The sequence below is a fragment of the Rhipicephalus sanguineus genome, chromosome 4 (assembly GCF_013339695.2).
Source record: "Rhipicephalus sanguineus isolate Rsan-2018 chromosome 4, BIME_Rsan_1.4, whole genome shotgun sequence".
Lineage (NCBI taxonomy): Eukaryota > Metazoa > Arthropoda > Arachnida > Ixodida > Ixodidae > Rhipicephalus > Rhipicephalus sanguineus.
In genome coordinates, this window is record NC_051179.1 from 168426050 (window position 1) to 168714407 (window position 288358).

Consider the following 288358-nt stretch of genomic DNA (forward strand, 5'->3'; position numbering starts at 1 on the left):
TAAATGTGACGATAGTGCGAACTCGGAGACCATGGCACCTTCATTCGGAAGAATGAAGCGGCGCAATTTCAACTCTTTACGACAGCTTCCAGACCACTCTTGTAGCTAAGTGCTCAAAACGCATCTGCTAAGTGACCGCACCGCGCTCACAAGCAGCGACATGCGTATTCGAGACTTGTCGCAAGCAGATGATGGCGCCAGTATTCCCGATCAACACGGACTGGCGTAACACAAATGCAGTTACAAAGGTGGCGAGTAACTAAAGTGGTTTCTTGGCGAGTAAATGCGGCGAGTAAGCCGGCCATAGCATGAGGTCCCTTCCGCAGTCTCCAAAAAACCTAAATACATGCTCGAATAGTTCCTCTCGAAACGCAGCTGCACAGAAAGACTTTCTCACAAAAATGGCGGACCGCATCGTAGAGGGCGACGACATTATTTGCGTTTGGGTTTGTTTGTTGAAGCACAATTAAAACCGACGAATGTTATTTCTCGAGACCTCGTACTTCATTTATCGTTCCGTTCGCAGTGCCACATGCAGAGGACATGCGGTAACTTCGGCAAGGTGTGCGTAATTCTCCGCTGTGCATGAAATGCGTGAAAATGCTAAGTCGTAAATGCAGACGTGCCATCATTGGCGAGATTCGTGAATGTAAATCAACGTCGTCAACTTTTTCTATAAGACCTACCAATGCATATGCCGTTGACAATACTGACGATTAGTATGGACTTTTATGGTTGCCAGGTGTACGTAATATGCACTACTATGGTTCCTACGGAACACTACTAGTGTGCAGAGGCAACGTTGTACTTAGGAGATACGCTTGTTCCGTGCCATTCACAGAAAATGCAATTTTCGCCATTTCCTATAGAACAGCCGATGGTGGGCTCAAATGACAAGAAACGCCACCTAATGATGCGTGTCGCAATGAGCAGTGCAATCCTAGACGTGATACTAGAGTTGCGAAATCACCGCAGAAACATCAAGCATATGTTACAGCTACCTCATCGCTTGGCAGGATACACAAAATTTTGTTCAGGTATGCTTGACGACGACGATTGGCAGTCTCTGTGATTACCGTGCCAGCGTGATTGCTTGAGTTTATTCTTTATTTAGACATCACAGCTTTGCCCTCGACAGATTATGTTATGTTCGCTTTGGCGAAATTATTAAGACTTCCAATTTTCGGAAACTCAACTGCTTGCTAAGGACTTCTGCACAGAATATTGAAAATATGCTGGTAAGGTATTTAAGAAGATAGTCTTTCTTGGGATATTTGAACGCAGAAATTTTGGTCTGTCTGTTTGTCACACGATTCAGCCACCCGGCCAAAGTTTAAGCAATTGCTGAACGCCCAGCCATATTGAACTGGTAGCTGCGTTCATACTTGTGAACATTGTCGATCAAAAAGCAAATGTTACGCATATCTGACGAGCAACATCAATACGAATGTATAAGGTAGTGTGTTCCTTTACTGGAAAATACATAGATGCATAATTCAAAAGACCCTATTGTTTGTTAGGCTGCGCTGAAAATGTGATTCTATGCACGAAAAAGCCCTCTGCCGACGATATGGTGCTGCCACCTGGCAGCGGCCCTGGGTTCGGCACAAGCTCATGTTTCCCGACTCGACTGCCAGATAGCAGTGGCTAGGCTCTGCCCAAATGGTACGAGAACAGCATCACGGGTGGCCGCGGATGAGACCAGGTCTCATGTGGTACGGCCGGCAGAAGACTATCGTCTTTCGACGGCATTTGCAGCGAAGCACGCAGATACGCGGCCAATTTTTTTTCCTGCTAACACTGCATCCTTGCCACAATATTGCGTGCTGTTATTCTCTGCATTGTGTCTTGTTGTGAAGTGGCCACGCATGTTGCTTTATGTAGAAGTCATTTACAGCGTATGCTAGATAAGCACAATCGGGACAGGACAGGTAGAGGCAAAGAGCAGTTACTTCCAATTCGATTTATTTCAGTGAAAAATGCCTATAAACATGACGAGGGAGAGGGGAGCAAGCCAGAAGTGATAAGAACAATCCTGGCACATCATCTGACAAGCATTACCATAAAATCGCATCTGTCGTAAAGCCCGGCAAGGTAATGGGTTCGATTTCTTCATTCGATAACGCAGTTGAGGCTGCACTGACACACATCTATGCCAGCTTATTTATCATTTGCCCTTTGATACTTCCGCAATCTAGCTGAACCGTACCTCGCCTTCATTGCCTCTTCATTGGAATGTACGGGTATACTGTATTTTTACATCCCCTTTCCCCTTCCCACGTGCAGGGTAGCAAACCGGAGACTGCTTCTTGTTAACCTCCCTGTCTTTCCTTTCTCCCTCTTCTCTCTCTCTCTCTCTGTATGTGCATTTTTCAGTGAAATTAATCGAGTGGAGAGTCAGCGCTCTTTCCCTCCACAGGTCCTGTCCCGTTTCGTAGTCTTGTGTGCGTCGTAAGTGCCTTCTAAAAGAATCCTTACCAACGTGGCCACGCTTGAACTATCGAAACCTACATGCTTGTTTCAAATGAAAAAGCTGAATAATTGCGCAACTAACAATGTCTGAAGAATGGAAGCTTCATTAGGACTGAGACACGTGTCGCAATAGCGCACCCTAAAAGCACAGGCAGCGGTACACTTGGTGTTTTGTTCACAGGGCTGAACGCATAGGAGGGTTCGTGAATCCTCTTAATGATAATACCTGGTCGCATGAATCAGTTATCGACTCTGAATATCGCAAATTACTTCCGGATTTCCGAAAACCATGAATATTACATCCGAACTGAACCATCTACACACGACAGCAAAATATGACGCAGACTAAACGCCAATGCAACGTCGCTGTCGAAGTAAGTTCGACAATGAAAAAAAAAGTCACAGTTTCGCCGCATGGGCGAAGCAATGAATGCGATAGCAAGGAACTAATGCTATACGAAGTGAGGCTCGCCAATGGATACTCTCAGTTTGAACAGCGCTTCTGTTGCAAAGGCGGCCGAAGCAGCGAAGGAAACTAGCGTGCTTCAAGTGTCGAGCTGTGACACTTGATAGTTCGCGCTCATCTTCTGTTTGTTCGTTTGGCGGCGTCCCTGAGCTCGAGTGACATTCGTACGCGCCGTAACATGAGCGCGGACATCACGGTGAAAGCGTGAAACATTCCTCTACCCCTCGCCACGAGAAAACCGCGCGAGCAGACAGCGGAACGGCAAGCTTCTCCCATGCGCAAATATAAGAAGAAGCGAGCGAGCTCGCCGACGACTTTTAAATGCGCCCGTCGGGCTCCTAGCGCCACCTCGCTGGTAATGAAGAAACGCTTATTATCGCCTGCTGTCTCCGAGTCCGTCCTGCGCTAAATGGTGTTTATATAACGCTCGCCGTTAGCTACGTGGAGGATCTGCGTTTCGTGGCGTAGTGGATAGCGCCGCTCGCTGCGGAGGAACAGGTCCCTGGTTCGATTCCGCGCTTCGGAACCATTTTTTCTGAGTGATTTTTCTTTGGGGCCTTTATATATATATACATACTTATACATATACGGTGCATGACGGCGGCGACGGCGACGGCGACGGCAAAATCCAGCCGAGACTGTCCATATAATTGCTATCGCAATAAAACAGAAAGTGGCGGAACACCCGGCGTGTTTCAAGAATGCCAGCTAATGAACCATTGAAGTTCGGTAAGTTGGCAGCGACAGGCAGTGCGCGGAACTCGCTCTCTGAAACGCCGACAAAACACCAGCAAAAGCATTGCACCACCGGGAGCTCAGATTCATTGTTAGCTATTAAGAAGACGCGATGAAATGAACACGTGAGCGTAAATAAAAAATTACACCATTTCCCGCTAAAGGGGACCATGAGGCGATGCGAAGCCGCAGCATTGCACGATCGCGTTCCGTTGGCGTTCGTTGGGCATGCTACTGACCTCGCGTCGTGGAACGCGAAGACGAACGCTGCGCGCGTCTTGTCTTCCCTCTAGCCTGGCCGGTAATTCTCACAGGGCGAGCGGGGAACGCGGTCGACAGGCGTGCGAGAGGGGGGCAGCGTAGGAGAGGAGAGAGATGGGGAGGGGACGCGCATGCGCTGGTGCTTATCGCGGCGTTGCGCAGGAGAGAATTTCGGCATGTCTAGCCCGCGTTTCAGAGGAAGAGTGGAGGGGGGATGGGAAAGGGGAAGTGGAAAGGGGTATGGGAGAGGGAAGGGTGAGAGGGGAAGTGGAAAGGGGGAAATGGGAGAAGGGAAGTGGAGAGGGCGGGAGGAGAGGGTGAGGGGAGATGTAAAGGGGAGAGGGTAATAGACAGGATGAATGGTGAGGGGGAGTGGAGAGGAGGTGTGTGGAGAGGGTATGCGCATGCTCCATAAAGGTGGTCACGCCGCACACCACCACCGGATTGAACTCCGCCATAAGATTTCGCATCTAAAAAATCAAGTGATGTTTGTCTACGCCGCTGGCGAAAATGGGCGATACTGTGGTAGGCAAATGTTGTTTAACGAAGGCGCGCTTTAACACCAGTGACATGTTAGAGACGAAGGCGCGATTCGCACAAATATACATAAAGAATCGCACCATCTCCTGCTAAAGGGGACCATGAGGCGATGCGAAGCAGTGTTTCGGCGTGTAGAGCCCGCGTTTTAGAGGGGAAGTGGTGAGGGAGAAAGGGGAAGTGGAGAGGGGGAGGGAGAGATTAGGGGGAGGGGAGAGGCAGAGGGGTAGTGGAGAGGGGGAGGGGAAAGGGGAGGGGGAGGTGAGGGGGAAGTGGAGAGGGTGTGCGCATGCGAGTTAGGGTGGTCACACCGCGCACCACCACCACCACCGGATTGAACTCCGCTATAAGATGCTTCACATCTAAAAACGCATTGCAGGGATCAGTGTCTGTAATGCGTGCAGAACTTAACCAAGGTGCGGCTGTTTTGGCTGGCGTCTCTCAGAACGCTTTGTTGTTTGGCTCTATTGAAATACGCTAATGACGCTCGCAGGGGTTTTCGTGACTGCGTTTATGACAGCAACTTTATATATAAGTACATTTCGTAGTTGCTTTTCTGGGGAACGTTTTCTCCGAAAGCTACTCGTATCTCGACCTGCATCATTTTCTTTATGACAGGCTACTTGGCTAGACAGACACAGTGAATTCGAATCGTTTCAGTGGCATCATTGGTGCAAAAGAGTGAGCTACTACATCTTTCGCTGCAAATCAAAGCAAATGTGCTTCGTTTTTTGACCAAGAAAATTAAACGTCATAGGATAGACAATACGAAACAGCTATACAGACAGAGAAGTTACACACAGAATAGACCATTCGTTACGCTAAGTAGAGTTAGCCAACGCACAACAAGAACATGTTATGCTGATCACAACAACGACAACAGCAACAACAACGACAACAACTCTAATAGAACTTGTTTTTTTTTTTCTTGTTTGGCACGACAACACTATCGTGCGAGGGCTCGTCCATCGTACAGCAAAATATCTATGTACAACAACAATAGCATTCGCTCCAACATGGTCAACAATCATGGCTGGAAAGTTTCATGAAGAACAAACCAGATGCCCAAAGCCCTGCAGTGGTTTCACATACCAGAATTGAAAAAAATAACCTGGCAGAGATTCCAGTATCACAGACACCGATTTCTATATGTGGCCCCTTCAAGCCATAAAAGGTGCCGTAAGCTTTAGGCGTTAATGCAAGAAAAATGCAATGCAGAAATACTGCCACGCCACGGTTGCACAAAGCCATTGTTCACCAGTTCTTATTTGGTTATTTCTGGCGCCAAAAGTCCTGCCAAGCTTTTGTAACGGTATGACGGTGCCAAATATATCAGAGCGTGCAAATTGGGTATAGCTACATCATCCAATGAAAGAATGTCTGATACACAGAACAAAAAGCTGCGCTCCTTAAACGATTACTGAATGTAAATTATCATTTCAGCATCAGTGTAATAATATTAGAACCTTATAGCCGTGCAAAGCAACGCGACATGCGCACACCTCCATTTTAGTGCCAACCTTTAACTGATCTAGAATATAGGATGCTTCTGGATATGTGACGTGTTCTGTCCTATTGAGGCGTTAATCCGATATCACAGACCGATCGCGGATTATCTACACTCATTGCTACGCGACAGCTACACAGTACATGTTCAACAGAGAATCCTTTGGCAACAGCGGTGCATTTAGTCTCTGAGCTCACAAAAATATATCATTTGTTTCCTTTTCTTGTACTCCGCAGTTGCATCTCGCCTCCTGTATCAGCAAACTTGTAATTGAAAGCGCAAACGACACAACGCGGCTTGGCATTCATTCCGTGACGGCATCTTCCTTGAGCCAGCCCTCAAATATTGTTCGAGTACTGTACAGAGTGCTGAATGTAATGGCATGCCGCTATTTTGAAATGAATAACACCCAGTTACGGAACCACATATTCACTGAAAGGGTAAGCTGAGACTCATACGTTCAGAACTCCAGTATAAGACCCACACTGCTCTTATTAGAATGTAGCGTGATACATATATTTTGATTGTACACGTTTTTGTCATTAGAATACGAATCGAGTTCCAGTGAAGAAACAAAAGAATTTGCGCTTTACAAACGATGCATCTCGTACACTGATTTTTATAAAGTAGAAACACGAGTGCAACTCCTGCTTCCTTACTGTTATTTTTGTTCTTTTTCTTTGAATCAAAATTCCCCGACCAAACCTTTGTGCAACTTGCGACAAGCGTCGTCTTCACAGTGGCAGCTCTTCTTCATATCATCAATGACAACGCTTAAATTAGTGGTAATAATTAATTACACACAACGCGGTTAGACATAGTGACTCGTCAAATGTAGATGACGCGAAGGGTAAGTGGTCGTAACGGAAGCACTTTCTCCTTTATCCAAGGTTGCGATTATTTATACAAGCAAAATATCTCCTAATTGATTGACCTAAACGTATAGCTCCTTCCTGGAAGGAAACATTGCAAGGCGGCTGTTCCTAGACACGAGTGTTCTAACACTGTCTGCAATGTCGCGCCGCATGCCAACATGTCGATTAAGGTGTTTCTGAATTCACGTGATCTTAACCCCGAAGACGAAAAGGAACCGCTGAAATTGTGACACTAGAGTGATGCAACCTACAGCTGGCTTTGGTAGAATTATTATTCGTTTAGTCGTAGTTATATCGATTTAATGCGATGCAACTCGACTAAAAAGAGCGATATCCTAACATCGCTTCTTGTCAGCAGCGTTAAAGAGACAACGCTGAGCATCGTTCGGAACAATATGTCTGATAGCGCTTTTTTTTCTGCTTCTGCTGACTGGGCTGCCTTCTTGCACGCAACTCTTGAGTCTTCTCATTCGCAAAAATCTATTTCACGCTCCTTAAGGTGAAACCTATGCACCGCATAACTTCCATGTCAAATGACTGCAAATTACGTACACGAGCTTCATGGTCTTACACAGAATACCGTTCACTCCACATGGGGTTCTGGGATATTGCGCAAATTGGCTTTACTGTGCCCCCGCACCGCATCTGCAAGTAGGTGTCTGCAAGATTGCACTAAGCGCCTCGCCGCTCAGTTCGTCGATTGTTCGACGCGGGTGGTACACGAGATCCCTCTGACATGTGGGGAAGTTTACATCGGCCAAACGTTTCGGTGTATACATGAACGACTAAGGGCTTTCGATAAAGACCAGACAACGGTTTAACCTGCCCCTTCACTGCAGCGCTTGTCCGTTGGCTGCCTGTGGCAAGCCGTGCCAGCCTGTACTGGCAAGAACGAAAACTCTAAGACGCAGTCATGACCAGTTGGCACGTGAGCTTGCCGAGGCCTTTTTCATCACCGAAAAGAAAGATGTTTGCGTCAGTGATACACCAGTAAGATTATATCACAATGAAAGCAGGTTTCTCGCATGCGCGTAGATGAATTTGCTGCATGTCTGGTATAAACCATTCATTTTCTTCGGAATAAAATCTAATCGCGAGTCTGCGCCCATCCTCGTTCTCTTCTTGTCCATGTTCCTATTGCGCAGCACCTTGTTTAATTAATTTGTTGGATATGGTAGTTAGAGGGACACACGGTTTCTTTTTTTTTTGCTTTTTTTCCTTTTAATTGGAGAACGCGGAAGCAATTTGTATGTACTGATGCTTTGCTTGCCCTTTCTCGGTAAACGCTTCGTGACCAGGTTGCCACATGTCCCCTTACGTATATAGGGGAAACAGCTTGGAATACGGACACTGGTGTATGAGTGCTAAATGCGCCGGTGTTCACTATAGCATGCGCTAAAGCACCCGAAACGCATTCTTTTAGAACCTGCACACTTCCCATTGAGAAAAGGCAGAACGCTTTCCCCTCTCAATCTACCCACTGCCTCATCTGTCTCATCGCAATAGTTTAGACCAAAAACGTCCCACACTCACGACACCAACACATTGTCAATCTTCATGCACAGTTTCCCAGTTAGATATTCGAGTTGATTTTTCGTCTACGGCTAAGAATAAGCGTTTCTTTCTGCTGCTTCGTAAAAGTGATGTTCCTGGGCACTTCTGTTCACAGGGAGGTGCACACCCTTGAACAATTTCTTTTGGAACACTCCGACGTCGCCGCATAGGTGCCGTTTGTTGCGCGTGAGTGGCAAGTTGCCGTGAGCTCTCGCTTCTGCGGCATGCGGAAGCAAACGCAACTCCGACGGCTCTCCAACGGTGCCGTGGCTTAGCTGGTGAAGTCGTGGCTGCTAGTTCCCTGAGACAGTCGTCCGGCCTCCAACTGTTCTCCAGCAGCTTAAGGGCGAGGTAGATGAGATGCACCATCGCCCACAGTGCTCGGCTCCGTACATCAATGCTTCCCCTCTTTGCTCACACAGTGAATGCCCTGCGAATAGAAGAAATAAAAATAATGAGCTATTAGGCAACTCAAGAACATACGCAGCAAAAGTATTTACAGCACTGCAGCAAATTGTGGCGGCAAACACCGATTTATACAACCATGCTGTGCCTATAGATTATGCAAGGCGTGACTAGAACTGCAACCACAAAGACGAAAAAAAGTTTGTCTGAGATATAGCCCATCCTTTCCAGAGACAGATGCAAGAATGCTGCAAACATGGAACGAAACAGTTTCTTTCTTCATGTGGCATTCGGTGTCACGTGGTGAATTTCTTTAGTTTGGTCATCACAACACAACATAGAGTGCACCTAGTGCTCATTTATTTAGCATGGCTACTTACAGGAAAAGCAAATAATTGTGAACCTCATGAAGTAGGACGAACGTAAAAATAAAAGCCACAGAGCTATCTCACAGAGAATTTCGAAGTTGCACGGAAATTCGGTACCCGGCGATGGAAACTGGAACAGGCGCTGTGCCCGGGCGGTCGCCCTAACGTAACCAGAAAACTAACAGACCGCAGACAGCCTTGGAAAGACGTTGGTCCCGGGTTCGAACTCAAAGAAGTAGGAGTTGCATTCAAATCTCAACCTCGTTTCTAAGAAAACCGCATGAGTTTTTATTGTAGCTGCGTGGTACACTCGGCTAGATGAGTTATTTCTCTGGCCGTTTTTTTTTTATTCAAGAAAAATACACCTTCTACGAGCTGTTCCTCGGCGACAGCTACGTCTTCTTACTTGGTCGTCATAGCATATCGTCAAATAAATTTATTCTTTCGTTAGGTTATACTCAAACAAAACAGAGTAAAGGGTATCAGCAATGAAACTTGAAATATCTACCAAAAATAACAAGGTAGCGAAGATGTGACGGACGCACCTTTCGTGTTTAATATCAAGACAAACGTACAATACATTCGAATGTTTGTTTTGATATTTGGTTTGCTACACTTGCATTTGCTACGCTGCATCCTTAGCAAATGCAAAAGCCTATCCCATCTAAAAAGAAAAGACTGCGGACCACAGCGATTACTTTGGCTCTGATCCAATGTACGACGGCACAAGACTCTCCGTTGTCGCTGTTTTCGTTATCGTTTGCTTTCCTTTCCCGGTGGAGATGACTCATGCCTATCAGTTGGGATTGATCAAGTTCGACTTCCATTTCTTCTACAACAGCTGTGCAATCTAAATGTATATGTGGCCACTGTGAATGTTGTGAATTCACAAGTTAGAGTGCAGCACTATTCTTGTGGATGTGAATTGATAGAAATAACGCCATGCATGGTTCTGACGTTGTACTGTGGCATATGTGTCGCAGTTGGGGAATGGACAAGCGAGCCAGTGTTACTGGTATCTCTGCCCCATATCACGGCATAATGTCTCTTGTAAACCAATCGGCATGAATCCCCTTTGTTGGGGTCCAGCCTCAATAAGAGACCGTAGGAGACCGTTAGTTTGCGATATACGCAGCAGGCTCGTCGCTCTCGTCAGGAGGAGTGTCACAGTCCGATTATAGTGGGTCCCGAACCACTGCGTTGTGCACTGCAATCAAATCGCCGACGAGCTAGCGGCATGTGTACGCCAACTACCTCTTGTCGACGTACCCCTTAGCAGCGAAGACGTGTTTCTTAGTATCGGACGGCGTCCTACAACATCAGCACCCTGATCCACGTATCGCGAGCGGGGAGAGGCAGCTGCCCATGATAACTGCGCGCTGTATGTCCCACCGACAAAGGGCTGAACTACTGCGGTTGCGTGTCGGGTGCACGTGGACGCAAGCGCGCAGGCAACGCCTCGGACTCGCCTCTACGGACACGTGCCAACACTGCCCTGAAGTGGAGACCCTTCTGCAATGCTGTGTTCTTGAAGCACCGCGGCAGGACCTGCTACCGCGCTGCTGAGCTGCCGGCCGACAGCGCCGAGACGCTCATACGCTCATAATCAGCACCTCGAGGCACCTCATGCGCGCGGGAGTATGGTAATAGAACCATGTGCGACTTCCTCGAGCAGTCCAGCATAGGCTACCCGCTATTCTCAATGACGTAACAGAGCCGGCGTGTGGGGCCAGGTGACAAACCCCTTCGGGGAGGCCACTTTGACAAGAGAACTATGAGACGTGACGTCCATCTGTGCACATATGAAAAGAGCTATTACACCCACCTGCGCACATATGTAAATAGTCCCCCCTCCCATCCTCTCTCTCCCTTTTGCCTTTCTCCTCCCTCATCTACGTTTGGCCCCGTTCATCTGTAAGCCACCCGAGCTAAACCATTGATTGACATTTTTTGGCCATTGATTGTCATTGATTAAGATTGAGTGCGGCCATTGATTTTCCTCTTCCTTTCCCCTTTTTGCATATATTTCCTCAAACAAACGACCACTTACTAAGCTCGAGGCATGCGGCTCTTCTTTTGCCAAGGCTCGCTGGACGCGCCTTGCGTTGCGCTGAAGCTCCAGTGGCTCAAGGTTATTGCGACGCGATGAATGACCTTGCGATACATGGAGTAGCGGAGCTTTCGCGGAAACATCTATAATGTATAATTGCAATGCAGTCTCCTGCGTGGCTCTTCATTCCCTGATGAAGGGGTGGCAACAGGTTAAAGCCTCAGCAATTCCTATGTACCCGTCGAAAGACGAACTTGAGCCACTCAAAACGACCCTTGTTTTACTTGGCAGCAGAAAGCCAGAATCGCAGACTCCCAAACCCTTACTTCTTGGCTGTTGCGTGCACACGCGCTGTGGATACCTCACCCTAAGGCAAAAGAAGCTAATCGATTCCTGCGAACCCCAACCTTTGGATAGAAAGGGATTCGATTTCATTCGTGTACAGCTGGAGGTTCAAATGAAAAGGCAAAATTTGCTTTTTTTTGCAACGGCACAGTAAATTGACATTAGTCTATATAATCTTCATTAATGCTCATGTTGAACAAACAACCATTTTACATGATTTAGACAACTGACAGTGATTCACTAGTCCAGATTAATTATATTCAATTCGAAACTTGCATAACGAAGCTGAATAAAGTAGCACATGATGCAAAGCCATGCCTCTGGTTATCACTGTGCAAGCACAACACGTGCTTCCATTCCCGGCCACGTTGGATACGCCGACACTACATCGACCGTCGCCACGTGCCCGCGTGTTCGCCCTAACTGTGATCGTCGTTGCTCTGCACTTGGCCTTTACGTTTGCTATGAATAGCTGTATGGGCCCTTCGCCTGACCTTGCGTGTATTCAGGGCTAGCGGCGGCTTGCCTTTGGCATCGCCGTATTTGCTCTTTCGGTGCTAGGAGCGAAAAAGCAAAATTTCGACAAACTGCCACGGAGTATTGCAATGGCGCCTGAATGACGGAGCAGGAAGGAAGCCCCTAGATTGGAGCCATGCGCGCGATGAATCGTACGCGCGCACTCTGCTTCCGCTGGAAAACACGGGGGCGTTGCGGAGAAGACGTCGTAACGAGCGGGGTGTTCCCTGGAGGCGGTACGTAGATTGCCGTTTGCGAAAAAAAAGTGATTTTTGCTCCAAAGAAGAGGGCCTCTTTAGCCCGAAGAAAACTTGGCTCCTCGCAGGGACGCGACTGGAGGCCGGAAGGAGACCACGTGCTGAGTGACTTTCACACGCGCGATGTCCTTGGAGAAGAGGTGGGAGCAGACAGGTGCAAAAAAGTAATACAGCTGACGGAAATGAAGTCGAGAGAGCGTGTTTGTCAGAGGCGCAGAGCACGCAGCTTATGACGGCGACCGAAGTAAAAGCTATTCACGAAATGAACGCGCTCTTGCGCACCTACCTCGTACGTGATGGACGATGAATGCGTCTGACGGCTAAATAAAGTGCCTCCCCGTACACCTCTCTCGAATAAAAAAAAATTAACAAGCGCGTTCGAAATTATATTGCATAGACCCAACTGGGAAGAACTAACCAGAATACAGTCCGTGTGATCTATGTGTCATAATATAAGCACAGTGGCTCAGGCACGAGCAAGACTGACAGCTTCCGCACTCCTGCATCTAGTGCAGTGCATCGCGGTGTGCTAGCATACTGCCTAAAGTACCAGAACATCCGAGCTCAAGCACTGCAGTGGCAGCACTCACGTTGTCCAATATCAGGTCGAGGAGTTCTTACTGGCTCTCTCCAGCGCTTTTCTGTGCCTTTCGGTGCGTTAGTCAGAAAAGAGGCTTAGCCAGTGCTAGTAAATGCACCATTTCCTATAAACCAAATAAAAAGACTGAGAAGCCATTCCAATTTGTGAAGGTCGATGACTAGTGAAGCTGTTTACCTCCCGAAACAAAGGTAACAAAGATCGTAGCGGATCACTTAACATGCAACTAAATCTGAAAACTCTGTCCAGCAAGTCCCTTTTCACTTTTGCGTATGCTTCTTTAAAGGGACACTAAAGGCAAATAATAATTTATGTCAGAGTGAAAGCTCAATGTATGACAACTTCTAAAACGGCAATATTATCAACACCAGTGCCCTACTTACCGAGAAATTAAGCTAAATGTATCACACGATGAGCGCCACGAGTGGGACATTTTCGAAGTGATCCCGATGACGTATGAGAGTCTGTCTGCAATAAATCACTAGTAATCAAACCAGCAGCAGTAAAAAAGAACCTTCCGTGCATCAAAAGACGTAATAAAATGCTGTTTGTTCGTTTCCGTTTGATTCATGGAAAAAATAACCTCTGTGGCGTTGCCATGGGGAGCGGCGCGCGTGGTTCAAAGGTTCCGTTTTCGCCGAACTGCGCTTCGCCCGGCGCCCTGCTTCGCTCACGCGGTCGCGTCTCAGTGGTAGTTTCGGGATCGCGTACTGCCGCGTGTGTTTTGCGCGCTCGTGAAAGTCGCTATGACAGAAAGTTCGACAAAATGCCGCATGCAACGACGCCTGCAGTACGAGCCCTCAGCAGCATACCGCGTTCACCGGGGCTCAAGTCGCTGAATGGGAGCCCAGCGTCGCGAGCCAATGTCTCGTTGTCATCGTTCTCCGTCCACATCCATTGCGGCGATTGCGGCAAGCTTCGATGGCTTCGATGGCCGTTGTTGCTGCTGTGGGTCCCGCTACATTCGCGCTGCTGCTACTAGTGTCGGCGGCCGCGCAGTAAAGGCGGGCAACGTTGGGCACGGCAGCAGTGACGTATGAAAGTCGGATATCAGGCGGGTGATTTGAAGTGCGCTAACGCGATGCGGACCACTAAAACGTGATTTTATTTCAAATAAGCATTTCCTTGGCATAAAAGTAGCACTACGAGGTTTCTGGACCGCTATTTCAACAATCAACGTCGACTTAATATTTGCCTTTAGTGTCCCTTTAAAGCTTTCAGTTTCAGCAGCATAGCGAGTGTTTTTTTTTTTTTTTTTCCGCGACATACGTCGTCTTGTCCGTAGCTTGGCGCATGTGCCTGTCATTTCGTGCACAATCTGGAAAAATTTTTTTCTTTTGCCGCTCGTGTGTTCCCTTCTTCATTTTTAGAAGACCAGTGGTGAGTAGTGGGGTGTGCCTTGTTTCTGTGGCACAAACGTTTTTGGCCGTGGACGACGGACATGCCCTAGCCATACAAAGCCTCGCTATAAAAATCAAAGCTGTCCGTTTACACAAGCAACAACCCAATGCGTGTCATTGGCGTAGCGAGATCGCGGGTTCCAACTACCCTCCCTCCGCAATTCTTCACTGTTTGTACGTGTATACATACTCAAAAAATACAAACACAGGCCCAAACATACGTTAAGGGGGTCAAAAATGCCCCCCCCCCTCAATTCCACCTCCCCTGCGAAATGAAATTGTGGATTCGCCTCTACAACGCGTCCGAAGCCTATCGTCTAGCAAACCTCGGAAAATTTTGAAGCCTCTCCGCTGCATTGCGGACATTAAGTGTTCAATTCTCCTCGCCTCGTAATTTGAACACCTTCCTGAGAGTGAGTGCAAAAGAACATTCCAACCACTGTGGTTACAAACACTGCTTTTGCGCAGTATCCAAGCTATAGGACATGCACACCCAAATTGGCAAAAGAAGACGGGTGCGTGTGTGAGTCAAGTATTAGAGAAAAAACGATATAACTGTGATTACAAAAATTTCTGAGTAAAACATTTGAGCACGATTCACACCAGCACTTCTAACCAGACATTTTGTGGAAAGGTGCATAGAAATCGAAATGTTATGCTCAAACGTCATACACATCTGACACTCAATTTAATCAGGCAGCATGAGTTTTTGTCTCACTGTTTAGTTGTGTAGGGAACAGAGCCAGCAGAGAGTGCATCTGGGTGTCAGAACGGGCGTGATGGTACGCGTGACATTCTCATAGTTTTATATTCTGCGAGGTGAGGCAAGCGCTTGCAGCATAGCGCGCGAAACATTTCCCAACATATCGTCATGTCTTTGAGACGTAGACGACCCACTTTTTTGCGGGATGCATCAACTAAGGCTCCGACACGCAGTTCATGAATGTTCACTCACGTATATATCTATATAAACTGATGACGCTTTTCCAATGGGCCAAACGTACTTGGGAAGAGAAGAGACGCAACTAAGCGGTTATCTTAATTTTGTTTGCCAACGGTTTCGACCGGTCGACCGGTCGAAACCGTTGGCAAACACCAAACCGGACTAGGGAGTTTGCGCAAGTAGTCCGCTCACGGAATACCAATTTACAGGGACGGATAAACATGAATAGCCAAGTTGGCGGCACCATCTTGCGCCGCAGAAATTCACCAGAGGTGAAAGAGACGATACTTCATACGGAAACGACACATTGTTCATAGATGGCACGTCGTTTAAAGATAAGATATTAGTGATAGATAATATACATTATTTTTGCAAGTAAACATATCCACAATGACTATTTGCATATACGCTTCGGCGGTGTTGCAATCGTCACATGCACTGACATTTCTTCGATGTCGATTCGGAAAATACGAACGCGTGAAGTAGAATATTTCTCATGTCGTTATGCTAAATCTTAGAAGATAATAATACTCGCATTTTTACTGTCGCCCATGATAACCCTGACCCGGTATTTCGTAAATAGCAAACAAGTGCAGTCCCAGATTGAACTCTCTGCTATAGGCTTCCAAAGCAACGTCGAGCGGCGCCACTGCTTTTATCGCAAGTGGGGGCATCCACGGCCACAACACTGCCGCCCCGCTTCCGTGCACACGGCAGAGCTCCCGGATAGCATCTGTGGTGTGTCGCAATATAACTATTGCTAACTAGCAGTGCTCTGGGCCGAATGAGGAGCGCATCCGCGCACGTGTCCTTGCCGCCGCCGCTCGCAAATCCGGCGGCAAACCGCACTTTACGGGCAACGTTTGCCCCCAGTCACGTATAGCTCAGCCGCGCGAGCGTCGCGCCCAAACTTGAGCTTCGATTCCCTATAGTTATGCGTAATGCTGTGCAATGGTTATCTACAGTAGCACGCATTCTAGAATGAATACTATTTTCTATCGCAATATATGCACCGGCGCGAAAACGTTGTTTATGTCACTTACGCCAGTAACCGCAGAGTCAGTAAGCAGTCTTGCTATCGAGTGTATTACATCGGCAGAAGTAGCGCCGGATGACATTTTTGTAAAAAACAACAAAAAAGTTAGAAAAATTGTATTGTGAAAAGTAAACAAGCTATCAAACATTTCGTACGCCCTACACCTTAACCGTACGGTTCATTTAGCCTGAAAAGACTTGGCGCTAAAAATAGCCGCGGAGATGTATTTCTAGACAATCAAAAGGCGAGCGCCGCACTTCAGGGCTATCTGATCAACGAAGCCGTGATTAAATTTCGCTAAATTACTGAACACGAACTAAGGCGCTGGGGTTCCGTTTCGCAGATCATCAGTTCAACGTATTTATGCGCTTAGCGTATTTTTCATGGCTCTAAACTGACCGCCGAATGATAGAAACACGGATATGTCCATCACTTACAATTAACTGGAAGCTTTACGTTGCCACCATGCCAATTATACTTTCATTCGTGTTATAGTCAAGGGGCCTTGGTCGAGCTTTTCTAGGTTATCTTGATATCGCTGTCGCTCGTGTTTACATGCTGGGCAGTAAGCAAGATGTGCTCTACGCACTCCACAGTGCTGCAGTTGTCACGAATGCTAGGCCCCTGGCCCTGCCCATCGAAACGACGAAAAGCACTGAACTTCTTGTGCACGCACCGAATCTCTTGGTTTTCTCACGAACCTTCAGTCAATAAAGCGTGTGTTGTGCCCCTAAGTGTTCCTTTCTTCTTTGATTGTTTTTCATATGTTACATTAACTGTGAAGGCTGTCGATTCATCGCCTAATACAACTATTAAAAGACCCGCATCTTATTCTCTCTTTTTTATGTATACGCTGGCTGAACATTCTGCTTTCAGTAAAAGCTTTATTTCTCTCTCTATCCATACTTGCAGCGCGATAACTCACTAAATTTGCATTAGCTCTCTAGTTTATCTTAACCCATATATGCCCAGTGTCCTACATATAGGACGCTTCTTTGATGCCATTTCTTTAGCTGGTGACTAGCGCCACCTAAAGCACATCAGGCAGGCCTCATTCTCAACGTGTGCAAGCCAAGACATTGCTTGCTTTTCATGCTGCCACGTGCCGACCGCTTTCTCCGGGCAATCGCGTGCTTTGCGTGAAAGACGTTGTGGAGAGGAAGAAGTGCAATGTCGGTGTGCATGTGAAATGTTTCAAGGCTTACCACACCTGCACATAGCACACCTAATGCCCAGTGTCCTATATGTATAGGACGGCTTGAAAAACAGTATGGGGTTATCTGCCAGTAAATGAAGAAGGATAGAAGTACGCTTTTTGTGAAAAAAATATTTGTTTTGTCCATTTTTCTGAAACGTACTTGTGGGTTGTTGGTTGGTCGTATTCACGATAAATGGCAGCGCACACCGGGTTATGACAGATACACAAAACACACACAAAAAAAAGGACGACACAAGCGCTGACGTCCACGCGCTTGCGTCGTCCTTTTTTTGTGTTTTGTGTATCTGTCTTAACCCGGTGTGCGCTGCCATTTATCATTTTTCTGAGTTTGGGCATATATGTGTTGATGCTAAAATCATTTTTATTGATTTTTTTATTAACTACATAAAGAAATAGTGCCTTTCTTCTTTTCCGCAGGCAACCTAGCAATCCTAGCGAGCAACAGTAAATCACTATAATAATAATATCTGGGGTTTAACGTCCCAAAACCACCATATGATTATGAGAGACGCCGTAGTGGAGGGCTCCGGAAATTTCGACCTCCTGGGGTTCTTTAACGTGCACCTAAATCTAAGTTCACGGGCCTCAAACATTTTCGCCTCCACCGAAAATGCAGCCGCCGCAGCCGGGATTCGATCCCGCGACCTTCGGGTCAGCTGTAGAGTGCCATAACCACTAGACCACCGTGGCGGGGCAACAGTAAATCACTGAGTAGGTGTACTCTCAATCTGAATTTTCACAGTTTTTTTGTTGCCACGTTGACTACGTGACGGTCACAGACTAAAATGAGATTTTTTTTTGTTTGACTTCTCCCGATAACAAGCTCGGCAATGTCTGGTTACAATGTCAGTCGGGGCTAATTTTAGCAATAAGTACAACTAACTAGCGCAAAAATTGCACGCGCTCGTCCTTGTCTTGAAGCGCGCGTCCTTGTCTGCGGTGTTTTCAGAGCGCAGCTCGTAGGCGCCCGTAAGCTCGCAGCCTTCTGGTAAGCTCGCAGAGCGACCACCCAGAAAGTCGACTCCCGTTTCGAACAAACGAACAGCACGAATTATTCGTCAACTAGGAAGCTTTTCTTCTCAGACATCGGTGTGTATATTCTCGCTGCCTTGTGCTGCCAACGGGTGGATGGCAATTGGCCCGTTAATGAACCTTACTCCACCGTGCGGGATTCCGCAGAACTCATTTGCCAGATCATTCTGAACATCCAGCGTGCCCACGCCTAAAGCGCAACGACACTGCCAAGGAGAAACCTCGAGAAAAAGAGGTGCGCTTGTAAGCTTACTCCGTAGTTCTCAATCCGAAATTTGAAAGATTACGTTTTGTGCTTGTATAGATAGGTTATATGCCACGCATAGCTGCAGAACCACAGTGAAAAACAGGCTGGAACTTCTAGAATTTTACGTGCCCAAAAGACGAAACATGCCTCGCACAATAAAGGGATCGGAATCAAGAATTCAGTAACGTATGCCACCCTTATAAATGTGCACGAATATTTCTTGAACACTTCCATATTGCTTAAGAGAACTTTTTGTTGGGTGGGTTGGCGAACGTTCATAATGCTTTTAAGGCGCGAGAGAACACAAACATAAGGAATGACACGGGACAGAGCGCCTCCCATATTGATCAGTAAATTCCATATTGACAAGTAGCACGCAACGAACGCGCTCGTTATAAAGAAAATGACCACCGGAGTTCAGTGGTTACAAGAACTAGGGCCTTCCCACGAATGTGAGGAATGCACCTTCTGAGGCAGAAGGCGTCGAGCCCCCACAATACGAAGGAATTGGAAAACTGCAACACATGCTCATAATCGCAGTTATATCAGCAATATGACGCGAGAGAGTGCACTGTTCTCTGTCACGCCATAGTAATATTCCCTACGGACTTGCCAACAGCTCTCATTTGTATACGTGGACATCTTTTCGAAATGTGCAAGTGATATGTGCTTCGAGCAGTGTCTCTCCTTTTAGTTGTGTGTGTGGCTGTCAGCGAAACTGCGTGACATTTTGCGGAATGTGTGGGATCCGGCGTGGGCTGGTTATCACCACGGCTACTATTATTTTTGTGGGCAAGCCTTGGTGGCTGCGTATCGTCACAGTGGCACGAAGACATGCGGCTGAGGCCGAGCACACTAGAATGTTTTGTGCTCCTTTTACATACTCACTTGGATATTTTTTTTTCGTCTCTGGAGGCGATGGTCATGTTCTCAGGAGGCCACAACATATCTGTACTTCATCAACAGTAATTGTTTTTCTCTGAATAAACGAATCGAAAGTGCTGGCCGGACGCTGCGTGATGGCTTAGAGGCGGAAACTACAGACAGGGGTGCTTTGCAGTTCTAAATGTGTCGATGCGTTCGCGAGAATCGCCAAATGATTTACATCTCCGAGCTTCTTCACTCTCAGTGCAGTTTATGTGTGTATATGGTTGCGATTGTCTTTTTTTTCCTTCTTATTTATTTTCTCTCTCTCTTTCAAACCCTATTCCCCAACCCCAGTGCAGGGTAGCATACCAGATTCTACCTTCTGGTCAACCTCCCTGCCATCCTCTTCTCTTTCACTTTCTCTCTAGGTAGTACCAGCTGGTCGGTACCTAAGAAAGGATTTCTGTTAATGCATTATTTGTTACTGCGAGGTCAGTGTTTTGGAATTTGCTCCATAGCATAAGGATCACTATTAGGAATACGTGTGCAAATATAACATTTATTTATTAATATAAGCTAAGTTCGTCTGGACAATCCCAAAAGGAATTTCATGGTTACTAAGTTTGTTGCTTGCATAAAGATTAGGAGAGTACTTCATCAGGCGAGTTGGTGATACATCTTAAGTTTCTAACACAAGCAAGACAAGAAGAAACACAACGAATGCGGTCTACTCTTGTCTTCGTTCCGTCGTCTTCTCTTGTCCGTGTTGTGTTCCTCATACCATCCTTAAAGAGTGGCTATATATACAGTGAGTTTAATTGCGTATTTAAGGTATTTATTTTAACTCAGAACATGGCTCCTGATATCTTGGACACGCTGGACACATGTTAAGGCGGTATACTTCGCATGCATTTCGGCACCATGTATCTTTATCGTGCTATAAAAAGCATTCCGGTAGCCAAATCTATAAGGCACACGCCTGCGCAAGCTGCCCTACTTGCTGCATATGTGATCGTGCGGCATCCTTAATGTCACTGATTACTTCAACTTAGAACGTGACTTTCTTCGTGGACGGGTTCATAATATCCCCTTAGTACACTCTTAATCAGGCCCCTTTTTAAAGTAGCTAGATATAGCTGGGAAACCGGACATTTTTCGTCTGGTTTCCTGAATATAGCCAGCATTTAACCAGGATCTGATCAAGAGTGTAGCGGGAAAATCAGTGCACGAAATTTACTAGCTTTTTGTGCACTTAGTGCTAAGTATATAGCTTCTGCTTGAAAATTGAGCAGCTGGAAACCAGTAGAAAAACACATGCGAGAATAGGCACAACGATGACAGGTTAGCCCTAGTCCTGAGGGGCCATCTGCCACACGCACACGCACTTTCTACAGTGGACTGCAGTGTTATCCCGCTCAGTATGATTTATTGATTGCTTATGCAGCACCAGGCGCTACCATATCGGCGTAGCGTCCATATTATTACGTGGGTGCCCGACAGTACTGCAGCCGCAGCATGGTGCATGCTCGTATAGGTCCGTTGCCTTGCGGTGATGTCTGTGATCCCTACAAAGAGCACTAAGGAACTTACAGCCATGGGTGCTCTACTATAGCGAGAGAGTAATGTCATTTTGTGATGCACCCTTATGTCACCCATTTTTCCCTACTCTTCCTTTAAATGCCTCGGAAAACATATTTGGAGGATTTCTTATGCACATATCGACGGTAGGATCAGCCGACGTTTTCTCGCGATGGCTACCGCTTATAATGAACGAAAGCTGAGCTCGTGGGCAGGGGTTCATGTTAAAAGACGGTGGGCGTACAAACACGGACACAAGAAACAAGTCAACACAACACAAAGGCCAACTAACAACTGGAAAGGTGCCCAGCGGCGGAAAAGACGGGCCGCTGCATTAACCAGAGGTTAAGGGAACATAAGAGGTCGCTAGCCGGAGGCTCACCATCCAATCTATCTATCCTTAAACTGTCGAGAGTGTAAATGGCCTTCAAAATTCGATGGATGCGCAGTTTTATACAAATACAGGAATGAAGGAACGCGTCCAATCGTTGATGCCTGGCATACCGATAGTAATAGTATAGCGCATGCGTGAGCCAGCCATCGATTAACTTACATAAAGAAGAAATGTGTGAACCGTTAACTCTCATGTAAACCCTCCCCGCGTGCTTAATTGATACGGTGTCGATGTAAGCTCCCTTACTTTCTTCTCTGCCGCTGTTCCGTTGTTAGTCGGCGTTCATGTTTTCTGTCTTCTCTCTGGTGTCCATGTTTGTACGCCACCGTCTTTTAACGTGCCTACCGCTTGTAGTTTTATTGTGCTGTCATAGCATAAAATAAAAGAAGCTTAGTGCTCGCTTTGTCTGACACACAAAACAAACAAAATAATATGCAAAGCATACACAGCACAAACCTTTAACATACATTTTACATTTAAGAAACTACGGATTTCTGCGCTTAACAAGTTTTGATGCACGAATGAGGCTTACACACGTTGTAGTATTGTGAATGGCAATCGTAAGTGACCCAATTAAAAGAAGCGTTGAATTGTTCTCATTACTTTGCGGTGTGGACTGAAAGGACAAACATTTGATAAGTGAAAAAGCATGATAAAGTCAATGTAGTTACTCGTCGCGTCCTTAACATCGTGTAACATGCATGGGACAGTCGAGCAGAAGGTGATAAAGACAACTTCGTCGTTTTAGCCGCATTAACTTGGTGTGCATGGCAAACGTCTTTCTTTTTTTTTACTCTGTGAATGCAGGAATGTAATTATAAGCTCCCTTACGTGTCGCTTGTATACACTCTTAGAAAAAAAGTTAGTAAATGGTTAGTAAATGCTTACATTTACTAGTTTCGAGCGTATTTTACTACCTTCGTGAAATGTGTTTACTAGCCAGCAGTTAGTAAAGGTCGTAAAGTGCTGCCTTCACTAACCAGATAGTTTACTTGGTGTTTTTAACTAAGTAACGATTAGCCACCCACGTTGCCAAGATCTTTCGTAGATGCGCAGTATACTTTGCCGTAATCGTGACGGTCTTTAGCAAAATTTCAACAAACTTTAATTTTATTGATTACCTTGGAATTAAAGTTCCGTGCTACGTGATGGCACGCATATAAGCAAATATAAGGGCACACGATAATGTGTAAAAAACATCAATTATTCTTCCAAATTCTATGGTTGCTAACCAGTACACGGTGTGCTATCCCAAAGTAGGAGCATAAATAGTGTTCAAGCCGCTGCTAGAGTAGATTTCGCCTACGTAAAAGTGTTGCTATTCTGTGTGTGCGCTTGCATGTCTTCTCATTCGTGATGAATTCATGCCTCTATGTATGTTGCTGTGATGTGTACTTACCATGGTAATTACATGAAGTAATTAGTGGCCATTAGTTAATGTACGAGGACAATACCACTTCGTGTTTTTAATCCTTTAGGTACTTTTGTAATAGAATCATCTTGATATGGCAATGCACACGCACATATAAACAAAATAGGCGTAAACCTTTAATTGGCTAAATGTAGTAGAGTTATTATGGTTAGTAAGTTGCTAGCGCGGTTACTAACAACTTAGTAATCGACTAGCCATTCGAGCTAGTGCTATTCACTCACTAACTAGGTAGCAAGTTCCACTAACCTGCATTTTACTACCTTCACTTACTAACAGGCTAGTGTATTTTCTGACAAGTAAACGGTTGGTATTTAGTTAGTGATTATGCCGACCTTTTCTTTTCTAAGTGTGTAGGACTGCTGATATAAAAGTGAAAAACAAGAGAAGTGGTACTTCTTTATCCCTTTATATTCGTACACCGTGGCAATTTTATGTAAGCTATCTGTAACGAAAGAAACGCAGGAAAGCAACCATTGAAGCATTCTTGGAAAAAGATGACTCAACCAGGCAGCACGATCCTGCACAATTTGAAACGGCTGCCAGTTACGAACACCGCACTCCGTACGCTTCTCTCGGCAAACAGTATATATGTGAGCAATGACGTCGTATAGATAGATACGCGTGTGCCAGCGAAAATCATTCGGTTTCGCGGAGGCTCCGCCGAATCTACTGAACGCAGAAGGATGCATGCAATTCCGCGCGATGCTAGGAGAGCAGCAGCGGTAATATATCGGGCCACGCGAAGCCCAATCTCGCGATGCGCGCGGGGTCTTCTTTCTGCCGAAAGTAACAGTATAATACAAAGCGTTCGTGGGGAGTGCAGGAGCTGCGTATATGGCACGATTGCGATATACAGGACGGATCGAGGGATTCCGCACGGCAAGAACATCAAAAATGACAAACGGAAGCAAAAAGAAAAAAGCGAGCGGGGGAGCGCTCGGTAAATCCCTCGACGTGGAATGCGAATCGTACAGAAGGCGAATTAATATGCAGCGTGTTATGTTTCAGCTGCTCTTGATACCAGCACTAATTTTTTTCTGTAAATAGACAACGCAAGGATGGGCCGTGCAAGATCTCTACGAAGCGATGATGAATGCAGAGTCCTGAAAACCAACGATTATGACTGTTTTAACATCGACGCTGTTTAGCAAATCGTTCCTTGCTCATCCCGTAACAAGAAACTATCATAATCATAAACGGGTATGAGCTACAGAAACTGGGTACAGTGAAACCTCGGTGATACGATCACAGCTGATACGAATTTTGGGGTGATACGATTTTTTCGTTCGTCCCGGCCAAGGCCCATTGGCCTGCAATGTAATGAAGTACGGTTGTGGCGAACCGATTTTCACCCAGCGACGTTTGATACGAACGTACGCTACCGCCCAGGTTCGAATAGGTACTGTCCGCGCGGTCGTGGAAGACGCGCCAAGCACGTGCGAGAGCGGTAACGCAAGCGTGGGCATGCGCGCCGCACCGACAAATCGTCAGAATCACGGTGTAAGAAAAACACTTTTCTTGCGGCCACAATAAACATTCAGCGACGCGTCACGGCCTCCGAGATTGTGTGCGCGAATCTTTGAGGCTCTTATGTGCCTACGTGTGCCTTCGCGTTTAGATTACAGAGGACATTAGCGCCACGCTTTTTTTTTCTAACGCGTCGACCCGGGCTGCTGTCGTTGTACTGTGTTTACACGTGCCTGCCTCGTGCATCAGACATCCTATGAAAGTTAAAGCTGAAATTTGGGCTAGTTGGTCTTGACTTAAATACATAATATAGCGGAACAAAAACAAGGACAGAGAAAGAAGCACACAGGACGACCGCTAGACTTCAACTGAAACTTTAACTCTGGACACGTGACATGTAAAGTGTAAAACAACATCTAAACTGATAGAAACGTCACCATTCTGCCTTCGCATCAAGCTGCACGTGCCAAGCTACGCGTCGCGCATGCGCCCTTCCAAGAAGCCAATCTCCTTTTTCGTTAGGACAATTGAGGGCACACTTACACACCTATCCGCCTCCCTGTTTATATACATGGCCTCACAGATCTCACGTCGTATCTGGTCATGACCCCTTCCCAACACCCGAGTTGCACCAAATGCTGGGGCGCACCCACAACGCTTACAATGATCGGCCAAGTGGCCCCCCGCGGCAAGCGATGAAACCGCTGTTCGATGCTCTCTTAGCCGGTCATTCAAACAGCGCCCCGGCTGTCCCACGTAACATTTTCCGCACGACAAAGGGATACTGTAGACGACGCCTTCAACACAGGAAACGAAACTGGTAGCGTGTCTTTTTTGTGCATCCTTGCGTTTTATTCTCATTCACAGCAGGACACAGCCGCATCAGCTTACCCGGTGCAGTGCAGAGCACATCAACACCGCATTTCTTGCCCGCTTTTTTCAAGCGATGCGTAAACTGATGAATGTAGGGCACCCCTACCCGCCGAATACCAAGTCGGCTTCGGTCTTCCTTTGTGGAAGAACGTGCTTCATTCCTTACTTCTTTGAGAAGGCTTTCTGCAACAGAGGCCATCAGTTCACGGGGGAACCCTGCGTCTGCCAAGCGAGACACTTGCGCTTGCACGCTTTCCGCGACCCTGTGTCACGTGTCCAGAGTAAAATTTTCAGTTGAAGTCTAGCGGTCGTCCTGTGTGCTTCTTTCTCTGTCCTTGTTTTTGTTCCGCTATATTATGTATTTAAATCCTATGAAAGGTGGACGAGGACCTGAAATAAGGCGAAGATGGTCTTGGCGAAGGAGTTAGGCCTCGCAACTAGTGATGCAGAACTAAACTATCAATGGTACTATCGATACTATCGATAGCTGAGTCACCTATCGAACTATCGATGGTGAAAGATATTATCGATAGCGCTATCGATAGTATAAAATCAACAGCGCTGAGTCACTACGCAATAAACTTGGTTCCCCGCGCACGTGGTACATAGCGTAGCCGGAGGGCAACAAAGTTGACATGATTCTGTTCTTAACCAGAGTGATTTGCTTATACATGATCATAAAGTCAAACCGTTCAGCTTTAGCGGAAAGGAAGCCTTTACATGTGGTGGGACTGCGCAGCTTCCAATTGATAATGCATTTTATGATTTCAAAATAAAAAAAATATCAAGAAGTTAATTGTAAGGTGTAACTGGTTGCTTTTGGATACGAATTTATTAATGGATATATTCCGCCATTTTCACTGCGGAAATAATTTCTCTGCCAAAAATTGCTCATAATTTAAGCGATGCTGGTAGTAGGCTATCGCAAATATTTTGGCAATATGGCCTCCCACCAACCGCATCATTATTCACACCACTATCGATAGTATTGTGAGGTGGTTGTGACGGTGAAGAATGCTGCAGCAACACTGGGAAATACGGAGCTCTTTATTTGGGCGAACTTGTGCCCAGAAAATCAGAACTCAATATACAAGCAATACATGCTGCGCACTGATAGCGGCGGGAGCAGTCGTCAGCTCTTGAGTAATCTGATCATCGGTGGAACCGCGTCGTCCTTTATACATCAGTCATCAAACCTTCCAGCGTTATCGCTGGTGCTCGCGTAAGCTCTCGAATAAACTTGACTATTCGCGTCAGGCGCGTAATTTAAACAGAATGATCTCAAACAATTGTAAAGCTTCTCAAAAATTACGGCGCGGTCTGCGTCTAACGTTGCTGAACAGTCTTTTTGGGTGAAACCTGAATACATCAAAACGAAGCGATGAACACGCGTGGCAGTAATATTGCTACATTAATATTAACGATGGTACTACCGATTGCACTATCGATAGTTTGTCGATAGTAGCACTATCGATAGTTTGTTTGCACTATCAATAGTTTCAAAAAAAAAACTATCGATACTATCGATAGTCAATTTACGGATAGTTCTGCATCACTACTCGCAACGTCAACACGCGCGGCTGTTGAGGTCGCACTTGTGCGCGCACGGCCGTAAATCTCCCAAAAAACATCCCCAACACCTCCGCGATAACAAAATCATAATACAGGACCGTGGTTCTGTATATTTGTGGCCTTGATAGATCGCGTGAAAAGGCTTCTTTTGTTACTTTCGCTGCAGTACTCCGTTATCATGCAAAAGAGCATACTAAAATTTTGAAGGGGCTTCTGCTGTCGCTGGTCACAACAGACCTGGTACATTAATTAAATGCGCGCGTACGGGCCGTATATTTACGAGTGCTGGTATGATTGCCGACATCTGAAAAACTTAACTGAGAATCATTCAGGGTTCTTCCTGACGTTGCTGAGGCCCTGAAAAACAATAAATGAATATGTACGCCAGCTTCCTTTTCTCGCATGCTAATTTTCCATGCTTTCTGGTGATACGAATTTCGGATGATACGTATATTTTTGGTGGTCCCGTTAGATTCGTATCACCGAGGTTTCACTGTATATCCCACTACTCATCACTGGTCCAGTAAAAATGAAGAAGGCAACAGTTAGCGCGACATACGGGTATGTGTCACAGAAATTTGTGCGGCCTATCAGAAAACAATCATCATCATGAATGCGTATGTGTCACAGAAGAGAGAGAAACAACTTTATTGACTGCACAGCGAGGTCGTTGAATTTAGCTTGCCGGTGGTTTGAATGGTGGTGGCAAGTAGCTCGCCACGACCTTTTCGGCCCAGTTAATAACTCCTGTCTGAATACGTTGTTCATTTGATGACAGGAGTGACTCCCACGCCTCGAGGGAGGAAGATGGCAGTATTGCTTTTGGAGGCGGGTTTCCCTCGCATTCCCAAAGAATGTGATGCTGGGTAGCCTTCAGGCAGCCGCAATGTCGGCAGTGCGGTTGGATTGACTCCGGGTAAATTTTAAACAGCCGATGGGGGCTGGGAAAAGAATGTGTTTGAATTTGCCTCCAGATCGTAGCCTGTGCCCTTGTGAGGTCTGTTGCGGGGCCGCGTATGTTTTGCGGTTCTCTCTATAATATGCTGTAATTTCATTATATGTGGTGATTCCCTCCTTCGGGAAGTCCAGGGTTGAGGGGCCCACCTCCCGGTTGATGAAACCTCGGGCTACATGGTGGGCCACCTCTTTCCCCAGATTCCCCGCGTGAGCGGGCACCCATACAATTTGCATCTTATTGCTGCGTTTGTTATTTTTAGGGATGTTGGCCGCGATCGGCCCAACACAGCCCATCATAAAGTTCGTGAGCGCCCTTTTAGAGTCACTCAGTATGTAACTAGTTGCGCGGACTGAGGTGGCCAGCGCGATGGCGGCTTCTTCGGCCTCTAAGGCTGAGGCTGTTTTTACGGTGGCTGCAGTAATAGGTTCCCCGTGGCCGGTCACCGCGCATATGGTGAAACGGTCTCTCGCCTGTCGAGCAGCGTCGACATAGACTACGTTTTGGCGATCCTGAAAGGTTTGTGCAAGTTTTTCTGCCCTTGCCTTCCTTCTGTCGTCATGTATTCCTGCCAGCATATTTTTAGGCAAGGGTTTAATCGTAACGTGTGCACGACTTGCCATTGGTAAGAAAACTCTGTTGTTGAGTGTTTAACTAGTGCGTCGGCTGAGGCGGCTGAGTATCTGCAAGCCTGCCTTGGTACGTGAAAGCCTTTCTTCTTGGGCCGTTAGGTGTCCTTCGATTAATTCCTCCACTGTGTTGTGGAGGAATTAATCTCCACTGTGTTGTGGATACCCAAACGCAGTTGTTTTCCTGTGCTTGCGTACCTGGGAAGGCCCAGAGCACACTTATATGCTTGTCTAATGAGGGAGTTTAGTTTTTCCACATCCCCCTTTCTTAGGTGGTAGTAAGGGAACGAGTAGGTGACTCTACTGATGACAAAGGCATGAATTAATTTGCATAAGTCTGGTTCCTTCATTCCTAGGTTTCTAGTGGCCACTCTCCTGAGAAGTCTTGTTGTTTGTTGCATGGTGACCTGTAGTTTGTTTGAAGCTTCCGTATTATCAGTGTTATGCTGGATGAGCATTCCTAAAACCCTTATTGCACGAAAAGTAGGGACAAGGCTTCCATTTACTGTGATATCCATCAAAATGGGTAAATCATACTGCACACAACTTCCACTACAAAGGTAGAAGGCAACAGTTAGCCCAACAAATGGCGTGTGCGCTACCACAGTCACACGACTGTCACGTGATACTATATGTGGTTATAAAAGCAAGTGCAAAGCTCGCGCGTAGCCGTACGCAGCCATGGGTCGGCCGAAGATGAATCGCACTCCCGATGAAGAAGCCGCGATCTGAGAAGCAAGGCCTGCCGCTGCGCGAGAACGGCAACGGCAGCGTCGATTGGATCCGGTATATCATGCCCAAAAACGGAACAGAAGAGGCTGCGGTGGCACGAAGATCTCGAATGCAGATAGCGGAAACGCGAGCCCGATGCTCCTCGTATGCGTGCTCTCCGGCGAGATCCAGCCTACCGGGAAGCGGATCGAGCCCGTGCTTCTACCAGTGGCGCCGACGCAAAGTTTTAGCATGAGTTCCTTTTAAGACTTGACATTGTTGTCATGTCTGCGACCGTCTTTGGTTCAACACAAACTTGTCCACTCTTACGACTGTGCGGTCGGCTTCGCTGTTTATCGAGGATTGCGCGGCTTTGGGCAAGCTTTGAGCCATTTTTCTTCATTGATTTATGGGATCTCGAATGAAAGAGGTCAAGAACTGAAATGGGTCCATATTCATTGACGCGCTGCTTTGTTTCCACAACCTTTCGCAAGCGGAGCCTTAGCGTGATGGAGCGGAGCGTTGCATAAACATAGCTTTAGGATAATGTTATCCCTTGTTGTCTTCACGTGCACTGTGTAACGGGGTACGATGTCCAATTACTGACAATTTCTGACGAGTAGAGCTGGCTAACAAAGCGTCTCATTGATTCCAGTGATTATAATATTCGCATTTACTTGCATAGTGTCAGTACTCGTTAGCAGTGGCTATTATTGGTAACTGCTGACTAATTACTGGCTAATGTTGGCTAAAGTTATTCCAATGGCTGGGAAATTGGCGAACGTTCGCTGTGCGTTGTTACAACAGCAATATTCTCTTCCTTCAGTGTCCCTCCAATGAATGGACTGTTGATCGACATTTTTCTGCCTTTTCAGTCTTTTGTCCCACTGCGGCTTTCCTGTAATTGACCTCATTGTAGCAACTCCTGCCTGCACTTCAGCCCGCAGCCGCACGAAGCCGTATAGTTGCGACCCCCCGCTTAGTGGGCTCGGTGCCAGGAGCGTTGCTGCTGCGAGAAGCCTGCTAGGGAGCCGGGGTCGTTACTCTCGCTGGCCTAGACACAGGCGGGGAAGCCCTTCCGCGAAGGCACGCCTCGCTTGCGGGCCACCGTTAGACGGATGTTGCTGCGGTGGAAGTTTCAGGACACGACAGGCCTGCGCTAAACGGTTTATCGCAGGCCTGTCAGTTTAGAGCTGGTTTACGCGTACTCGAATAATATTGACGCACAAGGCGATGCGCAACAGTTTGCCATAATTCAATAATTAGTTCCAGACACGCAGTCGCTGAGTTCATGGTTAACAGCGCAAACAGACACGGACAAAACAGGAGACCAGACGGCACGAGCGCTTTTGTCTGTGTCCTTTTGCGCTGTTCAACCATGAACGCAATCGAACTCACCCAATTTTCTATTCTTAATCACTGAGTGGTACTTTCCTTGAATAAGTAAGGTGCACAATAAGAAATCATAATGTTTCAAGCTGTTACTTGTTTATTTTTTCCATTAGCTGCACTATTGCGAAGCAGTTTACGTGAAAGATAAAGAAGTGAACTATCAAGCGTAACTTTATGGATGAGGGAGGGGGGGTGGAGTCTTAGTATACGCAGTGCAAGACCACTTATCTCAAGATTGAAGCATACCAACTAGCTGACATTGGCGGAAGCTTTGCTTTTATTTCAATGTTCTTGGCTTCTTATAAGATATACTAATATTATATGAGGTATAATTCACACAACGTAATCCTAAGGCACTCAATGTTACATTTAAAGAAAGAAAATAAAGTAATATGTTGTTTTGTGCGAGTTTTGCTAATTAATGCTAATTAGAGGATAACTGAATATTTAATTACTCTGCAGTCAGTGATCTTCCATTTTTATATAAGAGTAAGGAAATTGTTGGCTCAAAATGCATGCGCAATTTGTTTTTGGTTGTGTTCATTTCGTGCGGAGAAAAGTAATACTTATTACGTTGGTCCTGGAACGTGGCACGTTGAGCGACTCATCGATCACGTTAGTGCCTTCACCAAAGTGATCAGTTATGGTCATACTTAGCACATTGAGGTTAAGTCAAGACACGTTGACTATGCAGAAGGTTCAATTGATGGTATGCGCAATGTATCTTGCCCTTTCGTTCTGACCAGTCCGAAAAACTGTCAAAAACAAGTTGCCTCCACATACGTGGACGTTGCGCCTGAAGGGGTTAAGTTGAAGAATATCTAACTGCAAAGACGACTTTTATGACCTTTTGCACGGCCCGTTTCATCTTCTATTTTGCCGTCTAATTAGGTGATTTTGGATGTTGTTCTATGATCACGAATAAGGAACAACCTTTAAAAGTGCGCCCGTAAATATTATTTAGGTTATGCCTTCAAACTTCTAGCGTACCGCTTCCACGCGAACTTCGCTCGTTTTTGCGAGAGAGGAACCTACGCAACCACGTAGTTTCCGATAGCACGCTATTTAACAAGTCAATGTGCGTTATTTTTCTGAGAATAACACAACCACTAAAACAATCAAATCATCATTCGCTCACGTTGCAATAATGTCACACGAGCGCTGACACGTGTTTTTTTTTTACAACTTCGGAGCTGAACAGAGCAGGGTTAGAAAACTTTTTCATTCTACTCCGCGATAAAAGAAATGTGAATAACATATGCGCCTTAATCTCTCGCCATTATTTTTTTTTATTTTTAAAGTTGTTTCTGCATACCAAACAAAATTATGAAATGCGTTGTGTATGTACGGGATTCTACGAGAAGAAAACCAAACTTTTTTCTCTGATGTTATATCCCCGTTCCGTATTTCTGTAGTACGCATGCTTGGGGAAGCAATGACGCGGAATAAGGTTAAATAAATCGCTGCTGAGCACTACATCTTGACATGCTGAGCCGTGTGGTCATTCGAAATATGAAAAGTTAACCATTTTATGGTATTTTTTATGTTTTTATACTTGTATGTGGACAAATTCTTTTATATTGGAGAAAAACTTGCTGCCGGTCACAGGCATTGTGGGAATGGATGTATTGAGAAGCAGGTTGCAGGGACATGGCGAAGCCGCATCGTGCTTTCCACGGCGTAACTTCGCCACACCGGCAATCGCAAGCCCGCCGTTCACTGGGCGTTTTGCCGCAGTTTGCTAGCGCCTCAGCCCCCGGTGTCATTCGACCTCACACGACGCCTACGCTGACGGGGGCGACAAGCCGAACCGTCCAAGACTCGACATGCCGGATCTCGGCACCGTTCGACGTCTTCCTCGACGGCGGCATACGCAATACCAGCACACGCTACTAGAAACACTTGATGTGCGGCCGCCTTAATAAGAGAACGAGAGTCCACTGAAAGAGGACGGTAGCAAGAACATGAGCCCACAGAATTTTTGGGAATGATTCAATGACTTAGATTCGAAATTTATGTTATTAAATACGTCATTCATGTTATTTATGCACATGTGCCATGACATTCTTAGATGAAGCATTTTATGACGTGACATTTGATGTCGTGGCATGTAATATAATTTATATTTTTGCATCGCATGCCACATCACGCTAGTTATGTGACGTATCATATAGCGTGCCATTTCTCACACGCGATGCATGTATATCATGGCGGGACATGATGTGTTGTTATTTTATATTTGGTAGATACATGCCACAACATCTCTCGTGCTAGGAAGCAGGAATGCAACAACGCATGTCATATCGTTCATGTAACGACACTCGTGTCATGAAATATCATCCACTTTGTGTCACGACTGCATATTCTTATGACAAGTTACGTCATGATGCCACATTCACGGCATGTAATGCACGGATGTGATCGCATTCACTCCGTGACGTACAGAACATGCTGCAATATTATTAATGCATTTTTTTTCGCCTTCCGTATGACTCACCCATTTCGTAACGGCGGCCTCTCCCCACCCTACCCAACCCCCATTCTGGCAGTTGCCCTCCCCTTCTCCCTTGTGGTGCACAGGGCACGATAGCTAAGGAAACAAGTTCCAGCCTTGAATAAGACTTATGTCCACTTGTCGAAACGTCGGCTCGAGCACCTGCCCCTTGTTTACGGATCTTTCATCGCGAGCTTTCATCTTCCACTTCCTGCCACTTTTTTTTATTATTAATTTCATGTCAGAGCACGCTTCTTATGTCACTTATTTTAGGTTATGGATGCAAATATGAACAATGACCACAGCGGCGCCATGTTATTGCACCATTAATTGCAAGACATGTATCGCATGTGTGACCTACCTATCAGGTCATTACCTCGTGGGTTAAACATGTACTCAATTCCCGTACATACCAATGTAATGAAACGACATCTCGATATTTATGCTAGGACACACAAGGCACACACGCTGTGTAATGAATTCCACCGCCTGTCATTCATGTTTGTCATACACGCACATCATGCCATGCGAGTTCTGCCATGGAGGGTACAAGGAGGGTACAGTGTAGTAGATACTTTAAGTAACTTAAATGTGCATAATCAGTGCAAAAGTATTAAAAACTTAGAACTTAGCACGCCCGCCATACGTATTGCTCTTTTTTTTAATATCTGGACAATAATATTCCCAGTAAAAGCATCCAGCTTCGTGAATTCACAGCTGTGTGGCCGAGAGAGGCAGTCTTCGCGGTGTGCGAAATGATCCACAAATGCTTCGCTGCGGGTGGACGGTAGCCTTGGTATTATTTGAGTTCTGGAGAGTTGCGGTAAATGCGCTTTTTGCAAGCCTCGTGCGCTTGGCTGAAACCCTACACGCAGAATACAGAACCCGGACGCATTAAACCACCGCTCTGTGGAGAAAAACCTCGGCCTTCGAGAAGCACTCTGGGGCCCGGATGCCCCCAGCTTCCTCGCCGCGCGCCATCACTTGGAAGGGCAGCAGGGGGGCAGACAGCGATATGCGCGCTTGAAAGCTTTACCGCGCCTCATCGAGTGCGTGGTGGTGGCCACGGGGTGTATGGCGCGATGCAAATGCTACGCGCGCGGACGGAGCGGAGATATTGTTGTGCGCTTACGGCCGAGCGCCTAATGGAAAAGGGGAGTTAGAGGTGTAGCGAAGTGCATTTATTTTGTACTCAGTAAAATGGCTAAATGAAGAAATAAAGCTAGAATGAGCGCATGAGACCGAAGAAAAGCCTTTTATCTTCTCGCTCTTGTTGTTAAGGAAGCATATACAGATTCGCTGTATTCTGAGTCCACTACATCACCATTGTACAGCTTTCCCTGTACCAAAACATTCAGGCATCTCCTTTGAAATAGTTATTTGAAAATATTTAAGCAGTCTGAGGTTATTATAGAGTCCTCGGATCCTGTGATGAGCAAAGTGTACTGGAATGAACGAAAGAAGGGGAATTTTTTCCGAGGGGCTCGTTTCTTTGTTAGAAAAAAAAGAAAAAAAAAGAAAATCCAAGAGATAATTAGGCGAAGGAGAGCATAGGGGACAATAATGGTTTCCTCTCTTTAGCATAGTAATTTCCTCACTTTAGCATAGTAATTATGACGTACATTGAAATTAATGAAAGTGGACGAATAAACACTCTTTACGTCGGCGGGATCCGAATCCACAATCTTGAAATTACAAATAGCAAATTAGAAAGCAACCATCCCATGTGTTCTGAATATTACTGGCGATGTCCTGAGCGCCCAGAAACGTATATATCCCATGCATTCAGAACATCGCAAGCTTCTGTGTACTTGCACCAATGTTATTTGCTACTCCTCTTGCACTCACTGACTTACATGCCGTATCTGTGGTGGTCGCCTGATGCTGTGCGCCATGTGCTAGCTCTGGCATTCCCCCTTGCAAGGGATAGCGTAAGAATTCATCATCAGCCTGTCTACGCCCACTGCAGGGCAAAGGCCTCTCCCATGTTCCGCCAATCAACTCGGTCCTGTGCTTTCTGCTGCCACGTTACACCTGCAAACTTCTTAATCTCATCTACCCACCTAATTTTTTGTCTCCCCCTCACGCGTTTGCCATCTCTTGGAATCCAGTCAGTTACCCTTAATGACCACCGGTTATCCTGCCGACGTGCTACGTGGCCGGCCCATATCCATTTCTTCTTCTTAATTTCAACTATGATATCCTTAACCCCCGTTTGTTCCCTGACCCACTCTGCTCTCTTCCTGTCTCTTAAGGTTACACCTATCATTTTCCTTTCCATCGCTCGCTGCGTCGTCCTCAATTTAAGTTGAACCCTCTTTGTAAGTCTCCAGGTTTCTGCTCCGTAGGTAAGTACCGGTAAGATGCAGCTGTTATATACCTTCCTCTTGAGAGATAGTGGTAGACTACCATTCATGATTTGATAGTGCTTGCCGAATGAGCCCCATCCCATCCTATTCTCCTAGTTATTTCACTCTCATGGTTCGGCTCCGCGGTTACTACCTTGTCCTAAGTAGACGTACTCCTTTACAACTTCCAGCGTCTCGCCACCTATCGCAAAGCGCTGTTCTCTGCCAAGATTGTTCCACATTACTTTAGTTTTATGCATATTAATTTTCAGACCTACTCTTCTACTTTCCGTATCCAGTTCAGTAATCATGAGCTGTAATTCGTCTCCCGCGTTACTCATCAATGCAATGTCATCAGCGAATCGCAGGTTACTGAGATACTCTCCATTAACTCTTATCCCTAATTCTTCCCAATCTAGGGCCCTGAAAACCTCCTGTAAACACGCGGTGAATAGCATTGGAGAGATCGTGTCTCCCTGTCGTACGCCCTTCTTTATTGGGATTCTGTCGCTTTCTTTATGAAGGACTATAGTGGCTGTGGATGCGCTGTAGATGTCTTCCATTATGTTTATATAGGCTTCGTCGATGCCCTGATTCCGCAGTGCTTGCATGACTGCTGATGTCTCCACCGAATCAAATGCCTTCTCGTAATCTATGAAGGCTATGTATAGGGGTTGGTTGTATTCCGCGCATTTCTCTATCACCTGATTGATAGTATGAATATGGTCTATTGTTGAGAAGCCTGTACGAAATCCTGCCTGGTCCCTTGGTTGATTAAACTCTAATGTCCTATTAATTCTGTTAGCAATTACTTTTGTGAATAGCTTGTAGACAACGGACAGTAAGCTGATGGGCCTGTAATTTTTCAGGTCCTTGACGTCCCCTTTCTTATGGATCAAGATGATGTTGGCATTCCTCCAAGATTCTGGTATCCTCCCTGTCGAGAGACACTTCGTATACAGGGTGGCCAGTTTCTCTAACATAATCTCTCCACCGTCTTTCAGCAGGTCTGACGTTATCTGATCCTCACCAGCGGCTTTGCCTCTTTGCATTCCCTTTAGGGCTTTCTTTACTTCTCCTGTTAATACTGGTGGGATGTCAGATTCCTCTGGGATATTACTGCTTCTTACATTATCATCCTGACTGTCTCGGCTGCTGTACAGATCTCTGTAGAACTCTTCCGCTACCTCAACTATTCTATCCATATTGGTTGTGACCTTGCCATCCTTGTCCCTTAATGCATACATCTGATTTTTGCCTATGCACAGTTTTGTCTTTGTAGCTTTGAGGCTTCTTCCGTTCTTTAGAGCATGCTCAATTCTCTCCATATTATACTTTCTTATGTCGGCTACTTTACGCCTATTGATCAACTTCGAAAGCTCCGCCAGCTCTATTTTGTCTGTTGCATTTGATGCTTTCATAGCTTGACGTTTCTTAATGAGGTTTTTCGTCTCTTGGGATAGCTTACCAGTGTCCTCTCTAACGACTGTACCCCCGACTTCCACTGCACACTCCTTAATGATACTAGTCAGATTATCATTCATTGCGTCAACGCTAAGGTCGGTTTCCTCGGTTAAAGCTGCGTACCTATTCTGATATAACGCTAGAACTTTATCTAGTGAGGCGAGTCTAGCTGTACTATTCGAGGAATTAGAGGGTGTTAAATGGGATGTAATAGGGCTCAGTGAGGTTAGGAGACCACAGGAGGCTTATACAGTGCTGAAGAACGGACACGTCCTATGCTATCGTGGCTTAGCTGACAGAAGAGAACTAGGAGTGGGGTTCCTTATTCATAAAAATATAGCTGGCAATATAGAGGAATATTATAGCATTAATGAGAGGGTTTTATGTATCGTGATTAGGTTAATAAGAGGTACAGGATGAAGGTGATACAGGCCTACGCGCCTACATCGAGCCATGATGATCAACTGGTTGAACGCTTCTACGAAGACGTAGAATCAGCAATGAGTAGGGTAAAGACACAGTATACTGTACTGATGGGCGACTTTAATGCAAAAGTAGGCAAGAAGCAGGCTGGAGATCATGCAGTTGGGGAATATGGCATCGGCTCTAGAAATGCCAGAGGGGAGTTACTAGTAGAGTTCGCAGAACGCAATAATTTACGGATCTTGAATACCTTCTACAGAAAACGGACTACTCGTAAGTGGACGTGGAGGAGTCCTAATGGCGAAACTAAAAATGAAATAGACTTCATAATGTGCGACCACCCGGGCATTATACAGGATGTGGAAGTAGTTAACAAGATCCGATGCAGTGACCATAGAATGGTAAGATCTAGAATTCAACTAGACGTGAGGAAGGAACGGCAGAAACTGATACGCAAGAAGAAGCCGATTAATGAACTAGCTCTGCGAGGGAAACTACAAGAATTCAGAGCGTAAGAATTAGGGGAATTTAGTTATGTTAACCTCACTTGAGCTACACACGAGAGCAATCGTTACTTTCAAAGGGCGCAGCAGAACAAGACAAACAATACTCAATAGTGTACTTACGGCAGTGCCGACTCTCAACTGATGTTTATTGGTACGAGGAAGACTTTCATATACTCACACGTGATTACACAAACAACCACGAAAGGGCGGCCTAGAGAGAGAATAAACGTTTACTGAGGAAAAGGCAGGAGAAAATGTGGTCGGGGACCTCTAGTTAAGGGCCCAATCGAATTCAGCGGTTCATTGGTCTTCGTTGAAGAGAACCAGATGGCTGTCCTGTTCTTCACTCGTAAGCCACGCTTCCCACAGCCCTGGAAGGTCTTCTTTTGGAAATTTCTGTGTGTTCGCCTGCGGTGGTCTTCTGGCGCGTGCGAGAACCGAAACACGGAGCAACTATCGTGGTGGGAAGCACAGCGTAAATTGTAGCACGAGACAGCGAGAGGCGCGCAAAGGCCTTTCCAGCACAAACATCAGGCGTCGTCTAAGGACACGGACAAAGCATTCGGAGGAGTAGTGAGAGCGCGTGAACACCGCGCTTTTACTGGAAAATAAATCCGGACTGGCCCCGTTCCGCGAGGCGCACGTTCACATGTCTACTTCATCCGTCCCTCACTTCCCTACGCTGCCCCGCTTAACAGGCGACGCCAAGAAACGTTCCAACAGGGACGCATACATCTGAGGCGAAATAGCTCGGTCGGTATACTAGAAGACAAATATCCCGCGTTGCCTTTGAGCCATCAGGCGAGTTGTGGTCCCATTTGATGTGCACAGATTTATTAGATGCGAAGCATCTTATGGCGGAGTTCAATCCGGTGGTGGTGTGCGGCGTGACCATCCCTACTGCGCATGCGCGAACCCTCTCCACACACCTCCTCTCCCACATCCCCCCTCCCCCTCTCCCTGTTTTCTCCTCCCCTTCCCCTCTCCCCTTCCCTCTCGTCTTCCCCTCTCCACTTCCCCTCTGAAACGCGGGCTCGACATACCGAAACGCTGCTTCGCATCGCCTCATGATCCCCTTTAGCGGAGATGGTGTGATTTTTCAGGTCGACGAATGGTTATTTCACGTAGCCACAAAAGTGGAGTGGCCCTTCAGGTTGTGAAATATTAAACTGGCTTCACAGGTGAGACTTACCACGCTGGTGCACAAAATCAAGAAAACCTGGAGAAACGAGGTATAAATAGTAGTTTCCTTTATTCGGGCAATTGTTCTCATTGAGACATCTATCCTTGAGGCTGAGCATATGCAGGTACGGTGCGTCGTTCTACTGTGTCTACGTGTGCGGACAGGAGTGGGCAACCCGAATAGCTGAAGGGTTTGGTGAGATGGGCATATATATGTGCGCGCTTAGTGGAGTCTACGCTTGTAAGCTTTCTCTACGGCCAAAAAATATGAAGAGGCCTAGCGACCAATAGTCATGCAGGGCTAGACCTAGCGTAAAATCGCGATACCTTGCAAACCCTGGTGAGTTGTTCTGGACTATAAGAGACACCGGCCGGTAATGGTGTCAACAAAATGTTGCATTTTTGACTGCATAAAAAACTCACAGGGTCCCTTATGTATTCGTTTAAGATGACTCGAGGGCGAAAGTGATGTTCTTTATTTTCTTCTCCATCGTTGTACTCACCCTCCCCTGCCCCCATCCGAAAGCTTTCTGCACGTGTACATAACGTGTTTTTGCGTTGCCTCCGGGATCGGAGGCACTGCAAGCTTTCTGCACGTCGCCTGGTTTTCCACTGCTTCCGTGATCAGCCCACCTTTTAGGTGACGTCACAATACGAGACGTCATAGTAACGTATTGACGTCAGAAATTTTGGTGATCTGTGACGCTATGGTGCCGTCATCACGTTATGATGATTTTCCGCATAATTCATGTAGACGCCGCCGCCGCCGCGGGACGCTGATGCCTACGGTCAGTTTCCGCGTTCTATGAAGCATTTAAAGCTTTCGCCTCAATAAGCAACTCGCCGTTATTAAGAATCTAAACCAGCGGCTAAGGTGCACGGAAGAACAGCCTTTTCAGAGCTTTACATCACTGGAAAGTTTTCTGCCGCCGTGCTCGTAACCCTAACAAAACGACTCTGCCACACTAAAAGTGACTTTGTTCTGTTTTTGAATCTGTAATGCGACAGCAGAAGAAGGAGAACACAGGGAAGTCTGGTTCCCTTTTATTTTATTAGAATGCACAGAGCTACGTGACTGGGACACGGACGGAAGGAAGATACGATGAGACACGCGAAGCGCATCTTCCTTCTGACCATGTCTCATTCATGCAACTTAGTGCATTCTGATGGCAAACCAACAAGCCCAAGTTGCGGCCTTAGATATACCGTTGCGTTAAGATATAGCTGTGAATATTTGTTGAATATAACTTTGGACATTCCTTCATTTATTCATATAGACAATATTCTCTGGCTATTCATAAAATGATCCGACGAAACTTTGACGACTTGCTACATGACTGCCTCGGTTCAGCTTTCTTTGAAGCTTTGTACTTTACTTTTAACATGCATCGCGCGTTCGGGTATGATGTCCCATAAATTTTCCTAGTTTAATGGATCACCTAACAAACTAAGTCATTCTGTCGAGACGTACTTGAATGTCGAGAGGGCTGACAGAAAGCTTCATTTTATAATGAGCTCATGGGGCGTGTTTGTTAGGTTTCCTTTTACCTACTAGTTGCATCCACAGCACAAAGCGATCTATTTAAAAAAGAAGTAGGCCTACGGAAGCCGTTGTTTTCTACATTAGAACTCACACCCTGAGAAAAGATTTGCCATACGGCAAGTTCGATATATAGAATAGCTCGAAAAGGCCGTTGCGAATAAGAAAGGAAAAGGTAATGACATTTTTAATAGCGCATTGGGAGCGAAATACTGGCCGTTTGCACAAGTTTAATGGCGATGTCCATTAGGTGATTGATTTCTCGCCTACGCAATTTACACGTACCCTAGGGTACTTGGACAGCGTCTGATCCAGGCTGTTTAAAGGTGTAGCACACCTCTAAGCATAACAACACAAAATGAGCAAACGAAATTGCGGTAGCTACAACGACGTAAAAACGAGCGATGTTTCGCTAAAAAACAAGATTTTTACGACAACTCCCGAACGTGCGAATGCAAGGAAACCGCTCGCGCGGTTCTCCGGTGTCCTCCGTAAATCTCTCGTAACTGGCGAGGTCGTAAAGCAATCGTTCAGTGCGCATGCACTGTTGCGCAGGCAGAGATCGTAACGAGGTTGCAAGCGACCCGGAAGCGTCGTTAAAAGAAACCGCGGACGGAACTCGTGAGCTCCTACTCTTCTGCACCGTCGCTGGCCGACCGAGTAATAGTAGCGCAATAAAGGCCTCTGCTACCGACGAGTTGTCAGCTCTTGCCGCCGACAAGCGCTCGTTTGCGGGTGTTTACGAGTTGCCAATGGCGTAAATCCGATCACTAACGAACACCTCGCTTATATTTTTTACTTTTTTAGTCTTTCATTGGCTGCTCGTAACACGCGTATTCGAGACGATGTATGATCTTCCACGGGAATTGTGCTTCGTCTCTTGCCATCACAACAGGGGTTTCGGCTTTTCGCTCGCACGGGCGCCGACAGCAAGAGCACTCCGTCATTTGCCGTGCAGCGGCATGTACCACGTTTATCACTGCAGAGACGGGGTGCACGCGCACCTAGAAAACTTGGAAGCGAAATCTTTCTGATGTGCTTGCCCTCGTTACTTTTGTAAGTGTATACCTGCAACACTTACAAGGGTCCGCTTTTGCTAGCCGAGCTCAAGTTACGGCGACTATGCTTACGCTGTACCGCTGATAACAATATGAGCGGGTGATGACGAAGAGAGTCACGTATGTGCAGCAACATACAGACACTCATACGCATAGCCTTGCGCTTATTGTAACTTCTTGAGGGAGAAACAACTTTATTAACATAATGTTCCCTGGTTACTGTGGGTCGAGCCCTCGTCCAGGGCCCAACTGGCAACTGCGGCTCACCGGGCCTTGTCAAGGGTCGCCAATTGGCTTCTCATGTACAGATTGAAGAGTCGCGCCTCCCACGACCACTTGACGAGCCTGTCTTTAATTAACGGCGAGACGGCGTCTGCCGGACGCTGTGTGCACTGGTACGTTATGTGTTCGAATGTATGGCGGCGGGGGGGGGGGGGGGGGGGAGGGGAGAGGGGTTACATTACGGACATTTGGCTGTGTGTTTTTCGGTAAATATTTTGTGAATTCTATGTAAGTGTGGGTAAGTGTTTGTATGTATTCGGCGCCAGCTCCTGGCCTGTCTTCTGTTGAGTTAGGAATGAGGTGAGCCTTTCTTTCGTCTTCCCAGTCTCTGTGCCTCGAGTATGTATACTGGCGTTCCACTGGGTGTCGGATAGGGGTCCCTTCGAGCGGTATGCATAGAGGCTCGGCCGATCATGCCTCGAGCCAGGCGTCCCGCGCGCACGTTTCCTTTCATTGTGGTGTGTGCCGGGAACCAGACTATACCATGGTTAAAATGGCTGATTGGGTGAGTTGGTGATTCATGATACTTAGAAATGCGAGCGCGTAACTTAAACAGGGACTTAGGAAGACGAGGGCCTTGTCCTTGTCTTCCTACTTCCCTGTATAAGTAGGGCTCCGTGGTTTCGGTTTTATCCGAAAAAATCGGATAAACATTCGCCGGTAAAATTTCTGACAATTCGTATTTATCCGATAAACTCCGATTTCAAGGGCCAATATGAGCAGGATTGAAATTGAAATTGAAATTTATTCCGCAACAAGAACACGTTACGAGGAGGGCAGGTAAAAGCTGTGAGAACAGCTTGAGTAGCCCTGACCCCCTAGTACACAGGGTAGCACAGATGACGTGCGGCTAAGTACAACCAAATTAAAGAAAAGTATGTTTCACAATGTGCTTAAAAAACACAGTAAAAGATTACAATGCAGGCATAAAAAAAGGTAGTCGCCACATCACATTATACAAACACTAATCGCAGTTGTTTTGGTGATATCGTGGATGCGTCATTGTTACGTTCATTAATTATGCGGTTTAGAATTGTAGGCAGTTGGAACTTTAACATTTCATTTCCGTAATTTATTCTACATTTCGATATGTACCACACTTCAGGTGGCACATACCAACCCCAACATGCCCAACTTTTTATTATATTGGTTCCGTTCTTTATTGAAAGGGCAAGTTCTAAGCGCTCATTGATACATCTTCTGGTTTGACCGATGTAGAGTTTACCGCGCGTAGCTGTATTAGGCGACGTAGCTGTATTGTGCTCCGACTCAGTTTCCTAAATGCAGAAGCTTCACAAGGACTTGCAACTATCCAACCCCGAATTCAAGGCGCTTCATTTCAAAGATCCGTGCCACATACTCAACATCGCTCTGGAGGATGGGATTAGGACGAGCTCGTTTAACGTAGTTCAAGGCTTTTTTGTGCATTTTCCTACCCTGCTGAAGTCGTCGCGGGAGCTGCGCCGTAAGTTTGGTCTTGTGTGCTTGGCCGTGGGCATGTCCATGAAGTCGCTGCAAACCGTATATCCGTCGAGGTGGTTCTCTTTTTATGAAGCTCTAGAATATATTTTGGACTAGTGGCACGCCATTTTGTCTTTCCTGAGAAGTGACAAATCCAAGGGAATGAAGTGTGAGAAGCTCAAGAGTCTTATTTCATCGCCTGAAGCCGTGCACGACTTGCTCGTTAAGATGAGGTTTCTGAAAACCAATTCGTGTGCAGTGCTCTCAATCATTTAGGAACTTGAGGCAGAGAGTACCCTGGCACACCAAGATTATCCCATACTGGCGGTTCGTTTGCACGCACTCATCAGTCAATGGCGTGATCCAACCGAGGTCTTCGCATCAGATGTCACAAGTCTGTTCGAACTCTTTGACGAGAATGACCGCTTAACGACTGTCGCAGACATTCACGGATACTACGCTGCTGTCGCCAAAAAGTGGATACAGACATCTGAGAGGAACCTGTGTAATCAACTCCAGTACAACAAAGAATCGTTTTCTTACTGTGTTCAAATTGCGAATTCAAATGTGAAGCATGAGTGGCACTGCACGTTCCAAACCTATGCGGCTATTTTTCAATTAGTACTTCTTGAAACTGACGACATGAGCCAGCTTCTGAGTGTTTTTGCGAACTATCAGTGCTATGAAATCTCTAACATTGTTGAACCCCTGTCGTTTTGGAGGCTTCACAGTGTCCAGTGGCCAGTGCTTTCTCGCTGCACGCTGCGTCTTCTGGCGCTTCCTGTTTCTAGCGCTAACGTTGAAAGGGCACTTTCAAAGCTGAGAGTCGTCAAACGAAAGGAGCGCACTTCGACCACTGACCGCAACCTCGTAAGGTATGCTTGCGTGTTTTACAATAAGCTTTAAGCTAAGGTTGTTATACGCACAAACACAGGTGTTTTGTGTTCAAGTAATTCGCTTGTACATATATGTTTTTGCGCATTCAAACCTTCTAGAAAAAAGAAAATGTTGTTCGTGTGTTTTGATGTTTTAGTATTCAGATAAGAATTGATCTGAGACTTTGGGGTATGAGAATAATGCAATACACCGAATTTCAGAGAATTGGGGATTTACAAGAAATAAAACTCCGATAAACGCCGAATTTCTGCCAAAAATATAAACTCCGATAAACGCTCGCCGATTTTCAAAAAATATAAATACCGAAAACACGGAGCCCTATGTATAAGTTACGCGCTCATATTTATAAGTATACCATGGTACATGTCGAGGCTTGGTCCCAGAATGCGGAGGACTCCAACCGGTAGAGCTACCCGCAGGAAGAGTCGGCACGCGTCTTGCGAATCTGTCAGTACATAAGCGGAGTGGCTCCTGTTCTCAGTGTCACGGATTGCCAGCGCTACGGCTGCGGCTTCCGCTGTGGCGGTTGATTTTGTGGGCGCTTATGCTGCGGCAATCGGTCTACGTCAATTTGTCGCAACAGCAGCGTACGTGGGAGCCGCTGTCTCGCTTCGGGGGTGTAGGCCTCCGTCTGTGAAATACGTGCTTGCGTCGCCTTGCCTTTTCCGAAGTGTGGCAGGGCGAGCTTTTCGCCGTTTTGCGCGGCACCGTGGACGCATGCGACGACGGATTAGATCTACATAGGTCCGCGCTCGTAAATCACGTGGTATAAGAGGGGACTCGTCGCCATAGAACTGTAGATTTAAGGGGCAACGTAGTCGCTTCAGCACGTAACGTCCCTGTAGTGTGGTGCTGAGTCTTTCGCGCTGGAGCAAGAGTGCGGACGCGGTGAGTTCTTCGAATGTGTTCATATGTCCAGCCCGTTCAGACGCTCTGTGCTCGTATTTTCGGGTAGACCGAGTGCCGCCTTGCAGGCAATCAGAAATAGACGATTTTCTTTGTCGATTTCGGTTTGTCGGGTGACTTGGAAAGGGCGAACGTAGGTGATTCTGCTTATGGCGAAGGCATGCACAAGTTTCATCGTGTCATTCTCCGTCATTCCCTTGTTGGTACTTGCGATTCTCTTAATGGGGCTCATAACACTACGCACCGTAAGCTTGAGTTTGGACACGGAGATTCGGGAACTTTTCCAGTAGCAGCTGGTAGTAAGCGCATGCTAATGCACTCATGTTGGTATGATCAGGTGATTAGGTATGCTTGCTCTTTCGTCCTGCTTTACTATATATATTATGAACATTTCATATCAACCTTTAGTTGGAATTTAGCGCTTGCACGGTTAGTGTCTCATTGTCTGCGCTGTAAATTCAGCTCTCAAAAACGTTATGGTTATAGAAAAACTGCTTAGCTACTGAAGCATTCTTATAGAATTGTTGTTGAAACAGCGTACGCCTCGGAGAGTAATCTGAAGGAGGAACTCGAATTTTCCTACATTCCGTATCTTTAGAAAATTATGTTAAATATATCTATATATATATAGGGTGTTTCAAGAAATGTGTCCAGTATTTTTAAAAATCACAGAAAGGAGGTATCTGCGTGCTACCTGCGGCGTTATCTTTACTGTGGGAGAGGGCATTTTGAGATGCGTACAAGCATTAATTACGGCAGTAATTATAGAAATTAAGAAAATTAACTTTTTAACCAGTGGAAATAAGTGGTCGAGTCAAATGGGCGAATAGAAGCCCGTCCTGAAAATAGCCTATAGCGGCTTTGAAATTTTTGAAAGGTGGCCACTGGTAATCACCGCGGAGCGATTAAATCTGGCTCATTTTGCTGGCGATACCGAAACCTACGCACCAAAAAGCGCGTCTGCCATTCACTGCGGAAACGCCCTCAGTGACGACACTGTCTCCTCGCACGGGGAGGGCGGGGGGGGGGGGGAAGAGGGAGGAGGATAAGCGTTGCCACGAAACGAAGTATCTAGATCAACGGATGATAACGGCGCTAGCTTACCCTCCTCCCCCCTGCCCGTGCGAGGGAAACAGTGTCGTCACGGAGGGCGTTTCCGCAGTGAATGGCAGACGCGCTTTTTGGTGCATAGGTTTCGGTATCGCCAGCAAAATGAGCCAGATTTCATCGCTCCGCGGTGATTACCAGTGGCCGCCTTTCAGAAATTTGAAAGCGGCTATGGGCTATTCTCAGGAAGGGCATCCATTCGCCCATTTGACTCGACCACTTAGTTCCACTGGTTAAAAAGTTAATTTTCTTAATTTCTAAAATTACTGCCGTAATTAATGTTTGTACGCATCTCAAAATGCCCTCTTCCACAGTAAAGGTAACGCCGCAGGTAGCACGCAGATACCTCTTTTCTGTGATTTTTAAAAAATACTGGACACATTTCTTGAAACACCCTGTATGTGTGTGTGTGTGTGTGCGTGTGTGTGTGTGTGTGTGTGTGTGTGTGTGTGTGTGCGTGTGTGTGTGTGTTTGTGTGTGTGTGTGTGTGCGCACGCGTAAATTAGTGCCCTGCGCACTGTCCAAATATTCCTTCCTCGTCAGCAAGAGAACTGATAAATGCGGTACCATAACGAACTTATCAGCTTTGATACTGCATGGTTTCGGCACGCTTTGTAAAATGAATATGCCCCATTTGTTTAAGTATAAAACAGCGCCCATTTCGTTGGTCCTCCCAGCGACTGCACGTCTGGTTTTTGCCGTTGTATTTCTGGAGGAGTATTAACATATCGCCTATGTCCCGCAGTCAATTACGAAGGACTGCTCGGGACCAGCTAGTTCCTTCCCTGCCTCTCCTCCCTTTTTTCCCTCTCAATCGCTGTCTGTCGCTCTTATAAGCCTTTGTATACCGCCGGAAAGCAGACCGCACACGTCAGTTGAGTTATCTTTTTTTTTTTTGCCCCTTATCAATGCGCTAGCCTCAGCATGTGTATGCATAAAGCAGTTGCTATTTGCCATCTTTATTTTTGTCTCAGCTGTCTCTTCTGACTTCACAATTGATAAAGTAGTTTCTTACATCGACACGAATCATGTACGAACATTTGCAGTAGGAATAGCGTAATGCCGTAATAAAACAAGGGAAATTCTTCGAGGGACTCGTTTTTCTCTTAAACAGAACCAAATGAATCCAACAGACAGTGAAGCCAAGGGGAGACATTATTTGTTGTTTCTAATTGTAGTGTAGAAATTGACACAAGTCAATAAAGGGCACGAAAAAAAGTGGGCGGAAAGGGTGCTTTTTCGGCCACTACAATTCATTCCAATTTATGCGGTAGTTACTACACTGTAGTTAAAAGAACAAATAATGTCCGCTATGCTTTGGCTTAATTTTCTGCTGGATTCATTTGTTTGAATGTCATAATGTAGCTGGCTTAGGTTGTATATCAAAGAATTGTCATTGCAACAAGTGCCACGACAAAATCTACAAGTTCCTCAACTGTCGAAGGGTTCGCAGGTAAAAAAAAAACGCCAACGTTTAGCACCCTTACTTTTTTCGGATTTTTGTTTGCATGGTTTTAACCTGATCGCTGTGTGAACCAGGTTACGATCCCATTTCCCGTTATATTTCTCCAGCTCCGGGGCGATCGATAAATATTGCGTCACTATATATACATGTTACGGAATATACATTTTTCATCCGCATAGCTATGCAGACATACCGTACTCTTGCCTTGCTACGCTTGTTTGAGGGTGGCCCAACTTCCGCGTTCGCGAAGCGCGCGAGAATTCCTCGATATATACAGCGTGCGATGAAAGCTATTTGCTTTTCTATCTCACTTCGAACAGGCATTTTCCTTTCAGAGTTTTTTATATATATACAGCTCTCTTTTGTGTTATGGTTTCCACGATGGCGGCAGTTTATCTAACAGCTCTCTGCCCAAAATCATTCCAAGCGATCACCGACCGAACAAAGGCGTACATATCTAGCCCTAATCCTTATTCAGTGCTCCGTGTTTCAACAACAAAAAACTCGCACGCACAACGCAATGCTGCTATATATGTAAAGCTTGCTTAAGTTACCGAAGCAGCGGGAGCTTCCAGGGCACGAGCTCTGATCTCGTCCGTAGCAACTGTATGGATCACAAGGACGACGGCTGTGCATGATGCCGGCGAAGGGAAAAGTGTTAACGACGAGTGTATGCACAGCGATGTTGCACGCATGTCTAGCCATCAATAATGCTTGATGCACTTGCGATCTCGCTGCACATACCTTCAGGATCAACAGAGAGGGGGGGCTCAGAAGATACGCACATACTGGGTTCTGCTTAATGAATGCCGAAGTTGCGTTTTGTATGCATGCCGGGTGGCATATACCCATTGCTCTGAACTGAATTTATCTTTCATATTCCCGTTCCCAACAATACCGCCTTTTCCACAGTCTCTACGACCTTCCTAGCAAAAAAATGCTACAGGCCCGTGAACTGTGCAATGTTAGTGCACGTTAAAGAACACGAGATGATCAAATATTACGAAGCCCTTCACATCGGCGTGCCTCATAATCATATCCTGGGTTTTGCATGTGAAACCTCAGATATTAAAAAAATATACTGGCGAAAAAACCAGCTTCTATAAAGTTACGCGACCGCAAGCATTTCCTGAATCCAATTTTTCACGAGTGCAAAAATGCTGGGCAAGGCGCATTAAGTGGCGCATAGCGGACTAAAACTTACATACCGCTGTGTCGTGACATTTTCATTTTTCTATCGATGAGCACACGACACGCAAGCAGCGGCAATCTATACCTTCCTGTATCTTTGAGTATGTACGGCGGAACGTTGAGAGAATATTTCGGTGCCAAGTTGTGGAATGATTTGCCTTCAAAATTTAACTAGCAAGAAAATTTGACATAACATGTAAACGCTACTTCCTTTCTAACCAAGCATTTTTTTTTAATTTCCTGTGTAATTTTCAATTTGCTACTGATGTATACCACTTGTGTTTGTATTTATCCATAACTCTTGTGTACTTATGTATATTACTTAGATTTTTGCATAGCACTTAAGTGTACCATGTACCAGCAAGAGGTTGTACAAAACTGCTGACAAAATGTTTCTGGAATGGATCGGTCACTAGACATTTAGGCTATCGGTCCAAATATTTATGTATGACTTTTTCAAAACATGTACTAATGTTCACCTTTTTGGTTGATTGATGAATTGATTTATTGAATGTTGAAGTTTCCAGCAATGGAAGTGCTGTGCGAAGTCATTAGCGTCGAATTATTACGTTGATGTCATAGCCGAAAGGCTAATCGTTTGTGAATTCGACAATATAGAAATGCCTCACTTACAGCAAGCGCTGCGTGTAAGCTACTGTGGTAGAAGATCGCGTTCTCTTTCGATGGTTCATACTGCACTGGCACCGAGCCACTGCCGGGGCTGCACGTAATAAGCAAATTATTTACTTTTTCGTAGTGATCAAAAGAAGAGGTTTTTCTGCGGAACAGTGGCTTTTGGTGTTAGAGAATGCCCAGCAGTTTGCAGTCAATCCACCTGCATGAGCTTCAACCGTGGTGAATTTATTGAGGCGTGCTCGCTTGCTTTATTCACTGAAGTAAAAAAAAAATCCCCGGCATTTTCACTTCATCAGAAATTCCCGAACATTTCCAGGTTTTCGAAGTCGCTCTACAATGTGCAATTGCCTACTTAGTCACACAACAACCAGCAGCAAGAGATACGCTGCGGCGTGCATCTCGTCACGCAAGCTCTTCACCTATATTACGAAATTTATGTTCATTACGCATCACGTGGTTGTAACAAAAATCGCAATAGCCTAGAAGATTTACTAGGCAAAGAACTACTTTAAGGGCGCATCAATGGGAGGCACACCTCGCCAGCTCGGACACGGAGGTGCAGCTGGCACTTGTGGGTAGCGTCCGCGGCGAGCGGCCTTTGACAGTTGGGCCCTGCACTTGGTCCCATCGATCTCCCCCCTTTTCCCTTCACCGTTGGAATAAATTTATTACTGGTGCTGCTACTGTACTGCGAGAAATGGTCCCGAAACTCCATACCATGCAAAGGGTCAATCGAAGCTTGTCTTAGATAGTCCTTTGAAATGTACGCAAGCCAGTTAACATACGAGAAACCTATGCATATGGATAAGTCGTAGCACCTTTCCCGCAAAATTATTTCAAGATTGTGTCACAACAGAGCAGATGATGGGAGATTTGAAACACACAATTCGCTGTCCCTGTAGTGAGCGTAAAACAAATAACCTTGATCAGAATCCTTATACATGAGCGTGCATTTTACTCATATAAACATTCTAGACGATTCGATGAGCTTGTTTCAGTGGAAACGAAGAAGAAAATATCTAACGAATAATTACTGAAATAAGCGCGCTCGCCCCTTAAAGGGACACTAAAGAAACAATATATCGGTTTATATTGATAAACTGTACTTTGAGAACAATGTATTTAATTTCACCATCATCGGTGTATTAATAAATGAAGAAATGAAGTTCAAAGTATCATTTTTAAATTTCGCGCCAAAAGCTCCACGTGTGACGTCACGGATTTCAAAGTGTACTTGTGGTATTTTGGCGCCTTTGGCTGAACAAAATTTCCTCAAACTTGGTATGTCAACTCTATGCCCCCCTCAGAGGACAGTGTACTTAATTTTTACCGTTTAGGAACTATGTAGGCCCAAGCAGGCGCTGTCAAAATATGTGACGTCACGGTGAATGGTGCGGAAAGTTCAAGGTGGCGTCGCCACCCATATTTTCTTCTTGCGCGATTTCTCGCTTACTAAGCGTCTTCTCGCAGCAAGCGTGGTGATTTTGGTATTGTGAAAGAGTAGTTTACTAATACGAGGAAAATCGTTTTGCTCTTTAGTGTCCCTTTAAGTACGCCGCTTAAGTATACATGAGTGGAGACCGAGACGGCTGGCAGTAGTCGTCACTGCCCCAATTCACTATATTGAAGATAAACGAAAATTGCTTAATATCAGCATATGGATAATTATACAGATCTGTTTATATATGTTAACACATAAGTAGTCCTAAATAAGGATTGACCGTGAACTAGAAAATTATGTTTCACGCAGTGGTTAAGACACTTTCTTTGGGAGCGTGGGGCCCGGGTTCAAATCCAGCCGTGGCAGGAAAATTTTTGTTTCGTTTCCTTATTCACCGGGCGTTTCTTCTGATGCATTAATTTGTTCCCCAATTCTATAGAGAGTGCAAGAGGTTACACTTGAATGCATAAAATACACCACTGCTCCCTAGGTGGCGCTAGGGGTTTTTGGTCGGCGCGCGAAGCCATTCGCTCGAAACTTGCCTAGTGTATAACAGCTCTGCTGTATACAGTAGTGGTATTTACTGGAAGTAGTAAATGCTTTTCATGACTTCACTACCTATGTAGTATCTGCAGGTGATAAATGTCAAGTTAATAACATTAATACCATGACAGTCACTGCCTTGATAGTGCGGTTATTAACACCAGTCAACAGCACCCGCCACAGTGGTGTAGTGGATATGGTGTTCGACTGCTGACCCGAAGGCCACGGGATCTAATCCCGGCCGCGGTCACCGTATCTTCGATGGGGCGAAAAGGCCTGAGACCCGTGTATTTAGGTTCACGTTAAACGACCCCAAGTGGTCAAATTTTCCGAAGCCCACCACTAAGGCGGCCCTCATCAGAATATATTTTTGAATTTCCCCATTGAAGGCTATCTTCCCATTTGGTCATACGGCAGCTTCCAAATTGAAGTGCTTCATTGTCATAAATAGGGAACTTCAAAAATATTTTCTTTCTTAAAACGAGAATTGTAACAATAAAACTTGCCATATAAGAACTGTTTATTTCCTTTCGATTGAGGTATAAAGCTGATTTTTATACGTCGTGTAAATTGCGTCTCAATGTGGGCCAAAATGACGATTTTCTCCAATTCATGATTTTTCTTTCTTGTAAACTTTAGAAACTTGAGGGGTCTGAAAATATTTTTAGCTCAAAAATGTACTTTTCGTTAAGTAAGTATTCATTACACAGGTATTCACACAAGGGGAAATTTTGCAATGGGAAAAATGCAGAGAACAATTTGGCGAAATCACTGGGGGCATATATGACATAAAAATTGCAGTAATATTATTGAGCTTCAAATACCTTACACGAACACATTTGCTTAATATGTAAACAAAACATGGTATTGAAACAAGAAAGGATACTCTTAGAATACATTTTCTTGCGTACAACACCCAGACGACATTCTGAGAAATTCGGAAGGCTCCCACGTGACCAGAAACTTTTTGTACTCCGAAACATTCTAGCAATTCCCTGTTTTCAATGCAATAAATCAGCACTATTTTTTTTAATGCATTTGAGATCGTCGCCAACATGGCTGGGACGTTTGGCGTGAAATGACCCATAAGACTCACAATTGCATCGTAACATATTAGGGAGTAGTGGTCGCAACGTGTGTTAACCCGTAAAGTACGCAACTAGTAAGTGGGCGTGCCCCGGAAGATCCTCGGATCATAGAGAGCTAGAAAGGAAAGATGAATACGGAAAAGTTCTACTTTGTTTCGCCGAAGCTAGTGCTCAGTAACGTTTACGGTGGACGTTATTCTATCATCTTTTCTTTCTTCAGAATAGCTGCAAACTAGAATGCCTATTTTTTTCTTCGACTTTCCGTTTCAGCACAAAATTTCCTGCACCGAAAATGAATTATGGGATACACATTGACGGCGTATATTGCGACGCATTTACCATGCATGAGCGAGTCACGTCAGTTCGTGCCACATCGGAAATTCAATACGAAGGGTGCGTAAGCAAAAGATATTCAGCAACTGTTGCCTTTATCTCATAGACAACAACCAAGATTCACATTCACTCATCATTTATACTCTCTTGACCGTTTTTTGTTCTCTTCTAAGAAATAATGCACGCATGCATGCCCCTAGAGAAAAAAAAAAGCAGAAATGGAACATGTGCGGTGCCGCATGCATAGCGTGTTGAATAAGTATAGGCCGGAGTACGGCGTAAATGTGAAGTTCACAGTGCACTCTCTCATGCATCTGTTCAGACTGTAACCCACGCCGTAGCGAGGTCAGATAAAATATGCCTAAACAACGAAGCGCGTCCGAAAATCGTAGAATGCGCCGGGAGGAAATCGTTCCTGCTCGAGCAGGAGGCGTCGCATATGAATGCAGCTGTCCCCGATTTCCCGGCGACGTTTTGTTCCCTCCCAGCACGAACCCTGGCGTCGCGTCATGCGGAGGAATAAATAATGTCGCCGACGGAAAGCGGGCTACGCGCGACACAATTTGAAATGGTAGCCCGTGCGCATGAAGCGCAGTGTTACAAACCGGGCGAGTTTTCGAGCGTGAATTTTATTGCCAGAAAAATATCGCATACGTAATGAGCTATTTCCCGGGGGCGTCTGTGTTTTGCGAGTTTTTTTCTTCACGCCCTACATTTTTGCGGTTACTCGAAGCGTGCGCCAGAATCGCGGCTTGCAAATGCATGCAGATTCCCAATTACCACGCAGGCGGAAAGAAACTGCGATGTTGTCGTCTATGCTAACTATTTATGTCATGCTGGAAACATTTTTATTTAAAGGAAGGGCATCGAGGCCCATGAAGAGATGTAATACATATTAGGCATATTATGTTGTCATATATAGAGGAGCAGCGTGCGACAGGACGGATGATTTGGCCCGTTTTGTATACCATTTTTTGTCTTTGTATATGATCCCAGTTTGGATGGCGCTGTGGTTGCCGGGCTAGTGTATTTCTCTTTTAATTCACTTGATCGAGAAAAACAACTTCGCAGGTTTGGCTCTATTTTATTGCGAACTGACACGGTCACTGCGGAAATGTACTTAAAATAATATCTTGTTGATTGAAAACAAAAACAAAAACAAGACGTAGTTCGATATCAGTTATTAGTATGCGTGCTCGATAGTGCGAAATCATGAAAGCGATTCAGTTCTGAGAGATATACAATTATCTGTCAACGTCGCGAATATACCAATAACGGCTGACTCCGAAAACAGGTCCGTATAAATTCTTGGAATGCCGTAGCAAGTGGAAAGCTCTCACTTTCGTTCAATCGCAACACGGTTTCAGCAAAGAGCATCGCATTCCTGTGTAATCGTGCATTGCGCTGCACTTCCTTTCAAGTATCATAAAAAATCTCACACACCTACACGTGCACTAACACGCACGCCGCACAAGAAGAACAGCTGTGCACTAAACGTGTGTCACAATGTAAGCAGGCAAGGAAGATGGGCGCGTTTTCGCCAAGAAGTGTTACACTAACGATTTTCCTAAGAGAATATTTCAGCCAATCAAGATGCGGGACATATCATTAGCGAAGCCGGTTGACCAATGCGAAAACGCACATACGACACAGGACAACAGCGTTCGGCCCGATTTTACAACAGTAACTTCATCTTACAATCGAGTTACGATGGTGCGATGTAACCAATTCGCTGCTACAGCTGTACCTTAGTTTGCTTTTCAGACATGCGGGTTACTGTCTACAAAAAAGTATCGACGATTACGGTAATCCCTTATCCGGAATATGAACGCAGCTCTACGCGTGTCTTAATTTGGCGATTTATTAACGCGAAGGCCTTACATACAGCATGAAACGGCATAAGTTACCACGACAACAGAAATGATGCCAAAATTAAAACAAAGCAAGAAGGACCGGAGCCACCCACGCGCCTCGTGCGTCCATGCGCGCGAGCTGTGCGTTAATTTCGTTCGATTCGTCTTTGCGACGTTGGCGGGACTACACAATATAGAAAATCCGGCGCTTGCGCACCCCTCACTTCGTCTTTGTGAAAGTTCAAAATCGAAGCGATAAGGACGAAGGTAAGGAAGACGATCCCCTGTCAATATATTTCGCCTTAGAGCCATTTTATGCGAGTGCGTAAGGGACCCTGCAACTTTTGAAGAAATGGGTTCGAGACAAACGTGTATGCGCGTACAGTTACAGAGTACTCTTTATTTGGATTTTTCATTTTTTAGCATTTATTTTATTAGGTGTTTTAACTTTTTTTTCCCCTTCATTATAACCGTACTCTTATTTTTCTCTGTTTCCTGCTTCGGCGGCGCGAACTGAAGTTACAGATAACTGTATATTCTGATCTCTTATTCCTTCTTTTTTTTCGTTTTATTGTGTGCACTTCTTACTGATTATTATGAATTGTTCAATCTTTATTTTCTCTTTCGACGGCGAAGGCTGCAAAGTAATCCAGCAGGCATCGTCTAGCTAAGAAGAGCTTCGCGTGGCTCGAGGCGCGCAAACCAGATTATTCGCTGCGCTCCTTCGCTATGTTACGGCAGCGGACAACGAGGGACGACGCTCAACCCAGGAACGGGCGCTGAGGAGGAGCGCTCTAAAACCGAAATAACTACATTGATAAATACGTCAGGCCACGTCGTAAGAAAAGTGCTCTCGGTGCACGAACAACCGAGCTAACCAGTGTGCCTCGTAATTCATGCTTACTTTACTATCCTTCAAACTGTGTTCTATATATCTGTTTGCCCTAGAAGCAGCAATCTCTCTCCAATATTTTCTCCGAAATATGGTTTCTGGCTGCGTCTCCTCTGTTCTTTTTCTAGCGTTAGCTATACCACATGCGCCTCCTAGAAGAAGAAACCGCTAGTACACCTCACTGATCTGTGGAATTCGCCACATGGAAAAACAAGTGTTACGTTCCTTGAGTTATTGAAGCGTCGGAAAAGAAAGTCGTGACCCAACATCACGAACACACTTTCATCGACGCTGGGCTAGCCCACGGCCCACCACATTCGGGTGGAACTTCATTCGCCATAAGGAAGCGCGGGATACTACCTTCGTAAAGGAACGAACAATTTCAATCATAAAGCACACCGCTTGAGTGTTTTATGTGCTGCCTACGCAACTCAATGTAAGTTATACTGTGCAACAATTTCACATGATATTTCGTGTTTCAGATCTGGCTTAATACGCAAACGCATACATTGCTTGTTTAGTGAGTCCGGAGTTCTTCATTTATTTTGTGAGCGACATCTCGGCAACTCCCCCTTCTCCCAGTGTCGTTCCTAACGGATAAGCGCGATATCAAGCTCATCGTTCACTATCTTGAGGCGCCATGTTTCGTCTTAGAGACGACACCGACTTACGGAGGTGTTAGTGCAGAACTGCAGTCGAGTCATTTGTTCTCATCAAGCTAATTCCAACCCGAACGTTCTGTCGTTGGCACAACATCTGTCTCTCGTGCCTGACGTACGCTGCCTCCCTCTGCTCTGTTGGCGGTTGTGGTCACAGAGCTCGTAAAGATTTTTTCGAGCAATCAAGGAGTGTCACCGTACATCCCTTCGTTGCTGGAAGCGAGAAAAATTGAATGGAAATGACGCATTTCTGTCGCACGGACCCATGTATAACGTAGAAGCTTTATTCATGAAAAGATATGGCTGTGAGAGCAAGTCTACTTTATAAAAGGCCAGCAGAAACGAACACAAGAGAAAAGAAGTAGACAGCACAAACGTCATATATCATGACTTCTGATCAGCTAGTTGAACTTCCCGTCCTTATAAGGCTACCTTAAATGTGAAATATAGGTTGGCTCTTTTGATTTCACGGCAAATATAAAATTTCACTTCCTTCAAAAGCGCGCTCTATCCAGGCGTTCAAGTATGGACGCGTTAGCTGGTCGTGCCAGATGTTCGTCTTTGCCGCACGGCGACACTAACGTGTGGAGAAGTATAAGAAAAACTGCACTAATCGCAACCTTTCTATTTTTCTATTTGTTTTTTGTTAAATGACGGGAACATTAGAAGTTTCAAGGAATACTTTGATACAGTGGCGCGGAAATGCCACTTTTTAGGTCATGTTCGATGCAAATCAAATAATGCCTGAGTCGCGCCGAATGAAATCGAATACTTTTCGATCATTTCTTGAATATCGAACAGTGATACCTTGAGTAATTACACACGGTGTTATTATACTATCACTCGCAGCATCTGGATGATATTCCGTTTCCTTGAACGTTACGAACCGCTGTTTATTCCAAGCAGAAAAGGAAAATTACGGTGAAAGCAAACGTTCGAATATAGAAAAGCTCTCGAAGAGTGCAAGGAATCACGATTCACCAACCACGATAAAACAGCTCCTAGAACAACGTAGGCAAACTCGCCTTACCTTTGGTCGTATTTCATGTTTATGTGCTAGCGTTAGACGTGTCCAACTATTCGAAAAAAGTTGTACTTGTGAAGAATAACAATACGTAATCAAGACGGACGATCGAATTGCGCGCTAGCTTTTTTCTTCGTAGCTGCTATAGTTATACAAATATTTCAATTTGAATTTATTTTTCCTGTTTCCATACAGGAAAAATTCCGAGGTTCTCTTACACTATCGCTAAGACGACTCGAAGGCGAAAGCCTTACTGGCAATGCATTAAAAACTGAAGCGTCACATGACAATCCGACAAACCGCTTGGGCGGTCGCGTCTCACTTCGTGCTTCTCGATTCTCATTAGATTCTGGCTCAACATCTCCTATGGCACGCCATCACCGCGTTACTCCATGGTCGTCGGTAGGCTAAGTCAGGAGAACGCCGCTTTCGCGTACGCGTTCGGTGCCGCTCGCGCGCCTCGAGCCAAGCTTGAGAGGTCACGTGACATTTTCTGTACCGTTTTGCACCGTCGGCGCGGCTTTCGTTCAAGGCCACTCTCGGATGATCGAGACATACGATCGCTGTTGCTTTAAAAACTCGTAGGGTTCGTTACGCATTCGCCTAAAACGACTCGAAGGCGAAAGCCGATAGCTTTTCGCACCTAACGTGGTTTTGCACGGCCTCCAGGATCGGAGGCATGGCATGCTTCCTGAACCTCACTTGGTTTTGCACTCCCTCCGTGATCGGCCCAGTTTTGATCAAGCGTCGATGTCGTTTGATAACGTCGTCATGTGATGTCACGTTATCTGACGCCATATTGGGACATCATCACACGATTTTTTTGCATCACTCGTCTTGACGCCACCTTCGCCGAGGGTAAAATTTCGCGCTTGATGAGGCATCTAGGGCTTTCGCCTTGATAAAATCAGAAACTGAAAGGTGAATCGCCCGTCTCGTGCTGTAGCCGGCCGTGGTCGTAGCGATAGTACACCTCTCGGAGCTTCGAGGATTATAAATTATTGCGGTGAAAGCACATGCTGAGCAAGCGGAGATGGCTCGTTTCCTCGTGTGCACCGTTCCTGCTTGCCTATGATGTTGCAGTTCCCTTTATCGCAGAGGACCAAGAGGGAAAGCGAAGTGCTTGCTTACTTCTGCATGCAGGGTTGCCAGGTTTGGCTACATTGAGCCAATGGCTACTTTCTTTACGGCGGTGGCGTCAGAAAAAAAACGTCTTGGCAACTTTTTTCGCTTCTTTCTTGTTCCATCGATTGGAACCGAATAACCAATATCTCTTGACGTCGCAGCTGCAGGTGTTCGTGTATGCGGTGCGAAAACATAGCGGTCACGGCGCGTTCGCAGCTCCCAAAATTTGATTAGGCGCTTGCATTACATAAAATAGATTTGGATACGTGGCTTTGACTTGGAGAAAACTGTTGCACGGGACCCCATTTCGCAGACCGCCTATTCGCGACCTTAAAGGGTAATTAGAAGGTAACAGGACAATCGAAAGCGCTCCGCATCCAGGACGCTCTGAGTTCATAGACATTAAAAATTCAACGAACAACCTGTGTTTTTCTTTAGGATTAGGCACGGATTGCAACTCATACATATGAACTGCTCGTAGTTCGTCACCATGCGCAGAGCGATTGCGAAAGAGACTACAATAATTCAATCCTAGCAACTGTGATGTTGAATCCACTCATTGTCGCCACAAGGCTGTTCTGGAACACGCTATTGTCGCCACAGCGCTGGTAGTTCCATTCCTTTTATAAAAATACACGCAAGACGCGTGAAGAGAGTGTCATTTCTGCAACAGTCTGAGACACTTCGTCGTCCTGCACGGAACTATCGCTAAAGTCAAAATGTATGCTTTAATCTCAGCCGGGGTGTCGGAACGGAACGAAAACCGAAAACGAAAAACGAAAAAAACGATATTTTTGACCGGAACGAAAACGTAACCGAAACGTTATTTATTATGTCGTTCCGGAGGAAAACCGAAATTTTTTCAATCGTTTTTTTCGGTTCACGAGAAAATTTCGCAATCCGGAACAACTGAGCTCATGCAATGTGAGCATATCTCAGGGTATAGTATTAGCGCGTACCTCAGACAGGAAATCCAAAGCACAGATATGTTGAAATTGTGCGAAAAACGAGAACAGTGGCAACCAGAGATGTTTATATTAACGCAAGTGGACTTTTGCGCGCCTGTCAAGCAGGCCATAGTGGAGAGGGCATTGTCGGCGCTGAAGTTTGTTACAGCGAAAGCTGTTATGAGATCACAATAGCTGACTTTGGCACCATAGTTGTCCGCGGCCGCCGGTGTACGTGACCGCTATCGCGTGGTATAAGAAAAAAATAAATAAATGAGAAACAAATTTCTAGGATCCGGGCCCTCTGCGTGGCAGTCGGGTCTTCCACCACAGTGTCACGCTGGTGCTTATAACTCCATCGCAAAAATACTCTACACAGGCGTCATGTCGGGCAAGGAATCGCGTTAACATATGTAATATAGCGTGGCAGAAGAGTAAAATAACAACCAGTCATCACACAATACTAATAGCGCAGAGTGTGTGGTTTAATGCTTCCCACCAGTGTTGCGGAGTTACCACTACTGAATTGGAATGACTCCGGAATCATTCCACATTTTCGCGATACTCCGAAATGGAATGGGAATGGAATTACGTCTTTTTCCGAAAATACAGGACGTTTTCGTCTACGTGCTGTTTTTCAAGCTTCAAACGTTAGTAAGTCAGAGCCTCGCGAGTTAACACTAAAGCAGTATTTTTAAAATGCCTTAGCTGATTACAAGCACGTTACATTTATAAACAACGCGCCTACTACAAACGGAGGCATAAGTTAGTGTACAAACAAATGCATTATCCCAGCAGATACCGAAGGGAGAAACAAATTACCCCTGCGCGTTGGTTCCCATTGATACCCCTACCCGAAAGTGGCGAATACTCTATGCACAGCCTGATCTTTATCTCACGAGCAGTTTAGTAGCCGACACACGTAAATAACCTTTGCTACAAGAAAGTCATTGCATACCTTCGCATAGGCGAACACAGAAAGTTCTCACCCCATCCATGCTTGCGAGGCGCGCTTGACAAGCGTGAGTGCTGACGGGCAGTGCGGCCCAGTGTTCCGTATTCGATGCAAAGGCGCTTTCGTCAGCATAAAAATACGCTATGTCGTCATTTTAGCATTAACAGATTTAAGCTTAAAAAATATTGAAACACCACCATTCGTTCAAACATGTTGACCACGCAAATACTGTTGGTAGCGGGAGAACTGCCCCTATGAGAATTAGTAGGGTGGTTGTACTGCACGAGATATGTCAACAAGCTACTATTCCTCGACCTTGGCAACGTGTTTTGCGTACTTTTGCAGTTCTTAATGCATTTGATGACATCAGCTTTAGGGAGCGTTCATTCTTAACTCGATAAAATTATCAAGATGCCTTTCCTACGTTGAGGAATTACAGGAATGGAATCGGACTGCCAGGCCATTCCCTGGGTGCCAATGGGCTGTTTTTTTCATTCTGAGGAATTGAAAGGAATCGAATTGCGGCAACGTCTAATTCCCCGGAATGGAATTGGAATCGAATGGAGGCGCCCATTCCGCAACGCTCCTTCCCACCCAGTGCAAAGTGCTCAGCCATAATTCTTCATTATCAGCCACAGCACAAAGTGCAGATAATGCCTTACAGATGTGTTGCGAGTACCGTGATTCTCCGAAGAATGAAGAAAAATAGCGTAGTGGGAACTTCGCTACTTCAGAAAAATTGCGACGATTTATGACGTAGGTGGTACGTTGCATGTTTACTTGTATTAGTTGCCCCAAGAGATAACAACGGGCTCTACAAGTCCGCTCTTCTAGCTTTTGCTGTGACTTGCTGCGTGTTTCACGCAGGCCTGGCGATCTTTTTATCAGAACAGCGGTCTCGCACATCAGAGAGTACACTCAATGACGTGCTGCTTCTGAGATCGTGCTCACTCCCTTGACACAAAGAATTAAGCCAACTAAAAAAAATTTGTATTTGTCTTGTTAGAAAATAAATACTATGACTTTGAAATGAATACTGCTTTGTGCTAGTTGGTAGGAATACGTGGTACAGTTACTTTCGCTCCTTTGAAGAACGTGTTTTACCCTTGTCCCCCATTCTTAAGAGGAGGGCAAGCAACTACATCACAAATCCAATGTTTTTTTTTTAATGATTGCCTCACCTTTTTCATACTTTCTTTTTTTATACAAAGAAAAAAAACCGTTACGAACCGTTACGGAACGTTTTTTTTTTTTTTGCGTTCCGGAACAGAAAAGAAACGGAACTTTTTGCGGAGAAACGAAACTAAAACCGAAACGAAAAACATTTCGTTCCGACACCCTGATCTCAGCAAATATGATTTTTAAGGGTTCTTGCTGTACTTATTTACAATATCAACGAAATGCTCTCGCATACAGTAATCCGCCTTTTTCACGGCGCCCCCGCGCATGCGCTCTCCCCTAGCGGTAAAGTCACTAAACATCTCATCATCACGGAGGCTTGGTTTCTGGCAATACCGGTTGTCTCGGCCCCTACCAGACCCCAACCAAAACTACAGAGGGCAGCACAGGAAAATGAAAAAGACGGATCGAAATGTAAACATCGCAATTATTTCACATACGCGTGGCTACTTCTGGCTAGTGTTACGGTCCTTGGCTCAAGCTGGCTATTTTTACAGCGAAAGCTGTTATGAGATCATTTCACCGGCCGTTTTTGGCGCCGTAGTTGTCCGCCGCCGCCGCCGCCGCCGCCGGTGTCCGTAACCAGTATCGCTCGAAATAAGAAAAAAAAAAGCGAAATAAGAAAAAATTCCAGGATGGAACAAGGTTCGAACCTGGGCCCTCTGCGTGGGAGCCCAGTATTCAACCTCTGAGCCATGCCGGTGCTTGAAACTGCTTTGCAAAAAGGTCCTATACAGGCTTCATGTAGGGAAGGAACCACATTAGCACATGCAATATAGCGTGGTAGAAGAGTAAAATAAGCACCAAACGTGGCACAACGCGAATTCTGTAACCAGGCGTCACACAATGCGAATTGTGCAACGAGTTGGTTGCTGAATGCTTCGAACCCATTACAAAGGGTTCTGCTATAATTCTTCATCGTCAGCAGGCACAGCATCAACTAAGTGCGGTAATGCCTTACATGCGTTTAGCAGGTACCAACGCTCTCCGAAGAATGACGAAAAATGACACAGTACCTGCTGCCCTACTTCTCAAAAATTACAATGATTTATAGCTTGGTGGGTTTCTCGCAAGTGCACTTGTATTGGTTGCCAAGGAAGTCCATAAGCGCATGATCCATTTCCTTGGAGTCTCAGTAAAGTTCTTCGCCCCCCCTCCCTCCGTCTCTCTTCCACGTCAACGTATGTTATACAGCATGACGGGAGAGGTAAATAGCGACCGGGCGTCACCCAATGCATATTATATAACTGGTGGGCCGTTTAAAGATTCCAACCCATTACAAAGGGCTGAGCCATAATTCTTCATCGTCATCAGTCGTCGCGTCAACAAATTGCCCATAATGCCTTGCAGACGTGTAGCTGGTGCCTCGCTCTCCGTAGAATGACGAATAATGGCTTAGTAGGTGCTTCCCAACTTCTCAAAAATTGTGATTTATCGAGTAATGGGTACCTTTCTAGTGTACTTGTATTGTAGCCCCAAGAGAGCTTAACGGGCTCTAGAAACGCCGCTCTTCCAGCTTTCGCTGTGACTGTGCTGCGGTTTCAGCGCAGGCATGGCGTTTTTTTTGGCTAGTTCTTCTAAGTTCTTGGCTATTTTTTGTCTTTGCGACCTAGCAACCCTGCCTGCCTACATGCATGTTTTTGACGCCAAGATCTTCAAACCAACCATTAGATGTCTATAATAATAATAATAATAATAATAATAATAATAATAATAATAATAATAATAATAATAATAATAATAATAATAATAATAATAATAATAATAATAATAATAATAAAATAATAATAATAATAATAATTGTCGTGGTTTAACGTCCCAGAACCACGATATGATTATGAGGGACGTTGGACGGCTCCGGAAATTCCGACCGCTTGGAGTTCCTTAACGTGCACCTAAATCTGATAAGTACACGGGCCTCAAGCATATAACCGTTAGATGTTATCGAGTCTGATGTGTTCGTGGGTGTAATAACGTAGAACTATTCCGTATTCCTCACTAGGTATTCATGATTCGAGTAAATTTTCTTGGTCTTTCTCACACCGTTTGAGGATCACGCGATGTACCGAAAGCCACGAAAACGCTCCATTTCATAATGACTGCTTATGCACGATTAGGTAGAAGAGACTACATTATTCTGATATTTCATCTTCTTCGCTGTTACACCTTCGCTATTGGTCAGAAATGTTCGATCCGAGCTGAAATCGTCTGGCTCTCACGTGACGTCACAAAAGCGTGAAAGCGCACGACGTCAAAATTACGTGTTCACACTCCACAGCGCATTTATATCTTGAACAAAAGCTATGCTTTTGTTCAGCATATAAATGGCCGGACAGTTCCCACTTCCAAACGGAATGTGAGGTGCCTCCTTACGTTCATTCTGGCAGCGGTTACTACAGCAGAATCTGTTGCTGGGCCTGTTGGTATACATGCTTGGAGAAACGAAAAACCAGCTTACGCACGCGTACACAAGAAGAGTAGACGACAGACACTCGCTGGAACTAGTAACAGGTTTAATGAAACCCTCACACATAACGTTCCCAGGAGAGCCAAGCGCGCATGCGTCGTACATAAAACACGTGTGATTCACAATAAGAGATAATGACATCAGTAACCGCATTTTTCTAAATAAGCAACCTCTTTCTTTAATAGATATCACTTTTCGCTATCACTATAAAAAAAGAGATCGCTTATTTTAAAAAAGTGTGGTTACTGATGTCATTCTCTTTTATTGTGAATCACACGTGTTTTATGTACGACGCATTCGCGCTTGGCTCTCCTGGGAACGTTATGTGTGAGGGTTTCATTAAACCTGTTGCTAGTTTCAGCGAGTGTCTGTCGTCTTCTCTTCTTGTGTACGCGTACGTAAGCTGGTTTTTTCGTTTCTCCAAGCTGTTACTAGCAGCTGCTGGTGCAAGAGTTATTTACTTAAGTATAAATAGTATTTTGAGTGGCATTACAACGCCGCCGAACCGTCGTTGCCCATTACATTACTCCGCGAACTGTTTCCTGAGAGTACGTTTCTTAACGCCTTGCAGCGAGCTGCCATGATCCCTGCAAACCACCGCACGATGACCAATGGGAAGCGAACAGGCAGAACCCTGATCCCCTGTTTTAGTTCTGAGAACGCAGCCCAACTAAATCCTCCCCGTTTTTGCACTCTTATCGCGTCATGTAATCCGGCTAGCTAATACATCGTGCAAGAGCAGGCAATCCGAATCGTATTTCTGAGAAAGAAAAAAAAAAGGATTTCCGCTAAACAGGAAGAGCGCTTGATTTGGCCATTAAGAAAATGTCGCTGCTTGCGTCGGCGGTGACGCAAGTCTGACATGAGGCAAAATGGAATAAAAGGAGGACCGAATGTTAAGTAATGACGCCCCATGTTCGCGTTTTTGCGCGTGACGCATTGCTCGATAATTTATTTAGTGGGTAAATGTTTACTGAAATATATAGGAAAGCTAAGAATAGGAACTTTGCTTTCCACAATGTTGTAAAAGCACTGGAATCGCAGCTTTTTTTTCTTTTTGTCCACTTAGGATTAGCCTTCGGCAGATTAGGCCTGTCTCTACTATCTACCGCCCCCCAGATTCTACTACATGATAGAGGCTCAGCAAGGAAAAGCCGTCTGCTGTGGATCCGATCTCCCAAAAAGCGGAACCTTCTATTTCGGTCAGCTGCTTTCACTGAGACTACCATACAACTTTCTCTTTGTGTAGATTCCTGTTACTCTGAATGGACGACCACTTTTCCTTTAAGGAATTTCCAGCACATTTCCAAGGTGCACCATTGTTATTCTGTACTGTAGTTTGTTTCAACGTAGGAATAAACGTAAACTCCGCCTACAGCCTTTGCTCTCCCACGTAGAGAAAGTTTGCACGAATGCCCTATGCAATTGCATTTGCTAAGTGCTGTGACGTCGCGCACTTTTCGCAATAACAAATAGATGGTTTAAATACGGACACATGTTGGTGTTGCTGCTGCCAGGTTCAAAAATTTACCTTCCCGGCAAATTTCACCTGATTCCGACGTCACTGCTTGGGGATACGTAGTAAAGACGATGAGATTTTATTTACTAATTTACGTAGTATTGACATTAGCATCGAAAAGGTGCTTACGGTTAGAAGGAAAACCACCTAGCACAACTATTTCCCATGGTTGAATGGCAAGCGCACCGCGGTTTTGGAGGCGTAGCTTGTATTTATTCTTTGGTCGCAAGTGACTACAGCTTTAAGGCAAAAGCCCTAGATGCCTCGTCAAACGCTAAAATTGACCGTCGGCGCCCCGCGGCGGCGGCGTCGACACCAGTCATCCGCCATTTCTTATCTCGCTTTGTGAAAAACTCAGAGGGTCTCTTATTCACTTAGGACGACTCGAAGGCGAAAGCCATCTTCTTCTTCTTCTTCTTCTTCGTCTCAGTCGATTTGTTCATCCCGCCCCGCTACCCTCCGAAAGCTTTGCGCACCTAGCGTTGTTTTGCATTGCCTCCAGGATCAGAGGCACTTCATCCGGTCTTGCACTGCCTCCGTGATCTGCCCACTTTTGATCAAGCTACGACGTCATGTGATGACTACGTCACGTGACGTCACGTCACGTGCCAAAATTTTGTGACGTCATGATGGTGTTACAAATTCTGGCGCCACCATATGACGTCATCATGAAGTCATGACATGATTATGATTGTTTGCGTCACTCGTCTCCGACGCCGCGGAACGCCGACGCCGTAGACGATGGACCCGACGTGGACGATCAAATTTTCGCCTTAATAATTTTGCATAATAGCGACCGTTGAGCTTGTTTGGACTTGGAGCCGCTCTAATCCAAGAGATGTCTGAGGAAGCCCCAGCCACCGCCTTTCCAGAGTCTGCCATCCAAGGAGTTACACACCTCGTCCCACTGCTGTTTGCAAAGACATCTACAGTATTCCTCGATTTCTTTGTTCAATATTGCTATTATGTTCCTAAGTCTGCTATTCAACCGCTGACCTTTCCATCGTTCTAATATCGATTGCTTGGCCTCGGGAAGGTTAGCTAGCTTGGAATCAATCTTTTCCGTTTTGACATCCGTGACAATAACCTCTCCGACGCGCTGATGTGAGACCCGCGTTGCTCAACCCAGCTTTTGAGCGGCGGATAGTCCGTAGCTGAGGGGCGTACCTGGTGTTGGGCGAACGCTGACCAACGGTAGTGTAAGGCACACTGTGAGTTTTTTTTTTTTTGTTGAATTTCGTCATGTATGTATTGAAGGTAAGATATTCAATGCATTTCATGAGGCAGCATCACTTTTCAACTAAGCACAACCTTGTTGCTTAAAACCACCAACACACACATGCGAACATGTCTTTCTTACGCCTCTCTTGTTTACTACCGAATCACTTAAAACATGTTATTAGATTGTGAATATGTGGATTGTGTGGCCCGTGACGGGGTGAAGAAAGAACGACAGTTCTGCTTTGCGGTACGCCTTGGAGGAGAAGACGACGAAAAGGAAGCGCGAGCGGGGCGTGCGGCTCGAGCAGTTGGAGCGCGACACGGTTGGAACGGCAGCCGCTGGTCGGCGGTTCGGGTCGCGACATCGCTCAACCAGGCGTCCGGCAGCCTTGCGGACCTGGTGAGCCTGGCTTCCTGCTTCGGGCTGCGTCACTCAACCAGGCGTCCGGCAGCCATGTGGACCTGGTGAGCCTGTTTCCCGCTCTGTGCCCGGTGCTGACACGGAGACCGGCAGCCTAGTCTGTTCCTGGCCTGAGGTCCTGGGGCCCGAGTGGTGTCACGAGGTGGCCGCGGCTCATGTTGGCGACGAGCAGTTAACCTGCACTGCAGTGGCCTGGTGATTTACCGGCCCGCAGTGCCACCATCACCTCCACCACCACCTCGCCACGGTCAAGGCAGCGTGACTGTTGATTGCACAAGGAACACCGGTGACGACCGACCTCGCCGCAGCGGCAACAGGCATAACGGCGAGTAGGACAGTTTGTATGCGAGGCGCGTAGGACGTTTAGGATGTAAATAAGGAATGCTGTAGTGTGTTGTGTGTGAATCGTCAGTTATCGGCTGTGTTAAAGTCTGTGTTGTGTGTACAGAATCACCTGACTGCCGGTTGAATTATTTCGGATCCTGGGCCCACATTACACCATCACAAACTTGGCGAGCCTGCCAGGATCCGCCAGTAACATCTCGAACGCGGAAATCGCCAGTCAGGTGTGTGCACACAGCACAAGACGAGAGACATGGATCTGGATAAGTTAGCGGCTGTAGCAGCTCAGTTAGGCTTGTCTGGCGCGGAACTTCGCGAATGGATTGAGCGAGAGCAAGCTAGGCAGAGAGATGAGCGCGCAGCTGAGAGAGAAGAGGCCAAAGAAGCAGCAGAGAGGCAACGCTTAGCGGACGAGAGGCAGCTGCAAATCCTCCAACTTAAGCTCAGGCTTCAGGAAGGTGCGCAGAGTGAGCCATCTGCGGCGACAGCACTCGCATCGTCGGCAAACCAGTCATGCCTGAATCCGCAGAAGTTGCTGCCACTATTTGACGAGGGTCGCGATGACCTGCATGCGTATTTGCAGAGGTTTGAACGCGTGGCTATGGGGCAAGATTGGCCAAGAGAGAAATGGAGAATGGCCGTAAGCATGTGCTTAACTGGCGAGGCACTCACTGTTATTGGTCGTATGACTGCTGAGAAGGCACTAGACTACGACAAAGTCAAAAAAGCTCTACTTCAGCGCTTCAGATTCACGGCACAAGGATATAAGGACAAATTTCGGAAAGCCCGGCCTGAAGATGGCGAAACAAGGAAGCAGCTAGCAGCAAGGATTGCAAGCTACTTTGACAACTGGATTGAGATGGCTGACGTGCCCAAAACATTTGAGGGTCTTCGTGATCATGTCATAGCTGAGCAATTCGTATGTTGCTGTAATCCAAAGCTGGCCATCTTCCTGAAGGAGAGAGAATGCAAAACCCTAGCATCCCTTTCAGAGTGCACCGACCGCTTTCTCGAAGCCCAGGGCGTTACTAACATTGGTAGAGTTGCAGACGATGCAAAGGATGCAAATAAACCCGGTGCTGTGTCACAAAACAAGCATCAATCGATTTGCTTCATTTGCAACCGCAAAGGGCACAAGGCATCTGAGTGTCGAGAAACAGACACAAATTCCGAGAAATGCAAGTCATGCGGGCGCCTTGGACACAGAACGTCTGGTTGCAAGAACCAGGCTGCACAGCAGGTGCCCTGTGTCATAGTAGAGAGTGAGGAAACGCGAGATTCCAGATCTCTCGCTGAGCCCACGAGGAAGACTTGCGTTGCAATTGAATGCCGCAGGACGGAAAAGCCGCCAAGGTCAGCAGTTGACTGCATGCCAGTTGTCCAAGGACGAGTACTGGGACAGGTAGCACACGTCCTGAGAGACACGGGCAGCAACACCACGATCGTACGGTGTGATTTGGTTCCCAGGCGATGTCTAACTGGAAACACCAGGAAAATGGTGCTGTTGGACGGCAGCTGCAAGAAACTGGCCGAGGCGCGCATCTGGATTCATACGCCGTACTTCATAGGAGAAGTAACTGCACTATGCATGAGCAACCCAATATACGACCTCGTGCTAGGCAACATCCCAGGAGACAGGGAGCCGCACGAGCCAGATCCTGACTGGGAATATCCGGACTGGACAACCAAAGCCAATGCCGCAAGCCAGGCGCCCTCATCTAGAAAAAGGTCTTCAAGAGTTTCAGCTGTTACGCGAACGAACAGAGACCTAAGCTCTCCAAGCAACTTTAGCAAGTGCTCTAAGCAACGTGGGGCCAAAGAAGACATCGTGGAGAAGGGTGCTGGTGGCCTCGCGAACAAGAACGATGATGGCGAGAGCAATTCATCGACGCGCAGCACAACGACACAACGGCTGCTATGCAGTGCTACGAGAGTGACGACGACGGCGACATACAGCAAGACCACAAACAATTCAGCAATGGTAGGAGGACAGAGGTGGCAGCCAGAAAAGCGACAGGAATGTAAGTATGGCGTGAAGTGTTTCAGAAGAAACGCAAAGCATCTGAAGCAGTTTAGTCGCCCCAAGGTCACATTCTACGAAGGTTCCTTAGGAGATGATGAGGCCAGAGACGAGAAAGAACCCAAAGACCACGCCGATGGCAGAAACATCGCAAGCAGTAGCCATCAAGGCAAACAACGAAAAATCGATTCTCCGGCGCTTCCGCGAGCAAAGCGTACCAAGCCTTTGGAAGACGAGAGCGACAATGAAGACAACGGGAAGCTGGATTGGGATGACGAGCAAGTGTGCCGATATGGAAAAGCATGTTTCAATAGGAATGCCCAGCACTTGAGGAGCTTCAAGCACCCACCCGCAACCAGTAAGAAGAAAAAGGCTCAGACAATGTAGGAGCGGACTACTTAAGTCGCATCTTAATTGCTCTAATTTTTCGCCAGTTGTGTATTTTTCATGTGTGTGTTTTTTTTTTTCATTACGTGCTGTGTGGAACACGAACATTCGGACTCGTGTCCCACTTTACAAACGCGCCTGCACTTCTGTCTACTCACCGCCTGACGTGGAGTGGAATAGTTGCTCGCAACTATCTTAAGTGGGGGGTGGTGTGATGATGTGGACTGTGTGGCCCGTGACGGGGTGAAGAAAGAACGACAGTTCTGCTTTGCGGTACGCCTTGGAGGAGAAGACGACGAAAAGGAAGCGCGAGCGGGGCGTGCGGCTCGAGCAGTTGGAGCGCGACACGGTTGGAACGGCAGCCGCTGGTCGGCGGTTCGGGTCGCGACATCGCTCAACCAGGCGTCCGGCAGCCTTGCGGACCTGGTGAGCCTGGCTTCCTGCTTCGGGCTGCGTCACTCAACCAGGCGTCCGGCAGCCATGTGGACCTGGTGAGCCTGTTTCCCGCTCTGTGCCCGGTGCTGACACGGAGACCGGCAGCCTAGTCTGTTCCTGGCCTGAGGTCCTGGGGCCCGAGTGGTGTCACGAGGTGGCCGCGGCTCATTTTGGCGACGAGCAGTTAACCTGCACTGCAGTGGCCTGGTGATCTACCGGCCTGCAGTGCCACCATCACCACCACCACCACCTCGCCACGGTCAAGGCAGCGTGACTGTTGATTGCACAAGGAACACCGGTGACAACCGACCTCGCCGCAGCGGCAACAGGCATAACGACGAGTAGGACAGTTTGTGTGCGAGGCGCGTAGGACGTTTAGGATGTAAATAAGGAATGCTGTAGTGTGTTGTGTGTGAATCGTCAGTTATCGGCTGTGTTAAAGTCTGTGTTGTGTGTACAGAATCACCTGACTGCCGGTTGAATTATTTCGGATCCTGGGCCCACATTACACCATCACATAGATATTAGCAGTTGTTTCGCTTACCAAAAACACTATTCATTGAATTAGGCGGGGCATCATACGAGTCCTAGTGGTGTACAAGTACCACTCAACGCGAAACATACCCAGTATAGAGCTGTACCAAATCCTATAGCATTTTAACATCATGAACACATCGATATATTATACCACTCACGGAGATGTCATGCACAGCTTCTATCTGGTCGATTTGGAGGTTTTATATATAAGTATGGGTCACGCACACATAACACAGCTAAGCTCGCGTTCCACCCCGACCCTGCCCATTCACATCTCGCTTTCAAAAGCACAAAGGACCGTCGGAGTGTTGTGATTTAAGTTGTTTTCTTTGAGAGAGAAAGTTATGCTTTAAAAGCTATAAACCAGAACCTCACTTTGGCGAAATGTTTCACGGAATTCGACGAAAATGAGTATCCTTAAAAAAAGAAATGTAAACATGAAAATTACATTCGTAATCCACAAATACATACAAAGTTTTACAACTACATTCAATAAAAAATCTAAAGTGGACAGACTTGATATCTGAACGTAAAACAAAAATACCATCAGGATTTCAAACACGCAGTGGTAATATGTGAAACGTTGTTCGTGTCGATCTGTATTAACACGCTCGTTTGAATATGCATCAGCAGGCACAGTTCGCATTTTATTCTTTTTTTTTTCAGGAGACACTGAGACAACGAGGAACACATTTGCGCTCCATCAACCGTGTCTTACAGCGTAATGATAGGTTCCGCGAAAGGGCTAGACGTACAACGGCTATCAACATGTGGAAAAGGCACAGGGCCCCTCACGAATTTGCCTAAGACAACTCGAAGGTGAAAGCCATCGTCTTTTTTGTCTTCTCAGTCAATTCTATTGATCCCCACCCCAGGAAAGCTTTTTTCACCCAACGGGGCTTAGCACTGCTGACGGGATAGGAGCCATTCATTGGAAGCTTTCTGCACCTCCATGATCGGCCCACGTTTGACCATGGGATGATGTGATGACCTCATCATGTGATGTTATGTGATCGTGACATCACCACATGATGATTTTAAGAGCGGTGCTGTTTGGGCTCGAGCTTGAAGTCGAGAGTTGGACGGAAACCCGTCTGGGCTTTCCATTTGTGAACAAGGCTCCCCTACGGGAGCCGAAACGTCTTGCTTTGTCCTTTTATCGTGGTCAGCGTCTTGTTTTAATTGTCTTCAAGCTCGAGCTTGGTTCGCTGGTGTTCGCAAAACTGCTCGTAGCAATGACGTCACCATGCGTCGCCTAGGAATGCGTTGGAGGAAGGAAAGGATGAGGAGAAGAGAATAGAAATGGAGAGGAGGAGAACAAATAAATGAAACAAAATAAAATTTCTTGGCGACGCGGGATTTCAACCCGGGTACTCACGATCCGAAGGCGAGCGTCGTAACCACTCGGCTATCAAGGCACGCTAGCAGAACAAGTATTTATGGGAGCAATATGACTGCATTACTACAGGCGAGAGAACGGGAAAAAGGATTGAAGAAGCGACGACAGCACGGCCTGGTCAGACGCCGTCACGCCATACTTCCCTTCATTGGTGACACGGATGTGAGAACCAGCGACCGGCGCTGCACCGCTGCTACCGAGTTCCACGACCATGTACCAGCCAGCCGAGGAATGGAGGCCACCATCCCGGACCTCCTGCCTCCAATCCTGGTTCGAGCAGTTCGAGGCGGCCCTGGAGCTCAACAACATCTGGCTCCGGGAATTTATGCATGAGGTACTCGCGTACCACCTCAAACGCTGCCTCACTTACTTCTCGACGGCCCCGCGCCCTTGCGACGAACTGCGGGACGCAGTTCTCCAGTTCTACGGCGCTAAGTGTTGCCCCCGTCAGGAGACCGCCCGCACGATACGTGGCTTGTCGCCACCACCCATTTAGACCGAGTCTACATCACGGTTGGTCTCGAGCGCCTGCCATCCTGCGCCCAGCCACCGCGACGCGGTGGACCGTATTTCTCCATCCATCTATTCGTCCACCGAGAGGTGTACTACTCCGGAGTCCGCGGCCCATATTCCATCACACAGGCCCGACATACGCGCATGTTTCCACGCATCGGCGACTCGTGGCAATTGTGAGCCCGCACACTCCACACCGGCTACCACGCCGCACGCCGTGGAATCTATCGCGGACAACGTGTCGCATTCTGCTCGCCCAGCGATTGCAGAGAGATCGCCATCCATGCCACCTGACCATTAACTTCGTGAGGACGGGTCGCCATCACTAGATTCTAAATCGACCGCTTCGCTCTCTCGCCTACGCCGGCGTCCAATAGAGAAGTGACGACGGTACGGCCTTGTCAGGCGTTGTCACGCCATGCTCCCGTACAGAAAAGAGAGAAAGAGACAGAAAGAAAGAAAGAGAAAGAACTTGCCCGATATAATTGTTCATTGAGAGAAAGAAAGATAGAAAAAAGAGAAAGAGAGCGAAAGAAAGAGACACAAATAAATACAGAGAGAGCGCCTTAACGTGGCTTTCCGAAGCTTAAATTGACCTCTCTCTAATCACGTGACTATATGTAAACTTAACTGGCTAACTCTGGTCTAGGCTTGGCTGGTATGGTAGGAAAGCCGCCCAGCTCCGCTCTTCATTCAGGCTTGGCACCACCGGTGCGTAGCTGCCCTAATTTTTTTGGCACCACTCGTGTTGATGCCGACGGTCACTATTCGCGTTTAATGAGGCATCTGAAGCTTTAGTTTTAGTAGGCCTAAATAGTTTTTTCACAGTGGCTGAACACATGCATGATCGCGTGAGTACCCTATTTGAGATTTGCCTCACGTCGCTGCTTGTTTAGATTCAGAATTGTGGCATATATTCTGCAATATCACTCTCAGTTATCGCCATGCAACCGTTTCCAGTCATATTGAGTTAAGATGTATTTGTATTTCAAATAAGTATACTATAGAGCGTAAGTGGACTCTCTAATTTCTTCCTACTATGCCTTTCAATTGAAACGTTTTACCGTTCGCACTCTTCATATTGAGAGCGCTAGTTGTTTTCATATAAATATGCGGTGTCCTTATTACCTTCTTATGAAGCACTTTATGTTTTCTCCGATATTCATTGCGCAGGCCTGCTAAGCGCTTGATGCGAGTACGGGAAATGATAATAAACCACACCGAACACTTTAATCTACGTGTGTTGTACGCGTCGACCTGAATGACACCCTTCAAGGGCTTGCTAAGCAAATGCAATTCATGAAATACAGTTTTCTTAAATAAATAATACAAAATCAGGAATCGGCCCATCCAAGGGCGAGATTCGAGTCACGATGAATAGATTGCTCGCAATGGCGCTTCTGAACGCCGATCGGGATCAGCCACGCCGTGCTGCTCTGTACCCTCGTAAGATTTAAGCTGTCGCATTGGCGACAAATTCCGACGCGATTCTAACGCAGCCGTTATCGATATCATCGCGACAGATTCCGCGTCGCATTACATCAAGGCCCCGCGCGAAATCTCCACTCGAACAGGACGATCGTGCGGAGTGCCAGACCTCCAGCACGATCTTTGTAGTGCATCCCAACGGTCTTGTGACTCACGCTGCACGTACCGATCTCTGATGGCATTGGCGACTCCTCAAAGATATCCGACACGGCCCCGCGATCAGGCGCTTGTTGCGAGAAGCTGAGAGCAGCGGTGGCGGTGATTTATTCAGCTCATTCGCTGTCGTGCGCGATGTTCGTACGTGCTCGAGTTTCAAAGCGATGTCCGCCTTTGAACTTAGTGCAAGCGTATGCTTATGAAGCTCTCGCGATTTCTTACGCTTCGACCAAAAAATTCCGTCATGTCAGCCAGGAACATGCGCTATTTTTTACAGACGTATTTCTAGCTTGGCGGATGTTTACGATGGAGAAAGAACACATGCACAGTATTCACACTGAACACCTCCAGCAAATAGTGAGTGGGAGGAATACGTACTTCAACAATTTTTATTCTCATGAAGCCTTCCGTCTATGAAAAATGTTGCTCTTAATTAGTGTGTGCTATGAGGGACCCCTTTCAAGCCGAAAGAAGGGGAATTGTCCGAGGGGCTCGTTATTTGGCTACGCACAGCCAATGAAAACGAACAGACAATTAAGCCAAGGAAAGCGTAAGACACATTATTCGTTGTTTTTAACTGTAGCGTAATGATTAAGACCTAAATTTAAAGGAATTAAAGTGGTCCAAAAAGCACCAGTTCCGTCGGCTGGATCAGAACCCACAACCTTCGCATTAAGCGTCCGATAATCTACCAATTCAGCTACGACGGAGGGCGCTCGCTCGTCCGCTTTCTTGGGTATTTATGTGCGTTTAATCCCTCGGAGTGTCAAGCAGGGAATTAACACTTTTGAGGACCATTCTTCGACGAAATTATCAAAGGACGGATACGTTCGTAAGGGAATCTAAACATTGAACATGGTATGGTAAGTCCTATAGAGCAAAGCTAAAGGTGCAACATATCCCAGAACAAAGCAGCAAGCCAATAGGCATCGCCTCGTGCGATATCACCTCTTAGACGTACATGTATAATTGCACCGCTGCGCAACAAGCGTTTCTATGACTGTTATTTAGGCCTGAATTGTGCCTTATATACATATACAACACAAAACGTTAATTTCATTTATTCGTAAACGCACAAATACAACAGACGATGACAATTTAGGAGACCGCATGGAAAATTATTTGTTAAAATTTGTTATGTCATTGAAATGATAACGTAAAGAGTGCGTTGCTAGTAATGCGAATGCGTGGGATCGAATCGCACCTGCGGCAAGTTTTGTCATTCTTACACTTTCATTTGGCATCGCAATCGCCTCCGTCCGCGTGAAGTTACTGCGTCAATATCTCACAGTTCGCTTCACACTTTGATTCGCCTTACTGTACGACCTTCTTTGCGGTGTTCGCACAATCAGGACCTAAAAGTCGAAAAATGTGGAACACATTTCCGGTTCGGTCGACATGGAACACAAAAACACCTTTCCATTCCCTTTGTTGGCATCAAATTTCGTATTAGGTTCTGTGGCATCAAAAAAAAGGAAAGAAAGAAATACCACTTTGTCGGTGACAATTCAAATAAATTGTCGCGAATATCTCAAATAGCTCCCTACTATAACGCTGGCCCTTTTTTCTTGTGAAATGTTTTCTAAAAGTCGGCTGCGGAATAAAAGCATCACTCCTAGCCCTCTGTCCGTCCGTTTTTTTTTTATGCTGCCGCATTGGTATATAGTAATAATATTACGCTAGAAATGCAACCTCGCGCTCTACGAGATGAGTAAGTGCCTTTATTACGATACTCATCGACAGGTCCAGAGATTTTCAAATGATTACAAACTTTCGGAAAGCAGGTGTGCTCAAAACGAAATATGGGTAAAAGTACCCAGCAGTAATGACCTTTGATGCAGGTTTCGTGCGTGTTAGAGTCAGAAACATGCAGAACGTGCCTTCAAGTCTTTTTCAGTTGTCGATACAAGATCCAGCTGATAATGCAAGCGTAAACCTGGAAAACGTTTGTCAATTATTTCGTGCGTGACTTCACATGTGCGATAGAACACAGAGAATGTTTTCCACTGGCAGTAAGACATGTGGTCTATGAAGTATATGTGTTTATCTCAATTGTTCACAATAACGCAACACGCCTCCAAAGTTGTCTTTTTTTTTCATACAAGCATTTCTCTGGCAATCTGGGTGTGCGTTTAAATAGCTAAACTAGTGTAGGCGGAAGTGGCAGGGACTTCTAGTACATGGTTCGCCGAGTCATTTTGGAAGCGACAGTGAAATGACTAGAGAGACGAAAAGCCAATACAGGAGTACCGGCTATAATTCGCAATCACCATTGCAGTTCTTGACGAACGTAGCCCTAAACAACAATGCGAAGCCCACATTCGTGTTAGAAGTCAGTACAGCTCTTCCGTTACAGAATCTATGTAGCAAATGTCAAATCTACGCCAAGCCCTGGCGTCATGCGCCTCCTAGTTATTTCCTGCATAAATGCGTATTTACCGAAGATGAATACGGATTTATAGGGATATAACATGTCAAACGCATATGTTGCGGGGAAATGAGCTAATAAGCCTGTAAGAAGACCAAAGAGGCGCTGCACTTCTGTTTATAGCATACTTTGATTGCCTGCGACATTGCTGCTTCTGAGCGCAATTCTCATCCACCGCTCTCGAATGACACCAATCCCTATAATGGTTTATAGCTCTCTGCTCTATACAGCGCAGAACACGCAACACTCAAGTTATTCCGCGTAAAGATACAATAGCTGGGTGAATTTTCGGACGGTAAAGGGTTGACGTTTCTTTTCGTGTGCTGAATGGAAATGTAGCTATGTATTTGCGACAAGGTAAGCTTTTCGGCTTAAGAAGTGTACCTAAAAATGGCGCACTGCGGTAATGATAGATTATATGCGTCACTTGGCACGCGAAGAACATGGTCACTTATGAGGATTTTTCCGGACATTTTCATGAAGAAATATGACGTAAGCGAAAGATACTCAATTGTGCTTTTTTAGTGGTACGCGCTTCTGATACGCGCAGATATTTTATTGCAGTGCGAAATTTATTGCATTAACGTGTCTCGTTCTTCTAAGAATGCCGACACACCATTCCAACGTGTACCCAGAGTAAATTTAAAAGCTAGCCTTACTGTTGCCTATCCGACACCCGCTGGGAGGTTGTCCGCATGCATTTCTGGGGAAACCGGTACAAGATCAATAAATTTACAAAGAGAAACCGCTGGGCTACAGCAGGTAGAAACGCCAAAAGTGACCGGCCGACATGGAGCAAGGTCTAAAATTGAGTGCGAAATAAAGGAGAGTTATTTAGGAGGTGGTAACATAACCCAAGAAAAAGTCGTGCCCATCGGCAAACGAAGTTGTACATCCTGCATGTCACATTAATTGTTAATAATTAATAATTATTGAATAATCAATGTAGGCTCTAAGCTCCGAAAAGAGCACTGAGTAATTGGGGAACAGTGCAGTAAAGTGCATAACTGCGTGAACAAGCACCATCAAATACATAAAACACACAATCATTACACATTTCTTATTCATGCATGAAATGCGCGTACATACGATCGAGGAAAAGGATTTCTGAACATAGACACGCTTTGGTGTTAACGTACATACCGGAGGAAAAGGAGCAAAGTTCAAGTTGTTGGTGACAAATCTCGAATAGATTCGTACTGCCGTAACTTCATAAAAATTCAGGTCGAAACCATTGCGAAACAGCACCGGCAATCTTCCTCATCGGGAAGCACGCAGCTTGTGCAATGGTACAACGAACGTGCGCGTGTTTCATTAGAACAATAAAAACTGAATCGACGAGAAAAGACGATTTATCGTTCGCGCTTGCTGAAGAACGAGGAAGCTGGAAGGATATTAAAGTTCATCGTCGACATACACAGAAGCAGCTTCGCCCAAGGAGTTTTAAAATATGCCATAGTTTGGTCTTTCCGGGGATCCCAGCTTTCCGTAAATCCTCGGACGTTCGCTATCTCAAGATAATCTAGCGATTTTACATTCTTGGCTTGTGTAAAAAAAAATATATGCTGGTATTAAGTTACAGAACACCGAACGCGTACGAGATTTTTTGATACGGCCCCCTACGTGATAATTAAGTTATCGACCAAAGCTAGGAACGGCGGGGGATCAACCGAAGAAAACTACACTACGAAAAAAAAAGCCCAAAATTTCCATTTTTACCAAATCGCGGTGGCATTGCGGGCACTAGGAAAACGACACCGTGCTTTAAGTACCACATATTAAGGAAATCTGTAATCTCAACTGTCGCATTATCGCCTCTTTCAAAGATTGCTGCTACGCCCATCCGCTAGATAAAATATAAATTACGTGAATAGGCTCTGTTCTTTACATTTAGAAATTATTATTCGTTTTTTACATATCGTTCATCTGTACTGCCTCATACTATCTGCCTCTGTGGTAATATTCTCACTCAGTTTTTCTTTCTAATTTTATTTTGAAGTGTCACTGGACGCTGGTGTGTGAAAAAACTGGTTTTTGAGCTCCAGTTACATATGAACCTCTGTTCGTTTAACCTTTCTTTAACAGAGATTCGTTTGTAGCTAACTGTGTATTTCATTCTGGCTTTATCAAGTTCGCCGGTAATCATCTTTCAACTATTTTATCGTCGCGTAGATAGTACTGCATTCAGTTTTTGACAATTCTCCTCAATAGCAGGACAACCCACTCTCTTCAAAGGATAAACGCCAAATATTACTGTGCCAGTAATGAATTTACAGTTTAGCTACCTGTGCACAGGAGATAGTAAAAAACGCCCACCGAGTCCGACATAAGTGCCTCGTCTGCAAGGATTAAAAAGGAGGGGGGGGGGTGTAAAAAGAAAAACATACAATAATGAACCACTAGAAGCGTATATTTTCTGCGTATGGTAATGAATTCCGCATTCTACGGCGGTGTCACTCGTGTGTAATCCAAGCATGCGCAATTTTTTTTCCTCACCGGACACCACTGAGCCCTCTGTCGTTATTATTTCTACGTCGATGTCAACCTTTGTGCATATAAAGACGGAGAAGAGACCGACACCCGTGTTTCCCTGGTTGAACACTTCCTTCCCTTTTCCCTTTATTGCGTGCTCACGAGCAGCACCGCCTTACGCCCGCTTCTTCGCGCGTCTTGTGCGCGGCATGGCGTTTCCCGTTCTTTACAGTGCAAGCGTGTCCTGGCAATGAAGCAGTAAATTGGCAAGCGAAAAAGAAAACGGTGTCTCAACGACACTAATTGTTTGCTTCAGACTAATTGTCCTTGATTCAGGCTAAAAATATACTCATAACCTCCACAGGAGTTGCCTAAGTACATGTGTAAGCATTGGTTATATTTATAGGTTACATTTGTGTTCATCGACATTATGCAGAACAACATTAGGTTACGCTCTTCCAGGGCCAAGATTTCACTGCGAAGTTCCACTGCTTTAATATACCAGTCTTTTTTCGAGACCGTGTTACTACGCCGCTTCCACTCACAGTCTGTAACTGGATGAGATATAACACTGCTGATCGGAATACACGAATAGCGAAGGAAATAAAGAGAAGAAATAGAAAAAAGTCACGAAATAAAAAATTGGAAAGAATTGAAAATGTCAAGTGAGAAGCTTTTTAAAGACAAAACATAAAAGATTATACATACAAACTGACAAACAACCCAAACAAATGAAGAATAATAATGTGACGTGGCAACCAATATGTTGTATTAAAAATTCAAGACGCTCCTTACGAAGATTCAATCTCAGCCCAATGATTAAGTTAGCCGTCAAACTTGTATATTACGGTGTCAAACGAGTTTAGAAAAGGCAGTGGATTTTATATTCGAGGTGCCCCTAGACGTGGCTATTCTCCAAAACTCTCCAATGACAGCAGCTTCGTTTATCATGCTGAAATGTTCAGAACTTTGTCGTAGCGTTCAGCCTTCGCAGAAGCGCTCGTCAAACGGTTTGCTCAGGAAAGTAATCTATATAGCGTTAAACATTCCCGATATTAAGGTAGTGTCCGTGGTGAGCGGGCACTGCTTTATTATCGGTAGTGTCCTGACACGGAGTGATCTTTTATGAGTGCTGCCATCCAAGCTACGTTCTCTCACTTCGTGGTTGTTGTAAGTTTGCTTGTTTTCTTTCTTTCTTTTTTTTTGTTCGTTGACATGAACTATAGCGCCATGCGACGCGGTCTACGTGTATCGCTAATCCGTAGAAACGTTACGTAAATATTGACGAATGATGCTAACGTAGAATGCATTTATGGTTGCAGTATATTTAGTTACAGTGTCATCCTGTCATTTCTACGCGCAATAACAGCGCACCCGCGGAGCATCCCTCAGGGATCCGAACTGGTCGGGCACACAGATGCAAGCGTTTTTTCATGCTGACAACTTTACCAAACCACTAATAACGCTTCTCCATAAGGAGGCCCTCTGCGCATTTCTGAAAATGTTCCTCGGGACAAGCTTCGTGGGGAACAGGGGCCAAACCTGTATTAGAACGAAAGAGCGCGTGAAACCTTACGGCATGCATGTCATCACTGACTCGCTCTTGTAGCTGCATACGTCTTTGGTGACCGTGGGAAAAGTGGCCACCGTTTAGTAGTTATTTTTTGTTACGAATAGTATGACAGATACATTATAATATTATATATTAATATGAAGCTAAGTGATTGTACTTTAATGGCAATACTTCGAACAATTCATGTTAAGGTATAACATGCAAGAATACTTATGACAAATTAGGTTTATTGAACATTGCTTGGTACATCTTTAATGTTATGCCCCCAACATGAGCCAAAAAAGAAACGAAAAATAATCAGACATATAAAAAATGTTTTATCAACAGCTTTCTATATTAGAGGAAAGTTTGAATGATGTAGCTGAAAAAGCGTACGAGTTTAAATTTTTTTTCTGCCCAGTGAAAACTGCATTATTTCATCAGGTTACAAGGTTATATTTTTCCCTCTACAAATTTTTCAAACACAGCAATACAGTAGACATAATTGAGCAGAAGAATAAATTTCCCATTGAGTCATAGGTATTTAGCAAATTATGCTAAGTAACGCCACAGAACAAAAATCAGATACTAAAAGGTAGCATTGAACACGGTCCCAAAACATCCTAAAGCATGACTTCAGCGCACACAAAAAAGGTACTGGGATCGAGCAAGAGGTACTGGTATCGATACCCAGCACCTCCACCACTTGTGAGAAGACATTCAAGCCGAAAGTCTCTTCTTTACTTCTCTCGAGCTTGAGCCCTGCTACCCAGACCCAAGTGGTGATGATGAGTATTTACAGGTGAGAGGATGAAGCATGTAAATAATGCTCACAATATTCTAAACTTGTAAGATACAAAAAAGTCTTCACATTTCAATGTCTGGCATTATAGAAATTGCTGGAGCTGTGTCCGAAAGCTCTAAGATGTAAAAAAAAATTCTTCTTCTAAGGTTGGTGTGCCACTGGGCAAAACAGGCGTTACAAGTGGCATTTGTCCAGTCAAGTTTCTTGGCCTCTTAGCACTTTTTGTATTTTCTCCGCTTCGTCAATCGGCAGTACTTGTTCTGAATGTACTTGTTTTGAAGAGGTGTAGTCGTGGAAGCTCGACGGTATCCATATAGATCAGCAGGCAAATGAAATTCACCGTCTCTGCTGCCTCGACCACATCACAAGGACCATCATCTTTGGCATAAGACTGCTTTTACATGATTTGCAACCACGCACACTCATTTTTGTTAGCACAAATCCTGCTTTTCATTGCTTCCGCTGTGAAAAAGGTGCCCAAAACGCCGATTTCCCTTGTGACACATATCGCTTCACTGCGTAACACTACTTTGAGGTCACGGCAGGGTAGCCTTCTTGGGCTGAATATTACTCTGTACTTGATGAAGGTTATGTCACCAAAATTTTACCATAAACTCTTGAAACACTACAAATAAGATATATAATAGTGCGAACATTCTCACGACATTTTAGTCTGAGTAAAAAATTTATGTGCCAGAAAGCGCAACGTACTGATCAACACCTGACTATAATCCGGACTCATTCTACAGTTTTTTATCATACGAACTATATTTCCATGATTGGACATCATCCTGAGAGCCACTTCTGCCAGAAACAGCTGAAAAATCGTTTACGGGTTCAACAGAATTGTCCAAGGAGCAACATCTCTGAGAGGGTCTCGCTACCGTTTTCGGCAATTTTTGTGAACGAATCAAGCGAAGCGCTAATTTCAGTCGCTGTTAAAAATCGCTGCCGCTCGGGAAAAAAATTAACTATGCAGGAAACGAAACAATAGTGCTTACAGAATGTGCTAAATGATGCAGCTAGTTGATATAAGCAGTCGTATTCTTTTAAATTCTCATACAACGTGGTCACCGGTCACCCACGTTGTATAGGCGCGGTCGCGAAAGATATATGGCATCCTGCTGCTGCCGAGCACAACATTATAGGTTGTACTCGCGGTTCTCATCGTCAGAATCACGTTGTGCTGCATTGAGAAGCCTCAATGCAATTGAGGCACTGTCGCCATTTTTCTGCCACCCTCTCCACACGACTAATTCCAGGACACGCCGAGGCTTGTGGCCGCATGAGGAATTGATGACAACAGTGATGTGATTATAAGAAAACCTTATAGTCATTAAAGAATAGCCTGATTAGTGCGTTCTAGCAGGTTCGTAGGTAATAAGGTTCCCAGCATGCGACATGCTATTCTCCTGAATAGGCAGCTTCGCAAACGAATATAACACTTCATACATCACAGCAGAGTGCTTTGTTAGACGATGCTATATTAATATAGCATCGATGCTGCTGAATATAGTACAAGCAAGAGCAGGCATGCATAATGAATTCCGTAATTTATATAGGTGACTCCCAGTTTCTGCAAAGGAAATAAGTACTCTCAGCAAAGGCGAGTGAGAATTACGGCGTACCTACTTTAAAGCTTGCTGATGTGATTTTTCGCAGACTGCGCTTCCGTTTTGCTTTGCCCTAATTATCAACATTTTACTGTTTCCGGTTACACGTGAAGCGTAGCGTGTGCCAAGGGTGACGTTAGGGTGACGTTAACTGCAGCGTTCACTTCGATGGCCGGAGGGTCAACAATGCCAACGGACGCATTGCAACATGTTTTCAAAAACACTTTTAGATTTCTCTCTTTGGTAAACATTGTGACTCCTTAGAGAGAATTCGCTGCTAAAGGGACAAGAGTGCCAGAGCATTTCATGGCATACATACAAAGCGCATGACGCCGGAAGACATCTTCGAATTCTACGTTGATATAGGGTCGCGCCATTTTAAAGTACTCCGGCACACTCTCTTGTAAGTTAAGTACCAATTACATTGGCGTACTTTTTATAGATTTGTCGAATACACGCGACCGATTCAGGTGCCCATTCACCGTGAAATCTAGCACACTTGAAATGGTTGATCACGCCGAAGAAATTTGACTGCTCTGGCACTTTCCAGCGGTGTGTGTGTCTGCCTCTTCTCGTGTCCCGTTCTTTTGCTGGCTTTCGTCAAGTATCATGAACCAACTGGCCCAGATCTCAACTCTTCTGCAACATTTGCATTCCTTGTATGGTCACTCTGTTGCAAAACACAAACACACACACATACAAACACGCACACACACACACACACACACACACACACACACACACACACACACACACACACACACGAAAAAAGAAATATCCGGCAGCATGATAGCTGGGCTGAGCATAATTGAAGACAATGTTAAACTTTGCGGGGTTTTTGTAATATTAATATCTGGGGTTTAACGTCCCAGAACCACGACATGATTATGAGAGACGCCGTAGTGGAGGGCTCCGGAAATTTCTACCACCTCGGGTTCTTTAAAGGGCACCTAAATCTAAGTACACGGGCCTCAAACACTTTCGCCTCCATCAAAAATGTAGCCGCCAAGGCCGGGATTTGATCCCGCGACCTTCGGGTCAGCAGTCGAGCGCCATAACCACTAGACCACGGTGGCGGGGCGCGGAGTTTTCGTAGCGTTAGCTACACTGGCCTAGCCGAGCCAGTTTCGCGTGGCTCCTCAAGAGTCGTGCTGCGCATGCGCGAAGATCAGTGATGTTACACAGCTGGCGCATCGGATCCGGCACCTCCCGCGCGCTCCGCCGCTTCCGCCGGTCGGCGCTTTCCAGAGGAGTGCTGCTGTTTGCGCAAGACAACTTTTTTTAAAATGCGAATGCATTTCTTAGTCGGGGGTTGTCCTGCGTCCATGGCCGGCGTGCGCACAGGTGTTCTTTCTCCGCGCGCGCTCCTCCTGGCCCCTAGCAACAGCTGCGCCATGCCTAGCAACCGGAGCAAGTGGTGAGCGGCGGAGGGTAAGGGAGAGAAGGAGCGCGCGGGCGTGTGATGGCGCTCGCATCGCGGAGCAGCGGAGGGTAAGGGAGAGGAGGAGTGTACCCGGTGGGGGCGCTCGCATCGCGGAGCTCGCTCGGCAGAGAGAAAGCTCGGGCGCTCCTCCTGTCCACGCTCGGACCTATATATATCATGCAGGGAGCGCGCGCTTTGGTGTCTTGATAGCGATGGAAGTCGGTGAAGTCCAATCTCTCGCGGCAACGATAGCACTAGGACGAAGTGTAACACAATGCAACTCGAGCATTACGCCTCTACGTGCACACTCTCGTCTATCTTCATTAATTAATCGCACACTGATCGGGTGCACCCAAATGCATTCGCATTTCCTCACGATCCCCTTCGGGGAGGTGCGACTTTTTTTTTCGTATGAGCGCTGCCAGACTCTGTGCTCGCGCGGCACACGTTTCTCCGCCGTAGGCAGGCAGGCGAACGCATCGCCGACAGCGCCACTGAGCGCCTCTTGGAACGCGTGAGAAAAAAAAAGCACAAATGACTCCTTGACGCAAAGAAAAGCTGCGAAAAGTACATAAAATACAATTTTAAGTTATACATATTTGTTTTCAACAAAATAAGTCTACCTACGAGAGTTTTTTGCTCCTGCCACTAGACTGAACCACATCGCTGTTTGGTGACGCTAGCGGTCATACTTCCGCGACTTTCAGAGCCAAATTAAATATATAATTCTTTTTTATTGGACAAATGCATGCTCGTTACCGGCGACGTGACAAACAATCTTCTCATTTTCACCACAATAAAGAAAAATTTCTGAGTGGTAGACAGCTCCTTTAAGTAATCCATCTTGACTTATCTTCATTGTGTGGTGCTCTGTTTTTTTTTTTTTTTTGAATAGTTCGTTCTTTATTTCTCTTGCTTGTTTTGATCTTCGTCATGACCAAATGTCGGGCATTACATTCTCCTATAGAATGGTTGAAAGATCACAAGCAAGATACTGTCTTTATTAAAAACGCCAGCCCAGCAACCGAAAAATATTAATGAATCGATCGATCGATCGATCGATCGATCGATCATTCATTCATTCATTCATTCATTCATTCATTCATTCAATCAATCAATCATTCAATCAATCAATCAAATGACTCCGCATTTCGGTTTGTAATATAGGGAAATGCTCTCACAAGCAAAATCGCACAACGGGTGTTGCGGTTAAGCGTGTCTGCTACGTCCCTCGGACGTCTCCACGACTCCAGAAGAGAAACGCTCCACCTTGCAGGATTTCAAACATCCGAGCCTAACAAAATACATTTTGATCATTTCGTGCCCACAGATCTTAACGCATCTGAGGGGAGGTCAACTAACGAACTGAATACGGTCAAGATCAATTTAACAACAGACTACGCTATGTTATTAGCCAATTTGTTCGGCTTAGTTAGTTAGAAGACATGCAGATAGGTAATTTTTACAAGAATATTGGACGGAAAAGCCTACCCACCAGAACGAACTGTTCACCGCTTTTACAGGATCACCTTATGAATGAAATATTCACTTAGATTCAATGTATTGAAGTTCCACATCCGCCGCATGGATATAAGGTATGCTTTATTGGTGTGTAGTGGGATACGCCGGATTCATTCTGCCACCTCCAGTTCATTACCGCGAATCCAATTCACGGTAGGAGGGCGCACGCTTTACTCACACCGTGACCCTACGGCCAGGATCGACACTTAAGCTCAGTAGCGCCATATGATAGCAAATGCATTATTGCCGGAGTTATAGAATAGACTGAATCCAAACTTAGATACCTTCGGAATAACAATATTTCGTAAAATCAAAATTCCTGGCTGCAAATGTTAGTAAACTTGAGTTGTCAATGGCACATTCTATAAGCGCTTCATTTTCCCGTACCGAGAATAAAACGAACTCTTATGACGTTGTTACGCTTATGTATTTTTCTTTCTAGGCGTATAATGAAACACCTTAAGTACTTTGCGACGGTCCTTCGATTTTAATCTCGACTGGGACGTCAAGGTGGCACGGAGCTGCATTCTTTGTTGCATTCTTAGTTGTCTTGACAAACTGCGCGCTTGCCTCGGAATGAACAAGGAAGCAAATGAAAACCGACAAACTGTTACTACACCCGTGGCTCGCGATGCCTGACACGTGGAGAAGCCTCTACCTGTCGCTTGCTTCGGTGAACCGCTGCTTTGTTTACCGCTGAGGGCCGAAATCGGCCCGTCCGGAATAGCACCAGCGGGGCGTGAGCCACCCGCCACGTTGCGCAATAACTCTCGCGCCCCCACCGCCTGGTTCTCTCAACGCCTGACGCAACCGGGAACAGCGCTGGCGCTGGTTAAATGCAGGCACGTTCGGGAGGGGCGATACCTTTTTGTGTCCACGCAACCACGTTGCCTGCACAGTTTATTTGCGCACGTAGTGTACGTGCGGACGTTATCGGGCTTTCCCATAAACATAGAAACAGTGTAAACAAACACGAATGAGATCCATGGCGTCAACAAGAAAAAAGGATATAAAAAGGGCTCCACAATAATGCAATGGAGGATGGAGCAGCACCGCAATGGGAGACATGAAAGCATTGCTGCTCTATGGTAAATGAAAACGACGTGGATGGCGATAAAACTGCTAACTGGTTCTTTGAGTGCACTTGTTTCCTGGAAGCATAAATGGACACTGTTAAAAAAAACATAAGCTAAGACGCGCTATTAGAGCATTATTGTATAACGCATGAAAAGCAACTCCGACGATGAGAGGATGCTTCGTAAGCCACAAAAGGCGCGAAATACAAGTAGGCATTCTGAGCCTGCACGTATCAGTACCAGCGTGACATGATGTGATGGTTTTGACGGTAATTTTGTTCATTTTGACGGTAATTTCGCTCATTATCGTTAGTTTATTTTTGTCATTTACAGCGCAGTATATTGTAGTCGAAATAGGCAGACACATTTCAAGGGATCCACGTTCTTATCATGTCACATCAGCCAATACTGATTTCGTTTCTCACTATAGCACTCCTCAAAAAGGCACTTCTGCGGCGGCAATATCAGCAAACGCACTCATGAGATCGATAATGGCGTTGAGGGAATGTCACTGACCGATACGGGCAGCATAATGCATTCAAAATTGCAGTTGCACGTGCGAACTACTTTAACAACGTAAGGCGATGCTTTGATTTGTACATTGAGAAGATGAACCCGCCTTTCTAGTAGCGAGTGTGAATTAATACACAAACGAACACCGTCGGATCACTAGCACATCGCTCGTAGTTTAATAGGCCTACGGAGAAATATGGTTCGATATTGACAATCACAATACTAAACTATGAGGAGTAAATTTCCGCTAGTACCTGTTAGCGTCACACGCTTACTGGACTACGGTGGGATACGGAGCACATCGTAGTGCCTAAAAATTGCCCTTCTGCGCTTCGATCAACCTTCTCATTTATGCGATATAAATATTCATGTGGCCCAGTTCTCACAGTTAATACTTGGCACGGCAATATAATTTGCCCCTCCTTTCGAGAGCACTTGCGGCCACCCTGTTATTATAAGAAAAAAAAAACAAATGCATTTGAGCAAATAAAACTGCAGAGAAATTGAAAGGTAAAAAATGTATGCGCAAATTATACACAACGACACAGCAAGAAAAAAAAAAAGACGCACAAGACAGTGTACAATTTGCGCATACCGTTTTTACCTGTCAAGTATGAACCAACTTGCTCAGTAACAAGTTTTATTTATCCGCAGCAGTTCTTGGCAGAAATCCTCTGTACATGCAGCGGTATAGACGCCGACAAATATGGAGTTTAGGAAGAGTGAAATTATTCGGTCCGTTGAGCTGATCGGCCGTTTAATAAAAGGGTTGCGAGGCGAACACGGTCTGCTGGAGAACATGAATATAAATTCCCTGTTCTTCCAAGCGAAATTGTACAAAAATTCATGTTTGCCAGTCGTAGTGGTGATCCGTAATCTCCCAACCATTGAAGCTCCCTGTCTTCCGACCATGTATTCAGCACGGATGTTTATGTATGTATTCACCTACGGGCGAAACGGACATTAAAAATGCGCGCTATCTTTTTACTGTTGAAGCTATACCTACAAGCAAATAAGTTAATAAAGAAAAAAAAATACGGCGGTAAAGAGCTGCACGAGGACATAAGCGTGGATCTTTATAGGTCCAATCTTTGCCTTGCCGCACAATGTGTTCCAAGTATGGTGCACACGCAAGGCCGTATACATACAATTGAATGTGTCGCATTCAGTCGGATGCAAACACAACGACCTCAGCTGGCGGAGCTGTAATTCAGCACAGACAACTTCGGTAACACAATAGCCTGTTTAATGCGCAGTCATTGAAAGCTATTAATGTGAGAGAAACCAAGTGGCGGCCTGTGTAACGCGCCTGGCGATCTTTTAAACAACTTCGTGACCTGCTGACTCACTGCAGGATATCTGAACTGCCGACCTCAAGAGTTGCGTGACGTCAGCATAGGGCGCACCAATCTGACCAATTTCTTAGAGGACTGGCAGCAAACAAGGAGAAAGAGATAGTTGCAGGCGACACAAGTTTGCTAAAGCAGTGGTTGGGTTTCAGCCGCCGTCTGGCTCTTTTGCAACGTTCGCGCCTTGCCCACACATTCGCGCCCCTAATTCCGCTACATTGTGACTACTCCAATGAGCTACTGACGCATATAGCGAGCGCAACGTGTTTCGCCACTGCAGCGTGGCAACTCTGGGAAACGCGACGGCCTTTCGAGGACTGGGCGCCAATGCTCTGTGCCAATGCTTTCTATCTCAACGGAGCAGCATATCTTTTCTGACGGTGGGGCAGACACTCACATCATGAAGGGAGCACAGACACGCCGTCATACGCAGTCTGGGTTAGGCAAAGTTTCCTAGCAATGCTTGCTACGCTATGAAGTCAAGTCCAATAATTGCCATTATACGAGTGCAAGACCCTGACATATGTTTGGAATGTCGCAGCTAAGCCATTAAGTGTTGTTCCTGTCCATGAAAGAAACACGGTACATTGCTACTTTGCTACCATTTTCGTTCACCGATGGCACTCCCAGCAGCACCATGTGTTCCCGCATTCTGCAGGCAAGCTGTGATGTGAATGAGAAAAAAAAATAAGTATGGTGTTTAGCTACTTAAACATGGTCAGTGGGCTGTGTGGGCACCGGAGCGGACTTTTAGGACTTCAGTGCCGCCTGCATTTACTGCGTGCAACTAAAGCGTAGCAGACGAGCCTATTTGCAACAATCCAATATGTGATGTGAATCGAATCTCTGTGGCATAAAAATTATCTAAAAACTTATGGTACACACAGAGAGATGAACTTACCAGTGAAATTTTTTCTTGTTTTTTTTTATTGAGCGCGGCTATCAGTAGACTAGTCAAATGCACTTTTCTCTTCGGTGAACGCAAGTGTTATAAATTCGCTTGTAATGTTGGTGAGCTAAAGTTCTGGCAACTTTTTTTCCCCACACAGGTCACATCAGCAGCGTTCGGTGTGTTTACAACGGAGCAAATTGAGCAATGCTTCGTAGCTGTGTTTTGCCTCAGTCGCGTGCTGTGTCTCGTTCAACACTAAGCTTGTTTGCGCGCTCAAGCGAATTGATGGCGCAATGTTGAGGAAATTATCATTGCATTGATCGCTGCATCCCCCTATCATGCTTCCACTATTCAAGTTCGCCGTCCCCCTGCTCAGCAGTGTTGTCTCTTCCTACTACATCGGTCCAACCCTGCGCAACAGCGACAGCGGGGACCATTGTGCGCGATGTTCGAGATAGAAGGAGACTCGCTCGCCAAGTGCATCGAGAGCGAATCTGGTAGGACCCGGCTATATATTTTTACACCGGGGACCTGGGCGCCACTGCGCTCTTTGTTCGCGTTCTTGCTCAATCCCTCCGCCGGTGAGGACTACTTAAAGGCCGGCCGGCACAAGGTTCAAACAGCTGCGCTGCGTCTGGCGGGTGAAGTTCACTTTGCCAGAGAACGTCTTTTGTGAGGTCGAGGCCTTGTGACATGAGCCTCTTGCAAACACAGCTCGGCAGGCTGTGGTTGTTTTATAATGCAAGCCCGTCACTTTTAAACACCATTCCTTTGCATCTTGTGTTTTTTTTTTTTGAACGCCAGTTGTAGGTTTTATCGCTAAACTCGTCGATTCTATCAGTTAGAGCACATATAATCATTCATTCAAATCGACACCCCAAACATAAGTTTTCTTTCTCACAAGCCTGCCAGCTCGTATCCTAACCACTTCTTTGTATCTGTCTGTTAATCCCCGCACGACTCCAATAGCCATGCATAGGTTCAGCACTTACGCGAACACTTGCGATTAGGCTGTAATGTACAATGTTGCAGGAATCGAAACGCCACTGTCGACCAGCATTGTGGTCCGGCGCATTTTCGTGCCGCGTCTTAAGGCTGCGTGTTTCTCTCACGGTCAAATGACGTCACAATGCGGGACCAAGGCTCCCGCTTTAATTAGATACCGTACCAGGCTAGCCAAGTGTCACCAGAGCTCATCGGTGGTGTATAAGAAATAAGCCGGTCGCTAGGCGGGCTCATTGTTGCATTTCAATCGCACAGGCGACAAATGTAAAAGGAGCCGACTCGTTTCGCCCGTTGATCTGATCGCGACGACCGGAGACTTCGCTCAACGCTATCGTCGTGCTTGCAGTGTTCTTTCTCTCGCTAGATACAAGATCGTCCAATAAAAAGCCAAATTATTAACGAATATTTTGACTACGCAGCTAATCGTCGTCACCCTAACGTCATATTGTGCCACCGGCACAGCTGCACTAATAAAACGTGCAAATTAGCCTGTTAGCGACCCGCCACGGTGGGCTAATCGTTATGGTGCTCGACTGCTGACCCCAAGGTCACGAGATCGAATCCCAGGCGCGGCGGCAGCATTTCCGATGGAGGCGAAAATACTGGAGGCCCGTGTGCTATAGATTAAGGCGCACGTTAAAGAAACCCAGGCATTCCAATTTTCGGGAGCCCTCTACGACGGCGTCCCTCAAAATCATATCGCGGTTTTGGGATGATGAACCCCAACTATTATTTACCTGTTAGCGTGTTCTAAAATTGTTTGTTTGTTTGCTTGTGGGCTTTAACGTCCCAACGTAAATGGCGCTATGAGAGAAGCCTTAGTGGATGGATGCCCATCGTTTCGCCCACCTGGGGTTCTCTAACCTGCTCTGAAAGTGGCACAGTGCACTGTCCTCTAGAATTTCGCCTTCATCGAAATGCGACCCGCCGTCCCGCGTCTTTCGGGTCAGCAGCCTAGCACCCCAACCAGTGTGCCACCGCGGCGGCCGTATTTGACAACTAATGTCCCGTATAGGAATATACACGATCACCGATCCCCATCTAGAAAATTTGTGTTCAAGAAGTGAATCCGATCGAAATCGTGCGTGAACAGTTCTCCTGTCTTATAAATTTCTATCAGGCTTATCCTACTGAAACACAAAGGGCAAGGGCCAAATATTGGTCGCAATGTAATACAGATATCCAATCTACCCTATACTAAGTTCGCCTATAGCTCGCCAATATTGGTGAAAAGACATTCAGAGAAACGCCCGCTTCGCCTGCCTGCAATGTAACGTCAAGAGAACCGCGGATGGCCATATTTATTTCAGTTATTACTATGCAAGACAACACCACATAAACTAAAATAATATTCATAATCGTGCTGCTTCACCGATATTAAGCATTTCCTACTGTACAAAGTTTTTCAACCGACACTACTTCTAGTGTTTGCCAAGTGACGTCAAGAAACCGCGAAAAAGCACCGCGCTCAAAGTGTGCTCCTTAAAAAGGCCATCATTACACCAATAAACTAAATCATAAGTAATAGCCGGAGCAATATGGGATGGTTTCAATTATTCTGGCCTAGGCTGCTCGAGGTGACCGCCTCGCGTATACACTAAAATAAGCGAGTTAAAAGCGTGTGGGGTTCGTGGCCGTCTGCCCCAAGGATCGCCGTCAGAGACTGCTGGAGAACTAGAATAACATTTATTGGTTTAAACAATCATCAACGGTAAGGCAAAATAACAGCAAAACTTCCGGCTCGTAGCCTTGGCTCCGACGGGGCGCACGCCGCGTGCACGAGCACTCCCCGCGACAGATTGTGGGCCGCTCCCGCATGGATGACCACGGTCGCGTCTTATAGGCTTCCCAAGCAACGCTTAGCGGCGCTGCTGCTCTTGACAGGCAGCGCCATCTCTGGCAGAAAAAGAGAAACTGGGGTGTAAGCAGCGAGCGATTTTCCCTTCTCTCCACCGCGTTGCCGCTCGCTTCTGTGCACGTGCAGAGCTCTCGCGGCACCTCACAATGTACCGCCTGCAGCGCGGGTTCAAAAAGATCTCACAGCTGGACAAGCACTTCCGAAAAGCGAACTTGATAAAAGGAGAAAGGCTCGTCAATAATGTTTACGGTGCAGAGCAGACGATCGACGACAACGACGCCCGACTCAAAGCAAAATGCATTTCCCAAGTCGCGATTACACCGTGTAGGACGTATACCTCGAGGTAAGTCACATTCTGTCATGTTAGAGATGAATAATGCTCCACATGCACTCCGAAATGAAGCCGTACACGCTATGGATTCTCTGCGGTGTGGACTACGAATCATATGATTGTTGTTTTGATATGTCATCCTTAACAGTAGCAGCCATGTACTTTCGTGAACAAACGTTTGCGGCGGGCGAAAAAAAAAAAGAAATCACTCGGCCATGGCCCTGTTTCCTGAGAAGGTTAGAGTCAAGTCCTCCGTGTCGCTGGAGAATCACCCGCCGATTAAGACGTGAGGCAGCTAGCTGAGCTTTAACCACTCTGAAGCAAGATGAACTGCTCGCCTCGTTTTTTCGGCTCTCGTGTCATGCTTGCAGTCTCTTTTTATGATATCGACTTGACAGGCGTGTAAAACCTGCTGCGCGAACGCGGCTACAAAATCGCACAAAGTCAGAAGGTGACAGAAGGTTACTTCAAGGTTGCAATTGCAAGCATGTATTAAGTGGCAGTTGTATTTAGCGGCTTAAATATATATCACACTAATAAAGTGACAGAAACAAAGCAAACCTGCAGAACAATGTCAAAGCTTATTGAAAATGCACGGACGTCCGTTCCGGCGTGATAAAGCAGTCTTCCCGACGCGTGAATTGCAGGCGCCGAACTTCTGACAATGTGCCGAGTTCAGTTGAATTCAACCAACCGCGCAACGCCAACGGTATAGCGCGAGTGTGAACGCTCAACAACGACGGGTAGGTCTCACGAACACGGGGAATCAAAACACAAAGTTGTTTCAGCTACAACCGTAACTGGACTTTCACAATGCGAGAAGACAGCATGTAATCATTAGTGTAGTAGCTGCGTGCATGCGCCGCGTTACTTACCAATTCAGGTAGTCGAAACGAACGAAAGCGATGGACTCAGACAACCAAAATAGAAGGCGAGACAGCGCTGTCAGCTATCCACGCTTGCCGCCTGTATTTCTCATGCGACACGACCGGGAAACAATACAGTTTCACACGTAAATCACGTGCCGTGATGTTGTCTGCACTGTTGTGGCAGCCCAAGACAGAGGAATGCTTCCGACCTCACGTCCACTTCCGTGGGGTCGCTTCTGCCATCGCGGAAATGCGCAGCTTCGCACAGCAAGCCTCTCGGTTCAACGTGCCGACCTGACGCACCCCCCCCCCCCCTTTACACGCACCGAAGAACGCGTGCGCACGTGCGCTACCGCTACCGTGAAAGGGGCTGAGTCGGCCGCGCATAAGCTCCACAGCTTTCCGACAGAGCCGCAGCACGGCCAGCGCGGCGCTGTCGTCGCGCCGCAAACATGAGCTTGGGTTCCCTATACCTTGTTCCTGACGCGTGAAACATGCGCAATGCCACCGGAGCATGCCTCGTGTCGCAGCCATTGGTGGCGAGGGGGTTTATCGGCGGCGGTTCCCACCAGCGGTACACCAAGCTAAAGCCCCTCCATCGCGTCTACTGCCACTTTTTTAAGTACCGCCATCTATTGTTCGACGACGACGCCCACTTCCGGTTCCGGAGCTTCCGGAAGGAAGTTCTTGAGCCACATTCTTCCGCTTTTTCCTTCCATCTTGTTTCTGCGCACGCATGTGCACACGCGAGAAAGCTCATATTTGCTTCTCCGTTTCGCAAGTGTTGTTGTTTTGAGGTTCGTCGTGAACTGCCTGCCGCCGAGCGAGTTTTCGCTCGGTGTTTCTGCGTCGCGACGGCATGGGCGGGCATCAGGCGGGCATGGGGCAGGTGCATCAACCGGAAAAGCAGCAGAAACATCATGGCGGCACTTCGGCTTCCGCTATGCGGGGAACCGGTGTCAAGGGAGAGGGGGCGGACGAGTTGGCGCTACTTAACCTAGCCGGCGGAAAACGCATGGAGGGGCTTTACACCAAGCCATACGTAAAGCTTGTCAAAAAGTAAACGGAGATTCATTATTTAGCCTACGCTTGCGCGCATCGAAGTTATATGAAACGGTGCTTGAAGAACTCGTCCGATTCTCTCATGGCCACTCGCTCGTTTGTAACACGACATTTCTCAATTAATATGCGACATTCATTTACCGCTCCATAGCCGCGGCCGCCGTTCATCTGGCACCAATTACAGCAGCAGTAGAAAAAGCATGGTTCTAAGAGGCAGTCAGCTTGGAGGCGCTGAACCATAGAGATAGATAGCATGCGGAATCAGCTCGTAAGTCCCTACTAAAATGGAAGCGCTAGCGACCAGTCTTTTTGAATGCTTTTTCGAATGTCTTGTGCGTTGATCTTTTATGGAATAGCGCTGCTTTCACGAGCTCGCAAATGTTCATTTATTGAGCGATTCTGTCTGAATAGAGTTTGCGCAACGATCAATTAAGGAAAAAAAAAAAAAGCTTTAAGCAGATACGATCGAAGATCTAAGTTAACGAACAGCGATTAATTATCTGAATGAATGGTGCTCGGACAGGTGAAATGAAGAGGATATATTTGCAAAAATAAGGAGGGATTACATACTTAGAGCTTTATTGATGTTTTCATGGGACATGCTTTAATTTGTTCTGTAATGTTCTGGGGGACTTGCTAACGAATGAATAAATTGTGTGACTGTTTATTGCTAAATAATCGATAATGAATGTCCAGTGGTAACCACAGTTTACTGCGGTCATCGCACCGAACGACCCATTAATGATGTGCTTCTCGTAGTAGGTCTAAAGGCAGCAGTATAAAATCGCTGACGTCATACAGCTTCCAAGCGCCAGGTAATAAAAATACTAATCGGCTGCAGTCGTTGCTAATCCACGTTCCTTCTGGCAGTAGCTTAGAAGGTACTAGATTAGAAGGTACTAAACCGTCTAATCGGCTGCAATCGTTGTTGCTACTCTACGTTCCTTCTGGCAGTAGCTTGACGCTGCAAACATTGACGTAAACGGTATGCTTTTCAACGTTGAGAAGCATTATCGGTGCGTAAATGTCACTCTGCCAATTTCATTGCTGAGGATCAGTTTTCATGGCATCCCAATCGCCCCGTTGGATATTTCCGCGATACTTGTGAACCCACCACGAGGAAATTAATGTGAAGCCGTCCAGTCGTAGACGCGGGAACCACTCTCTTCCCTCCAGCATCTGCGTAATGCCGATGTAGCGCTATAGAGTGTAGCTTGCACAACGCGTAGACGTGGACGGCCTTCTCTTCTTGCAGCGGTCTATTTTTTGCCCTGCCGTCTCGGCTCCACTAAAATACCCTCCACCTGCGCGCCCTGCTCGCTTCCAATCACTGCGTGAGATAAGGAAAACCTGTCATACTACGCAATGGTATTCTTACTGAAAGCAATCAAAATGGCACTCCTAACGCATTGCTATTCTTTCTTAAAGCGGTCGAAATGGTACTCTCGTAACACAGCTATAAAAAAGCCATTGTCGGTCTCCGTCCGCGCTTGCGTCGGCGATTGCGTAAATATGACGACAGTAGGTTGGATAGAAACCTCAATGCAATATATAGGTATCCGTTACAGCGCCCGTGGGCTCTCTCCGTACACCTCCTTCAATTCTAATTCTCAACACAAGGTCCAAGAAAACAAGTTATGGCTCCAACATTTACGCATATTTATTGCATACAGGTTGCCTACGCTTTAAGTGGCGGAAATGCAGACGTTTTCACGAAAGGAAGAGGAGAAATAAATAAAAAAAAACGCATAGAGTCCTTTATTCATTCGCCTAAGGCGACTCGAAGGCGAAAGCCATAATCTTTTTCTTCGCAGTCCATGCAGTGATCTTGTCCCGCCGCCCTCCAAAAGCTCTCTGCACCTAACGTGGTTTTGTACTGCCTCCGTAATCGGCCGACCTTTGACCAAGGTACGATGTAATCTGATGACGTCACAGTGACGTCGCTAAGTTTGGCGATCCTGGACGTCATGATGACGTCCCATGGTGATGTCATCACGTCGTAATTTTTTGCATCACTCGTCCCCGACGCCGCTGGACGCCGATGGCGATGTGCAATTTTCGCTTTTAATGAGGCATCTAAGGCTTTCGACTTAATAAAATTCAAGAAGGTGAATCAGAACAGATCCCGGTTGGCTAGCCTGCGCTGTCAAAGGGGAGGAAATGACAGAGAGAAGAAGGGCAAGTCCCCTGTTAATGTCGCCGGTGCATTAGTGCTTCTCGGATATGCTGCTAAAGAGCGAATCAGCTACGCAGCCTTTACGAAGGCTTGCGTGATGCCCTGGGTACAGTTCTAGTACACTCTACCTTGGGTCTCAAACGCGGTGCTAACTGAAAACGAAAGCAGCTCGCGGATAAATGAAGTTTTTAGTGTTTACGGCGTCCATACGAAAACTGGCAGTTTCGCGGGAAGAGTGAAAGGCTGACACTGACAGCAAAGTTCAGGCTTTCGGCGCGGTGGACAGGGTTAAAAGAGGACTCGGTGCTGGTGCTCGTGGTGGTGGTGTCTCTATACAGGCGGGGTCAGTCCAGGTGCAACATGTTGGGGCAAGCTTATGCTGGAAAGGAGACACTGCCATGGTCTGTTTTGTGAAATTGTTCCACATTGTGGAGATATTTGCGCGCTGTTCTTGACGTTGCCGTACGATGAGTGAAAGGGAACTGCAACGCCACGTTAGCTGTAAGGCGTCGCCTACCAGTTGGGTGTGGAACGGTCGCGCGTTCGTTGGGTGCTTTTGACAGCGTTCTGTGACCGACTTTTCTGCACTGGTGTTTAGTACAAAGAGCGCGGTAGCTTTCTGGCGCAGCTAGAGCTGTGCAAATTTCATGGCATATCGGTTTCCAGCGATAACGTCGCCCTTGGTAGGAGTTGACTCTTGGCCATAGCAAGAACCATCGGGTATTTCTCTATGCACCCTTCGAAAAAAGAAGAAAGATTAGGGAACGACGAAGTATCGAAGTAATTAGAAGTTGTTGGAGCAAAAGAAATCCGGCTGCAGCCAACGTTCTTACTCCTGAAGACTTTTTTTCGTCATTGCGCATTGCATTGTTCGGCGCGTGTGGGTATTGGCAAATGCGATGCCCGAACACAACCACGAAGGGTCACGTGTTTTAGGCGAAGTCTTGATGGAAGTTGAAAGCTTTGTTTTTTGTACTCCAGAAGCATGGTTCGTTGAGCTAGTGTGTCATACATTTGCAGATGGGGAAAACAGCGTGAAAGGGGACGATGCAGAAGCGAAGAACGCACAGGACGAGCGCTGACTAACAACGCAATCGTTAGTCAGCGCTCGTCCTGTGTGCTCCTTCGCTTGTGCTTCGACTGCTTTTGCGCTGTTTTTCCCATTTACATAATTTTGTACTACGGAATAAAATAGGGCATGAATGAATGAATATTCGCTCTTTCTATGTATATGCGGCTCACTGACGCGCAAGCATGCCAAGCTTCCTAACAGCGTCCCTCTTTGAAAGCGCTGTTGATACTTGGACGCAAGTGGCAGTATTCTGCATCGGCGGTGCTCAAGTAGAAATTTTGCATCGACGGTAGCAGTGTGGCTCAGCAGCGATTCAGATGTAACTGGTTTTTTCAGGCGGTGTCTGTATGAGCCCTGAAATTTCAAAGCCGAGCTGGTTTTGCGGAGCGCGGCACATGGTTGACAGTAAACAGCGCATTTTCCACCTCTGCGTCGCAGAAAGTCGAATTTCTTCGTCATTTCATCATTAACTAAGAGTAATGAAACACGGAACCCGGCTAGTTGTGCTGCTATTCATAGTCTTAAAGAGACCGACAACTGCCCAAAATATGAAATGAGTTGACTACACTGATGTAAAGATTGTCCATTGCACTGACTCAAACCAACCCTGTTTTTTTTTTTTCGTGAGAGATGGATTTATATTTTTATTTGTTAATTCAAAGCCGCGAAAAATGGCCTGTGGCGCCTCTGGCGGCAAAAATATGAATGCTTCGATGAAGACGGCCACGTGACCGTTGATTGCTGTACGTGGTCGACGATTTTTTTGTTAGTATTGAAATATTGTTCGTTTCTTTATATCAAAAGGCATTACTCCATAATAATGTACATATAGGCCTGCGTTAGTAGTATGCATTAAAGTGGCGCTGCCTTCGCGTGACGTAATGATCCCATGCTCGTCAGCGCGTCTTGAGCAACTTTTCAGCGTGCTCATGCAACCGTGCAGGAAGTTTCCAGGTCGCTAAGATTTTGGAGCGACATTGTTTTGCTACCTACACTTCGTCTCAGGAATGACGCGCGCTGCTACTCGGTGCGGCCGTGCATATGCACAGTTGCGTTTTCGATTACTTGGCTTGGCTCGTGTATCGAGAGAGTAACGACGCCGGGACAAGCCATCCATGACACAGGCGTAGGCAACCTTGGGCGCAGACGCACACAACGCTGTTCAAATACCGGGAAGGTGTATAAAGCCACACATCTCATTGTAACAGCTTGGTATTTTCAAAAATGGTTGGGAAGCTCAAAATAAAGGTGGTTAAGCATAGCTACAGTAACTCCTGCGAAAGCAGAACAACGACAGCTTTCACAAGGGCTAGCGGCATCGCTATCAATTCTCAGCGTTGCTGGAGCAAGCCTCCATGCGTGTTTGGAGCCTTTCAGATCGAAAAATACTGCTTATAAAATAACTACTTGTTTTCGGATAAACCACTGCAGCTACAAACGCTACGAAGGGTGAGCTTCCTGTCGCGCCGTAAAAAACTGGGTCGAGCAAAATCAGTTTTCGGTCCCTTTAAGCAATGCGTTTTCAACTTGGTAGTGGTGACTTCTGTTCGGATGACGACATCTGCTGTAGAGCTATTCAGCACAACGTAGCCCAGTTCCTGTAATTCTCACATAAAAAGAGCAAGTTATGTTGCATAAGAGCCAGAGATGATAGAATTACCCTTTATTCTGATCGCCAGCTACTGTCATGTTGATATTCAGACGAGTGGTGCACCACATATGCAAGATTGATATCATTATTTTATTCATGTATTTTCTCACATATATATACATACCATAGCTAGATAGCTACACGTTGCCGTCATTCTACCGTGTGCTGTTTTTTCCAACCTGCAACACTGACAATTGCTGACTTTCCGAAGCACAAAATCATGCCATATAATCAGGGTCTCACTTCGGCGGGGAGCGGCAGGTGGGCTGAGGCAGGGCTATCTGTTTGGAGAGCCGGGGGGGGGGGGGGGGGGGGTCAGTGCGCCTTTTATTAATGCCTCTTTTGTTTGGTTATCATTCCTCCTAGTGCGTTTGATGTTATTAGAGGCAAGCAAAAGTAAGGAGGTCCACCAGACTTACGTTTCCTTTGGCACCTTGAACTGGCGGAGAGGGCCAAAGTAATAAGGTAGAAGTAAAAAGAGAGTGCCGCGATTTTTTCTTGCGTTGAGAGCTGACCACAGCTGTCACGATGTGCTTTCAGGCACTTCCAAGATCTTTGAAAGGGTCCAGAACTCTGACAAAAAGGCTAACTTACTTAGTGACATTTAGCGCGTGCCGCCACTGGCACCGTTGTCTTTCCTTCTAACTATGAGATACGGCGTAAGTGTAACGCTATGTTCTATGGGCGTTTTTACCAGCTTCTCAAGCCGAAGGCAGAAAATGAACTCATGATAAAGTGTGAAATAACCACATGAGCCAGGCTACTCAAGCTTTTTTTTTTCATTTTTATGGGTATGTGGGCGTGTACGAATGTGCGCGTGTTTTTTGCATTTTGCTGACCCCTTGAACTTGTCCAAACTAAAGTGCATATTTGCGTCGTGGTACGAAAACGTCGCTCATTCGCAGCTTCCTTTTCGCGAGAAGGCGTGAAGAAGCCCCGCAGGAATAAACCGCATTACTGCGACGGAGCCGCGGCTAACGGGAAATACAAGAAAGAAAAAGGCAAAAGAGGAAGGAGCTCGGGATGTTCCCGCGCCGTGTTCGCAAGCCTCAGATCGATGCCGTAACCTGTTTTGCTACTCCGACATCGCCCCCTCACGCTCCCGCTGTCCATCTGTCAGAACTCGCACTCGAGCTTTGGGCGCATGCGCACTCGCACTGGGTCTTTCCCTAATTCCGGTCTCATCACGCGCTGTCTGTCAGACGATGGACTGCGCGATAGCCGCAATAGAATCCTTCCCCCCCCCCCCCCCCACTGTCCCTAATTAGTACGTGGAACTGGCAGGCGACAGCCCAGTAGTCCTATAACCAGAAAGAAAAGCAGCGACGGAATGATTAGCGCTTGTCGTTGGTGTATTGTATATATGTAATATAGGTTGTAATTTTTTTCACTTCTCATCCGAGATTATCGTCAACGGGCTCCGTATTCGGATAATAACGCCGGGGTGCGGTTGTGTTTTTCTTCTTGTGCCGGCAATGTCAATATAATTAGCGCAAGAAAAAGCTATGAGCCGGAACCTCAATCATCATTTCGCTCTATCGCTTCGAAGACATCAGCTCCACTTTTCACTGCAGACGAGCCCCACCGCCGAGTTTCAGTAATCGTCTTAGTATCGGTGCACCAGCTACGTGTACATTTTCTCGAGTAGGATCGCTCGAGTTGTTACCGGCTGCACTCAATAGATACCACGTCTTCTCACATTATTGTTCTGTTTTTTCAGGCAACCAGCAGTGATAGTGTTGTAGGCATCTGGGGCTTCGACGTTAGGTTTGCTGTCTTGCTAATATCATCATACTCGCTTAAGCGCTATAGCACGTTTCATACAACGACGTGACCGGATAAGGAAATACGTGCAAAAGAACGTTTCCCACCATTCGTTCAATCGCCCTTCCTGTTCCATGTGTTGTCGTCGTCACTAACTTGCAAGTGTTCAAGCGAGTATGAGAAGCTACCAAGGAGCTCTTTCACAGCACCCTAGACTGCTAACATCATCGCAAAAGTCGGCAATTTTTTAGGCGTATTGAGTAAATGAATACGTCATTATGAAACAGAGCATTGCTCAACGCCTTTATTGTAGCGTCAGACGTCTATATACAATACCTCCACAAAAACACAAAGCAAGTCTTTTGTACTTGGTAGGTGGGCAATAGTGACATCCATTTGCAAACAAGAGATGCGATTCCGCGATGGTACTGAATATTAAGCCGAATAAATCTGCTTAAATTAGTACATCGTATTTGAGTTCAAATTCAACAAACCCAAACCAGCGCCTGCACAAACATATGGCAAGGACACTGCAGCTATGATGTGATGTCGACAGTGAACACAAACGCGTGAAGGATGCATGAGTACAACCTATTAAAACATGAGGTTGGGCTAATCGGCTAACGCTTCGTCAAAATGGTTAGGGCGCAACCCAAGACGAAAGGACTTCAGGATAGGATAGAGTTTCACATGCAACTAGGCTTATTTGAAGCGGAGAGATTGACTTTCCTGAGACAAGATTCTCAGGTAAGCAGGTACATTTGAGCAGAGTAGTTAAAGAAAAAATAGCCACACGTTTACCCATTCGTACTACACAATTGGGAGTTCAGCACGGCACACGGGCACTGACATATCATTGACAGAAACATCATGATTGACGATGATGAAATAAGGCTCCATTATTTCTGGATGAAACCATTTTTTTCCGAGTACGCAGATATTACAAAGATTAAAGACGTTGAGTCTTTCGTGTCCTCAACTCCATTCGCCGCCGGCTGCGTCTTAACTATCTTGATCTTGCATAAGTACACTGCGCCTGGGACTTGTCTAAGTTGCATAGAAAATAAAAAACATAACAAGTGGAAGCAAAAAAATAATTAATTAAAACAATGTTAAACATGAGTACCACTTACGCTTCCGTACAAGCAAATGACATTGAAATACAAACAATAACTTAAGTTGGCGACTGTACGAAAAACAAACACAAACGCTGTAACACAACAATAACAGTACAATGTCTAAACAAAAGTGATGTCGATGGCATAGGATGTACACAGTAGTGAACGATAATGAAGAAAAGTGAAATTCAATGTGAACAGACATTGCCGCAGACCGGAACGAGCGCGTACACACTTTTACACAACGATAAAAACAAGAACCCCAAAAGAGAGAGTTTTAGTGCACATGTCACAATCCCACAAGGGTTCTTCATTAAGGAAAGACAAAATTTATGTTACCAGGAAAGTTACTCGAGTGATATGTGCCTTGTAAACAAAGGAACTGGGAAGGTGTGCGTGGTATGCGACAGCTATCTCGCAAGACCTACGTATGCATACTAGATAGTCATCATAACCGGGTCGCTTACGTACACAACAGCCACGTGACAATGTAGAATCGAAGGTAACTGAGGTGACGCGAATCATACCATAAACGCTGTAATATTTTTACTCTTTGCGGTACGAGAACTTGGGCATGTATCTATGCAATGTATCTCAGATCGCGAACGCGACTGAGCGAAACGAACCACGGAGGGCAAGAACGCGGAGAGGAATGCAAGCGTCGATGGCAGCAAAATCTTGATCTCTGGAGTCTCGCAACACGCTGTATAAAATCGAATGCTCTCGTACGTGACTGCGATTCGCACTGAGATATAGCAAGCACACTCAAAACAAAAACAGCCTACATGGAAAAATATGACTGTTGTTTCAACATGTCGTTTCCCAATGTTAGCGTTCGTAGTGCGTTGTTTCAGCTTTTCAAAATGCCAAGTCGACTTGGCTTGCGTACTTTAAAAGCGCGTTTACTCAGCTACAGAGAAAGTATTCAGAAAGCGGAGCGTGAAGGCGAAAGTATCAATTTTGACTATGACAGAGACAGTGATAATGATAGTTCTTAAATGCGAAGCATTTGAGCACACTTGTCAGCAAGCCTGAGGGTATACAATTCGGGTATCACACGAAAACTGAAAAATGGTGCAGGGTTCCATGCTGAAAAGGCAGCATGGTAGTCTTCTACAGCATTACATTTTTTTCATCTCAGGTGCAATCATGGGTCCGTATATTACAAGGCAGTTCTATTTCGCTGTGTTGTTTGGAGATTTTCTTACTCAAATTTAGCGATGTTGTGAGAGGTCCATGCAACAATTTATTGCAAGAGTTGCGTTATTACCGTCCACAACGAAGCAAATTTATTTAGCATTGAAATGGATACCTCTAGATTATGATTAAATTGAAACGCTCGCAATATACGTACAATACGTAACCCTAACACGAAACTGTGATACAAAACTTACTGACGGTTGTACCTTAAGGCTGCACTGTAATGTAACACGAAATATTCGCCTTTAGTACATTTGAAATCACAAGACATAGCTTCATTAGTATTCTTATCCTGCTAAAGCGTAACATGTATGTCTTACAGTATGTTATATGTATTTAACGGCAAATAAAGGGCTAATAATTGATACAAAAAGCAGTTTGAAGAGCATCATCTGAAGCCGTGAGGGCAAAGTATGAATAAAAAGTAGGCCGTCTATAAATTTCGCCACCGGCGAACAGTCATGCACTGTACGTGCTGCGCAAATAACAGTGGACTCAGAATGCGAGACATGATGATTCAGCATAGAAGAAAACGTTGTTGCAGTGATGTAGACAGTGGTCCAATCTGCCACGCAGTGCATAATACCTCAGCTAGCTAGGATCCCATCCCCTGCCGTGGTAACTAGTGCGCCAGTGACACCGCATTTCCAACAGCCGAGGCATTCTGTATATTTACGCAGGACGCTGTGCTGTCGTAAGATGCGATAAGGAAAGCCGAAATGGTGTGCCGACGGAAGCGTGCACATTTCCGCGCATAGGAATTCGTATTGTTGGCAATTTTAAAGGAAACTGATAGAGAAGAGGAAATGGGGGATCCGAGAGTGTACCTTAAAGACAATGACGAGCAAAAGAGAGAGACAACTGAGATAAGAGAAAGGGATCGCGTTGGGAACGTGAGAATATCAAAGATACGGTTGTCAAAAAAAAAGAAAAAGAAGTCACCGTTTCGCCGCAAGGCAGAAGCAAGGAATGCGATAGCAACAAATTGGAATGTTATACGAAGGCAAGCAGGCACCATCTTTAGTATTCGACCTGGCGAAACTCAACGAAACGCTGGCGTAGAAACGCGGTCGCTGTAGCGAGCGAAACGACCTTCGTTCCGTTTATGGCTTCAACGCGAACTTAACGGTCATAACGAAGCAGTGATGAGGTATGCGCTATCTGCTGATCCTTGTTGAGATAAGACGCTCGCGACTGCGCCCGGCATAAGAAAGTACGCAGTTGCTCACGCAGCCAGGCAACCTCTTCTCCGAGACCCCTCATGCGCCTTTCGTGCAATGGAAGACGAGGCTCCTCTACGCTTGACCCGAGGTCTTCGGCTGCCATCCCACGTTTTCACTCGCACGTAGAACATGTCCGACGCGCAGGGCGATGTTACTGCCCTCGGACTTTATACGGAACCGCACGGCGACGCCGACAACATATATACGACTGGAGTGGCCATATAAATGTTATCGTAATAAAACCTCAGTATGCTACAACAAACCTGATGGCACCTTACGACTTTTAATGGCGTGTTACGAGAGCTGATGGGCGCTGGCTACCATGTTACAGCGCATTTCTGCGTCAAATTGGTGGCTAGCAAGGCTTGCTGGTACAAAGACACATTATTTATTGTCTGACCCAAACTGCGAGAAAACGAGATAGATATCAAGGCTGTCTGTTTTAAACCCATTCTCTGTCCCCCCATTTCTGAGCTGTTTACAGTAGCACCTACCTTCAGAAACCATAGCGCAAGAACACGCGACAAGAAAGAGGGAAGGACAAGCGCCCACACGCTCAAACGTTCTCTCTTCTACGGTAGCACATTTCGACGTTCGAGTTGTTCCTCATTGCAGGTTAAATCATCAGGTTCTGGCCGGAGGGAACTGTGCGCAGCTAACTTCGCCTCCTTTAATTTATTATTTATTTTCTGTTTCGAAACATCATAGAATTGTTTTACTCTGTTGCTGTTGCAATGTAACGAGGTTGTCGAAAATAAACTGAAAGTCAAGCTCTCACAGTTACTAGAGGGAACAATGCTATTTGAAACATCCCTCGGAGACGTTTCATTTATACGCATTAGAGTTTTGGCTGCAAGCTAATCCAACGCTATAAAAACGCATGAGTAAGTTCTGCATGGCAAGACTTCTTGAAAAACTTATGCAGACGTGAACTACACAGCGGAGCGCTGGCAGCACGCGCCGTGAGAATAAAAATGCGGATGTAAAAAAAAAAACGCAATGGTAGTTTAGGCACGTTTTCTTCTTGTAGCTGTACAGACGAATGAGCAAGAATCAATGATCAGCTGTCTTCACGTACTACGTCATTTCTGGCGGATGTTACACGCTACCCACTGTTAGATAAGTAGTTTGGAATTCACCATTCGGAAGATACAAACGCCATTTGTAGGACATGCAAGGAAAGGAGGAATGGGGAGGCAGCGGGCGTGCTGCGAACACAGACAGCTAAGTATAGAAAGCATGCCACTATCGTGGTGTTTACCCGTATGAGAGTCGGTACTTGGGCGCTGCGCTTCCAACCGCTGTGAAAAACGGGGTTATAGTTATATGCAATCATGGCATGAAATACAATTTGAACTTGAATGCGCAGAGCATACACTTGAATGATGACGGCTTATTTGGTGTCAACAGCGTAGGGCACACTATACAGAAACAAGCAATAAATTAGCCTTGACGGTAGCGATCATGCACAAAAAATATTCGCGCGTCACCTTTTTGCGCCCATTTAGTGGACAACAACCCCCTCCCCCCTTCCCCACGTTCACTGTCAGAGAGGTGTGCTTGTGACTAGCAGTTTGGATATGCTAGTCGAGCTTCACATGTTTCCGCATTACGTGTTCCTGGATGTACTTCAAGAGCAGGATGTACAAAGCATTTACAGTTGAAAATCTAACAAACATATTTCGGCGTAGGAGCTCAGTGTGCCGGGCTCAAACCACGCTGACCTCACGTACAGTAGTCAAAGTGTTGAATGTGAAAATAGGCAAACGGGCGTTCCAGTTCGTTCTGACTCGTCTCACCCCCTGCATGAGGCGCACAGGATTCGCCATCGGCCACACTGACCTCGTATCTGTGGAGTCGGGCGTCGCCCTGGACGGTGGCGACCTCGAGCGCGACATGTCGTCGTCTTCGTCGTCGGTCCGCAGGCAACCCCCGGGCGGCCCGCGCTCGTCCTCTTCGCTCATGCCGTGCTCCAGTATCAAAGGAAACACGGACGCCCGGCTGCTGGGCTTGGTCGCGGGTTCGAGCATCAGTAGGGAGCGGCGGGACGACGGTGCCGACGAAGGCATCGTCGTGCACAGCATGGCGGCGCCCGCGCCGCCACCGCTGCCTGCTGCCGACAGGCCGCTGCTGCCCGTGCGCAGGAGCATGCACTTCTCGGACGCCCTCCGCGGCAGTGCCCGCCGCGCGTTGCTCATCACCACCGAGGAAGAGCCCAGGCCGTCGGGTGCCGAGAAGCGACGGATGAGCTTGGGCCGACCGGGCGTGCCCCCGTTGGCAGCTGATGCACGCCGGGCAGCCTCGCGGCACACCTGCGCCAAACGAGTGCATTACGACAGCTCGTTACTTTGATCGGAGATGTCAACGTACCGATTATTACAAAGGTACAAACGAGGAGGGAGAAAACACGCAGTTCACGAAAGCTACTTCACTATTTATTGTAAGGTTTTCACGTGTGTTCCGCCGCGAGTAAAACAGCAATGCTTTCCACTCCATTATCGTCGTTGTTGTTGCTGTTATAAAATGAGCAGAATGTGGCATCAGCAGTCTGTATCTGTTGGGATCTTGAGTATTTCTTTCTTACTTACGAAGCTTTAACTGCTTAGGATCCTTCCACATTTATACAGAAGCGTGCGGAAGCTACTTTGTAATATTACTCCCAAATGGAGGCTAATTTTAGATGTGAAGCGTCTTATGGCGGAGTTCAATCCTGTGGTGGTGGTGGTGTGCGGCATGACCACCCTTACTGCGCATGCGCAATCCCTCTCCACTCCCCTCTCCCTCCCCCCTCTCCCCTTCCCCTCTCCACATCACCTCTCCCCTTTCCTCTCCTCTCCGCCTTCCCCCTCTCCCCTCCCCCTCTCCAGATCAGCTCTCCCCTTCCCTGTCCCTATCCCCTCCCACTCTCCTTTCCCCCTCTCCACTTCCCCTCTCCCCCTCACCACTCCACCTCTAGAAGGCGGGCTCTACATGCCGAAAAACTGCTTCGCATCGCCTCATGGTCCCCTTTAGCGGGAGACGGTGTGATTTTTTTCAGACCCCTTTGTATCTTCGAAATTACAGATTATCCAGCCCAGCCACAGCGCGAGTGATCTCTCTAAACCTTCTCTTGTCAGGACTCTCTCTTTAGCGTGGGCCATGATAGATCTTTCTGGTTACCGTTTCTCCATTTCCAACGCAATTGCGTTGGGCACAGCGTATTTACTCGAGCCGTCCTCCGTGATGTTTTATAAACGAAATTTTCGCCTCCTCCTGTCTCTCTCACTGAAAATACGTAAACTGTGATCCCGCGTACCTGCTGCCTGTAGACATGCCTCCGTAGTAGGTCCTTGAAAGTCTGCCGCAGTGCGCGGCTGCGCACACCGTACACGTAGGCATGAGCACACGGGCTCCAGCACAGCAGAGCCGTAGTGGCCGAGCCCAGCAGTGGTGGAGTGCGGCGTCCCGTCGAGGCCTCCCACAGCAGAAGCGCAAAATGCGGCGCCGTCAAGAGTGCCAGCGAGGCGACCAGCTGCGCCGTTGAGAGCAACGCGCTGCGGCCCCGAAACCGGGCCAGGTACCACGGATTGCGCTGGTGCGTCACCGTCGCCTGGGCCCGAAGGGTCACCTGCGCAGCGTTGAACAGTTTCAGCCATTAAAGTATGCCGCGCCAATGAACTCGTGAGGTCGCTTTAGCGCACGTAGACAACGAATCGAGTAAAAATTTGATATACAATTATTGCTGAGCAGCCGACTGCAACAGAGCTATATTTATTGCTGGAAATCTTGCGGCGAGCCATGTGACGCCCTAAAGGACGCTGTACATAGACTTCATTTGCGACTTGGTGTGATTACGAATGGTCAAATCAACAGTATATCAGGGTACCTCCAGCATCAATAAATGTCAGCCCACTGATGCCTTCAACGGCTAGCAATAAGGCGTAATTTAACGAGCGTTTGCTGTGCCTGGCTAACTGTGAGATCATATCTTCAATTGTGAGCTCGAAACATAGAAGCTATTAATCTGGCCACTCGAAAGATAACAAAGAATGACGTCACGACGGTTCGCAAATTCCCGATTTTCAAAACTTGGCGCAACTACAAATAACGCCTAGTTCATGCCATGCGTTCGTCGCTAAGATGAAGGCGTCCATTCTGACTGTCATCATTCACTTCAGACTACTTTCTGCGACAGTAATGGGTTTCATCTCCTGGGCCACTTCGCAAGCGTCAAGCTTGTCTTCGAGGAAGACGCTCTACTTCACTTTGTCGATGTGGGCCACGGGAGGCTCCTGGTGCGTCCTTATGCTTATGGGATGTCCTATTTTAACAAGTGTTTCAAGGTAGGCCATGTCAGCACAGGACAGATGACGTACGTACCTTCGCTAGTGCAGGCACTTATTACATTGTTTTGCTTAGCGAATGAAATGAAAGGCTGAAATTGCGATTGGCTGCAGAGAGATGGATTGCAAAACGTGCCCCGAAGAAAGAAAAAGTTGAAAATATTAAAGCAAGCGAGCAAGACTGGTACGTTACACTGATGGTAGCCTAAGGGCACTACCAAAAGATGTAACCAACTACGGCTCCCTGGAATTGTTTGCGCAGGTACAGAAAACAAGGGGCTGTATTAAGTTGTGTTGATCATCCAGTAAATTGCAGCAAGCGAATAACCCAACCCGTCTGCATGGCCACACTTAACGCACACACTGAACCCGTAATATCAGAACGAACACGGACAGTGCGCAGCGACATTCCTGTCGGTATGTCTCCATCAGGGCGACGATGCAGAAAAATACTTTATGCCCTTTAGTTATATAATTTCGGCGTGCTGCGCAAGCAGAAAGAAAGAGCAGGAGCACGGAAAAGAGCGCCCTTCTATGCGTTCCTGCTGTTTCTTTCTGCTTGCCACTTAAAGTTCAAGTACTATCAACTAGCCTGCGAGGAAACCTTGTTGCAACGAATTTCTAGTTCTGCGGGCTCTTTCGTATGTAATCTGAGGAAACCACAGGCTACTATGATATGCGTTAACCCTTCAGCTGCATAATCTCTGGTCGAAAGCAGGTGGCCTGGGCTGCCGCATAAAGAATGTACACTAAGACGGTCTTCAGTGTACGCCGCGTGCTCATTCAACGAAGAAACATGAACTGGAAATCTTCAACGTGCACTGTGAAAAGAAACAATGCAATGTCCAGCTCCGATCAATTTCACCATTTCATCACTCTCTTGTGCTTTCAAATTCTGTTGCTCTTGCTGCCCGAAACAGGTTCCTGTGCCTGAAGTAGCAAGTTAGACGTATACCTCAATCACACGGCGAGCTTTCCGTCTTTCTTCCACTAAGTTCTTTAGGTACTCGAGGACCAGTCCTTCATCGAAATCGAGCCTATTATTATTTGCTGCAAAATTCGTGCCCTCGCCGTTTTTCTCTCTTATTTTATGAATGTACTGCCACAATCTATTGTTCACAAAGATTTAAGAGTGGCGTTGCGCACAGCGGAACAAACGTCAAATGAAAATGAAGACAAGGGATTGTCTTCATCACATGTCCTTTGTCCCGTTTTACCCGGCACCACTACTGAAGTATAGAACGCTAACTAGCCGAATGATAATTGATGCTAGCACATTCGAGTTTTCATCGGACTGCTACAGTCGCTCACAACTCACGAAACAAGCATGCACAGCTTCCTTTAAACATCTCATGAATCAAGTTTCCAACCTTGCAGAGTAACATAATTATCTGCTGTTGTGGGATATGCAGCACTTGCAGTTATTCAGTAATATAGGTACACTAAAGAAAAGACTCAAGGCAGCGTTATTACTTATGACCGCCGTAACAGTGTATTGTTCTTATTGTAAAATAACTGACGCTGCAACAGCAGACAGGAAAGAGGATATCAAGGAAGGAAGCAAGGAAATAGAATGGCAGAAGGCAGGAGGCTAATCAGAAAAGTGTCCGTTTGGCTAACTTATGTCGGGGAAATCAGAAAAAAGAATGAGAGCGGAGAGGAGGGAAGAAAGTAATGAGCAACAAATGCTCATTTCCTTCTCATAAGCGCATTCATTGTTGCCATGGTTCACATGAGGGCACTCATTGCTCGCAAGAGCGACAAGTGCTATGATGCGCACGCGTGGACACTACAATACATGAAAGTACGGAATACAGATACAGAAAGATCGAGAGAGGCGTTCATTTGAGAACTTATTAGCGTGAGAAAAAAAAAAGAACCCTAACAAGAGATGTATTCTGTTGGTTGGCTAATATCTTTTTAAGCTCCTCGATCTCTTGCGAATTCGCGTTTTGTAACACCGCATACATTCATTTTCTGACATGGCGCTTGGCCCCTTTCAATATCGATTTGCATACAACGTGTTCAGAAGCTTTCTCTGCATTCTTAGAGAGAGCTCGCAAAATTATATTAATGGACTTCCCGAAAGCTCGATAGCGAGGCTTTATTCTGATGCACAAAGTAGACGCAAATAAAAATATTACTGCAATATTACGTTGTGTAAGAAATCTCTGGACGCCGATAAAATATCCACCGGTGTCAAGGCTCGCACACAGTGAATGCATCAAAGAAAAACATTCTCGCTCTTATCACTCCTTTTATGAAATGCGAATTCAATATTGCGAAATAAGCACACTTATAACTTCCGTGATAACAAGAATGATCGCGAACTCAAGCTCCACCAAAAGGAAAATCAAGTCATAAATCTAAGCATGAGTTGCGAACATATATTTTCCGCGTTAGTGTGAATAATTTCGCAAGACTGCGTGGGAATCATATCAACATACTGAAATTCCAGTTAATTCGAAGTTGGCTGCAGAATATGGCTACAGTAACGCGAGAAACGCGCGTTATGCGGGGGCCATTGAGTAACGTGCCCGATGCCAGCGTGAACAGAGAGGAACGGAAATGCTAATATACGGCTGTCTTGCATACATAATTCTACGCTTTTTCCAGCGTCCTCCATCATATTTTTTGTCGATGTAGGTATTTTGCAAGCATGTGTACGGAATACGCTCCTACGATCACTTATCGGTAATGCGCGCAAATGGGGCAGAACTGACGCGCACGCATGCACCCGCAGAGAAGGCGAAAGGTAGAGAGGATTGAGAAAGCTCGGCAAGGAGTCAAATAACAAGAGAGGTAATTTTCAGCCTGAGCTTACGTCGAGTCTTTTATTCCGGACAGTTTGCATGGATTGCTACACGTGGCAGACAGGTCCGCTGTAGCACACGCAAGCAAGGTTACAATAGCGTTCCATTATAGTGTTTCCAGAATTATTAAAATCAGAAGCCCCGTCGCCTCGTGTGAGAAGACTCGTGTGAGAAGAAACCCTCGCAGGCGACGTGCGTATTACTGACCGCAAGAGCCAGGAAAAATTATGCGCTGCCTCTTAATGCGGAGATATTTTTCCTTAGTAGCTAGGTAACGTCTTAGGAAACTCATGTAATAATTGAGCGACGCGATGAAAACTGAGAAAATATAAAACACAGGCGCACTGATTGTGTTAAGTTTCTCCACCCATGGATTTATAATTGTATTACGAAGCGACTGAATGCGCGTTAGTGGACTGGCTTTTTTGAATATTTAATGAAACTACGAAGCAACGAACGCCACGGTAATGTAAAAATACGATGTTACAATAAAAGGAGAGACAGATGAAAAGTCCCATGACTAGTGCAACGAACGCAGGAGAAATAAATAGAGTTTGAGATAAGCTAATCGCCATAGCAAAGTTTCGCAATCATGTATTTTTTTTTACTGAGGTAGCCATAATACGATTATTTAATGCTCTAGGTGAGCGACCCATGGTATGTTGCCCATGGTAGCGAAAAATGCAATTACATCAGCGGGGTAAAGTTTCTGGTTTAGCAGCGTACATTGTCAAAGTAAGGCGGAGTTGACGCCTATCACTAGCGGTGGTAGCCGAACCTAACCGCGACTAGCACTTAAAGAAAGGCCTACGCTGAGCCACATTGTGGAATAGCTTTCGATCACTCTCACATGCGGGAGAGTCACGTGACCTCACAAGGATCATCACGAATGACGTCATAACAGCCGCGAAAAGTGAACGAAAGGGAAAGTTACCAAAGTGTCGCCATTCTGACAGCGTCACTTGTGGGTCCGTGCCACTCACTGTGGGCCCCAGTAACCTACGCCGTGCCACGTCGCTGTTTTCACAGCATCACTGCTGCTAGAATCGGAGTCGACACGGACGTGCCTCTATACCAATGAACGATCTACCATTACTTGTACATTCAATTGCCAAGACAAGTGGATTTCATTTTCTGTTCAATAAGATATGACCCGTAGTTTTACATGCGACAATAGAGCTCGAGCGCTACCAACTACCCCGCTCGACGAAGGTCGAAAGAACGCTTCAAAAGCAATATAATGATTAAATTGTACGAGCGACTAGGGCAATTACATATCTGGCACAGTGTACCACACTAATCGGACGATCGTTAACAGAAGTGCGAATGCGTATTTGATTACCGTTAGACCCAGAAAAAACGTCTCATATTTCCATTGCTTTTGCAACTGTAGAAGGGGCAGAAAGAATATGCTTTGACGCAAAGCTAATAACTAGTCGAAAAATACAAGCAAGCATGCAAAATAAAAAAAGACGGTCATGCCCTAGTTTCACCCTTTCTCAGCTCATTCGCTTCTTTCGTGTCATCGCTGTCCTCGCTTACGTTTTCAAAGTAAAAGTGTAATGAAGGTGGCTGTGGGAGCGACAGTGCGTAGGCACTAATCCAATCTGCAGATGTCTTGCTCCCTGCCGTCCTTGGCGTGCAGATCAGAAAACACGGGCAGCTAACGCGCCAGCGCTTTTCGTCGGGAGTCGCCAGATCATCAAACTTTCAGAGCAGCCTCATGGCGAGTGCCATCGGCGTCGGGTAGCGGTGGCGGCGACCCTGCGGTTGATGACTGCCTCGTACTGATGACACTGAGACACTGTTCTGCAGTGCATCTTGCATTTGAGGATTCGCTGACGTTGGTCCAAGGCTGCCGCGCAATGCGGCACGTGCGGCGGCGCCCCACCACCTCCCCTTAGCCATTTGCATGAATTCCGCGAACGCCCGGCCGAACTAAGTGCCTCGCTCACATTGCTTTGTCCTTCTTGTTTCTTTTTTCGCTTTCCAGCCGCATTGAGGGTCAGTGATAGCAGAAGACTTTGGGGGCCCAAGGATGGCTCAAGCGACAACGCAAAATACAAAGAAACCGCAGTGCGCTGGAGGCGGTTGGGGGCACACATTTCACACTGTACCGCGCAATGTAGCCACAGCGTTCACGACTTAATATGTAGCGAAATAGGAACAGCGCGATTTTTACACGGGGACAGCGCTTGTCCGTGTCGTTTTTTGTGTCCCCGTGTAAAAATCGCTTTGTTCCCATTTCGTTATGCAAAACCTACTAGCATAAAGTTTCATTTTACTAAGTTAACATGTAGAAAGCGTGCCAGGGAAATTGAATCTACGCGTACGACAGTATTCATAAGTTCAGCTGCTCTTTCGTCCTCGTCATCGTGATCACAATAATCATTCTTGCTATCACACGAACAGCAAAACTTGAAGGTGCACATAGTTGCTCATATTTATGCCATCCTTTCGCTGTACAAAGTTGCAATACGAGGCTGGAAGCGTGCTATAAGGAACCCAAGCTCCAGCTTGAGCGCGACGCTCGCGCGGCTGAGCTATGCGTGACTGGCCGCAAATGCTGCCCGCGAAGTCGGTTTGTCGCCGGATTTGCCAGCGGCGGCGGCAAGGACACGTGCGCGCATGCGCTCCTCATTCAGCCCGGAGCACTGCTAGTCAGCGATAGTTACACTGTGATGCACCACAGATGCAATCCGAGAGCTCTGCGCGTGCGCGGAAGCGGGGCCGACAGTGTTGGATGCCCCGTGGATGCCCCCAGTTGCGATAAGAGCAGTGGTGCCGCTCGACGTTGCTTTGGAAGCCTATACAAAATTAACAAGTCCATGAAAAATAAATTCTTGGTATTTTCGTTCCAAAACCACGGTGTGATTATGAGGCACGTACGCCTTAGCGGCGGACTCCGGGTTAGTTTTGACCAGCTCGGATTCTTTACCGAGCGCCCAATTTAAGTACACGGGTGTTCTTGCATTTCAAGTTCTTGAAATGTGGTCGCCGTGGCCGGGAATAGAACCAGCGCCTTCAAGATTAGGAGCAAAACACCTATAAGAGATAACCTACAACGGCGGGTAACAGGGCCATAGTATATAGAGGCTGTTTTATATGCGGCAGCAGTTGGATTAGCGCGTCTAAGATAGACTAATTCGCAGTGCAGGACTACGTGCCTGGTTTAAATAAACATGTCGTGGGCGCGATGAGACTATAAAACAGTAATCCATCGTCACCACCTTTTGACTTCAGCATGTTGCTGCACGGGCGAATAGAAGCACGCAATCCATACAGGACATTTTTAGCGCAAAAAAGAAAAAAAAAGAACTAAAGACATTGCTACGCAATGGGCGAACGCTTACCTCCTTCAGTGTGCGAGAGGGTTTATTGACGACGTCTGGTAGCAGGGAGACCAGAGAGAAATGTATTTCTTCTCCTTCCTCCGTTTTAAAATGCCCCTTAACCACCCAGCAGTCGAAATTTAGTTGTGGCGTTGCAGATGTTCACGAGTCTACGACGATTACGTAGCCGTGAGAACTTTTCGAAGCGGTGGCGTAATAGCGGAGTCACACGCGTTTGATAATACGAACGACGCCCTTGTTCGTTTCGCTCTTTCCTTCGCTATGCTCCGTTCGTCGGCTCGTCTCTCCTCGTGGCCACGCTCTTTCTTCTCACCGTGCGAAAAGGAAGAGCGGTCAGCGCACGTACCTGCGAGCAGACAAGTAGGTTTAGTGGATGAGGAGCAGACGAGAATGATGACGTCACGGCAAACGCTGATGGCGTGAGGATTGCCGCAAAATACGGATAGGAGAATGGATTGTTTCTTGGAATTTGTGGGGCGCCCGTGGCTCGCAGCGCTGCCGCTTTTGGCATTGTTAATATAGACGGCAATTTGAACTCGATGCGCACGTTTACTTGAAATGTGAAAAAAAATTATCGGAGGTGGTATAGGGGCCCTTAAGTGCGAGGCATTTCTTAGCGAATCAGTGAATCAAAGGCAGCTGGAGGGTATCTATCTATCTATCTATCTATCTATCTATCTATCTATCTATCTATCTATCTATCTATCTATCTATCTATCTATCTATCTATCTATCTATCTATCTCCTTCAACTTTGTTCTCTCGCGGCCGCTTCGTTAACTCGATATATACGAAAAGTAGTATGGCATAACAAGAGCGTATGAGGAACATAAATGACAGCTTTTAACCTAAGAATCATGTCATGCATGTCATGATTTACAGGAAACGGTCTTGGTGCTCGCGCACCCGTTTCATTAACTTGATGTTCACCAAAATCGGCATGCCATGTCAATATTAGGAACATAAATGCAGGTACTAACAAGAAAATCATGTCATGCATGACATGTCCACATAGGCGTATCTACCGGGGGGAGCAAAGGGGTCGCTAGCCCCCCCCCCCCCCCCCGCCACTGAGAAATGTAGGGGGGGCGGAGCCCCCTCCCCCCCCCCCCCCCCAATTTAAACAGTGATTATTGTCGGCTGCAGACTGGAAAACTAACAAGCCAGGCAAAGCTTTACTTGTACGCAGCAATAACGTAATTTTGTAATAAAATTTGTCCTACGTTTCTGCTGTGACGACAGTCCTCCGTGTGACATGACCACGCACTGTAGGCTACCTGCGGTGCGGGCTGCCTATGCCAAACTTGTGCGTCTTGCGTTCGAGCATTGCAGAGGAGGCTATCGCTCAGCAGGAGCTCTATTACATTACAGCAATCTGTCATGATATTATTTCGTTCTGCCTGGACTGAAATTTAAGTAATCGGCGATGCAAATATGGGCGAGAACCAGTAAACGTTTTATAGCCCGATCAAACGCTCTCCTTTTTCAGGAAATTCACTTTCTTTCTTTGGAAACGAATAGCATCGCCACTGCTCCATATCCAAACAGCTGTGAGTTGATGAGTTTGCAGAAGTGTCCTAGCCAGGACAGCTAAAATAGATTCCCACTTTAGTCTCCGATTAGCCTGCTTTACTTTGCTTATCATATGTTAGCCTGCAGCGATCGCGGCGGCTTGTAACAAGGCAGTGTACTCCAGCACGTGGAGAAGCCCAGCTTTCAAGTTTGCCCCGTAACTGATCTACCTCACCAGGGTGATGATCAGCGTCCACGGTTTTCTGGACTAAGGTTGCCCACCTGCAAAGGATTGTGTCTGTTCCTAAAAATGTTTATTTCTCTCTCCACCTCTTTGTCAGCATCGATGAGTTCGCAGAGAGTTGTACACGCGCAAAAACAGCTCAGCATCGTTATACTACAACTGAAAGTATGTATCATACACATATGAATCCATCTCGCCCGCTGCTATAAGGAGCCACTGCCAATGTGACTGGCGGGCAGCCTTCTTAAATTACGTTCAGAAAGAGACACTCTCTGGCTATTCCGAAAAAAAATGAGTTATTGTTCAGCACAGTAATGTGCTGCTTATTGTGCACACTTCATTTTAACGCCGCGAGTTTTCGCAGATTTGTGACGTCGCGCAACAAGAAGGCGACTTTATGTCACATTGAAAATTTTTGTCGAATAGCGAACATACGCCGCATTGAAAATAGTTCACTATTATTATTTTTACGCAGTCAAGCGTACGTGGTAATTACGTGGTGGATCACTTACGCGCGTCATTTGTTGCGTCATTTTACGAGCAGATGCTGTGAGCATGACCCAGAAAATTTCGACCAATCATTAACCGCTAACGACCTATACGGAAGGAAACAATGCGGGGTAGTTTAACGTTGTAATCGCCCCCATTTTTTCAAGGAAAATTTAAGCTTACACAGTTTACGTAGGTTATGTACTTGGAGGAACCGGAAGGGAGGATTAAAAGGCTACTTCCCCGCTTTTGCGTCCACCCCCCACACAAGCTGAGAAAAGTAGGAGGGCAAGGAAGGCCACCTAGTATATGAATTCGCAGTCATTTATAATCTTATAACTATACACAACCAGCGCACGGTGGAATCGACTGAACTTGGTCTTCTTCTTAAGAAATACTTTATATTAGAGGGCTCTAGCAGTAAAGGAATAGGCACCCAGCTTATCCTGAAGACTCCTGCGAAGTACCTTGCTTTGTCAGCCACATATTTAGTTTAATAAGTGAGAATTTAAGGTACTACAGTTATAGCAGGTTCTTCATACTCACCGTATCTACAACGCCAAACTCAGGCTGGGAAGTTTGCTGATTCAGTGCTCAGATGATCAGGTTAGATTTGGGTGTACTCTTTAAACTTCACGGTAATATTTCCAACAAACTGTTATTAAGCACTGCTGTATTGTCGCCCAGCCTGGCACAATCTGTTTGTGCAGATTCTTCCTCGGTATAAAAGTTTTGAAAAGCAATTCTTCTGATCTGCTCGATGAATAGAAAACTACCTCAAATCACATATATATATATATATATATATATATATATATATATATATATATATATGCGGCGGACAGACTGAGCGACGCCAGCCCCCCCACTCGCGAACGAGTTGGTACGCCACTGCATGTCCATCACGACTGACACGACACGATATTAGTTCTCTGGCGGCCACTTAATTAAATTCTTATGTACTAATATTGTCATGACATAGTTATGGCAAACATGAATTACATGTAAGCATGTTATATGTCAGAGAGAGAGAAAGAGGCAGGGAAGTCAACCTAGTCCTAGTAACCGGTTTGCTACCGTGCACAGCGTTGGGCAAATGGGGGTCGGCAAGGCAGCAGAATATACGTTTCATTACCAAGATATTATACGGAATATACACGCATGCATGCATGACAAATGTGTCGTAGTGGACGACATGTCGTTGAATGAATGCACTGATTTGTCTCAAAGGCAGACAGTACAACTTCTCGCTAACTGCTTCGCACTGCATCGATTTCCACTGTGCATGCAATCTGCAGGAATTTTTTATTCGCTGCCTTCTCCCCGCTAAAAATCACTTGATGATCTACGAACCTCGCCCAACTGGAATTCTTGTGAAGAGACACAAACAGGCTTCGAGTATAGCAGAGGCCAGCGAACTGCGCTTCTGGTGGCTCGCGTCTCCTGCACGCTATTACTATGCATCAGGATGAGCGCGATGAACTGCACCGTACGTTAGGTAAATAATTATTCTCGCCCCGTCCCGACACGTTTTGCTTTTTTGCACAGCGCGCATGTGGTACAAACGAACAGCGTTGGTGACGCACTGCACGCCCGGTCGACTGTGATGAGAACATCAACAAAGGACGGTGAGATGTGTGCGCGACAGTGCATTCGATTTGTCTGGGAAAACATGTTTACGTGACCTGTAGTCGGATGCTCGTACTCCGTTGTAAATAATTACTGCTTCTCCGCCAAATACGGTGCACTTGCGCAAGTATATCTATAACAATATACGAACGTCATGAAAGAAAGCTTCAAATCAAGTACAGAGCTGTTATACAAGCAAACGAGATCGCGGCTGAAAACATATGCATTCACTACCTCATAAACAATGGACGACATCGGTATGCTTCAGTATTTTTGCCGTTGTTGCTGCTGTCGCATAGGTGGACTGCAAGGAACGCATTAACCATACGGTGAAAATGATATACGGAAGTATGGATCTAAGCATATTTGAAATATAGCATACTTTTCTGAGTATAAGTTATTTTGCGTCCTCGACCCTTGCATGATATACGAGAACTTTGCTTCGTTGCCAATGTACTTTAATGCTGTATCTTTGAAGGGACACTAAAGAGAAACAATGAATCGGTTTAGATTGATAAATTGTACTTTGAGAACTATAATGTTACTTTCACCGTCATAGCTGTATTAATAAAGGAGCAAATGAAGTTCAAAGTTTTATTTTTAAACTTCGCGCCAAAATCTCCACGGGTGACGTCCCCGATTTCAAAGTGTATCGTATTTTGGCCGCCATTGGCTCAACAAGATTTCCTCAAACTTGGTATGTTAACTCTATGGCCCTCCCAGAGGACAGTGTACTTCATTTTTACCGTTAAAGAACTACGTAGGCCCTAGTAGGCGCCATCAAAATATGTGACGTCACGGCGAGTGGTACGAAAACTTCAAGGTGGCGTCGCCACCCACATTTTCTTTTTGCGCGATTTTTCGCTTACTAAGCGTCTTCTCGCCGCAAGCGTGTTTTTGGTATTGTGAAAGAGTGGTTTACTAATACGAAAAAAAATCGTTTTGGTCTTTAGTTTCCCTTTAATGGTGTTCTTAATATCCCTGCTGCCAAACACATTGATATAAAACAAATAAACATATTAAATGAACATAATAATAGTCTGAGTGAAATTGCAAAGAAACTGTGAGTGTAGTACGAGCAGGTAGCCATCGCAATCCCGTAATTTCTAGCGCACTGCATGCGGAAAGCAACGTTAAATCATCTAGTTGAAATTTACGAGTGAAATCCACGGTATTATTAGGGGCCACGCCTTATTGAGGGTACTAATTTATTTTTGATGGCACGGAGTTCTTTAGAGTTCACCTAAATATAAGTGCATAGGTGTTGTTTAGTACGACCCAGCGAAACGCTCACGCTGTGGCCAGGAATCGAACCGGTGTGTTGATATATTTAGCAGCGCCGCACCTCAGCTGCTAATCTACAACCACGAGTGCGCTCATGGTGCGAGAAATATGAGGCCAGATTTCCTTTCACCTTCTTATTTATTCTTGTTAGACGAAAAGCCAGAAATCAATTTCATTTACTTTGTACAGCAGCATTTCCCGTTTTTTTTTTCGCAAAATATAACTATCAAACAATAAAAAATAACATTTTGCTTCCATACGTTTCGGCTCGTCCCCTTCGTATAATGCGATTCTTTCGTTTTATTGCTTTTCAGGTTGCCGGAAACTACTAACTTCTAATTTATGCCGGCGAAGAAGAAGAGAAGCTTCCGATAAAACTAGAATTTACGAGCTTTACACTCCCGTTATAACCGTGCACATTTCCGGCTACGAAATGGCGACTAGGGGACACGATAATCTGGGCTCGCACCTCCATGCCAAGCATAAAGTTCATGCGAGTTCGTAGCCGCTTGACAAGATTATGCGTGTATAGCTTCCTTACACTTTGGTGAAAACGGCGGCAATTAAAGTGCCATAACGATGGGCGCCATAAACCATTTGCTTCATCTACTTCGATAGCTATTTCCTGCTGCAGCTCGTCGTCAAGGTTTATGACGAACCGAGCAGCGAGGAAGCATACAATCAGTAACTGCATGAAGCGGACGCCATTTTATTCATTTGGCGCCCTAAAAATCGATGCTATAGACACGACGTCTTATCACGGTCCTAAACATCCACAACAAACGAAACGAAAAAGAAAAACAAAGACCAAGTTAGATGAGCATTCTAAACTCTAACGTATTCCCTCTTTGACTTCGTATCTATCATCGATCCAACGGCTGTTTGCTTTTTCTGCTGTCGTTTCCACAGCACCACAAGAAGGCAATTAAAAATGAACAGCAAACGAGAGCAGTGCCTTCCAAAGCGTTACTCCAGAGCACATTAGCTTTCACTCGCTTTCGCTGGCATCTGTGATAAGAAAGTGATGTTACGTCGCTCTACTGCGCTCCTTCTTATATAAGTCCTGCACTAAGCTACCCAGCAGACATTCGTTGTCGTAACGTTTCAAGTAGTCTTGCCTCAACTCGAACCCTTGACCTTGTTCCCAGTGATGGCCGCAACTGTGCTGCCAGATGGCTTTCTCTACGTGACAGCTCCAGCGCGTGCGCATAAAGGACGACCAAATGCTGTGGCATATATTAAGGGGGCGTATAAGGCGAAGTGGCTTTACTTTTCAAACAAGTTCTGAATATGTCTAAGCATTATTATTAGCATACAGTTTTTTTATATGGATCGCACTCGTGTGGCCCCGCGGTCGCTGCCCAATATATCTCTGCGACATCGTACGATCGACGGGAAAAGGCGATTCCATATAGGTTTGCTTGGCAACCGGGGACATCGACGCGAATGAACTGTCCTTCGAAATTGGAGAGCGCGCATATAAAAGCTTCGGAGGAGACCTTGAAACGATGAGGTGGCGAGGTCGAGGTGCCGGAGCTCGACGTTTTATCTGTTGATCCGCACTTCTCCATATACATTTTTAGGTCCGCAAATCTATTTTAACGTCTCGGAAGGTCTCCGTAAGGTCTGGAAAAATCCCGCGATGTTTTTTTTTTCATTTTTATCTATAACGGTGGAACATGCTAGCGTATTTGATAGAGATTCGTGTCAACGGTTTGTATGCTGTCGACCCCGTGGAACCTCGTTTTAGCCATACAAACTCAGGGAAAGCGCGCTCTCCACGCCACGCTATTCCAATCTCGACAGATAGACACAACTCATGTATTTGACTTACGGACTGGCTGCGTTACCAAAATAACGATTGCTAATCGGTTTCGCAGATCATTAGAGATGTTTCGGCCATAAAAGGGAAATAAAAGTGAGTGCAGCAGTTCAGCCACTTGCGTTGTGCTTTTGCGGTCTTGTTCAAGTTTGCAACGTCTTTGCAGCTTTCTTTCGGTAGCGGCGTTTGTCGTATCACCTCTTCTCGCGTGAGCTACGCCGCTGAGATATAAAGAAATGCAGGGTCATAGACAAATGAAACGTGAGAACGAAATCAGGAAACACAGAATAGTTTGCCTCGACAGCACTGCCTCAAACCAGTAATTACATGGTTTTTAAATATATTTTTGGCCTCCAGCTATGCGTACAGAAGGAAACAAGAGTGAAGTAACCCCTTTTTAGTTGACCATACTTTGCATTTCACGACTTCTTAAGCGTACGTGAACAGCTCAGGGCCCGCGTTCACAAAAACACCTAACGCTAAAAATATTCGCAAGAGAATGCTTCAGCCAATCACTGTACGGGGCATATCATTAACGAAGCAGGCTGACCAATGGGAAAACGAACTTACGAAAGAGAAGTTTTGTGAATTCGGCCCTAAATGCTTAATTGAGGGGCGTCGGTTCGTTCGGCGCTCCCAGCGTCTGGTGATATGACAACATAATGTTTGGCGATTTGCGGGTGCAGGTGAATGCCAGAAAACAAGGGGACTATGAGGGCGATACGCACAAACCAAATGTCCGCTCTGTCGAGCAATTCCCGCGGGTGCTTCGCGTTTTGCTGGTTGATTTTTCGATGAGCGATGAAAATGCTGGCCTTCGCGAGCACTGCACACGAATGCTCGTCGCATCCAGGAAAAAAAGTTATACAACAAAATATGTTAAAACCTCTAAACTTATAGCGTTATACCCGACTGTTTCTACACATTACAGTTGCGTTTAATGCATGGTAAGGTACAGAAGAATTAAAGAACTGTAAGGCGCTAAGCCACCAGGAAATAAAGACGAAATAGTTTAGGGCGCCGTCATTTTTGTTCGAAGCGGTTAAACCACAAGGTATAGCTCTCCACGTTCTGATGATTGGCGCAACAGCTGTAGATGCTGTTTTTTGTGTTCTTTGTATAAGTCTACTTTGTGTTAGAGCAACAAAGAAAATCAAGAATACTGAGGCCCCCATCTTTGCGGCACGTGTACACGAAAAACGTTGTGATGATTTATAAAACATTTGGATGCAAAAATTTCCTTCTCACGTTTTCCAAAATAAGTTTAACAAAACTTATTTCAATTTCAATTTCAATTTCAATTCAGCACAGATAGCAAAACAGTAAACCTATACATTTCTAGAAAATAATAGTATACAAAATGAAATAATAATGAAATGGTACACCGGTAGTAATTACAATGATGCAAATTGTTGATCACAGTATGACAAAGTGGTGATAACAGTGGGAAAAAAACAAAAAAATGAAGAAACAAAAAACACTAGCGCACACACAAAAGAGACGTTTTGTCACATGAAAAATGTTGTTTCAAGACAATTGTCTATGCTCATATTTCTTCGCCGCTGCTCATATTTATTAGCAAAAGAGATATATGATGTACTCAACGTTGCAGGAGAAGTTTTCAGAGCGGCCCATTTTATGGTCACTTCATGAAACATACTGAACTAACAAGAGTTATAGGTTTAAAGTGTTATGGAAGACAAGAAGTAATACCTACGAATTTCTAACTTGGAGACAGTATAGAGACCGTTAAGTACCGACTTCAGACGTTAAGAGATGTGTCCTGAATATACGCTTCGTTTTTTTTGCTGAATCAGTCCAGCTGACTATGCCTTCGTATTTATTCAGGAAATGCGCGATTTGATACTGTATTGTCTGTTTTCCGTAATTTGTCCTGACTTTAGGTAGTCGACGTTCAACTTTCCTGAGTTGATATCTGTCTCTTTCGGTAGGAGTGTTTTCTTTAAAGGCATTTGTTTTGTGTATGTGCTGTAATAGCTTAAATAAATACATCTGATTGGGTTTCAATATGCTATGTTTATAGAACAATTCTCGTGTGTGTAAGTCGCGTATGTCTCCTACATAATTTTCAAATAGACGTAGTACCCTTTTCTGTAAAACTAATAACCTATTGTAATTGGAGTCCGTAGTTGTTCCCCAGACTAAAATACAGTATGTAAGTTTTGAATACACCAATGAGTAATAAAGCCTTCTTTTTAGCCACAGTGGTATTAACGAATGAATTCTACGAATGCAACCTATAGTTTTTTGCTATGTCTGCCGTCAGATGTATAATGTCGGTATTCCATATCATGTTTTCATGGAACCACACTCCCTAAAATTTCTGCTCCTTTGTTCGTGTTATTTGTGTGCATCCATAATTAATTACCAGATCACCTGCGTCCCGCTTGTTTGGCGGTGCGAATAATATGTACTGCGTTTTATTGGCATTTAACTGTAACTTATTCTGATATAGCCATATGGTTAATTCTTCTAGATAAGCGTTTGCCATTGCTTCTAGTGAGTTTATATCTTTTGCCGTGAAAAATACGCTGGTGTCATCTGCATACATTACGATGTCTTGTTTAACACCTATATCCGCTATATCATTGATGTAAAGCAGGAATAATGTTGGCCCGAGTATCGAGACTTGGGGTACTCCGGCTGTGACTTTCAATCGGCTAGAGCAAAAGTTATTCATTGCTGTAAATTGATACCGATGACGTAAATAATTTGTAATGAGTTCTAGTGGAATGCCCCTTATGCCATATTGTTGAAGCTTCAACAACAGCACTTCATGATTGACGGAATCAAATGCTTTTCGTAAGTCTAAAAATAAACCCAGCGTGTAATACTTTTGCTCAATTCCTTGAATAACTTTCTCCTTTACATAAAGCAATACTACACAGTGCCTAAATGCCGCAATACTGTTGCGGCAAAGTGGTCAACCTAATATGGCACGGCGTGTGCACCTTCAGCCGAATATAGCACGAATAATAATGCTTTACATGTACAATATTATTAACTTCGTTACTATGCTTGCTCGATGAAGGTTCTGTGATTAACGCGCTATTCAAAGGAACTCAAGTAGTACTCCAATTTTTAAAAATGCAAGGACTTTTCAGTATTGAATATGCAGTGCTGCATATTTCGAAGACATGTGCGTGTCGCTACGCAGAGTTCTATTTTACCGCCACCATATCCCCTCGCCCAGAGGCTGGCGGATGGCGACAATAAATAACGTACACTCGCTTTTAATGTTCAGCTCCTGTCATCTACGGGTATCTTATGCTATCCTTTCCCTTATTGGAGGTACAATATGCTGCGATGACGTAAAGAAAAAATCCGCGCCCAGCTAATGAAAAACGACCACATCGCAACTTCGAAAGCAAGGCGGTACATAGTCACAACATATTTTGTCCGGAGAATAGCAGAAGAGAGTGGTTACAGTATATGAAGTTATGATGTTCTCCGATGCGGAACTTGCCGTGTTCGTGAATGGGCAATATCTTGGACGACATTGCGCATTGCACCACACGACACGACAGTGCAGGGCCTACGATACAGACACCCAACTTTATATTCACCTTGCGTTTGACGTTCACTCCGCGCCGACGGTGTCCAGGCCCGCACGGTAGACGGCCAGATGTGCGCGCAGGTGACATCGGTTCGCTTGTTTCGTCCAGGCGTTTCGCAATTTAGTACAAGGGTAGTTTCGAAACATCCGCCGCCGTGAGGCGGGTCCCCAATGACCGCTATCAGCGGCTGTCGCGTGGCACGGATAGATACTTGAGCGACGCAAGAAGGCGCGTTCCAAGCACGTTTCCTTTCTAATGCGAGCGCTGGGCGAAGGATGAACGGGCGGCTGATATGTACGTACACGTACAGTTTCCCGCTGCAGTATTCCCACAAGGTTGAGCGACAACGACTCCGTCGTAATTATTAATGGATCATCAACGCCGACTTGCACAATCTGCGTCAAAGATGACATCCTCGTTTCCGCTCGCGTGCTTCTCATGAAATATGAACGTTGTCTGAGACAAGGCGCTAGAACCATGCATCCATTCGTGCGATATCAGGCGAATGAAGATGTCGTACAAATGAGAGTAAGACTCGGCGGGAGGTTACCTCGGTGTTATATCGTTTATTATCGTATAACAGGGTTACTATAGTAACCCTGTTATGCGATTCTCCACGTTCTGGTGATTGGCGCAACGGCTGTTGATGCTGTTTTTCTTATTCTTTGTATCAGTCTACTTTGTGTTAGAGCACCAAAGAAAATCAAGAATATTGAGGCCATCATCTGTGCGGCACGTCGACATGAATAACGCTGTGATGGTTTATAGAACATTTGAATGCAAAAAATTTCCTTCTCACGCTTTCCAAAAGCTATACGTGAAGGCGTTATACATGAATTCGATACGCTCCAACTAGCAGCACCCGTCCCTTCAGCATAAACTGTGCATCTATGGAGCTCGTTAAGCTGTGCGAGTTAGTACGACAGCATGATGATACCAGCGCACAAATGCAACGATCATCACAGGGAGAGAACAACACTTCGCAGGGATCCACTTCCGCGCTGACGCCGATAATTGCAGTGTTTGTATTTCTTTGTCTTGACCTTTCTGAACTGATAATTTTGCTTTAGCGTAGGAGCAGTCACAGGGCAATAAACGGCACGTGCAACGTCACACAGCGTCTCTTGTTTTCTCCTATGCGCGCGTCCTTATTTTCGCCTCCACCACACCACAATAGTGCCACGCCCACTTCTTGTCGTGTTTTGATGTATTCGGGTTTGACCGGCTTTTCAGTTTCCCGGCCACAAGTTCGGCCAAATAAACAGTTTCATCTCCGACGTGTTGACCGCTGTCTTCGTCGACGTCACGACGACGTAATAATAGAAAGTAATGTACAAAAAAAAACACCCTAATTAATTTTGAGTTAAATGCTACAAATTGATGAGGCGAGTTTCCGTGCTGAAACTTTAGCTGCTAGTGACCGACCTTCCCTGAAACGATTTCTTTTAAGCCACCAGCCTTTGTAGCCGCATGATCTTGGGCGCCAGCGGTGAGCACCGAGGTACGTCTCGCGAAGCCCGTTTCCAACGACTGCTTTGCATGCATTATTGCAGAGTGTGTCAAGTAGCCGGCGCCCGTAGAGACGCAGCACCTATTGTGTCATTTCATCGCCAAGACAGACGAGAAATCCAAGGTGACACACATTTACTGCCTGCTTCGGCGGTGGCGCGAACTTTTTTCTGCAGACGCCTAACGCTTACACATCTATCGCTACATGCCCTCTTTGAGGGAAGATCCACCAAAGAAGAAAAGCGAAGGAGAGAGCGCTACGATACACTCTTGAAGACAATAAAAGGAAACAAACAAAACGTATCGTATAAAAGGGTACGACGTGATCACCACGTGAGAGCGAGCACATTACGCAGACAAAGCTGTGACAGTGCAGCCGAAGAAACATTCACTGTCAGTGCACTCACTCTCAGAGGCAAAGTATTAGGCCCATACCGCGAGGGAAAAAAGTGAAGAGAATGATTTCAGTGGAAGTTAACTTGCCAAGGCTGCTTTTCTATTGTAACACCCTGTCCTTGTTTATATCCTCATGCATGTGAAGATATCTTCGCTGACCGTCGTTAGACAGTACCTGTCGGGAGGTAATAAAAATATATTCGGCAACCATGTAAGCCTTGTGCTTGTGGTCTACGTCTCCCAAATTTAACTTTTACGAATTCCAGGAGATAGCGGAGTTCACGAACGTACGTTGGCCATCAATCATTAGTGCGACGTAGAAGAACTGCGCCCTTCACACCCCTATGACAGTCGGCGTTACGTAGAAATACGCGACTGATTATTAGTGTGTTCCTGGTAGGCACTTATCCACGCAATTCTGGCGTATATGCGCCATAAAAATTTTCCAAAACTGGAATGGTTAGTTTACGTTTTACACCATACCGACCAGGAAGCGCTTTTCTTTGTACTTTTGTGTTGAAATGTACCAACGTTCCGATGCATGTTCATCATTTCGCTTATGTTAAAATCATTGGCGAGAGTTAATTAGTAGCTATGATATCAGACGATGGGGAAAAGCGATACCAATTGCAAGAAGTACTTAACGACAAAAGTGATAGGACGACAGTCAGAGGTGCCAAAGTCAAAGCTATGCGCTCGCAAGTACGTGCTGATTTCTATCGGTCGACCGCCATCTCCACCATGGGATAAGCATCGGGATTGGATGAATATCCTTGAACAGGCGGTGTCACAGGATGCCCGGGTTCAAGGATTTCTGATCTTTTTTTAAGCTTCTATCTTCCCCTGAACTTAAATATCAGGATTGACCCGCACTTGCGCTTACTTCATTAATGCTACTACGTTGCAAAGTGAAAAGTGCGTTGGCCTTCATGCTGGAGTATTTCACGACGTGACGCAACACTGACGGGTTGGCCATTGACCTAGGGTATACACCAACCGCTGCATTAGAATGACTGATTGCTCCGTCTATGCTTCGTAACAGCAAGCGTGAAGAGACCATCGATGAGCTCCCGCGCTACTGTTCCCGCTTTTTAAAACAGCGCCACACTCCCCAGTGTGCCTTGAGTACACTTCACGATTTGTGTTTTACAGAATGAAGCATGACCGGCCGATGCTTGTTATCTGGTTTAAAAAAAAGCAAAATCTTTCTTATAATTAACTCGGTTGCAAGTACAGCGTCGTAAGTGTGTTCTCTTGTCCATTGTCCCATGTTTTGCGCTGTTGTTGAAGTAGCATGCACCTCAACCAACTCGCCACTCTGCCATCCTACTTACATACAAGATCATACAAGATCGCGGAATCCTGGCATCAACGCACATCAGCCCAGCAATTCTTACGTCTCCATACACAATACTGCATCCTTTTCCAACGCGCTGAACGTGTTGGGCGACAAAATCTCAGTACAAGCCAAAACTGACGGCGTCACTTGCGCATTCGCCTAAGGCGGCTTCTTTGTTTCTCAGTCGATGCACAGATCCACCCACGCCCTCCATCGAAAGCTCTCTTCACCTAACGTGGTTTTGCAATGCCTCCGATCCTGGAGGCAGCGCAAGCTTTCCGCCCCTCACCTGGTTTTGCACTGCCTCCGTGATGAGCCTACCTTTGACCGAGGGACAATGTCATGTGATGACGTCTTCGTGTAACGTAGCATTACACGGCGTCATAGTGACGTCATGATGACGTCCCGAATTGTAGTGATAAATGACGTCATGATGACTGCATATGTTAACGTCAGCACATGATGATGATTTTTTTCATCACTCGTGCTGACACCGACGGTTAACTTTCGCGTTTGATGAGGTATATAAGGCTTTCGCCTTAATTTGCCACCATCGTTAGGAATTAACGTCACATAAGCAGGTGGTTTAAGCGCTACGAAGAGGATTCAACCTAAAGTGAGGATGATGCACCGAGCAATGGAAAGGAATATGAGGAGTGTAACCTTAAGGGACAAGAAGGGAACAGTGTTGGTCAGGGAACAAACGGGGGTTAAGGACATCATAGTCGAAATCAAGAAGAAGGATTGAACATGGGCATGGCAGGTAGCGTGTAGGCAAGGTAACCGCTGGTCATAAGGAGTAACTGACTGGATTCCAAGAGAAGGCAAACGCATGAGGGGGAGACAGAAAGTTAGGTGGGCAGATGAGATTAAGAAGATTGCGTGTATAACGTGGCAGCAGCAAGCACAGGACCGGGTTTATTGGCAGAACATGGGAGATGCCTTTGCCCTGCAGTGGGCGTAGTCAGGCTGATGATGATAATGGCGATGATGATGTTGTAAGTCCTGCTTATGTTCTGGTCATTGCTGATCTTTGTGTACGTCTTCAACTGAAACACCTTCCTGTTCTTTTTTTTTTAACAGCGGAGCTATTTAATCTTCGCGTTGCGCCGCGTAGCGTTTGCAAAAGTCCCACGCCGTAAAAATCTTCGCAGCCGGAGAGCGCGAGCCGGGCGCGCGTATTCAGGGAGCGAGGCATAAGATGAAGAAGAGGAGGAAAAGCACGGGCAACGCAACACCTCGGCCGGCACGCGCCCTCTTCGTCCACTTCATCTCCTGCTACGCTTCCCGAACACGTACACCCAGCGCACTTGTTCGACAACCATATGACTGCGTTGCTATGGGCGAGGGAAAGAGAAAAAGATAGAGAGAAACAAAAAGAACGAAAGAAAGAAATAAAGAAGGACAGAGAAACAAAGGCAACGAGACAGAGAAAGAAATAGACAGAGATACAAAGAAAGAGATATAAAGAAACAGAAACAGAGAGAAAGAAAGCATACCATAGTTTCGTATAGCATAGTATTGCGAGGGGGTGAGAAGGGCAAGTGAGGCTGAGAAGGAGGGAAAGGAGGAAGGGCCAGCGTAAAGCATAGCATAGCATTGCGTAGTATAGTGAGGCGGTGGGAAAGCGAAGTGAGGATAAGGACGGCAACGTTTCCTCAGTCTTCGCACCACAAGTACGAAGCTGCCCCAGATTTTTTTTTCTCTTTCTAGCATTGTACTCCTTCAAACTCACATTTCCCTGCCCACTGCAGAGCAGCAAAGCACACACAAGCGCGTGTATAAGCTATTTGCTTTCTTCTCTCTCTATTCGTAATGCTCGAAGGGGAATCCCTTAAGTGCATGACTGTAGCTACGCGGCATGTGGATTATCCAGACTCATGCCCTTTATACCTCGATTTTACTCCCCGACTCCATATAGTTCACATCCCTGCCTTTACTTCAAAACTTTTATCTCTCTCGCTCCCAAGCATTCGCAGTTGGACCAGAAACGAAGAGCAACGAAAGTACACGCGACAGACGGTGACTCTCTAATTGTGCCGTATTCAAGTGTTTGCGAGGAACGAAACCGAGCAGCGAATATGCAAGCCCGGGAAGCGCGAAAGACATGGAATGACACTGCTGTCAGCGGTTTTATATATATATATATATATATATATATATATATATATATATATATATATATATATATATATATATATATATATATATATATATATATATATATATATATATGTGTATATATGTCTTCTGCTTTCACTACATACTCATCAATGTCCGTACAAATACATAAAACATGACTGTCTTTAATTTGTTCCACATTGTGTATTTACTAAAGGTGCGCTGCTCTTTTCGCCATTGCTGATTCATCGTAGGGCGCAAGATATAAAACAAACAAACAAGGCTAATGGCACGCGTGCCACCATAATGCCGCTTCGCTCGAAAGAATGCCCGTTAGAATACGTTCTTCGGCGATTCCAATGACATTCAAGCCCAGATTGTTTGATGATAATTCAAGAATATCACCTTTCAAGTATAGTCTCCTTTGAAGTACGAACGTTAAGATTATATAGAGGAAGAAATTTGGAGGTTTACGGACACGACGCACAAATTATGCTCGAACGCCGCGAAAGTCACGCTTTGTGTTTCGTGCATGCGCCGTAATACGATTTTGTAATATCCTTCTTGCGTGGGACGTCGAATGGAAACGTACGTGAGTAGAGAAAAAGAACAACAAGACGTCAAAAAGGCTTCGTAAGCTATAAATGGCGCCCTAAAAGCCATGATTTTGACATTGCGTGCCATGCTCAAGGAGATGGGTACAACCTCTTTGTGCATCAAACAGTTTTGAAAAACAGAAAACAAACCTGCGCTATTATAGTTCGCGTACAACTCAGATTGCGAAACAATGTATGCCAGATGCCTTTTTAAGCAAAACGAAAAACGACGCTCGCGAAAGAAGTGAGAGAAACAGAAACACTGGAGGACATAAGACTATGCGTAACGGAGCGTGGGTTGCACTCTGGCTTACACAGCGCCGTCCTACGATTCTTGTACATGTAACTTCGTCGATAGGACATTGTTACAATTCGAAGGGACGGGCCGTACGTAAAAGGCGTCACGCTATTGGAGGCATTACAAAACCCAAATTGCGGCGGCAAGGCGCTCCGAGAAAGCAAAAAAAAAAATGTATATAAATGCGCCTGATAAAGGCGATCGGCCTGGTGGGCTACGTAGGCTAAAACGAGAAATGGATGGCCCGCCACCGGGAGTTGATCGGCGGTCGGCCTCGGACAAGGTCAAGGGGAGAGAGCTGGATCGATATAGTGGACTCAGGGATTCCCGCGAAGGAGCGCAAAAGCGTACAACGTGTTGTACGCTTCGCTAGGGACGAGATCCCTGGGGAAGTGACGGGCGAAGCGGAGGCAAAAAACGAAACTCTGGCGGTCGAGAGGGGACCGTGTCCAATTTACGAATGACGGCGGAAGTGCGCCACCCCGATGATGAGCATCGCCTCGGCATTCAGACAGTCCGTGAACCACTGACGCGCAGTGCCGCCTCTTCATTACTTCCGGGTGTATAAGGGGCGGCAAGTGTTACTCTGTGAGACGCGTTGCCGCACGCAACAAGCTCCTCATGCCTCACATTTCCGCCACAGCAGTTACAGTACCGGACAATCCTCTGTGAGTGATTTCGTAATGCTGCTTACTTTTACAGCCGGCCATAAGGTTTTGTACGAGCGGCGCTTATTGTTAATACGTAAGCGTATCTATGCCGACTCAACGAGAAAATTTTCTTTCTGTCCGTACCTCTGCCACGTAAAGACGACCGTCGCTATAAAGACATAAGTACATAACAAAATGAGTTTTCATGGTGGTGCACAGTTTCGAAACAAGGCCCCCCACGCTCCGTAAGGGAGCGTGTTAAACATTGGGCTAAACAACCACGCCTGCGGAAGTGAATATACTTGAACCATATTAATGCGTTCTACCCACGGCGTGAAACGAATGTAAAGCGAGAACGCTTTCTAAGAACGTTTTGTTGAGTTGTTTGGTAATTGAATAAAGAACCTCTGCAGGGCAACATGTAAAGCCTACATGGATGATTGTATCTATCAATACATTGTGTGGTCGTTCCAGACGCCGACGAGCGCTGGAAAGAAGATGAAAGACGCCATGACGATGCGGTCCGGAAAAAGCGTTGCAGGGAAGGAAACGTCATTTTGACGTGAAGGAGCTTTCACAACACTCGACACAATTGAGAGGAACGGAATGCGCTTTAGTGCGGCGAACACAGCCTCATGAGATCTGGTCTTTGCCGCGCGAATTTCGGAGACCATCCATTAACTCTTATCCGCCTCGTGCGCTGCTGCTTTCAGTGGTACTGGTGGCGCCACCAACGGCGGACGGTGGCGATAGGTGGATCTGCGCGGCTCAGAGAAGCCGTGGGTAAAGCGCCTGTTACTCTCCGTTTTTCTATTCATGTTTCATTCTGGTTTGATATTTGTACTGCCGACGCTGCTCCACTAGACAACCATGCCGTCTGTTACGTCCATTGTTCTATATTATTTGTTTCAAAATGACAGGCCCGTTTTTTAATGCGTGCGCGCGATGCACTGCGTACGTTTCTTACGTGCAAGTGTCCAAGTTGTTTGCGTGATCTGTTAACACAGATGAAATAAAAATTGTTGCAGTACAAAACAGCATTCTTGTTTTATTGAACACCCCAAACAGTACAACAATGACTATTACGGCTGTATGCCTGCTTAAGAAACGCACAAAAGACACGCGATTTTATCTTCGCCCAACACTCCTAGCACTCAACTAGGCCAAGAAAACCAAAATCTAACTTGCTGAACGTTTTAACAGCCGTCACACAGCTGCATAATAATGCGTGAAAGTACTGTAGCAAATGACCAACAAACATTCACACAGCGTTTTTTTTTGTTCACAGACCGTATTAACATATGAGAAAGTTCTACTGCATTGCAATCACATATTTCGGAATATCTAATCACTTTCACCATTGAAGCCACAATCCTCTAACACATGCGCTTTAAATTGAGCATGGTATTACTCAGACTTATACAGGAAATGCGCACGCGTGGCATTACTCAGATTTATATAGGAAATGCGCACGCGTGCAATGTATCTCGTATGCTAGATTCTCCTTTTGTACGTGCAGCTCAAAATAAAATGCGATTCTAGAAGTAATGTTCGTGGGGTAGCGAGCATATAGCAGAACAACTACTTACAGCTTCACTTAGCTTTGCCAAAACGGTATTCCAATTGCAATTCAATATTAACCGACGCAACAACGATAACAACACGCCTGTTGCACACAGGCGTACCAGGTTGACGCTCGAGGCCAAGCGCGGTATTTTAAGTGTAGCACAATCGTGCGCGTACAGTACGCTAGAATATTCTGGCACAATGTCGTCAAGCTTGCAGTCACTTCAGCGGTTCCCACGATGTAGCACCAGTTGACGTCCTCGCGTCATCAAACTTCTACGACGCCGAGAACTACGCACACAGCTGACTTGGAAAAACGCGGTCTTGCAGGAGGCCATCTTGTCCCGCAACCAACGGACAAAAGTACACAACTGAGGCGTCTGAAACTTTGCCGTTGATGAGATGGCAGCTGAACGAAATCAGGGCTCGTCGTCCGACGTGTGGCCACCGCCTTAACACAATATTAACGTTGCAACGTTCAAGGAAGACGCGACGAGCCCAGCCGGTCTTGTCGGGTACGCTACAGCACAGTGCACAGCGCGCGCTCTCACGGCCACCGAAAGAAATAAAAGAAAGTGGAGAGAGGAGTTAGCATGGAGCATGGCCAGTCGGTGGAAGCAAGAGGACGTGTTGCGTCGTCGGTGTGGCGTATTGTCGAGAGATGGCGCTAGTTTGTTTTTGCGCAACGAAATCGCAAACTTGATTCAAAATGCATGGGATCCTATGGGGGGTTGGGAGAGGGCACATCTTCCTTTCTCCTCGCTAGTCACCAGGGGAGCCGAGCGGTGGCGCCACCATACCGATGCACGAGGCGGATTCTGTGATCGCGTTAGCCCTCGAAATAGGCTTAACGCGGCCTCCCGTTTAACGCAGCGACGCGAGTACGTCATGATTTGCGGCTTTTTGTAGCAAGTGAACGCGCTTTGATGATGTCCGGCCGAAGTGGACATCTCCACTAGATAGACATTTCCAGAATAGCTCTACTGCACAATTTGTTGACGCTGATGATGATGATCGATATGCCTTGGCGATTTGTAATATTTTAAACAATTCCCTGGTTTTAAACGATTTAAACGATTCCCTGGTGCGATTCTAGGCTTCTGCCGCGTAGTATTACACTTTTCAACGAATCTCGAAACGGCTTGCTTCTGATTACATTGTGCTAAAAACGCAGCGGCCAACATTACGTTAATATGCCTCATGAATTTGTGCAGCGGTTTTATTGCTTGTCGCTCGAGACATCATCTGGTCATGACATTACCTTATGCTATTATAAACTTTTACAGCAGAGCACAGCGTCACTTGTAACATTAGTAAATACGCGCCTGGCGAAGCCTGCTGTTGTGCCCGGCTATCTCACAGCGAGTGCGCACGGAAGCTACAGATGTCACCACAGTGAAGCCCTTTGTTCGCGAATACTGCTAAGTTAATGCGATTTTAACAGTCAGCGAGGCGTGTCATTCTATTAGTCCGTGGAAAGTCACGTGTGGAAGAGTATTACAAGGTCTTATTCTCCCTGGGCCCCAGTTTCGGCACAACAGGTCACCAGTGATATGGTGACCAACTAAAACTGTCGATTAACGTTGCGCGTACGGCCCACACGAGTGCCCGAAATCGGTACCATTGCTGGCTTCCGTGAATAGGCAAATCTGCAACTATGCAATCGTTCTAGAGTGCTGTCTGTGTAACTCATAGCTTCATTCCGTGAAAGTAATAACCGCGACATTGATTCACGCGCCACAGCGATCTAGCGTTGTCAAACAAAACAGTTGGGGGCATTACACACTGTTAAGGTGGGTGACCAGCGGAGCGCATTACTGTGTCTGCTCGCGTCCGCGTTCTTCATAAGAGCGCTGCTATTTGACGTCCTCACAGAGTGTGGTCGACCCATATCTGGCTAGCACGACTGCGCCAGCGGAGCGCCTAGACTCAAATGACGCGGAGAAACACGTACAAAAGGTGCTCTGCTGAAGCTTTCGCACCTAACTTGGTTTTGCACTGCCCCTGGGATCGGCTCCTTTGACCGATCCATGTCATCTGATGACGTCACGACACGACGTCATGCAATGACACCATCATCGAGGTAAGACACGATGACGTCACAAATTTGGTGATATGTGATATCATCATGACGTGATATCACGAAGTCATTATGTGACGCCATCGTTACCTCGGATGGGGTCACGTGTTTTTCTTTTTCTGTGCGTGGATGGACGTGGACGGACGCCACAAAATCAACCAGGCGTGGCATTTAAAGCTCCACTAGCAAAGCGCTGTGAAACTTTTGTTACGCAGGTTTTCCTTAAGTGCAGCTGAAAGTTCGGCTTCTTTATTGAAATGTTAATCGAGTCGCATAATCAGATGTTGTCATGAACAGCTTATAAGCATTACTATAGCAATGTCGCCTATTTTAAGCGCAGACACTTCAACATGCAGGGAAAACGTAAGTGTGAGTACGATTTGCATTGCGCCATTTCATTAAGCACACTTAAGCTACTGAAAAAAGCAGCTAACGGCCGGCACCGCGGACCCAGAATGAAAACAAAACACACTGAGCGCAGTCTTTTGTGTATGTATTCTCGTTCCATACCGATCGCTTCGCTGCTTACCCCAATATATTTAGTGCGCACAGACCTAGCGCCATTTTTAACACTGATGGTAATGACGTGAGTGTAGTTCAGTATTCCACGTAAGCATGAAATCTGAATGCAATACATTCTTCATTCTTTGTGTTTGAAGCGCTGACGCTATTTCTTAGTTTGTTAATATATATGTTATTTTCAGGACATTGTCAACATCGCAGTGGCTTAACCATGATCGGGAGGAATCGTATTTTGAGTTCGTAGCTGTTTCTTATGTGCATACAGATACAGATCCTCTGCTGTGTCATTCTGTATGAGCTTGGGAAATGCAGGACATAAAGCAGGTATGAAGGGTAAGTGAATTGCCGTCGTTGAACGTGCTCCTGCCTCGTCTGGTGCGTGCAACAATATTAAGCACAGAACGAAGTAATAGGTGAACCAAACAGCCGGTCAATGCATGTCAGCGCGAACTCCATTGCTATACAGTAGACATCCTCTGCATCATACCGCAAAGCCTGCCAGCGCCTACGCGCCCCTCCTGTCACTTCGCCTATAACAAAAAAGAAAGAAAAGGTGAAACGAGTCTCATACGTCTGAAGATGCACGTGCATGTCTTGCTTTTGCCATTTTCTTCCGGCATCTCCTTCGCTTGACAAACAGAGCACATCGCGGAGAACGTTGTGCTCACCGACGTTGTCAACGTTGCCTTCAGGCAACGTCGTCTTTTGTGGCCGCGAGTGACGAAGATGACATGGGCGAGCCTTTAGCCTTGCACGAAACGGGATACTTCTAGAAGGAAAGAAAAGGATGGTAGCGGAAGGTACTGCGAACAGAAGAGCCCGTGAGGTCAATAAAAAAAATGAGCAAGTTGCGTTCGCACTGCTATGGCCTCTTGCATTTTCCGCGATCAGGGCCTTGGGCCGCAGGGGAAGCTATGCGGCTGTCGTCCAAGTTCTCTACAGAGTAATCGTGTCAGCAAGAGAGGACTGCCTCGAGCCGCGGCTACTTGCAGTAAAAGGACAAAGGCCCTGACAAGATGTCGCGTCTGCAGCCTTTCTGCCATTTCTTTCTGCAATATTTCCAGTCTGCAATCGCGTTTCTTCTGTGACAAACGATGCCTGAGATTGAGGGTATCCACCTAAAGGAAACGTTTGTGACTACCGATCTCAGCGCGTTACTGTGGCAGAAAAGATGCAAAGGCGTGAAGCGCACGAAACTACAGACAAGCGCTCGTCTACGTCGCGTCCTTCGTTTCTTGGAGTCTTTTGTCTCGTATATCGTGCAGCAGTCGGTAGCTATGTATTATAGGCAACTATTCCCAGCCTTAACTTCTCTATCGAAAATGTTTATGGTTTACCTCTAGACGGCACAGGAATACCATGTGTATTGCAGTGCTCAGACCTGCACGCGTGTGAAAGGCCTTCAGCAGTTACACCACATGTGCCACCTCTGCGCGACCGACAAAGTTCAAGCAGTCGACAGATGTTAACAGGAAGAGCAGGTATTCAAGCGTACCATTCGACTTATTCACTCGATCTGTGAAAACATTTGTAAAAATGGCGAAGGAATCAGATGGACACAATAATTTCGGGAATTGATAGGCGAGTATAAAAGGAAGTATACAGCTAATCCCGTAGAGGAAGGTGCAAGGAGCGTTGTTGATCTACTAAAAGCAAAGTGCCTAAAACACACAAAGACACACGAAGTCTGCAACAACTACCCTGTTTTCCGGATCATCGAGTTATCAAGCTGGGCTAAAGATCAAATAATCTTCTCTATATCGCTCTGCAGCAAGCTATTCAGTGGCACGGGACATCAAACACTTTCTGAATGTCTATCAGGACTTTACAGTCGGCTGGTAGCAATATGCCCATACGGCCGCTGTGAAACGGCGTGGCATCTACGCCGCCAGTGTGTGCTGCAAACTCGTTTCGCTATCTCTGGGGCAGTGTCGATACTTCCTGTAGACTGCGAAGTTGGTCTCTAAGAAAATCTTTTATTCGAAGAAGACAACGTGTCAGAGAACAATACGGCTGCAAAGGGCGGATGCAGACAAACTGATAAAAACAAATGCGTGGGTAAAAAAAAAATCGGCTGATCCCACGTACCGTGGGAGTCGATGTTATGCGAAGCATGCGGCGGGTAGGGGACTGTGGCGTAACTTTTTTTACTGTGCGACACGTTACAAAATGATGCCAAAGATTTGTATAAATTTTATACGCACACATATATATGCTGCAGAGCCGCATATGTGTTATATAACCAGTTGTTTACGGTTACGTATGCAACGTGGGTATTACCAACACCAGTAGCGGTAAGCTGATACGTAGTGCTTATACGTGTCTCGAGAACGCACGCACGTTTCACGAACCCGTGTACAAGTGTGCAAGAAGTTCTTGACAGTTCTTGGACAAGGGCATCATCACCGTAATCAGTGAGCACCAGCAGCTGGTCGTGACTTGTTATATTATCCGGTCGTGATCGTGGTGACGAGGGGTCCATGTGTAGTGAAGTATGTGGTATAGTAGAGCTGTTGGAATTCGTGGATGCCTCGGTCATTTCGTCGACAAATTGTCTGTCGACAGAGCCGGCGACATGTCGCAACCTGAAGCCACCCATCGCATTGATGAGGTATAGGCCGTCGGGGCTGGTAGGCCTGGATAGTGCTACGTAGACCAACATCAGTGGATGGTGTTTGTCGTATTCGTAGAATACCTGGGTGTGTGTGGCCTACGTAGCCTAATGTGCAAAGCGGCTGTCAATCAATCAGGCATCATCCTCCGTCAGCATGAGGCCATCGCCCAGCATCGTAAGAAATCAAGAGGACACTGCGCCGTTCTGGTGGACGAAGTGCACTTTACGGTGCGGTGATGTGGATATCATATGTAACTTTCGTTAATGTATTCCTCCGGGGTCAAGCAATGCTTCAATATAGCTTGCTGAATCATAGAGATACAAACGTAATGTTTATTAGACTGCTATAAAAGCGGAGCCGACACTGGAACTACAGACGTGAATGTGATATGACGCCAGTATCGTAGGAGTACATATCGTAAGAGTATCATGTAGCGTTAATTGCTTTCTTGTAAAATTAGATAGCCAGCACCACAACCACAACTGACGTTGCACAGATATTACGCCTGCGTAGGCTGTTTTTTCAAACCATTTTATAGACCTGGCGTGGCTCAGTGGTAGAATACCTGATTGTCACGCAGAATGCTTGGGTTCGATTCCTGCTGGGATCGTAATTTTCATTCTTTCCATTCATTGAGTCAACGCTGCCGATGTTGGTTTTCCTTAACGCTCTAGCATTTAAGTTACCAATGTCTGTTCTCGCCGTTCCTGGGTAGATATAAACTGTCAATCACCGGTGGCGCATACCCGTACACCGCGGCCCAAGGTAAACGGGTATGTGCCACACGTGTCTAGTGGAAAGGGTTTGACGATGTACGCGACAGGATTTTAACGTTATTCATGTCATGACCCGGCAATCATATTCGTCAAATCCTCTGAACCTCCCATGCAAATCTTGGCCTACACCAAGTTAAGGAGGCGATCATGAGAGCACCCAGACGTAGATAGATAGATAGATAGATAGATAGATAGATAGATAGATACGTAGATAGAAACGCTCAAAGTGCCAGAGGTCCGCTAAGAAATGCTTCGCATTTAAAATATGCCTGGTTTAACGTAGTAAACACCAATGCACAGTAGAGCTGAGGGGCCCGCTTCGCTGACTTAACGTCGCGAAGGCTGATGAAACCGTGAAGCGTTCTCCGTCGCATCGCTAAGCTTCACAAAACCCAGGTGCACCATGTTCTGATTTGCGATGCTAAGAGTCCGACTGTCACTTTTCCTTTTTGCGGCAAGTTCTCAACACCAATGTCATTCAATTACTGGGCAAAATTGACTGATACATTGGCGCTATCAAAATCGGGCTTGAATGACATCGTGGACTTCCAGGAACATTGCGCACTAATTATAGGAATGAATGAATAAATTAACTTACTTCGTTAGGTAAGTACACATGCAAATAAGTGGGAGGATGGCAGGATAAAAGCTGCATAACAGGAGCTCGGCTGGCGAATATTGCAATAGGAAACACTACTGCGCCTTCTTCAGAAAGGAAAGCGGCAGGAAGGGTTGTCTGCAGCATTCGCGAACCGCAATTGTTGCATCTGACTCGAGGTAAGAATGACGCGCGGATGTAATACATGGATTATATTATGAGCTCAGTGCTTTCAGCTTAGAACGCATTCGCGCTTTCTATTACCATCATGTTTCACGTTATTTCATGAATAATGCATATTGTATCGCACAGATTCGATATTAATTCAGTTCACACCACTACGGCGTGTGTTATACTTTTGCCCAATGCTTCTGAAAATTTAAATCCGAAAGGGAGTAGCGCAGCCTCTCCAGCATGACATTTCACGGAGCGTAGACCATCGGCCGCGTTAGAGCGAATTTGCTCCTTCGTGCGCTTAAGTCCCATGCTATTACAACGGACGAAATCCTTTTCCTCGACTACGTTCTCTTTCATAACATCCATCGTTCGGGGCCAGCGAGTCCCGCTTATTGCCAATTCGCAAATATCGAGTCAAGCGACAAAAGAAATAGCCCTGGAGTGAAAGCATTACATTATCCGGGTCGTTATAATGCGATTACAGGACTCTAAGCCTACTTCAGCCGCTATGCCACTGGCCTGCTCAGTAAAAGTAAAAAACAAAAGAGTTTCAACGAAGCACCGAAAATGCCCTCCTCCAGCTGCGGATTGATTCCTAGCCTCAACACACGCCATGGAGTGCGCTACTGTTACGATCTGAGAGGCTAGATATCGTATGCCAATATCGGCGGTAATTGAAGTAACCGACGGCGAAACAGGAATGGACACAGGTTTATTGAGTTAGTTGTTTAAGTAAGCAACTCCGCTGTGACGTCATGTCACTCAGATATTCACGCATTCGCTCGTGGCATTTGCTGACATCACATCAATTCCTTCCCCACGATAAAAATTAGCGCAATACAAGCACGGCACACAAGGGAGGTACACAAGGGACAAGCGCGCTTGTCAATTGTGTACATTCCTTGTGTGCCGTGTTTTTATTGCGCTAACTATTTTTTGTCAGCATGCACCATCCAGGCCCCCCAAAAAGTCCTTCCCCTCGTGCAGGCGATGGCCCCTGAAACCGAGAGAAAACGACCTCTTTCGCCAGGCGAAGGAGCCTCGATGAGTGGGCTGCTGCGCTCGAGCAGAAACTGCGAACTTTGCTCATCAAGGCGTGGTGGCGAGTGCTGGCGCGTGCGCTATCTCGACAGACATCAGGAGACGGCTCGTAAACCTGCTGTCCTCTCAACGCTTCGCGTTTTGACGACTGACAGCACGAAAACAGCTTCAATCCCTGGAGCCGCCGTATTCTCTTAAACCAGCTTTTTTTTTGAGTTACGCGAGTTTGGATCCAAAAGAGTTAGCAGCTAGCCTTACTTTGAATAACATTCCAATTTGTTGGTATCGCATCCATTGCTTCGCCCTTGCGCCGAAACTTTGATTTTGATCATAATAAAATTAAAAATGATAATATTGAAAAATGTATTGTAGCAAGTGAAAATTATACACGGGATACTGTGTTCTTAGCTATGAAAGAAGGTAACTTTGAGGGCTTTTTTCTTTGTTTGATAAAACCTTAGTGAAAACCAACAGGTAATGGAGCCTAGGAAAGTATAGCGGATGTGAACTGTACTGTTTTAAGTGTATTGAAGCAATTGTGATGTAGATATGAAGAAACTAAAGTGGACGAACATAAAATTTGCCGCCGGCAAGGTCCGAGCATGCAACCTTCGGATAACGCGCCCAATGCTCTACCGATGGAGCTACGGCGATGGTCGTCCTCTCGGCCACTCTATCGGCTGTTTATGTGCACACAAAGCTGGGAGTGTTAGTCAGCGCCACTCGCAGTCATGACGGTGAGTGTAGAACACTCTGTTTGTAGCGAGCTGGCGTAGAACGTGATGTCGATAACGCGCGGGCAGCCTACCAATAATCCCTGGTATACTGTCTGTAAGCATGATAACTGCCGGAACGAGACTCGCTCTGAATGAATGAAAAAAGGCGATTTTGAAGGCTCGTTTGTTTATTTGATACAACCTTAATGAAAACCAACATGTAATAAAGTCAAGGAGGGTATCGCGGCCGTTAATTGTACTGCTTTAATTGTGTTGTAGTAATTATGATAGAGATGTGGACGAAGTAAAGTGTAAGTAAAGCAATTCAAAATACAATAACTGGTGTGCTCTGTGTTAAGAAGTCTGTAAGAAGCAAGTTACAAAGAAAGCCGTACGACTAATTCCGCGGTAGTAAGCGTAGCAATATATCATTTCGGGAATAGCGCTTGCCTGAGATCGTTCTTTGCACACAGTAAGGAGGGTTGGATTGGAAAGAAAGTACACGTGCAGAAGCGATCTATATAAGAGAGAAGCCAAACGAATAAATAGTGAACAGTGCATTGGCTGGCCACTGCTATTCGATGCGAAGAAAAGTATCAGTAAGCTTTCAGTTGCTATAGTCTAGCGGCGTGTCGACTTTCTTTCCGTGTTGCCGCCAAGACGGTTCGCTGGAAACCCTCCTCACTATGACATATCAATGTTTTCTCACCAAATAGGAGCGTGAAAGGCGAGAGGGCCACCTTTTGTCCTTTTTGACTTCGTTGGGTGGTGTACACGTTCCGGCCGCAGCGGATTTGGCGTCTTTCATCTGCCAACAAAAAGCTCTCACACGGCCTTATGGGATGGTTCGCTGAAGTACCGCCACATCGTGGGTATTATGTAGGAAAGAAGTCGACAATAGAACCTGATAGACGAGGTCCGTTCCAAGCACGTATTCTCAGGGGAACGACGAAGGTTTATTTAATTATTTATTTTTATTTATAAATACAGCGATCTGGTACCAGATCTTAGCAGGGTGGATATACATGAAAAAGTACTAAGAGTTCAGCACATACAAATTGCAGGCTTTGTTCAAACATTTGTAAGAATTCAATAAACATACGTAACGAGCAAATAAAATTACACAACACAAACTCATAACATATACAGATATTTTTCAAACATTGCTAAGGACTTTTGAGAAACAATTTCAGTATTAAGATTATTCCAGTCTGCTATAGTCCTGGGAAAAAAAGAATATTTAAAACAGTTATTCCTTGTGTTAAAGGGAACTATGGTTAAAGCATGCCTTTGCCTGGTTTGATAACCTGTTGAGTAAGAAAAATAATTTGAAGTGTTCACGTTGTAATGTCCATTTACAAGTTGAAATAAAAACTTTAATCGGCAGACACGGTTGCGCTCCGTCACCGGGGGTAGTCCACTGCGTTTAATTAGCTCACTCACAGATGCGCGGCCGTAGGAATTGAAAATGAATCGAACAACCTTATGTTGTATGCGTTCAAGTTTTTTCACGTTGGTTAAAGTGAATGGGTCCCAGAGAATCACTGCATATTCCAACAACGGTCGAATGTATGAATTGTATGTTAACAAACGAACAGTAGGTGTAGATGACTTCAATGTGCGTCTCAAGAAAAACAGTTTGCGCAGGGAACTAGAAACAACAGTATCTATGTGCTTATTCCAAGAAAGATTATTAGTGATCCACAGGCCTAAATATTTGTACTCTGTTACCTCTAATAGAGATACACTATTCACACCATATGCGCAATGAAGAGGTCTTTTTTTGTTCGTAATTCGGATATAAACAGTTTTATCATAATTAATTAGCATTTGCCATTTTTCGCACCATGCAATGACCTTTGCAGGTCATTATTTAGACGCATCTGATCATCAACTGAAGATACTTTTTCATATAGAATACAGTCATCTGCATAAAGTATCACATGAACAGAAAGTTCTGCCGCAATGTCGTTAATAAATAATAAAAATAAAAGTGGTCCTAAAACTGACCCCTGGGGGACACCAGAAACAACCTCAGTACTTTTAGAAGAAGCATTGTTTAAGGTGACGAATTGGCGTCTGTTAGAAAGGTAGGCCGTAATCCAAGCAAGTATCTGGTCGTTTTTTATATAATAGCTTAATTTATGAATTAATTTATTATGCGATACCTTGTCAAATGCCTTGCGGAAATCCATGAATATAGCGTCTGTTTGTTTTCCTTCATTAATCGACTCTGCGAAATCATGCACGGTTTCAACTAATTGGGTACATGTAGAAAATCCACGCCTAAAACCATGTTGCACATCCACGAGTACTTTGTGCTCCTCTAAGAAACTTACTATATGTTTATGAAGTATGTGTTCCAAAATTTTACATGACGTAGAAGTTAGTGATACGGGTCGGTAGTTCTCTATGTATGATTTTTTGCCTGATTTATGCAGAGGTTTGATTTCGGCTGTCCTCCAGTCATCTGGTAAGGAACCATCGCTTAATGATCTGGTGAACACAACATACAAGTATTTAGCACACCATTCCGCATAGCGCTTCAAAAACGCGTTTGGAACGCCATCGGGTCCCGGTGACTTCTTAATATCAAGGTTTAAGAGCAAATTACACACACCACTCTCAGAAATAACAACATCCGATATACCAGGAAGCGATACAGAAAAATTGGGAATGCAACCATTGTCCTTTGTGAATACCGACGGAAAAAAAACTGTTAAAAGCAGAACAGATGACAGTCTCATTTTTTACACACTCGCCACCTATCATGAACTCAGTAGTGGCAGAAGATTTAGGCGTTATTTGGCGCCAGAATCTCTCTGGAGACGTTTGAATGAACGAAGGTAAGAGTGTTCCATAATATTTTTCTTTGTCAAAAATTATTTTCTTCTTTAGTTGTTCGGAAGTTTCTTCAACGAGAGATTTTAACGCTGTATTTGTTCTGAATTTCGTTTTTAACCTTTTGAGCCTTCGTTTCAATCGTAACGGCTCCCTGGAAATCCATGGGCTACGTTGCACGGATTTTTTCACAATATTGGGCACAAAACGCTGTGTACACTCAGAGACAATATCTTTAAAGGAAAGCCATAAGTCATTCACAGGACAAGTACTGTTTTTAAAATCATCGAAGTAGAAATCGAGCATATCTATAATAGATTCGTCATCACCACTGGAAAAATTCGGAAATGAATGTGTAATGTTCTGGCGGTAAAAACAGACGTTCGACAAACACAACAGGACAGCTTTGTGGTCAGAAATGCCGTTAGTAACATCACAGGTTATCTGATTTTGAATGGCACCACTTACAAAAAATAAGTCTAAAATTGATCCTACCGTTCTCTGCACTCTTGTGGGTTTATCTACGATTTGCAACAGGTCAAATGTGAACACGACGTCCAACATTGTGTTGCCATCAGCATTCGACGATTGCGATGAGAAGTTCTGCCAATCAACGTTAGGTAAATTGAAGTCCCCTGCCAATATTAAGCGATCATCCGTTCTTACATGACACTGTAAGTATTCCCGCAAGTTTTCAAGGACCGCTGCAGAAGAACTAGGAGGCCTATAAAAAACGCCAAGGACAAAGCGGAATTTGTTTATATAAGCTTTACAGAAGACAGCTTCAAAGGATTCTGCATCAGGCATTCTAGAAAGTTGTATTGACGATTTAAACAAAATGGCCACACCTCCACCTCTTCTGTCGCGGTCGCCACGAAAGACCTTATAGCCCGGAGGGACAAATTCACTATCAAATATTTCGCTGCTCAGCCAGGTCTCTGTGAGCATGGCAACGTCCGCATCATGCGAAAACAGCATGCCCTCAAGTTCTACAGCTTTATTAACAACGCTACGACAGCTTATGTTTAGGATTTTGAATACGTGACTGTTCTTATTCTGTTGTCATTTTTGGCTCTTCGGGAACTTATACCGCTGGTTTTTTGCACTATCCCACCCAAACATATCGCCGTCAATGCTTAACTTATCAAAAACCAGCTTAACTTTAGCACCGTTAGTCTTTTCCTGTGAAGCGCTTTCCCATAATTTCTTCCTGACGTCACGAATTCTTTTCGAGTAGTCCTCACTGACTGAGAATTCTGAACCTTTCAATTTCGGGCATGCCTTCAGTATCGCGGTCTTTTCTCGATAGTCCTGTAATTTGATGATGGCAGGACGATTCCTGTCTGACTTCCTACCTATTCGGTGGCATCTTTCAATGCCGTTTATTGTAATCCCTAGCCTTTCACTAAAAATATCCTTTATTATTTTGTCTGTAAGTTCGGCTTCTGTTTCCTTCCCATCTTCTTTTATACTGTAAATAACCAAGTTGTTCCTACGGCTTCTGTTTTCTAACTCGTCAGTCTTAATTAACAGATGTGATACAGTGGTTTCAAGCTTCTGAATAGTTGACTTCATATGGTCTACTTCTGTTTTCAAGGTACCGATGGCTGCTACTTCGTTTTCCAAACCTTTGATTCTCTCTGCCAAACCATCAATCTTCTCCTCAAATGCACTCTGTTTTGCAAGAATATCACTGACGTCCGACTTCAGGGTGTTTTGACCTAAGAGGATCTGCTGAAGCATTTCCCTGTCACTCATGTTCGGGCCTGGATTAGATTCAATATCGCCACATTTCAAAAGATCTTGTGAAGGAAAAACGTATGCAAAAACATTCCCTATACGCAGTGGGCAAAGCAGCAGCAGCAAAAAGCGGTCGTCGCTACGATAGCAGTAGGCCGGCAAGTAATCACTAACCTGCGCAATGAAGCAAAATGGGTTCCTGAGCATTGTGCTTGCGATGCTGCTGCAGAGCCCACTGGTCTCAGGCGGCGATGGCAGGCTTCTTATAAAGGCGGTAGTGTCCTCGTGGTGTGACGTTGCCCTTGATGGCGCAGTCGCAGACATGATGACGGAAGGTACGAAGAGTTCGTCGATCGTGCAAAGATTGCCCGGTGCTGCCATCTCGAAGCCAACATCGAGAGAGAGAGGGTCAAAAATAATGTCAGAGGCAGAAATCTTCACCAAGACGTGTCTACATGGCAAGCGCCTTAGAAAGGTGAGAGAGAGAAAAAAGAGAGAGAGAGAGAGAAGTGGATGAAGGAAAGACGAGCTGAATTCGCGCACGACTGCGGATGGTGCCACCCGGAAAAGGGCGTTTACAAGGGTCGGATGGTTTAGCGAAGCACGAAGGAGCTTCCAATGCCTTGGGGGCCTAAGAATCGCTGAGAGTAGCATCCGCGTGGACAGCGGCTGATCATCCAATACTTGGAATGCGTTCGAGAGTGATAGTTATCGGAATGCTTAGGCAGCGCTGCGGGCCATGGACGCAAGAACGAAGACGACAATTCACAGCGCCGATTTGCGGCCAAAGCAGTTTTTTCTTCTTCTATACGACTGCTGCCTAGAGCAAAGGTGGGACGACGGATGGAAATGCCGTGTAGAATAAAAGTGACACGCACAGGAGTGAAGTGCCGCAGGCGGGCTGTTCGAAGCTTTGATAGATGGACCATGTCTTTTTCAAAGACGAACATTTCACCTCTGGCGTGTTAAGGCACTCGTGGATGATTTCACTTATTAATAACTTTCAAACTAACACCCCAAGGATATTACCTACTAACGCTTTACGGCTAACAGGCCCCGGACCAGAGGAATACTTTTAAGAAAGATAGGTCCATCTGTACAATCGTCAACAAACCTGTCTGAGGCAGCACCATTTATGCAACCTTTATTCCACTGCCTCAACCACGAGCCTATTCACTTCGTAACATGCAAAAAAAAAAAAATATGAGTTCAGAACTACTCGACAAGGCTCTATCTTTTAGAGACTGATGTAGAGAGCTGCTCGGGAGCTCCATTACTCTAGTTTAAATATACAAATATAAACTAGCAACAGATAACGCATGAATAAATCAACTAAATAAAAATTAAGTCAGTGAAGTAATGAAAACAACACCGTGACGGACATATCAGTGATGTACGAGTTTACAGAGAGGTAAACCGGGGAAAACAACCTATCAATCATTCGAGCGCATAAGCGGCATCAAAGTTGGCGAACTTAAATTTCGAAAGCACATTTCGGCGAGATTTGATCGCGGTTAAGTGCACACACATGCAAGCACAGTTCGGCAATCGCGTTGTCGGTTGGCTCACAGGACGGCTTAGCCGCGGCCCGTCAAATTAGGGTTCCGGATTTTTCATGCTGTTTTATTCTTTCTTTTTTTTCTTTTTGGCCGCAGTCGTCGGGGACTTTCGATCGTTATGCGTGTACGATAGCGTGGTCTCTCAGCAGCATGCACTTCTGACCACTTTACATCGTTGACTGATCGTGCGCGTCGACATCTGTCAATGTCAGCTCGGCATACCGTTACCGCGCCTTAAACGAACACATGAAGTCAGACAAGCGACGACATCGCATGCGATACGGCACCACCGCCTCAAAGAAAATTCGGAAGCAACATGACGTTTAATGAAGTGTCGGTCCGTGATGAAAAAAAAAACGATAAAGCAACCCTAACAGTGACCGAACAACAGCGTCAAAAGATGTCAAGGCGACACACACACGCTTCTTCGCGTATTTCCTTCTTTGCGCTGTTTTTAGTTCATTATGAATCAGAACCAGCTTGCACATCAACAATCTTAAAGGAGTACTGACATGAATTTTAAATTTTTTCGGGTTGTTGCCCTAAATGAAAGCACGGGTGTCGAGAACCCTAAAAACAGTGTCGTGGTGCCTGGGGATGCAATGCATATATTTTAATACCGCTTCTTTCAACCAGCAGTTTCGGTTTCGGTTTCGAGGGGGCGGCTTCATAGTGACGTGTCAAGTCTGCCCGTGACGTCACGGGCAGACTGCAACCCACGAAATATGCACCTGCTGTCCTTTGCTGTCAGTCGAACGTGGTTCATGATGAGTGAACTGTCGTCCAGTGCCCCCGACAGCGATTTCTGTGATTTAGGCTGCATGCAGAACCCAGACTTCGCAAACCAATAAGTGAGCTGACTTGAAACGTCATAGGGCTCTCCATGCAGTTAAGCTGCCTTGTAGATGCTGGGAGATGAAAACTTTAAAATCAAACTTAACTATTTATACGTGTTTCCCGGATGCGTTGTGGGGAGAGCGTTAACACTACATGCCAAGGAAACCAAAAACGTCCGTTTTGCTGCACTTCAAAATCGTGTCAGTACTCCTTTAAATTATGGGCTCGTACGTGCACAAACCACGGCTTGATTAGGAGGCACACGGTAATGGAAAAAACCATTGTTTTCGCATATGGACGCACAGATACAACCACATATCCGCGCTTCCAAATACTGAGTAGTATTCATGCGCATTGCACTCGATACGGATATCTGTACTCGGTCCGGGGAGCAGCCAGCATTTGCACTCCTAACGTGGAGGTGAAAACTGTGGCTTCCAAATTTCGATTCGCCCCTCCCACTGCGACTGCCAAGACGGGATGGCTGACTTCCTAAAGGCGATCTATGTAGACAGCCAGAGAGCGCTACTCGATCAAGCACAGCGAGCCACGTACAGCGGTCAGTGAGGCCCTGGAATGAGGCACTGACCCAATAAAACCCGCAAGAAAGATAACATTTATATTACTAATCTTCCACTGACACAGGGCTGGCGCGGCGGGGGATCGAATCCGCGACATCCAGCTCAGCAGTGCTATGCCATAGGCATTGAGTCGCGGGTGTCCCACAGTGCCGTAAGGTGTAGATAAATTCTAGTTCCATTGACGACAGGCGTGTACATCGCCCTGTGGTTAGTAACGAAACCCTCACCACTTCCTGTTGTAACGGGTGGTCGCGCCCGTACACTGGACCCGCTGTTTACGTCGCCTTCTGTTGGAGCTCTGCATGGGGTCGAGTTGCTAAGCTGCATGTGCCGGGACCGTTTGCATCAGCATGCGCAAGCCGAACAGCGCGAATAGTTTTAATTTGCTTCGCGACCATAGGCGTATCTACCGGGGGGGCAGGGGGGGCGCTAGCCCCCCCCCCCGACAAATGTTGGGGGGCGGAGCCCCCCCCCCCCCCACTTTCGACAATGGTTATTGTAAGCTGCAGACTGGGAAACTAACAAGTCAGGCAAAGTTTTACTTGAACGCAGAAATAACGTAATTTTGTAATAAAATTTATCCTAGACTGTCCTGTGACGCACTGTAGACTACCTGCGGTGCGGGCTGCCTATTCCACGCTTGTGCGTCTTGCTCTCGAGCATTGCAGAGGAGGCTATCACTCAGCAGGGGCTCTATAACATTACAGCAATCTGTGATGATTTTATTTTGTTCTGCCTGGCCTGAAATTTAAGTAATCGGCGACGCAAATATGAGCGGGAACAAGTAAATGTTTTATAGCCCGATCAAATGCCCTCCTTTTTAGGGAAATTCAGTTTCTTTCTTTGAAAACGAATAGCACCGCTACTGCTCCATATTTAAGCTGCTGTGAGTTGATGAGTGCGCAGAAGTGTCCAGTATTTAAGTTGTGCCTAGCCAAGACAGCTAGAATAGATACCCGCTTTAGTCTCCGATTAGCCTGCTTCACTTCGCTTATCATATGGTCGCCTGCAGCGATCGTGGCGGCTTGCAACAAGGCAGTGGACTCGAGCACGTTGGGAAGCCCAGCCTTCAGGTTTGCCCCGTTACTTGATCTACCTCACCAGGGAGATGATCAGCCTCCACGGTTTCCTGGACTAACACGGCTGCCTATCTTCACAAGATTTGGTCTATTCCTAACAATGTTGAATTCTCTCTCTACCTATTTGTCAGCAACGACGAGTTCACAGAGAGTTGTATACGCACAAAAACAGCTCAACATCGTTATACTCCAACTGAAGGTATCTATTATACACATATGATTCCCGTTACTTGCTCAGTGTGATTGGCGGGCAGCCTTCTTATATTACGTTCACAAAGAGACACTCTTTGGCTATTCCGAAAAAAATAAGTTATTGCTCAGCACAGTAATCATCAGTAAACAGTTCATCATCATTATTTTTTAAGTAGTAATGCGTACGTGGTAAATACGCGGCGGATCACTTACGCGTAATTTGTTGCGTCGTTTTACGAGCAGATGGTGTGAGCATGACCTAGAAAATTTCGGCCAATCATTAAAGGGACACTAAATAAAAACAATGAATCGGCCTAGATCGATAAATTGTGCTCTGAGAACTCTAATGCCGTTAATTTTGCCATCATAAATTTAGTAATAGAAGAGAAAGTCAAGTTCAATGTTTCATTTTTAAATTTCGTGCCGAGATCTCCCCGCATGACGTCAGGGATTTCAAAGTGTATTTATCGTATTTTGGCGCCATTGGCTGAACAAAATTACGCCAAGCTTCGTACGTTAAGTCTATGGCCCCCTCAGAGGACAATGTACTTCATTTTTGCCAATTAGGAACTAACGCAGTCCCTAGTAGGCGCCGTCAAAACATGTACGTCACGGCGAATGGTGCCGAAACTTTAAGGTGGCGTCGCCACGCACTTTTGTTTTTGTGCGTTTTCTCGCTTACTGAGCGTCTTCTCGCAGCAAGCGTGGCGTTTTTGGTATCGTGAAAGAGTACTTTACCAATATAAGAAAAATCGTATTGCTCTTTAGTGTCCCTTTAACAGCTAGCGAGCTATACGGAAGGAAATACTGGGTAGTTTAACGTTATAATCGCCCACATTTTTTCAAGGAAAGTTTGAGCTTACACAGTTTACGTAGGCTATTTGGAGGAATCGGAGGGGAAGAGTACAGGGCCACTTCACCACTTTTTCGTCCACCCCCCACCCAAACTGGGAAAAGCAGGAGGGCAAGGAACGACAGCTAGTATATAAATTCGTAGTCGTTTAAAATCTTATAAATATGCACAACCAGCTCAATGTGGTTTGCTTAAGTATTAATCGACTAACAGTAAAGAAATTGACACTTGGCTTATCCTGAAGACTTCTGCGAAGTACCTAGCTCTGTCAGCCCCATGTTTCGTTTAATAAGTGAGAATTTAAGGTACTAGAGTCCATAGCAGGTTCTTCATACTCATCGTATATCTACAACGCCAAACTACGACTCGGTAGGGTGTTCATGCAATGCTTAGATGATCAGGTTAAATTTGGTGTACTTTTTAAACTTCACGATAATATTTTCAAAATGTTATTAACACTGCTGTGTTGTAGCGGCATAGGGTGGCCCAGCCTGCACAATCTGTTTTTGCATATTCGCCCTTGATTTAAAACAAACAGTTTTGAAAAGCAAGTCATCTGATCAGCTCTATGAATATAAAAAAATGACCTTATATATATATATATATATATGTAGATGTGTGTGTGTGAAAGACGCAGAACGACCGGACCAGAGAACGCCAGCAGAACCGTTTATTCAACAGTGTCTGCCTCGGCACAAAACCACGAAGACGAACAGGGATGATGATGGCTATGTACAAATGAGAACGATGAAGTGCGTTAATTGTGCTTACAATATATATATATATATATATATATATATATATATATATATGTGCGGCGGAGAGAGTGAGCGACGCCAGCCCCCCCACTCGAGAACGAGTTGGTACGCCACTGTTCGCGACGCTATATTTTATCGCTGTGCTAGCGAGCTTTGGTTGTCGCAACGTAAAAGATACATAAATAAAAAGTCTTCTGCACCGATGTTTCTCGCAAGGATTCCCGTTCATTGAAAAGGTGGACTGCAGTGCCACACTTTGACAGAAATGGATCGTGCGTTTCAGCAAGACACTACGGTTGCTGAGCGTGAATTTTCTCTTTTTTAAGCGATTGCTTCAGCCTGTACCTATGCCCTTCGGTTCAACGCTTATCGCTACAGCACCTCCTCGTCTTAAGTGTAATGGACGAGGAGGTGCTGTAGCGACAGGATTTGTTTCTATTTGGAGAAGCAGCGTTCTGGCACACACGAAGGAGCCACGTAAAGTCCGAACTGATTTCTGAATATTGGAGGCTAACGACGAATTAGGCATTTATGCGCCATAATCTAGTACGCTTGGTTTTACCTGAGTGTACGAAAGACGTGGTGACATGCGCTATATCCTCGTGACCCACCAAGAAGAGACGAAACACGCATTCACTTTGATTTACGGACAGTCATATTGCATAGTGAGAGATGTATCGGCGGTGACACTTTTACTTGGGTTTGAAACGCAGTTAAACGGATTGATCCAGAGTAAAACGCCAATTGCCTTCAAAATCTCCCTCCTCTAAACGAAGACGCGGCGTTTCCTTGAAATATGTTTCTTGAGTGGATCAATATTTCACTACCGTCCAAGCGGTGCGAGGAATATCGGTTCGTTTAATTGTTCTCAGCGCCATATCTGCGTGAACGGCATCGTGTCTGTTCTTCGTATTTCACTTAGCACGCACGTCTGAAATAAAGAGTTTTGGATGCCTAGCTTCCAGGAATGACGGAGTTTGTGTGAGGAGTTTGGAATTTGTGCAAGCTCTCCTTTCACTTTTACAGCCTCCTGAATCGCTTCGCGAAACGCCCGCACAAGACAAGAATCACTACTTTGCAACAGTGTGCGTATATCGAAAGCGCGGATTATCGTTGTTCTTATTTCTCCAGTAAGGGAATTGCTCAATACGTGATATTCGGAAGCGCATGATACTGTGTCCGGAAGAGGGGGCGGCCATGTGAGCATGTTCTTTATGTAAATAGCGATCGCGTTAGATTTTAGGGGCCGCTTAAGAATTGACAATGAAAAACGGGGTCTTTTTGTACAGCCGTTGAGTCAGGGTAAGCCAATTTATTGTTTACTGGAGATTCAATTCCGCTGTGAGGTATCAGTTACCCCTGTTTTGCATCAGGCTGCCCGCGCTCCATGCTTCCAAATTTCTCGACCCGATCCCCTCGTAGTTCATCCTCCCGAATACGCTATATTCTCTTTTTTCGATTAGTGTAAATTTGTTACCACCACGACCACCGCTTTATGTCACATTACAGAAAACACTGAAGACGACATAGTGCGTACCAGAATTCACTTGTGCTGAAACAAAGATCACAATGAAACAAATGTGCCATTCAGTAACTCATGTTCACTGATTGTATACAAATTGCATGAATAGTCTTCGGTTGTGTTGGGCTACATCTGTATAAAGTGCACTGCATCGACCGTTTACAGTCTCTGCCGGGGCTGGTCGCGACACAAGATTTCTCATATGAAATCGCAGGCGTTGTATACAGGTAAATTTCTGTATCCTATGCTGCGTTCAGCTACGCCTTCTTTCATCTAGGGCCATTTGTAAAACGTATGCAACACGCTCTCATGAGCTTTTATATAAGTTTGAGCAAAACACCTTGTTTAAGAAACAGCACTGGTTGTCTTTGAAGACCTTGCATTCATCATAACGATGTTGCTTCGGCCGTCACCTATCTTATCGTTACATCAAGATATGCCGAAATTTTTAACAGCCTTCTTTACCGCAGGTCGCAGTGTATCTGTGTCAGCGATCAGTATGTTCCCATTGTATACTTACATTGTATTTTTCAATTAAGTTTATTGATTGATCTGTGCTTAACAGCAGGAAGTTTAGAATACGCCATTTTGCTGCTATTTGTCTCTGTATTAACTGTTCATCATCTGGCCATAGCAAAAATTATTCTTTGAGGAAAATCCGGCCATCCATTATAGCATCGTATTTTTCTAATTTTATCTAAACAAACCACTGACTCGCTTATAGTATAGTTATGTGCCCTAACTTAACAGCACTAGAAGGTGCTCTGTTGCTCGTTGTCGATCTAAAGAGTCCACCCACCAGTCTGTTCTCTCTTATCGCTACGTTTCATTTTATATTTGTCGCACGTTCAACATTCCTTAAGAGTTTCTCTTATGAAGTTTGAAGATTGCAAAGACATCAGCTAAGCTCGCATAGCACGCGCTCATAATCAAGTCTTTAATTTAGCCTATACACACTTTTCAATGCAAAATCTAAGCAAAGTTTTGCGGCTCCTTCCTCCTCTAGGAAGCAGCGCTTCGCGCCCAAAAACTCTACGTTACGCATACAAACGTCTTGTTACTTCCCTTGTATCAGCCAAATTAACGCTGATACTGCTACGTAGTTAAGGAACCGCAAACAAGTTAGGAGGCCGCAAAAAGACACGCAAAGAAGGTTCACGTAAAACATTACCGGCAGAACACTTCCGAATGTATTTCAACAGCGATAGATTTAGTGTGCAGTTATCTCATTTAGCCTGTCCCTTATTACTCCTCTCCTCGCGTGCGCCTTAGCCAGTCTGTGGTACGCATCTGCAACGCGTAAAGCGGAGTTCCCTGATATCTTCCTCTTTTTTCCACATGCCTAATCTTAGACAATCTGGAACTTCCGGTACCCTTCCCATTCATTCCGAAAGCTGCAAGCAAGAGGATGTGTCTCATTCTTTGCTCTCTTCTTCAAACCTATTTTCCTTGCTCTTATGAATCATGCCAGACATGGGAATTATTGACACACTCCGATATCCACGTGTGCTACTTCTGTCTGCCATTAACAGAACCTCCACGACTGCCAGTGCTCCCTCTAAATCTTAAGCCTTCTACAATATACGAAAGCAACACATCAGCTCGATAAGCGGAGCTGTAATGCCTGAACACTGCGCCAACGAGCTCCCTGACTGTTCAGCTGAGGAAGCCTTTTTTTATACGCTCATTGCAACCTTTTTTTTTCGAGCTCAATGAACTAGTATAGCAGTCGTGGACATTGCCGGTTTGTTATCGAGGCGCCAATTTAGGCCAGAACGTCGTTTGCACAATAATTCGATGAGGACATCCATAACACGAACGAGGGGCCATGTTACTCCGCTGCACGTCACCACTCACACAAGTTGGAAGTATGCGTGCCAGAGAAACGCAGGGAAGGAAAGCTCTTTATTAAAAAAACAGTATGGTTAACAAGCGTATATCCGCTCACTTGTTGTTCTGCAGTGAATTCGACGGAGACGAAAAGAATGCTATAGGAGAACGTGGACACAAAGAGGCGCAAAAACATGCAGAAATGTCATCGGAATGGCGGCAGTCAGCAATGACCCTAAATGTAAAATTATAATAAACGACAGCTATCGTATACATGCACCCTTCTGGGTGGAATACATAGCGTGGGGAACGCACGGCGAATTGTGTGTTCTGGCCCTCTTGCAATGCCCGGCATACCTCTTATAATTGCATTCAAAAAATGCAAATCATTCATCCGCGATTGCCACCAAGCTTGACTGATTACTTAAAACATACGCCATCATCAATTCTTGCTAAGAAGCTGCATAAGAAATGGGAGTTCAGCGCCTATATATGCCGTGATTTCAATTACTGGTATTTTCTTTTCACAAACGCACAGAGTCCAACGTAATGACAAAAGAACAAGTAAGGAAGTAGGACAGACGAAGCAAGGCTCTTTAGATGCCGGTATCGACAACGCAACATGGCGCTTCGAACCGCTAGCTTTCTAGATAGTTTGTTCAGCGCCAGTTACCACGATACTTGAGACCGCGTAAGGAAATGTTTTCAGTTGGGGTAAATGAAGAGCAACTCCTCTGCCCCTGTCAGGTGTCGCCTGTCACCAAGGAAATTAACTCCGCTGTGCAACTTCCTCAAACGAGAGAAAAATTTCATACTATGGCGCAAGCTACAGACACATGTCCACACTTCAAACAATTACCGCAGCTTGCACTGAGCCACGCAAGGCTCGGTCACAGCAGAGCTGCTGGGCACTTAGCTCGTCTTGGCTTGGCTAGGCTTTTTCCCTCTCACCTCTCTCTTTCCCACCCCTTGCTATACTATACTGTACATGGCTAGGCTTGCTCTCGCCAAGAAATTTTTTCTCGATAAAGAATTTCTATCTTTCTCTATCTTTATTTCTCTTTCTTTCTCTCTCTCTCTCTCTCTGTGCTCGTTCTCTCGCCCATCATAGTTTTCGCATTCCACGCCAGAGAAATGGGTCATCCTAATGCTGTGGTGCGCGAAAGAAAGAAAACACGAGGGAAGGCAAACGATACACGTGTACCTCGTCTTTTCGTTCTTTCGCGCATCACAGCATTAGGATGAGTTACCAACTCGCCCAGCAGTCCGTACTTCTCAAATGGGTGCACTTGTTCCGGAAGCCAAGCAGGAAAGGACAATGAATAAGACAGCACGCGCCGGTTTATGATGACCTGATGATCATAATTTTCCATCTGCGACACACGGCCAACCTCGGGCATAACAGTTCTGCTGTAAGAACTCCTAGCGCGCACGTGCCCCAGAAACTGAGCAATCTCTGCTTTTCGGCACTTGTAAACCAAGAACGAAGAATCCGTCCGCGGGCAAGAACGTATGTGCCACAGATATTGGTGAAATTCCACTACGCCGGAGAAATGTGTGTTTCTGGGAGTGAAGCAAAAGAGGAAGAAAAGGACGGCAATGAAGAAGAGAGCACGTACAGCTTCGTGATGAGGATAATTTTCTCGCTACGACACACTGCCACCCTCGAGCATAACAGTTCGGCTGGAATATGCTCCATTATAGAAAGCTAAGAGAATTAAAACATTTCAAATAATGAAAACATTCTTGTAGATGCACATTTTTCTTTCTATTACGATGAAAGACAATTACCTATGCTGTTAAAAACTAGACTATACAAAAAATATTAAATAAATTATTTAATTAAAAAGAAGCCAGCATGACTTGTACCTCAATACTTTTTCGTTCTCTACAACAAACTACCCAATTTAGATCTCTGAAAGCAATTAGCAGCCTCACCAACAACGCGAACTCATTTGTATTCTCGTTCACTCGCCAAACTAAGATGGAAGTGAATTTTGATCGCGGACTCCTAATGACTAAAACACTCGTGCGCGTTCCTCATGTGTCTGCTGAAGAATGTTATATCGGCAGCAATCTCAGTGACTCAGTTACAAGAAAGACTCAGAGTGCTTCACGCATAATTTGCATGTCGTTACGGTAGCCCTGCTACTGCCTAAGGAAGCTCACAGTATAATTAGACTAAGCCGCTCAGGCCATCGCGTTTTAGATTGATCAGCCCTGTAGCCGCAGTGCACATGGACAGCCTCCATGTAGAGGAAGGACAGCTGGTTCACGGGAAGTTTACTTATTAAGGCGCAAGCGTTCGATTCCTCATGAAACGCGAAACTGGCCATCGGCATCGGCGTGCCGTGGCGTTGGAGATGAGCAATGCAAAAAATCACCATCATGTGATCACGTCACCATATGACGCCACATATCGCCAAAATTTGGGAAGTCATTATGACGTCACGTGACGTAACGTCACATGATTACGTCATCTCGTGACATTGTAGCTTGGTCAAAGGTGGTGCGATCACGAAGGCAATGCAAAACCAGGTAGAGTACCTCCGATCTTGGAGGCAGTGCAAAACGGCAAAACCGCATCAGGTGCAGAAAGCTTTTGAAGGGTGATGGGGCAGGACAAATACATCTACTGAGATGAAAAAGAAGATGGCGCTCGCCTTCAAGTTGTCTTAAGTTAATTAATAAGCGACCCTGTTATTTATTTATTTATTTATTTATTTATTTATTTATTTATTTATTTATTTATTTATTTTGAGTTGTGCCAGCCTTACCTGCGTGCGACTGTGGCACGCGCTGAGCGTGTACCTCACGACTGAAGGACCTAACGGGAACTGCCGACCACACTGGGCACTCAGGTTTCGCGAGCGTTGAACGCTTTACAACCCATGCGGAATATTGGATCACGAAGGCAATGCAAAACCAGGTAGAGTACCTCCGATCTTGGAGGCAGTGCAAAACGGCAAAACCGCATCAGGTGCAGAAAGCTTTTGAAGGGTGATGGGGCAGGACAAATACATCTACTGAGATGAAAAAGAAGATGGCGCTCGCCTTCAAGTTGTCTTAAGTTAATTAATAAGCGACCCTGTTATTTATTTATTTATTTATTTATTTATTTATTTATTTATTTATTTATTTATTTATTTATTTATTTATTTTGAGTTGTGCCAGCCTTACCTGCGTGCGACTGTGGCACGCGCTGAGCGTGTACCTCACGACTGAAGGACCTAACGGGAACTGCCGACCACACTGGGCACTCAGGTTTCGCGAGCGTTGAACGCTTTACAACCCATGCGGAATATTGGAGCTGACCGGCGCTCGTAAACTGATATATCGCCCGTTCTTTTTTCGGCGTCGGAATGAATCACTGGGCACGTGCAAGGTGAACGTAATCCATAGTGCAGTGTTGAGTGAGCTTTCGCCAGCGTACGAGTTGAAAATGCCAACAGATAGAGCAATAAAAAACCTTTAGGCTTCAGTATAGTATATTATAAGCTTGTACGTTTTGATATTATCCGCATCTGTGACGATACGCAGTGAGCCCTTATTTCCATAAACGACCTACGTATTATGCGTTAATTCGAGAGCGAGCCAGGAAAGAAAAAAAGAGAAAAAAACGACGGGGGGAGTAGGGCGATCTTCCGAAACGTCCAGCCTACATATGGCGAACGCAATGTAGGATATTTACGATAACCGTTAACTAAGAGCTCGATTACGACGTAGCGGCGCGTACACGCTATTCCTGCGGTTCCTGGCTGATGGACAGCGCAACGTGCGATGCCGTTCGACTGCACATCAAGGACACGGACGGCCCTGCTATAAATGCGAGCCAACAGCCGATACAAACGACTCCCGCACTTTCGCCGCATTATTCTCCGTAATGCGGCGTTAACACGTTCACGAAACGTGAGCAGCGATTCACCGCTGCGTGCAGTCGTTGTCAAAAGTACAATTCAGCTGTTCTCCCAACGCGCTCCTTTCGCAAGCCGGCCAATTAGTCATCCGTACAGAATGCAGGCACTCGGTTCGCTGAACTTAGTGAATAGTGAGCTACAGAATCGGCTGCTAGACGACGGGCTTTTATCGGCGAAGGTCTTTTACCCAAACGCGCATTTACGTGTGTGCCTAAATTATTGCCCTTTTGCGAGGCTCTGTAAGAAGGGAATGATCTGCGATATAATCAGTATCGTGTGTATTGGCCGGCAATAACTCGAGCTGTACTTTTTTGCTGATGCTTATAAGGCAGCGGCATGGCAGACAGTTTTTCAGCCACATACAGAAGCACATAAATCTAAGTGCACCATTTTTATTTTTCCGCGCATATTTTCAAAATCGCCTTAGAATCGTCGTTGAATGTGATCGGAGTGCTTTAATATAATTCAAAGAAATCACATTTTCAGAATGTTGACCGAGTTTGTCCAATTCTTCGGGTAGAGACAATTTCATACGAGTTAACCTTTAAACCTTGCTGCTAAAACTCAGCAGTGCAGCGTAATTCATTTGACTCGAGCGCTTAATAAAAAACACATTCGCGCGCGCTCGCGTTTGTGTATGCGTGCGTCTGTGCATCGACAGAGACACGACTCTCCAATAGACAGTTGACGTACGTCTTTAAAGACACTTAAATATGTGGCAGTCAGGGCCCACCAAAAAGAATAACAAGTATTTTTCCCCCTAGAGCGTATAACGAAGAAATCGGAAAACGAATATTGCTTCTTTCAAGCACGAAACACGGTTCTGTTGATGTATCACGAGGTCCACCTATATCGGAAACTGTGTCCCGGTAACTCTATCGGCCACTGTAATGGTATCGGTAAATGTGATTTGCTATACACTCTTAAAAAATGGAGTGACCCTCCCTCCTTTAAGGGAGAAACGGCGATGTCCCCAATGTTCGTATTCAAATGGAGAAACCGTTCCTCCCTTTTCAATGGAGAAACCGTCAAAATCAAGATGGCTGACGCCAAGCCAGTGAAGCGAGCAATAGATTTAGGCCTAGCGAGCGCATCGATTCTCGACTGATAAAGAGTATGCGGCACTGGCAGTCACAAAAAACGGTCGCGCTGAGCTTAATATCGAACGCTATGACAATAAAATCATGCAGACAAACCTGTAGTGATGAAAACCTCGCGAAACGGAACGACGGAACTCGTACGTTTCGCTCGGCCAGCGAGACGGCGTTCACTTTAAAAGAGACGGATACTGCAAAGGGGCTCTCACCCGGAGAGTGTACGTTAGGCTTGCTTTCTTTATTTGTCGAAGCATCACACGATCACACGGTGTAGCGACGTTATCCACGCGTTTGTGCCTCCAAAATGTACATTCTGTCGCATCAAAACAATCCCGGCGCAGCGGAACATAGTTTCGATAGATAGATGTTCAACTTCATATAAGTAGGTGGAGCTGTGAGAGCGCCGCGGCCGCGAAGTAGGTGGTAGCTGGCGCCATCTAGAGGGATTAAACAATACTAAAAAAAAAGTTTTCTGACTGAGGCGGCCTACGTTGATACTGCACATGGCATTTCGGGGAGGTAGGCCCATTCATTGATTACTCAAGGACACCGGAAAGTGGATACGCACACGTTCACTAGGCAGACACATAGTACGCACATTCAATTCTATACATACACAACTCATTCGAATGTATAAAACCTACAACACAAACAATTCACTACAGACGCATATGTACAAACGTTTACACATACCCCTCTAAGAAGCGCTGGCCCTTATATAGTCACTGAATTACAGTGGACCATAGTGGCACAAAGATGCGTCATTTTTCTTCAACTCTTTACGACTTCATGGCTGCGTCACAATATACGCCGACATTATCAAATAGTAGCTATGGCTTAGCCAAGCGCACCAGTTAATCTAAAGCCGCATAATAATGAACAATATAATTACAGAGAGTTGATTAAATTAGTGCGAAAACGACCATTTGAGAACCGTTCATACCATTCCGACGACATTTTGAAGTAGTGCCATCTTCCGACAGCGGCCACAGATGAAATTTATCTCTCTGATTTCTTTATTTTCAATAGTTACTGTGTGAGGGCGCAACATCAGCAACATGCAGCTCAGATTCCGTCGCCTTCGTCGCGTCGACTTCGTTGAGTGGTTTGGCGTTGACATCTGTTCACATTCTATTTATGCGACACCACGACACCACGAATTGACGACACGGATGAATTCCCATCTCTGCCGCCTCGCCCAACGGCACAAACATCGATTTTGACTACAACTGCAGCTGCAGCTCCAATTAATGTTCCGACTGTTGGAGTTCAGCAGAGCACAGCTGGTCCGTCGACAAGACCACGGTCCTCATATCCATGGAGTGGACCGCGAGAGCGCAGCACTCGGCAAGGCAACGAAACCACATTCTCATTGTTATCTGCTCTTGTCGACGCTGCTCGCAGCTTCCTCGCACCCATGTCTTCTCCGGTCGCAAAAGCCATCTTGACACTGCTGGACCTTATTTTGCCTATTCTGGAAAAATGGCGCTAGCAACGCAACAACTCAGCTTGACCAACATCCGAAACAACGCCACCATATTTCAATGGAACGCCTGCAGCCTCCGCTGTCGTCTCTCGGACTTCAGGCAATTTGTACACAAGCACCGCTTCCCGGTAATCGCAATTTCGGAATCCCGAGTGCGCACCAGCATTCGCCTTTCTGGATACACTCTCATTTTTTCGTCGACTGGAGTGTATACCAATAGAGTCATGTTGGCGGTCCGCAATGATCTGACTTTTAAGGCTCATTACCTGCCAGTTGACACGTCAAACGAATATGTGGCAGCGACAGTAAAGTGGAACAATTTGACATTTACGGTGATTGCGGCATATATACCTCCTCGAGCAAGATTTGACGTGGACAGACTGCAAGAAGTACTAGATGCGACACCTGGACCGCACATTTTAACAGGGGATTTCAACGCACATCACTCAGCCTGGGGTGGCAGAAGATCGTCTGCACGAGGTCGGCGTCTTCTCGAAGTAGCTCACAAAAATGACCTGGTAGTTCTCAACGACGGTCGGCCAACCTTCTACCAGGGAGATCGATCCAGTGCGCTAGACGTCACCATGATGTCCTCTTGCCTCACGCGGGCGGCAACCTGGTTCCCAGATATTGAAAGTCACGGCAGCGACCACGTGCCAACGTACGTCTCTTTGGGCTGCCCTCTGCAGCATATAAAAGGCAAGATTCTTCGCTGCACTGACTGGGAAGTGTACAGCGCGACTCTCGAAGATTCATACTCATCTGAGATGACCTACGACGAATTTGTGGATGCTATATGTCAAACAAAGCACAGTAGCACTAAGCATCTCAAGCCGCCTGGGAATCGCAAAACGGCTGACATTGAGTACGAGAGACTTCGAGCAATACGCCGCAGATCTGAGAGGCGTGCCCGTAGAACGCTATCTATAGACGACATTCGCGAAGCCAGGCGAACGCAGAAACGCATTCAACGTCATCTAGACAAGCTGGACAGGCGACAGTGGCGCACTTTCTGCTCCAAGCTTGATCCCAGAAAACCTCTGTCTAGAATATGGAATATAGCGCGAAGCTTGAGGATCTCGCCGACGCAACTGCATCCTTTTAGTTCTGTTGCACTATCCCGCAACGTCAGTGAGCTGGACATGGCGGAGGCTTTTTGCTACAAGATAACTACAGCAACGGCGATCGCAACCATACCACGATTGGCACAGAATGTCTCTGCTGCTGTGACAGTAGACACTAGTGTGACGGACGAGCCGTTCTCGTTCCAGGAACTGCTCGGCGCCCTGGCTTCAGTAAACAAAACATCATCTCCTGGACCTGACTCCATCAGCTATGCTGAGCTGTCGCATCTGGGTGACAAGGCGAAGATGCACCTTCTTGCTATCTTCAATGCCAGCTGGAAGAGGGGCCGACTCGAACCTAGTTGGAAACGGGCTCGAATCATCCCTGTCCTCAAACCTGGCAAGACTCCAACAGATATAAACTCCTATCGTCCGATAGCTCTTCTCAGCTGTGTGGGGAAGATTATGGAGAAGATGGTGCTGATGCGTCTGGATTGGGTTCTGGTGAGCGCTAACGCCTATCCCCCACAGATGTCGGGTTTCAGAAAGGACCGCAATAGCATAGATAACGTCATCAGTCTTGCCAACTGCATTAGGCTTAACAAACTTGCACATAACATTACCATTGCTGTGTTCCTTGACATCAGGGGCGCATTTGATAACGTGACACACGAGGCGATCTTACACACACTGAGGTCTGCAGGAGTCAGTGGCTGTATGTACAGCTGGATTTCTGACTATCTCACTGACCGGTCGGTGTACATGACTACGAAAGACGGCGACACCACTTTTCATACAGTGCCTCGTGGGGTCCCTCAGGGTGGTGTATTAAGCCCGACTTTATTTAATGTTTCGCTCATTGGTCTGGAAAAATGTGTCCCTGCATCGGTTGAGTTATCCTTATATGCAGATGAGATCTGCATATGGAGCAGTGGCCGCAACCGTCGAGTACTACGCGGAAGACTGCAGAAGGCCATTAAATCCATTGAGACTTTTTTACGAACACGTGGGCTATCCATATCACCCGACAAGTGTGCCGCCATTGCCTTTACCAAACGGGATATGTCGCACTACAAGTTAAAGATTGCGGGCTCTCACATCCCATACGTGTCAAGTCACAAATTTTTGGGAGTGATCTTCGACAGATCCATGACGTGGTCTCCTCACATTCGATCACTAAAAGAGAAGCTCGCATCATACGAGAACATCTTCCGCATGATGTCAAGTAAAGCTGAAGGCTGCTCCGTGAGTGCACTGCTGCGAATGTATACAGCATTATGTGAAGGTCTCCTGCGGTACAGTCTTCCTGCACTACAGGGCCTCACCAAATCAAATATTCAGGTGCTCACGAGCATGCAAGTCAAAGCCTTGAGGGTGTGCCTAGGTTTACCGAAAAATACATCGACAGTCGGGACCTTGACAGAAAGCAAACGTCTTTCGGCTGCCCTGCTAATAAAGCAAGAGTTCCTCCGAGTCTGTCTGCGTTTTGCGGCAAGGGTACAAGATCATCCACTTGCTTCAGTCAGCATTTCTGAGGTGCGAATGTTACTCCCCCCGACGTATGAACAGCCGTCGATATTGTCGGGGCCTCCATGGCAGCTTCCTTCCTGGACGATAGTCACGACAGTGCCGGGGTTCAAGAGCAAGAGAAACACACCTGGGCCAGCGTTGACGTACTTCGCTCTTGAACACATCAACACCAACTATAGAACCCGCCGTCACGTTTATACAGATGGGTCTGTCACAGATGGATCATCTGCTATAGGTGTGTGGATACCGTCGGCGAATGTCACCATCACAGCCACTCTCAGCCACCGTACATCCGCCGCTGCTACTGAGCTGGCTGCATTGCGGAGGGCGCTTGCATATATTAAAGATAAGAGACCCGACTCTTGGGTGATATTCTCCGACTCACGAGCCGCACTGCAGTCCATGAAATCTCCACGTACACAAGACCAACTAGTCCTAGACATCAGGCGCCTAGGCAGTAATGCTCATGAACTACACCACGATGTAGTACTGCAGTGGCTGCCCGCTCACTGCGGCATCGAAGGGAATGTTCGAGCTGACTCCGCTGCCAGAGCTGCGCATGACACAGCATCTGAGGAAATTGAAATTCCTTTTTCAAGAAAAGACGCAGCGATTCTGGTGTCTGCGTTCGCGCGTAATCTGCAGAGAACAATATGGAGCGATGCGAACAACCAGTATGGACCGCTGCACAGAATAGACCCGACGTGTAGCTTTCATGTGCCGCAGGGATTAACCAGACAAGATGAAACTTGCATTCACCGGCTGAGACTCGACGTTGCCTACACGAAATACTTCAAGCACAAGATCAGGCAGTCGGACTCACCCATGTGCACCACATGTAACACTCGGGAAGACCTAAAGCACGTACTCTGCGACTGTTCCCATTACGACGCAGAACGACAGACTCTGAAGGAGGCACTTCATTTGCAACGCGGCACGAGCTTGGAGCTGCGGCACCTTCTCGGCCCGTGGCAAGACAACAGTTGTGCGATGCGCAGCACAAAAGCGCTGTTGGCGTTTTTGAGGAACACTCAGCTTAACCAAAGCCTGTGAAGGACTCTTCTTATGTATATATGTGTGTTTGTGACTGTATGTACTATTTGTGTGTATATGGTGTATATGTGATCATTGTATATACCATAATCACCCGACACCTGGAGTAGCAAGCCAGGCGACAAACCAGGCTAACCTCTCCGGGCATTTCATTAAAGAATCTTATCTCTCTCTATTTATGCGTTGACCACAAGTATGACGATGGGCCATGGATTCTTTCAACTGCTGGCCCTTCAGTGACAATGCTTCTGATGCGGTACGGCCGCCTCATTTGTGTATACGTGCGTTACAACGCGGGTCGTGCGAAGAAACAAGACAAGATGGCCTCGCACCGGACGGTGGTCTTTCGAGAGCGATGTCAGTGGCTCTTGGCGTCGCGGCAGCTCGATTACTTGAGTAGAGAAACTGGCGCTACACCGCGCGAATTATGGAAAAGAACGCTACCCACACTACGTGATCTGTAATATTTCAGTACGCTGTACCTACATGCTGCTCTGCTACTGTTACGTCACGGTATTCGCCTGGCGTGTGAAATTGCGGTCATTGTGCGACAACTGTGTAGTTGTCGTTGTGGCGGTGGTTTGTCTTGCGTTGGATTTGGAATACTCTTTTCACAAAGGTGAGTGAGAGTGTTAGTGATTACCTACTGTGCACAGCTGTCAATAGAAGCGCATTTTGTGTTGAGTTTCGCACGGCAAAGCAAAATCCTGAGAACGAGAGATACTTACTGCACGCGTGCATAAGGCCGTCCTAATTCTCAGTGATGGCATGCGTATTCCAAAACGCATATGATTGAGAATTTTGGCTTAATTGACAGAAGTCATTGACTTATTTTTCAGATATGTGCAATTATGATGCAGGTTAACGTTAAAATGCGATCACGGGGGCCACATTTCACTGGGGGCGAAAGGCAAAGAACACCCATGTGCTTATGTTCGGGTGCACGTTAAAGAACCCCAGTTGATCGAAATTAATCCGTAGTCCCACACTACGGCGTGCCTCATGATCATACGGTGGTTTCGACCCGTCAAACTCCAGCAATTATATGTTATCGTACTTTCACGCATGCACTGTCCAGTGGTATCACGTTTGCTAAAATGTTGTAAAAATTAACCTTCATGCTTCTTTATATTGCTTGTTGTATTGATAAGTGCTATAAGTGCTGTGTAAAACTAAGAACGCGTGCTCTAGCCAAGTATGTTAACGCCGAAAAAAAATTGAATTATTGGTGTACAGTCTAAGGTGTTTATTAAAACGACTGTTTTGTGAAGCGGGACTTACTGTATTTATGACAAGCAGATCGTGTGCAAACGTATACAAACAACACGAAACACACGGAAGTATGCGGCGCATCGCGCACACGCCGAGCCTATAAAAAAAAGAAAAAGAAAACGCCACACACGTTACTCAACACATAGAACAAAAAGAATGAACGTCACTCGTGTGTTGCTCGCATCAATCCTAGGTACAAGTCATTGCACACGACTGGCCGAGATCGGTAGCACTGGATAGTCTGGTCTGAGGCTGCCGAGTGAGCGCGAAAGGGCAGCCGCTCTCCGCAGCACGGAATCACGATGTAACTCGGCGTGCGCATGCGCGCGCGCGCAAGTCACGTGGTTGAGGAGAAACGTTTCTCCCTTGGCGCTTGCCGCAACAGGGCGCGACGAGTAAATCGTCCGCAAAGGAGAAAGTCGCGGCTCCGAAGGAGGAACGGAGCCCGTTGCTCCATTCTCGCTCCCCTTTTTTTTAGAGTGTATGCGGCAACATATTTTGGCACATCCTACAAAGATAACCCTGATGCTTCGCGTCTCGCATTCCACAATGTTTACTTTTTTGCATAGTGCAGCCCCGTTGACGCTATTGCAGGAGTGGGGATATACATCACACATCAAATGCAGGAAAAAAGTCGCGACAAAGCAATTCACGAACACCTCCTCGTAAAGCATTCCCGTGTTCAATTGTTGAGGGGAAAAAACCTGCATTTCAACATGCTAGTTCTAGTTTGTGAGATCTAGGAGTGCGGTAATGATCTGCGCATTTAAAATGTTTGTCTAAACAGCTGAGGCGTGTCTCTCTTCGTGCTCGATATAGCTTCTTCTCAACTTCGTAAGCGCCTCTCTTATTTTTTTTGCTCGATGAGACAGTGTAGCTCGGCGAAAAAAAGGTCAAGATTGCTTTTTTATGCGGTTGTTTACTAACGGTGTAGGACGTAGTCCAATGCAATCAGAAGGAGTTTCTCGGTCGCTGCTCAGAAAGAGTGCGGAAATAATGCTTCTTCGAATCCACTACTTCCCATCCGGTAGACAACGTGCCAGATTTCACGTCTCAACCTGGCGAACTTCGAACTAGATGCGCGTATGTTTTTTTAAGGATGATAGTCTTTCTTGGGATACTTGAACGCAGAAATTTTGGTCTCTCTGTCTGTCTTTCTGTCTGTCTGTGTGTCACACGCTTCAGCCACCCGGTCAAAGTTTAAGCACTTGCTGAACGCCCAGCCATCTTGAACTGGTAGCTGCGTTCATACTTGCAAACATTGATCAAAAAACAAATATTGCGCATATCTGAGGCGCAACATCAATACGTAAGTATTAGGTGGTGTGTTCCTTTACTAGAAAATACATAGATACGTATTTCTGAAGACCCTAGTGTTTCTTAGGCTGCGCTAAAAATGCTAGTGTTTCTTAGGCTGCGCTGAAACGGCGCAGAAACGGCAGGAAGAAAAAAAAAACGGTCGGAAGAATTATAGTCGTCTTTCGATGACATTTGCTGCGAAGCACGCAGATGTGCGGCTAATTTTTTTTTTCATTCTGTGCGCTGGCATTTCATATATTTACTCTCTCCTCACGTGCCGAACAGAACAGACGGTATTTCTAACCACCCTGCTGTTTCTTATGTTTTCTTTATCTCACCTACGACTTTTACGTGCGCATAGCTTGGAACGATAACAAGCACGCACGCACAAACCCATCTAACTTAAAAGGAGATTTTACAGCAAATTTGCTCGCATATTTGCTGTAACCAACAATGGTTCACCAGGACATGACGTCAGTGGAACGTTATCTGCTGCCTTCTATAGTTTATCCTCACCGCTTTCCACTCATCCAACACTTCCAGCAGCGAATTCTAGGCGGTTATAGTGAGGTCAGTAGTTTTCCAGTAAAGACCTTTTTTTCTCTTACAAACGGAGTGAGGATAAAAGGTATTCTTTTCTTTTTCCGGGGCTGCCGCTAAAACGGGCTCTGAGCGAGGGGGCGTACGTTCGTACAGTCAGGCTGTGTGGCACGGTCTTCCGTAAATGTCACCCATCAGCTGCCATCTTACACAGTTCATCCTTACACTTATTATCGCCACATATGCTGTGTGTTAGAGCTCTTTTCTCCACAGCTTTCCAAAACGAAACAAAGCACGCTAGACAACTTATCGTCACTTCAGCAAATACGTGGGTCAAGCACACTGCTCTATTATTAAACACAGTAGGCTTCTTGAAGTGTTCGACTGTTCACTTACGTTGACAATCATTGTCGATGGTGTCTGAAGAAAGACTTTCCCATCATTTCTTTTTCCTTATTAACAGCGTAGATGTTTAAGCGCGCCGTTGGCCCGTGCGGCGTTCGCGAAAATTTGACCTGGCTTTGCATAGCTAGTGAAGGTTAGTTAAGCCTGGATAATTCCAGCTGAACATGAATCAGGCTAGTTAACCTTAGTCTAGCAATCGATACCATGTGATAGCCAATCTAGAGCCAATCAATAGCTAATCGATAATTGATAAATAACCAATAACGTCTAAAAAATGCTTGGTTGACCTTAGCCTAGCGAAAAATGCATGGCGAGCACCTTATAATGGCCAATCACTAGCGAATCAACAGCTAATCGATAATTGATCAATAACCAATAAATTATAGAAAATTCTTGGTTGAGCTTAGCCTTGCCCAAAATGCATGGTCAATACATTGTTGTGCCTAATCGGTAGCTAATCGATAGTTAATCGATAATCGATCAATAACTAATAAATTCCAGGAAATGCTTGTTTGAGCTTACCCAGCTTAAAATGCATCAGAAACAATGAAGGCCGTCCAGCTCCGCCCTTACTTCAGGCTTCGCACCACTAATGCGAAGCTGCCCTAACTGTTTTCGTTTAACAACTATCATTAATAATTTTATTGCTGCTAATGTTACTGGGACTGGTACTACTACTACTAACTACTACTACTATCACTGCTAGTGGAACAACTATTATGGTATTAATAATGTGTTATCGCTACACCAAAAGCGCTGCGCAATATGTAGCTCTTCTAATAGAGGCGATAGTGTCAAATGCAAGAAGACATGCCCAATTGCGTGACGAGCCAATGAGCACATATTGTGATTTCTTGATTGGCTACTATAATTTCAAATGCCTTATTTCACAACACACTAGTCCCTGTCTTGTCGAGCCATGGCCATATGAGAAATATTCGTTCCACGAGTCCATCCGCCGATGTAATCTTCCCGGGCCTTTACACGCAACACTCTGCATATCGTGTCAAAATTCAGCTACGACGCTTGGATCTAAAATCTGAAGTACATGACTCCTTCTAGGGCTGCGTAGCGTCAGACATAGATCCCAGCGTGAACGCCGGTTTCGGTAATGCGCGTTACCACAGCACTTCTTTTTTGTTATGAGCACGCATGAAAGCTTTCTTGAGCTAAATTATTTCTTGTGGCGAAATGACTGTAGGGATTTCTTTCCGTCTTAAAGCAAGAAGACGAACAAAGGTTCGCAGTTTTGTTTTTAATGCGTAAGAATATTTTTCACAGTACCCGGGAAAGATCGAAGCAAAGGACGAAGGGAAGGACGAAGAGAAGACAAGGACAAAGACGAAGGGAGGACGAATGGTGGACGAAAAGCAGGCCGTTGTGACCAGCACGAAATCGCTCCATTTTCATTTTGGGATCCATTGCGAAGGTTGTTTTGTTGCGGACTCGACGAACGGTGAGTAGGAGGGGGCGCTGCGATAAGCCTGGCCCCCTCCCCCCCTCCTCCTTTTGGAGAACCCTGCGCAAGTTCATTTCCTTCGTTTCCGGAACTTAACGTTTTGAGAGGAACCAACTTCCGCTTGGACGACAGTGATTTCCGATGGAAAAAGCAGTCGCCGCACAGATCGTTCCGGGATCTTTTCCTCAATTACAAAACAACATCTTTAATTTACCCGCAGTCAATCGCAACGCAACGTCTGCAGAGGACCCCTTTCATCGGAGTACCGACGCCAGCTATTTACAAATTACTATTCACTAGGCGGCTCCTCGCCCCACTACAGCTGCTCGACGAGAAAATATAGCTAATGAGATCCATTAAGTAAGTGGTAAGAAAGATTTTTCATTAGCGTTCCGTTTTGAGCATTAGACAATGACCCCTCATCAGAACAAAGCCTGTGCTGGAGGTAACAACGACTTCAAACTCTTCAGGACGCGCGCAGGGTACGTTGACCCGTTGCTGTGGCAAATTTTGTAAGTAATTGGCCTCGCGCGTCACCATGTGCTCTAACGACCTTCCTCAAATCGACGGACCTAAGAAAACATTGCAGAAATGATTTGTCTCCTTATGTTGCATGCACTTTAGCTTGTTTTTTGTGTGTTTTTTAATGAATCTTTTCCTCTTGCACCCCTAGCGAGATAACCAAGTGGACATCCATGTGCTTCTCTTTTATTTATTGTTTCTCTTTCACTACAAACTGATGAAAGCTTTTTGGTGCGTTTATATACTTTCGCCAGCAGCCGAAATTCTTTCTGCCTTTTTTATTTCCGGGATGTCACAAAAACGAAAATAGGAGGGCATGTACTGTCGCAGGAATGAGTGATTAAACGACAATCACTTGAGTGTACGCCGTTTTGCTCTGATGTATCGGCCTTCCGGATGGCTAATTTCCTAATGCGCACTTAGCATTGTCAATATTGCTCCAAATGAGACCGGCGGGTGCGTGACCTGGGCCCTAAGGCCGATGGGTTAGCGACTTAATCGGCTGCAATATAATAGAGTTACAATAAGCCGCTCCTTTCTATGATAATATATGATCATATATGAATATATGTGATGGTATGTGAGCATATAATTTTGACGGACCTTATGAGCATCCTAACTGCGAATAAGTTATTTATGGAGGGAAATACTAAATAGGGCACGCATCGCTTACTTTTCCTTTCCGACGATTACGAGACATATACGTGAAACTGAAATGTCTTTTTTTTGCAATTAAATAAGGTTTAGACGTTTTACACATCAAAGCATAAAAATGGGAGTCACAAATGCGCCGTAAATTTATTGTTGACACATGAGTGAATTTCTAACGCTCAAATTTCCAATGAGCATTGATGTATACCCATATATCTGCGCTATGCAGTCGCGGCAACCGGCATATTGAACTAGCCACTCTCAACCGTACAAACAAAAAATGATAGCGTAATGTCGACATGTGTCCGTTTGATAGTACGAAGTACGGGCTTCTTTCTTCCCCCTTCTCATCTTTATGTCCCTTTTCCCCACTACCGAATAGCGAGGCAGGTGTGCCCTAGTTCATCATCATCATCATAAGCCTGTCTACGCCCACTGCAGGGCAAAGGTCTCTCCCATGTTCCGCCAATCAACCCGGTCCTGTGCTTTCTGCTGCCACGTTATACCTGCAAACTTCTTGATCTCATCTACCCACCTAATTTTTTGTCTCCCCCTCACGGGTTTGCCATCTCTTGGAATCCAGTCAGTTACCCCTAATGACCACCGGTTATCCTGCCGACGTGCTACGTGACCGGCCCATATCCATTTCTTCTTCTTGATTTCAACTATGATGTCCTTAACCCTCGTTTGTTCCCTGACCCACTCTGCTCTCTTCCTGTCTCTTAAGGTTACACCTATCATTTTCCTTTCCATCGCTCGCTGCGTCGTCCTCAGTTTAAGTTGAACCCTCTTTGCAAGTCTCCAGGTTTCTGCTCCGTAGGTAAGTACCGGTAAGATGCAGCGGTTATATACCTTCATCTTGAGGGATAGTGGTAGATTACCATTCATGATTTGATAATGCTTGCCGAATGAGCCCCAACCCATCCTTATTCTTCTAGTTATTTCACTCTCATGGTTCGGCTCCGCGGTTACTACCTGTCCTAAGTAGACGTACTCTTTTACAACTTCCAGTGTCTCGCCACCTATCGCAAAGCGCTGTTCTCTGCCAAGATTGTTCCACATTACTTTAGTTTTATGCATATTAATTTTCAGACCTACTCTTCTACTTTCCGTATCCAGTTCAATAATCATGAGCTGTAATTCGTCTCCCTAGTTCGTGCCCTAGTTAACCCTCCTGTAACTCCCTAATGGCTCCCCCCCCTCCCCAAAGCACATTCAATGAAGTTTTGCCTCTCTCTTGCTCCTCTGCCACACTTTCACAAACTCTGCTAGAGCTAGCCAACTGCCAATGCATGGACAAAACACTTGTCAATTTCTTAATGAGAACAGACACTAATTGTGTCAATTTCTTGGGCTTCTGCCGCCTAGTCGATGTTTGTATATGCACCTGTAACATTTACCTAGCCACCGCAAGTTAGGGCCCTCTCCGTAAAAAAAAAAATGTTTTAGCGCACACGCCAAGGGAGTGCCGTGTGCGCCACGAGTCCGCAGTACGTCAGTGGACACACTGAGATACTTCGGGACATTGTTGCACAGACACAACAGTAAAATATTGCACAGACATCATAATATAATCGTGATTTCGCTTTTGGATAATGAAAGTCGTAGTGACTCTCCTCGGAACATGTTTATTCTCACCCGTATCCTTATCTCTTGGCGAAAGAGCGTGTGCGTGCCGGGCATGCAGAATGTCCCGGACCTACTAGAACGTTTTCCTGGCCGTCTCTAAGCTCCATAAAATACGGAGTGTGCATACGTTGCAGGAGCAACGGCTATATTTTCGTGTCCGGTTTCTGAATCCACGTTTCCGCATGATTACCTGGTCTGGAGGTATTTTGTGTCGAACACGAACTTTCTTGAATTTTTTTATGTACTATTCGCATTTGTGGATTTCGACATACCGAGAATGAGCGACTGGGAAACATCGTTGTGTAGAGATGTATGACAGTTGTCTTAGCAGTATACTTGTTAAAGTCGTTAGGTCAGTCTTGTAAAACTTTCTGTATTTTGATCATTGGGCAGGTGGAGAAACATTACCCCAATTGATTTGTTGGTTCATGTTAGTTTTAGCGTTTACTTTTTGAAAGTCGCACTAATGTACAGAAAAGGTCGGACACAGCTCTGTAGGTATTTAGTGGGAACATGCGTTATTTTGTTATGTTTTCTCGTTCTGCAGCCGAGGGGCAGGGCTATTGCAAAAGTGGGTACAAATTTGATAACCAACAAAGGCCAGTAAGTACACCAAATCCAAATAGCGTAAACGAATAATGGATGATAAGAATACAAAATCACAAAAGCAGAATTATATAAACAGTAAGATACCATACGGAATAACGACAAAGTATTACAGTATACAGCTCATTTGATCATACAAAAACTTTTAAATGGATATCGAACAAATGTGACCTGGAATTTAGTTCCACACTTCAATGGTCCGTGGTAAAAAGTGCGCTAGGTAAAAGTCGATCAGAGAATGAAACACAGATAAGCTATAGAAGTGTAGATAGCTGGGCCAGTTGGTATGGATCCATGGAAGTAAACAGCGCAAAACTCAAGACGACGCACACAGGAAGAAAAGACAAGAACAGGCGCTCACTTTCTACTAAGCTTCTTGAATCATGAGTAAACTTATAAACATCGTGCCGCCGAAACGGTGCATGCGTAAAGAACATTGGCCTCTTCCCTCGCTCAAAAACCAAAGCAACACATGCCACATGTCTCATCTTATTCCAAGATATGCAAATTCCTTATCATGTAGTGTCACCGACGCCTGACTGACATATGCTTGCGACAGTTTAGAGATGTGTTCTTGTCTTTTCTTCCTGTGTGCGTCGTCTTAATTTTTGCGCTATTTACTTCCATGGGCGGATAAGCTAAGCGGATTACTGTTTCGGGTGGATGTTTATTCGGCAGGTGTGAGATAGTTGTTATGCGAAGAATATTGCGGTGAATCAAAAAGGGAGTGGTAGAGATTTATAATCTATATCGTGTCGTTTAGAAACCGAAGTTCTGCCTTACTGCTTGTGGTCAAAGATCAGAATCCCAGCGTCGGCAGTGGAAGCGAATGGTTGTCATTCATCGATTCAATTCGCTTTATGTCGTGGCTTTCACAAGGATACCCAACAGTGGCATCATACTCCAGAAATGAATCGAAGCTCACCGTATCGGCAGTTTTAAATTTACAGCGTGCGGAAAACCTAAATCATCTGTATTAATGTTATTCCTTCAACTACGCTGACCGGAACGTTTTTTGTGCAATTTTGGGAGGTGAAAAACAGTTGTGAGTCAATTTAGTAACGTCACATTTATAAGCTTTACTTTAAGTATGGTCTGATATAATTATGTGTCCGTTACAAAAGGTCTAGTCCAAATTTAACAATCGCTACAAAAAGGTACGTGACGAGGGGCGAATGCTGACAGCTGTTCTTTTTTTCACATTAAGAGTTCTGAATATACAGCTGCTATCATCCAGTATCACATGCCTTGTTGCCATTTTTTTAGTTATCCCGTAGTCTCTGCGGGAACAATACGTAAATAAGGACACTTGTTATTCTTCGCATCTATGGTACAGGTTAGATGAGCTCAATAAACGGCAGCTGACAGTCGGAAATAAATCTGCGCTGTCAAAAGCTACCCGCACGTCTGGCCAAAATTGCCTGGACATTCGTTGCTTGGCCGATTTAATTATTGCTGTTCAAAATATAAAGCTGCGCAATCTGGTATAAGCCGTACCGTTTAGTGGAAGTCTGCGGATTCATTTCGGTCGCTAGAGATTTGTATTATACGCATCATAGTCAAAGACGAAGAGCTATTGTGTGTAATAGTTTGTTATCCATAACACGATCAACATGTACAGGCAATTGAACCCACTACTATTTTTAGGTCTCATTCACAGTGCAATAACCAGCGGCCCACGTCAACGGATGCTTCATCACAGTGTGAAGAAGGGATAGGCATACGAAATGTGTATGTATACTCATGGCAGAATAAACATTATTATTATTATTATTATTATTATTATTATTATTATTATTATTATTATTATTATTATTATTATTATTATTATTATTATTATTATATTCACGCCTTCGTCGCTTTGGATAGCACCGCATGTATCCATGCATATTCGTTTCTCTCGGTAAAGTCAGGGCGACGAGTGCTTTTATTAGTACAAAGAGCTGTCTACGCTGCATTTAAACTCACATCTTTGGTATAAAGAGTGCTGAAAGATCTTGTTTGAATGAAACGCTGAGGCCTTACCGTTATCAGGGATGTTCAACATTTTCAAGTAACAAGAGCACAAGCATGCATGAGCAAACTTCAATTGTAGCACAGTTTGTGAATGGTGTCACGATAGCGAGAACTTGTAAGAATTGAGCGCGAATTGTATTTCTTGCCTCAGTGCTATTCTCTGAAGTACAACAGGCTTACTATTAGTGAGCGGCGAGACATCTAAATTCTACCTCCAGCTTATCGCATAGACGGCAAGGAAAAGGTGGCCATCGAATTAACTGGAATAAGGGGACACATAGCTTCGTAATACAATCAAATTACGCGAGTTGTGCGAGCTTCAGGAGGCCCGCACTTGTAGAAGACAGATACAGCCATGCCAAAAGTTTCTACCAGACTCGAAAGCTTGAGTCGATTTTTAAGTTTTACGACGCACGGCGGCTAACATGTACTGTTTTTGTCACACAGCGCCCTCCTATCCCCTATCTCCTATCCTTACCTCTACGGAAACAAGAACCAATCTGTTCGTATATTTTCAGCAGAGTTGTACGTAACGCGTTGCAAGTAATCCATTACTTGTAATCAACTACATTTTCTTCACTTTTGTAATATAATCGATTATTTTATGGAAACTCCAACACTCTGTGTAATTCAATTACATTTTTTTGTAAATGAGAATTGGTAATCAATTACTTTTTTTTCAGAAATCAAGTTGTAGCCAGTCTTCTACGGCCGTATGCACCCCGAAAACTATGCGACTGCTCTGTAGGGACCCCGCGACCTGTCAGACGGAGGGTCCCTACAGAGCGATCGTATACACCGAAATGGCCGCATACCGGTCACCACCGACAATTTTTTCACATTTTCCTTGGTTTTACCAGCAGCGCCTTACCAGAGCGCAAGCAACAGCGAAGCGCGACGCCTCAAAGAGGACATGGACCAGGTCCGTAGCCAGGGGGGGGGGGTGTCAGGGGGCCCGGGCCCCTCCTGAAATTTTGATGACACATGGTGTTTTATCGAAAATAAATAATGAAAACAGGCGTTTTTCTCAAATTGCCAAGCCTTTCAGCAAGTGCCCCCCCCCCCCCCCCCGAAAAAAATTCCTGGCTACGGGCCTGACATGGACACTAGCATATAAGCACTGCGCGACTACGAGCTGGTGGGCAGCGACGAAAACTTTATCAAACTACTCCTGTTGAAAGTAAGCAACGTGTAACGCTACATCACAGAAGCCATGGTAAGCCTCCCAGCCTTCACGCAAGCCACCAGCCTTCTCTCTACCATGCAAGACAGTACGTTGTAGTTCGAGCAAAATTTTCTTGTTGTGTTACGGCAATAAATTTGTGAAGGAAAGTAACACAATAGTAATCGATTATATTTCTCTAGTTGCTCAGTTACTTTTCTGGGGTTGTAATTGACCACTGTATTCAATTATATTTTAAAGGAAGGAATTGTAATTGTAATCGGTTACGTACTTTTTGTAACGTGTGCAAGTCTTATTTTCAGCATATTAGAGTAAATATGTGGCCCTGTATAACGTACGTTCTCTGCAAGCCTCTATATCAATAACGACGGGCTTGAAAGATACGACTGTTTATTGTTGAGCTGCCTGCTCTTGATATTAACTCATACTACTTCATTTCAGTGATCAAAATGATTTGTTCAGTGGGCCTTGTATTAGCCACCACTTCTAAATTTAGGTGTTGAACATGAAATAGATGCACAAGGACGTGCACGTTGCAACAGTCGCTGCCGTAGCTGAAATTACAGACTTTCGAACGCGCAATGCATGTGGTGGGGGGTTGGCTTTCAGGACGGCAATTAGTTCTCCGTCCACTTTACTTTATTGTTATTTGTTCATTGCCAGACGCTACTAAAACAATTTCCATTATGCAATCTTGGCTTCATTATCTGTTGTCTTCCTATGGTTGTCTTTGTGATGCAGTTTTATTAGTTGACAGGTATTCAGTCGTATTGAGAAATTTGTGCAAGCTTCATTATCAATTGCCTACTTATTGCTGTGTGCCCATACAAGGGCGCCCATACAAGGGCACCTGTTCTGTGATTGAGAATTTTCAGCTTATATCAAGGCGATATGATTGCACCATTGTGGGAATATTCGTATAGCTATATGCAAACTTCGAGTACGCTAACCTCGTAGACCCTTAGCATTGCTAGGTTTGTTATGAGCCCAAAAACTCTTCTGTAAAGTGGAGAAGTGTACAGACGCCAATGTTGCTACAAACAGATTTAAAAGCATCAATAGGTTATATTATTTTTTCTCTGTTTTATTATTTCTCAAAGTCTACTTTGTAAGAAGACGATGAGATGGGCTAGTTGGTGAACATTCATGTCAAAACACAAAGCTATTAAGCGCACATAAAACAAGAACCGAAGATTTAAGAACTTGACAGGACAGCGCTTAGCTGTCAAGTTCTTAAATCTTCGGTCCTGGTTTTATGTGCGCTTAAAAGCTTTGTGCTTTAACACGAATGTCTACTTTGTGTTCAACAAAATCATTACATCTTGTCAAATGCCATTCAATTCTTGGCTGATCTCCCATATTTGACGTGCGTCGTTACCAAAAACAAACAAAAGCCAATACGTTTCACCAGAATCCGCATGCGAAACTTTGTATTCCAGACAACAGGCATGTAACGGTTTGAAAGTATCGTTTTCTTTCAAATAGCGACATAGTTGCGCGCTATTCTTGGAAGAATTTTGATAGCACAGAACATATACGCTACACCGGTCTTCTATAGTTATCGTACGCTCAATGCCGGAGCCATTTTCTTTCTAAACTTGTAGCCCCTGCAGAAGACGTTTTGCGAAAGCTCGGTAAAGCAAATACGCCGCTTAGTATAGCCCCGACGGAAGGAGGTTTCGCCATTCTTCTACGTCAATCTATCCCTACGGCATTTCGTTCCACGTGCAATCTTTTGCGCCCGTTTTAAGAGACAAGCTCCATACGCGCTGCGCTCTGGCTGTGGACGAATAATAATGTTCAAGGTAGGCAAAAACACGTAAAAAATGGGATTGACAAACTTGCAAATAGGCAAGTGCACCCGCTAAAAAAAAAAAGAACCGCTTCGGTTTTCTTACAATTCTCGGCCATGCGCCAAACATTAAAAATTCTAAGTATGATACAGTTTAAAAAACACAAAATCGCAGGGCCAAAGTAGTCTGTCTGGTTCCGCTTTTCAGCAGCGCTTCAAGAGCCTTTCAGAACGTCTTTAATGCTGCGTACGACGCGTGCACGGAACGAATATTCAAGGGTTGAGATCTATTAGCGTTGAAAGAAATTTACCAATCAATATCAAATTAACGCTACACATTGCCCAAGAATAATAATCGCTTCCAAAAGATTCGCTTAAGATTACTGTTTCAACTATCAATCAAAACATAACTATATGATAGATAATTTCAAATACATTTCGTTTTCCCAGGCTCGACCAAAACGTAATAAATATGCGCACAGATCGACAGAATACATATGTACGTATGCGAAAACAAGACGTCTGCTCTCTCCCCCTTCACAAGAAGTCTGCTCTCTCCCCCTTCACCTTACTAGGGCGGAGGAAGTTGTGCTTAGGAGGCTTCGGGCAGGGGTGGCCCTTACACCGGCTGTTATTTCAACATGGAACTGGTCGCATTTACCAGTTGGTTCTACATGCCCGTACTGTTCTGTTCCGGTGATACAAGCAGATGCATACCACCTTATATGGACATGCCAAGGATTACAGTCGGAACGCTCCCGTCATCTCCTGCAAGCTGGTCTTCGCTACAGTGACACAAACAGTTATGACCGATGGATACATGACAACACATTCCACAAGACACTGCTTCACTTCATACACAACACCGGCCTAACGGCGCACATTTAACACAAATATACAAAACAAATATTATGCCTTAAGGGCAAGTCTATGTCGCAAAAGAAACAAAAACAAGTATTCTTTCTTCCCGCTCGCGATAGATGAATAGTATGAACTTGACGCTATTGTCACTAACACTGAATCATTATCTGAATTTACTTAACAAACAGAAAAGCTGCGTGCATAAGAGTAGCTATGCATGCAGGGGCGTCGGCCCAGATTTCTTTGTTTCTTAAATTCAGCGATATCAATGTTTAAAATTTTGTTAGATACGACAGTTTAGTCCTCTGCTGTACATGCGTTGAGTTCTCGCAATCACAGTTCAGCCTGCTTTATTACTTGTCATGACCGAACTTGAAACAAGGTGGCGCAAAAGTCACGTGCCATGTGACATGGCAGTCACAGAGTATCAAACTAATCAAACCTGATTACTATTCGTCCCCACCATTCCGGTATTTCTTTGTGCTCTTTTATTGCTACATTCCAGTTTTTGTGTATAAACATATGGTACAGTTTGCCAAGTATGTAATGACAACGGCTTCATCATATCTTCCATGTTTTTTTTCATTACCGAAGGTGTACAGTAAACGCCTCGTTTATCTCGAAAACTGGCAAATCACGCTTGCATTCAGGGTCGCAGCGTCGATCGGAAATGGGCGTCTCCTAACTGTTTTTCTGAGATGAGCATGTTAGCATTTAATAACGACGTACTGAGAGGCTTCCAGATTCTGATACACCGCGTACGAGTCTCACTTTGTTTCAGATACTAGCTCCGGTGAGTTGTCCTCAGACAGCCCGCTCGCGCTATTAGCATACGGAAGCATTTCCCATTGCGTCGTCATACAGATCATCCCTGGCAATTTTTTCTTTTGCCGTACATGTACATTTTTACGGTATTTTATTATTAGCCTCCTTCACAAGTGGTTTAACCTCCTTCTGCTTCTGTCACTTTCTTCGTCAAGACTTTTGGTTGTCTATATACCCTTGTTTTAATTAGCCTGTGCTAGGATGCCAATTTTGCTGACCCATACCTCCATTCTCTACCCACAGAGTGTACAGACACAGAGTGCGCAGATTCCACGTTCTCGCATTCCGGCCCCCAGCTAGGAGACAGAGTGATCGACCGTTGGCCCGTTACGGGTTAGTTACGATTCCGCGAGTTGTAGAGCAAATGGCATAGCACGTCCCGGTTAGTGAAGAGTAGCGGGTAAGCGTACATGGAAAACCTTGCGCCTGGCTTTTATTACAGTGCGGATCACTTTAGGGGTCCAGGCTGTGGTCTCATGTCTCATGCCGTAGCTTGGCGTCACACAGGCAAAGCACGAGTTAACACAAACCGATAAATAATTGCATAGCCATGTATAGCATAGTACAGCAAGGCGCCGGGAAAAGGAAGTGAGGATGAGGGGTGATGTGAGGGCGGGAAAGAGGGAAAGGAGGAGCAGAGAGGCCGCAACTCAATCACAAATGAGGGTTTCCTTTCCCGCCACGGACGACGAGCAGGCTTCACGTTTGGAATGCAAGCGCGCTCTTGCCAGTGAACGCCGGCGCCACCCAAGCGCAGGCGAATGACTGCTCCGCACTTCCTACAGCTTTCACGTTGAATGCAACTGCATTAAATTTCATTCTCTGCAAGCCGCGACATCACGCCCACGTCAGCTGGTGTTATCACTCCGAAGGCTTTCCTGCATAGTGACGGGCAGTGGACAGTTGTAGCGTTCCTTCGTGCGCTGCGCAATGGCGGAGCGTCCAGACCTTTCATGATCGTCGATCGCAGGACAAGCCTTATGTGAACACACCCAGAAATACGAAAAGCGAAACTGAAACTCTAGTGAGAAATTGCAGCTGAAAATTTTCCGTGACACCACTGGAATGCCACATTCTTTGTCGATAATTGATGACGTCCGAGTTTTGAATGCTATCTGCCACTGAGTTTGTCGTTGCCGTGATTAGCAGCATCTGGAGAATCAGCCGCTCTTCTTGCCATGCGATATCTCGCAAACCGAGGAGCACGTAAACGCCAATCTTCGGAGACATAAGGAGCGAGGCCAGGTCCCCGCTAGACAGATGTCCGCGTTGGCGTGCATGCGGCTCCAGAAATGTCAAGTGACACGTGGAAAAACTTAATGAGCCGAAGAAACATTTCATTTTCTTCTTTTTATTTTTATAGCTCTATACATATTTTTATTACTCTATCGTTGAAAATTCCCGCGTTGCGAACAGCTGTCTGTCATAACCTCGCGGTGGCCTGTTCGCAGTTGTTCCGCCTAGGCGGCGCCCTCTTGAATGTCATGCAGGGAGGGTCGCGTTATCGGGCTTGGCGCACGCCGAACACACGTGAGCCGCCAAGAAGAGAGCGCGAAGTGTGCAACAAAAGTCAGCGCGCAAGTGGACGAGGACAACGAAACACCTGTTTTTCAGTCACTGACACGGAAGGTAAAAGCCGAAAAGGCCACAGCAGTTCTACGACGCGTCGCGACAGATAGACAAGCGGGTCACGAAAGAAATGCAGCAAATTTTGCAGCAACTTCCAGAGTGTCCAAAATTATAGCTTAGTTCAGTGAACATTTCCCAGGTGACTACTTATGTTCTTGCAGTGTGTATACGACGGTTGCTCAAGGCTAGTTCACCGACGACTAGCAGTGGCTGCGCGACCAAATTAGTCGCAAAATGACTGGTTTGGCTCAGTCGCTCGCTGCTCGATTTTTGATTCGTGCGACTGCACTCACAAGCTTCTGAACCCATCAGATGTGCAGCAACAGGACGTCAGCTCATTGTTTCAGGTAATGTCAGAAGTGGTAGTGCGAGCAGACGTCAATTTAGTGTGGCGACGGACACAGACCGCACGTAGGAGTGAACATCGCTTGCCTTGAATCGCTTTTTGGTCGCCAGTCGCAAATCGTCGCGCGACCGATGCCAGTCGTAGGTCTTAACGAGTCTTTAGTAAGCGGCGCTCTTCCCCCATTGATGCCCTGCGACACTCAACAAAGTAAAAATGATGCTCTGCCTCCACTGCCGTGGTCATGAGTGGCACAGTGGCACTCAGGGTTACCAACTCTTCAATGAAGCGATTCGGGACGAAGGGGGTGGGCACTAACGTAGGAAGCCAGAGAAATCAGCTTTTTATTGCTTTATGTTTCAGACAAATCCATTGTTTCTTTATTGTTGCGGCCTCTTGAAGTGGTACTTCAGCTGGCTACGTGCTGCTCGCAAAACTTCTTCTTGCTGGATAATGTACTACAAAAAGTTGGCACTTCAGGCGGAAGTTCAGCTAAAGTGGCTTAAGCTCTTCGCAGCCACTGCTAGCCACCGCAACATTGCTTCGTGCGTGCGATTCGCGCGAGCTTCGTGTTCCATAGCGTGACGAACGTTCTTGGGCGTGCGTTGGATCACATAAAAGTATCTAACAGTACTGTCCGGAACAAATCCGGGACATAGAGCTGTTCCGATGGGGACAGCGCGGGACTCGGGGCGCTGCATGAAAAGTCGGGACAGTCCCGCAAAATCCGGGACGGTTGGTAACCCTACCAACACTGCAGGGTTAAATAACCAAGAATCTGAACGGGGAAATAGTGACCATCACAGTGCGAATCGCAGTAGCTGTGGCTTCTTCACCCACTGGCAGCAGGTTGCTTTTCTGTCAAATTTCCTTTTTATTTTAGAGTCGCAGTTCTGTGCTTTCCCAAAACTGCTTTGAAAGATGATTCTTCCCGGAAACCTCAATTATATTTTAGCAGATTCACGTGAAAACACGAGTTGAATGTGACCCTACGACCGGAGATCGGCTTTTTGGGAAGCATGGGTGTACACAGGCCTGACAGCTTTCTTTATCGGTATTGCATTGCTCAAATAAATGCATAATTAGTTGCAACAAACTTGTAAAAATGTTTGCAATTGCAACGGTGTATTCTTTCAACCTTCTTTTTCTTTATGCACCACGTACCTTTTTACAAGACGCGCACGAGACCCCGCCGAGCAGCAGCTGGTGCCACAAACACAGCGTCAAAATTTGGGGCAGTACTCGCTAGTAGTACGAAGACAGGAAATAGAACTAAGGAGCACATTGCTAAGAAACAGACGCGCTGGTGGCGTTCCCCTCCTCATTTCCCTCTTCCTCATCCCCACATGACTCCACCTCAACATCATATCCTTTCCTCCACCCCTTGCTAAACCGTACTATACATGGCTGTGCAATAATTTAGGCTCTCCCCTGCTCTTTGCTCTCTTCCTCGCCCTCACTTACCTTTCCCACTGCTTGCTATACGTACTATACAAGGCTACGATATGTTTCACCCTCTCCCATCCTCCTTTCCTTCCTCCTCACTCACACTCCCCTTTCGTACCCCTTTATATTATACACGGCTATGCTATGCTTCACCTACTCCCCTCCTCCTTTCTCTCCTCCTCCTCCCCTTCACTTTTCTTTCCCGCCAGCAAGGCATTCATATGGTTCCCATAAATGCTTGTATTCTGTACTGAAGGAAAGAAGTGACTTTTACGGCCTCGTTTTCCTTTGTTAGACAAAGTAGTAATGGGAACTAACAGACAGTAATGCCAAGGAAAATATAGGGGATGTTATTTGTAGTAATTAGGATATAAATATGAAGAATGTAAAGTACACGCTGTACTTTCCTCGGCATTATTGTCTGTTAGTTCTCATAAATATCACGTACTCTGAGTGGGGCTTGCCCAACTCCTGTGGCGCACACCCGGCCGAGTTTTCTGTACGATCCCCCAGTGACGATTGCCCCGCATGCGGAGACGTAGCCACGCTAGCGCATATGCTCTGGGAGTGCAAGGCAACGCACACTAACCCCGATACTGCTTCGGCCAGATGGGAGGCGGCCCTCCGCAGCTCCCTCCTGGCTGACCAGCTCTGGGCCGTCCAGCAGGCCCGCGGAGCGGCCGGCAGGCTTGGTCTGACGGTCCCGACGTGGGAGTCGCCCGCTGCGCGCTGACGCGCGCCTTGCAGGACCCAAATAAAGTTTTTTCAACCAACCAACCAACCGCGGACAAACGAGAAGCTCAACCGTGAAACATGTTTACGGCTGAAATCGCGTCGGGTGCATGCAGCGAGAAAATGAATGAGTGCAGCATGCAAGATCCGCTGCAGAACAAACAATGCTTAGGTTTGCGAGTGTTCGTTCCCATAGGCAAACCGGCTCTACGAGAGACGTGCCGAGCATCAGGACGAGCTGAATGCTTTCTAAAAAAAAAGAAAAGAAAAGAAATCAAGTGTAAGGCATCTTTACGAATACTTTGCGCGCGTCTGTTATGCTTTTGCTGGAGCATACATTTCTAGGTCTCTTGTTCCTGTGAAACGACACCGGCGCTTTCAGCGTCCATAATAAAAGCCACCAGATCCCACGCATTGTGGGAATCGATGTAATGCGAAGCAGCCAGCGAAGAGCTGCAAACGTCGTCTTGTCTGTCATTCAGGAAAATGCGTGCCACTCATGTTATTTATGTTCGTTACACGGTAACGTCGCACAATACCAATTTCGGGATAGACCAAGCCAGCTAAACGGCCGCCGGCGCACCATGAGCGTGGCAGGTAAGTCATGCTGTACATGATATGGGTGTCATGACTTTCATATATAGTGTTATTCATGTTCGTCACACAGTCCCGTCGCAAGATACCAATGTTGGTGTATATCAATGTAGCGAAATAAAGTCACGGTAACGGGAAAAGTACCGCGTTCCTTTTCTCTTCGCCGCCGCGCCCTTTCGGCGGCTTCGCCACATAAATAGTCCAGCTCGCTCGCCTCGCTAGTGTCTCCCGGCCGCAGACGCACGGCGCTTTAGAGGGCGATTGTTTTTATAGGCTCAGGAAAGCGTATAGGAACATTACGACATCCCGTATCGTTTCCAGACTTCATCGAAAGCCTATCGAGGCATCGAAGAAGGCCCGGGTAAGGCTCTCTCTGCCATTCCCAGCGGGAAAAAGGATGCCAAACGACGGGCTGTGTGGCTGCACAGAATTAGGCGGGAAAATTTTGTTCCCACGACTGATACCCGCATTGTGAGGTAATCGCTTCATTGAGAATTCGCGCATGTTTCGGGGAATGTTGGCCCCTACCCTGCACTAGTGCAGCTTGTTCGCGTGGTTGTCGCTGGAGGTTCATGCACAATAACATTTTATTATGTTTGGCGTAAAATTGACGCCTTTGGGCTCACATATAATGATCAGCGCGCCATGAAAACTGACTGCTACAAATTGGTACTGCCTGACGTGACTGTATGACGAATACAAATAACAGATGGTAGCATGAAAATAATGGCTGATGCTCTCGCGGCCGGTTCGCTTGCTTGATATGCCCCGAAATCGGTATTGCGCGACGTGACTGTATGACGAACATAAATACCGTGCGGTAACATGAAAATAATGGTACACATGTGATGTAACGCATGATTTACATGCCATGCTCATGATGCACTCGCAGCCGGTTCGCTTGTTTGATATGCACCAAAATCGGTATTGCGTGACGTGAATGTATGACCAACATAAATACCGTGCGGTAACATGAAAATAATGGTACACATGTGATGTAACGCATGATTTACATGCCATGCTCATGATGCACTCGCAGCCGGTTCGCTTGTTTGATATGCACCAAAATCGGTATTGCGTGACGTGAATGTATGACCAACATAAATACCGTGCGGTAACATGAAAATAATGGTACACATGTGATGTAACGCATGATTTACATGCCATGCTCATGATGCACTCGCAGCCGGTTCGCTTGTTTGATATGCACCAAAATCGGTATTGCGTGACGTGAATGTATGACCAACATAAATACCGTGCGGTAACATGAAAATAATGGTACACATGTGATGTAACGCATGATTTACATGCCATGCTCATGATGCACTCGCAGCCGGTTCGCTTGTTTGATATGCACCAAAATCGGTATTGCGCGACGTGACTGTATGACGAACATAAATACCGTGCGGTAACATGAAAATAATGGTACACATGTGATGTAACGCATGATTTACATGCCATGCTCATGATGCACTCGCAGCCGGTTCGCTTGTTTGATATGCACCAAATCGGTATTGCGTGACGTGACTGTATGACGAACATAAATACCGTGCGGTAACATGAAAATAATGGTACACATGTGATGTAACGCATGATTTACATGCCATGCTCATGATGCACTCGCAGCCGGTTCGCTTGTTGATATGCACCAAAATCGGTATTGCGTGACGTGAATGTATGACCAACATAAATACCGTGCGGTAACATGAAAATAATGGTACACATGTGATGTAACGCATGATTTACATGCCATGCTCATGATGCACTCGCAGCCGGTTCGCTTGCTTGATATGCCCCGAAATCGGTATTGCGCGACGTGACTGTATGACGAACATAAATACCGTGCGGTAACATGAAAATAATGGTACACATGTGATGTAACGCATGATTTACATGCCATGCTCATGATGCACTCGCAGCCGGTTCGCTTGTTTGATATGCACCAAAATCGGTATTGCGCGACGTGACTGTATGACGAACATAAATACCGTGCGGTAACATGAAAATAATGGTACACATGTGATGTAACGCATGATTTACATGCCATGCTCATGATGCACTCGCAGCCGGTTCGCTTGTTTGATATGCACCAAAATCGGTATTGCGTGACGTGAATGTATGACCAACATAAATACCGTGCGGTAACATGAAAATAATGGTACACATGTGATGTAACGCATGATTTACATGCCATGCTCATGATGCACTCGCAGCCGGTTCGCTTGCTTGATATGCCCCGAAATCGGTATTGCGCGACGTGACTGTATGACGAACATAAATACCGTGCGGTAACATGAAAATAATGGTACACATGTGATGTAACGCATGATTTACATGCCATGCTCATGATGCACTCGCAGCCGGTTCGCTTGTTTGATATGCACCAAAATCGGTATTGCGTGACGTGACTGTATGACCAACATAAATACCGTGCGGTAACATGAAAATAACGGTACGCATGTCATGTAAGGCAGGATCTACATGCCATGCTCATGATGCTCTTGCGGCCGGTTCGCTTGCTTGATATGCACCAAAATCGGTATTGCGTAACGTGACTGTAATGCGAACGTTAATAACAGGTGGTAACATGAAAATAATGGCACGCATGTCATGTATGGCATGATTTACATGCCATGCCCATGATGCTCTCGTGGCCGGTTCGCTTGTTTGATATGCACCAAAATCGGTATTGCGTGACGCAGTGATGCTACCGAGGACTTCTGATTTGGAGCAGTTTTTGGAGCAGCAAGATTTCCGTTTTGGAGCACTTTGGAGCAGCAATATTTTCATCTTGGAGCACTTTGGAGCAGATAATTTTGCATCTGGGAGCACTTTGGAGCAGCGAATTTTACATCCTGGAGTGCAATACAGAAGCATATTGCATTAACATTCAAGCACCTGAGTATTATTATGGGGCTCTTATGAAGGCTAGAAATATCTATTCATTGCAAATCTCATGGAAAAAATCATCTCAGGAGCATAGGCGTGCGCACAGGGGGGACTAGGGGGGGCGCCCCCCCCCCCGATCAGCTAAGAGGGGGGGGGGCAAAATCTGCCCCGTACATTGACCTTCGCGATAGCAATTATATGGACTCTCTCGGCGGATTTTTGCCGTCGCCGTTGCCGTGATTTTCCGTATAAAGTCCAAATTAATAACATCACGCGCATTCTAGCCGCGGGTAAAAGTTCGCGAGCGCTGGCGACGAACGCGGCTGAAGCGGAGATTAAACTAGTCGGCCGTCTGTCTCCGCCGCACGGACAGCGCATGAGATAACATCTTCCCGCGTGCGGGCCTGCCGTCGATTGCTCATCTAACAGAGAGGAAACGCCCCGCCCGTCTTTCGTAAGGAGCATGAAGGGACGCCAGGGGAGCGGAAGGCGACCGCGTCGTTCGAAGGGCGCAGTCGCTTGCGCGCGCGCTATCTCGAGGCATCAGGAGACGGCTCGTAAACTTGCTGTGCTCTCAACGCTTACTTCGCGTTTAGAGAACTCAAGAGCAAGAAAACGCTTCGGTTCCTGGAGGGGCCATATTCCCTTAAACCAGCGTTTTGTTGAGTTACGCGAGATCGGATCCAAAAGAGTTAGCTGCTAGTCTTACTTCGTTTCACAATACATTTTTCTGGTATCGCATTCATTGCGTCGCTCTTAAGCGAAACTGAGTTTTTTTAACTGTTAGCTATTGACCCCCGAAAGCGAGGGGCGGACGTGTAACATGGCGTAGCCGCTTCACTGTGGGCCGTCAGCGACGGGCCCGCTACTGACAGCTGCGCATTTGCGGCTCCTCCGACCAGGAGATATGATTTTACTAATGAGATGACATTTTTAAAAAAGCAAGCAAAAAATTCGAATTGGAACCCTAGCACGTGAGCTCGAAAGGGCAGGGCCTTTTAGGGGGTATTTACCGCGGAGTGATTACAAACTCGGACGCGCTGGCGGAAGGAATTACGAAAAAGCTGTTCTGGATGAAGATCCGTGGATAAAGTACATCTGAGGAAAAGCGTCAACGCGTTTCCACCGTTCGCGTGCTCTTCCATAAACGCGAAGCAAGGAAAATTCGATATTGTCCCATATATCTACTGCGAGCGATCCCAGATTTCATTCCGCGATGTCCGGAAACAGAAGTGACAGACATTTTAGCGGCACTCATGTAGTTATTACTGAACACTGCTTTCCTTACGTGCCGTGCGACGCTTGAAACGAGCTATCAGCAGCGTTTCTGGAACAGACGACGTCCGCCGATGAATCACCGTCGCACTTTCTCGCTACGGATAGGCCTAGACGTCACGAGCTTCTGCGGAGAGCGCGTTTTGCTGTCGAGCCGACTTGCAGAACAGAAGCTGCGTCGGCACCGTGCATGGCATCGTGGCTTACTCGGAACGCACGCGCGAGCGCTATTTATTCAGCGGAATAATTCTTGGTCCATGATTGCGACTTTATTGGCAGCCCCAAGATCGAGCTGCACATGTTCTGACGCGCCGGCGGTGCGATTGCCGGTGATAGACGCCCAAACCCGAGACTTTGCCGCAGTTTGGCGCAAATTTCGTCGATATTATCAGGATGGCGCAGTAAATACAATTTGGCGCACTTTGGCGCAGTTGGCGCAGGAGTGGAATCACTGCGTGACGCGACTGTATGACCAACATAAATACCGTCATGATTTTCACGTTACCACTTGTCATTCGTGTTCGTCATACAGTCACCTCACGCTATACCAATTTGGGTGCATTTCAAGCTAGCGAAGCACCCGCCATCGCAGCATGAGCGTGGCAAGTAAGTCATGCCGTACATGACATGGAAGTCATGATTTTCATGTTACCACCTATCGCTAACGTTAGTCATACAGAAATAGCTCGTCATAAAAAATTGGTATATATGCATTTCATTAAAGGACCGCGAGCACCCCGAAACCATGTCGTGTAAATCACGTTTTACATGGCATGTCTGTCAAGATTTGCACGTTATAACCAGTCACTTATGTTCGTCATACACTCTTGTAACGCCATGCCAATTTTGTTGTGTATCAAGCTATCGAAGCGGTCGCGAGCGCACCATGAGCGTGGCATGTAAATCATGCCGTACATGGCATGCATGTCATTATTTTCATGTTATCACCTTAATTTAAATTTGTCATACAGTCATGTTATGCCATACCAAATTTGGTGCACTTCCCATTAACGAAGCGGCCAGGACAGCACAAAGTCGGCGCCCCGCCACGGTGGTCTAGTGGTTATGGCGCTCGACTGCTGACCCGAAGGTCGCGGGATCGAATCCCGGCCGCGGCGGCTGCATTTTCGATGGAGGCGAAAATGTTTGAGGCCCGTGTACTTAGATTTAGGTGCACGTTAAAGAACCCCAGGTGGTTGAAATTTCCGGAGCCCTCCACTACGGCGTCTCTCATAATCATATGGTGGTTTTGGGACGTTAAACAACAGATACTATTATTAGCACAAAGTCGGGGACGGATAGATAGATAGATAGATAGATAGATAGTCACAGGAATTCGCTAAGAAATGATTCGCATTTAATAAATGCAGACAGCCGAGCGCGCAAATGCCGCGCAGTTCGCATTTCTTTATCGCGTTAGTACGCGTGCGTGCGCATGTAAGCAAGTCAAAAAATTGCCGCTATTTCTTTCCTAATCAGTCAGAGAACAACGGTATGCTTCACTCGGGGATGCAACATCGCACGCAATGCGTAAAACATACGTTGCTCCACGCGAAATCAACACCGCACCGCCGCAGCCTCGGCGGCGCTGGACCAAATATGGCGGCGCGCACGACGGTCGCGGTACTTTTCCCGTTCCAGTGACTTTATAGTGAAACGGCCGCCAGCGCACCATGAGCGTGGCACGTAAGTCATGCTGTACATGACATGCTTGTCATGATTTTCGTGTTAAGTCGTGTTATGTTCGTCCTACAGTCAGATTGCGCAATACCGATTTCGGGGTCGATCAAGCTAGCGAAACGGCCGCCAGCGCACCATGAGCGCGGCACGTATGTCATGCTGTACATGACATGCGTGTCATGATTGTCATGTTAAGTCGTGTTATTGATGTTCGTCATACAGTCATGTCGCAAGATACCAATTTTGGTATATATCAAGTTAGCGAAACGGCCGCCAGCGCACCATGAGCGTGGCACGTAAGTCATGCTGTACTTGACGTGCGTGTCATGATTTCATGTTAACTCATGTTATTTATGTTCGTTACACAGTAACGTCGCGCAGTACCAATGTTGGTATATATCCAGATAGCGAAACGGCCGCGAGCGCACCATGAGCGTGGCATGCATATCATGCTGTACATGACATGCGTGTCATGATTTGCACGTTAGGACCTGTCAGTTATGTTCGCCACACTTTCTTGTCCCGCCGTATCAATTTTGGTATATATCAAAGTAACGAAACGGCCGTAAGACCACCAAGACTGTGCCATGTATATCATGTCGTTCATGACATGCATGTCATTATTTTCATGTTATGGCTCGTCATTTATGTTCGTCATAGAGTCATGTTATGCCATACCAATTTTGGTGTACATTCGATTAACGAAACGAGCAGGAGAGCACAAAGTCGTAGGCGGCTAGATAGATAGATAGATAGATAGATAGATAGATAGATAGATAGATAGATAGATAGATAGATAGATAGATAGATAGATAGATAGATAGATAGATAGATAGATAGATAGATAGATAGATACGCTGAAAGTCGCAGAAGTTCGCTAAGAAATGCTTCGCATTTAAAACGTCCACATATGTTCCAAACAGAGCCAGAGAACAGAACTGCCTAGAAAACGACGCATGCAGTGGACGGAAAGTTAATTTCTTGGTAAGGATGGCACCAGGATTTATTCACAGGTGGGGAGGGGTGGTGTGGTGGCACCCGCCATAAGTGAGTCCTTCCAGGGTTGCAGGGAGGCGGAAAACATGCGTTGTGTTTTTGATATGCTTGCTCTTGGGGGAGGGGGGGGGGGCGCTCCCCCCGTGCCCCACGCTGGCGCCGCCCCTGTTCTTTGAATGCGCAGAAGTACTGGCTCTACAAGAATAAACAGGATATAGCAGAATACGAGAGATACGAAAGTGCGCCACCTGCTGACGCCTGCTACGTGTGCGAGGTGTGTCCTGATAGCAACGTGACATCCTTCTTTGACAGCTGAAAAGTGAGTGAGCATACCAGACGGCACGCTGGCACTTCACCCAACTTTCTTACGTCTAGGGCTTCAACAATCTCCCTGGTTGGCCTTTATGCGAAATTTAAACAATGTGCTGGTATTCCGAAATGAACGTGTGTATCCAAAGTACCTACAAATACTGCCTACGTGCCCTTATACTAATACCTATTTTCTTGCGATGTACTTATGCTCCTTAAGTCTGTCGTTTAGGCGTCTTCCCGTTTGGGCTATGTATGACGCGCCGCTAGACCAAGAAATTGTACAGTACATTGTACAGCCAGTACTTATTCTGCGAATTCACAAAATAAAGTTTAAATTGTTAATGCATTCTGTGTATGTGTCCTTCTTCTTCTTCTTTGCCGTTCTTTTCTCTGGAGCTGTTTTAATGTTATTAGGAACCAACTTGTCCAAGAATACGTTTTGTGCAGGTAGGTAAGCAATCACCGATGGACGACCCTCTGAAAAGCTCTGACTTTAAACAGGGAATCTGCAAACAAGTAAGGTTTACGTGATTGAGTCCACAAGATAAGGTCTGTTTTCCAAGCTCGCCGAAAATTTGCGACCCCTGCTGCTTGCACTGAACAAGCTCAGTAATGTCAGGTATTACAGAATGCGAAGGAAATCGTCGCAAAGTATAAAGAAGTTGGGTACGACGCTCAATGCACATGATTATGGCGTGATAACTAGATACATGTTGTCGTGTTCAGTTTATTAATCAGCGTCAGTTATTTACCGTGACTTTCGTAAGCCCCAGTTGAGAAACAGTGGACCAACTGTTGAACAGTTTTGGTTCCTGTCCTCGCTATTTTGCACCAGTCCCCCCCCCCCCCCCTTCCTACCTCCCCCCCCACACACACACGCACGAGGGACAAACCATACACTCAAAATAGGGCTCCACTTCATGTATTCATTTTTCACGAAGTTCGGTCATTTGCGGTATTTGTTTTCGTTGTGCTTCACTTTTGTTGTGGCGAATCGGAGACCACGAGCTAAGGGCGATCTGCCAGAAAAACTTGGCCCGAAGGGCTCTTTGACGACACCTCCAGCAGCCGAGGCGTGCGGATTCTTTGCGAAAACAACGGAGACAAAATGAGCCGTACGGTGAAGAGGCCCATTCCCAGTCCACCCACGTCACATAGGTGAGAACGTGAAAACGCTGCCGCGGAGGAAAATCTAAAATACAACATTCTCGTGACGGTAGCCGGTGCATTATGCAGGCCTTCGGTAACAAATGCGCTGGCTGTACTCCAATTCCTTACTACTTTCTGGACGGTATTCTTGCATTCTGCTTTCGACGCACTGATTGTAATCAGGGCAGATATGCAGGTTTAGACGTATATAATGGAAATTTCCATGAGCAGAACAGTGCGATGATTTAGCCCGTTCACAAACCCTAAATGGACAAACACTTGTCAGTGAAACTGGTCTCGGTATGATACAACGCAGTTTATGAGTGCCGCTGATAAACTTTGCATCCGTCATCTCTATATATCAGACCGCCAGTTCGAATGCCCGATAAAATTGGAAAAGCGGCTAACACCGGTATTATTTTATATTATTCGAACTTTCGGTGGTATTACCTGGGAAAACCACAATTTTCTTATGAGACACGCCATAGCCAGGAACCCTGGATTAGTTTTCACTACCTGCTTTTAAAAAAAAAAAAAACGCGTAAAATTAATTGTAACGTGTGTTCTTACATTAGGCGCTTTTATGAATGCGGCCGTTATGACCAGCATCCTCGTGATTAATTACACAGCGCAATAACCGCTAAAATACCACAGAGTTTCACGCGAGCGGTGTGCAGGCAAGTGCGCCAAGTCGATTTTCTTTAAAATACCGAACTTTCCTTATCTTTGTACTAGAGCAGGGGCCCATCTGCACTAATGAGCACTTATGACATATTACATACAGCTGGCCGCGCATATTAGCACGTACGCTCTTTTGAGTTGCACGGGCAAAGACGTGCCACATTCACGGTGCCGAGAAGACAACGGTAACGCGCAACCACTTGCCCCATGCATTCTTTAGGTTGTAAGTAACCTTGTCTGCACAGGGCAGCACACCAAGATTTACAGCCCCACTGGTTCACCTCAGCTTTCATGTACGTTCTTCCCTTGACCATCCTTCTATTCAAGAGTCTCCTGCACTATCTTTGCGCGTGAGTCACAACGAAGTCTGTAGATCCTTACTGCATAATTCAAACCGCGTCCTATGCACACACTACTACCAGAAAGCGGATGTCACACAAAACATTGCAGTTCTCGGCCTGGGAAAAGTGATATCGCAACGAACCCTTTTGTGCGCGAGGACAGTCGCAAGGCGACATGTCGTCTGATGAAGGAGATAATTGCGTCTGGAAAACACTGGACGTTCTCGCGTAGAAGGTAATTAGAGTTCCTCGCTACGGTGTCCAAACATGTTTACAATGCCGCCACCGTATATTAAAGACGATTGTTTGTACGTGTGAGATCTTATACACACACACGGTAAAAAGCAAGAACAAACAGGACAGTCTGATGACTTTCTACTGACCTTCAAAACCAGCCACCTGTCCTGTGACTTCTCACTTGCCGTGTGCGCATGTCCCGTTGTATGTGTGAACGATGCATCACCAACCAGCGTTATTGAAACTGAAACAATTCGCCTGTGACAATTAATTGGGAAGGGTAACAATTATTTATATAAACTTACGCAATGATTCAAAGCACACAACATTTTAACGTCTCATCAAGCATGTGGTCCACCAAGCGAAGAACATGCCTGTAACTAAAGGTCTGTGCTAGTTATATTATTTGTACACTAGGGCCATAATTATCCCCATTACTGTTGTGTTATGATTTGTTTGTATTGCTATCTTGTTATATTTTTCATCATTACTATCTCCAATACTGTTATATTACGGTTTATTTGGGTTACTATTTCGCTCATGTGGTTTATATGTAGGCTATTTTGTTAATGTTCCGTTGCGTGGCTGACATGCCAGTCCGCCCAGCAATGCCGAAAGGCTCTGAGGGTAAAAATAAATTAAATTAAATGCTGCTCAAGCACAGTGCACTGCACGACCCGATACGTGCGCCACGATTCTGCAGGGCGAAGCTACTTACCGACTCTAATAAAAGAGCTATTAGAATGCATTTCTGAATGTAAAAAAAGCCTTTCACGGAGGCACGAGCTTCGTCGTATAAGGGCATGATGCCACTGTTTTTCGTTTTTCCAATAGGTAGTTACGGATAAACAAACAATCACATTTGATTGTCGTCGAATCTTCCTATTCTTGGAGTCGAGAGAGAGCAGGTACTCTTTATTAGAAAAACAGAGATTTTTGACGATGCATATATAACCGCTGGCATTGTATTCCGTACAGGGACGCCAGTACAGGATGAACACGGACGTGTAATGAGTTTGGCACAAGTAAGTGATTTCCGAATTCTGTAACAAATTCGAAACAATAACTGAGAAGTTCTATACAGCGGAGATCAGTTCATACGATATTTGTATACAGTTCTACTCAAGAAATGTGCCACAAAATTCTCATAAATAGGGGGCTGCCATATTTGCTCTTTGTCCTTGATTACTTTTTTTCTATGAAATTCACTGCATACAATAATTGCGACAATAGTTACAAGCACTATATTCATTAAAGCAGGGACATGCGGGTGGCACGAATGCGAGAATTGAAATCGTCCCTGCTAAATGCCCAATGCGGTTTCGAGATTTTCAAAACAAGAAAAAAAAACGACAGCTGGTAAATCTTGGGAAGTGATCAAGTTGGACCAGTTTTACCGGCGTAGCCGAAACGGAAGCCCCAACGAGCGTCACTAACACACTCCAACAGACGATCTTAATGACCTCACTGTTTCCGGCAACAATTGCAACGGTGTTATTTCTTCCGTATTCGTTAACCTATGCACGTCATGCGTGGTATCATCGCAAACGTCGCCCGCACAAGCGCACAAAGCAATGTAGATCGACGGTTGATAAAACGACGCTCGCTCATCCTGAGCGTCTCGGAAGAGTTGGGCAGTCGCACTCTGTGGCGTTTCGGTTACGCCGCCGAAATCGGGTGGATTTCAGCGCTATTTAAAAAACAAATCGGCAATACACTCCTTATAGGAAGCACTTTGATTCTGCACCCGACGGCATGTCTCGACTAATTAAAAAGATACTTCATTTAATTTGCATAGTTACTGCCGTATGTATTAGTAATTTTAGGATGTCTGCCGCCAAAGGAACAGCGATGCCGAAGCAGTCGAGAATATATTTCATTTCCTCTACTTTGAGGATTTTCACGCATATCTCATTAAACGTCCTGTATAGCGCATTACATTGAATTAAGTGGTGCACTGCGCTGTGCCACGTTCTGATCAATGCCCGATGCGTTCAAGCCAGTGCTTAAGCGGCAGAGCGCGAAAAGGAGCGGCGCCGTATATCGTGTTGTGCGAGTTTTTTTCAGCATGCATGGCATGTCAGCTGGAAACCTTTAAGTACTGCTATTAATCGTTTGAAAATTTCCCCATTGTTTTTCCAGGCTGTCTCAAGCCGCGCTATTTTTGTTGAATCAAGTAGGTGTGGTTGGGCTAATACAGTATGCAATCCGATGATCGCAGAAAATGCTTGCTCACAGTTAGCAAATAATTATGTGGCGCACTAAACAAGGAATATAGACCGTCTTGATCTAGTCCCCAGTAACGGTCAGGGCTGCTGTTAGAAACCGTGAACTTACTAGTCCTATTGTCATTCGAAGTCAGGAACTGAAACTGACAGTTTCTCTCACGCTTTATGTTAGCATATATATATATATATATATATATATATATATATATATATATATATATATATATATATATATATATATATATATATATATATATATATATATATATATATATATATATATATATACATATCTATATATATGCTGTACTAGGAGCCCACTAGCTGCATGCTTGTATATTCCGAAGCTGTGGCAGTGACAGTGCGAGCCTGAAGCCTTCAAACATGCACCCTGCAGGAATAGGTATGCACCGTAAAACGTATACGTTACTGCCATTCAATACTCGCAACGTAACAGTTGATTAGTCTATATCCCTTTAAAAAACGGGAAAATATGGAGAAGATATGCGCAGCCATTAGGATTAGCACGTATCCTTTCCTTACTAACATGTTTTATCGAATAAAGGCTCTGCTCACGATACGACTTTGCTTGCTCGTACGTTTGTGTAATTGCAATTTATTTCCGCGCAATGTGGATGGCGTGCAGAGTATGCTGCCAGCCAGATTAAATAATTAATGACGATAGCGACTACCGAAGGCTCTCATTTTCGAGGGCTTTTGTATGCAAGGTAGATCAGTGAGAAATGGGCAAGCAGCTACTTCACAGGTAGTTTACAAGTAATTGCCGTAGGCGTCCGTAACCCTTTCGGCGCTGTGGCTTTGAGAAGTCTAGAGAAAGATTTTCTCATCGAGACGATTGATTGCAAGTGATTGCGGCAGAAGCGCAAGTTAGGTGCCTCCGCAACACCGGCAAAAATAAATTTCCGCGTGTGCTCCGTTCGCCTCGATTACGACGCTTTCCTTCTCTGTATACTCAAGACAACCGCTTCCTGCTCCGACGGTCTCAGCTACCTATAGGCTGCGGTTGGCTTAAAATGGTCCTGAAAAAACAAAAAAAAACTGTACCGCTGTCATGCCATGCGAGGAGTCCTGTTAACACATGTAATATTGCGCTGCAGAACGGTGCAAACGTACCCGTCATGAAAGGTGTGACAACGTGAAATGTGTGACGAGCGAGTGGTTTAAGGGCCCACCCATTACAAAGCGCTCAGGCATAATTATTGTCATCGTTAGCAGCAGCATCAACAAAGTGTGCCGCGGCGTATAGTGCCCTACCCAGGCGTAGTGCATACTGCGCTGACACACAATATGGTTAATTATGACGTAGTCGTACTTAGAAACTGCACTTGCAGGCGGCATGCGTTCTATAAGATAGTTTAAAACGGTCAATCGCACGCCCATGGACGTTACTTTCTGCGCGGCACGGTTGACGAATCCACTGAGAAGTGACGCCTGGCAAGCGAATAAGAAGGATAAAAAAAATGCTGTGCATTAAACTGAATTCCAAACAACTTAATTTGGTCTGCGGAACGCCACGGGTGACAGAAAAGTTTTTTGTGATAATGGACTACAAGAGGATTTCCGTACATTGCACAAGTTCCCTTTGATCGACAGTACTTGGCGCATAATATGCCCCTTTAATTCCGGCATCGATCCTAGCGCTGACATTTATGGCGAAATTGTGCGGTTAGTATATTCCGGGAATGAAAGAAACACCACCAATACGTTGAGTAGAATGCATATGGGCGCTTGCATTCTAAGTCGCGACCAGGCTATCGGCTAACAGCGACGAACGGTGCGAAGCGGACACGCTGCCGCAACGTCCATACCGGTGCTCGAACGGCCACTGAGCAGCGCTGAAGCCCGCGACGTGAAGGGTAGCCAGCGGGGTGGCGTCCGTCGGACAGGGCCGTTCCACTCTCGCGGAAGCGTGCGGGCCACCGAAGGGCTCAGCCACGTAAGCCTGGCCGGCCAATGAAAGGAGGAGGAGGTCACCACGACCGGCAGCCTTCGCGCGAGGGACGCCGCCGCCGCGATCTTTTGTTTCGCTGCCGGCTTACGTACTTCCTCCTCGACGGGATCAGAAACTAAGGCGCTCGACGCAACAATGGAGGCGAAGCGAGCCACGCTGACCCCGTAAACGCGGAATGCCGCCGCTTTTGCGGCAAAGAGTTTACTGTACCGAGAAACTCCATACGGGAGCGACGCTGAGGCGGTAACGTGATGCAGCCGTTTGAGCCAACTCCAGAGAATGGACACTATTGACCGCTAACGAGATGAAAACATGAGAGCTGACTAGTTTTTGTTTCTTGACTTTTTTGCTGTTGCAAAGACGTGAATGTAACGAAAGCAAAGATACAGATAGAATACCCAAAAGTTTAAGATACATAACAACCTCTCCACCATTGATAGGTGGGATAATATAAATATCTGTCTCTGAGAATACCTATGCACAGAATGCCTGTAATGTGTATATTACCACATTGTACACGTATTCATCTGGGCATGCCTAACACATTTTCAGGAAATGTCCTTCCTTTTCGTACGTTACTGCGCTCCTCACGATGGTGAATTGGCTCTGCAAAACATTATGTCGCCTGTGCATCGTGAAAGTCAACTTTCACTTTTATTTCTACAGTGCTGCGCATTGTCACATTCCTACATTCTTTCTCTGCGCTTTGTTTCAAACGTAACTGGAACAAGTGCACATTTTTACCGCAAGTACGATAACGCATATCCCGCAGCTTTCACTGCAAGTACACTTGGCTCGGAGTCTGACCGGCTACAGTTAGCGAATTGGAACGCGTACCGTGGGGAAATTAGTTAAACATATAATAAGTGAATTGTAGCTAATTAATAAATAATTGTGGTGATCATAACATTTATCGACGTCTGCCGTACCTGACAATCGCAGACAATATTTTCTTTCTCGGAAGAAGTGTCTATAAGGATATTTAAAAGTGATAATAGAAACTTACAAGATTTCGATTTCACTTATGCGCTCCAAGAGCCACAAAGATGGCGAAACTGTCACTAAACAAGTGACGTCTTTGCAGACAGGGCTAAAGGAGACAGAGACACCAAGCATGGAATCTGATAGAAAATAAGAACAGCAAAAGCAAAAACAAAATTGTTCACGCATCCTATGCAGTGCTGCTATTGACGCTGTCCGCAGCATGTCCCACATGACTTGTAATATGATCGCTGGTCGTTCCACGAACCACAACCCGATGGAGAAAGGTGTTTGCGTTGATGTTATGCTTTTCACTCGAGCGCTTGTGTCAGTATAGCAGCAAGATGTTATGATGCGACGATATCGCAGATTTTTTTTTTTGTGTGTGTGTTTGCAAAGAAACGTTAGAAGATGTTACGTGGTGGCATGACCGGATAACAATTTGTTAAGAAATGTGAAAACAGTCCCTCAAAGGCTGTGCATCACAGCGCCTAAACGTAGTGTTATTTATTACGAGTTGGCGACTGTTGAATGTGCACCGAGCTGGAGGCGGTGAATTAAGAAAAATTACGGCACATCCCATACATTGAGGCAGTCAATTTCATGCGAAGCATTCAGCGAGTAGCCGCCCGTATGCCACCCTTTCAGTAATTTCTTACGAGGTGGATCGACGTCTCTCTGTAATTTGAGTATTTGTGTGCCTATCGTGGGCTTACCAGGTGTGTTGACTACACTGGCCTCTAAGAAATTGTATGCACTTTGCTAAGAAATTGAAGCAGCTTCACTGATTTACAACGTCGTGAAGAATCATTAAACAACGAGCTGGTGGCATCGTGTTGCTATATCATTGTGCGTTAAGTGGACTGGAGGTGAGTAGCGGGACTTTCCAATTTCTGTGGCACATAACAGCTAGGAGCTGCTTGGCACGTACCCGCCAGGCTGGTTATTATGGACAGCTTCCTCATTTTTACTCTACTGGAGTTGTGTAGTGGGCTTGCCCCATTTCGGTCTCACATACCCGCCAGGAGCTGCGTCACGCTATTCAGGGATTAACCGCGACCTCAAACAGCTCTTTAGCTCATTCTGCGACGTAACGCCACCGCTCACGTTACAGCACCGACGGACATAGACTACAGCTTGTTGAGTGATATAATATAAGCGTTTGTGCACTGGATAAAAATAGCCAACTATTACAAAATGGCATGTCTTTATCTTGTGTAATCCAAGCTAAGTTTCTTATAAAGCTTTTACGGGCGAAGCACGTTAGGATCTCGGCGTGTCGGCGTGTATCGCGCATCTTCGTCTGCTCCATTTGCTTGAGCGCAAGAGAGGGCGCCACCGCCTCACCGCTCGTCGTGTGGCGGGAGAGAGCGATTGGCGCGCGTTGACTATGGAAACGCTCTTTCTGCGATGAACGCTGAACTACCAGCTCGCAAGGAACGTGTACACGCCCTCACCCGCTAGAGACAACGCCGACGCAGGCAGCGCCCGCTAGCGACATTTATTGCGATAGCAATTATATGGACAGTCTCGGCTGGATTTTGCCGTCGCCGTCGCCGTCATGCACCGTATATGTATAAGTATGTATATATATATAAAAGCCCCAAAGAAAAATAATTCAGAAAAATGCTTCCGAAGCGCGGAATCGAACCAGGGACCTCTTGTTCCGCAGCGAGTGGCGCTATCCACTACGCCACGAAACGCAGATCCTCCACGTAGCTAACGGCGAGCGTTATATACATACCCTTTACCGCTGGACGGACTCACAGACGGCAGGCGATAATAAGCTTTCTTCATTACCAGCGAGATGGCGCTAGCAGCGCGACAGGCGCATTTAAAAGTCGTCGTCGAGCTCGCTCGCTTCTTATATTTGCGCAGCGAGAACATTGCCCTTCCGTTGTCTGCTCGCGCGGTTTTCTCGCGGTGAGGGGAAGAGGAATGTTTCACGCTTTCACCGTGATGTCCGCGCTCATGTTACCGAGCGTACGAAAGTCACTCGAGCTGAAGGGACGCCGCTAAACGAACAAACAGAAGATGAGCGCGAACTATCAAGTGTCACAGCTCGACAGTTGAAGCACGCTAGTTTCCTTCGCTGCTTCGGCCGCCTTTGCAACAGGAACGCTGTTCAAACTGAGAGTATCCATTGGCGAGCCTCACTTCGTATAGCATTAATTTCTTGCTATCGCATTCATTGCTTCGCCCTTGCGGCGAAACTGTGACTTTTTTTTGTTGAAAAAAACTGACTTCTCGCGCTGCACAACCGTTCACCGGCCACTCCTTATATATAGGCACTGAATCTTGACCTGCAATGTAGTGCCGGTGGCAGATTTCTGTTGTGCGTAGTTGAACAATTAGGTTTCGCAGCGTGCACGCTAACTAAAAGCGGACTGCTGGTCTCCGTGTCTAATCTTTCTTCTGTCTGTCATTGCCCATTAGCAAAGATTTTGCTATGGGAAACACCGGCGCACACTCCATGCTTCTCCCCTCCACAGGTTTCACTTTAGTGGAGTTGAAACCCCCTTCCCTACATGCTTCGTCCCTCCCTAAATATTTAAGCCCTATTTTCGCGGTCCTGGGTTGAAGTAGACGGCAAATAAGTTGTGGCCCATATCCGTACACCATCTGCCGTGATATGCGCGTATAGGCCACACGTGCCTGTGGAAAAGGGTTTTATGTCGTACGCGTCGTATCCTAGTGAGGACCTATCAATCATGTTCGTCATACAGTCAAACCCTCCTGTGTCGATTTTGGTATGCGCTGAGTAAAATAGACTAAGAAAAGGCCTAGACGTATTCGGATAGATAGATAGATAGATAGATAGATAGATAGATAGATAGATAGATAGATAGATAGATAGATAGATAGATAGATAGATAGATAGATAGATAGATAGATAGATAGATAGATAGATAGATAGATAGATAGATAGATAGATAGATAGATAGATGCGGCGAATGCGTCGTATCTAAAAAAATAAATTTTAAATAGCGGTTAGGTATTTCAATGAATAAGCGCCGCTTGTACTAAGTCGCGCAAGGCTGGGTTACGGCAGAGCTGCTGGGCACCTAGCTGGTCCTGGCTTGGCTAAGCTTTTGCCCTCTCAGCTTTCTCTTTCCCATCTGTTGCTATGCTATACTACAAAATGGCTATGCTTGCTCTCTTTTTTAAATCATTTTGTAGTTTGTTTCTTTCTATCTCTTTCTCTCTACGTCTATTTGTTTGCCGGTCTTGCTGTCTTTTTTCCCTTTCTTTTCCTCTTTTTTCTCTGTCTCTTTCTTTACATGCCTTTCTCTCTCTTCTCTCTCTGTAGCCGTTCTCTAACCGTCTATGTTTTTTTTTTCAGTTTCTTTATATCTATTTCCCCTTTCTCTTTCTTTCTGTCTTTTTCGTTCTTTCCCTTTGTACTTGTTCTCACCTCCTTCTTTTTTTCCTTTATACCCTCACATCGCGTGCCGGTTCATGATGATGATAATTTCCTATCTGCGACACACGGCAAACGTCTATCACGACAGATCTTCTGTAAAAAGCATTACATATCTAGCCATAACGCTCGAGTACTGTATCTAATCGGGTGAGTCGGTGCATATGCATCTTTACTCACAGTGCGAACGAAACAAGCACATTAGAAGAGGAACGACGCAACACCGACGCTTATTCACGATTGTGGGTTTTATTCACGCAAGGACCACTCAAAGAGAGAAACTCGTACATGCTTAGAATGGCATTCGTGCGCTTCCCATCAGCCATGGTACGAGGAACAAGAAACAGCTGGGTAAGCTAATTAGAGGGGATTAACCATTACATACGTCAAGAAGGAGTTTTCCTTTGCTGTGTAACGCTTGCGTTTGGACGCCCACTTTTGTTTACACACGCACTCTGTGTAAGAATAAAAATGAAAAAGCCCACCAAATTTGCGAAGCCTATATCAAGTCTCTAGATGTAGCGACAAGTGCTTCAGTATGCCGTTACTTGCATTACGCAGCAAAGGAAAACTGCTGTAGGCAATGGTTAATCGCCTCAGAGTATCTACTTGATGTGTCTTGTTTCTCGCACCATGTATGATGAAAAAGGTAGGACTGCTTAGGCACGCATGTGTGAGTTTTTCGATTTCAGTGATTCTTGCGTCAATAAAACCTTCAGTCGTGAGTCAGCGCTCGCGCTGAGTCGTTTTTCTTCTGTTGTCCTTGTTTCATTCGCGCTATTAGGAAAGAATAGGTTTGGAGGCACTCGCTGGCACGAGAGAATAATGAAAAAAAAAAGACTGGAACGTTGTCATTCTCATAACCAATTCAACAAGGCTTGTGACATATACACGATACAAAATGCGTGGGCGGGGAGCATTGTTCTCTCAAGTAGCAAACGCTCTTCATACGTGAGTGGTTTAGTTACGTGTATCCTAAGCTGTGCATTTTGAGACTCCGCGAGGCAAGAACCATGGTTGGCATACTGCGAAAAGCCAGCTGTAAGGTATAGAATGCTGCGCTTAATTAACGAGTAAGCGCCGCCAAAAGAACAAAGAAAAGCACTAATGGCGTCACCTTTGGTCTTATATTTTAGGAAGGTTAACATAAGGTGGCCTATTGCGGTATAAGAAGGAACGAGAACTACGATATCATCTTTGACATTTCAGGAAAGCGTATGTGGAACCCGTTACTGTAAACAAAGAATATTTTTCTTATGAGTAAAGGTTGAATATGAGATCAAATTTCCCTGTGAACGCCTACGTGGCGTTCGCGTACAGCTGCAGCTTTTAAAATGAGATATATGTGGAAGAACAAAGCGCAGCACTGTTTTTCAATGTATATATTGGTGCCATCCTGTGAAAAATGTGAAAACAAGCGCGCGAAGCCATCGCTGCTTTAATGTCAACGGCGCCCTAATCAGTGATCCGTTGTACAGCCTCTGCAGAAAAAATTTACTCAGTGTGCAGTAGAAGCAACCTGACAGGCGAAACCTCGATATTCGCCATGTTGCGCTCCGTTACAGGCGTCTTTCACTTTAATATTGAACTAATAAAGAGGAATACTGGGATAGTTATAGAGCTTGTTGGGCGTTACGGGCAATGCACACCACAACACCTTGAATAAGCAAAGCCCTCACACTGATGATTTTCGCAGAACTGAAACAGAATAAGCTATATTAAAAAGCAAAAAAAGCGAGTGCGTTTATTTTACTGAACTAACGACTTGTGAGGGATCCGGTCTGGAGCTCCCCAAACACCACGCAGACCACCGCGAGGAATAGGCGCTTGCTCACATGGAAAGGGAAGTGAACATACTCTTCTGTATATAAAGCACCTTACTGAATGCCCGAAATGAAGCGTACTGTGCTTTCGCATAAGAGCCGGCACGTCCAGTGTGAGCTACGCAAAAGCCTTGCGTTGCGTGGAAACCAACCATCAGGCTTGTGGCTTCACTGCCAAATATGCAAAGGGAAAATGGGCGCCTTCTTCTCTGTAGCGATCGCGCTGCCGCTCTTTATTTAAGGAAGCTTTGTAAGAAAGGAAAAAAATAAAGGACGCCTAATGCCGGTGTTTTGAGTCGCTGCTTGAGAGAACAAAAGTAGTCTGGGATCATTGTCACCTTCGCGATCGTGTGAGCATTAGCAGTTGCCATTTTTTGCGTTTTTTCATTGCGTTAGTTGAGAAGAGTGTGATATAATTGACGTTACTTAGATGTGTCGTGTGACCGAAAAGAGTTTTTTTTTTTTGCTGTCACCCGTGAATTTTGAGCGTTCTTGGGAACAAGCCTGGTAGATTTCCTTGATGTTGGCCTCCTCGTAGGTTTCACGAAGATCGCCGCTAAAGCGAGTGTAAAATCCAAAGGAGGCCTGGATGGCGCTAAGTGGACAATCTTTAAAAATCGCCTTAAGGATCGACTAATGGCGTAGACTCCGAGGTAGCGCGACCATCGGCCGAGAAACACCAAGGGTGATCGCCGGCTTGCACCGTTTCGACGGCACCGATAGTGAATGCTGTTATTAGATTCTCGATATCCCAGCTAGCCATGTTTTCCTAGATTCATCCCGCTGATCTGTGCCACTCGGGAAACAGGGAGTGTTAAATCTCAGGATTCATGTTGACTGCCCGAAGAAAATGTTAAGGAAAGCTGACTGTTTTTGAAAAAGTTGCAGAAACTCTTCGACATGCACAGTTGTGTTGCGACGTCAATTCTAACTATATCGGTCACTGGAGTTCAGGCTGTGACGTGGGGTCCATGCAAAATATAGGACAGAAGCTTGACAGATCTTTGTGTTGAGGTATTTTTGGGAAGTGTTCTAATTTCAAAACTTCCTGAAGCGATACTGTGATACGCTATCTGGCTCGTTCGGTTAGGGCACCGGGTGTTAATATGACTGCATTGCCTCGAGTGGTGGATTACCCCTTGTTACATTTGTCGTATTAATTGTCAACTTATACATGCCTATCATAATAATTTTAATAGGTGTGTTTGGCGTGTTCATTTATTTTCATTGGAACACGCATGCAATGACTTCCGCCTCGTCATTTCTTCGAGAGGTGAGACACATACTAGGCGTAAGAAATAGACGCAGCATAAACAATAGAAATTATCCTTATTGAAATTCACGCTCCTTTCATGCCCGTCCACCTTATATCTATTGTAGCAAAGTTTGTTGATAATAACAATGCGCAGTATGTGTTTTTCTGGATTTGTTGTCTTTCTTGACTTAAAGAGATGAATCCAGAATACAATTAAGGCAAATAATCTATACAGTACACTATCTGTTTGTTTTAACTGTATTGCACTCGAAGCTTGCATGTTGGGGTCACACCAGCGGAAGAAAGGTTGTTTTTTCTTCCAATTTATTTCTTTTCAATTTATGTCATACTTCATACTGTACGGCTGAAACCAACAAGCAATTTCCCGTGCGGTTTCCTTGGCTTAATTGTCAGGCGAATTTGTTTGGTTGTATTTAACTAGGAGACGAGTCTCCCGAACAGTTTTCTATCTTCTGACTTTACTAACTGCCTTGATGGTATTTCGACACGTAGAAATAAAGCGTGCGTGTAAGAAAAACCTCGAATACACACGCTTGTTTCTTTTGTTGTTTTCTTTTTTTCAGGCTACGCAATGTCCTGCGCTGAAAAAGTTTAACCGCAGTTATCGCAAGCACTTCTATGGCTCAACATACGAAAAAGGTCGTTAGCTGGTTAGCGCGTTGTATGGTTTAGAAACTTGTGTCATCCTTCGGCGATGGGTGGGGTGTCTTCTCTTACGTCCGCGCAATGCTCTCTCAAATGAAAGTTTACCTGATATTTGTCGCATGTATCGAGAAGGTTCGCACCGGCGCGTTAGTGTAATTTCCGCACGTTGTGGACTCTTGAGTTTTATTCGCAGTAATCATAATTATTGGATTACTTAAAAAGTCAACGTCAGCTATATCTCGAAGTGGCTTGAAGTTTCCTATTGAGTATACAAAAAAAAAATGGAAAGAAAAGGACTGTTTTTCCCCAGAACCCAAACGATGGCATTGAAGCATAGATAACAGTAAATAACTTAGGGGAAATATACGTTCCAAGTTTTATTCTCGGTGTTAATCCGCTTATGTCAAATTATCTGTCCCTTATTGCCTCTGCTCAACACGAGAGTCGGCGAGCTAGCAAATGACTCCACAGGTCACTTCACGCCGTCCATAGCCGTCCCATGCTCTTGTGCGTTGTCGCGCCGTCAATCAAATCGAAGCTGAAATCTTTGTAAGCAATTACGTACACATGACCAAATTCCGCAGCTATTTACCATATGGTTATTTATTGAAGCTCAGCTATAATTCGGTAGGATTGTATCATGAAACCTCAAGCTATTAGTGAAAATAAATCTGAAGTAAGAGTAAACGATGCTGAACCTCGCCTAATTCCTCGGCTTCCAGAGCGTGATCTTTAGCGCATGTTGTTAATTTCCAAATCGTGTCTACATATTCACCATCTTGTGCAACAACTTCCACGGAGCAATATATTACCGATATTTCTATTACATTTTGAATACGACTAACTTTTTCATCCTCTCTAGAGCTATTTCTTTACGAAATGTCGCTCGCTTGTGTACGTGACACATACCCCATAACATCTCCGATAAAGCCGTGCCCAAGAGCTCACGATTTGTCACAGTTACACATACATTGCGAACTTAAAATTCTAAAACTGCACAGCTGTCTACTAGAAATAAAGCTTGCTAGGGTTAACGATGGCGACTGTCGTCGTCTGTCTTCATTTGTGTTTGTCTAAATTTCAGCCCTGCTTTCCTTTCTTCTTATATACTAGAGGCGTGGCACGCTGTCTAAAGATCGACTGTTTTGAAGTTCGCAAAGCCTGAAAGGCAACAGGAGTCAGGGCACCAACTCACCTCGTAGATGGCTGCCACGATGCGATGCCTGTGCGTCCGTGCGATGAGAAGCACCTGCAGGTTGCTTGCGGCGATGAGCGACGCGGGAAAGACGAGCGCCAGCCACACGTAGCTTAGAGCGTATCCCAGTCCCACGGGCGATGAAGCCGGGGCTTGCAAGTCCGCGCCGCTGCCGGCGCACGCGGCAACGCACACACATCGCGACGGACCGTAGGAGTAAGGACACACTCCTACGAGCGGGGGCACAGCCGCACCCGCCGCGACAATCCAGGACACGCCGAGGAACGCGCACGTCCGCCGCGTGTTCACAAGGCGCGAGTAGTGGAGTGGGCTCGCGATGGCCGCGTACCGGTCGCAGCTGAGGCCGCACAGCGTCCACACCGCCACGGCGGGCACGACGGCCCATAGAACGCCCTGCACGTAGCACGCACCGGAGGCGTCGATCACCTCTGCGGATGCCGAGAGTCCACCGAACACGGCGTTCGAGGTGAGCACGAGCAGGCAGAACACGCTGTCCACGAAGGCTAGGTGCAGAAGGAGGAGGCTGTTGGCCGTGCGGAACTGGCGCTGCCAGAAGAGAACCACGAGGATGTACGCGTTGAGCACGAGTCCGACAGTCGCCGCGAGGCTGGTGCAAAGAAGGTGCACGGGCGTCGGACCGTCGACGACCGCCGCGGCGGCGGTGGCGGAAGTGGTCGCGGCTTCGACATCGAACCACACGTCGTAGCTCTGAGTGACGAGTCCAGTGCTGGCGTTGGAGCTGCCGCCAGTGCCGGATGCGCTCCGCATGCCGGCCGCTGTCCGCGACGGCGACTGAGGTCGGGCGGCGGACGGCGCGAGCCGCCGGCACCACACCGCCTCGCGCGCCGCCGGCGACCGATGGAGGGAGCGGCGCGCGCTTGAACGGCACTCGCTCGCGCTTCGAGAAGGAGCCGCTGCTCGCTGCCCCCGTTCTCGAACGGCAGCCGCGACCGCTCTGACGAGCAGCTCGCTGCCGGCACCGGCTGCCCTGCGCCGCACACGCCGCGGAGCTGCGCTGGAGCGTCACGCGCGCGAGCTTTGACTGCTGCGGGAGCAGTCAAACTACCTGCTCGGCTGCCCCCGTTCGCTTTCCTTTCGCGCGGCCGGTGTTACGGTTCGACGCGGTCGGAAGAGACACGCTGTAGAGGGTGGCTGAGGCTGACCGAGTTCCTGCGCAATATATCTCGGTGTTTGTCACTCATAGAGCGCGTGGCATATATCCCACTTGACAATGTGATGTTCGATGATGAAAGGGTCCTTCCGCTGCTGCGGGTGGAGTTCCGAGAACAATAGAAACGTCAACTGCTCTCTCCACGTTGTAGCGATGGATATTGACAGGCAGTATGGATCCGCGTGTATTACGTTCACCGATGGATAGCTGCGCATTAATGATCGAAAGGGGCAGTGCAATCTGCATCACTGATTTTCGGCTGCAAAGGTGGTGCGGCATTTATTAACGTCAGTGCGCTTTGACGCGCTGCACCCGAAGCCGCCTTTGCTGCCTAACGAAGTATGACGAATGCTTAATTGCGTGTGGATACAAATACGCTGTTTTAATTTGTCTTGTGGAGCGCCGGCACAGTGCTACACAGTCATATAGAACAGTCCTGTATTTCGGACGTCTTACATAGTGAAGAACACGTGTATGTGACGCAATCTACTATTCTATGTGTTTTAATTTAGTGTACACAGCTAGTTACAACTGAGAAACTAATAATGGATGTATAGAAAGACTATCTTTCATACTGGCGGTGTGTTCAACGTGATGGGTGAACTAGCGAGACAGGATCTCCGCATATCTTTAAACTATAATTCGAACTCTTGACTCAAATATAGAAAACTTTTTTTCGTAAGGTGTCTTTGTCAATGACTGGCTGTATTGATTTCCATAATACACTCGAGATCATAAATGGTTGAAGTTGAAACTTATGAATATTACTGTTATGTCGTTGTTGTGTCGGGATTCGTACCAACGAATACAACTCATGAGAACCTGCATCTCGTTTCCTGACACTATTTTTTTGCTTACTGACACTTGTGCAATGACCCCTTTGTACATGCATCACCCTAAAATACATTTCACAAAGAAATATTACTTTCCACAGCATTAGCGTTGCTCCAGAACATGCCCAAGAGAGCTATAGGTTTGGTGAACAAATGTGTCTGAAAAGTCACTGTTTAGCCTACGAGTGGCGCGTCCTTTATTGGCTGTGATAAGTCACTCCTTCCTTATGACGACACATATCGAGCATTTTTTAATGTGGTTGGAGTTTTTCTTCGGCGAATGTCAATGCATTTTGAAGTGGCATCTGAATTGAAGGAAGATCTCAGCTGGGAATCCGTGCAGCTGACACCTCGCTGTAAATGTTTTCGATTGCGGGTGAAATGGAAGCGTATGTCAAGTTAGAAAAATCCTTATGAATCTATCTGCATTCGTACGAACAAAGCAAGTTCTTTCATATGGTAGCATACGCTCGCAGATCGACACGTTTATTTCTACGATATGTGAACTTAGATAATAAAGTGTGTTACTTTTCATTCAAAAGCGAGTGCCATACTTTTATGGGATTTATTTACCTTAACTATGTATATTCGTTTGCGGCTGCTATCTAAGGCACCAGGAAGCCGGTTATACTGACACACAGGTTAGCTGTTGTACAGGATCCGTATGACAACTAGATGCTAACAGTTGTTAACAAAGAGAACGTAAACGCCATTCACCGGTCACTTGGCAATGCGTAAATTGTCAGCTATGCATCCACTACGCCTCAGTATCACAATCGCTTACTAGTCTATAAACCAAATGACGATGAACGAAGAATCTTCTAGAAAAGGGCCAACATAGATGAGTTGAACTAAGGTTAGGGCGAAATCAAGAAACTGGTGCACATTGCGGAACTATGTGTGTCAAAGTCTCGCATTTTTACTGTTTTACGTATGCTTTCAGTTCATAGCGATAATTTTTAGCTGCTTGGATATAGCGTTTCTAATTATCCGTGAATGCCATGAGCAAAAAAGGGCAAAAATAAGTGACAAAGGTAATTAAATTGTTCAAGCTACACGCAACAGGCGAACTGTCGCATACAAACTCCTCCGAGACCATATGTTGTAGGTTTTTTTATTTATTTATTTTTTTGATGTCGAACTACCTTTATATGCGTCCTTTATGCTGCTGTTTTTCTCCCGCACATAAAAAGCCCGCATTACATTTGTCGTCCTCTCACTGTAACGTTGCTAATCTGCAATAGCTCTCAGACTTCTGCAAACCTGCTGTCATAAAATACTGTCACCATAGCGTAGAGAACAGTTTTTTAAGGAAATCGGTAGATGGCGAGAACAACACATTCCTAGTGACATTGTTGTTTTTTCGTCATGAAACTTCTGTGAAGAATAGAATGTAAATGTTCTACTTATGGCTTCGTCAAAAAAAAAAACAATTTTTTTTGGCGGTTTTACGCACATTTGCACGCGTTTTGGTATAAGATATAAAGGTGGGAAAATTTTCTGTGTTGCCTGATGATTTTCGTCTAGCAATACACTGCAGTGAAATTGGTCGGTCATTGAGAAGAAAAAAAAACGCGCAAGGTGCTGCTTTGAAAAAAAAAAATATTCTAGAGCAACGTCATCCCGCAACCTGATTTATATAGGGTCGCAGGGGCGTATCCAGGGGTGGGGGGGGTGGGGGGGGGTTCAAACGCCCCCCGAAATTTTTCAGTCTTGCTTGCGTATATATACACGCACACATAGAAACGCACGCACGAACATACGTAAAGTATCGTTGAACCCCCCCCGAAAAAAATTTTCTGGCTACGCACCTGTAGGGTAGACAGGGCGCTGCTTGAATGTTCGCCTGCACGACCACTTCAGTCCGCTATAGGATGCTATGGGTTTTGATTTGCTGCGAGACTGGGCAAAGTTTGGCTCTGTTCTGCAATTCCTGCGCACTTCGGTTTTCAATGCTACCTACGACATATGAATTGAGGAAATTGCGGAACGCCTTTTCATTAGAAAGAGCATATAGAAGAGTGATATTCGCAATGAGAATGCCGCTAATGGATTCTAAAATTGCCTTCCATGAGGCCGCTTTGTGTCTCATTGTATGCGTGGGGCTCCCACACCCATATAATGAAGCTACACTGGAAATTGGAACCGCCGAAGGGGGTGGAAAAGGACGATATATTGGGGCTACAAGATGTGGTCAGGCCAGGCAGGTGTTTAAAGGATACAGTTCTACTCAATAAGGTTGAGAGCTGGGCTAGTTGGTGACTGATCATTATGCCTATAAGGTTAGGTAGCGCACTTTCGACGGGGAGTGTCGTGTCCTTTCTGTTTCTTTTGTCCCCGTCGAAAGTGCGCTACCTAACCTTATAGGCATAATGAACAGTTCTACTCATTCATGCCTAGTGATTTTTGTAGCTTGGAATCGACCTGAAAAGCAGCGTTTCTGGATATCATGATTGCTTACGACGTACGTAAATAAATGCCACAAAATATTCTTAAGCAGAACGGCTTGCGTAACAGTAGGACATACTGTTGAGCTAGTTGGTCTTGCAATGTAACAAAGTCAAATATCAAGTCAAACGACCGCAAACGGTTGCGAGTCACGTTTGCAGGACACTAAGAATTTATGTGGTAGTAAGAGCCGTTTAAGTGCGGAGCACTTTAGGGGCCCGGGCTGTTGTACGCTGTCGTACGCTGTCGTCGCTTGGCGTAACGCAGGCAAAACCACGTACAGCAACAGAAAAAAGGAAACAAGCGAGAAATAGAAGGAGAGGGAAAAGGAAAAAAATAGGAAGAAAAACAGAAAGAGCAAGAAAGCGGAACAAAGAGACAAAGAGAGAGGGAGAAATAAATAGAAATAAAGAGAAAAAAGAACGCTAGGCCTGCGCGGAAAGCGCACCACAGTGACACCGAAAGCTGGAAGAGTGGCATTTCTAGAGCCCGTTGTAAACTCTCTTGGGGATACTAATACAAGCACACTAGCAAGGTACCCACTACACCATAAATTATAATTTTTGTGAAGTTGGGAAGCACCCGCTAGGTCATTATTCGTCCTTCTGCGGAGAAGCGAGGTACCAGCGACACGTCTGTAAGGCATTATGTGCACTTTCTTGATGCGACGGCTGATGACGATGAAGGATTATGGCTGAGCCCTTTGTAATAGGTTGGAAGCCTTAGACGACCAACTACTTACGTTACTCGGATTGTGTGACACCCAGTCGTTATTTCACTCTCCCACCATGCCGTATGACATATGTTAAATTTAGAAAGAGAGAGAAAGAGGGAGAAACTTTATTGAGACCCTGAAGAAATGGATAATGGGGGCTTATGCCAAGGAAGCCTTATGGGCTTCCTTGGCAACCAAGACAAGTGCACTTGCGAGGAACCCACTACGCTATAAATCACCATTATTTTTTTGTGAAACAGGGAAGCAGCCACTATGCCATTTTTCGACATTGTGCGGAGAACCGTGGTACCCGCTAAGCACCTCCAAGGCATTATGTGCACTTTATTGATGCTGTGCCTGATGACGATGAAGAATTATGGCAGAATCCTTTTCAATCTGTCGGAAGCATTCAACAACCCTTTCGTTGTGCAATTCGCATTGCGTGACGCCTGGTTGTTATTTTACTCTTCTACGACGATATATTATATATGTTAATATGGTTTCTTCCAGACATGAAGCCTGTATAGGGTCTTTTCCCAAAGGAGTTTCAAGCACCGGCATGGCTCTCTGGTAGAAAACTGGGCTCCCACGCAGAGGGCCAAGGTTCGAACCCCGTACCATCCTGGATATTTTTCTTATTTCGCGTGATAGTGGTTACGGACACCGGCGGCGGTGGGGGCGGTGGCGGCGGACAACTACGGCGCCGAAAACGGCCGTTATTGTGATCTCATAACAGCTTTCGCAGTAAATGACAGAAAAAAACGGAAAAACAGAAAAAGATGAAAAGAGAGCAGGAAAGAAAGAGAAAAGCGAAGAGAAACAAAGAAAGCTGCCCTGTTCCGCACTTCCTTCAGGCTTGGCACCCCTAGTGCAAGGCTGCCTTAATTTTTTATTTAAAAAAGAACCACCCTACCTGTGTCAGCGTGTCTTCGATGCGACTGCATTATTAGGAATATGATTTCATGCGCGACGCTGTTTGACCTGGGGGATTCTATCACGGTATTGTCCGCGGCGTTTTTATGATTTGCCACCGTGCATGCGCGGCAGAGAGTGTCTATTTCGGTGGGAGTTTTCACTATAAAGAGTTAGTAGCACCTATCTTTGTCTGCCTCGTGTTTTTGTGTCCGTCTTCATTTGCACTAATTTGATTTTGTCTAAGTCTCCAGCAAAACATGTGTGGAAATGCTGAAAGAGATGTATATCGACAGTCGTGTAATCCATGTGGAAAACTAGAAATGTAGTGAAAGTTCACTGAGGACTGTGGCTGTGAGAATATTTTGTGGTTAGTTAGTTTACCAGCTGATACATGATAAGCCCTTCGGCACTTTGCACCCGTGAGACTCATAGTATTTATGCATATCTTACATCTCGGTTGTTTTCGAATGAAAATATTTTCTTTCTTCATATCTAATGTTGCTAATGCTGCTTCATCTCTAAACGATGTACACAAGCGAGTCAGTGCTATTGACCGCCGTTTCCTTGCTCGTGTGTCTTTTTTCGCACTGTTTTTTTTCTTTAACAGTGGTTCGTCGTCATCATCATCAGCGGGACCACGCCCACTGTATGGCAAAGGTCTCTCCCATGCTCCGCCAATCATCTCGGTCCTGTGCTTTCTGCTGCCACGTTATACCCGCAAAACTTCATAATCTCATCTGTGCAGCTAACTTTCTGACTTCCCCTCCTTCGCTTGCCTTCTCTTGGAATCCAGCCAGTTACTCTTAATGACCGGTGGTTATATCGCCTACGCGCTGCATGCCCTGCCCATGTCCATTTCTTCTTCTTGACTTCGACTAAGATGTCTTTAAGACCCGTTTGTTCGCTGACCTACTCTGCTCAGTTCTTACCATTAAGGTTGCACCTATCATTTTCATTTCAATTGCTCGCGGCCTCATCCTCAGTTTAAGTTGAACCCTCTCGCTAAGCCTTCACGTTTCTGCTACGTAGGTAATTACCGGTAAGATGCAGCTCTTATACACCTTCCTCTTGAGTGATATTGGCAAATTATTAACAGGGATTACCCTGGACTAGAGTAAACCCTCCTGTCGCCTATGTTATTCCAGCCTTATGTGAACGGCACAGACAGGCGACTGGTGAACAGCGTATAAGGTCTCATTTATCTTGCACCTGTAACGGTGAAATGGTGAGATGAAGGATCTCTGTACCCGTGTATGACGGTCACAGTTTTACTGACATGTAAAGCAAGGAGCCTGCACAAACTTGCAAATATACTTGGTCATGAAACCGCATAAGTAGGCTTCAGTTATAACAAACACATCGATATAGATATTACATTTATCATGATAGGAGTAGTATTAGGGTCATGTTATGTAAAGTGTAAGTTATATGCACAGTATGAAATCTAAATACTGGAATATATAATAATTGACAGGAAGAGCTACACAGACGTGCATCAAGATGTTGCGAAGATGTGTGTTGCGTTATGTTGTCGCGCTCGTACTGTGTGCGTTGTTTTTCTGCATCCTTTGCGCTTGAGCGGCGCGCTGCAAGTGTCCAGCTGCTTGCCGTTCTTCGTTTGACATTCTAATTTGTTGCTATCGCATTCATTGCTTCGCCCTTGCGGCGAAACTGTTACCTTGTTATTTTTGTCATTGTATTTAAATACAAGGTAAAAACTTTTACTTTTTTCCTCTATTTCTCTTGCTGTCGCAAGGTACTATTGTGCTGAAGACAGGTGCCACGTATCCAGAAGTGTGAACGATTAGTTTTTCTGGCAGGGTATGCTTTATATTTCATTAGAGAGCGAATAGAGAGAAATTTCAATGTGAAGAGTGAGTTCGGTTTTCGTTTCCTCTGTTCTTATTGCGCTCCCTGTTGGAACTGAACTCGCGCTGCAAATCACTTTTCTTGCTACAATATCTGCTACCAAATGCTCTTGGTGATTCCCTTTGTACTTGCACAAAAAAAATAGATACATTACACCACTGCCGAATAATCTTTCATCATACCTTATACGTCCGGTCAGCTGTTACCAACACGGGGCCCTTTTGTACACGGAATTACCGTAGGTTAAAGCATACTTGTTAACGAAGCATGCGCCAGCAAAGCCTAGATACTTACTACTTAAAACGCATCTCTGTCGATTCAACGTTCGGGCAACACCACCACCTGGCTCGGGCTCCTGTACACTCTTACCACGGTAACGTATAAATATACCGATAAAAGTGAGTAACGGATAAAATAACAGTTACATCGTTCGTATTTTTGATGTTTTCATTATTTCGTCTCGTTCTATCGGTTACATTGCCGAAATAAACTGCGAATGGATGCGTTTATCGGTCACCTCGGAAGTTTATCTGTTACCCCGGCATGTAAGTTATATATTGTAACCCATGTGTAACGCATACACTTTTTTGGTAACTTATAACCGAGATTCCAAGGAGACCTAACTAATGGAGTGGAAGTTCGCAAATTACACATGAGCAAAGTGCAGGCTAAGTGGCCTTCGTGCCCGCATGGTTAGTCTGCCTAATAAGAACGTGCACTTTACTGAGTTACAAATTATGCCTCAAGGCGCCTCACTCAAGGAATAAGCAGGATGCCATACCGGAACTAGCCCGCAGGCAAATGTTGTGCGACAATAACGACGAATATTGCAAGACTTACAATAACCGACTTCTCGAGTATCACAAAATCAGCGTTCTTCTCACACATGTGCCATTTTATATCAGTGTGAGAAGGCGAAAGCCATCTTTTTCTTCTCCGTCAATGTATTCATTCACCCCCGTCCACCTGCGAAAGTTTTATGCACCTAATGTGGTTTTGGACTGCTTCGAGGACGGGATACATTGCAAGCTTTCTGAACCTTCCCTGGTTCTGCAGCGTCTCCATGATCGGCTCACTTTTTACTAAGCGACGACGTAATGACGTCACGTTCCGTGATGTTGCGTGACGTGGTGGGGACGTTATAGTGACGCAAGGGATGCTCATCGGCGTCCCTGCCGAACGTGGTCTGCATCCTACAAGGACGCTTCGAAGGGAACGTGTGCCTCATAGCCCAAACAACGCAACCATATTCACTTCGACCGCATCGCAGTTTTCCTTGACGTCACTTTGTTAGCCATCTCGGAGTACAACCTGGTTGAAATGCCGTGTAAAAGGCGTGGAGTGAGAAACCGTGACATTACATTAATGCCGGAGCCCTCTAGCGTTCATTTGTGTTTCCCTTGACGCAGCTGGCCAACAGAAAAAAGCGGGAGAGCAAAAAATAACACAGGGCCAAAACGACTGTGCCTCGTCCCCTACACTGACACTATCTAATGAGATAAAAGTCACGGTGGCAGCCATCTAGAGGTACATAGCTCAGTGAACCTATCTGTGACGTCACATGAAAACTATGTATTGGATTTCCACACACCGCACCTCACCCCCAAGCAAGCCCGGAACCGGTTGTTCGGCCCACTCAAATTGAGTAACTGTATATGCAGCAACTCTGCACTCAAAATGTTTCTATTACACTCAAGCGGGGCTGAGCGTAAGCGACACTCGGCTAAAAATATCTATTATTTGAACAAACTCGATTACGGCGCGAGCAAGCATCTGAACGAACTGGAATGACATAAAAATGGACAGAAAAAAAACATGTGCAATACGTCATTCGTTGCTATATTTTACAGTGACACTGGTGGCCCAACGCGCCACTTCTCGCCAGCGCGGTCTTGGTACACCGAAAAGCCACATACTGCCGCTCCATTGCCGAGGAGACTTGTGGACTGATGAAATAGACAGTGGTCTGACGCAACAATGATCTCTTTCGCCACGCTTCAATAAAAAATTATAGCTTTCAATGGAGCAAAACTCCTGCTAACAGCGAACTCTGGTCACTAACTTTCGTTTTATTTTACTCACAATGGACGTGGTCTTGTTTAAGTAGACGGATCCGAAAGTTTGAATCATGCTTCCGGGCAGAAGCAGCGGCCATGTTTCTATGGTATCTCTACATGTATTCTTGTTGCAGCGCTGCGTGTCGGGAAGGCGTTACGTAGATGGCTTCGTGATCAGTGCATGGTGTTGGCCGTGTGTGTGCGTGTGTGTCACCTCGCGTCGCCGGCTTCGCGCCAAATTTATACCTTTATTCCCGTTGGACACGCTTCCGAGCATGTCAGCGTTGAACGTGGACTTCATTGGAATGGCGCGCGGCCGCTGCAAAGAAGTGGGTTGTGACTGTGAACGCTACGCTGTGCTCGCTTCAGCTAACGTACGGTGTGACTACTGTGATCATTGCCCCGGATCGCATGGAAGATTAGACTAACTTGGTAAGTGGTTCTTTTTCATTGTTCTGTTTTCTCTATTTTCGGTATAGATAAAAGTTTTTTTTTTTTTGTGCGAAAGTGTTCTCACCCGCACATGTCGAGATTTAGCGGCTGCCAGGAATGAAAAGGAGGCTTCAGCTGTGCCCAGTGGGGGAATTCGTCGCTAACGATGCCTGGCCAGGCTTTCGCCGGCTCTTTGGCGCTTTATGCGTTTGCTTTCCCACTCCGGCTTTGTGTTCGTCGTCAGCTTCGGCAGTGCCCTTGTCATGACGTTTCTTGACTTTATAACCGCGTTTTGCATTGTTTGCAGGTATTCTCAATGCGGTTCTGTGTTTCGAGCTTTCATGACGGCAACAGTGTAATCGTGTCAGCAACACGTGCTCCTTTGCAAGCACTTAGAGAAGCCTACGGCGCACTGTTTGTCTATGACGTTTGTCTTCAACACTGTTTGTTTGTTTGTTTTTTTGTTTGTTTGTTTGTTTGTTTGTTTGTTTGTTTGTTTGTTTGTTTGTTTGTCTTCAACGGCGACGGCGGGGTGCCGGCCTAAGGGGCTTCGCTACTAATAATTTGAGTTTTTAAGGGGTCTATGGGAGCACCTGCGGCTGGAAATGCTGTCTCTAATGTGCTGGAGAACTCCGGACAGGCCGGTACCTTTAGTAATCGTGAATACGTGAAGCCAGCATTGTTTAAAATAAGTACTTACATATATAAGTAGAATAGCTGTTTTCTGTGTTTTAGTTTTACAGTATCCGCTGTACTAGGCAAGCGTAACGCCTTTCGTGCCGAGTATTCTTTCTAGAGGCTGGTTTCAGTTGCCCGAGCAAATAACGAGAAAGAACCTGTGATGTGACGCTCCGGGCATCCCTAGCAACCTGATTGTTGTAAATTTTAAGCAAGCGCTGCACAGCACCCATTGATTGGCAAATTACGAACACCTTATGTTTTATTTTTTTTAGCTGTGGGCCATGTTTTGATAGGATAATTTGAATCCGCCCCTTCACTGGGCGTAACTGACGGATGCCAGTGACGCTCTCTGCGCATTTAGTTTCACCTTACAGCCGGGCTTTACCAAAAAAAAAATCTGTGAGATTTAGAAAAAGAATCGAAAATATTTGGTATAGTTCAAGAAATCCATCGTCGAATCGCCGGCACAGACCGCTGTGCCGGCGATACCGAAACAGAGTGCACCGGGTGCGTCGGAAGGGCGGTCCGTGTACTGCGTCACACCGAATCTTCCCTTTACGTAATTTGATGATGGCGCGCCGCGTGAGGACTTCGCCGCGGGAAAGACGGCGTGTCATTTGAGGGGAGCGAGCCCAGCAACGGTCCTTCGCGCGTGATGTGCGATGCTTGTCGCCTGCTTTGTAATTTTGACATTGCCTTTCTTTGTAATTTTAGCTTTGACGCTCATCGCTGTCTTTGTCATGTGCGATCCGCGACCGGCAACAACACTGCTTAGCATGACGTGAGCTGTAGCGTTGAGGGGAATGCTGGCAGCGTTATCATGACCACTTTAAGATCACAAAGAACGCGACAAGCACTGCACATCACGCGCGATGGACCATCAGTCGGCTTGCTCTCCTCAGATGACACACTGTTTTTTACGCGGCGAGGTCTTTGCGTGGCGCACCATCGTTCAGATCACGTCGAGGTAAGTTCCGGCGTGCCGCAGCACCTTCCGGCGCACCCGGTGTGCTCTGCAGTTGCGGCATCGCCGGCACCATGGTCTGGAAATTCGACAATTTTTTTAATCAAATCTGCAAAAGATGTTCATTAAAAATGAGCCCCTATAACAAATGTCAGCTTTAATGGCGACCATTGTCGAATAGTTTTTAGCGAATCAGCTGATAAACTTAATGAACATTGGTGTTCACCTCTGTACAGCTGATGTTTATGACGCCTAACATTAATTTAAGCCTGTTTTCATAGGAGTGATGGTTCTCAATGTCCTAAATTGCTTTGTTGCAGTTGTGCATCGAGCTGGAACTTCGGTTCAATGCTAACATAGCAAGACTCGAGAGCGAACTCAATGATGTGGTAGAGGTTTTCTCTGAAAAGAAAGAACGGGTCTGCACACTGGTGGATGTTATGAAGCACATACAAGGCGACGTTGGGCACAGTCCGATAAATGAGGTACGTGGACACTTCAACACTAATATTTTGCGGCTTGAGCCCTCTCGTGGATACGCAAAAAGGATTCCTTGTGCCTCTCATAAACCTGTTTAAAATTTTTGTATCTTACACCACAACACTCCCACTTGTGGTATGTTGTAACACTGAATATATGATTCGCTAGTGCCCGCAGTAATAGCTCGCTGTTCTCATTTTGCCCTTATTGGCACATATCTTCATTTTATTCTGTGGGCAAGCGCATGCATACCATACTCTGTACCACCAACAAACTGTGGCTAGTACTTTATGTAGTCTGTAATTTCTTTTTGTATAAGGAATTGCCTGGTGATGAACTTCAAATATAAGCGCCTCACATTTACTGCACTCCTGACAAAGTCTGCGTCTTTGCTGGCAGCCAAGCGGAAGTCATCTCTGTCTCCACATCTGGATTACCGCGGGCATTTATTTTTTGTCTTTTGGTGTACTATATAAAGAACTTACAGTATCCATTTGCGTATTCCCAGATGCTTGCTCTTGTGCAGACAATTGCATTGCCAGGAGATAGGCCACCAAAAAGCGTGGTTTGTGGACGCCTGAAATGTTTTTCGGCCTTTCTAAAGCAGAAAAATGCAATTTAGGCTGCAGCACTTTTCTCTGCTATCTGTGTTTATGTAGTAATGCAGATGCATTACTTTATGTAGCTTTATTTGTGAAATCTTTTGTGTCTTTCATATTTTGTGTCTTTCATAGCTGTAGGGCTCTGACACTACTCTACGTGTCACCCTGTTTTAGATATTACATCTTGCAAAGAAGAGATGTTTAAATAAAGAATTTCGTACCTGACAGTGCTTTTTTGAGAAAATTAAAAAAAATGTGTAAAGGAATACCTTGTTTGAAAAGTTCAGATAGAGTTAGGAAGTTCACTAATGAAATTGCCTTCAAGTTCATTTGAAATGAACTTGCCAGAGAGCTTTACAGTGGGATTGAACTTTACAGTGAAATTGAAAAGACATTGCCAGGAGAGCTTTACAGTGGGATTGAACTCACCTGTTCTAATACCAGCCAGCCTAAAATAAATACAAAATATAGCTGCCACAACCGTTTCTCGTCACTGCGTGTAGTCGTGCATGTTTGCGAATGTACGCGTACATACAAAATTGAAAACGTTTGAGGGTAAGAACCATCAACCCTCCTCCCTCTACCAGCTACGCCAATGTCGAAGGAATACCCGAGTGAGCGGCAGTATATATGTGTGAAAAACCTGCAGCTGATTTATGTGAGTGGGGAAGCCCAGACAGTATTCAAAAGAGTATGTTGATTTTTCAGGATGCTTCAGCTACTTATATGGACATTTTTTTTGTTTTGATAGCACTCTGTTTTACAGCCAGTTTTCAACATATAGATGATGTCTCATGTCTAGAGATTTTGCCCACAAACTTGGTCAGTAGTGCGATTTGTCGACTTGTCGGTTCTCATGAGAGAATCTGTGTAGAAGATTGAGTAATGGGACTGAAAGTAAAGCCATGTACAAGTAAAGCAGCAGTGCGAGAGAACGTCATCCACTCTTCAATGACTTGTTCAAATGCATCGAAATATAGGCGAAGTGATTTTATCAGACTCCCAATTTCGGCATCACAAACTTCTGTGAGAACAATTGCCAGACGTGACAGTACCATTGTAAACCTCATTACAGTAAGCCTAAGGTTGGCTATACCGGGTGTTTCAAGAAATGTGCCGAAAATTCTCAAAAATCGCGAAAATGCGATATTTGCTAGCTGCCTTGAGAATTGCTTGCGCTGTAGCGGCAAGTATCTTAAGATTGTTAAAGACCATTTGTGACTGCAATTAAAAAGTTAAATTAACTTTTTAATAGTGAAGTCAGGTGGTTCTGTCAAAGGGGTGAATTGAAGTTCTTTATGCAAAGAACCCATCCCAGCTTTGAAGTATAGAAAAATCTGCCTCTAGTAATTTTTTGTTGTAGTGAAATTCAACCAAATTCCACGGCTTTCAAAGGTGGCATCCATTGCTTTGGTTGAATTTCACTACGACACAATAATTACTACAGGCAGCTTTTTCTATATATCAAAGCTGGCGTGGGTTCTTCGCATGTAAAACCTCATTTCACTCCTTTGATACAACCACCTAACTTCACCAGTTAGAGTTTATTAGTTTAATTTTTAATTGCACTCCTAAGTGGGGTCTTTAACAATCTTAAGATGCCTGCCTCTACAGCGCAAGCAATTCTCAAGGCAGCCAGCAAATATCGCGTTTTCGGGATTTTTGAGAATTTTCGGCAGATTTCTTGAAACACCCGGTGTAAATAGAGTGCTAACAAAACTAAAAGATATCAATAGCTGACGTAACCCTTAAAAACACCTTTTTAAAAGTTACATTCAATTTTAAAAAATACAAGGCTACAGCGTAACCTATATAATATCAACAATTATAAGGGTTACAATGTAACTGATATCTGTAACCGTTACAATGTACCTTATATATGTATGAGTTACAATGTATCTTGCTAAGTTATCCGTTACAAAGTATGGGATAAACATGATTTTGTGCACGGATGCACTCTTAATCAGGTTACACATAGGTTCCAGGTAAAACTAACGTTCCACATATTTTTACTGGAACAAACGTCATTTTTATGTGGATCCGGCTTTTTCACGAATAATATGCGTATCAGTAATCGCAGTCTCTTCATATTTTTCTCTATTTTTTCTTCATTTAAGTGGAACATAGCAACGTTATGTATATCAACGACTTTTTCCACTTACTCTGTTACCGTAACTAACTTTTTTCCCGTTCCACTTAATCCTTGTGAGCGAGATACTTCTTTTTTTCTTCTGTTACACTTAAAAGCATGCAATGCAGTGAAGCATGCGGCGAAGAAGCTAAGTGACGACATATGTTCTCCTCGCATTCAGGCAATCGCAGTGGGCAGTCACAACGAATAAAAAGGAAGCTTAAGCACTTCGAACTTGACGAGAATATAGTCTTGCTAACTTTTTTGGCTTCATTGAAACGCCGACGTGAGGTTTCGCAAGCGCAAAAAGTCAACGAGAGTTAGTTTTACTTAGTGGGACAATTAGGTCTGCTTGGAAAGGGGGAAGGAGTATTGGGCTCATGGTTTCTTTTGCAAACGCAAAGACACCCAACAGAGAAGAGCGAGACAAAAGAGGTGAAGACTAAAACTGAAATTTACTCACACAATTAAAGTATAAATGCGAGAGAAAAAGTATGAATAGATGAGGAAGATAGTGGAGAGAAAAGAAGTTAACTAAGGTGAAGTGTCGTCTAGAAAAAAAATTTAACAATCTAATAGAGATATAGACGGTGAACTAAGCTTCTATATCCCCACTTCTATGTCATCAGGACGATACGAAACTGAAGTACGCTGAAATTCGGCAGCGCAGCCACATTTTCAAGAATGAGCAGACATGCAACTCCGGAGCAGACGCATTGTAGTGCTATCGCAGGTGCACATTTATAAAGCGCCCATTCTGTCCATTGTATACCTTCTTGCAGGCCGAAGGAAGGCAGTACAGAACATTACATCATTTCGTCTAGAAATAGGCACGATTTGCACCACAACTTCTTTTTCAAAGCACCAGTTTTTGCTATTGTTTATTCATTAATTTTCGCATCGTATTGAGCGGCATGCTTTTGCACGAAGCCGAGAGGGTTACTGTCGATCACGCAAACATTAGTGCATCAGAGAACAATATCTTCTCTGAACATTCTAATTACTTCCCAATCATATCAATTATAATGTTAGTGGCATGATACGTACCTGCCATATGCGAGGAGCATGCGATTGGAATAACTGCCAATGAAAGAACTGACAAATTTATTCCGCAATAATCAGACAATGACAATTCGGTCATTGTTAATTTTTAAGTATGAAGAGACCATATGTGGTGCCAAAGTCACATAAGGACCAAACTCGATGGGTCTTTTTTTAGCAGTCGGAGACACTCTAGTTTTACGTCGTATGCCACAAAGCGTGGCTGAAAACAAACGCATGCGAAATCGCCTTCCGTCTCGTCCATGTTTATTGAACAAAGATTGTATAGCTTAAGCGAAGTGTGGGATGCCAGCAGGCGAGAGAAAACAGGGTTGTGCGTTCGCCATATATCACATGAATGAGAGATTTGCAGTAATCCTTCTCTGATCACCAGCGCGGGGTAATCAGTCTTCATGGTTCTCGAGAACGAAAGCGATGACGCGGCGACATAGTTTGTTTATACTTACACCTCCTGGTAATGAATGATCTAATCGCATGCCGGTGAGCTATATATGGCGTAGAATTTCAATATTCCAAGTCACAATGTTCACATTGATTACGGATTGCTGAAGCGGAAATAGCATTTGTCACTGGAACATGCAGCGCGATGTTTGTTTTCTGCAGTGAATAGCACGCTATAAAAAGAAGGCCATTTACGCACCGCCTGCACAAAACCAAATTGACCGACAATTATTATAAAATATACGACGTGGCAGAGTTTAGAATAACTACAGTATATCCGGAGTATGACATAAGCAATGGAAGAAATTAATACTGTTAAAACCGGATCCATCCGCTGAAGTTGAATTCATCGCTATCGAACGTAGCGCCACAACTCTGGAAGTGACGAAATCGGACACCAACGCGCCAACCCGCCAACTGCGAAGCTCTTGTTCGGCTGCGTGCTTCAACGCAACTCGGCTGTTAAGTGTGTAAAATCTGGCTTGTTTTCCTCGCCTCGAGAAATTCCGTTTGCACTGGAGGCCTGGCTTTAGCATCCGTCACGGACTTTATGGAGAGGTAAGTGCTTTTACTTGTTGCTATCGTAGCATATGTCAGTTTTGATGCCAGCAAACGGCGCTCACGTTTTCGCGCCATTGTCACACGCACAAAATCTGCTAACTGTATTTCTGTGTGTTTGTTTGCGCAGCAAGTGAAGTTTCGACGAAGCGTTGTCTTACCGCCGCAGCTTATATTCAGCTGTGATCTGGAATGACGGCAGTCTGCACACATGCGCAGCGTTTGCTCGCTCAAGCACAGGGCTGTAGCGTTGAGCTTGGCGTCACAAGATGGCTCCCGACGTGCTTGCGCTCGCCTTTCCTAGCGCAAATTTGTGCACGTAGCACAAACTTAGTCGCGCCTGCGGCGCTCGTGTTGTCAGTTTTACCGGATTATTCCTTGCTCGCGCATTGTGGCGGTGAACCTTGAAACGCACTTTTTAATGGTCGTCTTTGTACAAGAACGTGTACTTGTCGGCCACATACTTTTACTGGAACAAACCTAATGTTTATGTGGATCCGGCTTTTCGGCGAATAATATGAGTGTCAGTAATCGCAGTCTCTTCACTGTTTCTTTATTTTTCCTTCATTTAAGTGGAACATGGCAACGTTATGGGGATCAACGACTTGTTCCGCCTACTCTGTTACCGTTAGTTTTCTCCCATTGGCCGCGGCGCCTGCATTTTCGATGGAGGCGAAAATGCTTGAGGCCCGTGTACTTAGACTCATCATCTCGGAGGCTTTGCTGCCGGCAATACCGGTTGTCCCGGCCCCTACTAAACCCCTACCAAAACAGCAGAGGTCAGCAGAGGAAAATGAAAGAGGCGGATTGACGTTCCCCCTGTACACGTCACTTTTAACAGCGCAGCTGTTTAAGCTAGGTGGAACTCCATAAGCCGTCCACAAAAAGCTCGATGGGCCGATCCTGGGGATTGTGCAGGAAGGGTCCAAAGGGTCCAGAATGCGTGTGGTTTGTAGACAGGGGGCTGCTATGGAGTGACAAATACTTACACCATGCACAGCCATTTTAATATGGAAGTGATGGCCATTGTGGAAACTGTCATCAGCGAGTTGCTCTATTGCCACTTTAGCCTTGTCATGCTTAAGTCTTAGAAGACCAAAACTTCTGCCGAGTTTAGTAACATTTCGCACTCACTAAGAAAGTGTTTAATATTTATGTTTCTTGCTGGGGCGTCTGCGTCTTGTTTATGAGTGTGGTTTACAAGAGCTTGAATAATTTGACAGGTGGAGACATACATGGATACTGGCGTGTTCGACGGTGCCACTGGACATCACCGGCTATCTGAGAGGGCACTGCAAGGAGTGCGAATGCAGTGGTTTTCAGCGCCTTGTTGATCTGGCCATGACAAGGTACCTATTGGCTGGTGCATTCTCTGTGGACACTCGCCTGCCTCATATGGACCTCTCGTCAGCCTCTATGAGGGTGCCCAAGACGGTAAGTACTATTAATTTGTACAAACCCCCCAAATTTAAACTGCCTTGTTTTAGGTTGGCAGCACACTGCCATGCCCGTTAAGAAGTAATAGTGCTGACATATGGAGGTTTTGTATCTTCACTCCATGCACACACTCTTACGTTCAGCCCCTTCAGCAACATTGCATTGGAGATAGCTGAAGCTTATGTTAGCAGCATTCTGAAAACCTGAAAAAGGGACAGGTTTTCACTGGGCTGCTGCTCTTTTTTTCTTTCGTGTTTGGTTACTGGCAAGCCAGAAGAAATTCTTTTGTGCCCTTTCAAATGTAAGGTGCGTTTACATTCGTCTAGATGGAGCTTTTGCTCTCGGTGTAACAGCAGTGCGAGTACGTGCTGTGTTCTAAGTGGGATATTCGAGTTCGTCATATTGTCTCTATCCAGTACTGTACAATGCAGGGAAAATAAAAATGTTGATGTGCCGTGGTAAGTGAAGTAAGTAAAGTTTCAACGGTTCAAGTTATTCCAGTCTTAAATATTTCCATAATTTACTTTGTACTACCCAGGGGTTTCTTACCGTAATAGCTTTGCAAACTGTGGTGGCCTATGTAGTTAAATAGTTTGTTAGGGAAGTTGGTGCATCTTTTGAAAGTAAACAGTGCAGACAAGGGACAGTGAAAGAAATTACATTATTCCACCATTTTTTTGAAATGATTCTAAATTACGAGTCCGCACTTGTTTTATTTTGTTCTCCCTTATCATCTGTGCTGTTTACTTACTTCGAAGTATACCTTTGTACCTGATTTCATGACACTTTTGCTTTGATAACTGATAGACTTGATCAAAGCTTTGTGGAGCAAATAAACCTCTCAGAGAACAGCTTGAGTACTTAGATGATTTTTCCTGTTGACATTGATGAAGATTGGAGTATGAGACTGCTCTTTAAAGATGAATTCATCACAGGGCAATTCTGCACAAAACTGGCTGTTAAAACGGGTGAAATTACTTTGACACCAAGTTTAGCTGCTGTTTGCATTCAAAAGCAAGTGCGAAAGCTTTGTCAGGAGTGTAGCATGTCGTGATAAATGTCCAGGCTACTACTATCGCACCGCCGAAAAAAAATCTTCCAACGATATTTTTTTGTCAAGTTCCAGTCCTGTCAGGGTATGTTAAAAATGCTGTTACTTAATTTATTCCTAAAGTGCACTTCAGCTTTTTTATTACCTGCAAAGGGTGAATGAGGCACCAGGCGTAATAGGGCACCCGTCAGAAATGCATGCACCAATACACTGCAATCTTTTTAAACCACCATCAAATTGGAAAAACAGATGTTTGCTCTTTGCTGTATTATTTAGTTCTCAGTTATTTCGTAATTAAAAGAAATCGCTTCAACGGTTTTCTGAATCTCGACGAATGAGGAAATTTACCTTGAAATACATCCATGGAAATTACAGTTCGCGTGAGTGTTAATACATATGCAATTATAGAACATATGGAGGAGGTATTTCATCTGTATTCACTGTGCACCATACGTGTATGGCATGCACCTGAGAAACATTGATTGCCCATAGCAAATATTAAGCAGAGTTTTTTCATGGCTTGATAAAAACCGTCATTTGGAGCCTAAATTTTTTAGTTGATTTAGGACACACACTGTACATTGAAAAAAAAGTCCTGACCTCACTGATTTGCATTTTAGTGCTTCTACAGGATATCTGGAGGAAGCTGAATCTTGCAGTGCACCACAACAGCCTTTTGCTAGGCAAATATGTGGCCAGTGGTCAACAGACACCACCACTTACCCAGAAAGAGGGCCTGCGCAATCTGTCGAAGATTATTCTTTGACAGTGCACCAGACAATGAAGTTCGGCACTCAGGAAGTGCTTCCGCCCCTGTACTGACTCAAGAGGCCGAAGAAATTTTCGTTCAAGCACCTCGACCCAGCTACATCATAAGTGTGTACACTGCGACTTCTCATCTTATTATTTTAGTCGTTTTCCATCTCACATGAAACTTGCTCATTGTTCTGTTAAAAAGTACACCTGTGCCCTTTGTAAGGTCACTTTTGCAGCTGTTACCCGTTATAAACAGCATTTTGATGAATTTCACATCTTGATCGTGGCCAGTGAAGAGCAGCATTTGATGAGTAGCGACAGTGAAATGGTCCACCAGGACATGAGCATTGAAACTGACGTCTCATAATTTGAGCCGTGTGTGCTCAATGATGACGCAAGGCTCTCCGATCTGTTCAGGCTTTTGGAGGGTGAGTACATACGTGCAAAAAAGCTATCAGTGCTGTTGTCAAAAACATTTCAGAATTGTTCCACGCCAAGAGCCTTCAGCTAGACGCATCAGGTTTGTTAACTGACAAGGCGGGAAAACGTGAGTATGAACGTAATAACATATATGTTAGACCTTCCAAAAAAGCATTTCCCAATGGTTCCCATGGTTATTATGTATCACTAAGGGCACTCTTAAAAATCTTGTACCAACATCCAGAAACAAGTAGCCATCTTCAGGAAAAGTTTGTCATCTCTGAAGATGGTTTCCTCAGGGACCTGTGTGATGGTTTGAGGTTCAGGCGCCATGCTATGCTGAATAATCAGGACAGTGGCCTTGGCGTGCTTCTATACTGCGAGGATGTAGAAATTGCCAACCCTTTGGGCATGAAACGAGGCATGTGTGGAAAGCTCACACTGTTTTATGTAATATTTGCCAACTTTCCTCCCCCAAGCAGGTCTCAGCTGAACTGGTATTAGTTTAGATTTTATTCACGCAGTGAATGAACTGTCAGACAAAGGAATCTCATTCAAAGTTCGGGAAAGAGAAATCAAGGCCTATGGCTGTCTCCTTGCATTTCTCTGTGATAGTTTAGCAGCACTTAATACTGCTGGCTTGAAGGAATCATTTTCGCCAACTGTTCGTTATGCGTGCCGCCGCTGCAATCAGCATGCGTGCCGTTATGCGTGCCGCCGCTGCAAATCACTCACGAGTGATTTCCCTAAGATTTGTTTACACTCTGACTGCCGTTTGAGAAGTGACAGTGAAATTCAAGATAAAGTTGAATTGTTGAAGAAAGCAAAGAACCTGGCTGAGCAGAAGGAAATATCGGCAGCTTCAGGCATCAAGGAACCCTCAGTGCTTCACCTCGTAACAGGGTTCTCATTGACTGAGGATGGACTCTTTGACCCTATGCATATATTTTAAGGTGTGCTACCTAAAGAACTTTTCTTGTTTCTCCGTCACCAAGTACACATCCGTCGGGTATTTAGTAGAAAACAACTGAATGAAGCATTGAGGAACTTCAATTTTCATTCATCTATAAATTCAGGAGAGCGCTCACGTTTGTCCGATGCTTAGCTGTCGTTGGTGTCTTCAGCAAGTGCATTGGGAGTTTTCGTTCTACACCTCACACTTATTCTTAATAGCGTTGTTCCTTTCAACCTGCTGGATAAATTCTACCATTGTCTGATAATGGCTGTCCAGATAACACAGCTTGTACTTTCTCCAATTTTGAGTGTCGAGGCCGTAGGTTTTTTTTTTCTTTGCAACCTAATGGTTGTTCGGTGTTATGATGAATGTTTAAACTGTTTTATTTTAAAGGAAACGAGCCAATAAAGCGTAGTAACTGAAGAAAAATTTTTGCTGGCTTGCCCTCTGTACACTCACATATGCAACCGTGGTTTCTACTGCCTGTGTAAATATTATAGACAACTTCCATAAGTGTGTACTGTATTTGCTATTTGAATGTTGTATTTCTGGTTTTAATGCACAGGGAGAACTTTTTTTTTAAGATATGAAGGTCAAATGAATGATCTTGTATAATGGTATCACTCGGCAGTCTTTTCATTGACTACACATTGTATTGCTGGCAATTAGCCTTCAGTCTTATTCCTTAGTCGTTTTTAGCTGTGAAGTATGTCTGTTGATTGTTCAGTAATTTGCTTTGATGCTCTTGTTCTTGCATTACTGCGGTTTTGATACAATTGTGTAAAATGGCTTTCATATAATAAAGTATCAAGTACAGCATCTGTGTAATCTTTACAGTGGTTTCCTACTACTGAGTAAGTGTATTTTCATTTTGAAACAGCATGACTTAGTTTTAAGCACCATTTTCCTGCAAGACTTATATCAGAATTTTTTAAAGTTGCTTCCTGCAATTTAACACCGCTGGCGGCCTGGCTAGCAGAAACAGTGTTCCTGGTAATATTATATGGAGTATTGTTCCGTTAATATAGTAGTCTATTTATACACAACAGCGTTCCGTAAATATATATGTGGAACATGGTTTTACATATCTCATTCTGCACATAAGAGGAACATTGTTCTAGGGTGATTCCACGTAAGATCGAACAAACGATGGCTGGTCGACCTCTCAAATTTATTTCAAAATTTTATATATTATTGCCTGATGAGTGGAAAGAAGAGATCCGCAATTTGTTTTGCCGCCAAAAATTTTTTCGAACCACAGGAAATCAATAATGACGAAGAGGTGGAGTGGAGCGCTCATCCGCTCTGCTGTTTTGGCCAACTTTCGTTATGAATTGCACAAAATATATTAAAGTTAGGTAGCTGAAATTTATTTACCTAAATATATGCATGTTTTTGCTTCTGCTCAGGTATTTTTAGTTTTTATGTGTAGTGTAGATGTTTTTATAAAAAACCTCAAATATGGCCCAATCGGCAAAATTTTCTTTACTTTGAAGGTCTTTATCTCAAAAATGCCTTGTAGCAGAGGTACGAAAATTCCGCATGACGTTCTTCGCATGCGTATCTACCAAACTGCCAAATCTTGTATTTATATAGCTTTTTAGTAAAGAGATATGATCGGGCTAAGTTCAAGAAAACACCGAACAATGAAAACTTCTGACGACAATTAAAAAAAAACCCATTTTTAAAATTTATTAAACTTTGTCCACTCATTCTCCTCCACATCAGCTTTCATAATCATTAAAAACGTGTTGCATAATGTCGTTGCACTAATAGTTACGGACCCTCCAATGAGACCCTTAGGCAAGGATGGGCAATTCCGACTTCTTGCCCGGCAAGTGTATAAAATGCAGGCAGGATTGAATTTCTTTTTATTAAAAGGTCAGCAGGTACCTAAAAAGGTGTCGCCGGCACTGAAGACGTTAATTTTGAAATTATTTCGTCACTGCAGCGGCCACGAGCGCGGAGCTACCGAGTAGGCGCGCGCGCACCCGAGATGCTCGTTGTAAGAGACGGCGCAGTGAGAGCTCGTTTTCGCGTCCTCAGACCGATTGAGTTCCAAACAGCAACACCTCTCGGGTGACTTGAACGCACGTGCACCGGTAGTCGCAGTGATGCGTCGATTTCTTTTTCAGGGGGCATAAGAATGTCATCGTTAAACTGTGCGTTCCGTGAAGATCTTCCGTGAAGTGGTAGCAAAAGCACGCGTAGCACAAGTAGTCCGTCTCACTGACAGTCACTGATCTTTCGGGCGTTAAACGTTCCTTCAAAGCATTTATGTCTAGATCGGTAACTCTGCGAAATTTTGGCTTCATTGCAATAATTAAAGGAGTACTGACACGATTTTGAGACATCGCAAAAGGGACATTTTTTGCTTCGTTGGTATGCAGTGTCCACGCTGTCCACACACTGGAGTCGGAGAACACGTATAAAATATTTTAATTTGACTTTGAAGTTTTCGTCGCTGAGCATTTGCAAGCCAGCCACACTGCAAGGACATTATCCCGACTAGTCAAGACAGTTCCTCCGAGTTCGCGAGTTCTGCGTCCTGCATGCAGCCTAAATCGTAGAAATCACTGTCAGGGTCACTGGACGACAATTCACTCATCGTTGTCTATTGCACCACGAGCAGATGACGGATTTCCCGCTAGTACGTCGCGAATTTCTGTATCTCCGTGACGTCGCACTGCTATGAAACGACACTGAGAAGCCACCCCCTCGATATCGAAACCGAAAGTGTCTTTTTAAGGTGGCGCTAATTAAAATATATAGGATGCATTCCCAGGCACCACAATAGTCGTTTTACGTTTCTCGACACCAGTATTGTTATTTAGAGCAACAATCCGAAATTTTTTTTAATTCGTGTCAGTACTCCTTTAAGCTTCTTGTGCTTCGAAAGGTAGTCTCCACAATAGACTCATTCAGAGCTATACTTTCTCGTCATGAGACGCACAGGAGGAGTAGAGTAAGAGCAAAGCACAAGAACTATCCGCGCCGAATGAAGTGTGAACAGCGCACCGAACGCGCGGCCAGTTCACGCCGTCTGCTGCCGACATCTAATATAGAGAAGCGCATCCGGTTACCGATAGTTTTGCTTTTCTTTCCTTTGACAATCCATATTTTGCTTTGCCACTGGAGCGCCACGTTCATGCTTTCCACTGATCGCAACTGGCGCAGCGCAGTTTCTGTGGCAGCAGCGTGCGTGAAGCGAGCGCTCATAGCTCCCTTATAGAGTTTTCATCTTGCTTCCATCTCCGCCGTGTTATCAGCGCCTAGCTGAGATGCGAAGAGAGGGCGGATAGAATAGCGAAGCTCCAGTGCACGTGCGTTCAAGTCACCCGAGAGGTGTTGCTGTTTCGAACTCAATCGGTCTGAGGACGCGAGAACGAGCTCTCACTGCGCCGTCTCTTACAACGAGCATCTCGGGTGCGCGCGCGCCTACTCGGTAGCTCCGCGCTCGTGGCCGCTGCAGTGACGAAATAATTTCAAAATTAACGTCTTCAGTGCCGGCGACACCTTTTTAGGTACCTGCTGACCTTTTAATAAAAAGAAATTCAATCCTGCCTGCATTTTATACACTTGCTGGGCAAGAAGTCGGAATTGCCCATCCTTGCCTAACGGTCTCATTGGAGGGTCCGTAACTATTAGTGCAACGACATTATGCAACATGTTTTTAATGATTGTGAAAGCTGATGTGGAGGAGAATAAGTGGACAAAGTTTAAGAAATTTAAAAAATGGGTTTTTTTTTTACTTGTCGTCAGAAGTTTTCATTGTTCGGTGTTTTCTTGAACTTAGCCCGATCATATCTCTTTACTGAAAAGTTATATAAATACAAGATTTGGCAGTTTGGTAGATACGCATGCGAAGAACGTCATGCGGAATTTTCGTACCTCTGCTACAAGGCATTTTTGAGATAAAGACCTTCAAAGTAAAGAAAATTTTGCCGATTGGGCCATATTTGAGGTTTTTTATAAAAACATCTACACTACACATAAAAACTAAAAATACCTGAGCAGAAGCAGAAACATGCATATATTTAGGTAAATAAATTTCAGCTGCCTAACTTTAATATATTTTGTGCAATTCATAACGAAAGTTGGCCAAAACAGCAGAGCGGATGAGCGCTCCACTCCACCTCTTCGTCATTATTGATTTCCTGTGGTTCGAAAAAATTTTTGGCGGCAAAACAAATTGCGGATCTCTTCTTTCCACTCATCAGGCAATAATATATAAAATTTTGAAATAAATTTGAGAGGTCGACCAGCCATCGTTTGTTCGATCTTACGTGGAATCACCCTCTAGGTATTAATGTGGGGAACATGGTATCTCTTACATCATTTTAAAGTTAAGAGCAACAATGTTCTACATAAATAAAATTTTATCCAGTTCATGTGTTACTTCTATATAAGGAGAACTTTTTTGCAAAAAAGTTGCCCTTACTAAGTGGAACCTATGTGTAACCAGATTAAGAGTGTAGTAAGAGTTACAAAGTTAAGAGTGTAGGGCCGGACCTGCGGTCGGGCCGGCCCGGGTACGTAAAATTTATTTCTCGGGTTCGGGCCGGGCCCAGGTCTTGCTTTCAGACATGGGGCCGGGTGCGGGCGGGTAAACTTCAACGAATGCCGGGCCCAGGCGGTGCTCGGGCCGAGAATTGCAGCCCATGGAGTGCTGTAGTGTACACCCCTGGTCTTTCGTCTTTTTTATTTGTGAGCGCTGCACAACAATAAGTATAATGCATACCAACTCGCTAAGTTTTCTATCCTAAGCCACATATTTATGCACGGCCTTCCAAACTGTAAATTTCAAATCCGGTAATGCTTCCAAGATTTTGACAAATAGGTGTGGTTCACTGGACAAAAAGAATGGGAATAAATGAAAAGTACAGAAGGGATTTGACATACGAAAATAGAAAGAAATCGAAATATAAATTTATATGACGAGATAAAGGACGGCTCTATGCTACATGAAACCCGTTTATCTGCCAGAAGACGGCGAAGAATGCTTATCATTTTAGACCATTTCAACAGTGTGAACACGTATCTCGCGTGCAGGATTTCCCACTCTGAAAGTCTATGCTCTAGTAAACGCAAGCTTTTAATGTTCAAATGTCTGTTGTGGGGATGCTATCACTCCCTGTAAGGTTGCTGCGCCTCATGGCTCACGCGTCTCTCGCCGATTAGTCGCAGTTAGTTTTAACAGCCACCGAGCGAGAGGTGGTGCTGTGCTCGAGCGGGGTAGGATTAGCGCGGGGACGCCAGTAGCGCCGCCTGGCAGGTGAGACCGGCGCACAGGGAACAGCAGCGAGGCTTTTTTGTGGTTTGGCAGCGTGCGTGGACGGAAGGCTCTCGGCTGGGTTCTTGGGTATGATTCCGCGGATCGGGCCCATGCACTCGTGGCGAGTCGGACGTCGGCGGCGCCGCATGCGCACATTGTATGCTATGTTTTCTGTGCGTTGTCTTGGCATTGTATAAGGTTATTTAGCATTTTAGCAGTAGTTCTATAGTATATTCGGCTGGTGAGCTCGCCTTTGTAAAAGCGTTTAATTAGTGGACACCTGTTCATTTGATCGACAGCATGACCGTCTCCGTGTGTTCCGAGAGTGGCTAATTTTCAGACCCCACGCACTTCGTGTGTTAATTTCGTCATTGTTGTGCCGTGAAAGACGGGCAAAAATTACATTTCCGTAGAATTGGAGCAGCTCGTGACATACACACCACCAACCTCTCCATGAGTGCGTTTATGCTAAGCTGTAGCCCTATTGAAACTTTCGGTATGGCCATACCAATATTTCCGTATGTTTCCTTAAGATTCTTAAGATGGAAATATATGGAAAATATACGAAAAAGATATGGATTCCGTATGGAACGTATGGAATTATTGGAATGAGATACGCAAGGTTTCAGGAGAAACCTCGGCAGTGTGCTCTATGCAACCAATTTGTTTTGAATGCTGATCTGCAAGGTTGTATGGGTGATGGTACATGCTACCATGTTATGTCCACTGTGCGTCGGATGTATGTTATCTCACTTAACTTGGCTTCATTTTTATGTTAATCATGTGCAGCTGAATACATAGCGTATTGGAAAGGCTTTGAAGGTGTCCAAAACATTCGATAGTGACTACACCATTCGGTGACCAAATCGAATAGAGCGATAGTCGACCTCTAAGTCGCAAATAAGGAGTATTTGCACATATCTCCAATCAGCTTGCTGGACGTGTCTCCTGTATGCGTTACTGTAGCATATGCGCGTGCGACGTGACGTGCGCAATTTTAGTTCGCACAAACATATACCCACAGCCCTGTGCGAAAAGAGAGAATAGGTACTGGTATATTGCTTGCATGAAGCTTTATTACAGTGAAAGCTCGTTAATTCGAACTCGAAGGGGAGTCGGGGACTACAAAAGTGTTCAAATTAAGCGGAGTTCGAATTAGCGGACGGGCGCCAGAACCCACCTCTAGACTCGTTATTGCGAACTACGCGCCAATACACGTTCGTGGTAGGTGATTTCGTAAATTAAGTTCATGGAGCTCCAACAAACGAATAGAATTAATTGATCAGTCAATGATACGCCAGAAACAAGTGCCGACGTGCATTCATGTGAGAAGTGAGCCTTATTGTGAAATATAGACGATATTTATGCTCCAAAACACGTTTATTTACATGGTAGAGTTAACGCAATCGAAATTAAAAGTAATCAACAATTTGCATTTGCTTGCGTTTCTTCTGTCGCGATTCCATGAGCATCGTTTGCAGCTTGCCCAAGAGCTCCAGCGCTGCGTGCGAATTCTCATCTGCTGAGAAATGCTGCTGTTTCGTTGTTTTGCATCTCTACTAAATTTGGTTTGCTTTGGTTTGGAGCACATTCTGATCACATTGGACCGACACCTGCGCGGAGCAATAAAAACCAGGGGTTCCCAGTTCGAATTAACCATTGTGGATACCGATGCGTTCGTATTATCGGGCATTTCCCCCCGCAGACATACAGAGTGCTTTGCCGGGACCAGTGAGTCAGTTCGGATTAACTGTAAGTTCAAATTAACCGAGTGCGAATTAACGAGCTTTTACTGTGCTCGCCACGGCGAATAGAAATATACTGAAAGTACCATTTTTTTCTCGTGCGACGCATTCACTTCCGCATTGAAGAAACCTCGGGAATCGCCTTATATTGCAATGTTCTTTCAAGATCACAGCGCGAAAACTTTGTAGTCCCTGGACAAGTAAGCTTAAGGCCCTTAAATGAGGTGCGAATAGACGTGGCCACCAGGAAGATCTTGACGCCACTCTTCTTTTCGAAGCACTACAGCCTGAAGAAGCCGTTACATGTTCAGCACGGATGTGTTCGCAAAGGAACAACGGTGTATGGTGAAGGCTAGCGTTGCAAGTACAACGCAACAGCATGCTGTTGATTTCGGATCTGTTTAACGTACAATCGGCACACATGCATAGGCTGCGATAAAGACGGGCGTGGCCAAGACTTGCAGATTACTATGCGTTCTGAACTGACTTTGTTCGCAAATCTATACTGCCTACATGGTGTTCGCACGTTGTCTGCCTATTCCCTGCATTACTGAGAAAATGCTTGGGAGATTCGATTCGCAGCAAGGAGATTCTTATAGTTCACTGCTCTTGCTTTCATCGCACATCTCGAAGCGGTTATTTCCGGTTGTCGGCCATCTACACAAAGATCAGTGCTTTCCCCTTAATTCGAGCTTGATTTGTTGTACTCGTACATAGGGTGCCGCAGTTCACCTTTATCGAGCAAACAATGCATTTCTTGTCGAACGCTCTACATGAATGAGCTCTGCTAATATGTGTGGAATGGTCAGAGGACGTTAGAGGCAAAAGGAATTGTTCGCACGTGCATCGGCATCTGTCAACGTGTCATTAGTCTTGTCCTGAAGCTTGATTCAGAGAGACACCGCCGGCTCTTCGCTAGCACTTACTCGGTGCGAAACCAAAAAGATAGAAAGAAGACAGTTCGCAAATTTCTTTCACCTTTTATTTCTGGCAGCCGAAAATATTGTGTAGCTTCAGCTGCTGGTACATGTTAGGGTAATCGACTCTTTTCTTCAGCTGAGCTAGATGTTTGATCCACTGAGGTTCTTGATTCCCGTAGTGCTAGCGGTGTATAAAGTTTTTCTAAATAAAAAGAACTGGCACTGCTAATTTTTACCGGCGGACTGAATTTAGGCCACTTCAATACTAAAACTCGTGTAGTCATTGTGTTAAAATACGCTAAACAAGAAGGGAATCAGAGTAACATGAGGAACATAAACGCCGATTTCCAAGGAAAGATTTCTATTCTGGTTCAAATCGGCATAAAGAATACTGCCAACCGCCGTGATTGTCACGTAGAGAAAAGGCCAACGAAAGAACAATGGCGACAGCCATACAAGAACAAACGCACCACATTCATGCAGCATTACCCAGATCAGTACTTTTTTTGAGAACGGGATTTGAAGATTCGCTTACACCACCATGTATAATTTATGAAACATCATGTATGACATCGCATGTCTAGCGCATGCTGTGTCATAAATTAATTTCTTACAATCAGCCTGATCTTCAACTGTTACACGCTAATCTTCATACTTAACACTGAGCCACATCGAGCGCTCTACACTGTAATAAAAGCGTATGTGCACTTTTATAAAGCCAACGCCTTGAAAGCATCAACATATGCACGCCCTGAGGGACAGGTCATGCGGTAGAAGAACTCACGTAACCTTTGTGAGTTTAATAAAAATCAGAAAAATAATTAGGTATTATGTACAGTAGTTAGGCATTCTACCACAAAGCCACGCCAGCGCTTGAAAGCTCTTCAGAAAAAGACCCTATCCGTGCGCCATGTTGGAAATCAGTCAATTTAACATACGTAACATTACGTGCCAGAAGAGTAGAATTGCACCATGCGTCACACCATGTAAATTGCGTACAAAGTTGGTGGTTGATAGGTTGCAACCTATTGTAAAGGGCTGAGCTACCATTTGTCACCATCTTCTTCATCAGTAATAGCATCTAAGAAAGTGTGCAGGTGCTCACGTGACTTCTCAGGCACCGTCGACGACGACGACGGCGACGATGATCATATAGCCGCACAGGATTGCTTTCGTCTTCGGGTCGTCTTAGACGAATGCATGAGGGATCCTGTGAATATTTAGGGCATGTAGCACGTAGGCAGGATGACCACTGGTCATTACGAATAGCAGCACACTGGATTCCAAGAGAAGTCAAGCGCGCGATGGGGAGACAGCAAGGTCCGTGGGCAGGTGAGATTAAGAAGTTTGCGGGGATAACGTGGTAACAGCCAGCATAGGACCGGGTTGACTGACGAAAAATGGGAGAGGTCTTTGCCCTGCAGTGGGCGTAGTCAGGCTGCTGATTATGATGATGTGAGTTTTTAACCTGCGCTTTCATTTTACGTAGCTCAACACGAAAGTAAGTTCTGAATTGCTCTGTCTCAAAAAATACGGCATATCCCACGCGTTGTGGGAATCGGTTTCATGCGAAGGAGTCAGCGAGTACTTCTATGCTGTATTTTATATTTTATGGCTTTGAGCCAAGCGTTACGAGGCAGATCGACGTTTTTCGTAAGTGAAGTAGCTCTGTGCCCATCGTGGGCTTACGAGGCACGTCGATAACACTGGCGTTTGAAGGGTAATTTATGGTGCGACGTAACTTCAGATCTCCCGTTAGAGTACATACGCCAGTATTATCGAAACGAAGTGCACTTTATCGTGCCATCACGTGAATATCGTATGTAACTTTCGTTAATATATTCTACCGGGGTCTAGTAATGCTTCAGTATAGCTTGCTTAATTGTAATATTAATGAGCACTAACAGACAATAATGCCAAGGAAAGTATAGGGGATGTTTTTAGCAGTAAATGTAAGGTAAATGTGAACAAAGAAAAGTGGACAAACAGATAGCTTGCCGCGGGCAGCGACCGAACCTGCGACCCTCGAATAACGCGTCCGATGCTCTACCAACTGAGCTACCGCGGCAGCCATCCCCCCATCCACTTTATAGGCTATACATGTACATTTAAACGTGGGAGCGTCAGTCAGCGCCGCCAGTAGCCATGCCGGTGAGTGTGGAACACTCTTTTTTCGGCCTGTTGGCGTCACGTAGCACGTGAACTTAATACGAGCTGGCAGCTGACCAATAATCCCTCGCATACTACCTGAAAGCATCCAGTCTGCCGATTTGGGGGGACGGGGGGATGGCCGCCGCGGTAGCTCAGTTGGTAGAGCATCGGACGCGTTATTCGAAGGTCGCAGGTTCGGTCCCTGCCCGCGGAAAGCTATCTTTTCGTCCACTTTTCTTTCTTCACATTTACCTTACATTTACTACTAAAAACATCCCCAATACTTTCCTTGGCATTAATGTCTCTTAGTGATCATTAATATTGTGTGTAACAAGGAAGACGAGCCCTTAACGTTAACACTTCTTTCCTTTATTTATAGCGAGGGTCTCGTTCTGGCAGATTTGATGCTTTCAGGTAGTATGCGATAGATTATTGGTCAGCTGCCAGCTCGTAATAAGTTCACGAGCTACGTGACGCCAACAGGCAGAAGAAAGAGTGTTCCACACTCGCCGTCATGGCTACTGGAGGCGCTGACTGACGCTCCCACGTTTAAATGTACATATATACTAGGGGTGTGCGAATATCAAATTTTTCGAATACGAATCGAATATGAATATCCACCTTCGAGTATCGAATCGAATATAGAATATCAAAGGAAAGATGCCTCCACAGTAACAATATCTTATTTAACATGTAGCTATTTGAAAAAAAAAAAAAAAAAACATTAACAGCCTGACTGGCAACAGAACATACACTGCTATCTCCAGAACACAATGTCCAGGCTAGCACAATGCACATCACAATACAAGCAAATATCACGGTAGAATGAAAGTAACGAATACATGTTATCATGAAGAAATATGAGTTGCTCCACATGATCAGACAGCAGGCGCTCCCTTGTAACAGAGACACCCCCCCCCCCCCTGCCACTGAAAAGGCACGTTACATGGGGCAAAGCTTTGCCAGACTCGGGTATCTGAACAGTCCGCCACCAGTCACGTGGGTCACTGTCTTTCTTCAGAAGTGGTCCCGCATAGTGAACGAGTGGTAGTGCGGCACGTTACGGCCGCATAATATTCAAAATGTACGGTTACTTGATCGCCAACAGCGCTGCACGTCGGAGATGCACCAGCAATAAATCATACGTATTGGGGCGCTCGTCGCAGGCAGATATCGTGCCTCCGTGTACTTAGGATGTTTATCGCTCCTCTCGGCAACGTTTTTAGCTATACGAACGCAGCAGAAATGTGCAAGACGAGTTATTTTACGCATGATAATCGAATCGCATATTCGAATTTTTCGCATATTCGAAGTTATTGAATATTCGAAACTTTCCGAATACACGATTTTCGAATCGAATACGAATATTTGGAATGTAATATTCGACGAATATTCGAAACTTTCGTATACTATAAAGCGGACGGGGGGGGGGGGGGAGGTGGCCGCCGCGGTAGCTCAGTTGGTAGCGCATCGGACGCGCTATTCGAAGGTCGCAGGTTCGTCCCCTGCCCGCGGTAAGCGATCTTTTCGTCCACTTTTCTTTCTTCACATTTACCTTACATTTACTACACAAAAACATCCCCTTTACTTCCCTTGGCATTACTGTCTGTTAGTGCTCATTAATATTGTGCATAAGAAAGAAAACGAGCCCTTAAAATGAAGACATTTCCTTTGCTTAATCATAGGAATACAAATGTAATGTTTATTAGACTGCTATAAAAGCGGAGCTAACAGTGGAACCACAGACGCTAACCTGACATGACGGCTGTATCGCAGGAGTACATATGCGGTGTTCATTGCTTTCTTGTAAGATTAGATAGCCAGCACCACAACCACAGTTGACGTTGCACCGATATTACGCCTGCATAGGATGTTTTTCGAAACCTGTTTATAGACCTGGCGTTGCTCTGCGGTAGAATACCTGATTTCTAGTCAGAATGCTTGGGTTCGATTCCTGCTTGGATCCTCATTTTTATTCTTTCCATTCGTCGGGTCAACGCTGCCGATGTCGGTTTTTCTTAACGCTCTCACATTTAAATTACCAATGCCTGTTCTCGTCGTTCCTGGGTAGATACAAACTGTCAGTCACCTGTGGCACATACCCAGGCAGCACACAACGTCGGGCCGATATTGGTTTTACGGCGGCTGTGCGCGGCCCCACCTCGGGCCAGCGTTGCCAGCCTGGTGCCGATATCGGCGGGGCCGTTGACTTTCGCCGGCAAAATAGGGCCGATTTTGCCGCCTTTCAGCCGATGTTGGGCTTTCACCGGCAACATTGGGCCAAGTTTTCCGCCGCTCTGCCTTCTTTCCGCCGATATCGGCTTAGCCGATTACTTTCACCGGCAACATTGGGCCGAGTTTGCCGGCGTTCTGCTGTTCTTCCGCCGATATCGGCTTAGCCGATGGCTTTCACCGGCAACATTGGGCCGAGTTAGCCGCCGTTTTGCCGTACTTTCGCCGACATCGGCCGAGCCGATGGTTTTCACTGGCAACATGGGGCCGAGCATGCCGTCATTCTGCCGTGCTTCAGCTGACATCGGCGGAGCCGATGGCTTATCGACGATGTTGGAACTTTCTTGTCTCCCTTCAGACAGTTATACATGCCCTGTTGAGAACGTCCTCCTGCGTCGCGGCGCTCCAAAAGTCCTCGTCACCGACAGAGGTACGGCTTTTACGGCAGAGCTAACGCAAACCATCTTGAAATAGAGCCACACAAGTCACCGACGGACATCACCCGTAGGCGAATGGCCTCACCGAGCGGCTAAATGAAACCCTCGCCGACATGCTGGCAATGTACTGTACGTCGAACACATGACATGGGACGCCATAATATCTTCCGCACATAACCTGAAGTTAACAAGGCAGTGTAAGAAACGGCGCACATATCACGCCGTTCAAAGTAGTTCACGGAGGCCCCTCAACGACGCTGGACGCCGTGTTGCCGGCCGTCAGTGACGAGAATAACCTCGACGTTGCGCTCTACCTTCAGCCCGCCGAAGAAGCCCGGCAGCTCACCCGCCTAGGATACAATCATAATGCAATAGAGCATTAGGCGCTTGAATATTTGTAGCTTAAGCTGCAGAATGCCGCTACATGAATTGCTGTACTAGCACAAATAACAAAGTTCAAATATTGTACCGTGCTAATGCCGCACGTACGACTCGGGGCGCGAAGTATCGCCGACTGAATAGCTTGCATTCTCTTATTAGTTTCTGCTATGACAATGACTAACAACTATCACTAGCACAGTCACTTTTCTACCAAAAAAGGTGGTCTTTAGAAGAATAACTGACTCAAATTAGGTGGCCACTTCGTTGACCAGCTGTTCAACGCTATCAAAAAATGTTGAAACGTTATAACACATACCATTAACTTCATGGGCCAAATTCGAAGTACTTTTGTTCTGTAAATGTGTTTGCCACTGGTCGGCCGACTTGACTAATGTATCCAGCATCAAAATTCACCCAAACATTACAGCACGAATGCCTTTAGCGGAAGAAGTTTTATGTGAATACTAATTCTCTGCATAAATCGAGCCTGTCATCATATTTAGAGCGCTATATCCTTTCAGCCGCTGAATGTGTGGCGCGAGCGCTCATATACTACACGGACAGTTTCCGATCTCTGTGTTTACACATATTTACTCACGCGCGTGTTTGGGTCAAGCGTAGCAAGCGCATTTGCTTCAGTGATGTCACATAATTTTACTTTATGAAAATAGTAAAAAGCTCAGCAAGGCGTGTTGCTGAGCTAGTTGGTTCATTACTTGAGAAAAATAGGTATGGTGCAAAAAAGACCGGACGAAGTGAAGACACGTTTTCTCGTTTGAATGTTTCCAAATCAACTAGCCCGCTGACCAACTTTAACGAACTGGCAAACACGTGTTTGCCACGCGTTTGTCAGTTTGTATTTGCACTTCGTTGCCGTCCATTTTGTGACATACATATCTTTTTCAAGTAAAAATCTCGCTCAACGATTGCTTCCCACGTGCTTTCAAAAACAGTCGCATAAAATTATTATTATGGCACGTGAAATACGGTGAAAAATGCGGCTCCAACGTGGTGTACGTTTTCATGTAGCGACATGTGGCAACAAGTGATGCATCGAAAATTCGACGAACGCCTTTCTCAAACGGCATGCCCATAGACATGCTGGGGGGATCGCACACCATTGTGGTAGGCTGAGCCGTGCTTTCAAGAAGGGAGAATTCGACTTTTTTTTCGTCTTCTTCAACCTCTGCTCCCCCGCCCCGCCCACCCTCCCTCCCTTCCCCTCGTTCAGCGTCATTGTCGCGAAACTCGCTTGACCAGGCAGGGTAGGGTGGCCGTCCCGACGGAGGGACAATCGTAGCTGCGGGAGCAGGTTTTTTTCACTCCGACCAGCAGAATTCTTCAAGAAGTGCGGTGTGTGGACATGTGTGGTGGAAAGCCAAAATCGTGCACGAGACGGATACACGGCAGGATTCCGGCATTGTTTTCGGCAGAGATCACCGCAGCGAGAAACCAGTGGCCCCCTGCTTCCATGTTGAACTCGCTCACCACATATAAGGCCACGTGTTCACTACTGTTACGTGTCATCAGATTTTCGTTGTCTTCTTATCGCGTATTTTCTATTGACCATCGTGTTTTGTGTATTCTGATATGGTGCGCTTGCATTTTTTATTCGCTCGTGTTTTTAGCGAACCAACGGGCACACGTGAGTGGTTTTTATGCACGATTCCTTTCTGTTACAACCTTACCTTTAGATTAGGAATGCGTGCGTGTCTATCTTGTTTAGATGGAGAGTTCATGGGATCTTGTGGTACCGCTCGCAATGTTTTTCGCGTCGCATGCAGCAGTTTATCCATCTTTTTGGCCCTTAAGTTATCACTGAAAAATTGCAATTTCCGCTTATAGGATAACGCTAATTTAATTGCCAGTCATGTGTTGCGAATGCCTACCGTTCCTTGGTGAATTTAATAAAGGTCGGGGGGGGGGGTGCTCCTCTGCTCCTAATTAGCTCACGCGTTGCACAATCTTCTAGTCTAGTTGCCACTCTTAATCTCGCTTTTCCGGCAAGCCGCCTAACATTATCTTTCTTTCCTTCGGGTCCGTCTTTAATCCTACTTTGATGCTGCTTTCGTTTACATCACCAGAATTTTTTTCGTGATTCGGCACCATCGTTACTGAAAAGCGCGATATCGTCCGCAAAACGCAAGTAGCTAAGATATTCTTCGTTAATCCTTATTCCTATTTTTGCGCGTTCTAGTTCTTTCAATATTTACAGTGAATGTACCGCGCATAACGTTGATGAGATTGTAACTCTTCGCACAGGCGTGCGCACAGTGGGGCAGGGCGGCGCCCGGCCCCCGTAGTCACCTAAGAAGAGGTGGGCGCAAGGTCTGCCAAACACATTGACTTAATAGGGAGGGGGGGGCGCCGCGATTAACCTTCGCCCCCCCCCCCTTTAAAGGGGAACCCTGCTCACGCCTATGATTTTGCGCCTGACCCCATTCTCGATTAGGATTGTCCTGCTTTTTTTGAGGAATACGGTGGCTGTGGGGTTGTTTTAGATGTTGGCTGCGGTATCTATAAATGTTTAGATATTCCTTTATGGCATAATTATTCCGGAACTGCTGGCGTGTGCTCATACCTGTGAATAAATTTGTGTTTATCACCTTGCAAATGTGTTGCTCCTTAATTTCTCAGACGCTTGCGTAGTTGGTGCAGCAGGCCTTTCATCAATTTAGTTGTGCTAGAGACAATATTGACTTTCGTCCTCGGCCTTGCACGGTTCGACAGAATTGTGGGTCTTAATCGCACACTAAGACATCAGTGGAGCAGTCGTTCTAATTAGGCAGCATTTTTCGAATATGGCACCAATGGTAGTCGATGAATGCCGTTGGGCCGCGAATAGTCTATTTTAGCGCTGCTGATTTACAGTGCAGTAACCACAGTAATACCGAGCTGCCGTGGTCGGCACGCAGCCATTTTACTTTATAACACGTGTATCAGCCTGCCTGATCAAGTTACTTTACGCATCGAGCAACTACCGCCGGTGTCCCCATATAAACTAGGTGCAGACCTCGATGGTACAGTACTACCGTACTTAACGCATGGTAAGCCACCACTGCGAAAACATAATAACGGGTGTAAACGGTCACGCCGGCGGCTACCCGACGTCGGCGGGGCCGACACCACGCCACCATCGGCTAGCATAAATAGGCCCAATGACGGCTTGCCATCATCGGCTGAATAACGGCAGGCCCGTCTCGGACCGACGCTGGCTAGCCCACGTCGGCCCTAAGCCGGCAAGCCCGCATCGGCCCAACGGCGGCTAGCCAACGTCGGGCCGATGCGGGTGAAAGTAGCGCGAGCGTGATTTGCCGACATGGGGCCAATATTGCTGGCGTCATTTGCCGACGTTGGGCCGAGATCGGTCCAATGGCGGCGTGCTGCCTGGGTACCCGTACACCGCGGCACGTGGTAAACGGGTATGTGCCACACGTGCCTTCTTTATTGTGAGGTATGAAAAAGAAAGAAAAAAAAAATAAAACCGGGAGGAAAGGGTTTCACAACGTACGCGACAGGATTTTCACGTTATTCATGCCAGTCTTATTCGTCAAATAATGTTACCCTGCCATGCCAATTTTTCTTTACGCCAAGTTAAGGAGGCCATCATGAGAGCACCTAGACGTAGGCGGCTAGATTAGATAGATAGATAGATAGATAGATAGATAGATAGATAGATAGATAGATAGATAGATAGATAGATAGATAGATAGATAGATAGATAGATAGAAATGCTCAAAGCGCGAAAGGTTCGCTAAGAAATGCTTCGTATTTAATATCGGCCCATGGGGTCAAGGCTTATCAATGTTTCTTTTTGAAGTCATTCTCGGAGAGTCGCCTTGCATTCGGCTTGAACAAATACAACACGCGCACCCGCATTTCCTTTCACGCTGCCGCGTATGGAAAAACGGGGAGTGAAGGAGAGACACTAATATTTGCGATGGCTACTGAGTTCTTGAACTTGTAGAACTGTATATATGTATATATATATATATATATATATATATATATATATATATATATATATATATATATATATATATATATATATATATATATATATATATATATATATATTTTTTTTTTTTATTTAATCTGTTATCCTAACAACCATGTGGAAAGGAGTAGCCGTCACCAAGCAATGGTGACAACTCCTTCATTTATGTCCTATTTTAATAAAAAAAGGAGGTGAGGAGGGGGAGGGGGACATAATTAACTTCGGAAATGTTTGCCAGATGGCATGCCTAGTATACTACTGCAGTGAACATCAGAAGCATTGAAATGATATGCACAACGTAGGTCAGATATAGACGCAACATAAATAATTGGCTCTAAGCAGGAAGGCTTGAAACTGCGAAATTGGACGATTCTGAAGACTAATCTGGTTTATTCTAGGTTGATTCTAGGCCTTAGCTGGGTGATGCATGTTCAAGGTTGCCTGTACGTTATTGCTAGGCTTTAGCTAGGTGATGCAAGGTTGTGTCTACATTGATTCTCAGCGCAGAGAGGTTCGACTTAAATGACAGACAGTCACAGATACGACAAGGTTTCCCAAACTCCAGAGACAGAACCTCGCGCTGAATCCAAGCGTTCACACCTCTCATAGATCTACGGGCACGTCGTCGTTGGCGTAGGCCTGCCATCGCTTCGGGGTCTTCTCGCAGCCGCCGTTGCCTTTCCCGATCTCCCTCGTTGTACGTACTCGGGGTCTTGCGCTCGCTGCCACCGTTCTGGGCTGCCTTCTTCATTTTTAGTGGACCAGTGGTGAGTAGTTGGATTTACCCAATTTATGCGGCACATATACCCGTTTATGATGATGATCGTTTTCTGGATCGACTCACAAGGAACGATTTGATAAAGAGCTTCACTGTTAAAGAAGCTACTAATGTCAATATCTGGAGTTTTACGTGCCGAAACAGCGATATGATTGTGAGGCACGCCATAATGAATGGCTCTGCAAATTTCAACCATCTGATGCTCTTTAACGTGCAGTGAAACCGAACAGTACACGGACCTCTAGCAGCATTTCGGCTCCATCGAAATGCGGCCGCCGCGGCCGGGATCGAACCCACGGCTATCGTGCCGGCAGGCGAGAGAAAGATAAACTACCACAACACTAAAAAAATTACCAAAATTTCCAAATGAGACAGGTGCATCTAGTGAATGTTTTATGTACCATTAGGTGTAGCCTTTTCTATTCAATAGTGAATAGTGGAGTTTTACGTGACAGAGCCATTATATGATCATCAGACACGCCATTGTGGAGGATGTCGCATAATTTTAACCAGCTAGGGTTTCTTAACGTGCATCTAACTCTACTTACGCGAGTGCTCGTGTATTTCGCCCCCATTGAAATGCGGCCGTCGTTGCCGGGAGTCGAACCCTCGTCCTAGAGCAAAGCGCACGGACACAGTACCTGTTAAGCTACCACTGCGGGTGTCTTTCTTGTTTAAACAGTCTTAAAGGGCAGCTTATGTGGACTTTGTCTTTACAGATAGCGCGCCTGAATGGCAATCGTATTCATTATATTATAAACAGGAATTCAGTAACTGCATTGTTTATGCGAATGCGCTCCACGCATGGCGTATGGTGGCTCGAAATCAGCACGGCACGTGAAACTCATGTGCTGAACTTAAATTGCAGAAAGTTGTTAGTGTGGAAGACGGCAGCAGTCTCAAGAATGGTTTACAGCTTGTAAGTGCTCATGATACGCATTAACAGGCAGGCGACTGAATGTGAAATAAAACTGCGCAGGTGACGGAACACAAGTAGAAGAAGGCAGGCGATAATTCTGAGGCCAACTGCTTTCAACCTGTGCATCACTGCGCTGGATTTCACTAAATCACGATTGTAATCGGTTGAAATCGCTGTGGTGGTTTATTGCCTGTGGTGTTGCTCTCTTAAGCACCAGGATTCGGGTTCGATTCCCGGACATGGCGACCTCATTCCGATGAGACAGAATTACAGAAAGAGGCCCGTATTAGAAGTCCCCCAGCTGGCCAAAACTATAAGGCGCCTTATAATCAAATCTTGCTTTTGGCACATAAAGTCCAAGAATTTCATTTTATGTTCCTTTGACCGTGATTTGCAGCTTGTCTCCGGCCGACCTCTTGATAGGCATCGTAATCACGGATGCTGCCGTCATCAGATAAAACTAACGCAGCCGCACGTAATTATTCTATCGGTTGTAATGAAACTGTGCCGCACATTCTCTCGCATAGTCACACATAGAACACTTGTCGAATATGTTCCACGTACTAGTATGAGCCGGTTAGACAAGGAACCATTCTCAGAAGGAAGGTGTCGTATCTCATCAGCACTTCTTTGTGATGCGTATGCCGACTCTTGAGTCATACGTGCCATGAATGATTCCTTATTCTGTACCTGTAGTGGATGGTTACTCATAGCAGCCACAGCCCAGCGATAAACTTACTGCGTCGCATTCGCATATTTCAAAAATTTTATATGCTTTGTTGATTTTATGGGCGAATAGCCGAAGCTATTTGAAGCCCATAATCGCATGCTGATTGAAGCAGATGGAAAAAAACGGATATCACGTTGACATCGACGTGCACAGTAAAAGCTGGAGGACACTTGAGCTTCGCGTCAAAAAATAGAAGGCGATAGCGTAATCGGGCCCCGTTCGCATCGCCTTCGGGATCGGTAGCCTCGTTTCGCTTCCCATTGGACACCTCCCCCATGCCGGAAGGAAATGAACGTCTGTGCGAGTAACATTGGCCGTTTAAAACTGCCTTGCAATGGCTATGGTAAGTACAGTTTCGAAGTGCCCACTACGCCATAATTCTTCTTTCTGCGAATCAGTGAAGTACCCACTACGCGTCCGTAAGGTAACAGGCAAACCTACGCAGCTGCTCACTTTGTTCAGGCTTTTGCTGCTGCTGATGATTAAATACGTCGGAGCGCTTTGTAATAGTGGATCTTTAAACCCCTCACTCATTCTGCGGTTGATATGTCTTGACGCCTGGTGCAAGCTTACGCTTCTTCCACGCAACATTACATGAGTTAAGGAGACACCTCGCATTACACGATAATCGTGTAGTTTTTTTTTCGGAATCAGTTACAAGTAACGGCATAGCCCTGTGGTAGGAAACCTACTTGCCACGCAGAAGCCCTGCGTTCGATTCTCACTCGACCGGAATTTTCTTTATTATTTATTCGCGTCTATCTCAAATTTTCGATCACAGACAACGCTGATTTTTCGCTCACAACGAACAACGCCGATTCAGGAATTTCGGCAAAACGAGCTCTTTAACGCTATCGCGTTAATAAAGTAAATCATAGATTTAAGAAAGTAACAAGGAATGAATTGCTACAGGTAAAATATGTGCGTGGTCAGCATGGCATAAAGTGCATGGTCAGCATTACAGTTCATTTAATAGTAGAGGCAGCAATAGACTTTAAAAAAAAAAAGACTTTTTGTATTATTTATTTGTTACCCACTAAAATAAATTCTTTCACATCGCCCTTCCCTCCCCATTCCTCCAACATAGAGTGAATTGGTACGTTCGACGTGTGTTAAGCAAACTCAGCTTATAGACCCCATTATTCTTGGAATGCTTGCTATACGTATTCTCGTGACGACAGTAGCTGCTTGGAGTGAGTCACAAAGTGATGCGTCATCAAGTGACGTGGAATGTCAGTGAACCATTGAAAACTTCATCATCCAGTGCATTTATATTGCCTAATATTTTTCTATTATACTAAGTATAGATTCGCGCTCACCTTTCTGCGACAGTGAGAAGAATATCTTCATTATGACAAGACAGCGTGATTAGCTGATTAGCTGAATTACTGAGCTTCTGTTGTCAGTACGTTACATATAGGCCAGCCACAATTATAGTATAGTCAAGGGCCCGGTGGCAGCCCTTGAGCTTGGCTTATGGTATGCGCTCTACTTTTTGTCTAAAGCACATTGTGAAGAAAAGATGAAGCATTGCGTTAGATACGCATCGGCAAAGTGAACTATAAGACATTGAAGACAATGGCGTTTACTTTTCAATCCACATGACATTATACTACGATGCGCAGTTGGCATAAAGGAAGTAGCTCCTATGCGCCGTAGTACTTCCCCCCCCCCCCCACCCCCCCGACAGGTGCATCGGGAGTGGAGCGAAGCGCGAAAACGCGCGCACATGTTGACTGCATATTAATGCACCGTGTTCAGTCTTATTAAACTGGATTCCTCCAAGACAGCATGTCTCAGAACCACAACTTAGTTTTATCGCGAAATCCACCAGAATTTTCGGTTCGGTTTGTTGAGTTTATCGCCGAACTATTCCGCAAAAAAAAAACAATATAAACCAAAAGCGTATATGTGGAGAACGCGAATTAATCAAAAGCTTCTTTCACAACCTTTCACAACCAAGTTTGTTAAACACAACCCTAATGAAAACTAGCAGACAGTAAAGCCAGGGAATATCTACAGGGGGCGTCATTTTTAGCCCTTTAACTGTATAGTCGTAATAATTACACAAATGTGAAAAAATTTAAGCGGAAGAAAAGACAACTTTTAAAAATTATTTGCGTGCTAAAATGGTGATATCAAAACCAACAATAAGTGAACTTATGTCCGCTTTGGAGATGTCCGGAAACTATATGGGATATAGAAAAAGAACTCAGCTATTTGACGTCGCGCACATGACAAAAACCTTGTAACCTTATCGTTTTTTCGCTCTTTTGTCTATCTACTTATTCTTGGTTTCGTCAATAAAAATTTCAGTTGGCAGTCAGCGCCCATTCTTGTGTCACTTTCCTTCGTCCTGTCTTTGCGCTGTTTTTCAAGTTTAAATTATGTACCAGTGCTGGACAGTATCGAAGATACATGTATCTTAGATACTATCTTCGATACTCTTTGGGTATCCTGTATCTGTATCGCGACACATCTTGCAAGACGAGTTTCTGTATCTGTATTTCCGATACATTCAATTATGTATCGTGTATCTTAAGACATAAGATACTCCTATAGGAACATCACCGTACGGAACAATAATTGCCTGCTCAACTCCGCTTCTAAAACTGGTACTGGTGCCACTAAGCCGCCTGAATAAAACTAAGGGCAGTGACATAATTTCATATTTCAGCCAGAGTTTATCAGTGAGAGCAGGCGATGAGGTGTGCGCGTTCGTTTTGGTGGAGCAGAGCAACATGACAGCGCTCGCGCAGTCTCGACAGAACAAGCGCGCGAACGTCTAAGCTTATCTCACGTGTCTTTCGTATTCTCGATTTTTCTTTCTTTTTACTTGTGCCAATGCCATGACACTTATTGCCCTTAGACACTGTCCAGCGCCGCGTCGCACAATGCGCGCGGCGGTTATCAAGTAAATTCTGATGCCGCTCTCCTGCGTGGTGCTTCGTTACGAAATCTGAATCATAGGACCGCTTTGCGTCTCGTGGCTTTCACACATAAGCGATTTGAAGGATCTTGTTGATGCAAGTTTGACTTACGTGCGATTGACTAATGTGCAAATAAGATTCCAACTATAGTACCACTAGTACAGATGTTAGATCCAATAGAGCAAGCGTTTATCTAGCAGAAGAAATCCTCGTGTGCCGTATCTTTTCCTTCCTGCTGTCGACCGAATCCCGGCCGCGGGTGCCGCATTATCGATGGAGGCGAAAATACTTGAGGCCTGTGTACTTCGATCTGGAAGGACGTTAAACAACTCCAAATGGTCTAAATTTCCGGGAGCCCTCCACTATGGCGTCCCTCAATCCTGTCGTGGTTTTGGGATGTAAAACACTAACAATTGTTATTATCTTCCCGCTATCTTTATTCAAAGAGTTTTTGAAATCACAATTTAATTGTTAGCACAAGTGCTTTCTTAGTTGTCCTTCTCTTGCATCTCGTACGTTACCTAGGGCTCTGAACAGTTTTGTTCCCGGTCTGGTCACTGCGATATGTCTTTTGTAACGTGCTGCCAAAATAAGCTATCTGCTCTATTCTTACTTTGAACTGTCTACTTTATTTCTGATACTGTTTAAACATTTATATTTATATTGAGCTTACTGTTCTGCCAAGGCGATTTCGAAAACAAATGTCATTACGCGGGCGTGCACCGAATATACAGTACCAAGCATTCCGCTTACTGCTGAGTAAAATAGTGAAATTGAGTTTGCATTATAATAATGGAAGTAATGAGGGGGCAGCTGGAAGATGTTAGGAAGGGGATTCGAGAAACATTGCTATATCAAATGATCCGTTTTTCTCATAAGCGTCCCAACGAGCCATTTAAGGCAATTTTTCATATGCACCAAACGTTTTCACTGTCTTACCTTAACAGGTAAGTTGACGCTTCGTGCTTAATTGCCATAGCCATTAGGGGTGCCACCTGTATCGTGTTTCTATGCTTATTCACTACGAATGCTTGATACGGAACGGCTTTTCCATTTTATTTATATATGTCTCATTTTTAGGCCTCCCAATTTTTTTTTACTATTTCCAATCGCCAGGTAATCGGAGCCGTGGCAATAGCGTGAATATGGCGGTGCCCTGCTATGATTTGTGCAACTATACTGCTACGCGCTCTTATTTCTTTATTTGGTGTGATCGGGCTTAAACCGCAAAAAAATGTTAGCACCGCTCGGCTCAAGCGGCGCCGCGATGTTTCGAATTCTTCACGATTGTTTCAGAGTGTTCTATTAAGATTACGGGTGAATCCCGGCCGCGGCGGCCACATTTCGATGTAGGCAAAATTATAGAGGCCCGTTTACTTAGGTTTAGGTGTACGTTAGAGTACCTCAGGTGGTCAAAATTTCCGAAGCCCTCCACTACGGCGTTCCTCATAATCATATCGTGGCTTTGTGGTGTAAAACCGCAACAATTAATATCAAAGTTATGCGCAGGACGCGGGTACTCTAGTTCATTCGGGAGCTCACGCAAGTTGGATCGCCGATATATGTATAAAAGACGACGCGTTCCGTCGATGATCAGATCATCGACGGCCGACGACTTTTATTGCCGCTATCAGTGTACAGCGCGCTTCGCTTGTACCTTTAGTTAACTTAGTTAACTGGGCACAAGTTCGCCCAATAAAGAGCTTCGTCTCTGCAGAGTGATTGCCACCACGTGCCACCACGTGCCAATAAATAGGTATGAGGCGTTTCTGGGGTACACAAGTTATCTCGTTGAATAAAAATTGTTAAAAGACTGCACGTTAGAGGGTATATCGATAACAAACGCTTTACGCCAGCAGGTAAGTGGAATATGAAAAGTCACTGCAGTTTTATGAGCTCTACGTACACACAATGTGTCACGAAAAACGTCGCTAGCAGCGTTGTTGCTGCTGTACACTGCTGATTCGGTATTGCGTAAACGGTCTTTTACGGACAAGGTAAAACTCCACACCTGTATTTGTGCCATCGCGCGAAGGCTTCTTATTTAAACCCTTGTGATTAGATGGCAACCCGCTAACTGGTCAGCTAGCAGAGCAGTGACTCCCATCAATAACAAACATGACGAGCAAGAGCCGCTGTCAGAGAAGAGCTGTTCTGTTAAGCAGCCATAACAAACCCCAATAAGTTCTTTTGGAAGTAAACTAATTACCTGGAGCAAGAAGGACTAAAATTTTGAGGTACCAGCGGACATTTGATTAAAATAAAATAAAATTGGTGTCACTAAAGAAATTTTCAAGCAAACCTTTTTGTGCGTGGGCGTTAGCTAATACATTATAGGGGTCTATAATAACAAATTCGCGAATGTATCGAAGTATCTTAAGACACAATTGGCAAGTATCGTATCGGATACAAATATTGCGGTAGTATCTTGTATCTGTATCTCCAATAATTCCTGCTTGAGTATCTTATATCGTATCGCGATACAATTTCAAAGTATCTTTGCCCAGCCCTGTTATGTACCAACTAGCCCGCCTTTCGCCGCTTCTCCGGTATGTAGGATCATTTCGAAAGAACCTATTTGTCAGGATGTTCTGAAATGGGCATTGAACTTGCAGTATTATTGCGCCCACTTAGATCGAAGATTCTAATAAATTTGCTAGCGGGGGAGTCTTATATTGTGTCTATAATTTAGGATACTTATATGAGAACGAGAAATAGCCTAAAGAATTCTGTTAAGCACACGGAACCCTGCTGGAGCTCAATCTCACGCTTTAAACGCTTAGGACAGCAAACAATTAAAATGCTATTTGCGTAATCTTTAACAAGCTCACCAGGTATTTGAACTTTCTCTCTACAAAGTAATTGCCTCCTCAGGCATCCCCCATAAAATGCTTAATAGTGCTTTCAAAAGCGAATCTTCAGAAACTCGAATATTGTTTAAAGATGCGGAAATGAACAAGGCACATTGTAAGAACGCCTGATTATGGTTTCGAGTGAAGGCACCACGCTAAAAGCAGGAAAAAGCAGAGGAAAAACGTTGAAAAAGCAGAGGAAATAACGAGACGAGAGGACAAAATGTCCTTGCGCCTCTTTGTTTCGTTGTGTCACCCCATTTTATTTTCCTGAGCAATCAGCGCAAATATGTCTTTTTAATGAGTTGTGCACCTTCAGTGATAGCACGCTGGTGTTCGACAAGAAATGCACCCTTGGACGAACCCCTCGGAGAGCCGCTCAAATGTAGGAGCGTTAGGCGATTACACAAACACCGTCATCCACAGAAACTTGCCAAACATTGAAATTTGCGAAAAGGTTCCGATGAAAACATTGACGAGTAGCGCTAAGAGCGAGAACAGTGAAGGCGCAAGAACACCGGAAGGGTGCAGTCAATATTTTCAGCGATAAACCAATTGGCACAAACCAGATATATCATAGAGTTTCATACAATACCCTAGAGAGGAAACTGGCGCTGCGATCGTTCAACCACCATGGGAATGATGGGAAGTACAGGCTTCGGATTGGATTCCGTTAGCGAGCGAACTGTCTACGGATCTTTTTCTACAGTTTCAGCTTCGTTCTTCGCAAGGCGTGGGCAGTGGGATGCGTTAAAAAGCACTCAAGCAGTGCCTTGGTTGTTCAAAGAGGCTGAAGACCGCTAGAGCTCTTGATCTGCTGTTTCGTTGCAGCTTTACAGGTTGTATATGGCAGTTTTAGTAAAGCGTCGTGCAATCACCGCTGCGGACAGATGTAGCGTCCCATGCGAGTGCAGGAAATTGCATAGAGTTCACGTCTTTTGATAGGCGCGTCTTGCCAAAACTCGTTCAAATCGGCTGCAAAACGACGGCGAAGCTAAGTAGACGCACCTTCACGCTCCTCTGACTTGACATCACAACAAAACGAGAGAGGCGTTGGAGGCAGACCACTTGGACAGACGCACCTGGCATCGCAGCAGACGATACGTTAAGTGTTTGTCACTCAATACAGTACTATTATTTCCATAAATAGATAATGCGTACTTTCGAGGGTAAAACAAGCGCGTTTGTTTTCAAGTGTTGTAAAAAATAATTCATTATTTGGTGATGCCAAATCTAGAACACAATTGCAGAGCAATGCAAACCCTGGTGGTTGAATTTGTCCAGGTTTCAGTTCTATCTCACGGTCACGCAAACTTTTAACACGATAGTGTTTTATGCCGGGGTCCACCAAGACTTCAGGGACGTATTTCCGTCACGGAAATGACGTTGAAAAAATGTACACCATCAGATGGCACAGGAAAAAAGTTCTGTCAACGGGCATCGAACCCACGACGCCTCGGTCCGCAAGAACAGATGCCGGGCACGCTATCCACTGCGCCACAGTCACAGTCTAGACGCTGTACAAACGCGCCTTTATATCTCACACTCTCCTCTCACAGTGCTCTCGGTCGGCGGGGTGGTGTTGCCCTCTATAAGCGGTAAAGTAATGTAATTCGTCATTACCGTGGCCTCCGCGATAAGCATCTGCAACGCTTGTTTCTAAACGTCCGTCCCATTCGGCGCGTTTTCAATAGAATTGCAATTTTGTCAATGCCTTAACACACCGTGAGGAGGCGATCTTAGCCCAAGCGTCGTAAAAGCGTCGGTCTCGCTCATAGCATCACGGTAATCCAAACCAAAATTGCCTCTGCGACGCGCGCGTGCCTCACCTAGCTGTAGCACCGCGTTCCCCGCTTACGCTCCCCCCCCCCCCCGAGAAAAATCGCGGCCGGGCTGCAGGGACGGCGCGACGCGCTTTGCGTTTCCCTCGAGTCCGGCCGTGGTGTTCAATCACACTTTAACATGCCGCGGGATGGCGACCAAGTTCCGCGTCGAATATGCGATGCTATTCTGGCTATCACACCTCGTTTTGTGATTACGCTTTCACCATTAACTACTACAGCTACCACAAGAGTTTGTTTAATCATTGATCGTGTACGTTACTCGTCGTGATGGAGATGAACCACTAAGCATCAAAGTGGGTGCATCGACGTTAAACGGTGCTATAGCTGCTAGACATCCATATACATTGTGAAAACTCTCTCAAATAAATGTATAACAAACATTGAACTACTTCTGTAAGGACACGTTTTACTGTCTTGTTATTCTGATTCCTATGACGGAGGGATCAACCATGTTTTTTGCAATAAGTTTCACGTGCAAAAGAATGAAGTAAGTTTTAATTGGAAATAACTTCATATCGCTTTGTTTTGCACTCGGCAAACAAGCGTCGCGAATATTAATAACGTAATCTATCCGAATCAAATTCGAAGCCTGTACTTCCCATCATTCCCATGGTGATTAAAGCGCCGCTCAAGGAGCCCGCGTAGACACTAGCGGCAGATTCCCCTCTAGGTATCATTGTAAGAAACTCTATGCAGTTATATATTGCAACAGTTAGGATGGAACAGGTCGAGTTCTTAACTGTTTGAGTGTATGCTTAACAGGTTCAAATCTTAACTTAGCTACTCCGCAAACTACAGTGCACCTAAGGTTCAGGTGGTGTTCCTAAACGCATTTCTCCTACTTCCGATGCCGTCAATGTGGCCGTTGTTGTAGCTGTACCCAAATGACCCCTACTGCTACGTCAATGTGAGGGCAGCGTGGGCCTTTCCATTGCCTTAAGTTATCCACCCTTGGGATTTTCTTTTTTTTTTTGCGTGTGACACATAGAAGGCCGGCCTTTGTTTTACTCCTGCAGTTTTAAGATATGCATTGACGTCAGTCGAGTTTTGTTAGCAAAAGCTTGTCGTCAATCTCGCTACTTGCAGCTCCTCCAGTTTTGAATATCTGAATCATTTTTCTTCAAGGGAAAACCACTGACTGGGCGGTCGACGCAGTTGGCTGACTCACGGTGGGTCATCGGCCGACGTGTGATGCACAAACGCAAGAGAGGCTCTACTGCTGCAGGTCCATGCACCACGCGCACTTCTCGCCAGTGAGTTTCAATTCATTACAGGCAATTAGGAATTGCCCTAATAACGCAGCGTACAAAGAAAAGTCGCACCTTTGAAGGCTTACTTCAATTTGGGACAGCGCTGCTACACTGGTTCTTCTTGCAAATCAGTTCTGCGGAATTCCGCAAGGGGGCGGAAGGGTTAAAAAAGGGAAAATAGACAACAACCCGTTTGTAGCACGGAGCCACAAGGAAATCCATACGGATTTCTCAGAAATAAAGCCTCTTAGTCGCCGAAAATTTGTCCTGGTCCGGGGATCGAACCCGGGACCAACGCCTTTCCGGGGCGGTCGCTCTACCAATTGAGCTTACCAGGAAGCTAGCAATTGGCAGCGCGAGGGCGAATTCATCGACAACTCGAAGCAACTGGACACATATTGCAAATCAGTTCTGCGGAATCCCGAAAGGCGGCGGGAGGGTTAAGAAAGGGAAAATACTTGTGGCTTCGTGCTACAAACGGGTGGTTGTCTCTTTTCCGTTTCTTAACTGGTTCTTCTTGGAGCACGCGCCATCGTTTTAAGCCTCACCCTGGTCAAAGAAAGGCATGCAGCTTACAGCCTTAAATAACACCCAAAATCCGAAATGTGCTATACCCGCATAGCAAACAAGTTCCGGCAGATCCAAAACAATCTGAGAACCTATATGATGCAAAGTATTCAGCTAGTGCCGCACTATGAGCTAATTCTGGGGAGATGAATCGACGTCTTTGTTTGATTGGAGTAGCTGTGTTCATATCGTGCAATTGCAACAGACGTTGACTTACACGGGTGCCTAAGGATAGCTCGTTGTCTGACGTTACGTAAGCACTCACGTTACAACACTGGCTCACTTCCATCAAATGGAAATGTAGGCAGCGTTTGTTGGTGTACTCCTGCGGGGTCGAGCAACGCTGTACTCGCGGATAACTTTTCTTGAGAATGAAGGGAAAGCTACGGGGGCGGAACCTCTGTACATGTACTCCTACGGGAAGTAGAGCGGTATGACACGCGTTTCGCACCACTGTGGTAAGTAATGGCTGCGCGCAATCAGCTTTTCATATCGACACAGACGCTGCTTAGCGTTCGAAGTTCACGCATAAAGGTGCGACTTTCTCACGCGTGCAAAACCGGACAGTGACAATATATAGACTAAAAGAAATACAGATATCTCACTGGTGTAAGATCCATCGTGTCTCAAATGGCTAGATGTACAAAATAAAGAGGAATTTCTTATATCTCGCGCAGAATATAAGCCCACAGTTGTGGGACAACATTCATTAGCGGTAGGATACGCGCGATTTGCCTCTGTATCCTTCGCTTCATTGCCAAGAAAATTTGTCCGCGAGTATCGGCTATAACTTGTTGAGAGCAGTACTCATGCAAACGTTTGTGGGCTATAATAATGTCACAAATTATACCAAACAGTGTGTATTTGTATGCTTTATTTACACAAAGTGTCTTATTATGTTTGAAATGCCTATTTTCGCTGCCCTGGTTTATTTTAGACTCAACCTCTGGTCCATACTCGCATACCATGGGCCATGGTATGCGCGTAAGCCTGCCATGACGTAGGTTATGCTACCCCGACGTAAGCGTCTAATAGAAAGAAAGAAAGAAAGAAAGAAAGAAAGAAAGAAAGAAAGAAAGAAGGAAAGAAAGAAAGAAAGAAAGAAAGAAAGGAAGAAAGAAAGAAAGAAAGAAAGAAAGAAAGAAAGAAAGAAAGAAAGAAAGAAAGAAAGAAAGAAAGAAAGAAAGGAACGGCCAAAGTGCCTTTGTTTACTGAAGAAATACGTCAAAAATATACTCCAGGCCTTCGCAGAACCAGCAGCACACTCGGAGTGTAAGCTGGAGGAGAGCCGCTTTCTTAAGGCCTTTTGTGGCCTCTCTTGGGCCGCCTACTTCAAGTATAGTTTCGCATAACCCACTACAATATAAAATTCATCGTAACTTTAGGATGTATTGGATTACCCATGGCGGGTCTGTTCAGATGGGTTAACCGAACAGGGGAAGGGGCCTTAATCAGAGCCACCGTCCCCTGTTTGGTAAACCTATCCCATCTATCGGCTCCATCTTGATTTGGACTTGCACTACGTGTCTGTAAGGCAATATTTGCATCTACATGACTGCAAACTTTATTCATGTTGCGTGTGATGACGATGAATTATGGCTGAGCCCTCTGTAACGGGGGAGCAGCTTTAAACAGCCCACAAGATATGCAGCTGACATGGCGTGACATCTAATGCGATTCTACGCTTCTGCCACGCAGTATTGCTTGTGCTAATGTGACACCTTGTCCGACATGGCGCCTGGAAAGGATGTGTTTCTGAAGCAGCTTCAAGTACCGGCGGTGTTCTGTGGTAGAATCCTTGGCTGCTACGCAGAACGCCTGGATATGGCATAGCCTGGGTTCGATTCCTGCTCGGACTCTCTTTCCTTTTTTCCGCGTTGTGCGCGATAATTCCGTCGGGAGGCGGCGGAGGATATCGCCACTAGTATTGGCTGCTGTTACGCGCTGAGAACACGTTCCAATGTAAAAAAAAAATACTGCAGCGCACCACAGCGTTGGAACTCATCAACATGTGGTCACAAATGCTGCGGCAAAATCACTTATTATGGGAACACGACGCGATAGGCCATCTCGAATGAATCATACAAAATAGAAATCGGAACTCTTGCGTATCGGTCTCTTTACAATTTACAACTGCTATAAAGTCATCACCCCGTCTACGAAACTGTAAAGTCTGACGTGTGCGTGTCAAACGTCATCGTAAGCCATTATCATTTTCTTCAGAGTGGCAGCTGCTGCGGACCTCCACGCTGCGGTACAAGTTGTAGAGTCACATTCGCCAAAATGGTCGTGGCGTCATTTATATGTTACGATTTTATCGACTGACTCATATGTCGTGTGAGGCGTAGTGCGCTGCGTTCTGCGTCAAGTGTAAGGAAGAATAAGTTGCAGCAGCTGTAAGATTTCGCATACCTCGGGTCTACGGTGTATGTGCCCAAATAAACAAAACTTGTGCGGCGCTTTTACAGGGAGATAATGACGCAGAGATGAAATATGCTTGAAGAGATCGAAGTATGGGAACAAGTTGCTGCGTTGTACAAATTGAGATTTTTGTTGGGCGCGGTTAATTCCATTCTTCAGGCTGCATGTTCAGAGGATGACAAGGCGGCCTCGTGATGATAAAAACTCGTCGACGACGACAATGGGCTGCGTCATCTAAATGGAACAGAAGGTTTTGACTTGCGTTGCCGGCCGGTCAGACCAATGGAAAATGTAAAACCATTCAGGGCATTGAACTGATATCGCAACAACGTAAATATCGCGCGAAACTTGTAAAGAGCGTCGGTACGTGCTAATGAAACAGGCCAATAAGGAACCCACCCGTATCTCAAAGCGGTTATCTGTTGGTATTTCACTGAACAGTACCATTTGGATAGCAGACACTAATGACTTTTATTGTCGGATATGAATGGGAAATCCGCCCCATTCGTACGGACAATAAGCTTGAGGACGTCCAGCACGCCTAACGATATGCCAGGCCTGCTACCTCAGAGCTGTGGGACATTTTCAGAGACGAGGAAATTTTCGCTTACTGAGTTTGAGCATTTATTCCTTTTTGTATATTGACTCCAGATTGTACGAATGTTTACCAGGAACTTTAAGGTGTGTATGCACTGGGCGCAGGAGTGTGTTTTTAAACGCGAAGCATTTCTTCGCGAACCATGAAGGCACTGTGAGAGCTTCTATCTATCTATCTATCTATCTATCTATCTATCTATCTATCTATCTATCTATCTATCTATCTATCTATCTATCTATCTATCTATCTATCTATCTATCTATCTATCTATCTATCTATCTATCTATCTATCTATCTATCTATCTATCTATCTATCTATCTATCTATCTATCTATCTATCTATCTATCTATCTATCTATCTGCCTACGCCATGGTGTTCTCGTGATCACCTACTTAACTTGGCGCAGAAGAAAATTGGCATGGCAGGGTGAGAGGATTTGACAAATATGTCTCTCTGGTCATGGCACGAATAACGTTAAAATCCTGTCGCGTACGTCGTCAAACCCTTTTCTCCAGGCACGTGTGGCACACACCCGTTTACCATGGGCCGCGATATACGGGTATGCGCCACAGGTGATTGACAGTTTGTCTACCCAGGAACGGCGAGAAGAGACATTGGCAATTTAAATGCGAGAGCGTTAACAAAAACCGACATCAGCAGCGTTGTCCCGACGAATGCAAACAAAAAAGCAGGAACCGAACCAGGTATAGCCATTTTGCCTGACAGTCAGATATTCTATTCTACCGCAGAGCCACGCAACGTCAATTGTGGTTCCAGTGTTGGCTACGCTTTTATAGCATTATAATAAATATTACATTGGTATTACTATGATTCAGTAAGCTATATTCAAGCGTTGCTTGACCCCGGAGTAATGCGCTAATCAAAGTTGCGTATGATATAACATCATCGCACCTTAAAGTGCACTTCCGTTTCGATAATACTGTCGTATCTGCTCTAACGTGAGTGCTGACGTTACGTCAGACAATAAGTTACCCTTTAAACGCCAATGTTGTCGACGTGCCTGTTAAGCCCTGAATGTGCACACAGCTGCTACACTTACAAAAACACGTCGATCCACCACGGAAAGCTTGGCTCAAAGCCAAAAAAATGCAGCATAGTACAACTCGGTGACTGCTTCGCATGAAACCGATTCCCACAAGGCGTGGAATCTGCCGAATTTTAAAAAATCTATCATCGCTCTGTTTGTCCGCATCCCAAAGATGCCCTAATGCCTCCGGGCAGAAATTTCTTCATTGAGATTTTACTAACGGAAAATCGCTAACAGAAGAGATTTTACTAACAGAAAGTAATTTTTTCAGGTGAATCATATTGCACGGCATTTATTTTTGCGAAGGTCTCATGACAGGTAGCTGATAACTATATCCGTTTCAATACTCTTAATCATGTCCTGGGTAATGTGCTAGGTATAGCCAGGAAACGAGACCTTTTCGTCAAGTTTCCTGGCTATAACTAGCACTTTATTCGGGACCTTATTTAGAGTGTATAGGCAAACGAACAGGTCGTTGCGAAAGAGCAAACTAAATGGCAAGTAATAAAATTTACCGCCATCAAAATCAATGGGCCTCATATGCTATTGAGTTGGTCATTGAAGACTTTGCGCGCAAATGGTCGACTTATAGGCCAGAAAAGCCCCTGACTGTGCAAAGTAAGAAGACGCAAACATGTTGCCTAAATCCATATTTAACCTTCGCAATGCAGTCGGAAACCTTTTAACAGGAAAGTGTTCTATGCCGGGGTCCAGCAAGACTTCACTGACATCGTTTCCGTCACGAAAGTGACATCGGTGAAATGTACACGAAGAGATGACAAAGAAAAAGCAGAAGAAAATGGCTCGTTGATTTGGGTGACCTAGGAATTGAACCCACGGCATCTAGGTCCGTGACGAAAGGTGCCCGGCGCCCTACCCGCTGCGCCACCGACGCCCATGCGCGAGGTTTTACAAACACGCCTTATATTTATCACAGCTCCCTCTCACAGCTATTTTCGTGGGCGAGGCGGTGTCGCCGTCTATAGAAGCGGTGAAGTATGACATCATGACACTAACGAGCGCCGACAGGGAGCGCATCAGTAGTTTCAGCGCACTGGAGGCTTTCAATGCATTGTTGTGGGAAACTACGGTCAATGCATTGCGCCGTGCCCGATGATTCGGTCTGGAGACGGCGCAGCACGTGCTTTGCCTTTCACGTCGTGCCAGCGGGACGACTCATCGACAGAGTAGTGCAGCTTGCACACGCACCAGCGGCGTTTCTCCGCCGCTTACTGCTTCGAGTGCGCTAGTACCGGATAATAAAACTCGTGAAATAAAAGGCACAGATAGGCAATGACGTCGACCGGCGAATGTCGCGCTGGGATTTATTTGGTACAGCGAGAGAGATGCCAGCGGTTAGCGCTACGCCTTGCCGCGTTCACGGCTCAAGTTGCGAGATCTGCCTCTCGTGTTTCTGAAGCGCTGTGTGGTACATGCATGATCACAGGCGTAGGTTAACGTATTACTGGGGAGCGCACGCCGTGGTGTTTGTCTCGTCAGATGACGACGCTTTGAATCAGTGCATATGATGTACCAGTATTCATTACGTGCTTGCTGGTGACACATTTGGGCGGGATTAACCCTATGCTGTGTCCCAGTTTATGTTAACTACTTCAGCTACCACAAGCGTCAAGTCAAGATCATGGACATTAGTCGTCGGGATAGAGATGTGCCACTAGGCTTCAACGGAAGTGTATCCACGGCTAACGGTGCTATAGCAGCTGAACACCAATAGACATTGTACAAGCCCTCATACATGAATGTGCAATAAAAAATCAACTATTCCCGTGACAACAAGGCTCACTTTCGTATTATACCTATTCCTATGACGGAGGGATCAACCGTGTTTTTTATGAGAAGATTGCGCGGTTATCCCATCTGCATTGTCAAGCTGCTTTGCTGTTAACATTTATCTGTACACACTGCAGCGTCATGGACGGCTACTGCCGGAGTGGAACTACGGGACACAATGTTAATCTTGCAATTCACATACTGGTTTGCATGTTTCACCTTACACTCTGATTTGGTACGCGCGTCCTTTCCACAAACGCGTCTCTCGACAGACGGGCAACTAGAACACAGTTAACCCGGAGCGGAAAAAGCCACTCGTACACCATACCGACAGGCTACATTCTTTAGGGCATGACACAACGTATGAGCATAATGCATAACCACAAGATTCTTTTACTCCCGAACTTCTTTTTCTTTTCGAGAGCCTTTCAACCATCTGACCAGGTTTTCACAACTCTGGAAACAACATATTCTGGTACACTTCTTTTTGAAACCTGGTTACCTGACGAGAGAAAGCCATATTAGCTGTGTGTGGACGGACCCCACTAAAGCTGACGTTAGGCTGGGCTCACATATCGCGTCCTTCACTATAGTTTGGAATAGTAGGAGCTGTAGTTTAACATTTGTTTTGAACCACGGGGGAAATACTGGCAGAAAACATGATCTTGCAGAAATGGTAGCTCCAAGTCGAGGTATTACAGTTCATTATTCTTGTCTAACTGAAACGGGAAATTCAGACGCTTGCCAACTTCGTTAAAAATCTTCAGCACATCCACTGCTTTCCCTGAGCAGTCTCCTCTGTCGACGAATACAGTAATGACGCTTAGAATAACAGAGAGCTGAGCTAGTTGGTAAGTATTCATTCTAAAAAGAAAGGGCGTGCAAACAGGGACACAAGAAAAGAAGTCAGGACATCACAAATGCCGTTTGTGGTGTCCTGACTTCTTTCTTGTGTCCCTGTTTGCACGCCCTGTCTTTTTAGAAGGAAACAATAATGACGTCCACATAACGAAAAATGTTGACGGCTACGCCCATGCATTCACTTTCCACTGACTTATCCATCAGAGCCAGGTAAATGTTGCTCAGGTGGTGTGTCACCATTCACCCGATGCAAATCCCGTACCTTTAATATACACTAATATCGCTCAGGCCGACCTCTCTGCCTTTCTATAAATAAACATCTCTCTCTCTCTCTCTCTCTGTCCTACCAGCCTACCACGGTTGACTGAAGGTAGCAATGCAACAATTCTAGAAAGCTCTTTACGTTAAAGCCGTAATTCCTAACAAGAACTAATCATTTTCTTCCACAATACAAGACTTAACACTGCTTAAATACTCGTTATGTGGCAAGGAGTAATCGGGTGTACCTAAAGCGGCACATAAAGGCATCAAGAAGGTCACAAAAATGAAAACAACAAAAAGAGAAACAGGTATGGACGTTAACATCGAAGATAATGAAATTCTTTTGTTGATAGAAACATAGACGGGGAGCTTCCGCATGCGTCTCCGCTTCTCAAAATCTCGCGCATACGCTGTTCCTAGTATCTTCTGATTATTCTACACTTATCGAAGATTTGTTTACGGGGTACATTTAGGCGAAGGTGCGTGCTCAGGCAGGCGATTGTTAATGGATCTGCCCCTTTGCCCGATATAGCAACTGTTACATGTGAGCGGGACCTTGTACACAACATGCGTTTTGAATTCCATAACCTACCGAGCGTGCTTTTTAAAACATTGCACATACGCATTTGTTACGTGTTAACCATCCTGCAAAACCTAGTTTGTTAGGGGCATTACAGACAATGTTTATTCCTGCCTTATTCGCAACTTTCACGATGTTATGGTGAACCCGGTGCTCATAGGTTGTGACAGCAAACCTAGAATTTTCGTGTTGTGTTTCGAGTAGGTTGGCCAAAAAGCATTTTTGGCCATTTTTGTTGTTCTCACTTAAGTTGTTCTAATTGTCACGTAAATTGATAATAAATTAACGTGTACGAAAAAATACTCACAGCCGGCGGTGACAAACTCACGAGCTTCGCATGCGAAGATTGTGGCTGTGGTAAAACTTCACTAATGAGTTAAATTCAAAAGACAGCAGGTTCTTGCAACTAACATGTCTGCTCTAATATCTCTAAACGTAATAAACCATTCTATTTAGAGACAATGACCCGGGCGTTTGTACGTAAAGTATGGGAACATTTTTTTGTTCCAAGTTACGCGGTTCGCGTTTCGTGAGCCTGAGTACATCATGATGTGCAGTCTATTCACATGGATAGTGCACAGTCGTTTTATTTTGCTTAGCGTTTTCTTTTACACTGATACACTCCGCCTTCTGTGAGGTCTGTTCCCATCCAAAATTAATTTGACTACATGAAGATGTCAACAACTATTGCAAAAACAGACTGGAGCTACATGCTGTTGCGAAGAGTGAGGGCTGCGAAGTCGATAGAGGTAGGATAAGGTCTTCATTTCACTTCACGACCCAGAGACCCCAGGTTTTTTGAAGATGGAAACAGTGCCCTCGAAGCAACTTGTCTCGCCGTCGACTGCACGAGGTAAGCTGCCCCTCCGTTGTCTTGCTGATGCCTCCTATGCAATTGTAGGGAATGTGTTGGCAGCCGCCGCTACAGCGCTACAGTGTCAGCAAGAGGAGCCCTCGCTGCCGCTGTAGCTCTCCCAGACTCCTCGGCGCTCACGCGTGGCTAGGCCACACCATCTTAGAAGCAGGTTCTTGGGTTCGAAACTCGGTGACATGAACTTCGAGCACGAGACGTGGCGGCTGCGAGTATCTCGCCTCCTGTAAGCATTAGTGGCTCGGCTGGTCTGAAAACCATGATTTCTAGCGGCTGAAATAGTGCTTCCCCCCTCTCTCACGTACGACTCTCACGTACGAGACTCCTGAGAACGGATCCCTGAGATTCTTGGACCTTAGGCTTTCCTTTTCGAGTAACCACATATGTTGGAGATATGAGCCTCGTGCGAAAAAACCCTTGTTGCCTTTTGCGTCTGCACACAGCAAGCTTGTCAAGCGCGGAATTGCTCGTGCCTGTCTACACAACGTTTTGACTAAGTCCTGCTACCATTCGATTCATGAAAGCTTCTGCGGGCAAATTGCTCGCTTGAAGGCAGCTGGTTATCCACGTCATCTGCTGGTATCTGTTTCAGAGAAGCTCCGAAAGTGTTCGAAGAGCAGTGACCTGTGCACTAATTCGCAGGCAGCAGTGCGTAAGAAGGTGGCTGTCATTCCATACCTGCATGGTATATCCCACAATCTGAAAAAGATTGGTCAAAGAGCGGGGATATCAGTTGTGTTTTCAGCGCCTAATAAGTTGTCGCAGTTATGTGCCAGAACCAGTCCGGTAGGAAGGCCTTCCAATAGCTGCAAAATTAGGCACAGAAACAAATTTGTCGAATGTGTGAAGGGCGTAGTGTATCACATCCCTTTGTCTTGTGGTCAAAGTTACGTCGGACAGACAGGCAGATGCCTGAATGTGAGATTGCTCGAGCACAATCAGAAAGTGAAAAAAGGCAGTGAAGGTTTCTTGGCGGCTCATTGCGCAGAATGTAAATGCGTGCCTTTATTTGACACTACATCAGTGTTGGCATCTCACCCTAAGGATAGCATCAGGCTCATCATTGAGGCGGCAGCGATTGCTAATGGAAGCTGCATCAGCAAGCCATCCATCGCACTAACAAAAAAGGAACTAGATTACTTAAATTCACCCGCACGTGTAGGTCCTGCGTAGTTTTGCTGCTTTTATTTATATAAGTGCCCCCTTTTGCGTTGACTGATATCTGTGTAATCACATGTGACAGGTATATATGTGTGTGTTGCTTTAATAAACGATAGTTGGAAGTTAGCGCCTGTCTTCGTCGTTTCTTTGTCCGCCGTGCTCGTTTTGCGCTAAAGTTTTAGTATTATGGAATACCAACTAGCCCGCTCTCACACCTTGCTTCCCCCCTCATGCCCTCCAATATAATTTCAAGCTGTTGGCATAGTACAATACGCATTGAATGGATAGTGACTTAGCAATGAGTCTTCCCTACTCTTTATGATTTTCATGGCCTCAAGAGAGTGTGTTGTTCTTGCGATATTCAAAAACAGGCTTGCCTCCGTCAGTCGCTGCTCTAATGAAGACAAGTCATCATGACCTACCAGCTCTCCTTCCTGCTTACGAGCTTATCCACTGGACTTACACAAGAAACTGAATATTTGAAACACCTGGAAGATCCCACGTACTATGGCAATTAACGTTATACGAAGAAGACAGAAAGGAGCAGGCTACGGCACGTTCTTTGACATTAAACTAACGTCATGAGGCGGATCGACGCCTTCGTGGAAATGTAATACTTGCGTGCGTCACAGGTGCTAGCCATACACGTCGACTACAATTTGACGCTGAAAGGGTAGTTTATGTGCTGACGAAACGGCAGGGCTCACGTTCAAACAGTGGTGTGAATCTGTGAACCGGAGCTTGCGCTGACGCGCAAATAACAATGAAACGTTCCTGCGGAGTCGAGTGATGCTACGCTATTAGTGGAAGAGTCAGAGCAGTGCATAGATAATTCTGGTTACAATTTCATAAAAGCGCAAAGCTAGCACTGAATGACTATATCCAAATAAAGCAGCACCAGCCAATGCTAGGCAATGGTAGCGTACAGTTAGCCACATTAGCTAATTTCAGCTAACATTATCCAGCACAGCCAACAGCAGCGAACATAACACAATTTAGGCAACATTAATTACCTCTAGCCAATTTCAGCACGTGCTTGACAAAACTAGCCGACGCTGAGCGAACATTAAACATTTATCTACCATTATCCAACATTATCAAGAAATGGCGAGCTCTAGCTAACTGTAGCCAAAGTATGCAAACACCATCCAACAGTTAGCCACGATTATTGCCGAGAATTAGTCACAAGATAGTTAACATTAGCCAGTACTTGTCAACACTTCGCCAAAATTAGGCACCATTACAGAAAACTAGGCGCTAGTTGGCTTGGTTTTATGCGTGTAAACGCGGTACATGGTGCGGCATGTATGTTATGTCTTTCATATTGGGATATTCCAGATAACGAATAAGCTGCGAACATCTTGTCATTTGTACTGAGCACGCCATGGTATTCATGACCTATCGGGTCATTCATGTCATGACATATTAATCATCGCTGAATATTTGTCGAGCATGCATGCGTAATCAGGTATATCAGACGTTAGGGAAAGGACCACGACGACTTCACGACATATGCATCATGTTATTTGTGCCACTCATACGATGATATAGAGGACATGGATGTCATGTCACTGTTGTCGTAAGCTGTTATTTGCTTTTTTCATACACACAAGACATGCGATATACTTTCTGTTCAGTATCAGGGTACTAAAATGACCAAGTTGGCATCACGATAGCATCTTGTGATTTATGTTTTGCGTGCATGACATGGGTATCATGCTATACATTAGAAGCATTCGTTCCTGTTCGTCACACACGAATGTCATACTACGAAAAGTTCGTATGCACCATGTTATGGAAACGCCCACGAGAGCACGAGCACGTTTACAGACAGACAGACAGACAGACAGACAGACAGACAGACAGACAGACAGACAGACAGATAGATAGATAGATAGATAGATAGATAGATAGATAGATAGATAGATAGATAGATAGATAGATAGATAGATAGATAGATAGATAGATAGATAGATAGATAGATAGATAGATAGATAGATAGATAGATAGATAGATAGATAGATAGATAGATAGATAGATAGATAGATAGATAGATAGATGTGAAAGAAAAAGAGCGTTAAAAACGGACGAGGACTAAGGAAGACACGACACAGCGCCTGTCCCGTGTCTTCGTTAGTCCTCGTCCGTTTTTAGCGGTGTTTTTTCTTCACAACGATGAACCACCAACTAGCCCAAGTTTCTCTTCTAGTATAGATAGATTCGAAGAGACTTTGGTTTACTAAGAAATGCTCCGCAATTAAAACATGGTGTGTATGAATCGTGAAAGCGCAATCTATGCTGTGAGAAGCGCATTGCTGCCAAGCCATATAACCGCGGGAGTAAGAATCTTTACTTCCTCGATCGCCTCAAACAGTTCCACGGACTGTTCCTCTTTTGTTGCATGGTGGTTTTTACGCGACTATCTCAGTGCCTTAACGAAGTGTAACATAGGACAAGGAGACAGTAAGGCGACAAAGCAAACTTTATTGATTGAATTGGCACGCGCCAGGTCGAATGATGCCTCTGTTCGCTTTGATCTTCGTGCCACGTGTCTAGTGGCTTTCCAGCTTGTTACCAGAGTCGTTTATTTTGTGTTCTGAGCTTCCGACCTTTTCGCTCGCCCTTGGAGACGGGGCAAAAGTAGGAAAGGGAGATCACTGCCGTGAAGAACAAAAAGCAACATTGGCACAAGAAATGAAGGTTACAGTTTCATGAGGAATTAGAAGTATTTGCTTGAAATTGCGCGGTCTCAGACACATGGAAGAAGCGCATTGTCTTCGCTACCGTATATACCAGAACGAACATAAGTTAACAATCATGGAAGCACGCTCACACAAGCAAAAACGCAAATATATCGTACTTTCTGACCACACGCACTTCCTATTTTAACGGCGAGGCGAAGAGCAGCGACAACCCAGACATGAGCGAGGTTATCGCGTTGGCTCCCGCTGGAATTCGTTCACAAAATCTGGAGGCAACGCGGCATCAAGTGTATGTTAATTGTTCGTTCTGCATTCGCCCCCGACGCAGTTTAGCCGGACGGGGTGCTCGGGGCACTTCTGCCCTCAAGGCGCTGAGGTGAGCGCAGTCAGGTGAGCTCACCATCTGGGCTTGATACCAAACGAGAGAACAGCAGCTATTTGTCAAAATAAGGGTATGTAGAATAATGCGGAATCTTAGAACCAGGGGCGTAGCCAGGGGGTTGGGGGGGTTCAACCCCCCCCCCCCGAATTTTTTCAGTTTTGCTTGCGTATATATACACGTACACATGCAAACGCACGCACGAACATACATAAAGTATGGTTGAACCCCCCCCCCCAAAAAAAAAAAAAATTCTGGCTACACCCCTCTTTAGAACTTTTTCGGCGTTGCCATGTTGCAAGCTTAGAAAAAAAAATGAAAACAGGAGGCCACAGTGATTTCGTTGGGTCTGAACTCATTTATTGCTACAAAAACGTAGCTTCGCAGTGTAGGCCACCTTCCCCTTTGTCACTGGCGGCTTTTCCCCCAAAAATATTTGCTTTGACCTACCAGCGAAGACCAGACAGGAGAGAAGACATTCTACGAAGCAGTTTGTTGGCTGGAAGCGGTGGCGTAATATAAACCTGTAATAACTAGTTGATTTCATACACAGTGGTCAGGTTGTGGCGCATGTTTTGGGTTTCATTCATGTGATACGAGGTGGATCGGTGGGTTTGTGTAAGTTAAGTAGTTCAATGCATATTTTGGGGCTTAGTAAGCACGTATACTGCACCAGGTTGTAATGGGGCAGCTTATAGTCCGACGCAATGTCGCCACTCACGTTACAGCACCGACCGTACACTCATACCCTTTTATGCCAATTTCGGTATATTCCAAGTAAAGGAGGCAACCACAAGATCACTCAGACGTAGGTGGCTATAGAAGTGCGAAACGTTTCTTAGTGAACCAAAGGCACTTTGGTTCACAAAGAAATGCTTCACATTAAAACAAACGAGAACTTTGAAGGTGATTGAAAGCATGACGCTTAAAACTAATGATTACACCAACAAATTATCTGCTCCTTCTGTGTGATATACGCAATTTCCTTCCTTGAATCTGCGCACACAGATGGATAGTCGGCTGCTGAACCGAAGGTCGTGGGTTTGATCCCGGCCACGGAGGTCGCTTTTCAGTAGATGCGTAATTCTAGAGGCCCGTGTACTACATGTGCGCTGTCAGTGCACGTTAAGGAACACGACGTCGTCGAAATTTACGGAGCCCTCTACTACGGTGTGTCTCATAATCATATAGTGGTTTCAGCATGTGAAATCCCAGAAATTAATATTTAGAGAGGTAGTTGTGCCTAGTCTCCGGTTCGTTCGGTTCAAGAAGGCTAGATTTACGTACATCTTTACGGACATTTAGTCAAAACGTTTTCTTTCTTCGTTCGATACGCTCTTTTTTACCTGAATGCATTTGGTGCCAATATTGTAAATAGTTAGCAATCTTCAGTGAAAATCCCGGAGAGATTAGCCTGGTTTGTCGACTGCTTGCTACTCCAGGTGTCGGGCGATGACTGTGATACACACAATGATCACATATAACACACGAATATTACGTACAGTCACAAAGGCACATATATACACAAAATAGCCATTTACAAACTTTAGTTAAGTCGAGTGTTTCTCAAGAACACCAAGAGCGCTTATGTGTTGCGCATCGCATAACCGCTGTCTTGCCACGGGCCGAGAAGGTGCCGCAGCTTCAAGTTCGAGCCGCGTTGCAAATGGAGTGCTGCCTTCAGAATCTGTAGTTCGGCGTCGTAACGGGAACAGTCGCAGAGTTCGTGCTTTAAGCCTTCCCGGGTATTACATGTCGTGCACGTGGGTGAGTCCGACTGCCTCATCATGTGCTTGAAGTATTTCGTGCAGGCAACGTCGAGTCTCAGCCGGTAAATGCACGTTTCATCTTGCCTGGTTAGTCCCTGTGGCATATAAAAGCTCCTAGGCAATAATGCTCATGAGCTACACCACGATGTAGTAATGCAGTGGCTACCAGATCTCTGCGGCATAGAAGGGAATGTTCGTGCTGTCTCCGCTGCCAGAGCTGCACATGACACGGCGTCTGAGAAAATCGACATTCCTGTTTCAAAAAAAGATGCAGTGACTTTAGTATCTGCGTTCGCGCGGCATCTGCAGCGAACAGTATGGTGCGATGCAAATAACCAGCATGGACCGCTGCACAGAATAGGGCAATAATGTATCTGCTTCATGTTGACAAGTGCTTCTTTTGATTGTCATGAAATATGAATTGCCGTGACTGCAACAACTTTCAACGACTCATGCAATGCATTCAGAGTAACTTTTCTTTTTAGCTTTCGCCATTTACTAGCGAAATTTGTAAGCGCCTAATTGTCTGACATGACCGCAGCTTCACATATGAGGTGGCCTCGAATTTGAAGTTCAAATGCTGTTATTCATGTTGGAGGTGCTAGCGAGATGAAGTTATTGGTTCTAATTGGGAAAGAACACGATTTTTCCTGTGTTTCTGTCTGTTATAGTTCTTGCAGATCCCTACCAGTTTTTGTGTCTGTTTGTCACGAGCGAAAGGGGCACGAGGCACGTGCCGAATGTCGGAAAGTGGGGATGGTGTGCGAGTCATGAAAAATTCCTCGATGGTGTACACCCCTGCCACATGAGCGCACGCCATTGGCCGGGGAAGGGCGCGTGGCACGCGACCCACGCCGTGGTGGGGAACCCCAAGAGCAGAAACGGACATTGTTCGGTGGAGCACCGTGCGAGGAAGGTGGAAGAAGTCATACGTCGCACTCGCGGCGAGAGCATCAGGCGCCCGCATCTGGAGGTAGTGGCATGAGAGGACCGGGAACCAGCCGACATCCTCGGTAGACACCGAGGGAGGTTCTTCGGACGTGCAGAACCTCATCGCAGCAGTTCCTGGTACACCGGCAGCACTTCTTGGCCGGACGGCGGCATCCCACACGACAGTCCCCGGAGGCAAGCGGCTCATCAAGCGGACGCTGATCGACGGTGACTGCAGGGACTAGCCGAGAACGTCGACGGCGTGCGCGACGCAACACGGACGACGAAGGGTCGACATCGATGCCGCGACAGGAGGGCTCCATTTTGGACGCAAATGATAGGCCAGTTTGGCCAGACTATTACGATAGCTTGAGGCTGAGCCTAGCCATATAAATTTTTGTGTTAGGGAGTAGATTCTTTCGATGGATTTTACATTCATGTATTTCGTGTGAATTTTGAGTGTTTGTTGATTTTTGCCGCGTCGTGTGATAAAGTCTATTTGCTTTGCCACCGCCGTTTCCCGTGTCTCTCTCTCAATCCCATGCACATTGCAAGCGTTCCCGTGTGACGTGACACTGTTGCCCTTCTGAGAGACACTGTTTTCTTAGAACTTGTGCACGTCAAATTCCAAAGTCGTTTCAACTTTGTTAATGATACTTATACGTTGCGCAATGTACTTCTGCTGCCATGGGGCATCCTTTTGGTAGCTTTCGAGCTATATTGCCGCTGATTTTTGTCCGAAATGGAAGTCCAGTCTTGTTTGCCTTGAAAGATCTATTTTATTTGTTTGGTGTGATTAAATTCTAGTAATCTGTCTAGTAAACTTCGTGGCGTGATCATTGCGACGCCACTGTTGACATAGCAAATAAAAACTGGTTCAACATGGAGTTAATGGAGACAAACGAAACATAACTCAACGTTTCTCAAGACGCAATATTTTCGCGCTTCTGAGAAGGTCGTTAGAATGATACTAAATAAATATATGGCTTGCCTTCCTATAAACCTTCACTATAGTTTACGACCACTTGAAAAGTATTTGTAGTGGTTCCCGGAATTGGGAACGAAACACTGTAATGATAGCGCGGATGTGAAAAACGGGGCACTTATCGACGTCACTTTTTTGGGGACATGTCACTCGCGTGCCCAAGCTGGAAACTGGGCTCTCACACAGTCTGCTTTCGTGTCACTGTCTGGGAATGGAACCGTAATCCCGACAAAGAGCTGGGACGTGTCACACCTAAGTGGTTGCTGGCGCGGAAAATGACAGGCGTCCTTGTGATGATTTCTCTTTTCAACTGCTAACGAGTTTTTAACGCAAAAAGCGCGAAGACATCTACGAAGCTGATACGAGGTTAAGCTATACGATTGCGAGCGTTACTTCGAAAGGAAACATTGTCCATTTTGTTATACGTCAATGGTTTCTGCGCACTGGCTCTTTTCACTGTGATGTAAAATGTTTTGTTGCTGAAAGAAGCGAGGGTGCGGCTGTGGTTCCCCAGAGCTGCAGCTCTCGCTTATAAATTACAATTTTTCTAGGGGCATCAAATGAGAATTAAATTCTTGTATTTTAGCTTCCGGCATTTCTCTATGCTAAGGGGGGCCGCCGTACCGGGAAACTCTGGATTAGGTTGGCTGTTTTGAGCTTCCGCACATGCAGTTGAAGGAGAACTCACACAAAACTTTCAAGCTTAGATAACGACAGTGTGGACACACTGTCACGATCGGTGTGGGCACACATCACGATCATCGTCATCTGCTACATATCAATGGAAAATGTAGCTGAGAACATATTTAAAATCAGCTTGAAGCGCTATGCCGCGCAACTGAGAGGAAGTTACACAACTTCGCGACATCGGCATAAAGTGCGCCTGAACGGAAACAACCAAGAAATATCTAAGTAACGATTTTGCGTTGGCTACCGTTCTGCTTTTGTGTGCTCTCTACCGCAGTTCAGTTTTTGTGTGGCTGTAAGAAATTTTGCTGTGCCTGTTGCAGGTTTTGCGCTCTATCTGTGTTAACTCTGCGGTAGTGAGCACGCACGTAGTCTGAGTAGGGCACAGTACCTTTGGGGGCGTACAGCGTAGTTGACTTCTGTGAGCATATATGCATGCCTACATGTAACCAAGTATCGATTTCCTTTCCATGGCGTGAGGTAATTGGATGGAAAGGAGTGCCTGTGTGCTGCTGCGTACACAGTGGACTTCGCTGAAAACCATTCAGATATGCTCCCTTCATTTCGAGCGTACCTGCTACAAACGAAACTCACCGAACTGTCCTATCGCAAAGCGCGCGCGCACTCGTCAGTTCTTTGTGGTCACTGGCTGGCCGTGTTTACACTCTAGCAGACCTGACCATGCCTTTCTCCGTGCTTTCCGAAAGCGAAAGGCTGGGGGATATGGAAATGCAGCCAAATAATTAAGCGTCGCTAACAAAAGAAAACGGGCAATCCAGCTGACATATTTAAGCACGTCCCTAGCTGCTTATCGCATCAGAAATAAAGTTACGCAAACGTTTTCGTGTCATCGTTCCTCTAAATGCACAAAGATTGTTTTTTTGCAATTCGTTGCCGTCATAATGCGGCAGCCGCGACCGGAAATTTCATCTTTAATCATACATGCCCGACGTGGTAACAATAAATCCCACGGCAGCTAACATAGAACGCCAAGACAATCATGTGGGTGGTGAACGTGTAGTTTTCCGTGGCACGTGAGCTGGTGGTTTATAGCGTCGCGCTGCTAAACCCGAGGCCAGTGGTTCGATCGCAGGCGCCGCTTTCGATGAGTGTTATATGCATAAAAGCTCGCGTGCATAAATATAGGCAAGTGGTGTTTACCGCAATGTGTTCAACATTAACTGCGGTTTGCCTCACAATTACTTCGCGGTTTTGCCACCTATAGAACCCGCATACAAATTCGTGCAAAGCGTTTTCCGAAATATTGGTAAAAACGTTCATATTCACCCATTTGCATGGTCACCTTCACAATACACAGTATTCGTAATATTCTGTAAGCCACCGCCATTATATATTGTAAGAGAAAACGTGTTATTTCTTTCAAATTATTTCGTTTTATTGATCAGAGAAGGTCGTCGATGCAACGAACGATATACTACAATGTTTAGGCCGGTGTAAGATGGTGACCGTGATAGCGGAGATGACGTAGCACATATCTCTGATCGGCACGCGCGCAATCGGGAAGCCGCGCGTGGCGATGACGCAATCAACCGAGGCCTACATACTTCAGCACTTGTTGGTTCTCTAATGAAACACAAACGAATAGGTTCGGCCAAGACGTCGAAAGGGAGGGTGGATGAATAGAAGGAAAACATTGCTGAAGAGGCGTTGGCAAAGATCAAGATGCCGTCACGAGATCAAAGTTAGCCGTCGCGTCATTCGAGGTGCCCTGTTTGCTGACACAACTGATGCAATACAATAGGCCTCTTGCAGTCCTCGTCAGCTGTATAGGGACAAACAAATGCGAGAGGCTGCGAAAGAGACTTCCACGAAAAGCCATGAGATAACAAAGTTTGAAGGAGAAGGCATACCAAGGACACTTTATGCAGCGTTAGGTATTTACACGTTCCCAGCACGGAGAAAGAAAATACTGAAGAAGGCGGTAGAATTAGGGCATACTTGCTTAATTATGGAAAACTCCTATAAAAAGCATATGCGGTCTGATTTTGTGGGTTAAAGGAAGGTCGCGCAGGACCAATAAGTTCAACATGCTTGTCTGCGCACTGTTCTCATCGCAAGTATTATAACTATGGCCTATGGCAGCAAGGGTTGACAAACGCTTTGCAGGCGGTGGCAAAAGTATATATATATATATATATATATATATATATATATATATATATATATATATATATATACGACGGTTATTCCAAAAGGCAGGGCCGCTTGGTCCCCAAAAATACACATTCGTTACTAAAAGTTTTAGGGGCGACGCTCCTTAAGGCGGCACCCGTTCGTCCCTCGTAGTCGTCGTGGTCGTAGTAGTGAGTAACAAGTCTTACGCTTTGACCTCCAAGGTGGTGCCGGTGGGAGATTTCTCCTGTGCGTTGTTGAACAATAAAAAATTCGCAGCGTGCGCGTTAACTAAAAGCCGACTTCTTCTGTCTCTCATTCCCCATTAGCAGCCATTGGCATGTTCCAGTAGGAAACGTTAGTAGAAGTAGAAGTGTAAGTGTTAGCTAAAAGCCGACTTCTTCTGTCTCTCATTGCCATTAGCAGCCATTGTTTACCTCCAAGGTAGTGCCTGGTGAGATTTCTCCTGTGCGTGATTAAACAATAAAAATTTTGTTCAAAACGCCGTTGATTGATGAAATAAACCAACGAAAGACGCCAGATGTTTTGTAAAAGCAGAACGAAAGAACGCCAGATGTTTTTCTTAAAGTGTAGTAGTAGTAGTTCTATGTAGCCACCTCGCCCGATCGTCATCGGGCGAGGTGGACCGGCAACGGCGCGAGGACCCTGCCGTACGAGAGTTAAATCACACTAAAAGACATACTTTGCGGGCGATACACTCTAGTGAGCTTTCAACTTTTCGTCTTAGTGTACATGATAAAGAAATTATTTCTACGAAAAACGCAAGGCACACCTTGAGCAATATGTTTGGTTTTGGGACGCTAAATGGAACCATGAGGCGATGCGAAGCCGGAGCACTTGCACGATCGCGTTCCGTTGGCTTTCGTTGGGCATGCTACCGACCTCGCGTCGTGGAACGCGCGTCCTGTCTTCCCTCTAGCCTTGCCTTTAATTCGCACAGGGCGAGCGGGGAATGCGGTCGCTCTTGGCGCTCTTTCGCTCGGGAGCGGACTTCTTTCTTGCATTTCACCAATCACAAGTGATAATGAAGGGACCACGTAAACCAACAGTACAATAAATGTTTGATGTTTAATATATACACGATGTTTCACACTCTTTATATTATGTACTGGGCGCATTTCACGGAAGAGTTTCACGGTTTACAGATGATTCCCTCCGTAGCTTCGCCCCACTCATCATCATTCACCCCGTGGATATGCTGTGATTTTTTTTATTAGCTGGTTTAGTTTAGCACAAAACTACTTCATTTTTCTACATAATCACCGTTAAATTCTTAGCACTTCTGGTACCGCTGCACCAGTTTATGTAGTCCCTCTGCATGGAAGTTCACCGCCTGGGAATTCTTTGCTGTTTGAGTTTGGTTGGTAAGCATTTTTATTACTCACCTTGCACACACTCTGTGATACCTGAGCTTTTCAGTTGCTATCGTGCAAAATTTAGTGCAGCTGGCAAGAGCAAATTCATACGACGGACAACTAACTGTCAGTCGTCGATCTATTCGCAATTCCCGGTACATTTGTTGAACAGTTTCATCGGTCTGGATTCTGGCCCTTCCATTCCGCTCTTCGTCGTGCACTTTTGGTCGGCCATTTGTGAAGTGTAGACACCATTTTATGACCTTTCCTTCACTCATCCCTTCATGTCCATAAACTAGGCACAATTCCGCATAAATATGTGAAGCTGATCATCCTTTTGCAAGCAAAGATCGAATTACAGCTCACACTTCACAACAGGCGCGAGCAGCGATTTTCGCAGACATTGCGGTCTGCTTGCTCTGACAAGCACTTGAGTACTGAGTTAGAAAAATAACATAAGTACCTTCGTGAAGAATTAACAGATGGCGTTGTACAAATAAACCTTCATTCTGACGTGTAAATATTTAAATCTTAGCAAACTGCCCTTGCTTTTTGAATATCCCTCATATATATATGAGTAGGTGACCACCAGCACGTCGTCGTTTTGTATTTCTTCACTGTGGCCCTCTTGCGCCATTCTCATAATGCATATACACTTAGCCTTGAAAACATGGGCATTTAAAGCTTTCGCGTCAGAAAAATTGGCCTCATCCCCACATGTACACTGGATCACATCATTGCGAATAATTCATGAAATTTTGGTGTAAGTGCGATGGCTGAAATGGCACACAAGAGCCATGTTTTTGTGCGCCACCTTCTCCGCTTACGTTCCCCGCTGTAGCTGCATCTTGCGTATGTTATATCGTTGCATTAGCTGAGATAGATCGCTTAAAAAATTGCGAGCGCATGCTTGAGAGGGTGGCGCACGTGCTCCTAGTGAACAAATGCGGGGAGACGTGGCTGCACATACTTTCGCTTGTACAATGTACGTGTCGGTTTTCTATGCTTCGGAATATGACACGGTTGATTTAACTTTATTTGTGTTAATGCATAAACGTAATGCTATGCTTCATCGAATATTTGCTCAAATAAGAGTGTATACATATACGAGAGGCAGCAGAAAACCTCTCGTATCTTAAGGAGCATTAATAACGAAGCTATAAAAAACAAGAAACCAAATCAGCGAAGCGTTTCCATGTTATCTAGGAGTATTTGAATGGTTTAACAAGCCTATGTTGGATTAGTTCCGCTTCGTCAACTATCCCTTCCTTCCTTTTCTCCGAAATTTATTACAGTTGAAACTCGATTTAACGAAGTGAAGACCGCGCTCGAATTATTTCGCTAAACCGGGAAGTTTGTAAAATCGAGAAAACGGTGTAATGTAGCGACACCCCAGAGCTACCAGGGCAAGGTTCTTGCCCCCCAAAGCACACCTACGCATGTGAAAAGTCCGCGAGGGCGGTCCGTAGACCACCCGCACATGGAGCCTTTCACGCCGCCCGGACACAGGGGGCAGCATGTTCTGGCGATGGCGGCCAGATAGATGGTTACGTGAAGCAATGACATTCTACCGGTATACGGATGCGCGGAGAATGCGTGCAGTGATTATGCGACCAGGTCGAGCCAGAAAGTCGCAAAAAGATCGCTAGTGCAATTTGTGGCATAAACGATGAAATAACGAAACCAAACACCACCACTTGTAGCATCATTCAATATGTAAGAGCGTTACCGACTGCCGAGTTCAATGTTCCATGCATAAACATGCCGTGCAGCCTCGTCAAGCTAAAGCTAGGGCCGTCTATAGTGCGCCTTGTCGTTTTAAAGCTATAGCGTTAGAGCACAGGCTTGAAAAAAAAATCAGTCCCTGTAAAAATTCAAAGGAAATCACCCTTCTTGCAGTAATTTTGCAGGAAAACTTCGTTAAATCGGACTTGGTGGCCAAATAAGCTCGTTAATTCGGGTTGATAATAACGCCGAATCCTATGGCTATTTGCCGGGGAATCGAGATTTCTTCGTTATGTCGGGCATTTCGTAAAATCCGGTTTTCTAAGGCCTAGTTGTAACTTTAGTCGTTATGTAGCGTGTGATGGGGATAGTTAGAAAGATTCGTATATGTGTCTCATTCTACGTCGATGAGAACAGGGTTAAAAAATACTATCGGAAAGAAACGAATGAACTGCTGGTAATCGAGTGATCAGTTCTGGAATTCTAAATGGCACAATCAGGATATCACTGTGGAGAACATCGTAGGAGGAGGCTACACATTAACCTAGCCTTCCGCGATTTGCCTAACGACCACGCAGCTATATGTAAACGCGTGCTTTTTTTCATTACGTCATAATGGCATTTAGCGCAAACAGTAGACAAAGGACAAAGGTCTCGCCCAACAAGCAACGTTGCTGAGTTATTTTTCATTATGCCTTTAGAATTGCGGCCGTCATAGCAGCGAGTCGAACCCACAACTTTGCGCTTTGTCGCCCTACAACAACAGCACGATTATAGACTTGACTACAACAACAGCACGATTAGAGACTTGACTATGGTCATCGCTTGCGGTTTCCACTTCGGCTAAGAAGAGACCAGGAAACACCACTGCATAGGTCATAGCTGGCTGTTGTGTATACACGACAAATTTATAAGATTGGACAGGAGTGAAACCCTAACTGCAGCGTGTGTCACACATCAGAGACTATTCACCACATCATTTACACTGTAAGAAAACAAAGAGAGTCGAAAGAGCGTCACGGCACCGTGACTCTCTTCGGTTACCCGTTTGATCCTTTTTTAGAGTTAGAAGCAGAAAAATAGAGTTAACTTTTCTGCAAGAGTCATTCGACTCTCGTGAAGCGCGTTGTGATTGGCTTCCGTGCTGAAGACACCGCTGACGCTGCCTTATACGCCATACATTTCGCGTGGTTGGCGTTCGTGGCCGCAGCTGGCCGACAAAGGCGGGTACCCCGGTGGCGTGGCGCTTCGCCTCCTATCTCAGTATCTTCCATCTCTTGGAATACGTTGCGTGGGTTGCGAGTCTTGTAGTTTTGCGTTCGAGAGGACATGCGTATCTTCGGTTGCGGTCACGCCTTATTGTACGCGGAGGCTCCGTGCTCGAAGTGACGCTCGGAGGGCGCCACATTCATGAAGCTGCGGACACGGACAACGTGCGCCTGTTAACGGTGAGTGTACTGCTTTCGTAGGGACTAATTATACAGCTTTAAGTGGGCTTCTAGAACATGTCTGCGAAAATAGGCTGCCAGCCATGTTGAGTTGAGTTGAATAAACTTTATTTGCCCAACGGTTGATATTGTGCCCAGGGCTAGGCTGCCAGGGATCCACCATTCGAGGAACATCTTTCGAGGTCCTCGGCGACGGCCCTGGCCCGCTGGACGGCCCACTCCTGGTCTTCGGGGGCCTCGCGAGAAGGGCGGTTCGCCATCGCTCAGCAAGGCGCCCCGCTTCAGAGGGTTTTTCAGGTGTCCTCATCCTTCCCCGTAGTGTATCTTCATTTCTGTCGCATTCCCAAAGTCATGGTCCATAGCGGCCCGTCCGTGCTCGCACCACGGGCAGCCAGGCGATGGGTGCAGCGCGGGCCACAGGAGGCACCCCTGCGAGCCATTTCCGCGCGGAGCCTGCGTCCGCGGTTCTGTTGTCGATGCCCATCTATAACAGTCATTTAACGAGTTGACACCGTTAGGCGCCTTGCTATACAGGCTCCCATAAAATGAGCAATGCAAACAATTATCAAGGGTCATAGTTTCCTGATCACAAATTGTGTCTGCACAGCTGAAGGTGCAAGACGTCGTTTTGAGATGCGCTTTAGTCTACTTCATAATGACATTTCCATCGACAGTGAGTGTGCAGCATGCTTCCACGCGTGGGTACGTGAAAAAAAAGTCTGCGTACAGAAAACTTAGACGCACTAGATATAACAGACAGACAGACAGACAATGAACTTTATTACACTAGATATAATGTTTTTTTTTTTTGCTTAAAGGCGGTAGCTTGAGGTGCAGATGTAGTACGATGCTTCCAGCATGTACGCGTTAGTCACTTAAGTTGGAGACGCCTCGCCCGCAAGGAGAAAAGCTCTAGACCAGTGGTTCTCAAATGGGGGTGCGCGAAGCCATTTCTGGGGAGTCGGCAAACCCATCGTCAAAAAAAATGGTTCATCCCTCCGTCATATGAATCGGTATAACACGAAAGTAAAACGCCAAGGTAAAACAAGCCTTAGTGGTGGCTTTGTGGGTGACGGCTGAACTAGAGAAAAAAAATCCCGCCATCTCCCCGTAAAGGGAAACCCTGTGTAGTATGCGAAGCAGCCATCAGTCGACTTACATTTCTGTAAATGTTTGATTTTCTTCATCACTGTTCATGGTCCTTCTATTCGAGGTTCCCCTGATGTTGTTACTCGCCATATATGACATTAAGCTCAGGGGAACGGTTCCCCTGATGTCGTTACTTGTCATATATGACTACATGCTCAGGGGAACGTTGTCCCTTGAGTATAACGGCCTTGTGGTTCGTAAAGTATAAAGTTAAAGGCTCTTGCTACAAAGGTTGCAGCTTGAAGTTTGAGAATGCGATGTCAACGCGCCCGTTTCGCATCGCTTTCGCGAGCCCACCGCTCCGGATTGGCTGGGCACTGGCTACGTCGACGCGACGCCGGGGAGACAGGCCTCGTTCATAAGCTGCGTCGCATCTAAGGGTACCTCGTATGGTTTATGGCGTAGTGGGCACCTTGCATGAATGACGAAGACTTATGGTGAAATGGGTACCTTGCATTATTTATGGCGTAGGGGTACCTTGCATGATTTATATTAGAGCACGCGCTACAGTGGAGCGAGCGCTCTATCGCACGTCCATATGTCAGGCAAACATTCCTTTCTGCACACACTGCGCGAACTTGCCGCTCATGCGAAAAATTTGTTCTCTTATTTCTTCCATATATCAAGTGGCACCGTTTTCTCAGGCAAACATTCCTTTCTGCACACCATGTGCGAGCTCTCCTCTCGTGCCAGCACTTCGTTCTCTTCTTTCTTCCATACATCTAGTGGCACGCGGGGCACTGGTCACGCCAGGGGGACAGGTCTCGTTCATAAGCTGCTTCGCATCTAAAATGCAACGCGCGACGTGCCTCCTATCTAGCCCGGCCACGATTTTTCTCGGGGTGAGCGTAAGCGGTGGACGCGGTGTTACAGCCAGGCGAGACAGGCGCGCGTCGCAGGGCTATTTCTAATATGAATGAACGCTGTGAGCGAGGCCGAGGCTTGGGCTAAAGTCGCCTCCTCGCGGTGTCTTAAGGCGTTGACAAAATTGCACTTATATTTGAAAAGCGCCGAATGGGACGGGCGCGTAGCAACGATGCGTGGCCGGTGCTAATCGCCGAGGCCACGGTCATGACGCATTACTTCACTTTACCGCTCCCTGACGCCGACAGGACCCCGCCGACCAAGAGCACTGCGAGAGGAATATATGTGCGAGATACAAAATACGAGTTTGTGAAGTCTCCGTATGAAGGCCAGTTTCCGCTCCATGTATATATTTACCTCTGTATGCCGTAGGGCAAACTTTCGAGAAAAAAGGCTCCGGAGAGTGTGAACGTGGCGCAGTGGATAGCATGCTCGGCATTTGTTGTCGCGGATTGAGAGATCGTGTGTTCGACTCCGGTTGACGGAACTTTTTCTTCAAATTATCGTTGCCATCTGATCGTGCCTATTTTTTGTCGTCATTTCCGTGAGGAAATACGTCACTGAAGTCTTGGTGGACCCCGGCATAAAACACTTTTGTGTTTAAAAATGCGTTTTTGGAGGCACACTCTCTCCCGTGACCCCGGTCCCCAATAATTTTTGTTATGCTTCACCCCATATCATATTTGCATTGCGGCGGGGCTGACTTATGTTTCCCCTTCTCCACGTAATGCTTGTAGAGTTTTGTTGCAGTTTTCTGCGACATATGTACGCAAGCATACTTTTTCTAGGCTTGCATATTTAACATTGAACAGGTTGAATTTGGCTGCAGACCGCACAATTTATTGACAAGCTGTTGCGATCGAATTGGCGTGACACTTTAGTTTGACCATTCGTTGCCAAGGAGAAATAAAAGGCACCTATTTCACGCTGCATGTTGTGTAGATTTATGACCCCCCCCCTTTTATTTCCCTGCAAGGGGACCCTCACCACTTCCACTGGCCAACAAGGGGTCCCTGAACCCTCATGGCTGAGAACCACTGCTCTACTCTTCCGACGGCGCGCGTGGTTGGGACCGCTGCCATGCGCTCTTTTAAAGCCGATAGTCTTTCTTGGGATACTCCAACGGATAAATTTTGGTCTGTCTGTCTTTCT

The 288358-nt window shown here is 45.6% G+C and overlaps 2 protein-coding genes across 4 annotated transcripts; one reads left to right on the forward strand and one right to left on the reverse strand.

The window, feature by feature from the left end:
* Window positions 1–8124: 8124 nt before the first annotated feature.
* On the reverse strand, window positions 8125–211690 carry LOC119390887 (N-arachidonyl glycine receptor). Of its 3 annotated transcripts, none has more exons than XM_037658591.2 (4): window positions 210460–211689; window positions 108866–109177; window positions 107413–107882; window positions 8125–8837 (listed from the first exon to the last, which is right to left on the reverse strand). In XM_037658591.2, exons 1-4 carry the CDS (start codon window positions 211246–211248, stop codon window positions 8822–8824), a joined length of 1587 nt encoding a protein of 528 aa, XP_037514519.1. In that variant the 5' UTR covers window positions 211249–211689; the 3' UTR covers window positions 8125–8821. The 3 variants fall into 3 exon arrangements, 2 of the variants coding, with proteins under 2 accessions (XP_037514519.1, XP_037514517.1); XM_037658589.2 differs by lacking the exon at window positions 8125–8837 and adding an exon at window positions 102180–103076 and having other exon boundaries at window positions 210460–211503; XR_005183521.2 differs by lacking the exon at window positions 8125–8837 and adding an exon at window positions 102961–106060 and having other exon boundaries at window positions 106155–107882; window positions 210460–211690.
* Window positions 211691–227704: 16014 nt separating this feature from the next.
* Window positions 227705–231138, forward strand: LOC119389116 (uncharacterized). The gene is made up of 3 exons (XM_037656362.2): window positions 227705–227839; window positions 229063–229273; window positions 230959–231138. The coding sequence occupies exons 1-3, from the start codon at window positions 227832–227834 to the stop codon at window positions 231091–231093; spliced, it is 354 nt and encodes a 117-aa protein (XP_037512290.2). The 5' UTR covers window positions 227705–227831; the 3' UTR covers window positions 231094–231138.
* The last annotated feature ends 57220 nt before the right edge of the window (window positions 231139–288358 follow it).

Coding starts and splice junctions, on each gene's coding strand:
- LOC119390887 (XM_037658589.2), bottom strand. CDS start 211,248: ATGCGGAGCGCATCCGGCACTGGCGGCAGCTCCAACGCCAGCACTGGA. Junction 109,178..210,459: donor TCGTGGCAGCCATCTACGAG/GTGAGTTGGTGC, acceptor AACGCTGCGCAG/GTGACCCTTCGGGCCCAGGC. Junction 103,077..107,412: donor CCCGACTCCACAGATACGAG/GTCAGTGTGGCC, acceptor TATGCAACTTAG/ACAAGTCCCAGGCGCAGTGT.
- LOC119389116 (XM_037656362.2), top strand. Junction 229,274..230,958: donor CTATGAGGGTGCCCAAGACG/GTAAGTACTATT, acceptor GTGCTTCTACAG/GATATCTGGAGGAAGCTGAA.